Source organism: Canis lupus, chromosome 20 (assembly GCF_048164855.1).
Source record: "Canis lupus baileyi chromosome 20, mCanLup2.hap1, whole genome shotgun sequence".
Lineage (NCBI taxonomy): Eukaryota > Metazoa > Chordata > Mammalia > Carnivora > Canidae > Canis > Canis lupus.
The window spans coordinates 24,049,511-24,337,868 of NC_132857.1; the positions used below are offsets into that span (position 1 = coordinate 24,049,511).

At 42.7% G+C, this 288,358-nt stretch overlaps 1 protein-coding gene, 3 long non-coding RNA genes and 2 pseudogenes across 11 annotated transcripts; 2 read left to right on the top strand and 4 right to left on the bottom strand.

Moving 5' to 3' along the window:
- Nucleotides 1-17,936: 17,936 nt before the first annotated feature.
- On the bottom strand, nt 17,937-210,075 carry LOC140611769 (uncharacterized). 7 transcript variants are annotated; one of them, XR_012012963.1, is made up of 10 exons: nt 209,995-210,075; nt 202,034-202,110; nt 188,063-188,221; nt 181,496-181,516; nt 141,939-142,015; nt 128,590-128,715; nt 111,500-111,576; nt 108,763-108,839; nt 58,866-58,985; nt 17,937-19,005 (listed from the first exon to the last, which is right to left on the bottom strand). It is a non-coding gene; the product is annotated as an uncharacterized lncRNA (long non-coding RNA). The 7 variants fall into 7 exon arrangements; XR_012012960.1 differs by lacking the exon at nt 128,590-128,715 and adding an exon at nt 138,933-139,009; XR_012012961.1 differs by lacking the exons at nt 181,496-181,516; nt 188,063-188,221 and adding an exon at nt 138,933-139,009.
- On the bottom strand, nt 29,989-39,398 carry LOC140611559 (vimentin-like; annotated as a pseudogene).
- LOC140611770 (uncharacterized) lies at nt 56,485-128,881 on the top strand. The gene is made up of 5 exons (XR_012012965.1): nt 56,485-56,548; nt 60,615-60,692; nt 120,933-121,025; nt 125,467-125,615; nt 128,623-128,881. It is a non-coding gene; the product is annotated as an uncharacterized lncRNA (long non-coding RNA).
- Nucleotides 142,236-161,010, top strand: LOC140611560 (uncharacterized). Its single transcript, XM_072788228.1, has 10 exons — nt 142,236-142,303; nt 144,949-145,006; nt 154,380-154,419; nt 155,152-155,236; nt 155,561-155,669; nt 156,057-156,173; nt 157,709-157,902; nt 158,494-158,550; nt 159,267-159,460; nt 159,693-161,010. Exons 1-10 carry the CDS (start codon nt 142,236-142,238, stop codon nt 160,058-160,060), a joined length of 1,290 nt encoding a protein of 429 aa, XP_072644329.1. The 3' UTR covers nt 160,061-161,010.
- LOC140611768 (integrator complex subunit 4 pseudogene) lies at nt 196,596-200,038 on the bottom strand (annotated as a pseudogene).
- Nucleotides 210,076-254,191: 44,116 nt separating the features above from the next.
- LOC140612071 (uncharacterized) lies at nt 254,192-283,222 on the bottom strand. Of its 2 annotated transcripts, none has more exons than XR_012013386.1 (3): nt 282,948-283,222; nt 275,194-275,281; nt 254,192-254,906 (listed from the first exon to the last, which is right to left on the bottom strand). It is a non-coding gene; the product is annotated as an uncharacterized lncRNA (long non-coding RNA). The 2 variants fall into 2 exon arrangements; XR_012013387.1 differs by lacking the exon at nt 254,192-254,906 and adding an exon at nt 258,116-258,505.
- Nucleotides 283,223-288,358: the final 5,136 nt, after the last annotated feature.

The following is a 288,358-nucleotide window of genomic DNA, read 5'->3' on the forward strand; positions in this document are numbered from 1 at the left end:
AGAAGAATCTCAGGAACCAACAATGGGGCATTCCAAAATTTAGAAATGAGATTGAGAAAGAGGAGACAGCCAAAGATATGGAAGAAGAGTAATAATTGAGGTACAAGAAACGCCATAGAGTGTGATGGCTTGCAAGTTAGGACTGGACAATGTTGGGACACCTGGGTGGGTCAGCAGTTAAAGTGCCGGTGTTCAGCCCAGGACGTGATCCTGGAGTCCCGGGATCAAGTCCCACGTTGAGCTCCCTGCATGGATCTTGCTTCTTCCTCTGCCTGTGTCTCTACCTCTCTCTCTCCCTCTCTCTCTTCTCTCATGAATAAATAAATAAAATATATTTTTTTAAAGATTGGAGAATGATAAGGTGGGAGTGAGTGGTCAACTACGATAGATGAGACCATGTTAGGATGCTCAGGTGGATTTGGTGAAGTCTCTTGAGTCCTTTATGCTTTTTGCTAGAGCCACCAGTAGCTTTATAGTAGTGCTTCTGAATTGGCTTTCTGACATTGAATCGTAATCCAAATTTTGTAACTCTGTGGGAGAGAGGACTGTTTCTGATTCTTTCTTTGGAGGTGAAGTTTTCCTTCTAGTCAATTTGCTCAGTCCAGAGTGACCAAAAACAAGTTGTATTGGGAAAAGGAGAAAAAGAGAGAAGAGAAAGAAGAAAAGAAAAAGGAAAAAAAGGGGAAAAAAGAAAGAAAAAGAAAAAAAGAGAGAAGAAAAGAAAAAAAGGGGGGGAAGCAAACAGAAATCAAAAAACAAGAGGGAATATCCTCTGATTCTGTATACTGTAAATCCCTCGACTTCCCCCTGGAACTTTCCAGTGCTAACTGGTCAATAATTTGTTTTTCCCCTGTCCCTCTAGCTGGTCTTCTGGGGGAGGGGCCTGTTGTGCTGATTCTCAGGTGTCAGCACTTGGGGGAGCTGCTCAGCCCCCTGCCTCCTGCAGGGCTCAGTGAAAGATGTTTAAGCTGTTTATCAGGTGAGGCCACTGTGAGGCTCAGTGGGGGTTGTTTACCCCGTGAGGCCCCAGGAGGAACAGCAACAGTGGTGGCTGCCAGCTCTGGAGCCCTGGAGTCAGCTCCCGCAGTAACTCCGGAGCTCTCAGTCTCCAGGGGCCTGGATGCTCTGGGGGCGGGGCCGCTGATCTGCTCAGCTCCGGGCGCCAGGGGTAGGAATGTCCTTGCTGTCCTGGGCCCTCCTGGCTTCTGACTGTCCCGGGGGAGGCCGGATCCTGCGCTGTGTCCCCAGCGCCCTGTGCTCCGGGGCCTGCGCTGTTGGATTCGCGCTCCCGGCGGTGCAGCCCCCTCTGCGTCGCCGCCGCCCCAGCCCCTCCGAGCTGCTGCGGGTCCAGCCGGCGCGCTGCAGCCCTTTAGGGAGCTCGGCGGCGGGGTGTGGCGCTCTCCCCCAGGCGCAGGTGTCTGCTAGTGTCCCAGGGAGCCTGAGGGTACCCCCGCCCCTCCTGGGATCCTGCTCCAACTCCTGTGAGTGCCTTTCCGCCCTGGGAGATTGGTGAAGCTCCTGCTTCTGGGGAAGGGGCTCTCCTGCCCTGGGGGCACTCGTCAGGCCTCAGCCCGGCTCCTCGCAGGGCCCCTCCACCTTGGATGCCTTTTGTTTCTTTATTTCTTTGTTCCCCGTCCTCCTACCTTGATAGAAGCATGAACTCTTCTCACTGTAGCATTCCAGCTGTTCTCTCTTTAAATCTCAGGCCGAATTTGTAGGTTTTCAGGATGGTTTGAAGCTTATCTAGGTAATGTGGTGGGGACAGGTGACTTGGGGACCGTACTCTTCTGCCATCTTGCCCCACCTCCCTCTCAGGTGTATGGATTTGGTAATAACATCAAGTTCACAGTGGAAAAGTGAATGGTAAACTTTTTCTGGCAGTGGAGTGGAATAGATATAAAGTAAACAGGTTCTTGGCATAGCATATATGACAACAATGTATAATATATTTGTGTAATATTTTGAATAAAACCCAACACCCCTTTAATGCATTGCTGAAGGCAAGTGAGAGAATTTCTCAAAGGCCAGAAACTAGAAGCAGCTAGACCAGGGAGTCACTGTAGTGAAGTTGCCAGCCCTGAGAACTCACGTGTTCCAAATGGGCAATCTCATTCTTTTCTCCTCTATTCTTTTGTGGAATGTGACCTTTATATTTTTTTCGTTGATTCTATGGTGCGTCCTGAGCTCTGGTGATACCGCTCTCCACATCAGATTCCCAGCTCTTGTCAACCAAGATCAGATTTTGGGAAGCATGTTCTCCCTCTAATAGGTGTAGATTTTCTAAGTGGAAGATCATATGGGACTTTGGACAATTTGGAGAATATTAAGGAGAAAGAGAAGTAGTCTAGAAGTTAAAAATGAAAGTTTACTGCAGTCAGTGTGAAAAAAATATATATATCTAACTGATCAGAAACATAAGGACAGATCCAAAACTCTAAAATAATTAGCAAACCAAATCCAGAAATTTAAATAAGAGATAATGTTCTTATCACACAGCATTTATTTCAGGTATGCAAAATTTCTCTAGCTATCTATTAATACAATTCATTGCAGCAACACATTTAAAAATGTATTTGATAATCTCAGTGATGCAGAAAACATTTAAGTTAAAATTCAACTAAAAACTCCATTCCTTGAGTTTTAGTCAGGCACATTTAGGATCCCCCCTAGTGGGGAGTGGCCATCTAAGTTCTTGCCAACACAATGTGAGCAGAAGTGATGTGTTACCTCTCAGTCTTCCCTTGTAATGAACGAGGCTTCCCCTCCACTTCTCCTTTCTCAGCTTCTGTTCTGCCCAGACCTATCATACACACATTCTTAGTTCACTGTAAAATTAGAAGCACTCAGGGTGTATCTCTAAATTTTCTGTTTTATACTGTGATTGTGGGTATTCTTTATCTGTGCTAAATAAATTCTAAGCTTCCTGAAACAGAGAGTTTCACTTGTTCATCTTTATATTCTTTCAGAATCTTACATAAAATTTAGTGCACGGGAAGTATTTTTAAATAAATATTTAATTGCCCTCAACTTAATTTTCCTGTTCTTGCTGCTAGCCAAATGTGGTGCTATTTGATTGAGGCAAATTCTTACCAAGCTAAACATTTAAGGTACAATTTTGAAAATTTGAGGTTTACTATCATCATGTTACAATTAATTGCAGATGTTTAATAACCATTTGTCTCCCTGGGTAGAAGAGAAACAGCCTGAAGCCCTTGGAAGCCAGAGCTACAATGTCAGGAGCTGAGAGGTTTGTTGCTGAATTTTTCTGAACTCAACTCTTAATGTGTATAACATATAACAGGCAGATAATATAAATCTCTTATTTCTTGGCATTCCTGGGCTAAACTATAAAAAGATACATATAAATTATTTAGGATAGGTTTTCATAAATTTTTTGGAATTTGTCGATATAAAAAAAAAGACGAAGTGCTTTTCTATCTCTAGAATCATTAAGCAACAATTATTTATTGAATGATTACTAGCAGTGGTATGACCTAAATCATTGTTTAAAGCTACCTCTACCTGATTTTTTCATCTGAAAAAAGTTTTGAACTAGATGACTACTACCATTCTCCTAGTTATGAATGTCCATTTATTTTATTTGAAAAACTGCTTTGTCATGAGAAAATATTTGTAGAAATAGTATAATGGTTGGTCTCTTTAAATATAATTACTGTTGGGGTGCCTGGGTGGCCCAGTTGATTAAGCCTCTGCCTTTGACTCAGGTCACGATCTCAGGTCCTGGGATCAGAGCCTCTCATTGGACTTTCTGCTTTGGTGAGGGGGAGTCTGCTTCTCCCTCTCTCTCTGCCCCTTCCCCCTCATGCTTTTTTTTCTCCCTCTCTCCCTCCTTTCAAATAAATAAATGCATAAATAAAGTAAGGAAGTTATTGTTAGTGCCATCCAGGCTGGCTACTCATTCTTAACAGATCAAAGGTGTATGAGTGAACTTGAATTCGGATGGGCCTCCACCATACGGTAATGTGTTAGGTATACCAAGGGGGAAGCAGAGAATGAGCCAGGTGAAGAAAAGGATCAATCAAAACTCGACTGCATAAAATTTTAGAGTACTGAAAAAAGTGAAGTCATGAGAATAAACAATACATATCATGAATGATTCAACAGAAGCCAGAAGTATTTATTGGACACCTACAATATGTCACGTACTTGGGATTACATCAATGAAAAAACTAAGACCCCTGCTCTTGTGGAGCTACATGCAAGTAAAATGATGGTTTTTTGCCTTTTGGAAGACCTCTGTCAGATAAGACTCACAAGAAAGGTGAAAAAATTAACAGGTACCTGCAACGAGGAATTGGCAGTAGAACCCATTGCAGCAGGAGAGAGAGTGGTCATTGAAAGGCACAGGAATTTAGATAAAAGGCCACATGAAGTGGCATGTGAGTATATTGTCTGGGTGTGTAGGGTCTTGACAAGCATGCAAGCATTAATAACAGCCGTGAGCATAATCAGTGATATGTGATTTTAGGAAACTAGAGAGCTCATACTGTCGCATCTGATGACCATTGTTCCAGGTAGTGATGCCATTTTTTCTTTTGCCCTGCTAACCAGCAGCCTCCTTAAAGGCATCACCTCCGCTTCAGAAGCAGATGGGCAGGCCTCAGACACCTCATTTGCTGTATACCTGAGATGGCATGGAATATTTTAACATGGTACATGATTTGTACTGGAGCAATTTTATGAGAGAATTTATCAATATAGATCGGGTTCCTCAAATCTATTGTGTGCTTTGTTGCAATTTGCTTCCTAGATAGAAATGTGGACATATAGGCTCTGCATCCAGTAAACAAACATTAATAAAGTTACAAATAAAGGCAGGAATGTCTTTCATCCACACCCCAAACCAGTTCCCACCACACACACACAGCTGGATGAGGTTGAGCTTAGTTCCCTAGCAGGTTCCTCAGTATCTGGCAGTGCCACCACTAATTGGTTGAAAGTCACATCCTGCATTATTTGCTGTCTTCTGTTCCAGAGGAGGGTTCATTAGGTTATTTCCCACATGGGGCTACTCAGTATTATTAGCCAGATAGTGTTTCAATCCAAGGCATCAAGAGATGTATATGAGGAAACATACAGTCTAGGAATTCTGTAAACGAAACTTAAAAGAGTATTTCAAACTTACTTTTGGTATAAAGCAAACTGGCTGTTTAAATACATCTTAGCTCAAGCTCTCTTTAACTGTTTAATGTAATCTGTATATTAGAAAAAAAGGTATTTCTTAACATATTGCTAGAATAATCTTACATGGGCTAGTGTTCAGTCCCTTTTCTTTCTTGCATTATTCTTGTTAGGCTGCTCATGATCCCCAGAAAGAGTATTAATTATTAAATAATGCATTAATGTTGAAAGAGTGTGGGGGGGGGCAGGGGAGGAGGAAAAGGTCCAAGTTTGTCTCAGGCAGTGAAGGATGCATTCCTGCTTCTTCTTTTATTTTTATTTTATTTTTATTTTTTTAAAATTTTTATTTATGATAGTTACACACAGAGAGAGAGAGAGAGAGAGAGGCACAGAGACATAGGCAGAGGGAGAAGCAGGCTCCATGCACCGGGAGCCCGACGTGGGATTCGATCCTGGGTCTCCAGGATCGCGCCCTGAGCCAAAGGCAGGCGCCAAACCGCTGCGCCACCCAGGGATCCCCTGCTTCTTCTTTTAAATATTGTTCCCTTTCCAGCAAGTCCTGGCATAGAAACCCTGTGAGATTTCTCAATTCAGTTTAGTTTGGGGCCTTTCCTGCCCTAGAATTGCCAAATATTGTTGTCTGACACATCTTTGAACCTGAGCTGAGCCAGAAAATTAGGGCCCTGGAAGCATGTATAGGTTCCTGAGTGAAGGAACCAATTCAGTGCAATCTGGCCGGGAGTCCATGTGGCACAATTGCAGCAACCTCACACAGGCCAGGCTGGTGATTTTTGTCAGTGTATAAAATCCTCTTGAGGTGCAAGCTCAAAGCAACAGTTTTTAAGAAGGTATTTTGAATGGAAAAGGATCCAAATAATTTTATAAACAATGAATAACAACAAAAAATGTCTTACATTTACATAGTACTTGGCATCTATCAAGTGTACTTCTGTATACTTTCTGCTGCTAGAACAGTTATTCATTATGGATTTATGCCATGCAAGATTATCTCTGATTTTGGTTCATATAATCTATGTACACAGAACATTAGGAGCTTTCCTAGTGTTCCACTCGTTTTTATGCAAGAATCATTAGAAGTTAGACACAATTTGAATACATTCAGGAAAACAGACCATGCATACAATGAAGTGGAAATCAGTAGAATCAGAAGGCATGGGTTCTGATATGATTATCCTTATATTTATTAACTATTTTTATTTAGAAGCTGTGTCTCCTTCTCTCAATGTTGCACCTACCAGGACAGGCCAAGATTAGCCACAGGGAGTCACATAGTTGTTGTTTATTGTCCCTACGTGCTGTCTACGGAAGGCCTCCAGATACTGCTGGCAGTTTTTTGCAGTAATGCGGTTTGTATATGCATCAGCCCTAAAAGGAGTTAATCACATCTGCAAGCAGGCAGATCAGAGACATGAGGGGACTGTGGATTGGGCTTCGCTGAGCATGCTCAGCTTTTTCTTTCAAACTGATCAAAGAGATAAACCATTCTTCCTCTCTTGGTGAAAAATGAACAAGAAAGCAGGGAGAAGCTGAATAGATTCCTTTCACATGTTTTTCCTCCAAGAAAGAGATTGGAAAATTTCCTCTCTTTATGGAAACAGGAAGAGTGGGAAATACATCAGCTACACTGCTTTAGTAACTATTTTTTTGGTAACTATGTATATTTGTTTACTTGAGCTGAGCTCACTTTACTATATGATTAGTAGTTCCTATTAGTCAATTTCAACAGTTATGTTTGAACTTATGTTCAGCAAGTCATAGCAGGAATCCAGACTCAGTTACTAATTTTGTGAAGTATTTCAAGCCAGAGATGAGCTGCATGATCCAGCAGAGTAGATGGCCACTTAAAACAATATGATCCACAATTATATTTCCAGACATTTCAACAAGAAAATCTACTCTTTTTTTAAACATATACATAATGCAATCATTTTGCCAAGGAAATTTATTTTTCATATGCTAATGAACTTTGTCAATCTTTGCAGTGGGCTTTAGTATGCAGTGTTTCCCAGTGTCTCAATTGTGCAAAATTACATAATTGGTGTTATATTTCAGTTAAGTGGGTTTTCTTCAAAAGAAGACAATGAGCCAAACCCTATCTTATAAGCTTTCTTTCACTCAATAGACATCAGGTAACACTTAATTCTTAGAAAATAAACTATGTATACACAATTGATTAAAACTCACTGTAACATCATTGTTGGGCATAAATGAACACTTTTAATGAATTTTCAAAATTGCAATAAGTGCTATGGTCTTATGTTATTTACAAACAACATGAAATAATTTTACATATATATGTATATGTACATGAAATTAACTAATTTTTTTAAAAAAACTGAGCCAAATTTTTGGTATAATCTTAGATTTTTTTCTTCCTCACTAAAATTAAGACTTCTTAAGTAAATATATGCAAACATCAATTAATATACCATCATGTAATGTCCATTCTTTTCCATAATCTGTGCAATGCATTTGTATTTTTAATGTGTTGATTTTATTGCTATTATGAAGAATCAAAATTTATTGAATGTTCTAGGCAAACTTCAAGTTTTTTCTTCTCAAAGTTTATTCACAGACTTTCTTCATTTAGAAAAGATTTTTTAAATCATTATACACTAGAAATATTCTTAAGAAATTATATTTGAAAAAAATTCCATTTGGCTAGCAGTTTCTGTTGACTTTTTCTGAGATGATGGATATAATAGGTATAGCTGAAAAAAACATTGGTCTCAGATATACCTACTGTGGCAGTAGGCTGAAGCCTGAAGGATATCCTCAGAGAAGTGGTGAGCATGGCTAACCTGAAGATTATAGCACTGATGCCAGAGGCATTTCAAAGAATTCAGAAAAGTAATTCTTATTGACTATAGACACAACTAAAACTTGTCTGCAGTTAAATAATAGCAACTACTATTTGTTGAGAAGGTACAGAATGCCATACATACTATTCTAACATTTTATGTGTGTTTAACCATTTGATCTGCAAAACAACACGTTAAGGTAGATACTAACTGACCTCATATTACAGATGGAGAAGTTGAGAGTCCAAGAGATAAAGGAACCTTACCACAAATTCTTAGTTGTGGTGAAGCCAGGATTCAAACACAAGTAGTGCAATTAAAAAAGATAGGAAGAAGGTCAGCCTGGGTGGCTCAGTGGTTTAGCGCCGCCTGCAGCCCAGGGCGTGATCCTGGAGACCAGGAATCGAGTCGCACGTCGGGCTCCCTGCATGGAGCCTGCTTCTCCCTCTGCCTGTGTCTCTGCCTCTCTCTGTCTCTGTCTCTGTCTCTCTCTCTCTCGTGAATAAATAAAATATTTTAAAATATAAAATAAAAATATAATAAAATCAGAAGGGTAAGAAAAGAACTTTAAAAAAATAGGAAGAAAAGAGGAAAATGATGAAAAGAAAGGAAAAAGAAAAAAGAAATTAAGGACAAGAGAGAAGAAAAACTTTATTTGCAGATAACTTGATCCTATTAGTGAAACTTTTGAGGAATTAACAAAAAAGAAATAGATATAGCAAGGCTCCAGGATGCATGATCAACATACAAAAATTATTTTATTTCTATATGCTAGAATGAAAAACCTTAAAATAAACTTAAGAAAATAATTCCATTTACAATACCATCTGCAAGAACTTAGGGATGGGTATAACAAAAGAAGTGTAGCACTTTTATACTCAAAACTACAAAACAACAACAAAAAAACTACAAAACATTGTGGAGATAAAGAATATCAAAATAGATAAAGAAATAATATTTATTCATGAATTGGAATACTCAATATTATAAAGATGGCAATTCTACCTGATTTTGTGTGTAAGTTTAATATAAACACTATCAAAATGTTAGCAGATTTTGTTGTCAAAATGGACATACTGATTCTAATATGTCTGGAAATATAAACGAAAAAAATAACAGAATTGGAGGACTTACACAACTCACTTTTATTTTTTAAGACTTTATATGAGATATAAAAGAGAGAGATAGTGAGTGAGATAGCACAAGCAGGGAAGAGATGGAGAAGCAGACTCCCCAATGAGCAGGGAGACCCACCCAGGGCTGGATCCCAGGACCCCAGGATCATGACCTGAGTTGAAGGCAGATGCTTAACCCACTGAGCCACCAGGTACTCCATATTTTTGAAAGATTTTATTTATTTATTCATGACAGACACACAGAGAGGCAGAGATACAGGCAGAGAGAGAAGCAGGATCCATGTAGGGAGCCTGACATGGGACTCGATCCTGGCTCTCCAGGATCACGCCTTGGGCTGAAGGCAGCCCTAAACTGCTGGGCCACCGGGGCTGCCCACCAGGTACCCTATATTATCCAATTTTAAAACTTACCATAAAGTCATAGTAATTACAGTATGGGAGTGTAGTATGGCCATACAGATCAATGAAATGTAACTGAAAGTCCAAAACAAATTCTTACACATAATATCAATTGATTTGCAATGAAGGTACCAAGATAGCTCAATGAATAAGGAACTAAGCTCCTTTCTAAAAATAGTTGTTTTTATTTTGTGGATATCCAATTGTCTCAGTTCCATATTTGAAAAGATTATTCTTTTCTGCAAGTCTGTAATTATTTCAAAAATTAAAAAAAGAAAAAACAAACATTATTTAAGATTTTCAGACTTTGTTCCTCCTTCACTACTCACAGATGTCTGAGGCCAGGAACTGTGGGACATGTTCATGTCTCAGTATACCCTATGGCTCTGTATCTCATTTAACAATGCTATGCTAGGGAGTTGTCACAGTGACATTAAGCAGAGAACTATCACAATTTCTTTATATGCTGTTGGGAAAGGGAAAAGAGACTATTACTGCTGTGGGAGAGAGATGATTGCAGGAGCAGGCTTTGAGCATGTGAGGGAGATGGATCCAATGTATAAAGAAAGAATTGTTTTTAATTTTTAATTTTTTTATTTATTTATGATAGTCACACACAGAGAGAGGCAGAGACACAGGCAGAGGGAGAAACAGGCTCCATGCACCGGGAGCCCGACGTGGGATTCGATCCCGGGTCTCCAGGATAGCGCCCCGGGCCAAAGGCAGGTGCCAAACCGCTGCGCCACCCAGGGATCCCTAAAGAAAGAATTGTTACATGACAGGAGCACACACAGGTCCCTGTGCCACTCTGATGGAGGGGAAGACAGTGTGGAAAGCCAAAGATGGAGGAACATCAGAAGATATGGTGATGGGAAAGATGAAGTCATTGTGTTTTTGGTTTTGTTTTGTCTTGTTTTTGTTTTGTTTCTCTTTTTTTGCTGTCTTTTTGTTCAATGAAAGAAGAGGTAGAGTCACTAACTCTGTGTTGATGGCAATTTAAAAAATGCATGAATGTGTCTTCCTAGAGAATAGAACAAACAATTGGCTGTAGAAAGGTAGAAAGATTATGCAGCACTGGTGAATTACTTAAGGTTTGCTGTCTTAAATTTAAAGCACACCCCACCCAGCACAATATAATGCCTATGAAGCAGATGGGATTTGTGTAACTGAGTCTGTGGTTTTGCCACTCCAGCATGATGGAAGGAAAGGGGAGCAAAGAAATCAAGGGTGTGTGCAAGGAGTGGTCATCATTATGGGTTATGGAATCCAAGCTTAATAACAGAGGAAATAAGAAAGAGGTAAACATTAAAATGGTTTTGAAACAGGCAATATAACATTTATTGCATGAAAAAAATCATCCCATTAAAATCACTAAATATTCTGAAGGAGATAAAACATTTTTAAAATGCAAGACTGTGCTCACAATATGTAGAGTTAACCCACAGAAGCCAGAACTGAAAAGTGAACTGAACCAAAATGACACGATAGAATGAAGCCAGGATATACTACAGATACTTCACACCTCAAGTTTTAGTTTCAATGCCCATATTTGGGAAGGGGAGAAAAAATATGGTAGAGAATGAAACTTAGACTACCACATGAAATTTAGAAACTTTCAGGGTCTATATCTTAGTGAAAAAGTCAATTGACAAAAAAAAAGTCAATTGACAAAGTAAATAAACAAATAATTTGAAGTAATAAAAAATAATAAAAATCTGATCTCTGCTGAGATTGAAAAATATAGATTTATAATTTATAGCCAACTAAATGACATTTCAAGATCAAGGATAACATAGACATTTTTCATATGAACAAAAGCAGAGATGCTTGTTATTTACTTCAAGAACACAGAAAACAAACCCAGAGAAAATATGAAGTCCTATAAAGAATGGTGATTAAAGAATCAAATGTAGAGTAAATATGAACAAAATTTGCTATATACAGCAAAAATAATAACATCCAAGAAAGGATGCAGTTAAATCTCTATACAATTAAAATGTTTAAAAGCAATTAACATGCACATTGAAGGAAGGTGACTGGAATTAAAGTGCTTCTTATTTCTTTAGAAAAAGAGTAGAGACATTGATTAATTTTTGATTTTAGTAAATGAAATGTGTATTGTTAAAATTTCAAGACTGAGTACAGTCTAAAAGAGTACAGACAAAACAGCACTGAAGCATTTAATATGAAAAAGCAAGAAGAAAGAGATGAAGTGCACAAGAAAATAGAACAAAGAAAGCACAAAAGGGGCTAGATTTAATTCCAAATATATTAGAAATAATAAATGTCAATAGAAATAATAAATGTAAATGGACCAAACTCATCAGGTAAATTGAGATACACAGTTGCCCATTAAACACATTAGAGGTTAGGGCAGCAACCCCCTTGCAGTCAAAATCCAGGTTTAACTTTTGACTCCCTCAAACTGTTAAGTATGAATAGTGCACTGTTGACTGGAAGCCTTACTGATTACATAGTTAATAAACCTCTATTCTGTATGGTACTTGTATTATAGACTATATTCTTACAATAAAGTAAGCTAGAGAAAAGAAAATGCTATTTAAAAAATTATAAGGAAGAGGAAATACATTTATTGTATTATACTGTATTTATATAAAAAATTCTGTAGGTGGACATGTGCAGGCCAAACCTGTGTTGTTCAAAGGTCAACTGCATATTGGGAAAAAATATAGCTATATGTCATTTCTAAGATACCCTTTTAAGATAAAAACAGATGTTTTGAAAAGGGAAAGACTGAACAAAGATAGATAGATGATAGATAGATATACATATATGTAAATATTAACTAAAAGAAATTGTAGCAGCTACATTAATATCAGACAATATAGTTATTAAAATGAAAAGGATTATCAGGAGTGCCTGGAAGGCTTAATCCATTAAGTGACTGACTCTTGGTTTCAGCTCAGGTCGTGATCTCGGGTTCATGAGACTGAGCCCCATGTGGAGCCCTGCATTAGACTCCACCCTGCGTTGGGCTCTGCCCGCTTAACAGGAAGTCTGCTTAGGATTCTCTCTCTCTCCCTCTGCCTCTCCCCCATTCTGTCTCTAAAATAAATGAATCCTTAAGAAAAAAATAAAATGAAATGAATTATCAGGGAAAAGAAGATTACTACCTATTGGTGTGGTTCCTGAAAGTGATAATGGACTATCCGTGAAGAGAAAAACTATGTTTGGCAAACATTTAGGTGAATTCTTTAGAGGTATAGCAGCCATCCACTACACTGTTTGTTGGTAAGCATATCAGAGAAGTTGAAGTTTTGAGAGAATGTGGCCACATAGCTGTCTTTACAGCCCATGATTCAGAGTGGGCAAGGAAAAGGAAGCTATACATAAGGCTACATAAGCTCTACATATACATATACATACACATGTACATAACCTATACATAAGTCATACATAAGGCTATATGTAGAGCAGAATATGAGCATATTTCGATCTGATTATAACTGAAAAATTCATATATGAGACTTCTAAGAAGTAGAACTAACATTATAGTTTGAAATGTTTCTTTACCTTAGGCTTGCAAAATGACAAAATTAAAGCGAGAATAAACATTTTCAGGGAAGTGAAAGATTTCTTAAGTAAATTTTTCTATAAACAGGATGAAATGAATTAATGGAGCTCATTTACTGAGGTTGCTTAGGCACACGAATCTCGTGTTCCTTTTGGAATGCTATTATAATGATAATAGTGGATACTCTTTCCTTGAGGCATTTTTGAGTGCCACTTTTTGGTGTGAAAGAGCCTCCAGATATCAGAAGAAAATAGTGATTTGCCCTGAATATTTTTACATTTACTTTTCTCTTTGAATTAGTAGAAAAATATAAGCATCCTTTGAAACACGTTGTTTCTAATTTCTAATCTTAAGATAATTGTTGTTCAATGTGAAGTCATTAGAAAGGGAGTAGTGAGGGGTGCCTGAATGGCTCCATGGGTTAAGTGGCTGACTTTGGCTCAGATCATGATCTCAGGGTCCTGGGATCAAGTCCCTTGTCAAGCTCAATGCTCAGTGGGAAGTTTTCTTCCTCTGCTCCTTCCCCTTCTCATGTTCTCTCTCTTTCAAATAAATAAGTAAAATCTTAAAAAACAAGAAATGGAGTGGAAAATATATATTTAAATTTTATCACATGAGAAATTAGATGTTCTTTTTCTCCAAAATAAAATAAAATAAAATAAAATAAATGGATACCAAACATAATCTAAAAAGTAATTGTCCCAAACTTTACTTTGCTTCAAGTTTTCTTCAACATATAAAAATTAGAGTCTGATTTTGTTCTGAATGATGACAATAGTAAAATAGAGTTAAAAAGCGAAATGAATTTATGGGAGGTAGGCAGTTTTCAGGCTCAATTTCTTTATGTGTTAAATCATCAGTGGTCTTTAATAATTACAAAATGAGTCCAAATAATATTTGCTATATTATATGATATTATTTTTAACTGCAGTGATCTTCATGGCTTATCACCCATGCAAGTAACAAAGAATCACATATGGGAGCCATCATAGCTTAAAGTATAAAAAAAATCCAGTCATTCAACTTTTTTTTTCAGTCATTCAACTTATGTGAACATAGCTCAAAAGGAAATATTAGTTTCCTTTCTTGAAATGGGAGGAATTATTATATATATTTAGGGACATAGTTATTTTTCTTCTGGTTATTCAGTGAAGTATTAAAAACCAAATGTTCAGATAAATATTTCTCAGCTTAGTCAATGTAATTATTAAACAGATATTTCACATACTTTATTAAGACTTTTTATAAGAAATATACATATTCTTACTAAGCACTGTTTGTGACTATTTTTTTAAGATTTATTTATTTGAGAGAGAGTGAGAAAGCAGGGGGGAGGTGCAGGAAAAGCAGACATTCCACTGAGCAGGGAGCCTGATATGGGCTCCCTCCCAGGACCCTGGGATCATGACCTGAGCCAAAGGTAGACGCTTAACTGACTGACCCCAGGAACTCTGGTTTGTGACTTTATTAGCTGAAAAAACCTTTATTGACTTTATTAATTGAAAAAAAACAATGTCACATTTTTAGTGTTTTGACACAATCTCTCAGAAATCTAAATTGTACTTGCTACCACTTGTCTTCTTTATAACAAGTCCAGAAATTTTCTTTTTCATTGAAATAATTGTAAAGTTTATATTCTCTAAAAAGACTTTACAAATTAGAAAAAAGCATTTTCTAGAATAATACTTTTGAAACATTAATACATGTTGCTTTTACTTCCTTGGTTTTGTCCATGGGAAATTATAATAAGGATGAATGTAGATTAAGGAAAAAAAGTTCTGGCTTTATTTTACTCAAAAAGTCTGTTTTTGGACTTCTTTTTTTTTTTCCATTTAAGATATAGAAAGTCCCAAGAGACAATTGCTCACATCCTAAAATGCAAAATGAGATAATCCACAAAATAAGACATATTGCTAAATTATCAGCTAGTTTGGGATGCAAAGAAAGCTAATTGTGCTGATTTCCAGAAAGCAATCAACTCTTTTTTTAAAAAAAGAGAGGACAACAGCTTAAATCATCGTTAGACATGCAAAAATAAAATCAGAGAAGTCAATCATAAGTGAGAGTATGGAGAAACTAGTAGAACTTCTAACAGAAGTGTAAGAACCAGATTGAGAGACTGAAATTCCTGGAAGTTCCAGATACAAAGGAGTCATGAACCCCCCCCCCCAATGTTCTCTTAAGGTCAAACAAATAGAATTTGTTTTTCAATGATTGGAAATAGAGCAGGGAAATAAAACATTCCTCCACGAGGTGCACAAGATATTTCACAAGTGAAATATAGGAGTGTGCAGAAAGAAGAAGGAAAGGCAAGAAATCTGAAAAAAATCTTTCACGGGACACTAATTCTCACAGAATGCAAAGCAGCATTTCAAAAATGCCATTTGAAATCTGTGGTTGTGATGAAGGAACTGCATTTGTGAAAGATTTTGGGTACATAGAATTAAAATATAGGACAAGAAAAACAAAAAGTATAGGAAAGGAAATGTAATAAACAAAATTCTTAAAGTGGTTGTGAGATAATATAAAAGTAGTATATAATTTGAAGTATATAATACAGTATATAATATATGGCACATTATATGTGACTATATATAATACAGAATATATTATTTGAACTCTAAATAGTATATTATTTGAAGGTAATCTGTTATAAGTTAAAAATATATATTGTGTGCAGCCAGGTTGCTCAGTGGTTTCCTGCTGCCTTTGGCCCAGGCGTGATCCTAGAGACCCAGGATCGAATCCCACATCAGGTTCCCTGCATGGAGACTGCTTCTTCCTCTGCCTCTGTCTCTGCCTCTCTCTTTTTTCAGCTATGATTTGTTCAAATACATATTCTGGACCTCGGTCCCTTTTGGCGCCCTCGGGAACCCCAAACAAATGTATATTTTTCTTCCTTAGGCTGTCACTTATTTCCCTTAATCTATCCTCATGATAGATTTTTTTGTCTTTTGTTTTTGTTTGTCTCTTTTTTCCTCAGCTTCCCTCTTTGTCATCAACTTGTTTTCTATGTCAGTCACTCGTTCTTCCACCTTGTTAACCCTTGTCATTAGGACCTTAATTTGGATTGCATCTGATTTAATTTATTTTTAATTTCTGCCGGATTAGATCTAAATTCTGCAGTCATGAAGTCTCTTGAGTCCTTTATGCTTCTTCTAGAACCACCTGTAGCTTTATAATGGTGCTTCTGAATTGGCATTCTGACATTGAATTGTAATCCAAATTTTGTAACTCTGTGGGAGAGAGGACTGTTTCTGATTCTTTCTTTTGAGGTGAGGTTTTTCTTCTAGTCATTTTGCTCAGTGCAGAGTGGTCAAATACAAGTTGTATTGGGAAAAGGAGAAAAAGAGAGAAGATAAAGAAGAAAAGAAAAAGAGAAAAAAGAGAAGAAAAGAAAAAAAAGGATAAAAAGGGGGCAGGAAGCAAACAGAAATCAAAAAACAAAAATCAAGGGGGAGTATCCTCTGATTCTGTATGCTGTAAATCCCTCAACTTCCCCTGGAACTTTCCAGTGCTGCTTGGTCAATAATCTGTTTTTCCCCTGTCTCTCTACCTGGTCTTCTGGGGGAGGGGCCTGCTGTGCTGATTTTCAGGTGTTAGCACTTGGGGGAGCTGCTCAGTCCCCTGCCTCGTACAAGGGCTCAGTGAAAGATGTTTAAGCTGTTTATCTGGTGAGGCCACTGTGAGGCTCAGTGGGGGTTGTTTACCCCATGAGGCCCCAGGAGGAACAGCAGCAGCGGCGGCAGCCAGCTCTGGAGCCCTGGAGTCAGCTCCAGCAGAAACTCCAGAGCTCTCAGTCTCCAGGGTCCTGGAGGCTCTCGGGGCGTGGATGCTGATCTGCCCAGCTTGGCACCACCCGGCGGCAGGAGCATCCTCGCTGTCCTAGGCCCTCCCAGCCTTTGCCTATTCCGGGGGGGGGGGGGAGTGCCGGATCCTGCGCCATGTCCTCGGCACCATAGGCTCCCAGGCCTGTGCTGTGGGAATTGCGCTCCTGGCCCGCAGCCCCCTCCGCTGGCAGCCTCTGACCGAGCCCCTCTGAGCTGCTCCCGGGTCCAGCCAGGCACACGCTGCAGCCGTTTAGGGAGCTCAGCCAGGGGTGTGGGTGCTCTCCCGGGGGCTCAGGTGCTCTGTTAGTGTCCCTGAGAGCCTGAGGGTATCCCTGCCCCTCCTGGGATCCTTCTCCAACTCCCTGCGAGCTCCTTTCAGTCCAGGAAGATTGGTGAAGCTCCTGCTCCTCCAGGACGGGGCTTTCCTGGGGCCTTCCGGTCCTGGGGGCACCCATCCCAGCCTTAGTCGGGCTCCTCGTGGGGGCCCCACCCCTTGGACGCCTTTTGTTTCTTTATTTTTTTGTTCCCCCATCTTCCTACCTTTTTTTCAAATAGTAAATTTATTTTTTGTTGGTATTCAATTTGCCAACATACAGAATAACACCCAGTGCTCATCCCATCAAGTGCCCCTTCTTCCTACCTTGATAGAAGCGTGTACTCTTCTCACTGTAGCATTCCAGCTGTTCTCTCTTTAAATCTCAGGCTGAATTCATAGGTTTTCAGGATGATTTGAAGGTTATCTATGTAATTTGGTGGGAACAGGTGACTTGGGGACCCTACTCTTCCGCCATCTTGCCCCACCTAGGCTTCTCAAAATTTAATGTGAATAGGTGTGACCACAGAACTTTTTTTTATTCGTTTATTCATGAGAGACGCAGAGAGAGAGAGGCAGAGACAGAGGCAGAGGGTGAAGTAGGCTCCATGCAGGGAGCACGATGTGGGACTCCATCCCAGGACTGCAGGATCACACCTTGAGCCAAAGGCAGACCCTCACTCACTGAGCCACCCAGGCAACCATGACTGCAAATCTTGAAAATATGCAGATTTCAATCTAGTTAGTCAGAGGTCGGGCTGAAATTCTGCATTTTTAATGAATTCTTGGAGAGTGCTGACAATGTGGGTCTACAGACTATACTTTGAGTAGCAAGTTTATATACACCATTTTTAGTTCATGATGTTTTTAATTAAGTGACATTTACTAATGTTTGTAACAGATAGTAGCTAAGTTCAATCACACAAATAAAAAGCCTCTTTAAACATCTCCCATACCTTAATAACACCCACGTTATATATCTTACCATAAGAATGAGCAAAGAAAGGCAGTCGCGGTAGCCCAGAGGGTTAGACCCGTCTTCCGCCCAGGGTGTGATCCTGGAGATCCGGGATCAAGTCCCATGTCAGTCTCCCTGCATGGAGCCTGCTTTTCCCTCTGCCTGTGTCTCTGCCTCTCTCTCTCTATGTCTGTCATGAATAAATAAATAAAATATTACAAAAAAGAATGAGCAAAGAAATAAATCTGAGCAGTCCTGACCCTTGCTCCAAAAGTACAGAACATGAATTCTCTTAGATAGGCTAAGGCCTATGTGTCCACATGTGTTAGGTGTCTTTGACCCAACAGCTGTCACTAACTACATCCAATGCTCAGGAAACAGTGGGGTAAATGATCGAATAGTCAACAAGGCTAAAAGTCAAGCGTAGATACAGAAATTGATGTAGAGTGATTTTTGCCACTGGAACTTAAACTGGCTGTGTATTCCTCTCCTCTAATCAGAAGCAGCTTCCCTTCCAGCTGTACCAGATCTTCCGTTTATTCACTTTGTACTTTAGTAGCAAGTGTCCTTAGTGAAAACTTCATTTCCCAGCATATCTTCAGGGATCTCCATTAGACTGTTAACAGATTATCACCATCTGTTGGTGATTATTTCACTATGTAACAGCCCTGATCTAAGAGACGTGTCCTCTTTCACCAGCAGAGCGATACCTGGGGACAACTAGGTCAGGCTCAAGAGGAGATGCAAAAATTACAGCTGGGTGTAGATAATCAATATTAAAACAGCCGGCCGGTTTCTACTTCTATTCTACACAATTCTTTTGCAAAATGGAGACGATAGAGTCCTTTTCACATTTCTATTTTCTGGAATCTGAAACAGATTCAAGAACAAAAGAGAACCAATGTCATTATATGTATATGCCCATTTGGGGGCATGTACACTACTGATAACATTTGGAATATGATTGTACATTAAATAAGAAATAATTCGTATGACATCTAAATAACTGCCCAAGAACCATCTGTCTATATTCGCTCATTAAAACTAAGTATGTTGAATTTCCAGTGATAGGTTTGTTGTAGGTATGGAGGCTATTGTAGGCATAAAGAATAAGGTCAAACAAATAGAATTTGTTTTTCAATGATTGGAAATAGAGCAGGGAAATAAAACATTGCTCCATGAGGTACACAATATATTTCACAAGGGAAATATAGCAGCCTGCAGAAAGAAGAGGGCTAGGCAAGAAATCTGAAAAAAAAATCTTTCAAGGTACACTAATTCTCACAGAATGCAAAGCAGCATTTCAAAAATGCCATTTGAAATCTGTGGTTGTGATGAAGGAACTGCATTTGTGAATGATTTTGGGTACATAGAATTAAAATATAGGACAGGAAAAAAGTATAGGAAAGGAAATGTAATAAACTTATAAAATTCTTACAATGGTTGTGTGATAATATAAAAGTAGTATATAATTTGAAGTATATAATACAGTATATAATATATGGTACATTATATATGACTATATATAATACAGAATATATTATTTGAACTCTAAATACTATATTATTTGAAGGTAATCTGTTATAAGTTAAAAATATATATTGTGGGCAGCCAAGATGGCTCAGTGGTTTAGCACTGCCTTTGGCCCGGGGCGTGATCCTAGAGACCCAGGATCAAGTCCCACGTCAGGTTCCCTGCATGGAGCCTGCTTCTCCCTCTGTCTGTGTCTTTACCTGTCTCTGTGTATCTCATGAATAAATAAATAAAATTTAAAAAAAATAAAAGTCAACATGACACATAAAACTAAATACAAAAAAAAGTTCCTTGATTCACCTAAATGATTCTAGGAATGGAAGAAAAAGAAAGAAAGAAAGAAAGAAAGAAAGAAAGAAAGAAAGAAAGAAAGAAAGAAAGAAATTACATTAAATATAAATGGGCTAAAAGGTAGAGATTTCTAGGCTTAATAAAAACACAAAACCAAACATGTAATATTTACAAGAAAAATATTTAAATTTAGATTGTGGTAAACAGACTCCTAAAGTAGTCCTATGATTCTTGTCCCCTTGGTCTCACACCCTGTGTGAACTCTTTTCTTTGAATATGTGTGTGATTTGCTTCTAAACCATAGAATACAGCAAAGATAATGGCATAGAAATAGATTTGAAAATTGCTATCAATGAATTTTACCTAATTGATATTCATAGACTATAGATAGGTACTTATTGTAGCATTCCCAAATAAACAAGGAGCATTCACCAAGACAGACCATATTATAGCTTATAAACATGTCTCAGTACATTTCAAAGAATGGAAGAATATGACTTCCACCTACAATGTAATTAATTAGAAACTAAAAACAATAAATTATCTATAAAATCTCCAAATATGTTTAAACAACACATTTCTGAAGAACCCATGCAACAAAGAAATCTTACGAGTAATTAGAACATATTTTGAACTAATGATTGCTAAATGATAATGAAAGCATTTAACAAAATATATGAGATACAGCTAAAGCAATATTTTTTTTTAATTTTATTTATTTATTTACGATAGTCACAGAGAGAGAGAGAGAGAGGCAGAGACACAGACAGAGAGAGAAGCAGGCTCCATGCACCGGGAGCCCGACGTGGGATTCGATCCCGGGTCTCCAGGATCACGCCCTGAGCCAAAGGCAGGTGCCAAACTGCTGCACCACCCAGGGATCCCCTAAAGCAATATTTTTAAAAAGTTGTAATTTCAAATGGTTATGTTGAAAGAATGACAGTGTAAAATAATTGTATGTATTTCTATCTTAAGAAGTAAAAGACAAATAAAACTCTGGCAATTTAAACCCAAAAATAAGTGCAAAAAAGAAAATAACATTGAAGGCAGCTATCAATAAAACAAAAAAAATAGACAGAGAAAATCAATAAATCAAAGTTCGTTCTTTGAAAAATAATGTAACTGTTAAATTTCAAAATAAAAATATTACTAATATCCAGAATAAGTAAGGGATCTTTTTAATCATTAAAAAAGGTAAGGGAATATTATGAACAACTTTAGAGTAATGAATTTTGCAACATACCCAAAATGGAAAAATCGTATGAAAGATGCAAATGAACAAAATCAATACGGAAGAAATAGAAAATAGGAAGAGTCTCATATATTGCAAAAAAATATTAAATTTGTTATTTAGGTTTTTCTCCCCCCAAAATTTCAAGTCTAAATGATTTCACTGGTGAATTCAATCAAATGTACGTGAAAGGAACCCTACCAATCTTGAATGTGCTCTTCAAGAAATAGAAGAGAGTATATTTTTCAACTGACTTATACTTAAACCTTAAGATGCCAAATCAGATAAATATATTACAAATAATAGAAGTACAGGCCAAATCAGATAAATATATTCCAAATAATAGAATTACAGACCAATGTACTTCATGAATACAGATGCAAACATTCTTAGCAAAAAATTAGTAAATCAAATTAGTAAATCAAAAATACAATATTTCCAAGTAGGGCTTATCCCAGGAATTCAAGATTGGCTTTGAATTTAAATATTAATCATAAAAATAAATATTAATCATTGAATTTCACCACCTTAATAGGATAAAGAAGAACAACCATGTGATCACTTCAATAAGTGACCCTAGATAGGTTCTAGATGCAAAACATGTCCAGAAAAATAAAAGAATGGACAGCCTTTCACAACTTTTTGAGGGTCCCAGTGTGGATCAAAGCAGAAGAATGACTCTCAGTGCCTCAGAATAAAAGTGGCAGAGTAAATGATTCATTGGACCTGAAGAGGTCATGCAGAGAGGAATGAGGAATGATAGTGTAGCAGATCTCCACGGACAAAGACTAAAGATGAATGGATAACCCAAATACTAGAGGATACTGCCAGTACCTTGATGTACTACTGCGAGGCCCAGGAACTCAGCCACAGACCTCATAAAAGTTTTACTTGAACCTCAATTTTATCGAGATTAACATTCACTTCCCTCAGTAAAAAGAAGATTATAATTATAACATTTTTGGTGATAAATTAGTGATAAAAACATAGAAACTAAGTAAGTGAGAAAGGAAGTGATTATTATTACCCTTATCTACAATGGATATAACAACAAGAAATTGAACAAGATAGGAAATGTTAACATAATATTCTGCATTATACAATGGTGAAAATATGTTTTAAATATTTTATTTATTAATTCACAAGAAACACAGATAGAGGCAGAGACAGAGGCAGAGGGAGAAGCAGACTCTATGCAGGGAGCCTGATGTGAGACACATTTCTGGCACCCTTGGAATCACTCTCTGAGACAAAGGCAGATGCTCAATCACAGATGCCAACCCTGTTTGGCATCCCAAACAGTGAAAATATTTACATAGTCTTAAGAGAGCCACCAAAAATTATAATGTAATTGTATTTAAAGTTTGGATAGAGTAGATAGGGGTGTGTGTGTGTGTGTGTAGCTGATTGTATCTATCTTTCCACTGTAGGAAGTCAGTAAATGATATTTACTAGAAAATCAAGAATAGCATAAATTCATGTTTTTTTTTCTTTTTTTACAAGCATTGGAAATAGCTTTTTAAAACCATGTACATGTATAACTTTGATAAAATATTGCATTAATATATCAGTATAACATGATGAATTTACACATGAAATAATTTTGAAGGGCAGTATTAGTGACATATAAGAATATATAAATACATATACATACCTCCTTAAATAAAATATCTGAGTAATGTAAAATTTAGCATTAGTAATTAGTAATTAACATTAAAATTTAATTGCAGTAATTGAGGTTTTCTGTGTGCGTGTAAATGTCAGATTTTTAATAATGGACACAAATCACTTTCTTAAGTTAGAGGAAATGCCCAATAAGGTTATTTTTTAAAGAAGAAATAATTAGAATAGAAATGAAGATAAATGGTATTGACAGGATAGAAAACTTTTTCCAGAGTTTACACATTTCTAAATATCCCTTAAGCACACATATACAGGCACACACACATACACACATACACACCACTGTGGTTAAGAATCAATTTCTGTTTTTAGGGGGGAAAAGGTGACCAATGTAATCCTTAGCAGAACCACAGACATGTAGTTCAATGTTAAAAGGGCTGACAGTCTTCAGAGAGAAAGCACAGTGTCCATGTCACTATCAAACCACAAGACCACACAAGAAGACTCATGGAGATGTCCCTTCAGCCTAGTGAAAAAAAAAGTCTCAGAAAGGCAAGGGAACTTGGCATATATGGCACATAGCTTCTGGGAGTTCAGATGCAAGTATGCACAGTCCTACTCATGCCACACGGAGAGCTGTCAATAATCTTAATCAAATTCTCAGCTATCAGAGATTTTTTTGTTCATTCCTGATTTTCTTGAAAACCAAGAGCAAGTGACCCCACAAGCATCCAATAAGCAGGACTCTGATTTAATGTATGAAGGAGGAAAAATTAAAGAGATATTTTCAAGTTGCTAACACACAGTTACCAAGCTTCCTACAATGACAACAAATGTTCATTATTGTAGTTGTTTTTGTTACTATATTTTCTCCCTGCAGGGATTCAAGGTTATAAAACTAAGTATATCTAACAGTAGAAGTCTCTGAGAACGGAATTAAAGGTAGGTGCCATGAAATTTGAGAGGAGGGGGGACAGCAGTTACCCAAAATGGGATTAAAAAAGCCAGAAGACACTAACTGTTGCCAAGAATGGCCTGTGTTTGTGTCAAAAATAAATTGGTTCTTGGGCGTCTGCTTTAAAAATAACTAAGAAAAAAATAAAAAGTAAAAATAAATCTGTGATCAATACTCTTTCTGATACTCTTTTTATTGCTTTCAAATCAAAAAAGCATTGCTCTCTCTGTAACTAAAGTTAAATAAGTTTTTCAGCAGTGTATACTAGAAACAGCCTTTTTTCCCCCCAATTGTTCCCTGCAAGGATTCTGAAGGGAGAGCAAGAAATTGGTTTTTGTCTCATCTTCATGAAACATTTTTATTGAGTAAAATTAACTCAAAAAGATGTCAAGCAGTGACTCTGACTGCAACCCTGAGTTAAATGAACATGTTGTACGCTTGACATCTAACACCAAATTCCACTAGTCCTCACACCATTCTCCATTTAAAAAGACAACATCTGATGGTTTCTTGGAGTGATGGCAAATTCCACTTGGACCCCTGCATGCCCGATGTGCGTAGCTACACACGCTGCTATCCTGCCTGCAATATTTACCACCACAAACTGCTTTTCCCCTTTGGCTGAATTGAGAAGGAGAGCCATCAGAAACACTTTTTCTCATTACTCTTTTATCTGGTCATTCACATATTTTCAGTTTTCCTTCTAACTCTATTTTTACATAACCGCTCTTATTCCAAATCCACAAGTCATCTCTTTTTCCCCTGTTTAAAAAAATATTGAGACCTGGGGATTAATTGTGGCATTCTAAATTTATTTTTATTTTAAAAGCATAGGCAGTGACAAATGGAGGAGTATACTGCTTCATTTTTCTTGATGGGTCAAGCATCGGCAAGAGAACAAATAGATTTTTGAAGTTTTAGTGAATCTTCTCCAGATCTATTGAAAGTATTAGACCATGTCTATTTTTAAACATTATTTAGTAGAAATAATCAGTTTTTCATGTTAAACAAGGAGTTGTTCTTTCTCATAGATCTGTGCTTCAGGCTGGAAGGGAAAGTCACGCAGCAGATGGACATTAAAAGTGGAAAGATCAAAGGGCGTCATCACTGGAACTCAAGCTCTAGGAGTGGAGGGCCAGGTGGACACCAGAAGGATAAAGTTAATATGATATTTTTCTGCTACCAGCAGGCAGGAAGACCAGAGCAAACACAGCTTCATGTGCAGAAATCATCTATCAGCTGCTGGTAACTTGCTTGGATTATCCCCAATGGCTTGCCTAAATCCATCTCATATAATATTACCATGCAAATCCATGATAGTCCTTGTACCAAATCGATGTGTTAAACTTGAAAATGAGCTATGAATCACATGTCAAAGGTATTTAGGTAGTACTGCTTAGATAAGTCCCTTACCGTTGGGTTGCCAAGGACTAATTTTAGCACTATGTAATTGCATGAGTTTCATTTCCAAAATAAAATATTAAATTTGTTATTACTGCAATGATAATAAAAGCATTTAATGAACTCAGTGGTGGACACTTCACATGTATTATGTCACTTCATATTCACAAAAGTCTTACATGGTAGGTAGTGATGCTTTACCCATTTTGAAGATAAGAGAGGAAAAAGACTGAGACGTTAAGTAATTTCTTAAGGTGATATAAGTAGGAAACTGTGATATGGAAACCCAGGTCATGTGACTTGGAAATCCTGAAACCACACTTGAAGGATTTGGATTGGTACTGTCGTTCAGTGAGATTTGCATGAGATTTGTCTGACTAATTGGTAGCAAGTCTTGCTTCTTAGTGATTAATAGATATAAATTTCATCAAAGTTAAAAAAAATTTCATCAAAGTTATATTTTACCCAAGGAAGAGAGTAGATCAAGTCCCAGATTTCTGAATGAACCTTTCTATTTTTTTCTTCACTCTAATATCAATAATATCCTGTTGGATTTAAGTTCTGATCTCCTGCTATCCTGGTATAGAGCCACTAAACCATTTAGAAAAGGTCACCGAGTCTTCTTTGAAGTAGGAGATTTAGCTCCAGGAATCTGCACATGTGTGTTCATGATCCATTACTTATCAGAATGATATAGGCAGACAGACTTTGTGCAAGTAAATTCTGAAATATTAATAATAGGAGTACACTTTAGAATTTTCTAATAATTTCATTCAATTATTTAACCTTCCTCATAGTTATCTGATTGCCTTTTAAATTCAAGTAGAATCCTTTCTGTGCCAAATGGAATTACCAAACAAAAATATTTTCAGAGGAACAGTAATTCACCTATTACATATTATTATTTTGCCTCTCATGTGATGCTTATAAATCTAACATAAAATATGTGCTACATATGCCAAATAAGCAGATACATTTTGAAACTCAGAACTTGTCATGAAAAAGAGGCATGATGTATAAGTTAATGTTTTTCCTGACAACTGGTTAGCCAGGCAAATGGAATCCAGAAATAAATGACTTTTATTTTAGATTTGCATTATTATTCCACCCAACACAGAATCCACAGCAGATGGTAATGTGTTACAGTTTCAACCTATTATTGGTCTTCAAGGGTAGTAAGACTTTATATCTAGAACAGTGGTTCTCAAGCTATTGCATGCATCAGATTGCTGGGTACAACCCCCAGGGTTTCTGATTTAATAAGATTGGGATAGGGTCTGAGACTTCATGGAACTGACAAGTTCCCCAGGGATGCAGTTGCTGCTGGTTCAAGGACCACACCTTGAGAAGCAGTGGTTGTGAGTCTTGGGAAAACCCTTTCTGTTATCTAAAGGGGAAATCCCCCGGCCTTGGGTCTTCTCTCTCCTCTGATGATTCCCATTGTGTTCATTTTTTATTTTTGTTTTGTTCCATATGGCACTTTTTTCCTCCTCAAATCTCACTGATGCATCTCTTTTTGTGTTTGGTTTAGGGTCTGGTTTGTCCTTCATTCAGTCCAGTCTCTTGCAACTGCTGATGGCATGCATACCAGTTGGGGAAGGAGGGAAATGCTCACGGTACTCTAATCTCAGAGTAAAATAGCCATGCTCAGACCCTGCCAAATCCAGATTTATTTTATCATATTCACCCCAAAATATTGTGTTTGAAGAATCAAAGGCCTTATTTTATTATTCTAGTCTGTTTGTGCCAGAAGGTTCTCCCTGGAATAAAGTTAGAATGGATTTTCTGTATGGGCAGCTTGTGAGAACTACATATCTGCAGTGGCTCTCTGCTAAATGGGTATGTCCATAAGTTAGAAAAGAGGACAGCTTTTGTCTTCCTAGATCTACTCTTCTAGGACCCTCCAGGGAGAGCCTACTCATAGAGACCCTTTGGTCTTCCTTAGCTGGAGGCCCCTTGTGTTCAATCCCATCAGTTTTTACCAGTTACTGCTTCTTTGCTGACAAAAGGACACACGATCTTTCACCATGCTGCTCTTAATGCAAGCTCTCTGAATACAAGCATGCTGGTCTACTTTCACATTCTCAAAATATCTGCTTTATCAAAGGCCTTATTTTTTTATACTTCCTATTTTATACTTTATTTTTTATAATAAATTTATTTTTATTGGTGTTCAATTTACCAACATACAGAATAACACCCAGTGCTCATCCCGTCAAGTGCCCCCCTCAGTGCCCGTCACCCAGGGATTTTGAGCATGCTGATACCTCTGTCTTGGAACATTCTTGCAAACATTCACCTAGTTAAACTTATATTCTTCTTTTTTAAAAATTTTTTTTCAACTCATGCATTCTCAATGAGGTCCCAGACCTGAAACTTTGATCAGAACCCTTTCCTTTGTTCCTTGTACTCTTCCTTTATCACGCACACTATGATTTTAAATGATAGATTTCAGTGATAATTTTACTCTTGGCTCCTCCCATTCACTTGTGAAGTCTAGGAAGGCAAGACTCCTGTCTATTTTGGCTCATCACCAAACCCCTAGGGCCTAGTGAAATGCTTAGTAAATAATTAACACTCAACAGATACTAATTTGACTGAAGACATTGTTGACGTCATACCAAGATCTCTTAGGATGGGTAGCATGGAAATAGTGATGCATTTTCATATTGTATATTCTCATAAGTTTATGTAATCTCATAAACCATGCCAATACACATACTGGAGAGCGGGGCCAAGTCCACACATTTAGGAAGCTCTTCTCATTCACAAATATGGCAGTTGAGAATGCTCAGAAGAGAGTCTCATGAGGAGAATCAATTATGCTTTTATACCTACCTGCTCCACAGTGTCTCTCTGAGGCCTATATTATTCTGTTAAGATTTAGGTGAATTCCATTTATTCTAGTACTCCTTATTTCTCAACTGAGTTACTGGGTTTGAGCTGTGGATATAAATTTTATTTATATTCCCATTCTTTTCCTTTTTCATTTTATTTATTCCAGAAGGTGTATTTTTAAAATTTTATTTAAATTCAACTAATTAACATATAATGTATTATTGGTTTCAGATGTAGAGATCAGTGATTCATCAGTCTTATATAACACCCAGTTCTCATTACATCACATGCCCTACTTCATGTCCATCACCCAGTTACCCTCCCCCCCCTCCTCTAGGGACCCTCCATTTGTTTCCTATGATTAAGAGTCTTTTATGATTTGTCTCTCTCTCTCTGATTATGTCTTGTTTTATTTTTTCCCATTCTTATATTAGGGTGTTTATCACTAAGGCTTTCTACTTAATTTTTCCCAGTTTTAATGTTCTAAGTTCTACCTTGTTATTTATCTTTCAGCAGTACTTCTGTTGATCATTTACTCTTCTTTTTCTTTGTCTTCTACTTAGTAAGCATGCATCCTTCAACTATCAAGCCTTTCTCAAGAATCTTTTCTTTCCAGGAAGAACACAAAGCAATATTTAAATTCTAGGGACCTATGACAATGTTTCTAAAGTTGGTAAAAATCCAACAATATGCTTAGGTCACAATGCAGAACAAAACCTCTCAGATCAAACAAATATACCAGTGCTTCCAAGTTGCAAGGAGTTATTACTTGATCCTTATGAAAAACTCCCTTTGGGGGCATCTGGGTGGCTCACTCAGTTAAGCGTCTGTCTTCTGATTTCAGCTCAGGTCATAATTTCAGGGTGGTGAGATTGAGTCCCATATTGGGCTCTGCTCAGAGGGGAGTCCTCTTGGAATTCTCTCTTTCCCTCACCCTCTATTCCTCTCCCTGCTCTCTCCCTCTTTCTCTAAAAATAAATAAATAAATCTTTAAAAAATTAAAAAATAATTAAACTTAAAAAATAAACTCCCTCTGGTCTTTTGTAGTCTATCTTTATATTGTTTAGAATTTATATTGGTTAGAATTGGTTAGTTTATATTGGTTAGAATTTGAGGTAAAGAACATTTTAAATGTGTTTTTATTCATCTTACGTAATGATTCTCATGGAAGGTCCCCAAGTAATGGCTTCCCTTTTTAAAATCACCAGAGAGAAAGTATTAAAGGATGGACTGTGCTGGAAAACTTCAGTCTTAGAAATGTCTTTAAAATCATGGAAAATATAGAATTTCTGGAACCCCATACTTAACAATAGTTTTATGCCATTAAGACACGTTTCAAAAAACTTTTTTATAAAATAAATAACCATTGTAGGCTGAAAAAAAAATCGTTTCCTTAGCCTTCCTGGGTTACTCAACTATACATAAAAGGCTGCTACTGATGAAATGTTCTACTTTAGTTGAATGCAAGAATGCCTGTGGTTTGATAGTGGCCATGCTTTTTTTAAAATAACATTCATGAAGACTTCACTAAATACAGTTCTTAACCTCTTCATCTGTATTTTGTCAACTTACAACGTAAAGAAACAAATAATGAAAAATTCTCATTATTAACATTTCATCTACTCTAAAATATATGAGTGTTTAAAAGCTCTGATAAGCATTTCTCAAAACATTCCCAAATTCACTGATCTAATTAGCAATGAAGCTAAACTTAATGCTTATATGAACTTTGAGTGGGAATTCCTGATGGAGCATATTGATAACCATAGTATAAAGCTTTTTTTCTTTCCAAATTATATATGCTAAAGAAATTGATTTTTGAAAAAAGAATTTTCTCTTAGCTCCTTTGTGAGTTTGCATTACAATATTACCACTTTTGAAATTAAAAAACTTATACCACTCATTTCATTTCTTGAGCTTATTCTTTTTTTTTTTGAGTTTTCCAAAGATTTATTGAAGCAGAAACAAGTGGGTCAGATACTTGTTGGAAAAAAGCAGTTTTAATGGTTTTCAAAAATACTTCTTAAAAAGTATTCTAGCACAAGTTTTCTTTGTAAACTAGATTATGTTGTAAACTTTCTCCTAAATCTTATAAGAGTGTTGGTTCTTAAGAACTAGAAGTTACTCCTAATTCCAAATCTATCTTGCGCTCCTGAAAAACTGCAGAGAGGCACTTGAAAGCTGTTCCTTTAAGATATGGATTTTTTTTTTTTTGAAATTCTAGCGGGTAATAATTGCTGCACCGAATCTGTGCAAGCTTCACTCAAGGTCATCATGATGCTGACAAGTTTCGTTGATAACCTGTCCATCCCTAGTTTCAACCTCTTAATCAGAAGCGTTCTCTTTGAGTGAATGTCAACCAGAGGGAGTGAATCCAGGTTGGTTTCCCTCAGGTTCAGGGAAGAAAAGTTTGGAAGAGGCAGAGCAATCCTGCTCTCCTCGCCTTCCAGCAGCTTCCTGTACGTGGCAATCTCAATGTGGAGAGCATCTTAACATTCAGCAGGTCCTGGTACTCCCGAAGGTGAGGAGCCATTTCTTCCTTCATGTTCTGAATCTCATCCTGGAGGCGGCCAATAGTGTCTTGGTGGTTAGCAGCTTCGGCGGCCAAGTTCTCTTCCATTTCACGCATCTGGCGTTCCAGAGACTCATTAGTCCCTTTGAGTGCATCCACTTCGCAGGTGAGGGACTGCACCTGGCTCCGGTACTCAGTTGACTCCTGCTTCGCCTGGTGCAGGGCATCGTTGTTCCGGCTCGCAGCCTCAGAGAGGTCGGCAACCTCGGGCCTGTACCATTCCGCGCCCTCCTGAAGGTTCTTGGCAGCCACGCTTTCATATTGCTGGCTTGGAAACATCCATATCGATTTGGACGTGCTGGTCCTGAATCTGGGCCTGCAGCTCCTGGATTTCCTCATCATGTAGTTTCTTCAAAAAGGCAATCTCTTCTTGCAAGGATTCCACTTTCCGCTCAAGGTCAAGACGCGCCAAAGAAGCGTTGGCACCAGCCTGTCGGGAAGACTGCAGGGTGCTCTCGGCTTCCTCTCTCTGAAGCATCTCCTCTTGCAACTTCTCCCAGAGCCGCATGATGTCCTCGACCGGGTCGTGGCGCTCCACCTCGACGCAGGCCTTGTCGTTGGTGAGCTGGTCCACCCGCCGGCGCAGCTCCCGCAGCTCCTCCTCGTAGAGGTCCCCCAGGCGCGACTTGCCCTGGCCCCGGAGCTGCTCGAGCTCGGCCAGCAGGATCCTGTTCTGCTGCTCCAGGAAGCGCACCTTGTCGATGCAGTTGGCGAAGCAGTCATTCAGCTCCTGCAGCTGCAGCTTCTCGTGGTGCGCGTGGGCTTGAACTCGGTGTTGATGGCGGCGGCCAGCGAGAAGCGCGCCGAGTCCTGCAGCAGACGCACGCCAGGCACACTGCTCCGCAGGCCAGCGCGGAGGAGCGCGTGGCGGACGCGCCGCGGGACGAGGCCTAGAGGCTGCGGCTGGTGCCGGGGCGCGGCGCGCCGCCCAGGCTGTAGGTGCGGGGGGACGCGGCCGCGTAGCTCCGCGCGGAGCTCGGCGGCTCCCGGGCCGGCCGCCGCACATCCTGCGGTAGGAGGACGAGGACACAGACCCGGTGGCCGTGGCTGCGGAGGGCGGCGGTGGGCTGCGCGGCTGCGGCGGCGCGGCCCGGCTCAGGGAGGCCCGGCGAGCGAGGGCGCGGGGGTGCGGGCAGAGCTCTTGAGCTTATTCTTGATGAGCTGGTGTTGGAAGATCATTTGTGGGTCATGGAAATTTGTACCTATAGTTCAGTGCAAGAATTCTCACCTTGATGTGATAGTTCTAATTTCAGAAATATAACTATGGTAAGTTTTAGAAAAAAGTGATACATTTGGACATCAGCAAATATTTGTAGAAGTGGCATAGATGTTTCAAAATAGATAAATGCATTTCATCGCTCTTTTACTAGACTGAGAGAGATAAACCATCATTCCTTACGATAATCCTGAACAGTTACATGTACAGTGCTTACATGAGATGACTCCAAAAGCAAAATAAATTTCTAAAGTAAGCAGTGTTCTCAGTACTTAAAAACTGGGGAAGGTAGTTAATCATTATATTATAATATTATTTCCCCTTACTAGAGTGGTCAGAAGTCTCGCCTATTCCTTTATCCATACCTTCTAATCTAATTCTATCAACCAGATTCCATAAAGCCTACATAAGCCTGTTTGGAGAAAGAAGCTCCATTTACACTCACACTGAACAATTGGACAAGTATAACATCCCCAAGTGCAATAGCTAGATTTCTTTTTTGAGTAAGAGTGTTTGTACTCGGGTGCCTGAGTGGCTCAGTCACTTAAGCCTCTGTCTTTGGCTCAGATGATGATCCCAGGGTCCTGGGATCAAGTTCTTCATTGGGCTCCCTGCTCCATGGGGAGCCTGCTGTTCTCTCTCCCTCTGCCTGGCATTCCTCCTGCTTGTGTCTCTGTCTCTCTCTTTGTCTCTCAAATAAATAAATAAATAAATAAATAAATAAATAAATAACTTTTAAAAAGGGAGAGAGAGTGGTTTGTATTGGGGGTGCCTCGGAGGCTCAGTCAGCTGAGCATCCAACTCTTTTTTTTTTTTTTTTTACTGGAGTGCAATTTGCCAACATATAGCATAACACCCAGTGAGCATCTAAGTCTTAATTTCAGCTCAGGTCACGATCTTGGGGTCCTGATATCGAGCCCCAAGTCAAGCTAAGCACTCAATGCCAAACCTGCTTGTCCTTCCTCTCTTCTCCCAAACCCAATCTCGCTCTCATGTGCTCTCTCTAAAACATAAATAAATAAATAAATAAATAAATAAATAAATAAATAAATAAATAAAATCTTTAAAATAGTGGTTTGTATTGTTATTGATGGCCTTCAGTTTGGAAGCACATTTGATTCTGGGACAATCTAAAGATGAGGCAGAAAGAAAGAAGATACTCAATGCTTGATCTATATTAATAATGTGCTCCCATGGGCTTTTGTCTTGGGTGCTATTGGCAAGAAGGCTTTTCCAGAATTCCCCCCCACCCAATCTGAAGTTCCTGTTCTCTATACACTTAGTACTTACAAATGTTCAGTGTATCCCTCTAGGACAGATTGTTCATAAGATGGACTAATCATTTGTGTCTACAGTAGAGTGAGTCCTTCATAATAGAAGTGGCATCTTTTTCATTTTTATCCCCATCATCTTATTTAGTTCAGAGCTTGCTATTGAATGTGTATCCAGTAAATAATTCTATGAATGAATTAATTACATTATCTAAGCCTGAGGAACTGGAGTGAAGTAGGAAATGATCTATGAAGAGCAATAAAGCGGACCTTTATGTTTTAGTCTAGGAGGCCAAAACTAGGTAGGAAAAGCAGCATGAATTATGGGACAGAATAAAAAATGTACCTGTAACTAGAGAACTTCTTATGCTATAACTCTCAGGAGCCCCAGAGTAGCAGGTGATGAATGTTTCAGTGGAATGTTTCAGTTAGAATGTTTCCAGTTGCAATGATATTAACCACGTTAACTCTGAAGGTTGACATTAATAATGCAAATTTATCTCACATATCAAGGAGTGAGGAGATAGGGCTATTTTAGCGTATTAAACTTAGCACAGAAATAGTTCACCAAGGGTCATATTTAAGCTCTGACACCTCACTGTCTTGGTTTTTTACAAGTTTGTTACTTCATGGTGACAAGATGGCTATACCAATGTCAAGCACCTCATCTTCATAGAATAGCTTCCATAGTCAGGAAGAAGTAGTTATCTTCAATATAATATATACTACTTATTTTCCTTTCCCAAAAGATATTTAACAGAAACCTCTTCACAGCTCATTGGCTAGAACAGAGTCACATGAGAATAATGAGGATAATCAAACCAGCCAAGGGCAAAGGGATCTCCAGCCTGGAACTTTGGAGGTGTCCAGTTCCTCTGAAATACTTGACCCCCCCCCCAAATTCATGACCAAAATCTAGGTTCCATAAGGAAGAAAATTGTTTGGAACTTCTGTATATAAGCAACCAACAGTAAATGAGAAATCTCAACATTAAGCTTTTGTCTCACTGAGCCTGATGAAGCATTATATTAACGCTAAACTTCAAAGGTCTCGTAAATTTGTTAAAGTGAGTAGAAAAGTTAATCAGCCATTCATTTGGACTGGATCTCTCTATCAGTTATATTTGGGCCATCACAAAAATGTCCAAAATATTCTTTCTTCTAAGCACACTGTGTTTTATGATCTGGCACCTGACCTATCAGCTAGTGTTCTAATTTCTAAATCCTGAACATGATTACATTTTTGGCTATGATCCACAGAATGTATTTTAAAATCTTGGCACTGGCACTAGCCTCACTTGAGCCAAAATTTCTTTCATGATTCATATTGATGAATCCCAATATAGGAAGTTTAGAGGAATTAAAAATATGTTCTTCCCAAGTAGAGGACAGGCATCATTCCTCCTCTAATCCAGCCTCCCAAGAGAAATAGCAAACTGGTCTTAATATAAAAAGTACATTGTTCATCATCAACATGTCTCCAACTCAAAAAGTGTTTACTGTGAATGACTCAAGTGGAGTTGACCGTGAGTACCTTCAAAAGATGTTACATAAATTATGTGTAGTTTGGGAATGGAGATGTTACTTGGTAAATTATTTTAATAAACAGCTCATTTAAAGATAATATTTATCTATCATAATCCAGAAAATTCCATTTAATACAAAAAAATATAAGTAAATTAAACACAATTTTAACTGTTTTTTTGTCTGATGTAATAGGTCTTAAGAATTTCAAGTATGTAACTTCCTATAAGAAACTTACTAAAGTTCTCCTAGTTCAGCATCTTATGAAATAGAAATCCTCTAAATAAAATATAGCCTTACATTATCTGTCACATAATACGGGAAAAGGAACCCATATATGAAATGAAAACAATAAATGTAAGACTTACCTATGAATCACTAGAAAAAAATTGGTAAGATCCTCCTTCCCTCTCATTTCCCCTGAGGCACTTGTCCCCCTACCCCCACTGCAGACATATTAGTCAAATATGTACGTGCTTATATTATATCTCTTTTGTGTAGAATATAGGAATCCAGTGTAACTTGCTAGAGCTGCCTCATGATCGGTATGTGCTCTTATTCATATTCATTCCTTCATCTACCAGCCTTGATTTTTCCCCTCCTCTTTCTCCCCCTTTTAACATAATGGTCTTTCAAAGTGGATATTGTTAGCTTGAATCCTGGACCTGCCAATTGCTACCTTTTTGACCTTGGGTTATTTGATTAGCCTTTTCTTGTATTAGTTTCCTTGTCTGAGAATGACAGTAATACTATCTAATTTAGAGTTGTTTTGAAACTTAATATATGGATAGTGGATAACACCAAAAAATGTAGCTTAAAATAGCATCCCTAAAATTCATCAGATGCTTTTTATAGTAAATGGTGAGAAATCTTCTTTGTTGGCCTAATAATTCAATCTTAATACCTATTTAAATAATCTTCTGAGCAAAGGGCACTTCAAACACTAAATTACAGATGCTTTTTCACCCAGTATAAAGGAGCTTGGATTACATGATTCCTGAGGTCTCTTTCAGCTCAGCATTCCAAGGTTTTCCATTACACTAAGCATTTGTTGCATGCTGCAAATAGAACTCCTCTTGGCCAGGTATGATGGAGAATATTAAATATATGGAAGCTACATGGTCCCTGTCTCTATAGAAGTACATATTTGGGCAAACTAATCAAAAGTATAACAGGTCTATTTACTTTCAACTTTTATTTGTGCTGCTTTCTGAAAATCCAATACAATCTTTTTTGACAGATCATGTCACTGCAACATCTGTTAGTTCTGCTAGTTCTCTCTCAGCACTCCTTAACTTTAAAAATTGTCCTCTCATTTTTTTTCAAATTTTGAAGACTTGTTACTTTTAGCAATTGCTGTAAATTGCAAATATAACCCAGAAAATGTTAAAAGATGATGTCTATTTTTTCCCCTGCTAATCAACCTGCATAGTAAATGCATTGACAAACATGCCATCTGATAAATTCACATCTACTCTCTGGAGTTCAATCTTAGTGTCTGTGGCTTCTGCAAAGAGAAGGAATGTATATTCATCAGTTTATGGTTGAAAATCTCAGCAAAAGTATATGACTAATGGTTCTTGATGGCAACCATCTCCTGGAATAAGATGATGGATGTGTTAGCCATTTTATAACCCTGACCACCCCAAAAATGAAAACAGTGACCTATGCAGAGAGAATCCCCAGCCATGAGAAACAGAAACAAGAATAGTCAGTGCTACAAAAGGGCTTGTGTTACTCATCTTCACTGTGAACCTACGCAGCTACTCAGATTTCCCATCATGAGTGCTGAGGAACAAAGTAAAGTGATTGTACTAAACTTTCTTTCTCCAAAGTCTCCTACAACCATCTGTAAAATGGTTGTCTTTTACAAATTAGTACTTTGAAAATATCTAGTTTAAAATAGAATGAAATAAAACTCTGTAACACTTCATGCTGAGGTAGATGTGATGCTCTGAGAGTGTGGGGAAAACCATCTGGAGAATCAGGGTCTAGCTCTTCACTCACCACCTGCCTGTACAAATTGTCACAAATGTCTTAAAGACGTGTTTCCTCATCAGGACAATGGATAATTATACAGACCAACAATTCATCTGAGGTCCAAGGACCACTGCCCCCCACCCCCCCACCCCCACCCCCGGGCATCTGAATAGATTTGACAGAGTCTGTGAACTTGGGCAGAAAAATAGTACATTTTTTATTCTCACTCATACCTCACTAAAATTTAACATTTCCTTCAATTATGGTTGTAAGCAACAAATGTATATTAGTAGTAATACTACCTCTCACTTTGTTACCTATAGAAGTTAAGGTTATTTTTACATCATAATATAATGGTTGTAGGAGTTGAGCCATGGGCTTCTTCAGACTGCCAAAGCATTTGGGCATACAAGAAGTAAAGAGTCCCTGCACTAACAAAATTCTAAAAGTCTTTTAATTTCAAAAAGTCAATGACTGTAGTTATAAAAGATTTACTCTAAATTCACTAAGTAAAAATTATATTTGACTAAAAAAGAACTGTACAACCAACCAATACAACCTATTTCTTAATCTGACCATATAAAATAAAAAGGCAATTGTCCTTCATGACTGAATGACACATCCCTTAAAAACTTTGTCAGTTAGACCGTGCCATATGAATTTTTGAAGGTTTTGTTGAATGTGATTAGGATGATATAATTAAGTTCCTATCTCTTCACTATAATTAGTTTCAAACATTAGCTAATGAATAAATTCAGCCTTTGTCCAGATTTTGTCTTCATTTGAATTTCTTGTTCTAGGCACATAGGGAACAATCCAGAACTTTAGAATGTGATTTAATGGATAAATTACTACAGAATGAATTACCTCATCCTTTTCAAATGATGAAATAGGTAACAGAAAGAATTACCGTCAAAACTAATAGAATATAAAAATCCTGACTTTGGTCCATTTCTATCATCATCACAGCAACTATTAGGTCTGTACTCTTTATATCTCTCTGAAAAACAATAATCTATCTTCACAGCTTCAGGGAATGGAAGAGCACATTCAACAGGTTTTGATGTAAAGGAAAGGGCATGTTTTCTAAGAATGTTTTATTACGATCATGGTTGTCACTGTACATGTGATTAATTGGCTTTTTGTCACCAACAAGCCTTTTAACTCTGAGACAGTGACAAAGATGAATAATGAAAAGACTTCATCGTTCTGTGAAGCTACAACTTCAAAGAATGCAAATCTTATGATGAAAGAAGGAAGTTGGCTGAATTATGGGCAAACTGCAATTTGACCATATTGTTTTTCATAATAACTACTCTTAATGTGTCAGCCATATTTCTTTCCTTGCACCAAAATCATATTTCTTTGAAGTGACAGTAAATTATTTTTTCCTGTCTTTATTCACTTCAGTCAGGTGGTGCTGAATGATTAAAATGAAAACCTACAAGTTTCAACATATACATTTTCTTTTTTTTAGTACCTTCAGTTATCATTGACATCAATTCATTTTGGTCACAAACATCTTGCTCTTGTCTATTCATTTCTAGCACATTTGGTGTAGTTTATTTTCAGTAAACTGATGTAGCAAACTACTTTCAGATTCAAGTATCTCTTAAAAAGACCAACAGATGCTTTAAAAAAATCACTACACTTGTGAAGATGCATTTGATTAACAGTAAAAGACTCTCGCTATTTAATAAAATATCCCAGGTCATACTCTGTAGGTTTGAAAGAGAGGATTTTACTACGTGATTTCCCCCATGTTAAGAATCCTTTAATATATCTTCAACATTTTTAGTATATATTTTGGATTTGAAGTTTGTCTAATTGTATAAAGTTTTTATGTATTTAATATCTTAATATTTGTGTGATTTTTTAATCTCAAAAGCCTAACGTCAAAGAAATAACCAATCAACTCCTAGAGTTAAATAAATGAAAAATAGTTATTTTTTTCTTTTAACTCATTAAACTATCTACAGTAGCTTTCAATGAAAAAAAAAATATCCTAAGAGACTGAGATGTCATTATCCTTGAAATCCAGAAATCCATTAACTCAAGGCTTTTAAAATATTTTCCTATCTCCCCTTTGCAAAGTTTCTCATTTGTTTAATATGGGTAAAAGAGTATCATAAGAGGATGAGTCAGAAGAAGTGCATAGTTTGGAGTGATTAAATTGAACCATTATTTTATTTTTTAAAGAAAGTGGGCATGGACTATTTTAGTTTATAGGCTGTTGGTCTCCTAAGTTAAAAAAAATAGGTAAAATTATTTTTAAAAATTGGCACAGGGAGCCCGGCAAGATGGCGGAAGAGTAGGGTCCCCAAGTCACCTGTCCCCACCATATTGCCTAAATAACCCTCAAATCATTATGAAAACCTATGAATTCAGCCTGAGATTTAAAGAAAGAACGGCTGGAATGCTACAGTCAGAAGAGTTCACACTTGTATCAAGGTAGGAGGACGGGGAAAAAGAAATAAAGAAACAAAAAGCATCCAAGGGGAAGAGCCCCGTGAGGAGCCGGGCTAAGGCCAGGGCGAGTGCCCCCAGGACAAGAAAGCCCCAGGAAAGCCCCGCCTGGAGAAGCAGGGGCTTCACCAATCTTCCGGACAGAAAGGCACTCTCAGGGAGTTGGAGCAGGACCCCAGGAGGGGCGGGGATGCCATCAGGCTCCCAGGGGCACTAACAGACACCTGCCCCCCGGTGAGAGCACCCACACCCCGTGGCCGAGCTCCCTAAAGGGCTGCAGCGCCCGACCGCTAGACCCGGGAGCAGCTCCAGCGCCTCCTGCGGCGGCTCTGAGCGGAGGGCGCTGCGCAGCCAGGGGCGCATTTCCAACAGCACAGGCCCCGGGAGCCCAGGGCGCCGGGGACACAGCCCAATATCCGGCTTCCCCCCGGGACAGGCAGAGGCCAGGAGGGCCCAGGACAGCAAGGACACTCCTGCCACCAGGTGGCCCCGAGCTGAGCAGATCAGTGGCCCCGCCCCTGGAGCATCCAGGCCCCTGTAGACAGAGAGCTCCGGAGTTACTGCGGGAGCTGACTCCAAGGCTCTAGAGCTGGCCGCTGCCACTGTGGTTGTTACTCCAGGGGCCTCTCGGGGTAAACAACCCCCAGTGAGCCTCACAGTGGCCTCACCACATAAAAAGGTTAAACAAATGTTACTGAGCCCTGCACCAGCCCGGGGGCTGAGCAGCTCCCCCAAGCGCTGACACCTGAGAATCAGCACAGCAGGCCCCTCCCCCAGAAGAACAGCTAGACCGAGAGGGGAAAAACAAATTATTGACCAAGCAGCACTGGAAGGTTTCAGGGGAAATCGAGGAATCTACAGTATACAGAATCAGATTACACTCCCCCTTGTTTTTTGTCTTTCGATTTCTGTTTGCTTCCCCCCCCTTTTTTCTTTTTTTCTCTTCTCTGCTTTATTTTGCTTTTTTTCTCCTTTTTTTTTCTTTTTCTTTTCTTGTTTCTCTTCTCTATTTTTCTCCTTTTCTCAATTCAACTTGTTTTTGGCCACTCTGCACTGAGAAAAATGATAAGAAGGAAAACCTCACCTCAAAAGAAAGAATCAGAAACAGCCCTCTTTCCCACAGAATTACAAAATTTGGATTACAATTCAATGTCAGAAATCCAATTCAGAAGCACTATTATAAAGTTACTGGTGGCTGTAGAAAAAAGCATAAAAGACTCAAGAGACTTCATGACTGCAGAATTTAGATCTAATCAGGCAGAAATTAAAAATCAATTAAATGAGATGCAATCCAAACTAGAGTTCCTAATGACGAGGGTGAACGAGGTAGAAGAAGGAGTGAGTGACAAAGAAGAAAAGGTGATGTCAAAGAGGGAAACTGAGGAAAAAAGAGACAAACAAAAGATCATGAGGATAGATTAAGGGAAATAAGTGACAGCATGAGGAAGAAAAATCTACATGTAATTGGGGTTCCTGAGGGCGCCGAAAAGGCCAGAGGGCCAGAATATGTGCTTGAACAAACCACAGATGCAAACTTTCCTAATCTGAGAAGTAAAACAGGCATTCAGATCCCGGAAATAGAGAGATCCCCTCTAAATATCAATAAAAACCGTTCAACACCTCGACATTTAATAGTTAAACTTGCAAATTCCAAAGATAAAGAGAAGATCCTTAAAGCAGCAAGAGATAAGAAATCTCTAACGTTAATGGAGAGAAATATTAGACTAACAGCAGACCTCTCCACAGAGACATGGCAGGCCAGAAAGGGCTGTCAGGATACATTCAGAGTCCTAAATGAGAAGAATATGCAGCCAAGAATACTTTATCCAGCAAGGCTCTCATTCAGAATAAAAGGAGAGATAAAGACCTTCTAAGACACACAGGACCTGATAGAATATGTGAACACTAAAGCAGCTCTGCAAGAAATTTTAAGGGGGACTCTTAAAATTCCTATTTAAGAAGTCCAATGTAACAAGCCACAAAAACAGGGACTGAATATGTATCATGATGACACTAAACTCATATCTTTCAATAGTAACTCTGAACATGAATGGTCTTAATTCATCAAAAGGAGCAGGGTTTCAGACTGGATAAAAAAGCAGGACCCATCTATTTGCTGTCTACAAGAGACTCATTTTAGACATAAGGACACCTACAACCTGAAAATAAAAGGTTGGATTACCATTTACCATTCAAATGGCCCTCAAGAGAAGCAGGGGTAGCCATCCTTATATCAGATAAACTAAATTTTATCCCAAAGACTGTAGTGAGAGATGAAGAGGGACACTATATCATACTTAAATGATTTATCCAAGAAGAGGACTTAACAATCATCAATGTATATAACCCGAATGTGGGAGCTGCCAAATATATCAATCAATTAATAACCAAAGATAAGACATACTTAGATAATAATACACTTACACTTGGTGACTTCAATCTAGCGCTTTCTACAATCGATAGGTTTTCTAAGCACAACATACCCAGAGAAACAAGATCTTTAAATGATACACTGAACCAGATGGATTTCACAGAAATCTACAGAACTTTACAGCCAAACTCAAATGAATACACATTCTTCTCAAGTACACATGGAACTTTCTCCAGAATAGACCACATACTGGGTCACAAATCAGGTCTTATCAAATACCAAAAGATTGGGATCGTCCGCTGCATATTCTCAGATCACAATGCCTTGAAATTAGAACTAAACCACAACAAGAAGTTTGGAAGGACTTCAAACACATGGAGGTTAAGGATCATCTTGCTAAAGGATGAAAGGGTGAACCAGGAAATTAAGGAAGAATTAAAAAGATTCATGGAAACTAATGAGAATGAAGATATAACCGTTCAAACTCTTTGGGATACAGCAAAAACAGTCCTGAGGGGGAAATACATCACAATACAAGCATCCATCCAAAAATTGGAAAGAACTCAAATACAAAATCTAACCTTACACCTAAAGGAGCTAGAGAAAAAACTGCAAAGAGATCCTACACCCAGCAGAAGAAGAGAGTTAATAAAGATTTGAGCAGAACTCGATGAAATCAAGACCAGAAGAACTGTGGAACAGATCAACAAAACCAGGACTTGGTTCTTTGAAAGAATTAATAAGATAGAAAAGCCATTAGCCAGCCTTGTTAAAAAGAAGAGAGAGAAGACTCAAATTAAGAAAATCATGAATGAGAAAGGAGAGATCACTACCAACACCAAGGAAACACAAACGATTTTAAAAACATATTATGAACAGCTATACGCCAATAAATTAGGCAATGTAGAAGAAATGGACGCATTCCTGGAAACCCACAAACTACCAAAACTGAACAGGAAGAAATAGAATACCTGAACAGGCCAATAACCAGGAAGGAAATTGAAGCAGTCATCAAAAACCTCCCAAGACACAAAAGTCCAGGGCCAGATAGCTTCCCAGGGGAATTCTATCAAACGTTTAAAGAAGAAACCATACCTATTCTACTAATGCTGTTTGGAAAGACAGAAAGAGATGGAATACTTCCAAACTCGTTCTATGAGGCCAGCATCACCTTCATTCGAAAATCAGACAAAGACCCCAACGAACAGGGGAATTATAGACCAATATCCCTGATGAACATGGATACAAAAATTCCCAACAAGATACTAGCCAATAGGATACAGGAGTACATTAAGAAAATTACTCACCATGACCAAGTAGGGTTTATCCCTGGACACAAGGGTGGTTCAACACTCCTAAAACAATCAATGTGATTCATCGTATCAGCAAGAGAAAAACCAAAACAGTAGGATCCTCTCATCGGATGCAGAGAAAGCATTTGACAAAATACAGCATCCATTCCTGATCAAAACTCTTCAGAGTGTAGGGATAGAGGGAACATTCCTCAACATCTTAAAAGCCGTGTATAACAAACCCACAGCAAATATAATTCTCAATGGGGAAGCACTGGGAGCCTTTCCCCTAAGATCAGAAACAAGACAGTGAAGTCCACTCTCACCACTGCTATTCAATATAGTATTGGAAGTCCTAGCCTCAGCAATCAGACAGGAAAAAGATATTAGAGGCATTCAAATTGGCAAAGAAGAAGTCAAACTCTCCCTGTTTGCCAATGACATGATACTCTACATAGAAAACCCAAAAGCCTCCACCCCAAGATTGCTAGAACTCATACAGCAATTTCGCAGCGTGGCAGGATACAAAATCAATGCCCAGAAATCAATGGCATTTCTATACACTAACAATGAGACTGAAGAAAGAGAAATTAAGGAGTCAATCCCATTTACAATTGCACCCAAAAGCATCAGATACCTAGGAATAAACCTAATCAAAGAGGTAAAGGATCTATACCCTAAAAACTATAGAACACTTCTGAAAGAAATTGAGGAAGACACAAAGAGATGGAAAAATATTCCATGCTCATGGATTGGCAGAATTAAGATTGTGAAAATGTCAATGTAACCCATAGCAATGTACATGTTTAATGCAATCCCTATCAAAATACCATGGACTTTCTTCAGAGAGTTAGAACAAATTATTTTAAGATTTGTGTGGAATCAGAAAAGACCCTGAATAGCCAGGGGAATTTTAAAAAAGAAAACCATATCTGGGGGCATCACAATGCCAGATTTCAGGTTGTACTACAAAGCTGTGGTCATCAAGACAGTGTGGTACTGGCACAAACACAGACACATAGATCAATGGAACAGAATAGAGAACCCAGAAGTGGACCCTGAACTTTATGGTCAACTGATGTTTGATAAAGTAGGAAAGACTATCCACTGGAAGAAAGACAGTCTCTTCAATAAATGGTGCTGGAAAATTGGACATCCACATGCAGAAGAATGAAACTAGACCACTCTCTTTCACCATACACAAAGATAAACTCAAAATGGATGAAAGATCTAAATGTGAGAAAAGATTCCATCAGAATCCTAGAGGAGAACACAGGCAACACCCTTTTTGAACTTGGCCACAGTAACTTTTTTTTTTTTTTTTTTGGCCACAGTAACTTCTTGCAAGGTACATCCATGAAGGCAAAGGAAACAGAAACAAAAACGAACTATTGGGACTTCATCAAGATTAGAAGCTTTTGCACAGCAAAGGATACAGTCAACAAAACTAAAAGACAACCTACAGAATGGGAGAAGATATTTGCAAATGACATATCAGATAAAGGGCTAGTTTCCAAGATATATAAAGAACTTATTAAACTCAACACCAGAGAAACAATCTTATCATGAATTGGGCACAAGACCGGAACAGAAATCTCACAGAGGAAGACATAGACATGGCCAACACGCACATGAGAAAATCCTCTGCATCACTTGCCATCAGGGAAATACAAATCCAAACCACCATGAGATACCACCTCACACCAGTGAGAATGGGGAAAATTAACAAGGCAGGAAACCAGAAGTGTTGGAGAGGATGCAGAGAAAAGGGAACCCTCTTGCACTGTTGGTGGGAATGTGAACTGGTGCAGCCACTCTGGAAAACTGTGTGGAAGTTCCTCAAAGAGTTAAAAATCGACCTGCCCTATGACCCAGCAATTGCACTGTTGGAGATTTACCCCAAAGATGCAGATGCAATGAAACGGCAGGACACCTGCACCCCCATGTTTCTAGGACCAATGTCCCAATGGCCAAACTGTGGAAGGAGCCTCGGTGTCCATCGAAAGATGAATGGAAAAAGAAGATGTGGTTTATGTATACAATGGAATATTCCTCAGCCATTAGAAACGACAAATACCCACTATTTGCTTCAACGTGGATGGAACTGGAGCGTATTATGCTGAGTGAAATAAGTCAATCGCAGAAGGACAAACATTATATGGTCTCATTCATTTGGAGAATATAAATAATAGTGAAAGGGAATAGAAAGGAAGGGAGAAGAAATGGGTAGGAAATATCAGAAAGCGAGACAGAGCATAAAGACTCCTAACTCTGGGAAATGAACTAGGGGTGTTGGAAGGGGAGGAGGTTGGGGGGTGGGGGTGAATAGGTGATGGGTACTGAGGGGGGCACTTGACGGGATGAGCACTGAGTGTTATTCTGTATTTTGGCAAATTGAACACCAATAACTAAATTTATTATTAAAATGAAATAAGTAAAGAAAATTCATCTACCACCTTTACAAATCTTTGTTTTCAAAGATAAAGTTACAGGATGTACCTAAACAGCTCCTAACTGCATTAAAATGAGCATTGTTTACAAGTCATCTGATTTCAAATTCAATCTTCCTCTGAATGTGAAGACAGCATGACATAAAGTGAACAAAGTCTCTGTAAGAATTTCAAATGCATTCATTTACCCTGGGGGTTTAAGTATTGTCATTTTTTATGACTGTGCAGAGCATTTGGTACCTAGGAATGCAAACATGAGGCATTCTCTTAATCTGAGTTAACCTGTTAATCTGAAGATTTTGCATGTGTTTCTGATGTCTTGATGCTTTACAAATCGACAAAAATAAAATTAATACAGTGGCTCTTTCAGAGAAGGATATCCTTCCCCACATACACATGTACTCAATAGTAACCATTTTTAAAAAGAAAACTGTATTGTATTTCTGTTCTTAAACTTTTGGAGATATAACTAATAAAACAAAATATATCCAGTGTACAGACTACATTATGTACAACATACACTTATTGAAAAAAACTCAAAGAGTTATATTAATGGTATAAAGATCATAGAATTAGAGACAAAATGGCTTGATTATCTTCAGCTTCTCTTTATATAACAACTTTTAAGTTTTTACCATCTTAGTTGCTCTTCTATAATGGATCAGTGGCCAACGATAGCTCTAAAATAGAGCCAAACAAGATAGACCCATAGAAACCTGACTTTGTAAATTTTAAAAATTTCTTTTAGTAGTCTCTGTACCCAGCTTGGAGCCCAGAGCAGGGCTTGAACTCCCGACCCTGAGATCAAGAATTGAGCTGAGATCAAGAGCCTGAGGCTTAACTGACTCAGCCACCTGGATACCCCAAGACACATGAGTTTGTATATAAAGGAGATGTAGGTTGTTAAAAATAATGGCAAACTTTACCAGTTTGCTTAATTTCTTAAAAAGCAATAACATTATTGATCTTCCCCGTCAACCGAAAACATTTTAACTATGAAAATTGACACTATCCAAGATTCAGATAAACAATTCTTCTTAGGGAATGGCAATACTATGTTTTAGATAACGGCTGTAATAAAATTTGGTCAGTCAAAAACACAGGTTAGTACCCTACTGTGTTAGAGAATTGAGAACAACTACTAATATAACCTCTAAGGGAAAAAAAAAACCTATTATATTTCACCATTGTGAAAAATATTTCTGACAGTGTAATAAGATGTTTATTTTTTAAAGATGTTTAACATAAAAATATGATACTACTAATCGGATGGCTAGTGTATGAGGCTAGTAAGTTTCCCTTCTTTAATGAAGCCATGGTATATATTCAAAGCTTATTGCCTTATAAAAAGAAGCAGAGTATCCATTTATGTTTCATTGACCCTTGACTCTCAGTCCTTCTACTGTCAAACATGTGTCCTCCTGGAACCTGGGTGTCGTTCAGCGGTAGGAAAGCAGTGATGAGCTACTGTATTAGTCACTGAGCCCCTATGGTGTGCCAGGGCTGTTTCTACTAACTGGAGGTTCCATAGCAGATGATCCCTGGCCTCATAGAACTTAAGTTTCCTTTGGAATAAATGCATTTGCTGTAAAGAAAAGCAAAGCAGCATAACACTCAGGCAAATACTCATGCTGGTGTTACAATTTCATACATGGTAGAAAGGAGAACCTCTGATGCCAGATATTTAAGCAATAAGCAGAATGAAGTGAGAAGGTACAGATAACAGGGTGAAGAGTGTTCTTGGATTTCCCCCCCAAAACAGTAAGTATGAAGCAAGTACTTTATTATGAGGAAGTGCATTAATCAAAAGTCCTGTAACACCTCCTAGAACCCACAGAGAGGTCAGCAGGCAGTGGCTAGGCCACAAGAGCAATCTGTACTAATTGTTTTTAGCAATCTGGCTTCTAAATAGGAAAAAAATGAAGCTAGAGAACATATTACACATTGTGAATTCAGCTTCAGGATCATTAGCAGCTATGCAGTTCATATATAATGGGGCTGGGTTATGAGACTATGATAAAAGAAAACACAAGATATTGTGGTTTAATTTATATTTTTGCTCATTATAACTCTGAAGAAGAATTAAACAGGTGAAAGGTTTGCATTACTTGGGGAGAGAGAATAATTTAGATTATTAAAGTATACAGATTAACCTACCTATAAAAAGTGATGATGAGAGATACGAGTAAAAAATAAAGTAGCAAATTTTTCAGATGATTTTTATTTTATAAGTTGATCCTTTGAGAATATTGTTTTCTGATTCCACAATTGGTCATTCCATTTGGTTGAACCTAACATATTACATTCATGTGCGACATTGTCTGATAAGGCAATGGTTCTTCTTTTAGACAATATTTGGAGCCAGATTTTTCTGTGTTGTTCCTATGAGCCTTTATCGCTCTATGTGGTTGGTTGGAAGTAGCACAAATCTAAGGCTTTGTATGAAGTGAGTAGAACGCTGAATTTGTCAGACTATTTAAGGACAGAAAGTACTGGCGAAGAAGCTCTAGACTAACATCCTTTCTCCACTCTCTTCCTGCATGCCAACCAGCTCTGTGCAACTCAGACTAACATCTTGAACTCATTCATTAACTTCTACTGTATGGTGGTCTATAAGTTAAATCAAGCAGATGTATTTTTTGATAATTAATTTGTAAAGAACTACATATCCTATTCACAAATATTCTAATAATATAGAAAGAAAACTATAATATTTCCAGACAGTAAAGCAAAAACTGACCATTTTTTGAAAATTTTAGCAATTTAAATGTCATAAAGATACAAATCCATCAAAGCCAAATCATCTGTCTCAAAGGTAATACATTAAACAATATTAGTATTTAAGCATCCTTCTTTGCACAATCAGAAAAATACACATTGTGGCCCTCCCTTAGGTATTTCTCCTAGCATTGCCACTTTGATATTTAAATATAAAAAGCATTTTTCTCTAAGTTGTTCTTCAGATCTGTCACTTTCTGTATTAGATTTGAAGTTGGTTGATGAAGCACAAGAACGGTGTTCTGACCAACCAATGCAGCAAGCTCCTTCTCCGTGATCAACTTCAATCCACTATCACCCTCTCCAGTCAAATGAGTGTTAGAGTCTAAAAGCAAATGAGTGCAAATTGCTATCAAGCTCTCTCTCCTGAGGGGTCAGGTGGGTGATGGAGCACAGATTGTGGGTCAAGGGCAGAGGACAGGAAGTGAGAGCTCCTAAAATTAGCCTGACTCACAGGAATCTATAGACTCCTGGGGAGAAGGTCAGTCAGTATTCAATATCGAATCACTATATTGGGAGCTTGATTTCATAAAAGAGGCCAGGACAGTAAGAGATACAGGAATACGGTGATTTCCTCCACAGCTCAGGCAACCAGTGGCCTTCCGGATGCTTTGAGGCTAAGCCCGTGTGAGACTTTTCCATCCCATGTGATATTATCGCCAATAAAGAGATATCATCAAATAGACTGGGGCTCAGTGAATAAACACAGAGAAAGCACCACATATCTAAAGGGCTCAAGTAGCCAGAGAGAGAAAAATTAGTTTCATGTTGAATGGAATAAATAAGGGAAGAGACAGTCTACTTAAATTTAACACACACACACACACACACACACACACACACACACACAAGTATTTGAGTACACACATAAAAAAGGTACAATAATACTTTCTAGATGGAAAAACATGATTTTCCAGACAAGTAATCCCGTGGGTGAATTATAGAGAGAATTGCCACTGTGGAGCATCAAATTAATGGTCTAGAGAATCAAGTGCAAGGAATGTATCAAAATACAGACCAAAGATATAAAAAGATTGAAATCATGAGTGAAATCAGAAGCTTAAGAGTCTCATATCCTCGCTTGGTAGATAAATGAATCACTTATAGTTAGGAATAAAGTTTGACCAAATGCTCACAATTGCCCATTACTCAGCCACTGAACTTTGGCTTGACCAAACATTAGCCATGCTTTTCTTTTTCCCCAGACACCTAAACTCTGGCTTTTCCACATGCTTGAGCAAGAACTAAAGCGCTAAGATACACAAAATCTTTTCTTACTTGATTTACTGAGAATCTGCTGAGCAGGGGAACATTATTCCCTGTTAAAGTGCCCAAATTCTGCTGCCTGCTTACACAACACCTTTGGCCTCCTCATCCACAAAGGTATTGCTGGTCTGCTTACTCCTTCCTGTAAAAGAAAGACTTTTCTGCAGAGTCAAAGTTTAACTTCTTCCTTGTCAATTTCGATGCCTTTTATTTCTTGTTGTTGTCTCATTACTGAGGCTAGGACTTCTGATCCTATGTCAAACAACAGTGGTGAGAGTGGACACCCCGTCATGTTCCTGACCTTAGGGAAAAGGCTCTCAGGTTTTCCCCATTGAGAATGATATTATCTAGGGTCTTTCATATATGGGCTTTATGATGTTAAGGCATGTTCCTTCTACCCTACATTCTTGAGGGTTTTTATCAAGAAAGGATGATATATTTTGTCAAATGCTTTTTTTTTCTGCATCTTTTGAGAAGATCATATGATTCTTACTCTTCATTTATTAACGTGGTATATCACATTGCTTGATATTTGAATATTAAAACATGCCTGTATCCCAGGAATGAATCCCATTTAGTCCTGGTGAATAATCCTTTTAATGTATTGTTGGATTCTATTAGGGAGTATTTTGTTGAGAATTTTCATGTCGATGTTCATCAGAGATAGTGGTCTATAATTCTCCTTTTTGGTGCAGTCTTTGTTCCTTATAGTCAAGAGGCTCTTATGGTTTGACTCCCTCTTTGTGTTATCTTATTTTATTTTTCCTTCCCTTCCCCTATAGTCATCTGTTTTTTTCTTTTGTTTCTTAAATTCCACATATGAATTAAATCATATGTGAAATTGTGGTACTTATCTTTCTCTGACTGACTTATTTTGCTCGCCATAATAACCTCTAGTTCCATCCATGTCATTACAAATGGCAAGATTTCATTCTTTTTGATTCCATTATAGATAGATTAGATAGATAGGAATCTCACATCTTTTTTATCCATTCATCTGTTGATGGACATCTGGGCTCTCTCCATAGTTTGGTTATGTGGACATTGCTGCTATAAATATTGGGGTGCATGAACCCCTTCAAATTACTATTTTTGTATCGTTTGGATAAATATCTAATAGTTCAATTGTTGGGTCTCAGGGTAGTTTTATTTTTATCTTTTTGAGGAACCTTCATATTGTTTTCCACAGTGGCTGGTATTATTTATTTAAATTTTTGGAAGAATTCCCCAAGGAAGCCATTCAGCCATAGATTCTCATATGTTGGGAGATTTTTTATTACTCATGCAATTTCTTTTCCAGTTATGAGTCTGTTCATATTTTCTATTCCTTCCTGCACCAAAGACCATAAGATACCTAGGAATAAACCTATCCAAACAGGTGTGCTATGAAAACCATAGGGCACTTATGAAAGAAATTTAGAAAGAGATGAAGAAATAGAATAACATTCTGTACTTATGGATTGGAAGAACAAATATTGTTAAAATGTATATCCTACTCAAATCATCTACACATTCGATGTAATCTCCATCAAAATAACGTCAGCATTTTTCACGGAGCTGGAACAAACAATTCTAACATTTGTATGGAAGCAGAAAAGACTCTGAATAGCCAAAGCAATGTTGAAAAAGAAGACCAAAGCTGGAGGCATCATAATTCCAGAATTCAAGCTGTATTAAAAAGCTTCAATCATCAAGACAATATGGTACTGGTACAAAAATAGACACATGGATCAATGGAACAGAATAGAGAACCCAGAAATGGACCCTCAATTCTATGGTCACTAATCTTTAACAAAGTGGGAAAGAATATCCAATACAAAAAAAAGTCTTTTCAACAAACGGTGTTGGGAAAATTGGGGCGCAACATGCAAAAGAATGAAACTGGAACATTTTCTTACAGCATACATAAAAATAAACTCAAAATGGATGAAAGACCTAAATGTCAGATAGGAAACCATCAGAATCCTAGAGTAGAACACAGGCAGCAGCCTCTGTGACCTGTGCCGAAGCAACTTCTTGCAAGCATGTCTCTAAAGGCAAGGGAAACAAAAGATGGATGGAGAGATGAGGAAATTGGGATTTCATCAAGATAAAAAGCTGCTGCACAGCAAAGGGAACAATCAACAAAATTAAAAGGCATCTTATGGCATGGGAGAAGGTATTTGCAAATGATACATCAGATTAAAGGGCTAGTATCCAAGATCGATAAAGAACTTATCAAACTCAATACCCAAAACACAAAAAATCCAGTTAAGAAATGGGCCAAAGGGGATCCCTGGGTGGCGCAGCGGTTTAGCGCCTGCCTTTGGCCCAGGGCGCGATCCTGGAGACCCAGGATCGAATCCCATGTCGGGCTCCCAGTGCATGGAGCCTGCTTCTCCCTCTGCCTATGTCTCTGCCTCTCTCTCTCTCTCTCTCTCTCTCTGTGTGACTATCATAAATAAATAAAAATTAAAAAAAAAAAAAAAAGAAATGGGCCAAAGGCATGAACAGCCATTTCTCCACAGAAGACATACAAATGGCCAACAGATACATGAAAAAAATCTCAACATCACTAATCATCAAGGAAATAAAATCAAAACTGCACTGAGATTCCACCTCACACCTGTCAGATGGCTAAAATTAACAACTCAGGATACAATAGATGTTGGCAAGGATTCAGAGAAAGGGGAATCCTTATACACTGTTGGTGGAATGCAACCTCATGCAGCCATTTTGGCAAAGAGTATGGAGGTTCCTCAAAAGGTTAAAGATAGAACTACACTATGACCTAGCAATTGCACTACTAAATATTTACCCAAAGGATACAAAAATAATGTTTCAAAGGGGCACCTGCACCCCTACATTTATAACAGCAGTGTCCACAAGAGCAAACCATGGAAAGAGCCCAGATGTCCATCAACAGAGGAATGGATAAAGAAGAATGGATGAGCCCAGATGTCCATCAACAGATTAATGGATGCATGGAGCCTGCTTCTCCAAGGACTATTTCCTTCTGATATCTCGACAAATTGCAAAATACTTTGTAGAGCATTGGTCTCATATTTAACTATAACTACAATCTATTCTATCCTCTGTAAACACAATCTTTATGTGTATGCATGAATGTGCAGGGGTGTGTATGTGTATTTTTCCCCTATCTTCAGATGGTATTCTCAAATTAGATTATAAAATCACTTAAGAAATGTGTATTGTGATTAGCTTAGGAATAGTAAGTGCTTATATTAATTATATATTACTAAAATTTTTAGAAATAAAAAAAACCTTCTAATGAACTTAATGTTTTAAAAAGACCATTTCTTCAATAAGTGGTACTGGGAAAACTATAGAACTACATGCACAAGAATGAAACTGGATCACTTTTTAACATCATATACAAAAAATGAACTCAAAATGCATTAAAGATATGAAACCATGAAACCTGAAAATCCTAGAAGACAACATTGGTAGTAATTTCTCTGACATTGGCCATAGCAACACTCTATAGATATGTCTTCTAAGACATGGAATACAGAGGCAAAAATAATCTATTGAGACTACATCAAAATAAAACACTTTTGCACAGTGAAGGAAACCATCAACAAAAAAGGTGACCTACTGAATAGGAGAAGATAATTGCAAATGACCTAATAGAGGGCTAATATCCAAAATACACAAAGAACTTAAGCAACTCAACATCAGAAAAAAAAAAACAAGCAGTCTGATTTTTAAAAAATGGGCAAAGGACATGAATAGACATTTTTTCCAAATAAGACATACAGATGGCCCATAAATATACAAGAAATGCTCAACATCACTCATCATCAAGGAAATGCAAATCAAAACCACAATGAGATGTCACCTCATACCTGTCAGTACAGCTAAAATAAGGCAAAAAACAACAAGTGTTAGTGAGGATGTAGACAAAAAGAACTCTTGTACACTATTGGCAAGAATGTAAATTGCTAACATCACTGTGGAAACCAGTATGGACATTCCTAAAAAAAAATAAAAATAAAAGTACCACATGATCCAATAATTTCACAAAGGTATTTACCCAAAGTATACAAAACATCAGTTCAGGACCCTGGGTGGCTCAGAAGTTAAGTGTCTGCCTTTAGCCCAGTTCTGTGTCTCTCATGAATAAATAAATAAAATCTTTAATTTTTTTCATTTTTATTTATTTATGATAGTCACAGAGAGAGAGAGAGAGAGAGGCAGAGACACAGGCAGAGGGAGAAGCAGGTTCCATGCACCGGGAGCCCGATGTGGGATTTGATCCCGGGTCTCCAGGATCGCGCCCTGGTCCAAAGGCAGGCACCAAACCGCTGCACCACCCAGGGATCCCTTTTTTAAATTTTTTTAAAATTTTTATTTATTTATGATAGTCACAGAGAGAGAGAGAGAAAGAGAGAGAGAGAGACAGAGACACAGGCAGAGGGAGAAAATAAAATCTTTAAAAAACAAAACAAAACATCAGTTCAAAGAGATAGATGCACCCTTATATTTACTGCAGCATTATCTACAAGAGCCAAGATATGTAAGCAACCTATGTTCATCAATAGACAAAAGGATAAGGAAAATGTAGTGTATGTATACATTTAATATTTATAAATTATATATAATATAAATATATATAAATTATATGATATATATATAATATAAATATCATATAGCCATGGATGATATAAAGGATGTTATACTAAGTGAAATGAGTCAGACTAAGAAAAATACTACATGATTTCACTTACTTATGGAATCTAAAGAATGAAATAAACAAACAAAAAGTAGAACCAGATCTAAAAATACAGAAAAACCAATGGTTGTCAGAGGACTGGGAGGTGATGGGCTGGACAAAATGGGTAAAGGAAAGTGGGAAGTACAGGCTTCCAGTTATGGAATAAACAAGTCATGGGAATGAGAGATACAACATATGGAATATAGTCGGTAGTAATTTAATAGTGATGTTTGGGACACATGGTAGGTACATTTCTGGGGAACCTAATGTCATGTATAAAGAAGTTGAATCACTATGTTGTACACCTGAAAATAACATAACATTGTAGGTCAACTTAAAAAAATTTAAAAATTTAAAAATTCAATTAGCATAGTATAAACTTTTGTAAAAGAAACTAATTTAATATTTTTTAATAAAAAAACTGGGATGCCTGGGTGGCTCAGCTGTTGATCCCAGGGTCCTGGGATCGAGTCCCATATTGGGCTTCCCATGGGGAGCCTGCTTCTCACTCTGCCTATGTCTCTGCCTCTCTCTCTCTCTCTGTCTGTCTCTCATGAATAAATAAAAACCTTTAAAAATTAATAAAAAAACTGTATCTTCAGAGTTATCAGCATTACATATACTGTAAGCATACATTTATATTCTACTGGAACATATTTGTCTTAAATTGAAATAGGTATATTGATTCAATAAGTTAGCATTACATCTACTAGAGAAATTTAAATTTATATACTGTTTGCCTCTAATTTTTATGATTCAAACTAATTTTGTAGTTTCATTTTTATATATTTGGGTATGTTAATAAACATGTTCATTTTTGCAACTTAAAAAGCTACATATAAAAAATGATATGGGTATAAAAAGCATAAAATATATATTTATAAATCCTCTTAATCTGCAAAATACTAATGCATGACAGTTCAAAATTATCTACTTCATAGTTTTCTATATAAAATAAAAATTACTGTAATTTCAAATGATAATATCTATATAAGTAATACTCTAGTAGGAAAAAATAATGATATAAGCAACTTGATATGCAAGGTATGAAAGATATGACTTTGTTAAAAAACATAGTTTTATTCTAAAATAAAATGACTTACTGTTACAAAAATGCATAAGACCAAATGGTATATGAATACAAAATATTATAAAAGGATCCTTGAAACTATTTTCATAGTCAGGGCTCACTAATATTTGAAAGATTTATTATAGAAAAAATTAAAATTAGTATCAAATATTATACAGATGTAAAACTAAAATTTTGTTTCTCTTTTAAAATGACAATTTTCTCTTAGATTATTGGTCTTTTCTTAACCAGAAATTGTGATAACAAGGTTTTCTTTGTCTTCTGGGTAATCTCCTATGGCAAACATTCTGTGTTTTATCAGAATATTTTTCTGTGCTTTTTTTTCTGTGCTTTTTGTTGACTTTATTGTTATATCTTGATTATAAAAGTCACTCAGTTTTCTTACCGTCATATTGAAAACTCACAGCTCAATTATGGATGCTTACAAGAAAGACATTTAGTTCTAAGTAATAAAGAAAGATTGACAAAAAATGTTTCCAAATATATTGGGCAAATGCAATAAAATTAAATGTAGGAGTGATAATATTACTATCAGATTAGGTGAAATCTGTGCAAAAAAGCAGTAAGTAGAATATAGTATCATAAAATAAAGTGATAAGCATAATTTATTAATGGATAGAACATAAATAAATCTATATATTTAAGAAATAGAGTAGCAAGCACATATAGCAAAAACTCCCCAAAATACTAGAAGGAATGATTAAAAACAATTATAATGGAAGTCATCAATATACCTTTCTTAAAATGGAACTTGTAAGTTGACATAACTAGTGGTTTTTCCAGGTGTATGTGTGCTGTTTTGTTTGGTGCTCTGTACTGAATCGTGTCCTCCCAAAATGCATACGATGAAGTCCTATCCCCTAGCTGGATGGCATTTGGAGATGGGCCTTTGGGGGCAGTTGGTCATGAAGGTGGAGCCTACGTGAGGGGATTGGTGCCTTCATAAGAAGAGGCCCTAGAGAGATCTTTTTCTGATTCCACCATGAGAAAAGAATCCAGAATCCAATCTGCCAGCATCATGATGTAGGACTTCCCCAGCCTCCAGAATTCTTGAAATGTCAACTGTTTAATCCGCCTAGTCTATAGTATTTTATTAGAGTAGCCTGAGCTGAATGAGTCATTTTATATCATTTTGCTGTATGAAAGTTCTCCTCCACTAATATTTTATGTTCAAATTCACTACTAATCAAGGGAATGCAAATGGGATTAATAATGAACTATAACAGCATGCTCACCAGAATGGAAACGTTAAAAAGAATGGTTAATATTTTTGCTGCCAGGGATGAAGACAAAAGGTAACTCCCATGTTGTGAGTTACCCTAATCTTAGAAATACCTTAAGATTTTTTGTTTTGCAAAGCAACCTGCAACATCTATTATCATTTAGCATTTGAACTGCATGCACATGTTGACCCATCACTTGCACTTCTTGGAATCTTTCTTAGAAATAAAAGCATAACAATCAGCTGCAGAATTGGTCGTCATGGAGAAAATAATGGAAACAATAAACATTCTTAAGAGGAAAGCTGATTAAATTGTGGTACATCCAGGTAATGCAGCATTTTGATGGTTTCTTTGTTTCTTCCATTAATACTAGTATTTGTTTTTATTTAGCAGTGCTATGTACCAAACCACTCTACTCCTATAGTACGATGGTCAGTAAAGATTTCTGTCATCTAGTGTGTGTGTGTGTGTGTGTGAAAGAGAGAGGGGGAGGGGAGAGAGAGAGAGAGGGAGAGAGAGAATCCAAATAAACATGTAGATTACTACTGCAGTAGATACTGAGAAATGCTGTGAAGGAAAAATAAAAATATGAAGGAAATAGAATATAATATCGTGGGTTGGTTCACAAATTAAGTATGATTTGAGTCAGGAAAGAATACACTCAGATGATGTCCAATTCTGAGGAATTGAGGCAATCCTCCATTTTTCTTCTAGTGATTTGTCTTATCTCTGAATGGATTTCATCTCTTACTCCTAGTTGGCCTCTGACCATTTCAAGTAGTAAAAATAATCCTATGTCCAGTTTTTCATTTACTTTCCAAAGATATTCAGCTACCTACAAGTTTCTTGTAAATAACCCACTATATCAAGAGTGCCTCATTTCTTGAAACAAGAAGCCGGAAAGGAAAATGGTATTTATGACTGTGTACAATTAACCAGGCACTGTGCTGAGTGTTCCAGGAGCTCTCCTTCTATCCACCTCCAAATATGGGAGAGATCACTAGTCTTAAGTTTAAAGGAGAAATTTGAGATCAAGAAATACAAATATTCAAGTCTGAGAATTGGTAGGGTAGGTGTAGACATTAATTTTTAAAGATCGATATGTAAGGGTCTGGAACAAACTTTTACGCGACCCCAGATGTGTTTGCTTTATGAATGCAGAGACAAACATACTCTGTTGTTTCTATTAAGTAAGGTTAGTCATTTTACCTATACTCAAGGTATCCAAAAAATTAGCATCTGGTATAAATGTAATCAATGATTCCAAAGACACACCTGAGACACACCTGAGAAACACTCCTACAGGGTAGGGGAATACTATAATCTCTTTCTGAAGTTCATGAGAAGAAACATATATACATCGTCATCACATGTTCAAAGATAATTATCATGTCTATCAGTGGTAGCTGAATTAGTTTAGTTAAAAAGAACTATTAAATTAGTTAAGAACATATATCAGATTCATAAATACAAAAGGTTGGGATTTTAGAAAATCCCTGGATGAGAAGACAAAAAAAAGTGAGGTATTTGGAGACCATAGCGAATGGATAACCATGACCATCTATGAGGTGATTTTGTTAGAAAGTGCTATTGAGGGGACCCCTGGGTAGCACAGTGGTTGGGCGTCTGTCTGTGGCTCAGGGCGTGACCCCTGGGGTCCTGGAATCGAGTCCCGCATCGGGCTCCCTGCATGGAGCCTGCTTCTCCCTCTGCCTGTGTCTCTGCCTCTCTCTGTGTGTCTCTCAGGAATAAGTAAATAAAATATAATAAAAAAAGAAAGTGCTATTTGAGGATTGCAAAGTAGAGTGAATGGGTCATGTCACAATGAGCAAAGAAGGGGGCACACTTGGGACTTGGTCAACTAAAAGATGCTGCTTCTAATTATTGCCCCACCACCTCTTCTTATATTTCAGAGCAAATATTCAATCTTTGAAGCCTCCTCAGATTAAGCTCATATTTCAATATCTTTCTTTTACATGTATTAAATGTGTAATAACATTTCTATAAATGAAAAATATAGAATTAAAGTTCATACAATTTTCATAACAAGTGCTTTACTTCAATCACCATTTCCTACTTCTAAGGAATTAGAAAACACTGAGGAAATTATACAGATGATAAAAGATTCATATAATCTTCATATAGCTTATTTTCTTCTTTTAAAAATGAATTTGATTTGCACTCTGTTGTTGAAAGAACTCTTGTCTACTGGCTTTTTGGTAGAAAAGTAGAAATGCCTGCAGAGTCATCACGTAAAGGGTGGCCTGTGTGTGTGGAGGGGGGACTAATTGTGTCTGTAAAAATCTCAAGCACTCGAACAATCTTACCTTTATCTCTAGTGTTGTTTTATTCTTTACCACTGCTATCAAAACTGAAAAATATTCTTATTCTTTCACTTCAACTGGAAGTTAATGTCGTCTCTGAGGGGATATGTCTTTTTTTTTAACCAATCAGAGTTGTCACAAATGTTTTATTTCCTTGCAAAATACTATGAGTGTGCTTGGAAGTAATAGCAATGTTCTGATTTTTGTTCAGCACCTAGCAAAGAATAAATTTTGGAATATGTGTTTTGATCTAAGTGATTCATTGGAAATAAAGTTCCATGTCAAAGACAATGGCACATGTCATATTTAGAAATCTTACTGCTTCTCTCAGGCCTCAGTAATGCTTTTGTCATCTTGTTTTGGCTTCCATTTTCATGAAGGTCCTTGAACCAGTCCCGCAATCTGTTTGCCAATTCCCTGAACTCCAGGTCACTGCATGCTGAAAACAAAGCAAAACAACACAAATCTTGAATGATAATTTAGCATAATGCCAATGCTAGTTCTCAAATTATTTCAATAATGAAAAGCAACAGTAATAAAAGAAAGAAAGAAATGTAGTACAATTGTGTTTAAGCTTTTTAAAAATGAAAATTAAATATATGTTTCAAATATAATGAGATGTAATATAATGATGACATTTTGTCCAATAAAGGGAGATTATTAGTGGAGGTCTACTTCTACTCCTCAGTGGGGTATGGCACTTGATGGAACGTTCTTATTGATAATATCACATAAATTCCTTAATATTTGTACACTGAACAATTTTGTTATGGTAAGAAGGTAGATGATCTGGGGAAATAATGGGCTGAAAATCCAAAATGAATATTTACACATTTATTATAGGCCATAGCTATTATATGCTATGATTTTATAAATCTGCATTAGTATATTAAATCCAGGTTATATATAACCCTATATATTTTTGAGCATAGAAAAGCAAAAGCTATCTTATTTAACATCAGAAATGATTGTAAAATATTTAAGAAAACAATATAAATTTCTGTTTTAAGAATAAGGTGTTAGTGAACTTTGACATTTGGAACTTGAATTAATTCATTTAAAAATATTGTTACCTACCAATAATTATATTTCTAGAATAGTCTCTGCGATAGAGTAGTAGAATATTATAGATATGTATCTGTATGTATGTGTGTGAGAGATGAATGATAAAATATGGTGTGTCAAATTTAGTCATTTGTTGCCAAAATATTTTGAAAATATAAAAATATATATTGTTTAGAGGACATCATTACTGTGGGTGTAACTCTTCTGCAAGTAGCATATATGTGATTTCCTGAACTGACTGCAAACACTCTTTAATAGTACTCTTGTTCATTTTGAAAAAAAATAATAATAACTTACATGCTGACTTATAAATGTCACATCACATTTAGTATAAACTACATACATCATCACTGTATGTATTATACACAATAAACATGTATAACATAATTTAACAAATGGAATATTATATGATGCAATATAATTTAAGACCATTTACTAGTATTAAAGAGAATCGAATTCCAGATTAACAGGACCTTCCAAGTACCCAGTAGGATGGGTGAGCCAGACCAGTAATGCATTCTGATATTTTAGGACAGTAGAGGCAAAAAAAGAAGATCCCAGAAGTTGCCATGGGGGGGGGGGAGAGTGACAAAGATTTCATAAACAAAGAATGAAGAATCAGAATGTCTGAATTTTTCATTAGCAACATTGGCAATCAGAAAGCTGAAAAACTGCTTCGGAAGTCTATATCCAGAAAAATCAGCTGAGAGAATTAGCTAAAGAGATGTGCTAACGTACATGACTTAAAAAAATAGCCACCCCCTTAACGTTTCTTTAGGAAGCTACTAGGAGATGTAACACACTAGACACAGAACTAAGAAAGAGGGTGGCCAAGACACATGAAATAAAAGATTTAGAGGAGTAGTGAAAGTAATGTCTCTAATTATGGTGAAGAGGAATCCCAGAATGCATGTTGCATGCCAAGCATAGAGGCGGATGGCAGGAGGTTTGAAAATCCTTGGTGAGGAGGTACAGAATTCATCACTATCCCTTCTTCATTCAGGGAAAACGGTGCCCTATAGTGAGATTCCCAGGAAGCATCACTTTTCCTGATAAGGACTACGATGGCTGAGACTGAATGGTAAGGCCACATGATGTGCAATCCTGGGTGAACGGTTACCCTCGAGCCCAGTATCTCTGTTTAAACAAACATCTAGGCAAGAGTCTTCTGATGTCATAAGCTTTTATGCTACAGAAAACAACACTTGCCTGAAAAATAGGGATTCTTCTCCGTACACATGTACACATTACCTGTCTCTGGAAGGATATTTAGACATAAAGCGGGTAAGCCTGATTATCTCCAGTCCAACAAACTGGATGAATATAGGAAAATGGTATGAGAGAGTCTTATTTTTACCATTCATTTTTTTCCTTTTGAGTTATGTGCTACATGCCTGTATTAATATTCAAAAATAAATGAAAAATTTCTTTTAAAAATTAATTACCATGCATTATCCTTGACCTACCAATTCCTTTCCTTGGAATTATCATCCAGTATACTACATACATACTAACTGATTTAAATTGGACAATACTATTTATTCAGTACGTTTATAACAAGAAGTTACAGCTGTTAACGAAACTGTCCATGAGCTGTGGTCTGATGACATTGGTTAGATATATCCATCCAGTGAAGCTGTATAAGTCATAGAGTTTACAAGCTTACTAAGTGCTGATATAGACACCAACACACTATACAGCTTTTGGTGAAAAAAAAAAGATGAGAAGGTAAGAGTGTTTTGTATGCTTGCATTTGTGTGAAAAGGAAGGAAAATGCATTTGTTTATATATGCCTAAAATATGTCTGGAAATACACATAAGAGATCAGAACATTGTCACCTCTGTAATGAGAATGCAGGAGGTATAAATTGCCCAGAGACATAAATAAGTACATTTATACTTTTAAGAGTTAAAGCATGTATTTTTAATCTAAGACTTAAAGCATATTAGTGCGGTAATTACTTTAAGCAAATGAGCATTTAAAAATGAATTTTAGTTCTTTATTTCCTTTACCCATCTTATGATTTGCCCCAAACCACACTCAACAAAAACCCAAAATTTATACAATAAAATATCTGTTGAAGAATGATGAAGTCTGTTGAACAGATTGGCATCTATTTTCTTGTCTTGCGGTTGTAAATACAGCATTCATTAGAGCATTAGAATGTTAGTACAGATGTTTTAAAAATTTGCCCAAAAGTGAAACATTATATATATCTATTGTGTGTCATACACACCTCAGTTTAAGTTTCAATATAAGGTCATGAATTTATTGTAATTAAATGTTTTAGGAATTAAGAATCCTTCAGTAATAATTATAATAATAATAATGGTAATAACAGCTAGCACTGCATACTTACTGTTAAATTATGTACATTACCATGCTTAATCATAGAAACTTTATGAGGATTGAGGAGGGGCAAGATGGCAGAAGAGTAGGGTCCCCACGTCACCTGTCCCCACCAAATTACCTAGATAAGCTTCAAATCATCCTGATAATCTATGAATGCGGCCTGAGCTTTAAAGAGAGAACAGCTGGAATGCTACAGTGAGAAGAGTTCACGCTTCTATCAAGGTAGGAAGACGGGAAAAACGAAATAAAGAAACAAAGGCCTCCAGGGGGGCGGGGCCCCACGAGGAGCCGGGCTGAGGCCCGGGCGAGTGTCCCCAGGACAGGAGAGCCCCGTCCCGGAGAAGCAGAAGCTGCACCAACCTTCCCGGGCGGAAAGGGCTCGCAGGGAGTTGGAGCAGGACCCCAGGAGGGCGGGGATGCCCTCAGGCTCCCTGGGACACTAACAGACACCTGCGCCCCGGGGAGAGTGCGCCGAGCTCCCCAAGGGCTGCAGCACGCGCACGGCTGCACCTGGGAGCAGCGCGGAGGTGGCTCAGGCGGCTCTGCGGAGAGGGGGCTGCGGGGCCAGGATCGCAATTCCAACAGTGCAGGCCCAGGAGCACAGGGCGCCGGGTACACAGCCCAGGATCTGGCCTCCCCCCAGGACAGGCAGAGGCCAGGAGAGCCCAGGACAGCAAGGACGCTCCTGCCCCGAGATAAGCAGATCAGCAGCCCCGCCCGGAGCATCCAGGCCCTGCAGACGCAGAGCTCCCTAGTTACTGCGGGAGCTGACTCCAGGGCTCCAGAGCTGGCCTCTGCCCACTGCACTTGTCCCTCCTGGGGCCTCACGGGGTAAACATCCCCACTGAGCCCTGCACCAGGCAGGTGACACAGCAGCTCCCCCAAGTGCTAATACCTGAAAATCAGCACAACAGGCCGCTCCCCCAGAAGACCAGCTAGATGGCCACGTTCCAGGGGAAGTCAAGGGACTTAAAGTATACAGAATCAGAAGATACTCCCCCGTGTTTTTTTTCTTTTTGATTTGTTTGCTGCCCCCCACCCTTTTTTCCCTTTATTTCTTTTTCTTTCTCTTTTTCTTCTCTTTTCTTTTCTTTTTTTTCCTTTTTTCTTTTTCTCTTTTCTTTCCTTCTTTCTCTCCTCTCTTTTTCTCCTTTTCCCAATACAACTTGTTTTTGGCCACTCTGCACTCAGAAAAATGACTAGAAGGAAAACCTCACCTCAAAAGAAAGAATCAGAAACAGTCCTCTCTCTCTCCCACAGAGTTACATGATTTGGATTATAATTCAATGTCAGAAAGCCAATTCAGAAGCACTATTATAAAGATACTGGTGGCTCTAGAAAAAAGCATAAAGTACTCAAGAGACTTCAAGACTGCAGACTTTAGATCTAATCAGGCAGAAATTAAAAATCAATTGAATGAGATGCAATCCAAACTAGAAGTCCTAACGACGAGGGTGAATGAGGGGGAAGAACGAGTGAGTGACATAGAAGACAATTTGATGGCAAAGAGGGAAACTGAGGAAAAAAGAGAAATAAAAGACCATGAGGATAGATTAAGGGAAATAAATGACAGCCTGAGGAAGAAAAACCTACGTTTAATTGGGGTTCCTGAGGGCGCCGAAAGGGACAGAGGTCCAGGATATGTATTTGAACAAATCATAGCTGAAAACTTTCCTAATCTGGGAAGGGAAACAGGAATTCAGATCAAAGAGATAGACAGATCCCCCCCCCCCCAAATTCAATAAAAACCATTCAACACCTCGACATTTAATAGTTAAGCTTGCAAATTCCAAAGATAAAGAGAAGATCCTTAAAACAGCAAGAGACAAGAAATCTCTGACTTTTCAATACATTATATAACTGCCATACTAATTTTAGTAGCCATCCCTTTGGTATTTAATTTTTAATTTTCATATTTATTTTTTAATATTTTAGTTATTTATTCATAAGAGACACAGAGAGAAAGGCAGAGACACAGGCAGAGGGAGAAGCAGGCTCCATGCAGGGAGCCCGATGTGGGACTCGATCCCAGGATCCCAGGGTCACACCTTGAGCCAAAGGTAGATGCCCAACTGCTGAACCACGTAGGTGTCCCTAATTTTTTTTAAGATTTTATTTATTTATTCATCAGGGACAGAGAGAGAGAGAGAGAGAGACAGAGACAGAGACACAGGCAGAGGGAGAAGCAGGCTCCATGCAGGGAGCCTGATGTGGGACTCGATCCTGGGACTGCAGGATCAGGCCCTGGGCTAAGGCAGGTGCTAAACCGCTGAGCCACCCAGGGATCCCCTAATTTTTAATTTTTATATTTTATTTTACTGAAGTATAGTTGACACATTAATTTTAGGTGTACAACACAGTGACTGGAAACCACTTTCAAACATTTTTCTTATTTATTTATGATAGTCACAGAGAGAGAGAGAGAGAGGCAGAGACACAGGCAGAGGGAGAAGCAGGCTCCATGCCCCGGGAGCCCTATGTGGGATTCGATCCTGGGTCTTCAGGATCACGCCCCGGGCCAAAGGCAGGCGCCAAACCGCTGCGCCACCCAGGGATCCCGGAAACCACTTTCTAAGGACTTGCTTTAGATATAGGAATATTATTATTATTATTATTATTATTATTATTATTGGAACATTAAAAAATTATCTATTCACTTAATTTTTTAAAATGGTGGTAAAAAATGCATGAGATAAAGTTAACCATCTCAACTATTTAAAGTGTATGGGTAAGTGGTTTTAAGTACATTGACATTGTGACACAGAACTTCAAAATTTTTCATCTTGTGAAGCTAAAACTCGGTACCCATCAAACAACTCCCCATCCCCACCTTCCCTCAGCTCCTGGAACCACTATGCTATTTTCTGCCTCTATGAATTTGACTATGCTAGGTGTCTCCTGGGAGGGGAGTGATGCAGTGCTTGTGTTTTTGTGATAACATAATATCTTCAAGGTTCATCCATTATAGAGGGTGTCATCATCCCCCTTTTAAAGGATTAGTAACATTTGATTATTTGTAAAAACCATGTTTTGTTTATTCATTCACCTGTAAATAGATGGGAGTTGCTTCCACCTTTTGGCTGTTGTAAATAAAGATGCTATGAACACAGGCATACAAATGTCTCTTTGAGACTCTGCTTTCAATTCTTTTGGATATATATCATCCAGAAGTGAAACTGCTGGCTCATACAGTAATTCCACTTTTAATTTTTGAAGAACTGCCATACTGTTTTCTACAGCAGCTGCGCCACTTCACATGCTCACTATTTCCAATTTTCTCACTTCCTCATCAACACTGGTTACTTTCTGTTTTACCAACAGTAGTCACACTAATGCGTGTGAAGTGGTACCTCATTGTGGTTATTTGCTGATTTAATATCAAAAAACAAATTTGAATGAAATGAAGGTTCTATATAGCAATGTTGCAAGATAGATGGGGTCTGGATGTTGAAGGATCTTGAATATGAAGCTAAATAATTTGGAATTTATTTTAGAGAAATAGAAGTTAGCAGAGATTGTAAAGAAAAGAGGTTTTCAATGCAGAGAAGCATTATGTGAAATTGAATAAACTAAATAAAGCATTCAAAATGTAGTTAAAATGGTCATTAAACTTTATGCTGGATTTTAAAATGTTATTCTGTATGTTGGCAAATTGAACACCAATAAAAAATAAATTTATTATTAAAAAAATAAAAAAATAAAATGTAACTATAAAGAAATTTATTATCTTTTTCTAAAATCTGAATTAATGGAACTTTCTTTGGAGTAGATGTGGGGAGGTTTGTGGTGTAATCTCAATCTCTGCACTATTCACTTTTATTTTTTTTTCTTTTACAAAATAAAGAATCCAAATGATCATTTAGATTCTCAAAAGCAAAAGCCTCAAATCTCATCTTCCACTGATGATGTCATCAAGTTGAATATTAAAATAAGTTGCTAATATTTCTAAAAACTCAATTACATATTTTAATTTATTCAATTCACAAAACAGTGATTAAAGAGGTGCTAAAATAAAATGGCAATATGTGAAATTCAAAGTCAAATTTAACATAATTGAAAAATTACTTTACTGTAAAAATGAGTATAAGACCATTTCTTAAATTGTTCACATCAATTTAATAACATATAGGTAAAATTTGAATGTTAAGCAATATGAAATGTCTCCTCTGTGCTGGGCTCCTCTTATTTGATAAACTACTCTCTTACTGGACTATATATATATATATATATATATAATATCTATTTATTTATTCAAGAGAGACACAGAGAGAGGCAGAGACACAGGCAGAGTGAGACGCAGGCTCCCTGTGGGAAGCCCAATGTGGGACTTGACCCTGGGACCCCAGGATCACTCCCTGAGCTGAAGGCAGATGCTCAACTGCTGAGCCACCCAGACGTCCCAGGACTATATATTTTTGAAGCTTAAATAACCCTTCAAAGCCACTCAATAGTATTAATTTGTGATAGAACAAGACACTAAAAATCTTCCTCAAATGTTCACTCATATGGTTTCAAAGTACATTATAGGATGAGGAATGCAAGTAAACAGAAATTATGCAGACTTCTGAAAGTCATCCACAGAGAGAATTCATGGCAACATTAGTCAAACATAAAGCACAATATTTCAAAAAATGTAAAGCCATCTTTTAAAACAATGTTATATTGAGCCATATGAAATTGCTAATATTCTTTTTTTTTATGGTAGTCACACACAGAGAGAGAGAGAGAGGCAGAGACACAGGCAGAGGGAGAAGCAGGCTCCACGCACCGGGAGCCTGATGTGGGATTCGATCCCGGGTCTCCAGGATCGCGCCCTGGGCCAAAGGCAGGCGCTAAACCGCTGCGCCACCCAGGGATCCCAAATTGCTAATATTCTATGATTTTGACCTACCCAAAGACAATTTCATATAGCTCAATTTAATATATGGTATTTACTGGCATGGCAACTGTTATGGACATATTGAACTTATACATAAATAAACCTTCCTTCCTGAAAGAAAAATATAATTGCCTTGGGGCACCTGACTGGCTCAGGCCATGGAGCCTGTGACTCTCGATCTTGGGGTCATGAGTTCAAGCCATACATGTTGAGTGTTAAATAACTAAATTGAATTGCCTATATAGACTTAAAAATTAGAAATGTCCTATATTAGCAATGCATAGGATGTTAGAACTCTCAGTGTATTTGAGTCTATGTTTTGTGCCAATTCTTCGGGTCAGAAAAGGTTTCTGATACTCATTATATTTCCCACCAGCACATTAACATGGTAAGCTGTACATCATATGCTCTGAATAAATACATGATCTGATTTGGAATACAAACATAATCTATTTTCAAGTGTCTAAATCCTGACTTAGCTAACAGATTATGTTTGGTATATTTTGCTCAGCTCTGTTCACTGAGCCGAATAATTAAGGAATACCTAATAGTTTCAACAAATCAGATTCTTGACTCTATTAGGAAAAGTTACAGGAGATGTATGGTTTTGCCGTCAGCTATGATTTATTTCAAGATTTCTGTCACTGATATTTGTAGACTGTACATCCTATTTAGAATATTACATGCTACTTTGTTCTTATAACTTAAGAATTTAGCTCCTAAAAAGTTATACTATCCAATTATGTTGTTGAATCCATTATTTAAATGGGAAGGGGAGAAGTGATGGTAGAGGTCTAGAGTGTCAAATATGGCAAACTCATTTTCTAATTGCAATTACAGTGATAAGAAAGATACTTATCTTTCTGAGTTAGTTGATAGTTTCCTTGCAGACTGACAAAAATACACAGTTGATTACCGAGCAGCATCTAAAGAATGAACAAGTTTGCTAGTGATCACCAAGAGGAGGGACAGTCTGTTCTTCTATCACCAGCTGGACCCATCAGTCACACAAATGTTCATGAACTTTGCCTTTGCTTAAGAAATGCAAACTATTTTTTGAAGTTAATATACCCATATGCGAAATCAGAATAAATTATAGCTGGCAACAACCACTAATATATGAAAGGATAAAACAAAAGCTCAATGGCCAGGTATAAAGCAACTACATCCTTGCCCTGAGAAACAGATCTTCACTGATAACACAGGGTTAGAGGTAACTCCTGATTGCTGTGAAATTTATACCAGCATTTCTGCATGTAGTGCAAACTGTGTTTCTTAATAAACCAGTCCAGTTATTCTTTATTTACATTATAAAAATTCATGCTGTAAGAGAAACACCTTTCATCAGTGCTTTGCATATGTTTTTACAAAACAGAAATGTTTACTCTCTTATGTTATTACTGCTTCATCCTTTAGCACATCTTGATATATGTCTACTATGTGCCAGGAATATCTTGCATCAGAATCCCCTGGCAGGCTTATTATAACACAAATTGTTGTATCCCCACTTCCAGAGTTTGTGATATGATAGATAAGGAGAAGGGCATGAAAATTTGTACTTTGGATCCTAACAAGTTTCTAACAATTTCCCAGGTGATACTGATCCTGCTGGTCTAGAAAACCACTCTCCTGTGGGTAGGAGTTACAGGACAAGGAGGACATAGCTTCGTTCCTCATCAAATCTACATTCTAGTAGAAAAGACTTGAACATATTAGTAGAAATAGGAACCTCCCCATTATTATCTTAAGGAAAATTACCTGAATTGCATTCACATACATACTATAACACCATTTCCCCTGGGCAGCTTGATTTTCCAATTCTCCATGTTTTCATGGCTAGATTCCTATGCCTGCTGTACTAACCAAACACAAGGCACTAAATCACCTGGATGCCACATCTGGGCAGGTTTCAAGGGTAAGATAAATCAATCAGATGCACCGATTTCTTGTTCGGACCCTAAAATGGCTAGATTATATTACACAGAAGCCTGTCTTTTAAAGTTTTAAGAATTTAATTTCTCTCCTCTGGTTTCTCAGCTTACTCATGCTGGTGGCAGGTCCTCCACTCAGGGGTCAGCAGGAACTGCATTGAATTCCCTGGGAAACATGCCTCTGTATCGCTGTCTTCAGGCTCAGGCTCCACCTCTGCACTGAGTTCACACAGGTGGGGACAGAAGTCTATACCAAATAGGTGGTGCAGCTGGGGAGAAGAGGGATGCCTTCAGCTACAGATGGTTAGAGCATCTATAGGAGCCATCTAGAAATTCCTGTTGCTCCAGCTTCAATATTTCATGTGTCTGGGGTGAAACTAGGCCTTCCGTTCACTCATTACTGAGGTCCAGAATGTCTCAGACCCAAACTTGTCCAAGAAATAACCATAGACAGGAATCTCAGAGTCATCTTTTCTGCAGCTGAGATGAAACTTGGGAGAAAACTGAAAAGTTGAATTTGAATATCCTATCATAGGTCGTTTGATAGACTAAGAAAAAATTAATTTTCTGGAGAAGTGTCATGACTAAAATTACATTCATTCCTTTTATGGTTAGTAGCTCCACACATAAAATCTTTTGAGTGATGTACTCACAGGCAGAGGAGGAAGCATATTGTGGGAGCCATCCGCCAGGTGTCTCAACCGCAGTCCCCTGGGGATCTGTAGTCAGTGGCTAGGCTTTGGCCCATTTTACCAGGTAGAGCGATGTGTATCATCCCATTCTGTTACAACTACATTCTCCTTTTCTATGTACGTTGGAAATGACATCACAGTATATCTCCTCAACCCACAGTCCATAAATAGAACTAACCCAGGAGTAAAAATACTGTTAGCCAGCAGATTTGGATCCTGGCCTTAGCAATGCTGATTTCATAACATAATTATGGAGCATATAGAAAATAAATGTTTATGGATATTCCTGTAGCACCTAGCAGAGGCCTGTGTGTGCAAAACAAGCAGACAGGTACCTTTTCATTGAATGTGACTTCTTTCATTATACCCACCAGCCACTGTGGATCCAATTTAATGCCAAATACAAGGTAGTTAACATCTGGAAGGCTAAGTCTGAAAGGGTTAAGTGTCAACATTCCACTCAGAGCTTGGGAGGCTCTCTATTTCACCAAACTCTTTGTGAAATCTTATTGCTATGAATTTGGTCAGGTTCCTTGCTCTGTCTATGCTCTTCATGCTTCTAGGTCAATACATTAACTTTGGTCTATGTCAGATGCCAACTCCTCTATTTAGCCCACTCTAATTTCTTCAGAACTGCTGCAGAACTTTATCTGCATATTTTTATGATTTTTATTAGTCTTTACTTCTTATACTACTTATGTACTGATTGTATAGCCTGTGGATTCTTGGAGAAGAAAAAGATCTACATCTTTCTCAATCAAAACTGTATCTGGCAACACAACCTAACATTCAAAGAAAGATTTTTCTGCCGATTATAAAATAAAGGCAGACTTAAACTGTCTGAGAATATTAATTTGAGTATAATTTATGTGAAATAAATGGCCAGCTACTTACATGGAAAATAGAATAATTTAGAGATTTCATAAGAAGACAAAGGACTACCAAGAGGTGTACTGCACAAGCAAAAAATTAATAATTTATTTAAAATAAATATGAAATATATAAGTCCATTATCTCCTCTCTGCTCTCTGGTGCCCTTTTTAGAATTATGGACATTAATAAATACATATATATATTTATACATGTATATGTATATTTATATACGTATATATGTATACTCACTATATGTGATAACATTATACATATTCATATACATATAGAGGGCCTGGGTTGGTATTCAGATATGAAGAATAACGACCAATATTGTCTCTAACAACGATTTATATCTTAACCACATCTACTCTGTGGGAGCCATTAGTTTCCATTACATCCACTTGAGTTTAAAATTGCACAAATGTATTTACCTTTCTTTAGTCAATAATTGCAAAGAAAACAGACTGGTCAGGGAAAGACCATGTGGTATCTGACAAACAATAAAACAACATAGGATAACCAATGACTACTTCTAGTCCTGTGACATCTTAATATCTTTAACCACCACACACATATGCTAGTCATAGGAGCTATTTTGTCGCAATTCATACCTCTTAGAACCAACTAGAATATAATTGTTGCTATGAGTTGGACAAGTTAACCATTGTGCCACGGTAATACAACAAAACTATTATTTTTCTTCCCGAAGAAAGATCAGAAGGGGAATGTTTTAAGTGTAATTAGTCCTCCGGAGTTTCCTGGTACTAACTAGGATACACCTTCAGAAACGGCACCAAATTTGAAAAAGTCACTCTCCAAAGACACTTGGTCCAGTAGAAACCTACACAGCCGACAATAGCAGAAGTGCCTATTTTTTAGAGTACTTAGCAAGAAAGAGCATTATATGTGCATCAGTGTCCAGAACAAAGTCCCCGTTCCTATCAAGAAGAGCAGGTGTGATCTATGTAGACTAAATACGGTGGCTAGGATTCACCTTATAAAAAATACCAATGGAACGTAAGAGATTCTAATAAAACTGCAGTCTATTCAGGTAGGTATCACTGTGTGGCAGAAATTTGTGTCCTCATAAATCAGGTATATTACCTTAAGAAGTGGAAAGGCAAATTAAGCCTCCTGTTGGCAGTGACCCCAATCTCCAGTGCCCTCCAGGGAAGGTTATGCCTTGAATACCATACACAGGGCTAGGGTGGTGTTGTTCACATTAGGAGATTTTCTCTGTTCACTGTCCTAATGCCAATCACTTCTTCCCTATGGTGGAGATATTTCAAGCAGCATCCGCCAGGCAACATTTCTATGGCTGGAAAAGTTCGACAGGAAACTTCAAACTACCACTAGAGAAAAACACGGACCAAGCTGACAGCATGAAAACAGAAAGGAGAGAAAGAGAAGGAGGGAGAGAGGGAGAAAGGGAGGGAGGGACAGAGAGAGGCTACTTGGGGCTGCTATTTGGGGAGCAACTATAGAAATGATTCCTGGCAGTGAGAAGAGCAGACCTCACATAGTCAACAAGTGCTATGAAGCACTTACTATTGAAGTCCAAGTGCTGCAAACAGAAAAACTGCTGCCTCCCAAACTGTGTAAAGTTTGTCAAAGAAGAGCACAAGCCATCTGTGAAGAACCTGGTACATGTTTAAGAAGCTCACTCAATAATACAGAATCAAGAAGATGGGATAAGGGGCAGCTCAGAGACGCTCCTCTCCACATCGGACAAGAGGTTCCAGAAGTAGCAGTGGGGAGCAGCTGAGGCTTCCAAAGACCTCTCCCATCCCTCGTCCTCACATGCATACGGTCTGCATAAATCTGGAAGATACAGATCCATGTTAACTTAACTGCATTCCCAGTGTGTGACTTCTGGTAGACTGTGAGTTTGGTGATTCTCTGTCATTTCTAGGGATATAAGTCTGGAATAAAATGATGATTTTGGATATAATTACAGATACACATTTTAATGGTAAGGGTCTCCAATGGCACCTATGGTTTTCAGCTCCCTGGGGAAGGAGTTGGAGCACTCAGATCTCCTCACCCTGGGAATGAAATGACCATGAAGATCATCCCAGGGTCATGGCTGATTCAAAATACACTAGGAAACGGCCTACACAGAGCTCTCTTGAGGAATGCATTAGGCAAGGAATTGGGTTGCTTTGAATTAGTCCCACAGAAAGAATTACTGAGACTTGGATAATAAAACTAAATGCGGGGACAAGACCCAGTCCTGAGGGTCATTCCATCAAGGAGGAAAGGAACAGTCTTTCTGACGCTGGATGCTATGGCAGCTACAGCCAGTCTCACCCTCTCTCAACTCTGCTCCCCACACCCTTCTCCGCGTCCTCTACTAATAACACGAAACACATTTTTCTCCTGGATCCACTTCAGGAAAAGCCAATCCTACTCTATAGAAAGCCCCTTTAAAAGGCGAAGTCACCACTTTTAAAATGGCAAAATCCTCCTTCAGTAGAGGTCTAAAAATCAGGCCAAAATCGCCACAAGCAGTTAAGTTTGCTTAAGATTAAATAGGGTTGAATAAACGATCTCTGCAGAGTGGGGTCCCCATTGTCTTTTCTCTGCGAGTCCTGTGGCTTCTAACACTTGGTACCTTCCAGTAGCACTGACCTTGAACCACACTTTTCATCTGCACTGGGGTTTCCCAGAGGCTGTTGTAAATATCCTTCCATGGGATAGAAATCCACTCTCCTTGTGCAGACTTTCCTGATTGAACATTTTCCTTGCTGTATGCATTAGGAAAAACATTTTGTGCATGCACGCACAAAGGTGGGGGTTTGGGCGGTGGCTACCCACCTCCGTGACACTTATTGGTGTGGGATCTTCCTTGGCATCCTGCCTTTAGCTTCTACAGAGTATAAGGAGTTGCTTTTACATCTGTGGATTCACTACCTCCATGTCACTAATCCCCAGATGATGTTGCATCCCCGTTTACCCCCCTAGGTAGACACTTCAGTTGCATGCCCTAGCTAGCCTGAGTGATGGCATTTGTACCCCACACTGGGCTTAATCAAAGTAGGTTTTCTCTTTCCTTCTGTGAAGTCAGCAGTGTTGTTCTAGCACAGCGACTTAAACTGCATGCGTGTATACCTTCAGGAGTTCAGGCGCAAGTGGGTTGGAATTGGATCGCGCTCCCTCAAAAGCCAGAAATAGAAACTTAGAGAATGAGCACAATGATTAAATTTAGAACTTGCAAGTAGGAGGTAGATTTCCTACTCCGTGCACGCAGCACGTCTTTTGTGGTGTGCATTTGAAGGTAAGAAAGGTAAGACTCAGAAAGGCAAAAAAAGGGATCCCTGGGTGGCACAGTGGTTTGGCGCCTGCCTTTGGCCCAGGGTGTGATCCTGGAGACCCGGGATCGAATCCCATGTTGGGCTCCCGGTGAATGGAGCCTACTTCTCCCTCTGCCTGTGTCTCTGCCTCTCTCTCTCTCTCTCTCTCTCTATCATAAATAAATTAAAAAAAAGAAAGGCAAAAAAATAAAAAAGGCAGGAATACTATGAAAAATACCTGAATGTAGACAATTAAATGGAAAATAAGGTGAAGAGGATACACTTGTTAAATACATGGACAAACAGTATATCTGGAGAGTTAAGAGAAATAAGAATTAAGAGAAAATGGCCAATTTGGTTATAAATCAGTTGAGTCATTATCTCTACATCTTATACAACAATATACTAAACAGTGACTTGAAACCTTAAAAACTGAGCCACCCACTTACAAGAATACTCCATTTTAAGTCTGTAAAATGCTAATATTAACAGTACGTAGGGGTGCCTGGGTGGCTCAGTTGGTTGAGCATCTGACTTAATTTTGGCTCCGGTTGTGATCCCAGGGTCCTGGGCCTGAGCCCCCCCCAAGGGGCTCCCACTGGGTGTGGAGCCTGCTGAAGATTCTCTCTCTCCCTCTGCCCCTCCTCCCCGCCCAGGTGTGCTCGCTTGCTCTATTTAGAAAACAAGTAGTACCTAAATAACTTTCCTTCCTGACTGTAGGTGATGCTGCTTTTGCTGTATCTTGCAGGAAAAACAAGTGAAAGTGAGTGTGGACCCAGAGCTCTACATCATTTCTTTGCTTTTCCTTTAAAAGCTTTCAGTGGCCATCCCGTATCTACAACAGGACTCATGTTTACCCAGTGATTTCGTTCATATTATCGTTTGCAGTTGGTGACCACCAATAGTAAAATTTTGCAGAATTAGTACTGTTCCAATTTCACACATATTTCTGTGGCCAGGAAAAGGACACGCAACTTAAACTTATTTTACAACTATTTAGTCAGGTAGCATTAGCCAATTTATATACATGGACTTTTGTTCATTTAATAAAAAAAAATTTGGATGTAATATTTTATTTCCTATCTCATAAGATTCCAAAATATCAAATTGTAAAATGTAATAAGCCCTTATATCTAAATAACTGTAAAATACCTTCAATTATTAAAATCTTTGTTCTAATGTTTCTTTATTAACTAATCAGGTGAATAACTGTAGCTGTTAGGTAAATGTAGACTATTTATAAGACAAATTCCTAGGAGAATTGATTAAGAAAAAAATTTCAAAAATTATAGCTGTGTATACAGTATTGATTAAGAAGTGTGTGGAACAATTTAATGACATATATCAGTTATACAGAATTATATGATTTATAGTGAAGTACACTCATTTCTTCTTTTACTTAAAAAATCAAGAGCAATTATAATAAATTACTCTTCATTTGATCAGAAAATGTGTCTACACTGAAAGCACGCACTATTATCAGTCTACTGTTGACTATGAAATTATCCAAAATAATTTAACACATTAAATTTTATCCCTTTGCTCCAAATAAAAATATACAGTAATTCAGAAAATTGCCTTAGAGAAGAAGATGTATTGACTAATATGTATAACATTCTAGGGAATTTGTCTTTTTTTGGAAAGATAAACATTGATACGAATGCAGTAACATAATTGGAGTTTAATATTCCTAAAACTTAACTTAATGTCCTTATTAAAAAGTAGATGTGCTTTATTTATCCATCCCCATGTTATTGGACACTTAGATTTTCTCCAATTTCCTATGTCACAGTCTTTGTCATCAATGAACACTTGTGTTCTATAATAAATTTGTGATCTTACCACCACTTGAAATCTATGCTCACAGCTGGTAATACTAAGTCAAAAATTAAGAGTTTTTTAAATCCTCTAATGTGACTTGGTTTTCAGAAGTTTTATACTTTGTAATACCCTCTCTATATGTTCTCATTCACCACACCTTTCCAGCCTGGTACTATTATTTTATAATTACGGTTTTATTAAATAGAGAATCCAAAAACCATATCATGTTCTTACTTGATTTGTTGGATTATTGATGAAGTTGGACAGATTTCTGGATGAAATTTCTATATAAATTCTTTTGCTTATTTTTTCTAACAGAATTTGATAGTTTTCTATTATGGTGTGATCCCCAATATACTGAAAATATTAAATCTTAGTCTACAATATTTGTTGTTGATATTCCTTACAGTCTACCTAATCGACTTGGAAATTGTTTAGGTTATTTGATCCAGTAAAATTATCTTGTAAATGTAAACAATGTCTTCATTTCTTTAATTGTTCTTATATGTTTAAAAATATCTATAAGCTATCAGCTTGAAATTTACCTGTATTTTCTTCTTATTTAAAATGTTTGTTTATATGTGTATTTCATCCACCATTAATTTTGTTTAATAGTAGGAGGTAAGAATTACTTTTTTTCCCCAAAAATATAATCCATGATCCAGATATTGTCTGGTCTGGTGAGCTTTCTTTTTCCAATTAGTTGTGCTGCTGCCTCATGTATCAGAAACTAAATCCCAAAGCAAAAGTTCTTTTACTTATGAAAGTTTAGTTTCCAAAAGATGCTTCTAGGTTCATTTGTTAGAATTGAACAAATTCTAACAAATTTTGAAAAATTGAACATGATTGAACAAATGTAGGTTGGCAGAGATAGTGTATCTTTATTCTATATGTAGTTCTGATTTTAGTTACAAAAATCTAGATGGAAGACTTTTTTTAAAGATGTATTCATTCATTCATTCATTCATTCATTCATTCATGAGAGACACAGAGACAGGCAGAGACACAGACAGAGGGAGAAGCAGGCTCCACGCAGGGAGCCTGATGTGGGATTTGATCCCAGGACCCCGGCGTCACGCCCTAGGCCCCCCAGGGGCCCCAGAGAAGGAAGCAGTTCTTAATGAAGGGAGAGTCTACAAAGAGCAACATTATCTGTGCTTCTTAAATGCACATCTACAGAGATTTATTTCCATCTATCAAGACCTATAAGAATGCTGTGCAGTGTTAGTTAGTTTTAGAAAGGGTAGGAATTGCAGGATATATAAAACTTGGAGCTCTTCTTAACCATATTTTTGTCAGGTAGAGAAAAATGACTAAATTAAATGTATCTTGAATTCCTGGGATAAATTCAAAATACACTTGCTGCACCATATATGTTATTACCTCAAACGACTTGCTAATCTTTTGACATTGACATTTACAACTGATTTTTTAAAAATTTACATTATGCCTAGTTTTGAAATTCTTTCATCACAAAGAATTGAGAAGTGAGTCCTCTTTTAAGGGGTATATCTCTGGACCATTGTGGGTGAGACTGGAATTACACGTTTCTTGCATTTTCAGTGTTTGGCAAATCAGTTTGTGAATGGTATTTTATTGTGAGTTGTTTTATTGTGGATTCAGTTTATTTAATATTATGTATTTATCCCATTTTTGTTAATCCCTTTGGTGGCAGTATTATTTCCTTATGAATTTATCCACTGAAGGTGCATTTTCAAATGTAATGTGATAAAGATAATAATACTTTATGTAATTAGTCTAAAAACTAACCTTTTGTTTTTCAAACTTATTTTATCTTTTTTTCTAATTCATTAATTTTTGCTCTTGTTTCCCTTCCCTTCATATTCATTTTTTCCCATTATTTGAAAAATAATTAAAATTCTAGGGGATCCCTGGGTGGCGCAGTGGTTTGGTGCCTGCCTTTGGCCCAGAGCGTGATCCCAGAGGCCCAGGATCGAATCCCACGTTGGGCTCCCGGTGCATGGAGCCTGCTTCTCCCTCTGCCTGTGTCTCTTCCTCTCTCTCTCTCTCTGTGACTATCATAAATAAATAAAAAAAATTTAAAAAAATAAAATTCTATCTTTAATCCCTTCACTTTTAGCCTTTTTTCTTTCCCAAAATAAGTACTTAAATTTATGTGTCCCTCTGAGTCCTGCTATAAAGTCATCCTGCAAGGTAAATGATACATAATTATTATTTTTCTTTTTTTTTTTTTTTAGTTTTAAGGATGTTCTAATATTCATTATTTCTTGAAGCCATGATTTATCTATATTTTTATTTATGGTTTAAGTCCATTATGTTCAGACCACATATCTAAATTATAGCAATAATCTTTATTAGCAGATTCTGTGTTTGCATATTTGTTTACTTGCCAAATCAATACTCATGGTTCTTTCACAGTCGCTCATGGATGTGTGCAGAGTGGGAAAAATTTGAGTCTACAAATGTGCACATTCCTAATTGAGACTGACCAGGGATACGCGCTGGTTTTCTGTTTCAGGTCTTATACTGTTAATACATGTCTTTCTTGTGATTTACTTAGGGGCACATGTTTTGCATTCCTGTGCTTTTTGTTGGTGATTTCACTTAAAATGGCCCCCAAATATACTGCTGAAGTGTCTAGTGGTCCTGAGCACAAGACTGTGACATGCCTTATGGATGAAATATGTGCTACATAAGCTCCATTCATGCACAGGTTATGCAGCATTTGGATGTGAGTTCAATATCAATAAATCAATAACATATATTAAACAAGTTTTTCTTTCTAAAGAAACACACATAAAACAAGGTTGTGTCTTGCTTGGTTGACAAAAATTTGTAACCGGAGGTTGACATGAACCCACCTCTGTTTCCTGTAGGAGCAACGGTTTAGTATTCACTAATTCAGTATCTGCAAACGTTTATAGAACATGAGCACGATAAATAATGAGAATAGACTGTACTTTGAGACTTGAAACTTATATTGTGTATATACACGGATTTACTTTTAATAAATATTCTATGAATGCTGGTATAGTACATATCTGATTGATTTTGATTTGTGGATGTGTTTTTCTATACATGCCATTGATATTGAATCTGCTAAGTGATATGCAAGTAGTCTATATTCCAATTTTTTTCTCTGATTATCAAGTGTAAAAATCAGTATGTAATCATTTTCACAACTTCTATCAAAATTCTCATTTTGTATGTTTTGATGCTATTAGTATAGAGTATAGAGATTTACAAACTCGTCTTTATGGTTCTTTTAACATTTTATATTTAATAGTACCTAAATTCTCTTCATCAAAAACTTTTTTTTGTTTTCTTTAAATGTTTTTGCATGTGGTAATTATACAGATGTACCAGATTTATTTTGTAATTCCTGTTATGGCTTTGTCTATTCTGTAAACTTGAATTTTATTGAAAAAAAGTAAATATATAAAATGCATCTCTGTAACAGATGTCTTAAAGAATACTGGTAATCTTTGTTTTTTTACTGGAATATTTAGGTTTTTGGCATTAATACTGATTCATTTTATGTTTAGTTTTATGGTGTATCCAGTATTTTGCATACTTTCTTTTTTATTCACCTCCCATTTTTGTCAGAGTATTTTGTTCACTATATGACTTTTCAAGTAAGTAAATATCTTTAAATTCACATAAAATTAATTCATCTTACTTTGTTTTATTACCTGATTTTGGGTATTCAGTTCACTTTTCTGTTGCATCCTGACGCAGAGAACAGAGTTAATTATATTTCTCTGTTCAAGAAACACTGTCTCCCTCAGACCATGGAAACGATCTTTTTTTTCTTTTTTTCATTATATTGTTCCCCTTCAGCAGAGATCACTATAATCTTTCCTTTTCCCACAGGTATGCATTTTATTATTTTATATACTTCTGAAATATATACTATTGATTTTGCTTATTTTAATTCACATAAATGTTATTGTTTTAGAAATCATCCTGTGATACTTATTTAATGATAATTTTTAAGTGTACTCATTTATCTCTTTTTATATATTACATACATAGAAAACATCTAGTAGTTGTAATGTATTTTCTTGGTGGTTCACAGGAATTTCACATAATTATTAATGTCCTGTCAAATCTAGACATTTTAAATATCTTCTGCTGTGTCACACACATGTTAACTAAATGCCTTTTTTGGAATGGAAACCCTTACATCTGATGTAATAAGATCCATCAATGTTTCACATTCAGATTGCATTTTTAGAGTCTTGTTAAAAAATCTTTCCATATTCTAGAATCACATAGATATTTTCCTATTTGATTCTATTAACTTTATGGTTTTGTTGTTCAAATTTAGGTATTTAACACAACTGGAGTTGAAGATATAAATTATAAGCTAAATGTTTGACTTTGTATTTCTCCATATATGTCAAGGTCCCACATTCACATTTGTTTGTTTCAGAATTATCATTATATTCTATTAATTCATTTATCCACTTGGGTTCTATTTTTATGACTACACTTTTTATTATGTGTTAGTAGCTATTAAGTGTCCTTGTCTATGATACTATTTTTTTTCTTATGTTATTCTAAAATTCCCCTGGCTATTCGGGGTCTTTTCTGATTCCACACAAATCTTAAAATAATTTGTTTCAACTCTCTGAAGCAAGTCCATGGTATTTTGATAGGGATTGCATTAAATGTGTAAATTGCCTTGGGTAACATTGAGGTTTTCACAATATTAATTCTGCCAATCCATGAGCATGGAATATTTTTCCATCTCTTTGTGTCTTCCTCAATTTCTTTCAGAAGTGTCCTGTAGTTTTTAGGGTATAGATCCTTTACCTCTTTGGTTAGGTTTATTCCTAGGTATCTGATGCTTTTGGGTGCAACTGTAAATGGGATTGACTCCTTAATTTCTCTTTCTTCAGTCTCATTGTTAGTGTATAGAAATGCCACTGATTTCTGGGCATTGATTTTGTATCCTGCCACGTTGCCAAATTGCTGTATGAGATCTAGCAAACTTGGGGTGGAGGCTTTTGGGTTTTCTATGTAGAGTATCATGTCATCGGCAAAGAGGGAGAGGTTGACTTCTTCTTTGCCAATTCGAATGCCTTTAATGTCTTTTTGTTGTCTGATTGCAGAGGCTAGGACTTCCAGTACTATGTTGAATAGCAGTGGTGAGAGTGGACATCCCTGTCTTGTTCCTGATCTTAGGGGAAAGGTTCCCAGTGCTTCCCCATTGAGAGTGATATTTGCCGTGGGCTTTTCCTACATGGCTTTTAGATGTTGAGGAATGTTCCCTCTATCCCTACACTCTGAAGAGTTTTGATCAGGAATGGATGCTGTATTTTGTCAAATGCTTTCTCTGCATCTAATGAGAGGATCCTATGGTTCTTGGTTTTCTCTTGCTGATATAATGAATCACATTGTATGTTTTACGAGTGTTGAACCAGTCTTGTGTCCCGGGGATAAATCCTTTTTGGTCATGGTGAATAATTTTCTTAATGTACTATTGGATCCTGTTTGCTAGTGTCTTGTTGAGAATTTGTGCATCCATGTTCATCAGGTATATTGATCTATAATTCTCCTTTTTGGTGGAGTCTTTGGTTTTGGAATTAAGGTGATGCTGGCCTTATAGAATAAATTTGGAAGTACTCCATCTCTTTCTATCTTTCCAAACAGCTTTAGCAGAATAGGTATGGTTTCTTCTTTAAACGTTTTATAGAATTCCCCAGGGAAGCCATCGGGCCCTGGACTTTTGTGTCTTGGGAGGTTTTTGATGACTGCTTCAATTTCCTCCCTGGTTATTTGCCTGTTCAGGTATTCTATTTCTTCCTGTTCCAGTTTTGGTAGTTTGTGGCTTTCCAGAAATGCGTCCATTTCTTCTAGATTGCCTAATTTATTGGCATATAGCTGTTCATAAAATGTTTTTAAAATCGTTTGTATTTCCTTGGTGTTGGTCGTGATCTCTCCTTTGTCATTCATGATTTTCTTAATTTGAGTCTTCTCTCTGTTCTTTTTAATAAGGCTGGCTAATGGTTTATCTATCATTAATTCTTTCAAAGAACCAACTCCTGGTTTTGTTGATCTGTTCCACCGTTCTTCTGGTCTCTATTTCGTTGAGTTCTGCTCGAATCTTTATTAACTCTCTTCTCCTGCTGGGCGTAGGATCTATTTGGCTGTTTTTTCTCTAGCTCCTTTAGGTGTAAGGTTAGCTTTTGTATTTAAGTTCTTTCCAGTTTTTTGATGGATGTTTGTATTGCAATGTATTTCCCCGTCAGGACTGCTTTTGCTGCATCCCAAAGATTTTGAACAGTTGTATCTTCATTCTCATTAGTTTCCATGAATCTTTTTAATTCTTCCTTAATTTCCTGGTTGACCCTTTCATCCTTTAGCAGGATGGTCCTTAACCTCCACGTGTTTGAGGTCCTTCCAAACTTCTTGTTGTGATTTAGTTCTAATTTCAAGGCATTATGGTCTGAGAATATGCAGGGGACGATCCCAATCTTTTGGTATCGGTTCAGACCCGATTTGTGACCCAGTATGTGGTCTATTCTAGAGAAAGTTCCATGTGCACTTGAGAAGAATGTGTATTCAGCTGAGTTTGGATGTAAACTTCTGTAGATTTCTGTTAAATCCATCTGGTCCAGTGTATCATTTAAAGCTCTCGTTTCTTTGGAGACGTTGTGTTTAGAAGTCCTATCGAGTGTAGAAAGCGCTCGACTGAAGTCACCAAGTATAAGTGTATTACTATCTAAGTATGGCTTAACTTTGGTTATTAATTGATTGATATATTTGGCAGCTCCCATATTCGGGGCAAATAGATGGGTCCTGCTTTTTTATCCAGTCTGAAACCCTGCGCCTTTTGATGGGGTCATTAAGCTTGTTCACATTCAGTTACTATTGAAAGATAGGAGTTTAGTGTCATAGTGATATTTATTCAGTCATTGCTTTTGTGGATTGTTCCATTGGACTTCTACTTAAAGGGGAATTGTGAGAGTCCCCCTTAAAATTTCTTGCAGAGCTGGTTTGGAGGTCACATATTCTTTCAGCTCCTGCCTGTCTTGGAAGCTCTTTGTCTCTCCTTCCATCCTGAATGGGAACCTTGCTGGATAAAGTATTCTTGGTTGCATGTTTTCCTCATTTAGGACCCCGAATATATCCTTCCAGCCCTTTCTGGCTTGCCAGGGCTCTGTGGAGAGATCTGCTATTACCCTAATACTCCTCCCCATAAAAGTCAGGGATTTCTTGTCTCTTGCTGCTTTAAGGATCTTCTCTTTATCTTTGGAATTTGCAAGCTTAACTATTAAATGTTGAGGTGTTGAACGGTTTTTATTGATTTTAGGGGGGGATCTCTCAATCTCCTGGATCTGAATGCCTGTTTCCCTTCCCAGATTAGGAAAGTTTTCAGCTATGATTTGTTCAAATACATATTCTGGACCTCTGTTCCTTTCAGTGCCCTTGGGAACCCCAATTAAATGTAGGTTTTTCTTCCTCAGGCTGTCATTTATTTCCTTTAATCTATCTTCATGGTCTTTTAATTTTGTGTCTCTTTTTTCCTCAGTTTCCCTCTTTGCCATCCACTTGTCTTCTATGTCACCCACTCGTTCTTCCACCTTGTTGACCCTCGTCGTTAGGGCTTCTAGTTTGGATTGCATCTCATTCAATTGATTTTAAATTTCTGCTTGATTAGATCTAAACTCTGCAGTCATGAAGTGTCTTGAGTCCTTTATGCTTTTTTCTAGACCCACCAGTAGCTGTATAATAGTGCTTCTGAATTGGTTTTGTGGCATTGAATTGTAATTCAGATTTTGTAACTCTGTGGGAGAGAGGACCGTTTCTGATTGTTTCTTCTGAGGTGAGGTTTTCCTTCTAGTCATTTTGCTCAGTGCAGAGTGGCAAAAAACAAGTTGTATTGGGAAAAGGAGAAAAAGAAAAGAAGAAAAGAAAATAGAAAAAGAAAGAAGAAAAGGAAGAATAAAAGAAAAAAGAGAAGAAAAAGAGAAAGAAAAAGAGAGGAAAAAAGGGTGGGGGAAGGATACAGAAATCAAAAAGAAAAAAAACACGGGGGAGTATCTTCTGATTCTGTATACTTTAAGTCCCTTGACTTCCCCTGGAACTTGTCCATCTAGCTGGTCTTCTCGGGGAGGGTCCTGTTGTGCTGATTTTCAGGTGTCAGCACTTGGGGGAGCTGCTCTGCCAACTACCTGGTGCAGGGCTCAGTGGGGGCTGTTTACCCTGTGAGGCCCCAGGAGGAACAACCACAGTGGTGGCAGCCAGCTCTGGAGCCCTGGAGTCAGCTCCCGCAGTAACTCTGGAGCTCTCCGTCTGCAGGGCCTGGAGGCTCCGGGGGCGGGGACGCTGATCTGCTGAGCTCCGGGGTAGGAGCATCCTTTTTGTCCTGGGCCCTCCTGGCCTCTGCCTGTCCCAGGGGAAGTCGGATCCTGGGCTGTGTCCCCGGCGCCCTGGGCTCCCGGGCCTGTCGCTGTTGGATTCGCGCTCCCGCCGTGCAGCCCCTCCACGCAGAGCCGCCGCCCGAGCCCCTCCGAGCTGCTCCCGGGTCCAGCTAAGCGTGCCCTGCAGCCCTTTAGGGAGCTCGGCCTGGGTTGTGGGGCTCTCCCAGGGCGCAGGTGTCTGTTAGTGTCCCAGGAAGCCTGAGGGCATCCCCGCCCTCCTGGCGTCCTGCTCTAACTCCCTGAGAGCACCTTTCTGCCCAGGAAGATTGGGGAAGCTCCTGCTTCTCCCAGCCGGGGCTCTCCTGTCCTGGGGACACTCGCCCAGGCCTTAGCCCAGCTCCTCGCAGGCCCCTCCCCCTTGGATGCCTTTTGTTTCTTTATTTCTTTTTCCCTGTCTTCCTACCTTGATAGAAGCGCGAACTCTTCTCATTATAGCATTCCAGCTGTTCTCTCTTTAAATCTCAGGCCGAATTCGTAGATTTTCAGGATGATTTGAAGGTTATCTGAGTAATTTGGTGGGGACAGGTGACTTGGGGACTCTACTCTTCCGCTATCTTGCCCCTCCCCTCGTATCCTCTCGTTTTATTAATTAACTCTGTACTACTATAATTAAATGATTCCTGGGGTGCCTGCGTGGCTCAGTTAGTTAAATGTCTGCCTTCCACACAGGTCATGATCCTGGGTCCCCCATAGGGGCCCTCTGCTTTGCGGGGAGTCTGCTTCTCCCTCTGCCCCTCTCTCCCTCTCAAATTTTCTCTCCATCTCTCTCTCAAATAAAAAAATAAAATGTTTTTTTAAAATGATCCTGAAATTAGAGCTTCAACATAAAACAGAAAACCTTGTTTACTGTCTTGGAAAATAGTCTGGAGGCTTGCAGTTCAGGACTGGTAGGATCTCTACACCCACTGTGGTTTCTCAAGATCTTCCAACATATTCATAATGCAGTGGGGAAGGAGTGAAAAATAAGTTCAGTATATATCTATTCCTTTTAAGGACATGAACTAAAATAGCCACATAATATTTTGGCTCACATTCCTTCAGGTATAAATTAGTCATAGGGCCATATCTGGATATAAGTGAGTCTTGCTGGCCCTTGCTGAGTGACTATGCACCCAACTAAAATTTGGAAATGTACTTTCAAAAAAAAAGAGGTGAATTAATTCTGGTGGAAAAGCTATTTCTCTGACTGATCTTTACCAAGAGCCATACAATACTTTCTAGATTTATGCAACATTTTAGGCAGTTTTCTTTTTTTGCCATATAACCCACTAGATAGACATAATTATTAAAGATGATTATTGACTAATATGCTTTATTTATTTAAACTAAATTAATCAAATAGAAGTCTATTGTGCAACAGATAAATACAAGGTACTATACAGGGCAGCCCCAGTGTCGCAGCGGTTTAGTGCCACCTGCAGCCCAGGGCGTGATCCTGGAGTCCCTGGATCGAGTCCCACGTCGGGCTCTCTGTATGATGCCTGCTTCTTCCTCTGCCTGTGTTTCTGCCTCTCTCTCTCTCTCCCTCTCTGTCTCTATGAATAAATTTAAAAACTCTTAAAAAAAGAAGGTACTATACAAAATTCTTTGTAACAAAACAGAATAATTCCCAGTACAAATGAGGATAATACTATTAAATAGTTTCTTTAAAGGCTCTTGAAAGTTTTCATCGAACTATTTCAAGTTTATTGGCATTTTCCTTTATTAATTTATTTTAATATTTTTTAATAATTGCTATTATTTTGATTATTTAATAATTTTATGATTATTTTAGTAATAACTATTAGCATATATATGGAACATCATCTTTTTTTTAATCAGCTACATCCTAAAATTTTTAAAAAGATTTTATTTATTTATTTACCTGAGAGAGAGAGAGAGAGAGAGAGAGAAAGAGAGCAAGCAGGAACAGGGTGGGGTATGGGTAGAGGGACAGGAGGAAGCAGACTCCTCACTGAGCAGGGAGCTCAATCAGGACTCCATCCCAGGACCTTGAGATCATGACTTGATCTGAAAGCAGATGCTTAACTGAGCCACCCAGGTGCCCCACATCTAAAAAAACTTTCAGGAAGAAGGAAAGGGTTCAAATAAATTAGATGATTTCCAATTTTTGAGGAAAATAGACATAAACTATGAAAACAATATCAAGGAATAAAAGGATACATGAAATATCTTTTCGATATACTCATTTAGTAAGGAAAAATAGACAAAAAATATTTTAAAAATTGCTATAATTAACTACAAAAAGATTGAATTACCAAAAATATGTTGATATTAATTTGAAAGTGAGAGTTATATACTAACATGGAATGATAGAAATAACATCAGTGTTTTGCTTGAAATACCCAAATAATCTCTTCAATCTTATATTTGCCTTTAAAAAATTCTTTTGGATCAACAACTGAATACAGTAACAATAGATAGTACTGTATTTTACTATTTCCAGAAGATAGACGAATTGGCAATGTTAAATAGAATGGCCAGATAGCCCTCAGGGGAAACACTATGAAGCAGGGAAATAATCTGGGGAAAGAGAGCCATTATACAGGACTTAAGCTGGGAGACTGCCTGGAATGTTCTAGGAAGGTAAGAACTCCCAGAATGATATAAAATAGCAGACATGGAAAGGCCTGAAGGGAAATGATCTGGGCAGAGGACTCTGAAGCTGGGAAGAGTTGGCCAGTGTGGCTAGAGAGACATGGACGAGTCTGAGAAAATGCCAAAGGCTTGAGTACAGAAACCTTGCAGGCCACAGAGAGGATGCTGAATTTTATTCTCTGTGCATTGAGAGACTATGGCAGATCTGTAAACAGCAGAATGATCTTATCTGCTCTAATTTTATGGAATTGTATGACTGCTGAGTGCAAAACAGAATGTAGAGGCAAAAATGGAGGTGTGTATAGGAGTCTACTGAGAGGTCCAGAGCTAGACAAAATGGACCTGCTGGCTTAGACCAGCAATAGAGGAAGCGGTCAGTAGAGGTCCGTTGAGGGTTAAATTTTTATTTATTTAATTTATTTTTTAAGGATTTTATTTCTTTATTTTTGAGGTAGCATGAACAGAAGGTAGGTTCAGAGGAAGAGGGAGAACCAGGCCATCAGACTCCTCACTAAGATGGGAGCCTGACAGGACCCTGGGATCATGACATGACCCAAAAGCAGATGCCTAACCCACTGGGACGCCCAGGTGCCCCAGGCATCAAATATTTAAAACAGAGTGAACAATATTTGATAATGGATTGAATATCAGATATGAAAAATAAAGGATGGCTCCTAGATTTTCTCCTAAGCAACTAAGTAAATTGAAGTAATATTTACTAGGCAAGTCCCCTTCGTTTTGTGAAAGAATTCACTGCATAATTCTTTTCCATTACAAGTGTCACGTGTGCATTAAAAATATAATGGGAATAAAGGTTAGATTTTGCACATCATATCAGAAATAAAACTCCAGCTTGAATCAAGAGATATATGTTTTTATTTAATATTTCTTTTCTGTGTAATATATAAATGCTAATTAAAAATTTAATAGATATTACCTATAAATCTACCAATGCAGAGAACAGAAAAATCTGGAGACTAGTTTTGAATAATCTAACATCACTGTACTTTCTGCCTAATGAGAGTGAAAATGAGGTAACCAACACTACACACCTGCTATTAAACTGAAAAAAAAGGCCATTTTATAAGCATTAAACTCCTGTGGTCTGCCAAATGTTCCTAGTCACTCACCTATTGGGAGGGTAATTACCATTCTAAGATTGCTAAAGCAATAGAATATGCCTTTATCTATTTTCCTTCAGGCTGAAAATTTTTAAATGTTTTTGAAAGTTCACTTTCTGGGCTTCTTATGGGAATTAAGGTGACATTACTGCATCACCTTAATCAAATATGACAATACTTTTCTTAACCTAATAAAATCTCCCCCCATAATAATAACCACAAGTTTATTTGCTGTGAGGCATTTTTAATTGCATAGTATATGGCTATAATTGAATTGTACCCATTTTTGGTAGTTCAAAACTGTTTTTAGCCATTCTTATAAACATTTAATTAATCTTCTCCTGAAATCTTTTAAACTTGGGAGAAATTCTTCAAGTTAATTTCTTTTCTCTTAATACATTTAGCATTTTCCCTTAAGTATTAATTTCCCTCTTGAAGTTCTCAAGAAAAGTTAAATCTTATTACATCTTTCTCTCCTCTTTAATCTGACCCTCTTTTTGGAACCTTTTTTGCCCTCAGTTTTGACCAAAGATACCTGTTTCACATGGTTCAAAGAATGTCCAAACTTTTAAAGCTCACAGTTTTTTATCTTGGCTCTGTGGTGATGAAAAATGCATGAGAAATTTTATTATTATTTTTTCCAAGAGGCTCAGTAGCAACAGAAAAGGACAGGTAAGCCTAGGGCCTAAATGACATTAGAGTTTTCACCTAAGAAAGGAGCGTAGCCCAGGAATAGTCAGGAAGTAAGCCTTAAATTTAGCTCTACTAAAATGTTTAATGCCCAGCAAGAGATTAATCAGACCTAGAAAGGCAAAACTCACCAATGTAGAAATCTTAATGATTTCCAGGAGGACTGAGTGTATTGGGGGTTGACCTGGGACTAATGTCCCCTTTGAGGAATGATACCCCAGCTCTTTTTTACCTATGCTGTTGTACATAAGACAAAGCAGGGAATGTTTCTGGGTGTCAAGGGTTGGAGGAGAGAGAACATTGTAGTTATTTCACAAACTTTTGCCTCATCGTTTAAACTTTCACTGATGAAAAAGGAAAAAAAAATCTGTCGTGAGGCAGTTTATATGTGGTGTTAGTTTCTCTGGACTGGGTGATGAGTATAGTTGGCCAGAAGGAAATCAGTTAACTCACTCAAGTGGTACCAGAGAAGGCTGGAATCTCACTCTCCTCTATGACTCCTTGTGACTCTTAAGTCCTCTGCTCTTACATCCTAGATTTTAGGATTCAATCCTTAATTTTTTTTCTTTCTTTACTCTCTCTCTCTCTTTCCACACAATATGTATTTCCAAAGATCTTCCATTGTCAGGCACAACATCAGCAAAAGATACATGTAACCCCAATATTAAAATGTACCCTAAATTCAAAATTATGAAAATGTGAAGTATAGAAACATTTCAATCAAACAACATGATACTGTGTATTAATGATTCCAAAATTTAAAATTTATTCCCATCAAATCACCCACTAGTCATTTTTAGGTACACATCCCACCCCTAAACCCTGTTTTCCCTCTTCTCTTTGCTTTTTACAGAAATAGTAAATAAAGAGTGCTATCACTGCTCTCCAAGTCAGAGATACTCTTTAACCTCCATTTCCTATGTTCCACAACCAGTGGGTCATCAACACTTTAATCTATGCCTCATACATATTCCTTTCTTTTCTAAGTTACAGCCCTCCTCAAGGCATGGCTAGAATATTGACAGAGCATCGCAATATCACTTTGCCTCTAGGCAGAAGCAGGGCAGGTATCATCAGGGTGTGTTCTTAAATCACATTTCCTTATTTTACTTCACAGGTCCACCACTTAATATGTGTGTGTAACTTTGGGCAAATTATGTTCTTCTTATGATTCTTTTCCTCACCTATAAACGAAGTGTAAGAATAGTACTTCCCTCATGTAATTGTTATGATTATATGAAGGAAAACATAGAAAATGTTAGAACAACATTTGAAATTTTAGCAAGTCTTGATAAGATATTAGCTACTAAGGCATCACATTCCAATCCACTTGATACAAATGTGTTAGCATCAGCCTTACTAAAATATCAGTTAATTCAGCCACTAAACATAGATGTACTTAGCAAATGAGTGTCTTGTGCTTAAAGAATTTATTTATTTATTTATTTATTTATTTATTTATTTATTTGAGAGAGAGAGTGCATGAGGGAAAGAGGATGTCAAGAAGACTCCCCACTGAGCACAGAGCCCATCTTGGGGCTTGATCTCACGACCCTGAGATTATGACCTGAGCTGAAATCAAGAGTCTGACACCCAACTGACTGAGCCACCCAGGTGCCCCAAGTGTCTGTTTTACAGTAAGCATTGTAGGTAAATAAGGTAAATAAAATCAACAAATTCAGCAACAAACAGATGAGAGTAGGAGGAGATAGGGATACTAAATAAGAAAACAAATATATGAACAAATAGTTTAATGTCAGTTTCATTTTCCAACCTTTTTAGCATGGCCCATACCTGTCCCATACATGAGCCACTTACTTTGGCATGGGGTGGTCACTGGTAGTCCATCCATTAGTTCTCAGCATCTTTTGTTATGTGTTTAGAAACAGATCCACAGTTTCAGAGCTCAGGAGCATACCCAAGGGTTTATAATGATTTTATAGTCTCCCCCTTCAAAGTTTTGCATTTTGGTCCTTTACCAGAAAGCTGAGATTTTAGTTAGACTCCACTCTGCTATACTCTGTCTCTGACTGTGTGCACATTCAGGAATGATGGGCAGTGGGTCAGAAGGAAGAAAAGCAATAGGGGTTCACTCCACCTTCTTGGAATCTCAACTCCTTCAATTAGAGAGGAAGACCTTCTTCCCTTTGAATTTTCTTGTTTTTTTTAAGATTTTATTTATTTATTCATTAGAGACAGACATTGAGAGAGGGACAGAGAGAAAGAGAGGCAGAGGGAGAAGCAGATTCCCTGCAGAGCAGGAGCCCAATGCAAGACTCAATCTTTGGACCCTTGGATCATGACCTGAAGCCAAAGACATATGACTAGTTGCTTAGCCACCCAGGGGCCCCTCCCTTTGAATTTTCAATACCTCCAGGCTCCTATTGCCACTCATTGGTGCTGCTCATTCCACAGCCACTGTAAGTTTGTCTGGTAGCTAGAGAATGGGAGAACTGAGAAAAGAAAAACATAAGGGACTCCCCCAACTCTCTCTCAGTATTTAGACCCCTTTATTCCACTCCTCAGACAGAATAAGAGGGTTTCTCCTGGAACTCTGCACCTTGCTGCCCTCTTCTGGTGTTTGAGCTGCCTTACATTCAGGCCAGGGTACATCGGAGGAAAATGGGAAACCCTTTGCCAATCTGGTGTACCTTGAATTCTGATCTTCTTCCCCTGTCCACCAGCCACTACTTATTTTTCAAACACCTCAAGTGAATTCCATTCTATAGGGTATATAAGATAGAATATACTTCATCCATCTCGCCTCAAATCAGAATTCCCATTGTGCTCTTTTTAGTAATTAATTTTCAAATAATGTATCTATTTGCTCCTGACTTGAATAAGTATTTGGTTTCTTTTTATTTTTAAGATTTTTTTTTATTCATGAGAAACACACAGAGAGAGAGGCAGAGACACAGTCAGAGGGAGAAGCAGGCTCCATGCAGGGAGTCCAATGCAGGACTCGATCTGGGGACTCCAGGATCACACCCTGGGTGGAAGGCAGGAGCTAAACCACTGAGCCACCCAGGCATCACAGTATTTGGTTTCTTAAAATAGGAATAAAGAATGTGGTCAGAGAGAAAGAATGCAGAGGGATCTAGTGGAATAAGTAGATCCTGGTTCCAAGAGCCAAAGTAATATGCAGACTGCAAGTACTGAGTCAAAAAGCTAGACTGAACCATGTGTTCCTCATAACAGGAACTAACATATATTCATTCTCTTTGCACCCAGCACCGCTATAAAGTCGTATAAATGGTACCCATCAAACATTTGTTTCTTATTGGGTTGGTCAAGAGGTGATAAAGAAATAAGAAGGCAAAATGTACCACCAGAATTCCTGGGGGTTTCAATCAGCAAATAATTGGTGTAATCATATTACCATCTATGGAACATTTGTATTTCTTATCCTTCACGGGCAAAATTTGTCCTAAAAGATGTTGTCAAATAACTTGTTGAAACAGATAAATGTAGTTTCCATGTCCTTCTGATCTAAAAGTCTAGTGCTTATTTTTAAAGAAAATAGTATTTATTTTGGAAAATTTACATTTAATAAATACATTTTGGCTCCAAGAGATGATGGTGTCTTTTGAATGATTATTACCCACAAGCTTTTTAATTCCACCCTCAAAAATTTTGTAAAAGCTTATTTATGGTTTCTAAATTGGCAGTGGCCTATCATTGCTGAAAAAGTGAACAAATTGTATTGCTATTTATACTTAAGGCATTCTAACTGAAGTAATTTAGTGAGAAATATTATAATCTTTTATCTAGCCCAATGCACTTATTTTAGAAATGAAAAAATTAAGACTCATAAAGATTAAGCAACTTGCACAAGATTCAACTATTCGGGAGAGCAAATGTGTTTCTTAATATTTTGTTCTACTATGGTTTTGCCACACAATATTTCAGGAATTGTCTGTAAAAGGTTTTTGTTTTTTCTTTTTTTTTGTAATAGAATTTTGCTGAAAAACGCCTAGGTGGAAAAAACAAAGTATATTTTGTTCGTGATTCCTCCTCTCTTCATTTTGTTTGCTCTAAGTCAAAATAAACGACAGTACATAGTTAACTTTATTTTTATTCTCAATATATGTAAACACTTCAGCATTTTTCCAAAACTCATTGATATTCATTATAAAATACCCAGCGTCAAGATTTGTAAAAACTGAATAAATAAAAGTACTAACATCTTGGTTGGGAACACTCAACTTTGTAATCTGTAAATTCCCAAAAATTGTATCTGAAAATTTAATGTGCTACCAATCAGTATCCCATGAGATAATATTTCAGAACTTGACAATATGACTGTAAAGGTCACTTTAAAGCATGACTAATAAAAAGAGAAGAATACTGAAAAAGAATAAAGTTAAGGAAACTTGTCCAAACAGATGGTAATAGATATTCCTAAATCAGAAATAGATAAATCAGTAGATGAAATAAAAAGTCCAGAAACAAAAAAAAAAAAAAAAAAAAGTCCAGAAACAAAGGTAGTATATGATACAAAGGTCACAGAATATCAATGTTGAAAATAATTGATTATTTAATTATTGGTCTTTGGACAACTATTTAACCACTTGGAAAAAATAAATAATCCAAATACTCACTATATCCATTACTATAAATTACAGAGTAATAATAATTGAGAGCAATAAATATGGTATGATGCAAGTGGTGCCCTATAAACTTTTGTAATGTGGCAACCTGGGAATAAGAGATTAAAAAGTGGTAGAAAAATAAATGGAAAAATGATCAGATAATCTTAGAGATCCTATGCTAAAAGCAAAGATAATGAAAGGAAAATGACTTTACTACATATAATTTTAACACTAGATACCAAAAAACACAAAAAATTGAAAACATTTGGGGCAACTGGGTGGCTCAGTCAGTTAAGTGTCCAACTCTTGATTTTGGCTCAGATCATGCTGTCCACATCCTGGGATCAAGCCAGCGTTGATCTCCATGCTCAGTGGGGAATCTATTTGAGGATTCTCTCCTCATCCCTCTGCTCTTCCCCTGCTCATGCACTCTCTCTCCCCAAAATAAATAAATCTTTTTTTTAAAATTGAAAACATTTTAAGGTAAATGATAAACTGAGAAAACATGTTTTCAACATATTTAGCAGACAAAATATCTATATGCTATGTTAAAAGTTTCTACAAAACCTGGAATAAGAAAGATATACATCTTCCCAATAGTAATGGAAGTATAAGAATATATTTACAAAGAAATAAGCAATAAATAGTATGCAGAAAATTATTTAACTTCATTATTGATAAAGAAATGCTTAATAAAATACTTTTCTATCATAAAATTGGCGAGTATAAAATATTTATACACAATACTAAAATTGGTGACCTTTTAAAGAAAATGGTCAATTTTGTAATTTATTCATGAATAAATTGTGTTATTTTTCTGAAAACTTTAACAGTCTTGTTTCATCTTTAACCTATCAATTTCACATCTAAAAATTTGCTCAGATTTTTTTTAAATTTTCTGTACTTATATTTAACTCTTTACTTCTATTTAACAAGTAATTTTAAAGTAACCTAAATATACAATGTATTTAGCAAATAAAGACTAATAGATCCCTGCATAGATATATGTTGTATATTAATCTTTATCACTAAGAAATATGTTTAGCTATCACCAAATTAAAAAGGTTGCAGGGCAGTATTTGTAGTTTGTCTTTATATATACTCATGTATGATCAGTCTTAAGGGTAGGATAGAACTGGGTAGCAGGGGACTCTAGTGAACCTGGTAGCAAACCTGAAGTGGTCACTTGCTAGCTATATGAACATATTCCATGGCAATAAATTTCTACTCCTTTGACATCTGATACACATGATTTTCAGGAAACATTTACAGTGTTGTTCCTAATAACTTCATCCATAGTAGAATGGGTAGAAAAAAGGAAGCATATCACATAAAAACAAAAGTAAACAGAATACAGCTACACAAGTATGACTCTAATAAACATAATAGTGGGCAGAAGAAACATGACACATGCATACAGCATGATTCTATTTATATACAATTTAAAATCTAGTAAAGCAAAATCATATTATTTTGGCAAACAAGCATACATGAAAAAATTATGAGCAGACGTAAGAGGGCATGATAACCAATAATCCCATGGCTTCTGGCATGCTCACAGTGTTCTTGACTTTGGTGAAGACGGAGGGAAGTGAATGGGAAATCACATTATAATAATTTACTTATTCACATATTTATATTTGTATGCCTTATATATATATTTCATAATAAAATAAGGATTTTTAGAAGGATTCTTGACATTTGTTTCTCTATCAGAAGTATGCTGGTCCTTTGATCATCTGATTATTTGGCTATAACATACAATGGGGTGAGAAGGAAGGACATGATCCCCACAGTGTCTATCATTCCATTCTGAGCCAGCGGTCATATTTTTGTCTCCACTTGTAGAGAATAAACTTGAGTTTTTCCAGTAGCAGGATGCATTTTGCTGCACCATGCCTATGCCTTAGCCTTGTTGACATAGGGATTAACATAAAGCATTTATAAAACAGATGGCCAGCTTTGCATGCCATCACTCTCACAGGCCCAGATGTGGCCTGAACCCATGACCTTGTTAGTACCAACAGTAAATAACTGGAGTAACCAACTAGAGCATGTCCTAAAAAATGGTAAGTGAATAAAAAAATAAGGAAAATAGTAATGCCATTTAAAGTAAATAATTAAAATATCTATTAGTTCTAGAATGAAAAATAGATGAATAGAATCAAGGCAGGCAATTCTTACATGGAGTTAAACTATAATATTGAGTTTTATCTTTCATTTGAGCAAGAGAAAGAAAAAATTTTTAAAAAGGATAAGCAGCAGCTTTATATGTGAGATACAGTACATTTTTATTATTACTCTCTATAAGAGTATAGTTGACTATAGCTAATGGCACTTAAAAATTATTTTTTCACATCCAGAAATGAAGAAAAATATATAGGAATACTAGTAACTCTAAGATATTTCTTAGAAGAATAACTGTTGATAAAACAGAATCTAGATGACATATTTATATTTTTAAAAGATTAAAATTTTAAGGAAGTAAAAAGTGAATGCCAAAAATATAAAAACATACTAAATATTTTATACCAACTGTTATTTAAGTTACAAAATAATGCTGTAATTAAATTTGAGAATTAGTATTATAATTTCCTCAAAAAATGAGCTATCTCTGCAAAGTATGCTTGTTTATAAAAATTATCGGAATCATTTTTTGCTTTTTTGCTTTATTGTAGAAAATTTAGACTAAACTTCTTGAAGGTCTCTTAAAAGCTCTTGAAGTATCTTAAAGACATTTTCTTAAATGGAAAATTTCAAGCTTTAAAACAAATTGCTGCTTCTAACACACATTATATACTTCTATTTTCTTCACTTTTCATTGACCATTGACCAATTTTTTATCCATTTCCAACCACTCCCAATTTCAAATGCTATCTCTTTTGTATTTGTACATTGTTCTAAAAATGGAAACTTTTTTTCTGATTTGAAATTATTTAAACATAATCTGCTTTAGTGCTTTGCCTTAGTTTAGCCTTCAGCTCCCTCCATCCCCCTTGATGTAGAAATGATGAAAGGTAGAATGAACACTGAGAATGCATCCCATCTCTTTAAGCCTAAATATTCAGGAATGGACGATGTTTCTTTTCAAGGGAATGACCCTTCCTGATTTTTTTTTAATTTTTATTTATTTGTGATAGTCACAGAGAGAGAGAGAGAATGAGGCAGAGACACAGGCAGAGGGAGAAGCAGGCTCCATGCACCGGGAGCCCGACGTGGGATTCGATCCCAGGTCTCCAGGATCGCGCCCTGGGCCAAAGGCAGGCACCAAACCGCTGCGCCACCCAGGGATCCCCCTAATTAGTGTATTTTAAATATGCAACACAATCCCTCCTACAATGGCAAGCAATATTTACAGATAGTTATTCTACCTTTGATTCATAAGAAGGTACACACTATCCTCTACTTTGTACTAAAAGCCTTCAGCCAAAGTAAGAGCAGCAGCAGCGCCATAGGTTCTGCAAATTCACATATTGAGGGACTTGTTTAATTTATAGAAAGAGGGGCAGCCCCAGTGGTGCAGCGGTTTAGCGCCGCCTGCAGCCCAGGGAGTGATCCTGGAGACCCTGGATCGAGTCCCACGTCAGGCTCCCTGAATGGAGCCTGCTTCTCTCTCTGCCTCTCATTCTCCCTCTGTGTCCCTATGAATAAATAAAATCTTTAAAAAAATTTATAGAAAGAATATTTCCCCCTCATCGATCACAGTGGAGTCAGATTTCAATTATACCCAATCAGATTCCTGCATCTATTGTTCTTTCTGCCAAAAGAGAGGATCTCAGAACATTTTGGCAAGATTTATACACCAAATCAATCCCTGCTAGCACTTCTCAAACTGAAGTCATAAAGCCATTTGTTGATGTTTAAATTTTCAAAAGCTCAGAGTGGATGGGATACTAAATGAAACCAGAAAGATGGAATATTGCATATCACTCTATTTTTTAACCAACTCACCTTTGTAAAAAAAGTTTGGGCACTCTATTCAATATTTCTTTTGATTTCCAACTTCCCTTTTCTGCATATGAAATCAGAATGAAAAATTCCTCTTCTGCCAATGCTAAATTATTCATTCTGATTTCATGCCTCCATTTGCAATAGTATTATTCCTAACACCTTGAAACAACCTAATTCTTTCCCTCTATAGAAATGCTGAAATCAGAGTCTTTCACCAATTATAACAAAGCATAAAGTGATGCCCAATTTTCACTACTAAGCCAGAAATAAGCAAACTACTTAATTAAACATGTCTTGAATGTGTGTGTGTATGAGAAGGAGGGAGGGAGAGAAGAGAAGGAGGAGAAGAAGGAGAAGCAGAAGTAGAAACAGCAGCAGAAGAAGGAGGAGGAGGAGGAGGAGGAGGAGGAAGGGAGGGGAGATGATGGAGAAGGACAAGAGGAGGAGGAAGAGGGTGGGAAAGGAGGAGGAGGAAGACTGAGAGGAAAGGGAGGGAGAGAAAGAAAGGAGGAAGGAAATCTGTAGGCAGGTTCTTATTTATTTGTATGTTGTATATCCAAAGAAGCCTAAATTAATGAATTATCTGAGACCAAAACTCCTTTATACAAAGAGAAGACTTTATGTAAAGTCATACAAATTTACACAATACCAACCACAATGAGCAAAGAAATCATAAAATTTGAAAAGTCTGTTTGTAGCAGCTATGAGACCAGAAATACTTCAGTGAGGACCTTTTATTTACCCCCTGCCTAAGTGAATATTGAATATACAATTTGTGCTTGCTTGTAAAGCCTTTGAAGGTTTCTTTAGTTCCCAGGCTTCTCTTCCTGTGTCCTTCCTCCTTTCCTAACATCGCAGCCCTCAAGGACCCAGTGCCCTCTTGTTCTCTTGCTCTCCCCTGACCTTTCAGTATAGATTTATCGACGAGAACACAACACATTTATAAGATGAACTAAAGTTATTCACAGTAAGATGTTCCACGAACCAGACATTTGTCATTTGAGCCTTGACAGAAAAAGATTGCTTATTTGTCTCTGCTCCTCGTGTTTCTTTGAAAAAAAAAAAACCTGGTTAGTATCAGGCTAGAAGGTGAGGATACCCTAATGGCCTAGCTGGAAAGAACAGAAAAAAAAGAAAACTTTACCATTTAGAACACCGTTATCAAACACTGATCACTTGAATGAGAATCATCTGGAATCATTGTGAAAATGCAGATCCCTGGGCCACATCCCATACCCACTGAATCCTAACCTCTGCCAGAATGGCAAAAGAACCTCCACATTGCCCGAATGTGCAGGTGATTCTCACACAACTGAATACCAAGAATTGCTACCTGAGGATGGCTATTCAACTTCTATTCATGTAAAAAAACAATGCCACAGCTAAAGCTATTGTTTCTAAAATGATCTTTTCCTAAGATTTGTCTTTTATTTTTCTTTATTATGCTATTTCTGCTTTATTTTCTAGAGTCTATTATTTAGTGCAGGAAAATTGTTACAACAATTCTCTTTAAATTAAAACAAAAACAAAGCCCCCACTGGGCTGGTTTCACAACTAAAGATGATGTCACTGACATCTCTTTCAGCATCTCTGATCTCAACATGTAAAGGAAATTAAATTAATGAAAACAAAGACCAGCGAAGGGATTATAAATTAATTTTCTCTCCACTAAAATGAACAGCAGGAGAAAAAAATCTTTTCTGTGATTAAAAATGACATCATGCTATCTTCCACAAAATAACATCCCCAAAAGTAATTCTATTTAATTTTTTTTAATTTAGTGCTTCGTTTTTAAAACTACATTATTTCAGGTGTGCCTGGGTAGTGCAGTCGGTTAAGTGGCTGATTCTTGGTTTCAGCTCAGATCATGATTTCAGGGTTCTGGGATTGAGCCCCACATTGGGCTTCTTCCTCAGCATAGAGTCTGCTTAAGAGATTCTCTTCTCCCTCTCCCTTTGCCCCCCACCTCAGTGAGTGCACACACACACACACACACACACACACACACACACTCTCTCTCTCAAATAAATAAAATCTTTTTTTAAATAAAACTACATTATTTGAAAGATTTTTTTAAAATAAATATTGTTGGTTATATCATCTGGTGCCTAAAGTTGAAGGAATTAATGAGTTATTTGACTCTCTGCTATGACATTTTTCAATTTTAGGATAGATCACTTTATTATAATTAACACTTTAACTTAATGGAAAAAGCTAATTTTTAAAGGGATGGGCCAACATTTAGCAAATGTTTACCTCCATCATATCACCCCCAGGATTCTATGTCTGCTGGTTGACTATGAGGGAATTACACACACATCCCACTCTGCCAAACAACCTTGAAGAGAGTTAAGATGTCCAAATTGCTCCAGCTACATTTTCTAATCATCTGAAAAATGCAAAGTTTGTGGTTATGACTCTGTGTGTGTGTGTGTGTGTGTAAAAGAGAGAGGAGAGAGTTGAAGAGGAGAAATAAATGTATCTGCTTTTCTTAAAGAAAGAAAATGTATTGAAATTTATACCTGAAAGTACTATCATATCCTCATTCTATATATAGTCTAAACCGAACTCATCTTTTTTTTTCTTGAATATAATGAAGTGTAGACAACAGTGACACCATAGAGTCATCCAGTCAGCTTGATGTCCAGGAAGTGAGACTGTACAGAAACTCCCTACATGGTATTAAGGGAACCATTCCCTGGGCTCTATAGTGTTTTCAATATTGGAGCATAAATGAAACACACACACACACATTCCATGGGCTCTATAGTGTTTTCAATATTGGAGCATAAATGAAACACACACACACACACACACACACACAAAGTACAAAGGTTGTTTTTTTAGAGCAATAAATGATTGTTCTGTTTTGTTTTCAGAATATTCCAATACGAAAGTCTTTAAAACTTTCTACTCTGGCAAAATATTTGCCAACAGCTGATTTCACTCAGAGGCAGATGAGCACATTAAGAAGTTCCAGAAAGGCTAATAATTTGCAACAGCTTCAAATCAATAAGCTATCTTCAGAAGCAATTTGGCACTAGCCCCAAACCTATACAGAGCAAAAGAAAATCTCAGAAGTTAACCACACCCACACTCATAAGGCAATTAATTTATCCATGATTGCTTTTGTTATTCCTGCAAGGCCTTTGGAATTAGCTCAAGACTTCCTAACCCCTTCACTAACCCCAAGCATCTTATCAATTAATCCTACCAACACAACCCTGTTGTGGAGGTTTAATGTGTGATTGCTAGTCTCAAGTGGGCCCTTAACACTGTCAATTAATCCTGCTGCATTCCTTAATCCATTCACTCAAAAAATATTTATTGAGTGCTCCCTAAATTTCAGGTACTGTTCTAAGAACTGTGGTATAGCCAGAAGTAACACAAAAATCTACGCCCTCGTAGAGTTAATATTCTAACATGGGAAGAAATTTTTAAAATGAGTAAGTGATTTAATATATTAGGAAGCTTCAAATATTACGAAAAGAAAGGAGGAAAAGGAACATGTGCTTTTGAAAGGGTGTTATTTGCAAATTTTGGTAAGTAGGCCAGGTGCCTAGTCATGCAAGCATCTGTGGGAGTGCTTTCTAGGCACAGGATTGGGCAGGGCAGATGCCCAAAGGGAGGAACACATCAGGCATGTTCCAGAAACACTAGAGTCCAGTGAGCAACAGGTAGAGTGATTGGAAATGATGTCCCAGACGAAGCAGTGGCTAAAACCATGTAAGTCCTTGTAAATTCATGCTAAGGTTTGGGCTTACATTCTGAGAATGAAGGGAAGCTGCCGAGGCTTTGAGCAGAAGAAGGATGTCATCTCACATGTTTTTAAAGAGTCTCACTGGCTGTTTTTCTGGATGGACCATAGGGAAACCAAGGGTGAAAGCAAGACACTGATTGGGAAATGACTGCAATAATCCAAGAAGGGAATGGTGCAACTGGAACCAGCGAGGTAGTGACGTAGGTAATGAATGATGCTTGGCTTCTCCATGTCTTTGGCATAGAATTCCACAATAAATTGAAAATCAAGTATGAAAGAGTAGGGGAAAAAAGCCCCAAAAGTTCTCAGCCTAGAGTGCTGGATTTCTTCAAATCCCCAACTGCAATCCTCTCTCACTTGATGACCTTGCCACCTATTTAACTGAGAATTTGCCGCAGAACTCCCTACAGCCCTCCCTTTAGGTATGGCTCTGCATTCACTTGTGCCCATATTCTCTGCCTTCTCTCCTCTGACTATGGATGAACTGTTGGTGCTCCTGTGGACAATCTTTCCATTGGAACACTAAATCCCATTCCTCCTTTTTTACCTAAGAAAGCTGCTTCAGCTAATCTGTCCTCAGCATTTATTCTGTCCTTACATGATCTCTCATTAGTATGCTTTTACCATTTTGATTCCATCTGTCTCCCTCCAACCACAACCCCATTATTCCCTCAAGTGACCTATTTATTTCTTTTCTAGAGTAGAGGCTTCTAAAGAATTGTCTCTACTCCTTCTCTGATTTTTCTTTCACCTTTTCATGAATGCAATAAAATTAAATTAAATTGAATTTTCCATCTACCATTCTACTGAAACTACTCTTAGCAAGACCCTCAGCAACTTCCATTTTACCAAGTCCAGGGTGAACTTCTCAGGCTACATTTCCTTGATATAACAAGTAAGTATTTGGTGGTTGATAACTTCCTCCTGATTGAACCCCTACATTCAATTGAATCACAACACCATACCATCCTGGTTTTTCTGCTGTCTGATGTCATGATGAGTACTTCCTTCAGCTGCTGATCCTGCTGATACAAAGAATCCAAACTTCAAGAGCATCAGCCATAGCTTTAAGTTTATCGAGACCTTTATTTTATCTTCTATTAGAATTATGTCCTCTTAGGAAACAAGACTGCTGGACCATGAAGCCTAAAGTAGTAGAGACGGAAGCATAAATTCCCCCTAAGAGAGTCAGTGGGAGTGATGATGAGCAGAGACCCTTGACTGCATCCTGAAGAACAGCTCCTCTCCCTCCTCAGATGTCAGCTCTGAGCTGGCCCCTCAGCAAGGCCTTCAAGAGGCTATGCCACAACTTCTCAGACTTATGGATGATGCAGAAGGTGATAGGAACGATGCAAGCCATGGCCCTCCTCTTTCTCAATCTACTTTTTCCTCTTCTCCCTGACCTCTTAATATTAAAATGCCCTTGAAACACTTCTCAGTCCTTAAATTTATCTATACCTGATAACTACATCCAGTCTCATGGCTTTAGATGCCACATTCTCTTCCAAAATCATGTCTCTAGCTTTAACCTTTTACCTTCACATTCATATTTATATAATAGACTTGGATATATATATATATATGACGTCTCAAATTTAGTATGTTCAAAACTGAGTCCAGTATCTTCTATACTCCTTCCAACAAAAACAACAGAAATGACCTGCCTTTCCTGTTTCAATTAACAACCACATCCTTCCAAGCCCTCCGTACAAAAATTGTAGAGTTCTTTACCCTTCTTCCTCCTCATTACATCTAATTCATCAGCAAATCCTTAGTTCCATCTTCAAAAATATATCTAGAATCTAAACAGAGCCTTTCAAGCCCACAACTATCCCTCAGGTCCAAATTGCCATAACCTCTCATCTGGATTACTTAGACAGCTTTCCAACTGATCTTTTGATCTTAATCTTTCCTCCTCTTCAATCTTCACTGCACAGCAGTCAAAATGGGTCTGTAAGTTAGATCTTATTTCTCTGTTAAAAGTAAAATCCAAAGTCCTAAAATGGTATATGATCCTCTACAATGTCATGCAACCTAATTACTTTAGTGTTTCTTGCTACCACTCACCTTTTTCACTCACCACACCACACAAAAGTCCAATCATCCTCTTTTACTGTTCTGTAACCATGCGTGGTATACTCTCACTTCAGAGCCGATATATTTGACATTCTCAGCCTGGAATGCTATTCCCCCAGATAGCATCATCACTAGCTCCCTTAGTTCCTTTAGATCTTTACGGAAATGTCTTCTTAGTGACATTAATGAGATTTTCCCTAACCACCATATTTAAAATTGCAAACACATTCTCTCTAAATTCCCAATACTCTTTTCTTCATCTTTGTAACACATATTACTACTAACATTTTATATATTTTACTATATATTTAGATCTCTCTCTATATATGTATTATGTATATATGAGAATATATATATATATATATATATATATATTCCCATATATATATATTATATGTTCATGGTCTTATTAGAACATAAATTTCATGAGGACAGGCTATTCATCTGTTTTGCTCCTTTCTGTATCCTTTATTCCTAAAAAGGAGCTCTCTAGTAGCCATTCAAAATGCATTTGTTGAGTAAATCCATGAAATATACTCCCCGAGAAACTCTATGGTAGTATCTTCTCTCAGATTAAAATGTACTTCATTTCTTTATACATTTTTGTGGTTACCGACCCAATGGCAGTAGTTGTTTCAGGAGGAAGAAACACGAACATTATCACTAATCAGAGCTCTGCTTATAATTCATTTTAAAAGGTAGTATGGGGAATCCCTGGGTTGCTCAATGGTCTACCACCTGCCTTCAGCCCTGGACATGATCCTGGAGTCCCGGGATTAAATCCCACATCAGGCTCCCTGCATGGCTCCTGCTTCTTCCTCTGCCTGTGTCTCTGCCTCTCTCTCTCTCTCTCTCTCTCTCTGTGTGTGTCTCTCATGAATAAATAAAATATTTAAAAAATAATAAAATAAAAGATGGTGTTAATAAGACCCTACCGTTTTGAGGGAGGGGCAAGAAGGTGGAAGAGTAGGGTCCCCAAATCACCTGTTCCCACCAAATTACCTAGATAACATTCAAATCATCCTGAAAATCTATGAATTCAGCCTGAGATTTAAAGAGAGAACAGCTGGAATGCTACAGTAAGAAGAGTTCATGCTTCTATCAAGGTAGGAAGACGGGGAAAAAGAAATAAAGAAACAAAAGGCCTCCAAGGGGGAGAGGCCCCGCAAGGAGCTGGGCTAAGGCCAGGGCGAGTGTCCCCAGGACAGGAGAGCCCCGTCCGGGAGAAGCAGGAGCTTAACCAATCTTCCCAAGCAGAAAGATGCTCGCAGGGAGTAGAGCAGGACCCCAGGAAGGCGGGGATGCCCTCAGGCTCCCTGGGACACTAACAGACACCTGCGCCCCCAGGAAAGTGCACCCAGCTCCCTAAGGGCTGCAGCGTGTGCATGGCGGGACCCCAGAGCAGCTCGGAGGGGCTCCAGCAGAGGCTCCGGAGAGAGGGGGCTGCAGGGACCCGAGAGCAGCTCAGAGGCAGCTCTAGCAGAGGTAGAGGCTCCACGTGGAGGGGGCCGTATGGCCCGGGAGCAGCTCTGTGGGTCTCAGGTGGTGGTTCCGCAGAGAGGGTCTTCGCGGCCAGGAGCGCGAATCCAACAGCACAGGCCCGGGAGCACAGGGCTCTGGGGACACAGCCTAGGATCCAACCTCCCCCCAGGACAGGCAGAGGCCAGGAGGGCCCAGGACAGCAAGGATGCTTCTGCCCCGAGCTGAGGAGATCAGTGGCCCCGCCCCCGGAGCATCCAGGCCCCTGCAGTCCGAGAGATCCCGAGTTACTGCGGAAGCTGAATCCAGGGCTCCAGAGCCAGCCACTGCCACTGTGGTTGTCCCTCCTGGGGCCTCACGGGGTAAACAACCCCCACTGAGCCCTGAACCAGGAAGGGGGAGAGCAGATCCCCAAGTGCTAACTGAAAATCAGCACAACAGGCCCCTCCCCCAGAAGACTAGCTAGACACACAAGTTCCAGGGGAAGTCAAGGGACTTAAAGTATACAGAATCAGAAGATACTCCCCCGTGTGTTTTTTTTTTTTCTTTTTGATTTCTGTTTGCTTTCCCCATCCTTTATTTTCCTTTCTTTCTTCTCTTTTTTTCCTTCCTTTTTTCTTTTTCTCATTTCTTTCCTTCTTTCTATCCTCTCTTTTTCTCCTTTTCCCAATACAACTTGTTTTTGGCCGCTCTGCACTGAGCAAAATGACTAAAAGGAAAACCCTCACCTCAAAAGAAAGAATCAGAAACAGTCCTCTCTCCCACAAAGGTACAAATATGGATTACGATTCAATCTCAGAAAGCCAATTCAGAAGCACTATTATACAGCTACTGGTGGCTCTAGAAAAAAGCATGAAGGACTCAAGAGACTTTGTGACTGCAGAATTTAGAGCTAATCAGGCAGAAATTAAAAATCAATTGAATGAGATGCAATCCAAACTACAAGTCCTCACAACGAGGGTTCACGAGGTGGAAGAACGAGTGGATGACATAGAAGACAAGATGATGGCAAAGAGGGAAACTGAGGAAAAAGGAGACAAACAATTAAAAGACCATGAGGATAGATTACGGGAAATAAATGACAGCCTGAGGAAGAAAAACCTACATTTAATTGGGGTTCCCGAGGGTGCCGAAAAGGACAGAGGGCCAGAATATGTATTTGAACAAATCCTAGCTGAAAGCTTTTTAATCTGGGAAGGGAAACAGGCATTCAGATCCAGGAGATAGAGTGATCCGCACCCCCTAAAATCAATAAAAAATGTTCAACTCCTCGACATTTAATGGTGAAGCTTGCAAATTCCAAAGATAAAGAGAAGATCCTTAAAGCATCAGGAGATAAGAAATCCCTGATTTTATGGGGAGGAGTATTAGGGTGACAGCAGACCTCTCCACAGAGACCTGGCAGGACACAGGGGTGGCAGGATATATTCAGGGTCCTAAATGAGAAAAACATGCAACCAAGAATACTTTATCCAGCAAGGCTCTCATTCAACTTGGAAGGAGAGATAAAGAGCTTCCAAGACATGCAGGAACTGACAGAATATGTGACCTCCAAACCAGCTCTGCAAGAAATTTTAAGGGGGACTCTTAAAATTCCCCTTTAAGAAGAAGTTCAGTGGAACAGTCCACAAAAACAAGGACTGAATAGATATCATGATGACACTAAACTCCTAGCTTTCAATAGTAACTCTGAACGTGAATGGGCTTAATGACCCCATCAAAAGGTGCAGGGTTTCAGACCGGATAAAAAAGCAGGACCCATCAATTTGCTGTCTATAAGAGACTCATTTCAGACAGAAGGACACCTACAGCCTGCAAATAAAAGGTTGGGGAACCATATACCATTCAAATGGTCCTCGAAAGAAAGCAGGGGTAGCCATCTTTATATCAGATAAACTAAAACTTACCCCGAAGACTGTAGTGAGAGATGAAGAGGGACACTATATCATACTTAAAGGATCTATCCAACAAGAGGACTTAACAATTCTCAATATATATGCCCAGAATGTGGGAGCTGCCAAATATATCAACCAATTAATAACCAAAGTTAAGACATACTTAGATAATAATACACTTATACTTGGTGACTTCAATGTAGCTCTTTCTACTCTCGATAGGTCTTCTAAACACAACGTCTCCAAAGAAACAAGAGCTTTAAATGATACATTGGACCAGATGGATTTCACAGATATCTCCAGAACTTTACATCCAAACTCGACTGAACACACATCCTTCTCAAGTGCACATGGAACTTTCTCCAGAATAGACCACATACTGGGTCACAAATCGGGTCTGAACCAATACCAAAAGATTGGGATCGTCCCCTGCATATTCTCAGACCATAATGCCTTGATATTAGAACTAAATCACAACAAGAAGTTTGGAAGGACCTCAAACACGTGGAGGTTAAGGACCATCCTGAATAAAGATGAAAGGGTCAACCAGGAAATTAAGGAAGAATTAAAAAGATTCATGGAAACTAATGAGAATGAAGATGTAACCTTTCAAAATCTTTGGGATGCAGCAAAAGTAGTCCTAAGGGGTTAATGCATTGCAATACAAGCATCCATTCAACAACTAGAAAGATCTCAAATACAAACGCTAACCTTACACATAAAGGAGCTAGAGAAAAAACAGCAAATAGATCCTACACCCAGCAGAAGAAGAGAGTTAATAAAGATTCGAGCAGAACTCAATGAAATCGAGACTAGAAGAACTGTGGAAGAGATCAACAAAACCAGGAGTTGGTTCTTTGAAAGAATTAATAAGATAGATAAACCATTAGCCAGCCTTATTAAAAAGAAGAGAGAGAAGACTCAAATTAATAAAATCATGAATGAGAAAGGAGAGATCACTACCAACACCAAGGAAATACAAACGATTTTAAAAACATATTATCAACAGCTATACGCCAATAAATTAGGCAATCTAGAAGAAATGGACACATTTCTGGAAAGCCACAAATTACCAAAACTGTATCAGGAAGAAATAGAAAACCTAAACAGGCCAATAACCAGGGAGGAAATTGAAGCAGTCATCAAAAACCTCCCAAGACACAAAAGTCCAGGGCATGATGGCTTCCCAGGGGAATTCTATCAAACGTTTAAAGAAGAAACCATACCTATTCTCCTAAAGCTGTTTGGAAAGATAGAAAGAGATGGAGTACTTCCAAATTCGTTCTTGAGGCCAGCATCACCTTAATTCCAAAACCAGACAAAGAGCCCACCAAAAAGGAGAATTATAGACTAATATCCCTGATGAACATGGATGCAAAAATTCTCAACAAGATACTAGCCAATAGGATTCAACAGTACATAAGAAAATTATTCACCATGACTGAGTAGGATTTATTCCCAGGACACAAGGCTGGTTCAACACTCATAAACTATCAATGTGATTTTGCAAGTGACATATCAGATAAAGGGCTAGTTTCCAAGATCTATAAAGAACTTATTAATATCAGCACCAAAGAAACAAACAAGCCAATCATGAAATGGGCAAAAGAACAGAAATCTCACAGAGGAAGACATAGACATGGCCAACACCCACACGAGAAAATGCTCTACATCACTTGCCATCAGGGAAACACAAATCAAAACCACAATGAGATATCTCCTCACACCAGTGAGAATGGGCAAAATTAACAAGGCAGGAAACTACAAATGTTGGAGAGGATGCAGAGAAAAGGGAACCCTCTTACACTGTTGGTGGGAATGTGAACTGGTGCAGCCACTCTGGAAAACTGTGTGGAGAATCCTCAGAGTTAAAAATAGACCTCCGTACGACCCAGCAATTGCACTGCTGGGGATTTACCTCAAAGACGCAGATGCAATGAAACGCTGGGACACCCGCACCCTTAGGTTCAGAGCCACGATAGCCACACTGCGAAGGGGTCTCGGTGTCCATCAAAGATGAATGGATATGGAGGGTGTGTGGTCTCTGTACAAAATGCAAGATTACTCAGCCGTTAGGAATGACAAACACCCACCATTTGCTTCGACATGGATGGAACCAGAGGGTGTTACGGCTGAGGGAAGAAGGCAATAGGTGAAGGACAAACATTATATGGTCTCATTCTTTTGGGGAGTATGACAAAAATAGTGAAAGGGAATAGAGGTGAAAGGAGAAAAAAATGAGTGGGAGATGGCAGAGAGGGCAGAATAGGAGAGACTCCTAACCCTGGGAAACGAACAAGGGGTGGAAGAAAGAGAGGAGGGCGGGGGGTGGCGGTGACTGGGCGACGGGCACCGAGGGGGGAACTTGATGGGATTAGCACTGGGGGGTTACTCTCTATGTTGGTAAAACGAACTCCAATAATAAATAAACCGATAAACTCACAAACTTCCCGAGACACAAAAGTCCAGGGCCAGTAGGCTTCCCAGGGGAATTCTATCCAATGCTTCAAGATGAAAGCATACCTATGCTACTAAAGCTGCTCCGAAAGATAGAAAGAGATGGAACACTTCCAACCCCGTTCTTGGAGGCCAGGGTCACCTTAACTCCAGAACCCAAGAACCCACCAAAAAGAAGAATCCTGGACCGATGTCCCTGATGAACGCGGATGCACACCTTCTCCACAAGATACGACCCAACAGGTTGCAACGGGACATTATTAAGAAGTTACTCACCATGACCCAGTGGGGTTTATCCCCGGGGTGCAAGGCTGCTTCAGCACTCGGAGAGCACTCCATGTGCTTCTTCAGATCTGCAAGAGAGAAAACAAGAACCAGATGATCCTCTCAAGTGACGCAGAGGAAGCATTTGACAAAATACGGAATCCATGCCCGATCCAAACGCATCAGAGTACAGAGATACAGGAAACGTCTCTCAGCATCTTCCAAGCCATCTCCGAAAAGCCCGTGGCAAATTATCATTCGCAATGGGGAAACACCGGAAGCCTTGCCCTGAAGAACAGGCACGAGACTGGGATGTCACTCTCACCACTGCTATTCTCAGCATAGTACGAGACGTCATGGCCTCAGCAGTCAGGCAACAAAACGAAACAAAAGGCATTGAAACTGGCAAAGAAGAAGTCAACATCTCCCTCTTCGCCAATGACATTATATTGTACCTAGAAAACCCAAAAGACTCCACCACATGATTGCTCAAACTCCCTACAGCAAGTTCGGCAGTGCGGCAGGATACAAACGTGGGGCCCAGAAACTAGTGGCCTTTCTACATGCGAACAAGGAGACCGAGGAAAGGGACATCGAGGAAAGGGTCAACCCCAATTATACAACTGCAGCACCCCCAAAAAAGCATGAGCTACCTAGGAAGAACCCTAACCAAAGGTGTAAAGGGTCTCTACCCGAAACACTGCAGAACAAGTCTGAAGGAAACTGAGGAAGAAACAAAGAGATGGAAAAGGTTCCATGATGCTGGATTGGAAGAATTAATATTCGGGAAAATGTCAATGTGACCCAGGGCAATCGACACAACTAATGCAATCCCTGTCAGAAATACCACGGACTCTCTTCAGAGAGCTGGAGCAAGTCATCTGAAGACTGGTGTGGAATCCGAAAAGACCCCGAACGGCCACAGGAAGAGTAGCCAAGAAAACCACTGCGGGGGCAGCACAATGCTGGATTTCACGTTGTGCCACGAAGCTGTTACCGGCAAGACAGTGTGATACTGGCACAAAGACAGGCATACCGATCAATGGAACAGAAGAGAGCATCCAGAGGTGGACCCTCAACTCTATGGGTAACTAATATTCGGCCAGGCAGCAAAGACCTTGCAGGGGGAACAAAAAAGACAATCTCTTCAGTAAATGCTGCTGGGAACACTGGACAGCCACACGCAGAAGAATGAAACTGGATCATTCCTCTCACACCATACACAAGGATAAACTCAAAATGGATGAAGGATCTAAATGCAAGACAAGATTCCATCAAAATCCTAGGGGACAACACAGGCAACAACACCATTCTTGATCTGGTCCACAGCAACTTCGTGCAAATTACATCAGCCATGAAGGCCAGAGAAACAAGAGCAAAAATTGATCGCTGGGACTTCACCAAGATGAGCAGCTTCCGCACAGCAAAAGAAACACTCAAAAAACTTAAAGCCAACGCACAGAATGGGAGAAGTTATGTGCAAATGACCCTGTCAGGTAAAGGGCCAGTATCCAAGATCTCTGAAGAACTTCTGTAACTCCACAGCAAAGAGACCAAGGATCCAATCTGGTAGACGGGCAAGAGACGTGAACGGAAATGTCACAGAGGAAGACGTAGGCGTGACAGACAAGCACATGAGACAATCCACCGCATCACTGGCCGTCAGGGAAATACAGGTCAAAAGCACAACGAGATCCCACCTGACGCACCAGTGACCGCGGTGAACGTTAACAAGACAGGAAGCAGCGAATGTCAGTGATGATGTGGCGAAAGGGGAACCCTCTTGCACTGCTGGTGGGAATGTGACCTGGTGCAGCCACGCCTGGAAAGCCGTGTGCAGGTGCCTCAGAGAGGTAACAACGGATCTACACTGTGATCCAGCATGGGGGTGCACTGGTGGAGATGTACCCCAATGATACAGATGCAGGTAAATGCTGGGACATCTGCACCCCGAGGTTTCAAGCGGCAACATCCATGATAGTCACTCTGTGGAAGGAGCCTCGGTGTCCATCGAAAGATGAATGGATAAGGAGGGTGAGTGGTCTCTGTACACAATGGAAGATTACTCAGCCGTTAGAAACGACGAACACCTACCATTTGCTTCGACCTGGATGGAACCGGAGGGTATTAAGGCTGAGGGAAAGAAGACAATCGCGAAGGACAAACATCATATGGTCTCATTCTTCTGGGGAGGATGAAAACAATAGTGAAAGGGGAGAGAGGGGAAAGGAGAAAAAAATGAGTGGCAGATAGCAGAAAGGTAGACCGAACAGGAGAGACTCCTAACCCTGGGAAATGAACAAGGGGTGGAAGAAAGGGAGGAGGGTGGGGGGTGCGGGTGACTGGGCAACGGGCACGGAGTGGGGCACTTGATGGGATGAGCCCTGGGGGGTTATGCTCTATGTTGGCAAAATGAACCCCAATAGGAAATAAGAAACACACCTATAAAGAAACACACAAACCTCCCGAGACACAAACGTCCGGGGCCAGATGGCTTCCTAGGGGAATTCTATCAAACGCTTCAAGAAGAAATCATACCTGTGCTACCAAAGCTGCTCCGAAAGATAGAAAGAAATGGAATACTTCCAAACTCGTTCTTGGAGGCCAGCGTCACCTTAACTCCAAAACCCAAGACCCCCCCCACCCAAAGGGAGAATTCTGGACCGATGTCCCTGATGAACACGGATGCACACCTCCACAAGCTATGAGCCAACGGGATCCAACAGGACATTATTAACAAGTTACTCACGATGACCCGGTGGGCTTTATCCCCGGGGTGCAAGGCTTCTTCAGCACTCAGAAAGCACTCAAGGTGCTTCATCAGATCTGCAAGAGAGAAAACAAGAACCAGATGATCCTCTCAAGAGACGCAGAGGAAGAAGCATTTGACAAAACACAGCATCCATTCCTGATCCAAACGCTTCAGAGTACCGGGATAGAGGGAACGTCCCTCAGCATCTTCAAAGCCATCTACGAAAAGCCCGCGGCAAATTCTCATTCCCAATGGGGAAACACTGGGAGCCTTTCCCCGATGACCAGGCACGAGGCGGGGATGTCCACTCTCACTGCTGCTATTCTCAACATAGTACGAGACGTCATGGCCTCAGCAATCAGGCAATGAAAAGAAATAAAAGGCATTCAAATCGGCAAAGAAGAAGTCAAACTCTCCCTCTTCACCGATGACACGATACCGTACCTAGAAAACCCAAGATGGCTGGAACTCCTACAGCAAGTTCGGCAGTGTGGCGGGATACAAACTCGGGACCCAGAAACCAGTGGCCTTTCTGTAAGCGAAGAATGAGACCGAGGAAAGGGACATCGAGGAAGGGGTCAACCCCATTTATACAACCGCAGCACCCAAAAAAAGCATGAGCTACCTAGGAATAAACCTAACCAAAGGGGTAAAGGATTGCTACCCAAAACACTGCAGAACATGTCTGAAAGAAACTGAGGAAGACACAAAGCGATGGAAAAAGGTTCCATGCTCCTGGTTTGGAAGAATTAATATTGGGGAAAATGTCAACGTGACTCAGGGCAATTTACACAAATAGTGTAATCCCTCTCAGAAATACCATGGACTATCTTCAGAGAGCTGGAAAAAATCATCTGAAGACTTGTGTGGAATCAGAAAAGACCCCGAACGGCCACAGGAATAGTAGCCAAGAAATCCAATGCAGGGGGTGGGGGTGGGGCAGCACAATGCCAGATTTCAGGGCGCGCCTCAAAGCTGTGAGCATCAGGACAGTGTGGTACTGTCACAGAAACGGACACATGGATCAATGGAACAGAGGAGAGCATCCAGATGTGGACCCTCAACTCTACGGGCAACTAATATTTGGCCAGGCAGGAAAGATGGGAAAAAAAAGACAGTCTCTTCGATCAAGGCTGCTGGGAACACTGGACAGCCACATGCAGAGGAATGAACCTGGACCATTCCTCTCACACCAAACACAAGGATAAACTCAAAATGGATGAAGCATCTAAATGTGAGACAAGATTCCATCAAAACCCCCCGGGAGAACACGGGAAACAACACCCTTCTTGAACTGGGCCACAGCAACTTCTTGCAAATTACATCAGCCACAAAGTCCAGAGAAACAAGAGCGAAAATGGATCGCTGGTACTTCATCAAGATGAGCACTTTCCGCACAGCAAAAGAAACACTCAACATAACTCAAAGGTGGCCCACAGAATGGGAGAAGAAGGTATGTGCAAATGACCCTGTCAGATAAAGGGCCAGCATCCAAGATCTCTGAAGAACCTCTGCAACTCCACAGCAAAGAGACCAACCATCCCATCCAGAAAACGGGAAAAGTCACGAACAGAAAAGTCACGGAAGAAGACCTATATGTACATGGCCAACAAGCAGGCAAGACAATGCTCTGGGTCACTGGCCATCAGAGTAATAAAGGTCAAAACCACAATGAGATGCCACCTCACACCGGTGAGAACATTAAAAAGACAGGAAACACCAAATTTTGGGGAGGCTGTGGAGAAAGGAGAACGTTTTCAAAATGCAAAAATTTCAGAGGTAGCCATACTCACCTGACAGGGACCAAGCGGGAGGGGCGGGCTCCTGGCCAGGCTGGGGTGCTTAGGGAGGGACCTGAGAGCTGGGAGGGGGAGGGGGGCGGAGTAAGAGCCAAGGGCTTGGGGAGGCTCCTGGGGCCCAGCAGCCCAGGCCCTCAAGCCACCGTCCCAAGGCCGTGCCCTGACATTGCAAGGTGCCTGCACCCTAACCCCTCTGAGCGCACGCACATGGGTTCCGCGGTACCTCCCTGAGCCCGGGGGAGGGGCCCCGCACCCTCCCTGAGCCGCCCAAAGGAGACCTGGCCTGACCTGTAGGAGGCCCCACCGCCGCCCCCCTCCGCCAACAGGTCCCACCACTCCTTCCCCGCAGCCCTCTGCCCGGCACCCTGGCGGCCCAAAAGGTGTGGGTCCGGCTCGCCACGGGGCCACCTCCATGCAGCCCCAAGGCCCGCTGTCCCCCTCCCGGTCCCTCCCAGGCACCCGCTGCGCCACAAGCGAGGGTCAGATGCCCCTCGCACAGCCACCCCAGGGCCCGTCACACCTCCCGGGGCCCACGCTGACCTGCGCGCAGGGGGCCGAGGCCTGCAGAGCTGCTGCCGCGAGCCCGGAGCGCGGGGAACCGCGGGGAACCGCGGGCCTGGACTGGGGGCGCGGCCGAGCTACCTCCTGCCACCGCCGGGTCGCATCTGCGCACAGCTCCTCCTGCGGCCAGCCGCGGCCCCCTTCAGGTCACGCTCGGGGTCAGGCGCAGGGGCAAGCTCCTGGAACCCTGTGGCCTCGCCCCCGCTCCCGCCCCTGGGCCCGCCCCCCGCACAGAGGCCCGCCCTTCGCGGAGTTCAGAGCGGAGTGGAGAATGCCTATGCCTCTGCCGGGTAGTCTGGTCAGGCGCTGGGTTTGAGGCCTTGAGCCCCCCGCTCAGTCCCAAGGGACTCCTGCTCATGGAGGCACGAAGCCTCTCTCTGGCTCTGTGTCTCCCTCCCTGTCCTTCCGTCCGGGTCTCTGTCTCTCCCTCCCGGTCTCACTCTCTGTCCCTCCTGGCCTGGCCCTGTCTCCCTCCCTATCTCTCAATCTTAGCCACAGCAATCAGACATCAAAGAGAAATAAAGTGCATCCGGAATTGCAAGGATGAAGTAAAACTTTCACTATTTGCAGTTGACATAATAGTACACACAGAAAACCTTAAACACTCCTTCAAAAACATTCTATAGCTGAGAAATAAATTTGTAAAGTCACAGGATACAAAAACAACACACAGAAATCTGTATCATTTCTATACACTAATAATGAAACAGCAGAAGGACAAATTAATAAAATAATCCCATTTACAATTGAACCAGAAATATTAAAATACCTAGGAATAAGCTTAACCAAAGAGGTAAAAGACCTATACTCTGAAAACTATAAAACAATGATTAAAGAGTTGAAGATGACACAATTGGAAAGACATTCCAAGCTTATGGATTAGAAGGCCAAATACTGGGATCCCTGGGTGGTGCAGCGGTTTGGCGCCTGCCTTTGGCTCAGGGCGCAATCCTGGAGACCTGGATCGAATCCCACGTTGGGCTCCCGGTGCATGGAGCCTGCTTCTCCCTCTGCCTGTGTCTCTGCCTCATTCTCTCTCTCTCTCTGTGACTATCACAAATAAATAAAAATTTTAAAAAAATTTTAAAAAAAAGGCCAGATACTGTTAAAAGGTCTATGCCAACCAAAGAAATTTACACTTTGGATGCAATTCCTATCAAAATATCACCGGCATTCTTCACAGAGCTAAAACAATCCTAAAATTTATATGGAACCACAGAATACCCCAAGCAGCCGAAGCAATCTTGGAAAAACAAAACAGGAGGTAACACATTCCAGACTTCCAGTTCTATTACAAAGCTGTAGTAACTCAGAAAGTATACTGTTAGTACAAAATGGACACACAGATTAATAAAACAACACTAAAAAATCTATAATTATATGATCATTTACTCTCTGACAAAGCAGGAAAAAATAATGGGAAAAAGTCTCTTCAACAAGTGCTGTTGGGAAACTGGATAGCTACTTGCAAAAACAATGCAAGTAGGCCATTTTCTTACACCATACACAAAATATACTCAAAATGTATCAAAGACCTAATTGTGAGATCTGAAAGTATAAAAATTCTAGAAGAGAGCAATTTCTCTGGTATTCCTGTAGCGACATTTTTCTAGACATGTCCCCTAAACTATGAGGATGCAGCAAAGGTGGTCCTAAGAGGAAAGTATATAGCAACACAGGCCTTTCTCAAGAAACAAGTTGCAAAGACACAACATAACCTGAAATCTAAAGGAGCTGATAAAAGAACAACAGATAAAGCCTAAATCTAGCAGGAGAAGAAAAATAATAGAGTGGACCATAAAGCAATGATATGGGGGAAAAAACAGAAAAGATCAATGAAATTAATAGCTGATTCTTCGAAAGAATTAATAAAATCGATAAATGCCTAGCCAGACTTATCAAAAAGAGAAAAGAGAAAGGACTCAAAGAAATAAAATCATGAATGAAAAAGAGATCACAAGCAACACTGAAGAAATACAATTATAAGAGAATATTGTCAGCAATTATATCCCAACAAATTAGGCAATTTGGATGCATTCCTAGAAATATATAAACTACTAAAACGGAAACAGGAAGAAATAGAAAATCTGAACAGAGCCATAACCAGCAAAGAAATTGAATCAGATCTCAAAGGTCTCCTAACAAACAAGAGTCCAGGGCCAGACGGCTTCCCAGGGGAATTCCACCAAACATTTAAATAATTAGTACCTATTCTGAAACTGTTCCAAAAACTAGAAATGGAAGAATAACTTCCAAACTCATTCTATGAGGCCAGCATCAATCCCAACACCAAATAAAGACCCCACCCAAAAGAAGTACAGATCAAAGATCCCTGATGAATATGGATGCAAAAATTGTCACCAAGATAGTAGCAAATTGGATCCAAAAGTTCATTAAAAGGATTATTTACCATGACCAAAAGGAATTTATTCCTGAGATGCAAGGGTGGTTCAACAGTTGCAAATCAACGTGATACACAACATTAATAAAAGACAAAATACAGCATTCTTTCTTGATTGAAACTCACTGCAGTATAAAGACAGAAGGAACTTACCTCAGTATCCTAAAAGCCATACAAAAAATCCACAGTGAATATCATCCTTAACAGGGAAAAACAGAGATTTTCTTCCAGGGTCAGGAATAAGACAGGGATGTCCACTCTCACTGCTGTTCAACATAGTGCTAGAAGTCCTAGCCTCAGAAATCAGACAAATAAAAAGCATCCAAATTGGCAAAGAAGTCAAACTTTCACTATTTGTAGACAACATGATACTTTATATAGAAAACCCAAAAGATTCCATCCCAAAATTGCTTGAACTGATGTAGGAATTCAGCAAAATCGCAGAATATAAAATCAATGCACAGAAGTCAGTTGCATTTCTATACACTAAACATGAACGGATGAAAGAAATGAAGGAATGGATCCCACTTACAATTGTCCCCCAAACCATAAGACACCTTGGAATAAACCAAAGAGGTAAAGGATCTGTACTCTGGATACTATGGAATGCTTATGAAAGAAATTGAGGAAGACATAAAGAAAAGGAAAAACATTCCATTCTCATGCATTGGAAGAACAAATATTGTTAATGCTACCCCAAAAGTTGTCTATTGCTACCCAGAGCAACCTACACATTCAGTGCAATCTCTATCAAAATACCAATTTTTAAAAGGTTTTATTTATTTATTCATGACAGATACACAGAGAGGGAGAGAGAGAGGCAGAGACACAGGCTGAGGGAGAAGCAGGCTCCATGCAGAGAGCCCAACGTGGGACTGGATCCCGAATCTCCAGGATCCGGCCCTGGGCTGAAGGTGGCGCTAAACCGCTGAGCCACCTGGGCTGCCCGCATTAGCATTTTTTACAGAGCTGGAACCAACAACTCTAAAATTTTTTAAAATAAATTTATCTTTTATTGGTGTTCAATTTGCCAACATATAGAATAACACCCGGTGCTCATCCCGTCAAGTGCCCACCTCAGTGCCCATCACCCCCACCCCCCACCCTCCTCTGCTTCTACCACCCCTAGTTCGTTTCCCAGAGTTAGGAGTCTTTCATGTTCTGTCTCCCTTTCTGATATTTCCCACTCATTTTTTCTCCTTTCTCCTTTATTCCCTTTCACTATTTTTTATCGTCCCCAAATGAATGAGATCATATAATGTTTGTCCTTCTCCAATTGACTTATTTCACTCAGCCATAATACTCTCCAGTTCCATCCACGTCGAAGCCAATGGTGGGTATTTGTCATTTCTAATGGCTGAGTAATATTCCATTGTATACATAAACCACATCTTCTTTATCCATTCATCTTTCTATGGACACCGAGGCTCCTTCCACAGTGCGGGTATTGTGGACATTGCTGCTACAAACATCGGGGTGCAGGTGTCCCGGCATTTCATTGCATCTGTATCTTTGGGGAAAATCCCCAACAGTGCAATTGCTGGGTCCATAGAGCAGATCTATTTTTAACTCTTTGAGGAACCTCCACACAGTTTTCCAGAGTTGCTGCACCAGTTCACATTCCCACCAACAGTGCAGGAGGGTCCCCCTTTCTCCACATCCTCTCCAACATTTGTGGTTTCCTGCTTTGTTAATTTTCCCCATTCTCACTGGTGTGAGGTGGGATCTCATGGTGGTTTTGATTTGTAGTTCCCTGATGGCAAGTGAGCGGAGCATTTTCTCATGTGCTTGTTGGCCACGTCTATGTCTTCCTCTGTGAGATTTCTCTTCATGTCTTTTGCCCATTTCATGATTGGATTGTTTCTTTGCTGTTGAGTTTAAGAAGTTCTTTATAGATCTTGGAAACTAGCCCTTTATCTGATATGTCATTTGCAAATATCCTCTCCCATTCTGTAGGTTGTCTTTGAGTTTTGTTGATGGTATCTTTTGCTGTGCAAAAGCTTCTTATCTTGATGAAGTCCCAATAATTCATTTTTGCTTTTGTTTCTCTTGCCTTCATGGATTAATCTTGCAAGAAGTTACTGTGGCCAAGTTCAGAAAGGGTGTTGCCTGTGTTCTCCTCTAGGATTTTGATGGAATCTTGTCTTACATTAAGATCTTTCATCCATTTTGAGTTTATCTTTGTGGATGGTGCAAGAGAGTGGTCTAGTTTCATTCTTCTGCACGTGGATGTCCAATTTTCCCAGCACCATTTATTGAAGAGACTGTCTTTTTTCCAGTGGATAGATAGTCTTTCCTCCTTTGTTGAATACTATTTGGCTATAAAGTTGAGGTTCCACTTCTGGATTCTCTATTCTGTTCCATTGATCTATGAAACAACCCTAAAATTTGTATGAAACCAGAAAAGACCTCAAATCACCAAAGTAATGTTGAAAAAGAAAACCAAAGCTGGAGGCAGCAAAATTCTGGACTTCAAGCTGTATTACAAAGCTCTGATCATCAAGACAGTATGGTTCTGATACAAAACAGACACATATATCGATGAGACAGAATAGAGAACCCAGAAATGGACCATCAACTCTACGGTCAACTAATCTTTGACAAAGCAGGAAAGAACATCCAGTGGAAAAAGACATTTTTTCAACAAATGGTGTTAGGAAAATTATACAGCCACATGCAGAAGAATGAAACTGGACCACTTTCTTACACCATACACAAAGATAAGCTCAAAATGGGCGAAACACCTAAATGTGAGACAGGAATCCATCAAAATCCTAGTGGAGAATACATACAGGCAGCAATCTGTTGAACTCAGCCGCAGCAACTTCTTTCTAGACATGTCTCTGGAGACAAGGGAAACAAAAGCAAAAGTGAACTACTGAAACCTCATCAGGATAAAAATTTTTGCACAGTAAAGGAAAAAACCAACAAAACTAAAAGGCAACTATGGAATGGGAGAAGATATTTGCAATGATCTTATCAGGTCAAGGGCTAGTATCCAAAATCGATAAAGAACTTATCAAACTCAAGCAAAAAATTCAGTTGAGAAATGGACAGAAGACATGAACAGACGTTTGTCCAAATAAGACATACACATGGCCAACAGACACATGAGAAAATGTTCCACGTGACTTGTCATCAGGGAAATACAGATCAAAGCCAAAATGAGATGCCACCTCACACCAGTCAGAATGGCTAAAATTAACAAGACAGGAAACAACTGATGTTAGCAAGGATGTGGAGAAAGGGAACCCTTTTACACTCTTGGTGAGAATGCAGACTTTTGCAGCCTCTGTGGAAAACAGAATGGAAGTTCCTCAAAAACTGAAAAATAAAACCATCCTACCACGCAGTAATTGTACTATTAGGTATTTATCTAAAGGATACAAACATAGTTATTCAAAGTAGCTCAAGCAGTCCAATGTTTATAGCAGCAGTGCGTACAACAGCCAAAATATGGAAAGAGCCAAGATGCCCATTGAGAGGTGAATGGAGAAGCAATATATATGGATATAATATGGAATATTACCCAACCATCAAAAAGAATGAAATCTTGCCATTTGCAGTGATGTGACTAGAACTAGAGGGTATGATGCTAAGTGAAGTAAGTCAGTCAGAGAAAGACAGATACCATAATATTTCACACATACGTAAAATTTAAGAAATAAGACAGATGAACATAGGGGAAAGGAAGGAAAAATAAGATGAAAATTGAGAGGGAGGCAAACCATGGGAGACTCTTAACACTAGGAAACAAACAGGGTTGCTGGAGGGGAGGGGAGTGAGGGGATGAGGTAAATGGGTGATGGACATTAAGGCAGGCACATGATGTAATGAGCACTGGATGTTATATGCAACTGATGAATCACTAAGCTCTGCCTCTGAAACTAGTAAAACTATTCGGACTGTATCAAAACAAAATGCTTCTGCACAGTGTAGGAATCATCAACAAAACTAAAAGGCAACCTATGAAATGGTCTGGGGATATAGTGCACAGCACGGTGACTATAGTTAACAATATTATATATTTGAAAGTTGATAAGAATGTAAACCTTAAAAGTTCACATCACAAGAAAAAGAATTTGTAACCATGTGAGGTGTGGATGTTAATTAAATTTATTGTAGTAATTTCACAGTATATATATATATATTTCAAATTAATATGCAGTACACTGTTTACTGGAATTTAAATAAAAATATTTTTAAACTGTTATATTCTTTACATTTATGCAATATTACATGTCATTTATATGTCAATAAAGCTGGAAAAATTAATTTTTAAAATTGTTTTTACGTTTTCCATCCACACCTCAGAGACAGTGCTATTATCCTTATTGGGCTTTTCGTTGGTTAATTTACATTCTTGAACTTGTACTATCTCATTATTCCTTGGCTCAAAGACCTCCAGTAGGCAGGAAGATACAAAACAATAATAAAAGTAGCCAAGAATTACCATGTTTGTGAAATCACTTAATTCTCACAGCAACTCCATGATATAGGGACTACTACCATGATCATCTTGTAGCTTAAAGATAAAGAGGGGCATGGAAAGCTGAAATAACATCCACTTTGGAAGAGCTAGTAACAGAAGGGGTAGGAATTTGAACCCAGTTAGGGATGAATCTTATGTTCATCCATAAACCCACTTCCTTAAACTACCTCTCTACAGTTTACAAGAACAGTTGTTGCCTCAGGAAGACTACACCCTGGAACATCCTCACTCAGAAAACAATCACAGGATGTAGAAGCCACCAGAAGGCAGGTAACTTCCACTTTTTATTCTATACTTCTACATTCTGAGGGTTTTTTTGCAACAAACATGTATTCTTTGTAATGATCATTATCCATAAAGATGGTACTTAAAATGGAAGACAGGGCATGACAAGTTTTTCAAAGAAAAGGATAAATTTAGCCCCAAGATCACAAAACTAAGGAGTATGCCCCCACACTCTCCCTCTATCTCTGGTAAGCACCAATCTATTCTGTTTCTATCAATTATTATGTAAGTGAGATTATAAGTGTTCGTCATTCTCTGACTTATTTCACCTAGCATAATTCCTCCAATGTCTATCCATGTTGTCATAAATGGCAAGATTTTCTTTATGGCCAAATAGTATTCCTTCATCCATTCATTTGTTGATAGATACTTAGGTTGTTACCATTGGTTAGCTATGGTGAATAATGCTGTGATGAATATGGGGTGTAGACATATTCAGGGTGGTGATTTTGTTTCATTGAGTTATATATCCAGAAGTGCATCTATTTATAGTTTCTTGAGGACCCTTCCTACTGTTTTCCATAGTGGCTGTCCCAATTTCCACTCTCAGATGGACCGCTTTCAGACAGTAAAGAGTGTCCCTGAGGAGAGCAGTGCTAGCCACTTGGATGGACACATGAAAGGACAAAGTTAGAGGGACCCAGGTAGAAGGAATGGGGCACTGAGAGGGGGGAATCCAAGGGCTTCTGTTCCTGTTATGACTTTGATTGCACCTCCAAAAGAGATATATTGAAGTCCTAAGCCCTGGATACCTGAGAATATGATCTTATTTGGAAATAGGGTCATTGCTGATGTTATCAGTTAAATGAGGTCATACTGAAATAATGTGGGCCCCAACCTAATACGGCTAGTGTCCCTATCCCTATAAAAAGAGGAGGGAGACACACAAGGGAACTCCATGTGAAGATGGAGGCAGAGATCAGAGTGATGTGTCTATAAGCCAAGGGGTGACAAAGATTGCTGCAGCCACCAGAAGCCAGGACAAAGGCATGGGACAGTATCTTCTCCACAGCCTCCTGAAGGAGCCAACCCTGCTGGCTCCATGTTCAGACTTTTAGATGCCACAACTGTGAGAATACACATTTTTGTTGTTTAAGCTACCTGGTTGGTGGCACTCTGTTATGGTAGTCCTAAGAAACCAAGACAGTTACCTTCATAATTTGAACCCAAGATGCCTCCCTGCTGCACACCTTCACACACACACCACCCTGTCCAAACTTTCATTCATAGCCCTCACATGAAACTTTCTAGTTTTTGACTTCTAGGCTTATTTTGTTAACTGGAAAACTTCCATATCTTCATCCTAACTCTTTTTCATTCACCCTTATATGTTCTGCCCATTACATGTTCGTATGGGGTTAGAAAATACCTTCTGGTCCTGTGAATTAGTGAGTGGGGAAGAGTGCTTTAAGCTGGTAGTAAGAAGTAGTTAGGGTGACATTTTCTCTCTTATAGTCATTTCCTTTCATGATCCCATGGCAGCTGGATGTAGAGTCTTGATTCTCACTGAGCAGTGGTCTCAGGGAAGCATCCCTATGCTGGGCCAAGAATCCCACCCAGACCTGCACATAACCTTTACCTCCCCTGGTTTACTGGCAAGATTGTCTGAGCATCACAATGTTGTGCACAATGCCCTGCACATCAGGACCTGCAGCCCTACTTCTTGTTATCAGGCCACCTGCCGGTACATCCTTACTCTGACTTGCCCACGTCTCTGATGAACAGTGGTGGGCCTCAGGATGACACCTTACTCTTAGCTCTCCAGACTGGCTTTTGAGGAGTTCCATCCCCACCTCTTGAAATAACCAAAAATCTGGGATTCAGGGTTGGGACCCTCATTCTTGGTATTGGTGGTTTCTCCACATGACAACTGCCTTTTCATTTTCCCTCTAGGCCTCAGGGAGTGGGATTTTCACAGGCTTACATGAATCTTACCTGAATCCCATTTATCTTCCAAGCCTCAGGTTCAGAAAAATGCTGCCTATCTGTGCTCTTGAATTACGAGCTCTATGAAAAGTGACGAGTGAGAGCATTATAGCAGCAGCTATAGCTAAACTTTATTCAAATCTAGTCATGCTAGCATTGTTCTAGGTGCTTTGAGCCTAGGCACTCTGGCTCCAGAATCCAGGTAAAAAAAAAACTGTAAGCTTTTATACTTCCCTTAGGCCCAGGTTCTTAGAAGGGATATGATAGATATTGGTGAGTACATCAAGGGCCAGAAATTGAGGGGGAAATGAGTAACTGGTTGTCTTTCTCCAGGGTGGGTTCCACCATGAACACTGCCTGTGCTCAACCCAATTCTATCACTTCCAGACCCTTCTCTGCCTTCTCAAACTTCGACCTAACTTTGGCCATTTGACATGTTCAGAAAAGGGTGGAATTTTGATGAGTTGGACATCTGCCAGGTATATAAGTGAATACCATAAAGAGGGCTTGAGTGTGTTTATGAAGCTTTTATTTCCTCCTCCGCCTAAGCATGACATAGTCTATCCTTGGAAGAAGTACAAACACCATCTGTCCCTTGTCAGGCCCAGTGACCAGAGGGCTTGGTCACTCAAAGAACCTGTACTCTTGGGTGGCAGGCTACCAGGGATTGTGCAAGCATTGGGTGGCCCCAGGCTGGGGGTGGACAACTTGACACCATCACATCTCTTTGGTCTGTGTCTTCCTACGTGTTTTTAGGGGTAGACAGTAATAAAAATTCCCTGCCTGAAATGATAGTCAGTGACTGAAGAACTAATGTTTCCCTCTGCCCTGGCTTCTCTTCATTTCTATCTTTCTCTTTAGAATGAGAAAGTTGGCTGTGACACCCTGTTTCAAAGACTCACATCCGAGGAAAATCCATTCTCAACAAGGCAGAAGATCAGGCCATTTGAGCATGCCCTGTGCCAATGAAAGCACATGTTCAGTTGTATACATTTGCCCTTGCTTTCAGATGTTTTTATTCTCGGTCTGCATCCTTCACCTTGAGATTTTAGAAGCTAGAAACACTTTCTTCTACTTAGTTGTAAGTCAGATGCTATTGCATGGAAACTTCATGGTCTTTAGCCAGCAGGGTGGACAGCAAGTTAGAGATGACAGCCATGTGTTATCCTGGTATCAGCCAGGCTAAGTACTGCTAAGTACTAAGAGGCTAAGTACCGCTGCTATACCAAGTGACTCCAAGGTGTCAGAAGCTACAAAATTAAAGATTTATTTCTTGCTCACACCATCTGGGTCAGCCGCATGTCTACTCTAAATCATATTAACCTGGGACTCAAGTTGATGGAGAAGATGCTTTCTAAAGAATTGCTGGGTGTCATGGTGGAGGGAAGAAAGAGCATGGAGATTAACACCACTGAACTGTGCAATTAAAAATGTTTAATATAGGGACGCCTGGGTGGCTCAGCTGTTGAGCATCTGCCTTTGGCTCAGGGCATAATCCTGAAGTCCCAGTATCAAGCCCCACATTGGACTCCCTGCATGGAGCCTCCTTCTCCCTTTGCCTGTATCTCTGCCTGTCTCTCCCTCTCTCTCTCTGTGTGTGTGTCTCATGAATAAATAAGTAAAATCTTTAAAAATTTTTAAGATAGTATTTTTTTACCTTATATGCATTGTACCACAATAAAAAAATGAAGAGAGATAGAGAGAACCATACTCCAAGTATACCCTAGCTTCTGCTGGAACATAGAATACACATTTCTGCTCACATTTTAGTATTCAGAGCAAATCATATGACCATGTCTATTGTCAGTGAGACAAGGAAGTATACTCTACCCTAACAGTGTCAGTGAATCTCTGAAGATACTAATACATTCTCTCAGACCCTGTTTCTTTTCACGAGCAAGCCCTTGGCTATTCCTCTAAGAACTGGGGAGGTAGGGCAGCAACAGATAGAGCTAGTTTTCTGTGGTTCTCCTGATGTTGAGAGCAGTTGGTGGTGGAGGCAACAGGCACGAGACAAAATTAGGAGACCCACATCACCTCTCAGTCAACTTTAGCCAAGTTTTGCATTTCTCTGAGCCTCAGATTCTTCATCTGAGGAATCAGAGATTAGATCAGACAAGTGCTGATGTTGGTGCCAGCTGGAGCTTTCCTGTGCATCTTCTATTTTACCCTACTTTCTTATGTTGAATTCTACCCAGATAGACCTGGGGGTGTGGGGTGGTGGGAGGAGGCAGGGTGGGAGACACTGGTAAAAAGACTGGACAATCCTTGTTCTGCATCACCTCATTGAAGTATGACACTCCCATTCTAACAAGTGCTAACAAACCATCCCTCCACTGGTTTATTCCATGGACCAATGCAGAAGGGCTCCTTGAGAAGTGGAAAGACTAAAGACAAAAGGATTTGAAGCACAGAATCCTTTAATAATGGTAGCCCATTTGGGCATCGCTCTCTCTATGATTCAAAGGGGAAATTCCTTCTGGGGTTTGCTTCTGTACAGGGAAGCTCTTACAATATGTTGAGGAGAAGGTTGTTCTTCAAGCAAGTGTGTCCCAAGGACCTTCTCAGCAACACTAGGAGATAATAAAACATTCGGGTAAAACTACCAGTGCTGCCAAGATGAGCTCTATAACCAAGGGGACTTCCAAGGTGAGTGCCAACACATCTCTGCTCTCCCTCCCTTCCCATCCTTTATCCCAATCCATTGTCTTATGTCTGTCTTTTTTTTAATTTTTTTTAATTTATTTATTTATGATAGTCATACAGAGAGAGAGAGAGAGAGAGAGAGAGAGAGAGAGGCAGAGACACAGGCAGAGGGAGAAGCAGGCTCCATGCACCGGGAGCCCGACGTGGAACTCGATCCTAGGTCTCCAGGATTGCGCCCTGGGCCAAAGGCAGGCGCCAAACCGCTGCGCCACCCAGGGATCCCTTATGTCTGTCTTCTAAGTACCTTCCTACGACCTGTCTCTCTGCTTCTGAGCTGCCTATTGATTTTCCTCACTGACTGTCTTTCCTTCCTGTGAAGGGATAGGCACAAGCCCTTCTTTTAAGGAAGACTGAATGGCAGCTGGGCGGCTGGGATGGGTCCTCAGGATTTACACTAAGTATGAGTTTGTAGGTTTAAATTGTTTGCTTTTCCATTCCAGTTGAAAAGTGTTTGTCCTTGCCTATTTATTTCTTAACTCTCTCAACAGTACTTTTTTATTGAAGTATAATTAACATACAGTATTATATTAGTTTCAGGTGTACAATACAGCGATTCAACAATTCTATATCTTGCTCGGGGCTCATCAAGATAAATGTACTCTTAATCTCTTTCACCTATATAATCCATCTTCCACCCACCTACCTGCTAGCAACCATCAGTTTATGCTATTTAAGAGTGGTTTTTGTTTGCCTTTTTAAAAACCTTTGTTTGCTAATTTGTTTCATTTTTAAAATTCTATATATGAGTGAAATCACATGATAGATATTTATTTTTCCTTGACTGCCTTATTTCACTTAGCATTTATGCTCTAAATCCATCCATGTTATTTGAAATGGAAAGATCTCATCCGTTTTTATGGTTGTGTAATATCCTCTTGTATAGACACGCCTGGGTGGCTCAGTGCTTAAGCATCTGATTTTGGCTCAGGTTGTGATCCTGGGGTCCCAGGATTGAGTCCCATACTGGGCTCCCTGAAGGGAGCCTGCTTCTCCCTCTGCCTATATCTCTGCCTCTCTTTCTCTGTGTCTCTAATGAATAAATAAATTTATTTATTCATACACACACACACACATACATATCACGTGTTCTTTATCCATTCTTCAGTCCATGGACACCCGGGTTGTTTTTTCATATATCAGCTATTGCAAATAATTCTACAATAAACATAGGGGTGCATATATCTTTTCAAATTAGTGTTTTTCATTTTCTTTGGGTAAATACCCCAGTAATGAAATTATGGGATCATATGGAATTTCCATTTTTATTTTTTTGAGGAACCTCCATACTGTTTTCCACAGTGGCTATCCCCAATTTGCATTCCTACCAACAGCACACAAAGATTCCATTTTCTCTGCACCCTCACAAATAATTGTTATTTCCTATGTTTTTTATTTTAGCCATTCTGACAGGCATAAAGTGATATCTCATTATAGTTTGAACTTGCATTTTCCTGATGATTAGTGATGTTGAGAATCTTTTTTTATGTGTCCGTTGGCCATCTATATATCTTTCTTGGAAAAATGTCTATTCAGGTCCCATGCCCATTTTTTTTTTCCATGCCCATTTTTTTTAATTTTTATTTATTCATGATAGGCACACAGTGAGAGAGAGAGAGAGGCAGAGACATAGGCAGAGGGAGAAGCAGGCTCCATGCACCGGGAGCCCGAAGTGGGATTCGATCCCAGGTCTCCAGGATCGCGCCCTGGGCCAAAGGCAGGCGCCAAACCACTGCGCCACCCAGGGATCCCTCCATGCCCATTTTTTAATTGGATTATTCGTGGGGCTTTTTTGGTATTGAGTTGTATAAGCTCTTTATATATTTAGAATATTATTTATATATAATTTTTATTAGTGTTTATATTATTTATATATTTTATTTTTTATAAGTTATATATTATTTATATATTTAATTATATATTTAAAAGATATATATAATTTGCAAATATCTTTCTTCATTCAGTAGGTTGCCTTTTTATTTTGTTGGTGATTTTCTTTGCTATGCAAAAGCTTTTTATTTTGGTGTAGTCCCAGTAGTTTATTTTTGTTTTATTTCCTTTGCTAAAGGAGATATATAAAGAAAAATGTGTCTACAGATGATGTGAAATTACTTCCAATGTTTGGTTATGGACTGGAAGAACGAGTATTGTCAAAATGTCCATACTACCCAAGCAATCTACAGATATGCAATTCCTATCAAAATACAACAGTATTTTTTACAGAACTAGAGAAAATAAAAGTAAAATTTGCACCACAAAAGACTGAGTAGCCAAAGCAATCCTGAGGGAATAAAGCTCAAAGTATCACAATCCCAGATTTCAAGATACACTACAGAGCTGTAGTGATCAAAACAGTATGGTACTGGCACAAAAACAGACACATAGATCAATGGAACAGAAGAGAGAATGCAGAAATAAACCCATGCTTGTATGGTCAATTTATCTATGGCAAAGGAGAGAAGAATATACAATGGGGGAAAAGGCAGTCTCTCCCAAAAATGTGCTGGGAAAACTGGGCAGCTACATGTATACAAAAGCATGAAACCAGACCACTTTTTTATGCCATTCACAGAAATAAGCTAAAAATGTATTAAAGACTTAGATGTGAAACTTGAAATGATAAAATTTCTTACCAGTATTTTTTAAGACCACAAGTTACCTTCTGGCATCTAAGCATTTTTCTCCAGCCAGGGCAAAGGATCAATTCATGAAAGAAGCAAATAAACCAAATTCCTATAAGATCCTCTATCTTTCCACTTAATACCTACTCCCCTCCACACACACACACACACACACACACACACACACCCTTCATGCCATCCTAGTTTTAAATAATTTTGATTTTGGGTGGAGGAATCATGGAATAAGCATGATCTTGGTTGGGGGATAATAAATTCTCTGAGCTCCTTTTATGGCTTACTCTTTGAGATGAAAATTTTCTTTCTTCATTCAGTGCCTCAGGAATCCTCAGTACCCAATGGCATTAAGTGTCCTGCCTGCTACAACGTGTATGATGTTTCCTGCGACCCAGTTCTTCTTGCCTGCACTGGTACAGAGACAAAGCGTGTGGAAGTTATTGGCATAGGTACAACTATTTCCACAGGATTCTTGGTGTTCATTTTCTCAAAGGATATATCTGTGCTAGTTATCTTTGCTGTGTAATCATTACTCCAAAACTTGGCAGTTTAAAACAATGAGCATTTATTATTTCATGGCATCTGAGGGTCAGGAGTTTGGAAGTGGCCTAGCTAAGTGCTTCTGGCTGAGTTTCTCATGAAGTTGTAATCTAGCTGTCAGCAGGGCCTGTCACCAGGAAGACCTGCTTCCAAGATCACCCATGTAGTTGTCAGGCTTGGTTCTTCTCTACATGGGTCTCTGTGTGGGCTGCCTGGATGTCCTTATAATGTATTCCCCCACAGCAAGTGATGAGAGAGAGAGAGAGAGAGAGATAGAGAGAAGAGAAGAGAAGAGAGAAGAGAGATAAGAGAGATGGAGGGAGGGAGGAAGAGCACTAACTGGCATTTCTCAGGGCAAATGATGACAGAGGGAGAAGAGGAGGAGAAGAGGGAGGGAGGAAGGAGATACTACAGTTTCAAAGTAATCAAATATCAGAAGGAACATTTCTTCACTTCTGTTGTATCCTGTTGGTTGCACAGATCAACTCTGATACAACATGGGAGAAGAGTATACAAGGACATGAATACTAAGAGATCGCAGGCCATCCTAGAGACTAACTACTATGTACAGCAAAGGCTGATACAGGGCCAAGTCCTAGTTCACTCTCCAAAGTTTGGAGGGAGCCATCTGTCAGAAGAGAGAAGGGGGAGAGGAGAGGACGAGGAGAGGAGAGGGAAGATGAAGAGAACACAACTGCTTTCCACAGGAAAGTCTGACACTTGGGAACATGTCATATCATGATCTCCTCGAATGGGAACTTGGGTCATTGGCCATCACCCTCTTCAACAAAGAGGGTGATACCTCAGTTCTGGTTTTTTTCATCACTACCATTATTGCTATTACCCAATCCCCATGAATAAGCATGATATGATTCTGAAATCTGCAGAAGGACTTGCCATTTTCCTGAGGAGGAGAAAAGTATGGACTTGTAATAAGATGCACAGATGCCATTCAGATAGAAAACAACAGGTACCAAGGGGCTGTTTAGGTGAATACATGAGTTCTGACCTCAGGCTTTTTCCTCTCTTCCAACTATCTCTTGCCTCGTCAGAAGGTACAGACTCCAATCTCAGCTATGCATCTGACACAGCAGGGGCCCTTTGGGATTCATCCTAAACTGAGATGTCGGGCCCAAAGGGAACTAAGGCTTGGTCCCTGGACAGAGATGGAGCTGTGGTTCTTGCTTCTTTCACAGAAGGCAGAGGGGAATTCTGGGGCATTCTGTGTACCCTTTTCTTCCCCAAGGGAGGCAGATAGGATAGGACGTGGGGGAAGAGGGGAGACAAGATAAGAGAGAAGACTAACTCTTGGATTTTTCTTTTGGCAGATAGTCCATTATTTATGATTTTTGCCATGGGTTGTGCTACTGAAACTGTCCTCAACTTGAGGAATATAAGTATATTGAATAACATAAAAATCCGTACCAACTGTACAGAACAAAGCAATGGAGATCCCCACTGATGTTCATCACCTCATCAATCTTGACTGGTCCCTTCTTGCTCAAAGTCTTGCTTTGAAGTTTGCACACTTCCAAGCTCATAATTCTACAAACCTGAAAAAGTTGGAGTCCTCTGATGTCTCCCCTCCCCAACATTCTCCAGACATTGCAGAATTAAGTTGCTGATATTTCCTTAAGTATGTTTGTAATCTTTATTAGTAACTCAGGTTAAAAAAAATCTTATTGAAGGGGGGTCTCTGGGTGGCTCAGTGGTTGGCACCTGCGTTTGGCGCAGGGAGTGATCCTGGAATCCTGGGATCTAGTCCTACATCAGGATCCCTGCATGGAGCCTGCTTTTACCTCTGCCTGTGTCTCTGCCTCTCTCTCTCTCTCTTTCTGTGTCTCTCATGAATAAAAAAATAAATTAAATATATTTTAAAAAAATCTTATTCATTCATCTAATGGATTCTTTCTTCAACCCAAGTAATAAGTAAGGAAATATTAGATAGCATCTCAGGCTGTGTCCCACAAGTCAGGGGCAGTCACAACCATTCTTCATGTGATGCCATGAGGAAGCAGGGGTCAGGAATAACCCTTACAGGATCCAAACTATGATGTCCTCATGGTGCTGAACACAATGGACACCGTGATACCTGCTCATATGGATCTCTTGATTCTCCAAATTCAGTTTCCTACAGGGTGCAGTAAGTTGCATAAAAGAAAAGAATACCTCACACGTAATGATGACCTTCTGGGAAGCAATCTGTTGTCTGTATCGTGCTGGGGCCCTTGCACTCTATAAGCTTATCTGAGCCTGAAATCTACATAGACTGTGGCTTTCTCCTTGGGACTATGTCTCCATTTTCTCTTCCCTGGGCTTTTGAGCAGGCAGCGTGCAGAGTTTATATGTCCAGGACTCGTTTTATGCATATTCTCACTGTGTGCTCAGCACAGTGATGGAAACTGCAAAAGACACAGGGTTCTCCCTCAGGGATAAGGAGCTAATACACAGAGAATGATGAAAGGATTGCATGTAACTGCACGGAATTCTAAGCACAAATAATCAGAGGGGCAGGAAAATTCAGGGAGGAAAAAGGAGGTAGAGTCAAAACTGGTACACAAAGGTGGTAAACTGAGACAGGGCTTGAGGAAGGAGTGTGTATGAAAGTGAAGTTCCCACTGGGGAAATGGTAGGCTAAAAAATGGTTAAACAGCAAAGTCCCCAGAAAGGCAGTAAATCAAAATAGAGCCTACACAGGAGACCTTTGATAAGGAAACCCTTAGGGTAATAATGGGAAATCCTGTGCTGATTCAACTCCAAGGAGGTCACATCAGCTCAAGTGGGCTGGTGTTGCTGTTACCACCACATACGTTTTACAAAGAAAAAGTGGCAACAGGATGGAGACTCTAACCCAAATTGTCAATTTACAATCTGGGACTTTATTCTCTGTGCCATCCTGCCTCTCAACCAATAACCAAGTCCTGGACACATCAGTCAGCTTGGACTACCACAACAAAGTAACATGAACAAGGTGGCTTAAGCAATAAAAAATTACTTTTCTCAGTTTTGGAAGCTGGAAGTTTGAGACCAGGGTGCCATCAACACTGTTGTCTTCTGAGGTCTCTCTCTTGGGCTGTCTTCTCCCTGTGTCTTCACATGATCCTTCCTCTACATGTGTCTGCTATATATTGGATGTTTGTGCACCCTACCCCCAAGCAATGGTATTGGATAGTGGGGACTTTCAAAGCTTGCCACCCTCATGAATAGCATCAGTGCCCTTATAGAAGAGGCTCCACAGAGCTCCCTTGCCCCTTCCACTGTGTGAGGACACAATGAGATGGCTGTCTATGAACCTGGAAGAGAATCCTTAACAGACATTGAGTCTGCTGGTCCAAGTCTGGAGCTTGGTCTTGGTCTTCCAGGCTCCAGAACTGTGAGAAATAAATTTCCATTGTTTATAAGCCATCGGTTGTGTGTTATCTGGTTGTAACAGTTCAGATGGACTAAGGCAGTGTCTGTGTCCCAATCATCTATTATAAGGATATCAGTCTGATTGGATCAGGGCCCACTATAGTGACCTCATCCTAAAAGGCTATGTCTCCAAATACAGTAAAGTTCTGAGGTATTGAAGACTAGAACTCCAACATATTAATTTTGGCAGAACACAACTCAACCCATAGCAAAGGGTTATAGAGTAAATGACTTTAGGCATTGAGAAAAACTTTTCAACTATTGCTCCCGTATGAAGTGGTTGGCACAGTGTCAATACACAGTGTATACTTAATAGGTATAACCCATTATTCTTTTTCTTCTCTGCATCCTTCTCATCTATGCCCATTACCTTCCCATTTCTTTTCCCCAATTTTCCTTTCATTTTTCTACTGATTATTTCCCTGTTTTGCTACTCTTTCCCTGAACTTCATTCTCTTCTGGAATAAGCAACAGTCATACCTCCAAGAGAGCACGGCAGTCATTCATGGGTGTGGCAGCCAATTGATCACTATATTCTGTGGGTAAGAATATGGGGCTAGAGAGCAGCATCTGCATCTCAGGAGAGAGATTCCATGAGGTCAGGGGCCTCCGAAAGAACATAAGATTCCTAGGGATCATCAGCATTCTGAAAACTACAGAACACTTATGAAAGAAATTGAAGAGGACACAAAGAAATGGAAAAACATTCCATGCTCAAGGAGTGTAAAAACAAACATTGTTAAAATGTTTATGCTATCCACAGTAATTTACACATTTAGTGCAATCCCTATCAAAATATCACCAGCATGTTTCACAGAGCTGGAACAAATAACCCTAAAATTCCTATGGAACCACAAAGGACCCTGAATAGACAAAACGATCTTGAAAAAGAAAAGCAAAGCTGGAGGCATTGAGATTCCAGAATTCAAGCTGTATTACAAAGCTGTGATCATCAAGACAGTATGGTACTGGCACAAAAACAGACAGTGGACCAGAATAGAGAACTCCGAAATTGACCCACAACTTGATAGTCAACTTATCTTCAACAAAGCAGGAAAGAATATCCAATGGGAGAAAGACGGTCTCTTCAACAAATGGTGTTGAGGGAACTGGACAGCTGCATGCAAAAGAATGGAACTGAACCACTTTCTTACACCATACACAAAAATAAGTTCAAATGGATGAAAGATCTAAATGTGAGACAGGTGACAGGCACTGAGGTGGGCACTTGACGGGATGAGCACTGGGTGTTATTCGATATGCTGGCAAATTGAACACCAATAAAAAAATAAATTTATAAAAAAAATAAATGTGAGACAGGAAACCATTAAAATCCTAGAGAAGAACACAGACAGAAAACTCATTGACCTTGGTCTTAGCAACTTCTTAGTGGACAGGTCTCTGGAGGCAAGGGAAACAAAATCAAAACTGAACAATTGACACTTCATCAGGATAAAAAGTGTCTGCACAGTGAAGGAACCAGTCAACAAAACTAAAAGGCACCCTATAGAATGGGGGAAGATGTTTGTAAATGACGTATCTGACAAAGGGTTCGTATCAAATCTGCAAATGATTTATCAAATTCAACACCCAAAAAATAAATAATCCAGTTAAGAAACGGGCAGAGGGCACGAATAGACACTTTTCCAAAGAATAAATATAGATGATTAATAGACACATGAGAAGATCCTCACCATCACTCGTCATCAGGGAAATACAAATCAAAACCATGATGAGATAGTACCTCACATGTCAGAATGGCTTAAATTAACAAGACAGGAAACAACAGGTGTGGGGAAAGGGAAACCCTTTTACAATGTTGGTGGGAATACAAACTGGTGCAGCCACTCTGTAAAACAGTATAAAGGTTCCTCAAGAAGTTAAAAATAGAACTACCCTATGACCCACCAGTTACACTAGCAGGTATTTACTGAAAGTGTACAAAATACTGATTCAAAGGGATACATGCACCCTAATGTTTATAGCAGCAACATCCACAATAGCCAAACTATGGAAAGAGCCTTAATGTCCATTGACAGATGAATGGATAAAGAAGCAGCAATATATATATAATTATATATATAAAATATTACTCAGCTATCAAATAGAGTGAAATCTTGCTATCTGCAGCAGCATGGGTGGAGCTAGAACCTATTATGCTAAGTGAAATAAGTCAGATAAAGACAAATACTATGATTTCACTTATATGTGGAACTTAAGAAAGAATACACATGAACATGGGGGGAAAGAGAGGGAAACCATAAAAATGAATGTTAACTATGAAGAACAAACTGAGGGTTGCTGGAAGGAGGTGGGTAGGTGGGGATGGGTTAAATAGGTGATGGGTATTAAAGGGGGCACTTGTTATTAAGAGCATGGGGTATTGTGTGTAAGTGATGAACCACTAAATTCTACTCCTGAAACACGTATTACACTGTATATTAACTAACTGGAATTGAAATAGAAACGAAGACTATAAAAAAAGGAGGAGGAAGAGGAGGAGGAAGAAGAAGAAGTGAGTTATAATTTATAGGGTTTCATCCCAGGTAAGGAAATGTCAAACAGGTTTCTGCATAAATGATAGCAGACCCATTGCCTATGTGACATTGAGTCAGTGTTAAGGAGGAAAAGTCAATGAGACTTGAGCTCCCCAGGCGCTACCTGAGCGGGGAAGTGAAGCATTTTCCTCCAAGAAAGACTTGGCCACCTCTGAAGATGAAACCACATGAGAAGGAACTAGTTTGGTCCAAAAGAAAAAGCACATCTTTGGATTTGTACTGTTATTTCATTCAGACCCACTACCTCAGCACTTTATACAGGGCACAGAAGCCAAAAGTAAATCAATTTAGCTTCATAAAAATACGTGAATACAAAATGCAAACATGCTATTTTTCCATTTAAAACACACGCAAAAAATCTATTAAAGAAATTTTTAAAATTCAGTAGGCTAAACAAAAATAAATGAGGTATCTGTTTCAGTTCTAACCTGTTTCTTCCATCCTGCAAACAGAGCCTCTGTAGACAGAGGAGTACACAAGTGGCCAAGAGGGGACACAAAATTCAAAAGAGAGAACACACACACACACACACACACACACACGGAGAGTAAAACCCAGGCATGTGTGTAGGTAAAAGAGGCAGTGAAGTACTATCAGGATGGGGAAACAAACAGAAGGGAAAAGTAGGGATGAATTTATATTAAAGAATGTCTCCATCTTGTGGTCATTATGGTGTAACCACTAATTAAGTCAAGTTTTATTTCCATTTATTCATCCATCCATCTTTCTGTGCATTTATTCACCAACCTAACTGGTACTTTCCAGTTGTGGCAGGCACTGTTCTGAGTGTTAGGGCTAGAGTAGTGAACAAAATTCCCTGCCTTTCTGTAACTTCCATTCTGGTTAGAGTTTACATTAATTAAACAACTATAATGTGTGGTATGTTACATCAGAAAAACAGGGGCGGGTATATCAGAAGCTGTTGGGGGAGGCAGTCAGGATTTTGATCAGGGTGACTTTCAGTAAGTCCTCAGTGAGGTGGGAGAAGGGCCTGAGGAGAGGGAAAGAGGGACGCCCCAGTTGTGTGGGGAGGGAACATCCAGGAAGAGGGAACAGTCAGTGCAAAGGCTTTGAGTGGAAGGCTAAGGCTGGTGCTCAAGAAGGGTGAAAAAACCATCTGGGGCTGTAGTGTGGTGAGCAGGGAGGTGAGTGACTAGGTGAACTTCTAGAAGAACCAAGAGAAGAACAAGGAGGTGAGGAAGGAAGGAGGCAGCACAAGGAAGAAGACCAGGTTTGGTCTGGTCATACAGGCTTTGGTTTTGGTGCTGAGTGAGGTAATGGAGGATTCTGAACCTGGGAGGGATGAGATAGGACATGTTAACTCTGGCTACTCAGTTAGAGGAGCCTCCAGGGAACCCAGACTGGTTAGGGCCACTGTGGTTCTACAGGTGAGAAATGGGGTAGGCTTGGATCAAGGCTATGGGGATGGTAAAAATGGTAATATTCTAGATACATTCTGAAAGAAGATTCAACAAGGTTTTTGTAGTGTAAGTGCCTGAAAATCAGCTTTTGATTGCTGAGGCATACATTTCCAAGACATCTATTTTGAATAAACATATTGCCAGCTATATGATACAACTACTGCTAAAACAACTAGATAAGAAAAGGAACCAGGGTGTCCCATCTGAGTTTCCTTTTTAGAAAGTCCTTGGCAATCTAGATTATTGACCACTTAAGGAACTCTGCTATCACCTCTTGTGCCCTAATTCCTGCTCTGTTTTAAATTTATGAGTAAAGAGTAAAGCCAAGAAATCCTAGGTAGCCTACCCTCAATCTCAGTAAGGAGAGTACCCAGGTCTGTAATCTCTACCTGACACCTTGCTTGATGGCTCTTGGGCATGCCATATGCCTTCCAAGATCTCTGAGTAATAAATTTCTTTTTTCAAAGTCCCTTGATAGTTGTTGCTGAGATACATCTTCCAATAATAATAAGAGCCACAAGGGCCATGCCAACCATAATATTGGCTCTCGATGGGAAAATGTCTGTGGGGACTTGCCATAGGTAGTGGGGGCCCAGGTGAGTGCCTCAGGCATTCCAAGCTAATAATATCACTATCAATAGGCTGAGAAGGACACAGAACAAAAACTAAAGGAGTTCATGATTACTAGACAGCCCTTCAAAAAATATTAGAAAGGAAGAATGCTCACCATTTGCTTCAATGTGGATGGAACTGGAGGGTATTATGCTGAGTGAAGTAAGTCAATTTGAGAAGGATAATCATTATATGGTTTCACTCATACGGGGAATAAAAGAAAAAGTGAAAGGAATTATAGGGGAAAGGAGAGAAAATGACTGGGAAAAATTAGAGAGGGTGGCAAAACATGAGAGACTTCTAACTCTGGGAAATGAACAAAGGGTTGCAGATGAGGAGGTGGGCAGGGGGATGGGGTGACTGGGTGATGGGCACTGAGGGGGGCACATGACAGGATAAGCACTGGGTGTTATACTATATGTGGGCAAGTCAAACTTCAATTAAAAAAAATAAATATTAGAGGGCTCTCCTTGAGCGGGAAGGAAAGACTAAAAGTAACAAAGACAAGAAAGGACCAGAGAAATCTCCAGAAACAATGACAAAACAAGTAATAAAATGGCACTAAATAAATATTTATGAATAATTACTTTGAATGTAAATGGACTAAATGCTCAAATCAAAATACATAGGGTGTCAGAATGGACAAAAACAAACAAACTAGATCCAACTCTATAGTACCTACAACATACTTATTTGAGATGTGAAGACACCTGCACATTGAAAGTGGGGTGACGCAGAAATATTTATCACACAGACGGATGTCAGAAGAAAGTTGGAGTAGCAATACTCAGATCAGATAAACTAGATGTTAAAACAAAGATTAACAAGAGACAAAGAAGGATATGACACCATATGATAATAAAGGAGACAATCCAACAAGAAGATCTAACCACTATAAATATTTATGCACCCAATGTGGGAGCAACCAAACATATAAAACACTTAATAAAAAATACAAACTATATATATAAATGTATATATATAAACAACACAACAAAAATTAATTAATTGATTATAATACAATATTACCCCAAAGATACAGAAGCAATGAAACGCCGGGACACCTGCAACCTGATGTTTCTAGCAGCAATGTCCACAATACCCAAACTGTGGAAGGAGCCTCGGTGTCCATCGAAAGATGAATGGATAAAGAAGATGTGGTTTATGTATACAATGGAATATTACTCAGCCATTAGAAATGACAGATACCCACCATTTGCTTCAACGTGGATGGAACTGGAGGGTATTATGCTGAGTGAAATAAGTCAATCGGAGAAGGACAAACATTATATGGTCTCATTCATTTGGGGAATATAAATAATAGTGAAAGGGAATAGAAGGGAAGGGAGAAGAAATGTGTGGGAAACATCAGAAAGGGAGACAAAACATAAAGACTCCTAACTCTGGGAAACAAACTAGGGGTGGTGGAAGGGGAGGAGAGTGGGGGGTGGGGGTGAATGGGTGACAGGCACTGAGCGGGGCACTTGACGGGATGAGCACTGGGTGTTATTCTGTATGTTGGCAAATTGAACAACAATAAAAAATAAATTTATTATTAAAAAATGAAAATAAAAAAATAAAATAAAATCATGAATGAGAAAGGAGAGATCACCACCACCACCAAGGAAATACAAACGATCTTTAAAACTCATCCTGAGCAGCTATACACCAATAAATTGGGCAATCGAGTAGAAACGGACGCATTTCCGGAAAACCACAAACTACCAAAACCGGAACAGGAAGACACAGAAAACCTGAACAGGCCAATATCCAGGGAGGAAACTGAAGCAGTCATCATCAAAGATCTCCCAAGACACAAAAGTCCAGGGCCAGATGGCTTCCCTGGGGAATGCTATCAAACGTTTAAAGAAGAAACCGTACCTATTACTACTAAAGTGGTTCCGAAAGATAGATGGAATGCTTCCAAACTCGTTCTTGGAGGCCACCATCACCTTAAGTCCAAAAGCAGACAAAGATCCCACCAAAAAAGGAGAGTTATAGACCGACAGTCCTCACGAACACGGATGCAAATATTCTCAAGACACGAGCCGATGGGATCCAACGGTACATTAAGAAGTTACTCACCATGACCAGGTGGAATTTATACCAGGGATGCAAGGCTGGTTCAACACTTGGAAAGCACGCCACATGACTTAGCAGATCTGCAAGAGAAGAAACAAGAACCAGACGATCCTCTCAAGAGATGCAGAGAAAGCATTTGACAAATACGGCATCCATTCCTGATCCAAACGCTTCAGAGTACAGGGATAGAGGGAATGTTCCCAGCATCTCCAAAGTCATCTACGGAAAGTAAAGCCCTCAGCAAATTATCATCCTCAATGTGGAAACACTGGGAGCCTTTCCCTGAAGATTGGGAACGAGAGACAGCGATGTCCACTCTCACCATGGCTACTCACATACTACTAGATGTCACGGCCTCAGCAATCAAGCGACAGAAAGAAATAAAAGGCATTCAAATCGGCAAAGAAGTAGTCAAACTCTCCCTCTTCGCCGATGACATGATACCGTACCTGGAAAACCCAAAAGACTCTTCCCCAAGATTGCTGGAACTCCTACAGCAAGTTCAGCAGTGTGGCAGGATACTGAATCAATGCCCAGAAATCAGTGGCCTCTCTCTATGCCAACGATGAGACCGAAGATAGAGAAATGAAAGAGTCAGTAACATTTACAATTGCACCCAAAAGCATGAGGTACCTAGGAATACACCTAACCAGAGAGGTAAAGGATCTCTACCCAAAAAACTACAGAACACATCTGAAAGAAATTGAGGAAGACACAAAGAGATGGAAAACTACTCCATGCTCCTGGATTGGAAGAATTCATATACTGGGAAAATGTCCACGTGACCCAGGGCAATTTACACATGGAACACAATCCCTATCATCAGAAATATCACGGGCTCTCTTCAGAGAGTTGGAACAAATCATCGGAAGATTAGTGTGGAATCAGAAAAGACCCCAAATGGCGAGAGCAATATTAGAAAAGAAAACCACAGCTGGCGGCATCACAATGCCGGATTTCAGGTTGTGCTACAAACCTGTGCTCATCAAGACAGTGTGGTACAGGCACAAAAACAGACACACAGATCAATGGGACAGAAGAGAGAAATCCAGAAGTGGACCCTCAACTCTATTGTCAAGACCATATATTCGACCAAGCAGGAAAGACCATCCACTGGAAAAAAGACAGTCTCTTCACTAAAGGCTGCTGGGAACGTTGGACAGCCACACGCAGAAGAATAAAACTGGACCATTCTCTCACACCGTACACAAAGATAAAACTCAAAATGGATGAAGGATGTAAATGTGAGACAAGACTCCATCAAACTTCTAGGGGAGAACACAGGCAACACCCTGTTTGAACTTGGCCACAGCAACTTCTTGCAAGATACATCCATGAAGGCCACAGAAACAAGACCAAAATGAATCATTCATCAAGATGAGAATCTTCCGCACAGCAAAAGAAACACTCAACAAAACTAAAAGACAAACCTCCAGAATGGAAGAAGATATTTGCAAATGACCTGTCAGATAAAGCGTGAGTTATCCAAGATCTCTAAAGAACTTATTCAACTCAACAGCAAAGAAACCAGGAGTCCAACCCTGAAATGGGCAAAAGACACGAACAGAAATGTCACACAGGAAGACATAGACATGGTCAACAAGCACACGAGACAATGCTCCACATCACCGGGGTCACGGAAATACAGATCGAAAGCACAATGAGATACCACCTCACACTGGTGAGAATGGGGAACAAAAAACCAGACAGGAAACAACAAATGTTGGAGAGGATGTGGTGAAAGGAGAATGCTTTCAAAATTCAAAAATTTCAGAAATAGCCATACTCACCTGATAGGGACCAAGGGGGGGCTGGCGTGCTCCCGGCAAGCCTGGGGAGATTGGGAAGGGGGAAGAGGGAAGGGGGGCAGGGGCGGAAGGAGTAAGGGAGTAAGGGGGGTAGGGGTGGAGGGGGAGGGGGCGGAAGGGGGAGAAGGAAGAGCCAAGGACCTTCGCGGGGTTCCTGGGGCACAGCAACCCAGGCCCTAAAGCCACCGCCCCAAGGCCGTGCCCTGACGGTGGACGGTGCCTGCATCCAAACCCCTGTGAGCGCATGCGGAAGGGTTCGGCACCCTCCCTGAGCCTCAGTGGAAAACCGTGTGCAGGTGCTTCAGAGAGGTAACAACCGATCTGCCCTGCGATCCAGCAGGTGCACTGGTGGAGGTGTGACCCAAAGGTACAGATGCAGGGAAATGCCGTGACACCCGCACCCCGAGGTTTAGAGTGGTAACACCCACAACAGCCACACTACGGAAGGAGCCTTGGTGTCCATCGAAAGATGAATGGATAAGGAGGGCGAGTGGTCTCTGCACACAATGGAAGATTACTCAGACATTAGAAATGACAAACACCCACCATTTGCTTCGACCTGGATGGAACCAGAGGGTATGACGGCTGAGTGAAAGAAGTCAATCAACGAAGGACAAACATCATATGGTCTCATTCTTCTGGGGAGGATGAGAAAAAAATAGTGAAAGGGAATAGAGGGGAAAGGAGAAAAAATTGAGTGGGAGATGGCAGAAAGGGAGACCGAACATGAGAGAGTCCTAACCCTGGGAAACGAACAAGGGATGCAAGAAAGGGAGGAGGGCGGGGGGCTGGGGGTGACTGGGTGATGGGCACGGAGGGGGACATTTGATGGGATGAGCCCTGGGGGGTTATGCTCTATGTTGGCAAAATGAACCCCAATAAGAAATACACCTAGAAACAAACACACAAACCTCCCGAGACACAAAAGTCTGGGGCCAGATGCCTTCCCAGGGGAATTCTATCCAACGCTTCAAGAAGAAAGCATACCTGTGCTACTAAAGCTGCTCCGAAAGATAGAAAGAGATGGAATACTTCCAAACTCGTTCTTGGAGGCCAGTGTCACCTTAACTCCAAAACCCAAGACCCCACCCACCAAAAGGGAGAATTCTGGACCGATGTCCCTGATGAACACGGATGCACACCTTCTCCACAAGCTACGAGCCAACGGGATCCAACAGGACATTATTAACAAGTTACTCACCATGACCCGGTAGGCTTTATCCCTGGGGTGCAAGGCTGCTTCAGTACTCGGAGAGCACTCAAGGTGCTTCATCAGATCTGCAAGAGAGAAAACAAGAACCAGATGATCCTCTCAAGAGACGCAGAGGAAGAAGCATTTGACAAAATATGGCATCCATGCCAGATCCAAACGCTTCAGAGTACCGGGATAGAGGGAACGTCCCTCAGCATCTTCAAAGCCATCTACGAAAAGCCCGCAGCAAATTCTCATTCCCAATGGAGAAACACTGGGAGCCTTTCCCTGAAGACCAGGCACGAGATGGGGATGTCCACTCTCACCGCTGCTATTCTCAACAGAGTACGAGATGTCATGGCCTCAGCAATCAGGCAATGAAAAGAAATAAAAGGCATTCAAATCATCAAAGAAGAAGTTAAACTCCCTCTTCGCCGATGACATGATACCGTACCTAGAAAACCCAAAAGACTCCACCCCAAGACGGCTGGAACTCCTACAGCAAGTTTGGCAGTGTGGCGGGATACAAACTCGGGGCCCAGAAACCAGTGGCCTTTCTGTACGCAAACAATGAGACCGAGGAAAGGGACATCGAGGAAGGGGTCAATCCCATTTATACAACCGCAGCACCCAAAAAAAAGCATGAGCTACCTAGGAAGAAACCTAACCAAAGGGGTAAAGGATCTCTACCTGAAACATTGCAGAACATGTCTGAAAGAAACTGAGAAAGACACAAAGAGATGGAAAAAGGTTCCATGCTCCTGGGTTGGAAGAATTTATATTGGGGAAAATGTCAACGTGATCCAGGGCAATTTACACAACTAGTGCAATCCCTCTCAGAAATACCACGGACTCTCTTCAGAGAGCTGGAACAAATCATCTGAAGACTTGTGTGGAATCAGAAAGACCCCGAATGGCCACGGGAATAGTAGCCAAGATACCCACTGCGGGGGAGGGGGGGCGGGAGGAGGCAGCACAATGCCGGGTTTCAGGGTGTGCCACAAAGCTGTGACCATCAAGACGGTGTGGTACTGGCACAAAAACAGACATCAAGAATTTCTCTAAAGGCATCAGTGAAATTAATATTAAAGCATCTGGAAGCTAATTATTTTGAGAAGGGCATATGGCACTAAGCTCAGGTCTGAATTTATGGATTTGGAACTGGTATTTAAGATGAAATATTTAATGGATAATGAAGCAAAGCATATTTGGTGACAGAAACTATCTAATACCTTGTGCCATGAATCCCTGACACAGTTTCAAATTTGTGCTTCTCTTGTGTTTTCTTGACCTATAAAATGTTACGTGGAGTTATTCACTGAACTTAACTCATGACACATCCGTAAACCCAAGCTTGCCAAAATATTTTAGGTGGGTATGTGGAGGGCAAGGGACGCTGAGGACTCCTGGGTCCATATACATGCACACCTATACACCAGCATCAGCGCTCTTTCTTCAGCAAAATTACACTTCCTTCCCATTTTTGTTTCCAAACAATGGGCTAAAGAGAGTAAAACCAAAATATAAACATGTTGAGGATATCTTTTATTATACACAGAAGTATCTTAGTATGCTGGGAAACAATAGTATACATTATACCAATTGGCTTTGAAAAATCAAGTCGCTGACTCTTCATCTAAACTCAAATATGTGAGACACACATCCCTGGTTTTGAGATTACTCCTTAAACTAGATCTTTACCTCAGAAGCATTCTGAAACAATAACATTTTGGGGATAATGCTAGGTAAATTTAACGAAATGAATGCTAGGTCTTTAGCCACGCTGGATCTGAACCATTTAAAGTATTAGAAGATTTACTAACAATATGTTTATACCAATATTTTATTAGTGAGTTTGCTTGGTATTATTAAGCTAGCCTACATTGGGTTTCTCCAGAACAGGCCCTGAGACTAGGACCAAGGCTAGGAGTTTATTTGGAAGACTATCCCAGGAAACATTGGCGGAGGAGGGGACAGTGAGCCAGGGAAGGGAAGGAAGCCAGTAGATGAATTTATGAGTATGTTATAGCTGTGGGGAACTTGGGCTCATTTCCACTGTGCTACTCTGGGAAGTGGTGTAGAGCAGACCCGAGAGTTGTCTCACCCAAAGGATAAGAAAGATGGAGGGCTTAGCCACTAGCTCCCATCTGTCATGAGTTTGAGGCTGTTCCCAGGGATGTCAGCTCCCTGGCACTTCCAGCCCACCGGGCACCAAGAATGCTCCTGTGGGGAGAGCTAAGGGATGCAGGTATTGGCAGCAGAAAGCTTATCAGCATGCATAGGGATGTTGAGTGACAAGGGGATATACATGGTGTGCCAAAATCACCTACTCAGAGGCATAACTGTTTATAAACACACTAATAAAGCTTCTTTTTAATGGGAGGAAACCAAAAGGCCAGCAACCGAGGGTGGAAAGATAGGAGAAGCATCAATTGTAACCCTTCTGATAGCAGTCCTACTCTCTTCCCACACAGGATCCTCCTTGACCCCCAGGCAATCCCTGGAGGTCAGACTAAGGGAAGCCTGAGAACATTTTTTGCTTATCTTCTCAGCAGATATTGGGAGCAGGTCAAGGAAGAAGCTTTACAGAGCACAGCAAGAGAATGCGATGCTTTTCTAGTCAATGGTAACTTAAGAGTCTATATTCCGAAGAAATTATATACTTCTATATATTATTAGGCTGTTTACATTTTATTGTTTTATTATGTTTATGTTTATATGTTCATGTTTTATTTATTTATTCATGAGAGACATAGAAACATAGGCAGAGGAGAAGCAGACTCTCTTCAGAGAGCCCGCTGTGGGACTCGATCCCAGGACCACCACCTGAGCCAAAGGCAGAAGCTCAACCACGGAGCCACCCAGGTGTCCAGAAGTATTTCTTTCTCATGCTGTACACTGTAATCACCCTATTTCTCTACAGGCTTGAAAGCCACAGGATTATCCCTTCAAAGGGAAATACTGAAGCTGAGGTGCTTACTGTTCTTCAATAAAATTTCCACGTGGTACTCCCTTTTAGATTTTATGGTATGCCCCTGTCTCCACAGGAGTCCCAGCCCTACGAGCTTCTGTACCCGGTAACATCAAAATGAATGAGCAACTACGACTTGGGCTGTTTGTATTTCCAAAAGTGGGAATTGGAGGAGGGTAAAGGAAAAGTTTTCCCTGCCTTAAGGTTCAAGGGCACTGCGAAAAGACAGTGGCTGATGCTGATTCTGGAAAACTGTTTCTCATAGAGCTTTCAGGCTGATTTCCTCAACTCCTAACTTTTTGGGAGGAAGGATTCCTTTCAATAAGGTGAGGACTAGATAAGGTGTAAGTAGCTAACTAGAAAAGGGTGGTAGATAGTAAGTGTTGTGGACAAGGGAACCACGTGTGAAAAATACATTAGGCCAAAGGGATAAGCTCATGAAAACACGCTCAATATCTTTAGTCATTACAGAAATGCAAATTAACACTAAATTGAGATACTACTTTACATCCACTAGAGTAGCTAAAAATTCTTTTTTAGATTTTGTTTATTCATGAGTGAGAGAGAGAGAGAGAGAGAGAGAGAGAGGCAGAGACACAGGTAGAGGGAGAAGCAGGCTCCATGCAGGGAGCCCGAAGTGGGACTCGACCCTGGGCTGAAGGCGGTGCTAAACCACTGAGCCACCCGGCTGCCTGAGTAGCTAAAATTTAAGACTGACAAATCCCAAGTGTTGATGAGGAGTCAGAGCAATTAGAACTCATATATACTGCTGATGAGAGTGTAAAAGTGTGGTACAGGGTGGGGTAGCCTCTTATAAAGTTAAACATATACCTACCTTATAGTCCAGCAGCTGTAGATCTAGGTCACTGTCCAAGATAAGTGGGAATATATCCTTCACAAAAGGATGTAAAGAATGCTCATAGCAGTTTTACTCAAAATAGCCCCAAACTGTAAACAACCCAAATGTCCATCAACATGAGGATGGGCAAACAAGCTGTGGTATTATTTTACCACTCAGTAATAAAAAGGATGCATTAGTGTACTGATCCCTGCAATGAAATGACTGAATCTCACAAGAGAAAAGAAGCCAGACACAAAAGGGTTTAGAAATACTGTATGCTTCCACTTATATGAAGTTCTAGAATAAGCAAAACTCACCTAAGGTGAGAAAAACCACTGGATGCTTTTGGGGGACTTGAGGAATTACCTGGGGACAGAGGAAGATTCTTTCAAGAGATGGAACTCTGGTAAGGGCACAGGTTACACAGGTGTATCTAGTTGTCAAAACAGTTCAATTATTTGTGCATTTCAGTGTATGTAAATTTTACCATAAAAACTCTAAAAAATAATAATAATCAAACAGAGGGGCTGGGGAGTGGGTGGTATAAATAAAACAAGAATGGTAGGATATTCATAGTTGAAGTTGAGTGATGAGTAAGTGGGGCTCATTACACTACTCTGTTTACGTTTGAAATTTTCTACACACACATAGGCATGCACACAACGTTAAAAACCCAGTAAGCAAGATCATCAAAAGGCTATTAGGCACCTGAAAATAATGCAGAATGGCTGAAGTGGAGAGTGTCTTTTCTACTCTTTCATCTAGTACAAATCTTCCAGACAGCAGCGGACTAAAGATAACAAATCTCTTAGTCACACATCACTTGAGAGCATGGACAGTTTCAATGATAAGCTAACATGAACAAAAAGCTATGGTGGAAAAACAGACATTTGTATCTCTTGTGTAAACATACCTTACCAAACATTGTTCCTTAAGGTACTTTGCAGCAGTTGGAACAAGAATTTAAACAGGAGCCATTTAGCTACCATGGAATATGGACATATTTACTGGTACAGGCTCAGACCAGCATAATCCTCTTTCTTAACCTGGTAAAGCTTCTGAAGTTGCAGTAACAAAAATCTAATTTTAAAAAAGTCACAAATGTCTTATAAATAAAAAATCATGTCTGAAAATATATAGTATGCCCAATAAATCATCAGTGATGAAAGTCACTTCCTACTTTAAAATAGATTAATGCCAATGTTGAGAACGTTTCATAAGGGTCGATGTTAAATTTCCTTCATCTTTTCTTTTTAAATATTTTGTTTATTCATGAGAGAGAGAGAGGCAGAGACACAGGCAAAGGGAGAAGCAGGCTCCATGCAGGGAGCCGGACGTGGGACTCTTTCCTGTGTCTCCAGGATCAGGCCCTGGGCCGAAGGTGGTGCTAAACCGCTGAGCCACCCAGGGCCGCCCCAAATTTCCTTCATCTTAATGCAATACAGTTGTGTGTGTGTGTGTGTGTGTGTGTGTGTGTGTGTGAGAGAGAGAGAGAGAGAGAGAGAGAGAGCACTCAAGGTTTTGTATAGACTTGTTAGAGTGAATCACAGATTTCCTTTTAGGAAAAACTTAAAAGTTCCCTTTAATTTTGCAGATGAGAAAACCAGGGCAAATGAAGTCACTTATCCAAAATAACAAGAGGATAAGAAGTGTAAGACCATAATTCAGCTTTTCTGATTTTTTCAAATTGAGATGGACCATTCTGCTTGCATATATGAATTTGAGATGAATATGAGATTCTTGGGCAGCCCCGGGTGGCTCAGCAGTTTAGCACCACCTTCGGCCCAGGGCGTGATCCTGGAGACCTGGGATCTAGTCCCACGTTGGGATCCCTGCATGGAGCCTGCTTCTCCCTCTGCCTGTGTCTCTGCCTCTCTCTCTCTCTCTCTCTGCCTCTCATGAATGAATAAATAAAATCTTTAAAAAATTCTATTACTTGCATCCATATTGAATACTCCAGAGAACTTTATCTTGACAATTTACAGAATGTTATACAAACTCAGAATTGTTTAAAATGTTTCCAGTGAATTAGTAGAAATATACTTTCGCCCCATGGAGATTACCATATTGGAACATGATGACATCTTCAAAAGATTGTGGAAAATACAGCCAATTCACCACTTGCATATGCTTCCTGACCCAGTATCAGAGTAGATAGTGAACAACTCAAGACTTTTTAATTTTTTTTCTCACCCACATCTTTACTTGGGTGCCATCATACTCTTGATACCAGTTTGTTTTGTTATGTTTTAAAGTAGCATGTTACAATCCATTAGTGGTTGATGGAGTCAACTTAAGGGGAGACAATTAGCATTTTTAAAAATGAAATTAACTAGATTAGAAAATAGTGTACAACATATATAGTTAGGGAAGGACTATTTTGAGAAATTTTTGTTTCAGTCATATACATATGTGTGTACACTGGGTGACTATAAAACATTCATTACTGTCAATCACAGTCAAAAGCACTTGAGAGTGAATGACTCTCATAAGGTCTTGTGAGAACTTTAATGCTCTGATTACTTTTTTCTCAACTCACATGTTTGTTGTTGTCTACTACTTTAATGCTCATTTTTAGAACCACACAAATGAGACATTATTATCATTATCACTTATATTGTACAATGTCTGGATTTACCTACATGTTTGCTAATTTCTATGCATCTGTGAAAAAATTTTTTTTCTTTCTTAGAGAAGGGGGAGAGAGAGTGTGTTTGTGTATGAATGTAGGCAGCATAGGGGGCAGGGGCAGCGGGAGAGGAAGAGAGAGAGAATCTTAAGTATGCTCCATGCCCCATGTGGAGCCTGATGCAGGGCTTGATCCCACAACTCTGAGATCATGACCTGATCTGAAATCCAGAGCTGGATGCTTAAATGGATGAGCCACAAGGCTCCCTTTGACTTTTTTGTATTGTGGCAAAATTCATAACCTAAAATTCACAATGTTAGCCATTTAAATGCATATAATTTGGTGACAGTACATACATGATGTTGTGCAACCATCACTTCTATCTGGTTCCAGAACATTTTTATTATCCCAAAAGGAAACTCCATGCCAATTAAGCAGTCACTTTGCATTCCTTCCTCTCCCAAGCCAATGACAACCAGTAATCTTCTGTCTCTTTGGATCTGCCTATTCTGGATATTTCGAATGGAATCATACAATATGTGACCTTCTGTGCCTGGCTTCTTTCACTCAGCATAATGTGGTTATTGTGAATAGTATCACTATGAGCATTTGTGTACAAGTATCTGTTTGAATACTTGTTTTCAATTTAGGGGGGGATATAACTAGAAGTGAATTTGCTGTTTCATAAGGCAATGCTATGTTTAACTTTTGAAGGAACCACCAACATTTTTTCCATAGAAGCTGCACCATTTAAAATTCTCACAAGCAACGTGCAAGGGTTCTAATTTCTCTACCTTCTACCCAACACTTGTTTTTTTTCTATTAAAAAAAATTATAGCCATCCCACTAAGCATGAAGTGGGCATCTCACTGCAGTTTTGATCTGCATTTCTCTAATGACTAATGATGTTGAACATCTTTTCATGTGTTTGTTGGCCATTTGTGTATCTTCTTTGGAAAAAATGTCTATTCAATTCTTTGTCTCCATTTTTTAACTGGGTTGTCTTTTCATTGTTCAGTTGTATAATTTCTAAATTCTGAATACTAGACACAAGATTTATATGATTTACAAATAATAGCTTCCATTCTGTAGGTTCTTTCCCTTTTTTTGGGGGGGGGGGTTCTTTCAGTTTTTGATCACGTCCTTTGAAGCACAAAAATCTTCAATTTTGAAGTTCAGTATTTTTTGTTTGTTTGTTTGTTTGTTTGTTGCTTGTGCTCTTTGTGTTGTATCTTAGAAACCATCCCCAAATCCACGATCATGGAAACTTACCCCTATGTTTTCTTCCAAGGGTATTTTTTTTTTCTTCCAAGGGTATTATCCTGAAAACTTGTTTCTAGAACCATTTTTCTTTTTAAGGTACATTCTTTTTTTTTAAAGATTTATTATTTGAGAGAGAGCGGGGGGAAGGGCAGAAGGATATGGAAAGAGAGCCTTAAGCAGACCCCATGCTGAGCGTGGAGCTGATCTCCAGACCCTGAGATCATGATCCCAGCCAAAACCAAGTGTCAGGTACTTACCTGACTGTGTCACCCAGGCGTCAAAAAGAACATTCTTTAAAAATACCTTTAATAAGGTTTCTTGGTTGCAAATGCAATCTATCTTTATCTGAAAGTGTCTTTACTGCCTTTGTCCTTGAAAAATAGTTTTGTTAAATCCATGAATCTAGCTTGACCGTCATTTTCTCTTCAGAACGCTGAAGATATTCCACTGTGTTCTGGTTTCCATTGTTGCTACTGAGAAACTGATACCTACTTGCCCTCCTTATTATTTACTTTTTTCCCCTCTGCCTACTTTTAAGATCTGCTCTTTGTCTTTGCTATTCTTTGGTTTTACTATCATACATCTGGGTGTGACTTTCCTTTTATCTATTTGGACTCTTGTTTCCTCTATTTGTGGATTCATGTCCTTTTGTCAGTCTGGGGAAGATCTTAGCCCTTCTATGTTCAAATATTGCCTTTTTTCTATCTCCCCTTTCTGGAACTCAAATTATATATATTACTCATTATGCCCTCCATATAGCTTAATGTCTCTTCTGTATTTACTGCCTTGTCTCTATGTAGTACAGCCTGAGTATTTCTTTCAGATTTAACTCCATCTTCAGCTGCATATATTCCGCTGTTTAACACATCCACTAAGCTATTAGTTTTAATAATTATCTGTTATTTATAAATGTTTTTTTTTCAAATATGCCTGGTATTTTTATTAGATTTGCATTTTGACCCTTTTTCATTTATTATTCCATCTTTAATTTCTTTTTTTTGAGAATCTTTAATTTCTTAAAACACTTGACCCATAATTATTTTATACTATTTGATGATTTCAATATCTATAAATTCCCAAGAACCTCAATGTGTTGTTCTTGTTTTCCCCTGACTTTCATTCATTAGTATTCATGTTAATTTCTTATTATATTTGAATGTATTTAATTTTAACAAATCTGAAGGCTTCAACTGGGGATTTGAATTTGTTTCTTTATAGATCTAGGGCCGGGAGGAAATTGATCTGGGAGCACTCTAGCCTCCCCTTTAAAGACTCTGGCTTAAGGGAAGTTTCACTCTCCACAGAAGGTCCATAATTTTAAAGGTCACATAGTTAAATAACATCTTAAATTTACAGACAAATGACTCAGATTATAGTTTTAAGCAATTTATCCCAAGGTCACACAGCTACTCTAATAAATCGTGGGAGTAGACCCAAAGTCTCCTGACTACAAGTCATGCTCATGTAATACACCACATTCTACCACTGAATTGATTTGATACGAATTGTTCAAGTTTTTGACATTGCATACCAAAAAGGAGGGAAAAATGCTCTCTTTGAATTAGTTGTTTTCTTCCTCACCTTTTACAGAACTGATGACTTCATATGTAAGCTTGTTTGCTGAAAGCAGCACAAATTTTTGATGAATATAAATCATCTGTTGTGGATTAAAAAATAATTTCTGCTGTAATAACAAAAATCTCTTCTTTCTTTTTCTTTTATTTTGGTGATAATTCAACTCCTAACTTCAGTCGATAAGGATGGATACTGCCCAAGAGTAAATGAGAAACACAGTTCTAGTAAGAGCTCAGGAAAAAGCTGATTTGTGTGTCAGAGTCAAGGTGTCCCAGAGCTATAAACAGAAAATGTATGATGAATGAGGTTAAGAGGGAAAGGAAGAAATGTCCATGTGTGAAGGGGGGCAGGGTGAGATTTGAAATTCCAGATGTATATGCTTAGCAGATTTTGGGGTGGATTTTAAAGGGATAAAGACTAATGCACATAAATTAAAAAAAGCAAAAGATCAAGAGCCAGTAATCAGAGAAGTCAGAGGCTGAAGAAGCAGCCTACTTGAAGTGCAGTCAAAACGCAGTGATGATTATTGTAAGCAAAGAACAGGAACAAAGAGAAGATTACAGTATAGGGACCGAATCTGTAAATCAGACGTATTTGGTGATCTTTCATGCCTTTTTTTTTTTCATTTTGGAATCCTCCTGCTATAGTAGGAAGATCCTTTCTCACACAAATAATTCAAGCCATTTAGTATTCCAAGAGGTTCCCAGTAAGGTACTACCAGCAAAGCTGAAATTTGAAATATATATAAATATAAATATAAATATTAATACACACACACACATATACACAATATCTAGATTTATCTGTGAGGTTGGTGGATGATGAGGGGTCGTATCAACCAATCATTTACACATGTGAGATGTTAAGACCTCTGAGATTCCAGTCAGTCAACAGACATATGGGGTAGATACTGAGTGTGGACCATGGTGGGGCATAGCCCCAAGAAGACATCTGTTCCTGTCACTCACTTGGTGACCTTGGGTCATTTACTTCAATTCTCGAAGGCCCTATATTCTTATCTGTAAAATGTGGATAACATGACATATCTCATAGAGTTGTTATGAGGATGAAAAGGTCAGAAAGATGAAGCAGCACAGAGCCTGGCATATATGAGCCCTTACCTGAAATTGAAGACCACTGTGTTCTTTCAGAAAGGCCCTGTTGCCAGCCCCTTCACACATGCTATCTCCTCTGGCACCACACAGCACATCAACATTGCCTTTCCCCAGTGACGACCCCTCTCAAGTCCTGCAGCCTGAGACCTCAGAATTGTTCTGGTTATACTGCTCTTCTATGAATTTTGTCAGAGCAAACCAACCTTCTCGGAGCATTTTCACATATAAGCTTAGAGCACAGTCTATTTTTCTTCTACAACTGAGGATTCATCCTGGATTTTTCAAATACATAAAACTCCAGATAGAACTCCAAACAAGGGGATCCCTGGGTGGCTCAGCAGTTTAGTGCCTGCCTTTGGCCCAGGGCGTGATCCTGGAGTCCTGGGATCGAGTCCCACGTCAGGCTCCCGGCATGGAGCCTGCTTCTCCCTCCTCCTGTTTCTCTGCCCCTCTCTCTCTCTCTCTCTCTCTCTCTCTCATAAATAAATAAACAAATAAATCTTTTAAAAAAAAGAACTCCAAACAAAAGGTGATGAAAGGAGATATTTTGATAATCCATGGTATGATAACATTACACTGAATACCATCTGCTGTAAATACTTCAGCCTTCTGCGGTGTCCAGATGAAAGAAATGTGTCAGGCTGTGCTTCTTCAGTGGGTAACTCTGGAAAGTTTTGCTAAACTTTCATCCAAAATAGGAAGAACCTACCTCCTATAGGTTGAAGAAAGTTGCTGTCTGTAACATTGCTGGGGTAACATTGCCCTTTTTATCTGAAGGAATGAAGTTTCCGTTTGATCATAATGGTGAAGCAGCAAACACTCACCCTCAAAATTCTGCACTGAACTCTTTACTCATATAGGAGATCCTAGTTTCTATGTTGTTTTATTCCTTGGCCAAATGCTAATGGTTTGAAATCCAAAACAGATGAAGCTAATTAATAGCAGTTACATATTTTCAAGAAGCTTTCAATTTGGTTATTGCAGATTCTCTGAGACATTGCTTTCTTTAGTTTATACAAAACAGCATTGATATAAAAAAAGATTTACTTTACATATACACTCACTCTCTCTCTCTCTCACACACACACACAAATCTTGCTCTCGTTTCACTCATACAGTCTGTACTTCAAGTAGAAAATTTTCATTCAGCTTGAGGAGATGCCTTTTGTTTGTTTTGTGGAGCAGATCTGGTGATGTGTTTTCTCTGTTTTGTGGGATATGATTCAGAATTCCTGGGTTTCTGCCTCCCTGCTCGCAGGACACCTGCTTCTCCCTCTCCCTCTGCCTGTCTCCACTGATCATGCGTGCTCGCTCTCTCTCGCTCTCTCTCTCTTAAACAAATAAATAAAATCCTAAAAATGAATACTACTTCTAATAAATAACACACAGAGTGAGCATAAAGGTGGACATGCAGGCCTGCTAGACCTGGCTGGAGACCCCCTCCCTCATGCCTGTGTTTGTTGTCTTCCCCTTGTGCTGCTGGCTGCAGAGGTGCATGACCTCCCAGGGAGGAAGGAGGCCCATGGAGGAGCCACCCTGGCTCCTGAAAGACCCCGTGAACGAGTTCAGTCTCCAATCTGAACAGCCACTCAGTGCTGTCAGGTGGGGCAATCTGTGCTGACGCAGTACTGACATTGGGGGAGTCACTTGGTAATTCAGCAATGTGGATCACCAAATTAACTGAAATAGTTATCAGTCTACTAGTTTTAAATGACCAATGGACACCTGCCTGGAGCAGTCTGAAGGGCGTGTGGTTATTGATCTCGGGGTCCTGAGTTTGAGTCCCACATCGGGCACAGAGTTTCCTTAAAAAAAAAAAGAAAAGAAAAGCACAAGTATTTTAAAATGCCCCAAGTCAATAAGGCTCCCACCGCTGAGCTGGCCCGTGGTGGGATGGATCCTCCCACCTTCTCCTTCAGCTGCTGAGCCCTGAGCACAGATAGTGCCCGAGCTGATAAACAGACCAGATCCTCCCTCTCGGAGCTCATGCTCCAGGGGGGAAGATGGACAAAATACGGAAAAATATCAGGAATGGAAAGAGCAAATTGCTCCCTAGAAAGAGAGCCTGGTGCTTCCCTGGGTCCTGAGCTCCGGAGGTGAGGCTGTGACAAACTGTGGGGCTTTGACAAACGCAGCAGCTGGGGCTCCAGGGGGCCACTGAGGGGAGGAGGTGAAGACCCACTGCCTCGCCAGGATCACAGCCTGGGAAGGAGGCAGAAGGGGGCATGAAGCCAGCTCTGTGTCCTCCGTTGGGGGCCAAGGCTGCCCCTCCCCTTTGTCAGGGGGCTGAGAAAAGGTTGTGTGGATGGAACTGGCTACAGTCATGGGGATGTGATGGGGTGGGGGTGGGCATTGACAGCCCAGACAGGAGGCATTCCAGCACGTTCCAGTCTGAGGAAGAGCCCAGGTCAGGGTGACCCACTGGGTGCACCGCTGTCCACAGCTCACCCAGTGGAAATGACGGAATGGCCCGTAACATGACAGGCAGGGTTTCAGGATAAGGACAGCCTCACACCTTCTAGGCCAAGACTCCCACACCTACTGTAGGGTTTGCCTTGGATTCAGGAGCCTAGGATTGTGGGAAGCTATTGCCCATCCCTGCCCCGGTGGGACTGTCATCTTCTGGGCCTCCAGAATGAGGGTAACGGTGCCCACGTGTGTGCACACAGGGACCTTGTGGGCCTGGACGCATGTACACACCAAGGAAGAACATGTGGTGGGAGGTATTGCCTGCACGTGACACCCACCTCCAATGTCACAGATATGATGCCACAGTGGCGTGGGGACATCTGGAGGAAGCACCTGCTAGGATAATCCCTATCCCACAGGCAAGAGGCAGACTATCCCCGACAGGCACAACGGCTTCTCCGGGGTGAAAACCAGGGAAGAATGGAAAGTTGTGTCTGAACCCAGGTGTGTTTCCAGGCTGGGGCCCTGGCTGCACATAGTCTTGCCCTGGGGCCTGTAGACAGGGGTGCGGTTGTGTCACTGTGTGCACACAGGCCATTGCCTGCAGGGGGGGGGGGCGTTGGCAGCCCCGAGCGCTGCTCCTGAAGCTCCCTCCAGGAGTGGACTCAGGGAGGGGGTCCCAGGCAGTGAGGTCACTTCTTTCACAACAGAGGCCAACAGAACTTGGAACCCCTGTACCCGGGCCCCCACATTCTAGTGCAGCCCCACCTCAGGCTCACTTTCAGGAGACTTCTGCTACTGAAAGATGTTCCCTGATGGCTTTCCCAGTTTTGAGCAACACCAGGAACCCCAGGGATGCGGCTGCTTCGAATGCTGGAGACGCTGGTGCCACCGTCAAACCCAACACCTCAGGGAGCTTTTCAGGAGGCGCTGTAGGGTAATACAGAGCAGGCCAGGCCACCTGTGCCAGCCATCCTGGGCAGCCCCATCCCCTCCTCTTCAGTTTCAGGGAACCAGGGATGTGTGGGCAGGTCGCATCCAGGCTGGAGGACCTTGCAGGGCAGCAGGTTCCCCGGTGACCCCTTCAGGGTCACCCTGATGTCATGGTGGGCAGGGTGGAAACAGGATTCCTGAAGTGCCTCTTACATGACCCGGAGTTAACCCAAGGCCCTGCAGCCGCATCCCTTTGCTCTCCTTGGGGGAGGTGTGTGCCAACTGTGCTGTGGTGTGTCTGCAATGGAGTCAGCTGGGTGTGCGGCCCAGCCGAGGCGGCCACACCGGGCGCTGAGGCCTCCTGCCTGGCTGCCGCACACGGTCTTTACAGAGCTCCACATGGGACAAGGGGTGGCGGCGGAGGCGGGAGGAAGAGGACATCCCCCACACCCCGGTGGTGATCAGGAAGGAGCCCAGCACAGCTAACGGAGACCTGCAAGGGTTCAAGGTGAGTGCAGGGGCTGGGGCCACCCGACACCCAGGGCCCCGATGCAGCAGGAAGGGCCCCAGGTCCCAGAAGCCAGCCTGCTGCTCCCCTCGGCTCCCCCCTAGACTCCTGCTGCTACAGGAGTCTGGATTCCCCTCCTCCCCAAACTTGCCCCCATGGCCCTGCCCCTGCCTGGGCCAGATGCAGAGTCCCTGTGCACAGATTTGTAGGAATATCAGAATAGAGCCTTCAGGGGATGCCTGGTCGCCCAGTGGTTTAGCGCCTGCCTTCCGCCCAGGCCCTGATCCTGGAGACCCAGGATCGAGTTCTGCCTCGGGCTCTCTGAATGGGGACTGCTTCTACCTCTGTCTGTGTGTCTGCCCCCCCACCCGTGTGTGTGTGTCTCTCATGAATAAATAATAAAAACTTTTTTTATAATGCTTTCTTTTAAATATTTTATTTATTTATTCACGAGAGACAGAGAGAGGCAGAGACACAAGCAGAGGGAGAAGCAGGCTCCATGCAGGGAGCCTGATGTCAGACTGGATCCTGGGTCCCCAGGATCACGCCCTGGGCTGAAGGCAGTGCTAAACCACTGACCCACCCGGGCTGCCCATAAAAACTTTTTAAGAAGAGACACACCATGTCTCATCGCATGCGGTCTCCAGTAGTTTGCACTGTGCTATGCTTTCTCCTAACTGGTGCTCCCAGGAGGCCCCATTGGCCTGACGTCCTTCCCCACCTTCTCCAAGGCTTGAGCATGGTCCTGGTGAGTTGGGAGACTTTTCCCCAAAGGGACACGGGGCTCACTGTACTATGTCTATCGCTCTGCAGTTAGGTTTTGAAGGAGCGCATCCCTGCCCCCGCTCCCGGGGTCGGGCACAGGGGCCTCGTGTGCTGCACAACATGTCAGAAGGCCAGTTGGTTCCCACAGCCACTGAGCCCTTCACTGATGCAGGACTTCGATGCGATTCCCTTCTGTTGCCAAATCACAGGGCGGTGCTGAACATCCTGCAGCCCTCACACCCTGGGCCCTCCCACCCAAGGAAAGGTCTCCGGGTTGGCACCTCGAGAGAGGGGCGTGTGGTCAAATTCAAGGGGTGAAGCCGTTAATGCAGGGAGGTGCTGTCAAAACTCAGCTGACAAGCGGCCCTGGGATACTGACCCCTCCCACTTGAGATCCTTGTATTGATCCAAATTTTTTTGAAAATTTATCCTCTAAAACTATTTCTTTATTGGATAGTCTGTCAGTTTAAGAGACAGACAGCAGGAAGCAGAAGAGGGAGACACAGGCTCCTCAAGCACACTCTGCCCCAAGCGCAGAGCCTGCCAGGGGTGGGATCTCAGGATGCTGAGACCATGACCTGAGCCACAACTGAGAGTCAGATGCTAAGTGACTGAGCCGCAGGCGTCAAGCCCCGTGTCCCTGCTGTGGGCACTCCTTCCCCCCCCCGCCCCCTGCAGCCACTGAGAGCTCGGGCTGTGGTCTGCGCTCCAACTCCCAGGTCTCCTGGAGGCTACAGTGCAGGCTGCACATCCCCTCTGTCCCACCTCAGGCTGAAAGGGCCTCAGCCCTGAGGAAGAATCGGATCTGCCCAACCACCCCCAGCCGGAGGGAGCTGCTGGAGCAGCAGGTAGAAGAACTGGTGCCCGCCTTGCTGCGCTTTGATAACCTGTCCATATTTGAATTCCTTAACTATTTGGTGGAATATGGCACCCCTGAAGAGGTGCTGGACCTGCTGTTTGCAAAGTGAGCACTCTGACCCTCCACAGCCCAGTGGGATGGGCCACCTACTGGTTGGGAGTCTTGGGGAATGTTGCTTAACTTCCCGGTCCCTTGGGCTGCTCCTCCGACTGGAGGAGAGTCACACAGGGCCTAGTCGGGTCCTGTAGGGCAGCCCCCGGTGCCTGGCCTGTGGCAGGTCGGCTAGAGGGGCTGTGCTTGTGCTCATCAGTCGTCTTCTCTCCCCATGACAAAGCCTGTGCCGCCTCCTCACCGTCACCAGGGTCTTGAGCTGGCCTGTTTTGCCATTGAAAGGGAGTTTTGAGTCCATCTGGGGTCTATATCCTGGGGCATTCGGAGTAGGGGTCCCTGGGGACACCTGGGCGCCCAGGCCCACTCGGATATCAGCCATGGGCCTGGCCGGAGCCCTTTCATTCCTCAAGCATTCAGGAAGTGCCAGCAGGTGCAGGTGCTTCTCCAGGAGCTGCCCATGGCCACACGCACAGAGCTGACGGCCCCCCAGGGTTCTGGACTAGTTGGGGTTCAGAGGTGACAGCAGCTATGAGGAGAGATCGGGTCCACAGGACGATTCATGTGATGCCCCCTGCCCTCCTCTAGATATCGATACATCGTAGCTTCCTGCAAGAACGAAGGAATCCTGGACCAGTGGGAAATGTGAGTGAGCTCTGGACCATGCAGGGGAGCCTTCCCTCTCCAGGAGGGCCGCGAGGGGGCTGTGGGTTGGAGGGGCTGCTCGACCCTTCACCCCACACGTCTGCAATTCCTGTGACAGGGTAAGGGTCTAAGGCCCCTTCAGGAAAAGAGCAAAGGAGAGCCGTGGGTGGGATGTGGGCTTTGTGGGAGAGCACTGGGACACCAAAGGGTGACCTCCTCCATGCCCATCCCCCCAACCCTCTGTCTGCCCCACACCTGGGACCCAGAGCAGAGGGTGTGGGGAGCATCGCACTCACCAATCTGGTGGCACCTGGACCCGGGTGCACGGCAGGTGCTCAGGAGAGCCAGTGAGGGCTCACGGACCAGACGGCCCCCGCCCCGTGGGAGATTAGAGTCAGTGGAAGGACACCCCTTGGGGGCCCCTCATGAGTGAGGCAGGGCAGACCCACGGGAGGGAAGTTTCCCCAGGAAAAACAGTGATGGTCACACTGCTGGTCATGGGCTCCCATGCACAGAGGCTTTGTGCCAGCCCCTCCTCAGCGAGCAGGGCTGTGGCAGACTGGACCGCCAGGTGACAGGTGGACAAGGAGCAGCACTGGCCTCCGACAGCCCCGCATGGGAGGCCGAGGGCCCCGGTTCCTGCAGGGCTTCCCCGGGACACCTCTGCGTGAGGGAGCTCTGTCTTCTGACGCCTCTGCCCACCTGTCCCTCCCCAGCACCATGTCCTCCTTCCTGACCATCTGGCTGGACTACTATGAGGAGGACTTCCACGATCCCCCAGAATTTCCTGCCCTGACAAAGCTGCTGAACTTCACGGGGCAGTACTTGCCAGGCTCAGTGCTCGACTGTCGTGCCGTGTGTTACCTTTGGCGTTTCAGAAATCTCCATCAAGCGGAGTTTGTGGGTGGAGGTGAGGAGGACTGGGGTGGCCGAGTTGGGGACAGGGTGGGTCACACAGATCAAGCCTCCGTGTTGCTGGGCCGGAGCAGTGGGTAGGCTCACACCCCATCCCCACGGGCTGCAGTCTGGGGAGACCTCCCAGGGCTCTTGCACTCACACACATTGAGCGGTGGGAAGAGTGTCCTTGATTTGAGAGGGACGTGGAAAGTCCATCCTGGTGATGATACTTTGTCTTCTTGGAGATGATACTCTGTCTTTGGACCCTGAGCAACACCCTGAACCACCCCAGGAGCACGCCCGAGCTCCGACGGTGGGGCCTGCTGCACCTTTAGGGTCTGAGGGGATGGAGCTGGTCCCAGCTGCTGGAGCTGAGAGCTTGGCCCAAGCCATGATGCCAGCTGCTGTGTTCAAGCCAAGATACGTGGTCGGACCTCTGAATCACTGTCCTGACCTGGAAGAGCTACCTGCAACCCTAGGAGACCTGGAGGCCAAATGGGCCCCACCACCGGCTATCGAGCTCATCGATGTGCCGGAGCAGCCGCCTCACTCAGTGGAGCAACCGGCTTCAGACCCCGAGCAACACCCTGAACCACCCCAAGAGCCCGCCTGAGCCCTGACTGTGGGGGCTGCTGCACCTTCAGGGTCTGAGGTGATGGAGCTGGTCCCAGCTGCTGGAGCTGAGGGCTTGGCCCAAACCGTGATGCCAGCTGCTGTGTTCAGGCCAAGGTATGTGGTGGTCAGATCTCTGAATCCCTGTCCCGACCTGGAAGAGCCACCTGCACCCTTGGGAGCCCTGGAAGCCGAACGGGCCCCACCACCAGCTATCGAGGTCATTGATGTGCTGGAGCAGCCACCTCACTCAGGGGAGCAACCGGCTTCGGACCCCGAGCAACACCCTGAACCATCGTGGCAAGAGCCCCGCCCCGAGGCTGACTGTGGGGCCTGCTGAAGCTCCTGGGCCTGAGGTGATCGAGCCGGTCCCAGCTGCTGGTGCTGAAAGCTAAGCCTGGGCTGAGATGCCAGCTGCTGAGGTCAAGCCAAAGTACCTGGGGGTCATACCTTTGATTCACTGTCCCGACCTGGAGGAGCCACCTGCTTCTTGGCCACCCCAGAAGGAGGAGCATGTCCCGGTGCCGGCTCTCGAGTTCATCGAAGGGCCGGACTGCCACCTGCCTCAGTGGAGCCACCAGCCTTGGCCCCCGAGCAGCAGCTTGTGATGGCTGCAGCACAATTGAAGCCTTCCCCTCCCCTTTCATTGTGCTGTTTCTGTATTTTGTGTTTTTTGTAAACCTCTATAATTGCTTCATAAATTTTATTTGTAATAAAGGATAAGTTAACTTTGTAAAAATTGACTCTGTTGCTTTTAAATTATACATCGTGGTACTTTAGGTCCATTCATACTTCGAAACTCATTCTATGAGGCTAGCATCACCTTAATTCCAAAACCAAAGACCCCACCAAAAAGGAGAATTATAGACCTATATCCCCGATGAACATGGATGCAAACATTCTCAACAAGATATGAGCCAACAGGATCCAACAATACATTAAGAAGATTACTGGCCATGACCAAGTGGGATTTATCCCCAGGATGCAAGGCTGGTTCAACACTTGTAAAGCAGTCAATGGGATGGATCACATCAACAAGAGAAGAAACAAGAACCAGATGATCCTCTCAATAGATGCAGAGAAAGCATTTGACAAAATACAGCATCCATTCCTGATCAAAACTCTTGAGACTGTAGTGATAGACGGAACATTCCTCAACATCTTCAAAGCCAACTACGAAAAGCCCATAGCAAATATCATTCCCAATGGGGAAACACTGGGAGCCTTTCCACTAAGATCAGGAATACGACAGGGACGTACACTCTCACCATGGCTACTCAACATAGTACTAGAAGTCCTAGCTTCATCAATTGGGCAGCAAAAAGAAATAATAGGCATTCAAATTGGCAAAGAAGAGGTCAAACTCTCCCTCATTGCAGATGACATGATATTGTACCTAGAAAACCCAAAAGACTCCACCCCAAGATTGCTAGAACTCATACAGGAAATTCAGCGGCGTGGCAGGATACCAAATCAATGCCCAGAAATCAGTGGCATGTCTATACACTAACAATGAGACTGAAGAAAGAGTAATTAAGGAGTCATTCCCATTGACAATTGCACCCAAAAGGATGAGATACCTAGGAATACACCTAACCAAAGAGGTAAAGGATCCCTACTCGAAAAACTACAGAACACGTCTGAAAGAAATTGAGGAGGACACAAAGAGATGGAAAACTATTCCATACTCATGGATTTGAAGAATTCATTTATTGGGAAAATGTCAACGTGACCCAGGGCAATTTACACATTGAACGCAATCCCTATCAAAATACCATGGACTTTCTTCAGAGAGTTGGAACAAATCATCTGAAGATTAGTGTGGAATCAGAAAAGACCCCAAGTAGCCAGGGGAATATTAAAAAAGAAAACCAGAGCCGGGGCATCACAATGCTGGATGTCAAGTTGTACTACAAAGCTGTGGTCATCAAGACAGTGTGGTCCTGGCACAAAAACAGACACAGAGATCAATGGAACAGAACAGAGAATCCAGAAGTGGACCCTCAACTCTATGGTCAGCTAATATTCGACAAAGCAGGAAACACCATCCACTGGAACAAAGTCTCTTCAATAAATGCTGCTGGGAACATTGGACAGCCACACACAGAGGAATGAAACTGGACCATTCTCTCACACCACCGTACACAAAGAGAAACTCAAAGTGGATGAAAGATCTAAATGTGAGACAGGAAGCCATCAAAATCCTAGAGGAGAACACAGGCAGCACCCTTCTTGAACTTGGCCAGAGCAACTTCTTGCAAGATACATCCATGAAGGCCAGGGAAACAAGAGCCAAAATGAATCACTGGGACTTCATCAAGATGAGAAGCTTCTGCACAGCAAAAGAAACGCTCAACAAAACTAAAAGACAACCCACAGAATGGGAGAAGATATTTGTAAATGACCCATCAGATAAAGGGCCAGTGTCCAAGATCTCTAAAGAACTTATTCAACTCTACAGCAAAGAAACCAACAATCCAATCATGAAATGGGCAAAAGACCTGAACGGAAATGTCACAGAGGAAGACATAGACATGGCCAACACGCACATGAGACAATGTTCCGCATCACTGGCCATCAGGGAAACACAACTCAAAAGCACAATGAGATCCCACCTCACACCAGTGAGAATGGTGAACATTAAGAAGACATGAAACAACAAATGTTGGAGACGATGTGGAGAAAGGGGAACCCTCCTGCACTGTGGGTGGGAGTGTGACCTGGTGCAGCCACTCTGGAAAACTGTGTGGAGCTTCCTCAAAGAGTTCAAAATAGAGCTGCCCTGCGACCCAGCAATTCCACTGCTGGGGATTTACTCCAAAGATACGGATGCAGTGAAACGCCAGGACACCTGCACCCCTATCATTATAGCGGCAATGTCCACAATAGCCACACTGTGGAAGGAGCCTCGGTGCCCATCGACAGATGAATGGATAAAGAAGATGTGTTCTACCTATGTAATGGAGTATTACTCAGCCAATAGAAATGACAAATACCCACTATTTGCTTCGACGTGGAGGGACCTAGAGGGTATTATGTTGAATGAAATAAGTCAATGGGAGAAGGACAAACATCATATGGTCTCATTCATTTGGGGAATATAAAAATTAGTGACAGGAAATAAAGAGAAAGGAGAGAAAATGAGTGAAAATATCGGTGAGGGTGACAAAACATGAGAGACACCTAACTCTGGGAAATGAACAAGGGGTAGTGGAAGGGGAAGTGGGTGGGGGGTTGGGGTGACTGGGTGATTGGAACTGAGGAGGGCACTTGGTGGGATGAGCACTGGGTGTTATGGTACATGGCAGCAAACTGAACTCCAATAAACAAAATCTTAAAAAAAAAAAAGGGTGAGGGATCCCTGGGCGGCACAGCAGTTTGGCGCCTGCCTTTGGTCCAGGGCGCAACCCTGGAGACCCGGGATCGAGTCCCACATCGGGCTCCTGGCGCATGGAGCCTGCTTCTCCCTCTGCTTGTGTCTCTGCCTCTCTCTCTCTCTGTGACTATCATAAATAAATTAAAAAAAAAGGGTGAACCCACAGTGCCTGGCCCTGCATCTCCACAGTGTTGGGAGCAGCGTGGGGGGAGCGGGACACCGGCCACCCGCTCTCCTCCTGCTGCTACTGCGTGGGCTCTGCTTCCTTTCCTCGTGCTGGGCCCGGGGAGCGGGTTCTGGGCCGGCTGCTTCTGAGGAGGGCGGGGGGTGGGGGGGGGGCTCGGCTTCATCTCTCTTGCACACCCGCGCTTGTGCTCTCGCTTGGTGTGTGTGTGCGTCTGCCAGCTGCAAGGCCCTCTCGGGAAGACCAGACTGGGGCTCTTGGTCGGCGCTGCTGGATGTGGGGACACCTTCCCGAGTAGGCCACAGACGCAGCAGGAACTGTCCTCCCACGTCCTCTGTGGGGCCTGGTCCTTGTTGGGGAGCTGACCGGGTGCCCTCAGGAGACACAACCACGGCCTTTCCTCCTGCCTCTCCTCTGCCTGTGGGGCCTGAGCCACCCCAGGCCCACAGGCCACATGCCCGCTGCTCTGTGGGGCTGTCAGCTGGCAGGTTTCCTGGGACCTTCCCTTGGTGGCTGTCCTGGAGGCTGAGGAGGACTCCTTTCTAGGCGATGGCCCCCTTCAAATGGCTTGAGTAGGTGGGAGCTGACTCGTCAGTCGTGTGGGGGCAGGTTTGTGGCTCGAGGTGGCCAGAAATGGGTGGGGATGCCCGAATATGTCCGAAGCAGCCCCTGGGAAGCATTGGGTAGCTCTCGTGCGGTCGAAGGAGGTGCAGACACCAGATGGCTGGGAGGAGCGTCGCCAAGGGGGCCCAGAGATCTGCCCCCATAGTTGGGCCGGAGCCTGTTGCTGGAGCTGCTGAGACCCATCCTCAGGGTCCCCAGGATTTGCACACCTGTCCCATGTCCCAGGGCTCTCATGGCATGCACGTGTGTGAGAACCGGTCTCGATGGTCTCGTCGGGGTCTCCTGGTGTGACGAGGTGGGGCATGCACCGTACCCCAGCTACTCGGGAGACTGGGGAGCCATGGACTCCATGGTCCGTCATCTTCTCTGACGTCGTTTTCAGTGTTGTGTTTTGGCCCACTCCGCCTGCCGTGGCAGCGGCTCACCAGCGTCAGAGTGGCGGGCTGGGGCACTGGGCCATGCGGCCGATGGCAGGCCGTCCTCGTGGGTGTCCTCTGCCCATTGCTGCTGGCCTGGGCCCTGGAGCCGGTGCAGCCTGTGTGTTTTCTCTCTCCAGACGCGGCTGCCACAGATTGGCCAGTGAGCTCCATCAGCTGAGGTCCGCGGAGACCAGTGCCCACCCACGAAGTCCCCTCTCCAGTGTTGGTTTGCAGTAAATCTGTATTTAAGCACTTAAGCATCTGTGTGTGTCTCTTGCTTCTGAGACTCTTCTCTGCATGTGTGCTTTTCCGGAACTCCAGCCATGAGGTCCCTGACTCACGGACAAAGCAGATGCCAAAGTAGGGGATTCCTCAGTGTCTTCTGAACTGTGTCTGCTCTAACCTGTGGTTTTCAGAAATCTGATGAGCTTTCAAGAAAAAAGAATTGTGGTTGCAGAGCTGACATGGGTTTCCAGCAGGTTCTGAAAAGCTGAAGTGAGCACAGGATCCCGAAGCTTCAGCCAGAGGACACACCCCCACACCCCATGGAGCGAGTCTCGCCCTGCGGTGCTGGGCTCACCCATCTGCCTGCACCCTCCAGGGCACAGCACGTTGGCCGCACCCTAGTCCCGGGGACCGTGCTTGTGGTCAGGCTCTAGCGACGCTTCTCAAGTGAATGGAGGAGGCGTGGTGGCATTAGCGCACAAGTGCCCAGGACCAGAGATTATCTGCCAGGGAGGAAAGGCCCCATCTTTCAACAGTTTGCCCCAAAACGTGTGGGAGGGAGAACAGTCTCCATGTTCTACGTAGAAAGGAAGTGTCCGGGAGGTGGCAGTTGCGGTGTGGAGAGGAGTGTGCCCAGGACTGCCCACCTGAGGACAGACCCACAGCCACCCGCGTCTGCCCCACTGGCAGGGTGGCGCTCCCGTGGGCCTCCCGCTGGCACCTGTCCCAGCTTCGGTGGGTGTGGGGGGTAACACCAACATTTCAGGCTCTGCTCCCCACTCAGCTCAAGCCTCTGGTGCTCTCCCTGGGTGTGATTCTTTTTTATTTTTATTTTGGAACATCAATGGGAAAAATGTTATATCTTTAATTTTTGCTAATATCTAATTGGGATTTAGCCTTCCCATCAGTTAGGAAACATGTGTCAGTTCCTTTTTTTTTCCTTTGTAAATTGACTTTTTATTGGTGTTCAATTTGCCAACATATAGAATAACACCCAGTGCTCACCCCATCAAGCGCCCCCATCAGTGCCCATCACCCAGTCACCCCCAACCCCGCCCACCTCCACTTCCCCCACCCCTAGTTCCTTTCCTGGATGTGATTCTTGAGGGCTGGCTGGCCTCCAGAGGTCAGCTTGTGTGCAGCCCGACAGCTGCCCTGGCCTGCCCTCTGCCGCTGAGCCCAGACATGGGTACGGCCTTGTGTGTTCCCTTTGCCCTGAGGGGACCAGGCCCACGGACACTGGAGCCCAAGCTGGGGGGGCACATGGTGAGTCAGTGTCACCCCGCCTGTCCCGGCAGGCACAGCAGCCTGGCGGGGCTGTCCCGGCTGGGTGGCCTCCCATCTGGCTAGCATGGAGGACGAAACCAGGCCGGGCCTCCCGCCTTCTCTGTCATGCTGCTTCCCACGCTGTGTAGCCAGAGCCGGATGCACTCGGGGACGTTTCGATGCAAACACAGTGTGAGGGCCACAGAGGAAGGGATGACCCTGAGGCTGGAGCTGGACCGCCCACCCCGCATGCTGCTCCAGTGGGGCCTCCCTGCCTCTGCCATCCGTGTGGCACAGGCCTGGTACTGGCAGACGCTCTGCAGGCCGGGGGGTAGGCCCCTGGCGTCATTTGCCATCCTATCCCCAACAGCCCAGGTGCTTCTCCCCGAGGAGGAGTCCTGGTGTGGGTATAGCGGTGGGGCGGCTGGCAGTCTGGGGCAGGCTCTCCTGCAGGGCAGATGGTTGGGAAGCTGCCCAGGTCGGGGCCATCCTGTGGCCTGGGGCGGGGTCTCCTGGCAGCCCGCAGCAGGGGCCTAGGAGCCCTCCACCATGTGCCTGGCCTGCAGAGGGTCTGGGTTGGCAGGTGCCATGGAGGGGCTGCCAAACAGGAGCTCGTGCTTGAGCTCAAAGGCATAGGAGCCCCGGGGGCCACCTGTCAGCTGTCCGGTGGTCTGGGGGGCCTGGGACAGGAGACCTCAGGCTGGCGGGTCCCCAGTGAAGAGCTCTGCTGCAGAAGCAGCCACAGGGCTGCGGGAGAGTGGCCAGGTGGGGCCCCACACAGTTCTGGGGTCCTCCTTCACCCAGGGTGCTCCGGATCCCTGCCATTTCAACCCCCAGGCAGTTGGGCATCTGGCGAACATGTTGCATGTAAGGTTTGGCGGAAGCCCGCTGTTGCATGTAGGGAGATGGCCTCTGGTGGGGAAGGTGCCAGCACTCGGCCCCGCCTCCTGACTCCCTGCACCCCTGACCTCAGCCTCCCACAGCAGCTGCTGTAAAGTCCAGGGGATACCTGCTGGCTCAGGGCTGCCCTGCGGCCCGGGCGCCCTGTTTCTCTGGCTGGGTGTGTCAGCCCTCTGGGTCACTCATATGTGGAATTTAAGAAATGAAACTGATGGGCATGGGGAACAGAAGGAAAAATACAATGAGATAAAAACAGAGCAGGAGGCAAACCATAAGAGACTCTTAATCATAGGAAACAAAGTGACAGTCACTGGAGGGGAGGTGGGTGGTGGATCAGGTACCTGGGGGATGGGCATTAAGGAGGGCATGTGAAGTGATGAGCACTAGGTGTTATATGCAACTGATGAATCACTACATTCTACCCAAGTCTCATACTACACTATATGTTAACCAACTTGAATTTGAATACAATCTAAAAAAAAGAATGAAAAAAATCACACATTCTTGTGTACAGTGAAGAAAGAACTCTGCATCCAATTAAAAAAGCAGTAATGGGGCACTCGCTATGTGCATCATCAGTTACCAAGAACTTGCTCACCACCATCTTTCAGGTATTAACAAATCACAATTTCTAAGCTTTTTATTAAATCAGGGACTTCCACTTCCTGAGAAGATACATACATACATACATGGTGCAAGCCAAAGCCTCGATCCCAACAACCAGAAAAGATGTGCTCCTGGCGATAGTCAGGAAGCTGTCAGATGACCAGAGCTAGGTAAAGGATCCATGCAGAGGACAGAGAGCGCTTCACTGGGGAGGCTGATGATGGGGCACCATTTTGTCCCCAGGCCACTTGCCGATTCAGGACATCAGCTCCACTGGGATAAGAGGACACCATCACCATACAGTGACACACTGGAAACTCAAGGAGGCCCAAATGCAAGGCTGACATTCCCACAGGACGTGTGCTTTGGGAAGGTGGGAGGTGAAGGGGACGGGACCGAGCGAAGCTTATCGTGGCCTCGCAGTACCTACGGGATGAGCCTCTGCTAGCGAGAACGGGTCTCCCACAAACACAGACCCACCCACGTGGGAGCTTCCAGATGACTAAGCTGCATGGGGCAGAAGAAGACCAAGTATGACACTCCAAATCCCTGAAAGGACTAGCGTAGTGCTTGTGAGGCCTTCCAGTGCTGAGGACAAAGAGCCTGCTTCTGACTAGTGGGTCTCAATCAAAACACAGAGTGTCCACAGGGGAAAAACAGGGAAAAATTACAGGGGCACTGAAGGCCAGCTCAATGCACCAAAGAGAAGAAGGGACTATCGACCAACTAAATAAACCATCTGGCCCTCGATGTTCTTTCATTCACTGTGTTATGCACACATCCAAAGAATTACCAGAAACATACACGGGAAGGAAAATGCAACCAATAATTCAGAATAAAAATAAGCAAAGACCGTGAAGTAAGTAAGATCATGCTGGTAAGAAAAACAGGTAACAAGATGGACAGAAGTGGATGCAACAAATGGAGAACTGAATGAGAAAAGTGTAATGCATATGAAGAAATCACATGGATATTCTAGACCTATAAAATAAACTATCTTTCACCAAGCATTCATCGATGGCTTAACAGAAAACTCGGATGGCATAGGAAAGGACAAGATTGGTGAGTTCTGAGATAGAGCAAACAGACAATACCAAAACTGGAGAGCAAGCAGAAGAAGCAATGAAAAGAACAGAAGACACACGGTCCACAGCAAAAGGCCCATCATACTTGAACTTGAGGTCCCAGGAAAAGAGGGACAGAGATAGAAGCAATATCCAGAGAGAGAACAGCCAAGGATCCCAAACTGCAGAAAGACACCAATTCCCACATTCAAGAGGCAGAATGAAAACACATGTGCGCTTACAGGCACACACAGCACACGCGTGCACATATACACACAGGCACGCATCACACACAGGTCACGTGATCATCAAAATACAGAAAAACAAAAACAAAAAGGAAATCCTAAAAGCAGCTGTGGCTGGGGATGGGGGTTGGGAAGAGACACCCCCTTCAAAAGAACAATAGGTTGTGTAGAAACACAATAGGGGAAAATCAAGTTCTGGCCATTTGAGGTTTGGAGGGAGACTGGAGGAAAAGAGTATATTTGAATCAGATTTTTAAAAAAACCTTTTAGGTAACGTATTGAGTAGTTTGCTAAGTATTCAAAAATTTACAACATGTTATTTAAATTTCACAACTTTCTGAACTAAATATGATTACTTCCTTTTACACATAGAAACTCTAAGCTTCTTGCCAAAGGCCTCACAATTCCCACGTCACAGAACAAAGACACAAGCCCAGAGCTGTCTGAAACGATGGTGATGCTCGCAGTTTGCTACCACAGTGCTTCATCCAAAGAGAAGGAGGCATGAGCATTAGTGGAATGATGTAAGAGTTATAATATGCAAAGATTAAGGAGCAGAAAATAAAGGGGGTGGGGGCCAACTCAAAGTTGCAGGGGACAGAGAATAGAGCGGTGTAACAAAGTTAAAGTGACAAGTAAACAGGAAAACCGTGAACCACGCTTGCTTGACGCAGTGAGCGAGAGCGATGGAAACACGGCATTTGATCAAATCACACTATTTACTTTTTTTCTCACTCTGCTAACAGCTTAACCATGGATATAATGATACAATACGATTGAATTTTAAAACACGTATGGGGTTTCACTGCATAATCTTAATGAATTCTCAGAAGACAACTCAGTATATCAAGTGGTGAAATCACTAATAGAAAAAATATAAATCTTTTTTTAATAGCTAAATTATACAACAAGAGAATAACTATGACAATTTCATCAACATTGCAATGGATTAAAAAACTACAAAACCATATACTGAAATACAAAAATTCTCAAATTCCCAAATGAGTAACTATGAAAGTTCATGATGCGCAAAATACCAACCGTGAAATTAGCATTTTTTAAATACATAAAAGTAGAGGATAAATCATGGAATAAAGGCTTCATTATTTTAACCTACCTCCAAGCCATAAACATGTAAGAATATGTTGGCAGGAAGAGACTGGAAAAACAGCTCTTACCGGGACCACCCAAGGGAAATAGTCCTGAAGTCACATAGCACGGCCTCAACCATCGGACCTAGGCACCGAACCCGTCACAATACACAAGAGCAGGACACTGCAGGGGGTTCAAGATTCACTCGCACCCTAGTAACTCACGTGAGGAAACGTAAATGTGGCTGGTCCTGATTAACCTGCTCCATCCGAATGACCTGCAGACAGACTGGACAGAGGAGAGGACGGACACAGGGAAAGAGACTTTCGGGTTCCTCAGACCAGTAAAAGAAAAGTCCCAATGACCAAACCTCGTGGGACACGGCCCAGGCACCATCTGGACAGGTGGTTCTGACATTACAGAACATCGGGGCTCAGGAGACGATGGAATCTCCCAAAACCATCCAGTTCAACAAACTCCAATTCAGACTCGCTACGAATGTGACAGCCTAAATCTGTCTTGATGTTACAGATAATCCTGGACACGAATATTAAGTCCCTCCTTGAAGCCCTTTGTTACTCAGAGTTAAGACGTCTGCAGTCCACCATTTGCCCTGACAAGCTGCCCTCTGGGATGCCACTGTGGCCTCTGTCCTTTTCACCTGACCTGCAGCAGGAGGACCGCCAAAGGCTTGCTCCTCTACCCCGCACCCCGTCTCCACACCCGCTGGAGGTGCAGGCGGCAGCTACAGGCCACCCCACCTCTCGAAGGAGTACCTTCAGGCCTGGCCTCTGTCTTTCCTTCTGCAAGTGCTTCCTTCCCCGTCCACACCTCCACCTGGACATCTATCTGAGAGTATTGCCAACCCAACATCTCTCAGTTCCCGAAAGCTGTCTTCTCCACATCACTTAAAGGTACCCGCATGCACTCAGCCCACTTCTTTCCTGATCCCTCCCCCTCTCCCATCCCACAATCCATCTTTCAGGCCGTGCCGTGGGCTCTGCCTTCAGGGTTGACCGTCTGCCTGGCCACTCTTAGCACCCGGTTCCACACCACCATCATCTCTTCCTGGAACCAGATCTTTTCAGCGCTCTCCCTGCTCCAGTGCGTTCCGTCTGCCACAACCTTCTGACTCAGACCATGACCTCCACACACTCTTAGGGCACGTGAAGAATTTTGAAAGACAGCAGTTAGGTCCAGATGGTTTATAGGTGTCGATTCCTGATCCCTGGCTCAGCTAGTCCTTCCTGTCCCTGAAAGCTGACGGAAGCTCCTGAGGTAGCACCCGATGCCATTTCGCCTTCACCACATCCTACCCCATCACTGCTTTTCTGTCACTTACCAGAACGAAGGCCTCCTCCTTGCTCCTCCTGTACTGTGCTCCAGAGTGAGTGGTAAAAGGCACTGGAACACCACAGAATCCCCTGTTAACCGCAAAGCCTTTCTAAAGTCAAGGCGTCACTAAGCCTGGGACAGAACATCCGGTCTTTCCTTCTTTGCGTTCATTTCCATAAAAAGAGAATGACATCAGACACACGCCACCTAGCCTAAATTCATCTGTCCTGAATTCAGGGACAGTGACGATGGGATCGTGAGAGGGGTGGCGGTTCCTGCTGATAGATCCTGCCTCCTCAATCCCGAAGGATCATCAGGGAAGGACGTCAAGCTGACTGGGAGCCACGCACAAAGAGAACAGGAAAGAAAGGCTGGAGACAGTGGAAACTCAACTCACTGAGGCAGAAAGCTCACGGGAAAGATCTATACTGTCTCTAAGCATGGAATTACCTCAGGTTTTGCTTTAAAAAAAAAGAAGAAAATAATCCTGGGAAATAATTCACACACCCTATCTACAAAGTCACAATGCTGAGTCAGGAGCCAGAGCCCGCCCACTCACACATGCCTCGGTCTCAGTTATGTATTTTCTGTGATATTTCAAGGAGGAAGAGGTGAAAGATGCTACATGAATTTCCAGTAGACCAATTTTAAGTCAGTAAAACAATCATTTCTCAGAACTGATATATGTATATATATATATATATGTATATATATATATATATATATAAAACACATATATATGTTCAATATTATATAACATAAGATATATGTTTTCTTAAACATTTATTCAAACTTAGAGGAACAGTATCATTAAGTTTTTACACAAAGAATATTGGGTACTATAAATTTTTACTAAGGACATATATCTACCCCCTCATCAGGAAGGTAAGCACCTTCCTGCTTATTCATTCCTAGCATGCCCTTGTTAACATTACATGAACTTCTAAAACAGTGTAATTCATCGACTGTAATGACATACTATAAACATATATAATATACAAACAACATACCTAATAATCATTCAAACGTCATTTCGAAGCCCCACAGCATATCATTTATGTTTACTATTAATTTCCACCAGACTTTACATCACCCTGGTCATAGTATTCATTCATGGGTACATGAACTGAAATTTTATAAACTCTCTCTCCATCTTGCTAAGAGAGGCATCCCAATGGCATTATATTTCATGTTTAAAAATTACCAATCATACTATTAATTTTGCCGTTTATATCAATTGTGCATCAGTACTATTTATAATAACAATTCTTTCTGACCGATTTTCACACTTAGAATACTGTAGCCAAAGACACTAAAACTATAGAAACCTTACTTCCATGTGTGTATATACCAGTCTGTATATGTACACACATACACACAGAAAAATGACAGAATACTTATTAAAACATCTTCCCATTATAAAAAGCATAAAATAAAATCTATGGAGGAAATGAAAGAGACAGGAGTTCAAGAAGAAAAGCAAATATAATTGTTCTGACAGTGAAAAGAGAGAGCTCAGTCAGGTAAAGTTCAAAGGGATGATAGTGAGCATCAAATTATCATGGTAGTAACGTTCTATTGGATACATATTCAATAGTGAGATACAAAATACTTTTACAAGGTCAACTTTTCCCATACACTTGTAGAAAACCCCATCCTGTACTATTGATACTTGAGATGAAAATGTTTGAGGTCCAACTTAAAAATGGGGAGGGGGTGATAGTTTTGACAAATTATGGAGGGAGATCTTGAGCACTCTGCTGAAGCACAACTAGTGTGATTGCTTGCACAAAGAACACAAGTGTCGCACCACCACCGTCATGGCCCTGCAAGACAGAGTGGCTGCTCAACCTTTCATAAAGCCCTCGTTCCCTCATGCAAGGGTCACAGCCACAGTGGCCCTGCTCAGTGAAGCCAACGTCCCAATGTCTTCCCACTTCAGAATTGGCACCTCTGTATTCCCTCCACCTGGAATGCTCTTTGACATAACCCCTCTCATAATTCAAGATTCTACTCTAAATGCCTCAGAAAGAATGCTCGGACTTTTAGTTTGGTTATGTGTGTATTACGGTACTCTGCATGGTAATATTTTGTGTCATTTCTTACAACTGCATGGGAGTCTACAACTATCTCAAAGAAAAGTCTTTACAAAACCCTCTGGGGCTGCCTTCTGCAACAGATCTATCTGCAATGCTAACCTCTGCCATGACTCCCCCCCACCCCTCGTCACTTCCTTGCCTGTCACCCAACATCATTCCTCCATAGTACCCACTGCTTTCTGAAATTACTGATTGGCTCACTCCTCTATTTCCTGAGACCCCACAAGGAAGTCATCTCCAGAAATACAGAGTCCTTGTCTTGCTCATCACTCTCTCCCAGGACTTAAAATGAGGCTGGGCCTCAGGAAGCTTTCACTAGATGAAAATGCACGAGGCAGAGGTGATACCCAGTGACAGGACAGGAAGACCTGACATCACTCTGCTGTGACATGTTACATACTTAACCTCATGTAGTTCACTCCTTAGGAGAATTCTGGAAGAAAGAGTAATTTTCCATATTTGTAGTTGAGTGAATGGAGCGTAAGAGGTTAAATAACTTGGCCGACGCTGCATCGGCCATCAGGTTGGCCATTAGGAAGTACTGATGAAGTACTTCATCAGGAAGTAATGGTGTTGTTCAAAGTCAGGTACTAGAGATTAATAAGCCTACACAGAGCTTTCCTCACCACAAGCCCCTCACAGGGCTTTCCATTTATTGCCTCAATTGATCCTCACGATAGTCTACATCTGATCACATCAGGGGTTCAGACCACGAAACCAGGCTCGGAGAGTCAAGGAGGTTTGTTCAAGCAAGTACAGCTGCTGTGGAACACAGGGAACTCAGGGGCTGCGACCCCAGCTCCAGCTCCCCCGGAATCCCACGCGTGCACAGACGACAGACAGAGATTTAAAGGAATGCACACAAGGTCACGCAGCTGGATGGACAAAAGGCTGAATTAAGAGTAGGCCAACGACCTATTAGTCAAATGAGCTTTCCAGCCTGGCGTATCGTGCCACTGTCAAACACTTGAAAGTTTACATTTATTGCAGACTTTCAGAGATAAGATCAAGATTTTTATAATGAACATTAGCCATGCTACTGAAAACATAAGTAGACCGAGGTAAGAGACAGCCGACACGGAATACATGTGCTTATGGCTACCGTACACCATGCATACTCACAGCTCCAGAATATGACAAAAATCTAACTGCATGCATGTTGGGCTTTGATCTCTACAGGGTATAATCTTACTTAGGAATATTTAGTATTATTTCATAACATTTTCCTATCTATGGACAAACAGATCATTACAAATCAGGATGAAAACTGTTCATGACTCTGAAAGCTCTACATCTCTAGGGGAAGAAAATGCGTCAGAAACAGAAAAATCTTATACACTGTATGTATCCATGTGCTCTCTGATAAATACAAAAGATTTTCTCACCAAAAGAGCACGACACTTCAATGTACTTGCACAAGGCTCACATATGTCTTAAAATAATGAACAATCAGAAACTGAAGAACAATAGTAAGTTCCAACAAAAATAACAGATACAGCGTGTATCTGACTTTACTTTGTCTCTACCAATACTGGGGGGAACACTCTTTAATGGGGTGGCCGTTTCCCAGTTAACACTGTTCAAACCCGAACAGCAAAACTTTGGTTGAACAGCCAAAGTCAGGTCTCTACCCTAGAGGATCATACAATGTTAATGATAGGAAGTTTTCTATTTTCCTTCCCTCATCGCAGAAATAAAAAGTTGTGAGGAAAACAAAAGTTACTTATGGTATCCAAAACTCGGATAATGCTAGATTTAACATATGTTTATGCTGCATTCTGCAACTAAAACAATTTGCATTGAAAATGTCGAGTAGGTATTTCTCTCTATCACTACAACTATAAACCGGACAGGATAAATCAGACCACTGTGACAGTTCAAGTGGAGAATTTAGGAGCAGAAAAAAGAAAGATTTTCAGCAATATATGACAAGTTCAATTATTTTAGACTTAAATCTGGTAAAAAATGTAATTAAATTTAAAACATGCAATCAAATAGCATATATATATATTTTTTTTTCCCATATAGCACAAGATGATGAAAGATAAGATAATTTTCCTTATGGAGATTCCGATCTAAGCCCAAATGAAAAGAAAAAAGAAACCTATCTTCATCATGGCAGGTGACTATGTCCTACAAAAAGATCCTTGCATCATACAAAAATGCAACTCCTATAACATAACAGAACTTTAACATGGGGGAAAACGAGGCCTTTTTTTAAAGTAAACTGCTGTTGCAAGGTAACTTTTAATTTGCGCACATAATGTAAATTGCTACGGTCAGCGCACCTTGGGTCACGGAAACAACGGTAGCTGGATCCAGAGGTGCCCCGGCAGTCCGGGTGTTCAGGCAAAGTGCCGTGAACAGTGAGGATCGATGAGCTCCTCAAAGTGTCACGGCCAGATCCTCGGCAGGGTGGCTGGAGAATAATATTCAGAGAGCAAGCACATGCTTAGTGTTACACTTTAAATTGATGCTGACATTTTGGATTGTGAAAAGAAAGTTTTTCCTAAGTAATATAGGAAACAACCCAGCTAACCTTCTGGAGGATATCAGATAATCATGGTAGGTTGTTGTGTAAGAGCTAACTTCTCAGAAATGTGAGCCCATGTGAAATACAAACAAGCAGCCGTTGCAGAGATTTACTATAGTGATCAACATTTTAATTACTTTCTGTTTTCTTAGATGTACAGGACTATTGCGATGAATATTCGCTCCATCTACAAACAAAGCAGTATTTTTAGCCTGGTATTTGCATTTGGTGGCAAAAAACTCCCACAAGGGTACGAATAACCACGAGTCATGTGCTGATTAATCCGAGACTTCTCAAGTCACGCATTAATTAAAGGAATTACTATGATCTTTGCTGGTAACGCTACACATTTGTCACACGGCATGCAGAGAACGACTTATTGGATGGTCAGATTTCAAACAAATCTCCAACCCTGCAAATACAGAGAGGATTTTTTCGAATCACTGCTGATGGTGACTCAATAAAAACCGAGGGCCTAAGTATGAAAACAAACTCCTACCAGAAAATCGCTAGACCAGTCTACACATGTGTGATGATTGACAAATAACTCGAGTGTGCAAAGAAGTGTTCTCCACATAAGAGAAAGGAGGACCACAATGGAAGGTGTGCAATGCAGGCCAAGCCACATCCTCAGCCGGCCCCGGCCCCCCGGCTCCAGGCCCCCCAGCCCCGAAAGGGGCGCGCACACACTGCGGCCCTGCTGCTCCGTACTCCTGCCAATGCCCTACGCTCTGGACATGCAGCCTTACCTCAGAAGCCACGGACTATCTATCAAGTGGGTTAAATTGCTTCATGTTTTCAAGGCGTCTTATAAAGCATTCTCGGGAAAATGTTTTGCTCCGTCATTCCTGGCCTTTTAGAAACGGTGCCCCAGCAAGTATTAATATTGATGAAAACCACATGATCTCGGTCATTTACTGCCGACTGACACACACAGGCCCAAGGTAACACAACACAGCTTCCCTGGTTCTTAGAACGTATACATAGACCAAAGTTGAAATACTGAACTTTCTTTTTTCAGAAGAAGATCCTACATTTTTCTGGTTAAAACTGACCCATTGCTTAAACTCTGCCCTTTATTTTTATTTTTTTTATTTTTTATTTTTTTAGTTTCAGAAGCAGAATTTATTTATTTTTTTAAGTTTTTCTTTTTTTTGTTTATAATAAATGTATTTTTTATTGGTGTTCACTTTGCCAACATACAGAATAACACCCAGTGCTCATCCCCTCAAGTGCCCCCCTCAGTGCCCGTCACCCATAAACTCTGCCCTTTAAACATCTCTGATAAAATCGAAGATGTCAAAGAAACCACATAAGACATTTCAGAAAATCAATTTGAAAGGTGTTAATCTCTATATGGGAAATATTTTTCTGCCGCAAAGGAATCTATATGCATCCTTCCTTCCTTAACAAAACAAAGTGAATTTTGTCGCGTTCGGTTCTATAAAAAGAGAAGCCCCACAGCCCTATTCTGAATGTGTCAGCAGGTCTTCTCGTGTAGGGAGTCGAAGGGTACAAGTCTCCTCTTCCAGAAGTGGGCAGGCAGCAGCGCACTTACAAGCCACAGGCCAGAAGAAGAGGATTATTTCCACAACAGGCAAAACTGCCAGGAGGAACAAGCCACGACAACCGCGTGCATATTAAAGCCTTACAGTGGCTCCACAAGACCAAGGGAGCACCGAGAGCTCCCACTCATGCAGTTTAGCTCGAGATTCGGGGAAAGCATTTGACTATGGGGTTTGGAGGATGGAGCATGAACAGTACTTTTGTAAGACTTCTGCAGGTGGGAAAACTGGGCTGTGCTCACATAGCTATCACCCACCAAGACCAAGAAAGCCTCAAACGTTATTTTTAAACACTGGATTCTCACATCCATTCCTTATTTTTCATGCCTGAATTACAGATGTCATGATACCATGAGATACTTTAGGATGCCTACGCATTGCGAAGTAAAAACTTCTACCAGCAGCTGGCTGACCACTAACCCTAGGTCAGAACATGGGCTACTGTATTTATCACTAATCCTGATATGACAATTTACTATAAACTTAATTATTAAAGCTCTCCTAAAACATCAAGAGTCTGACACCATGTGTTTACATCAAAGCCAACAGACATATAAAGGTGAAATCGGAGTATATTAAGTATTACTCCTTTTTCCCCACTGGATAATCAGTATTTGATATTTCAAACACTCAGAATATTTCTCAATGTTTTCTGTCAAAGTATTGTTAATGAAAGGAAAGAGGGAACGAGTTACAGAACTTTAGAACTGAGCTGATGCAAAGAAAATTAGACATTTCTTTGAAATCTCACATTTTTGTAACTGGCTACATAAAATATGGGTTTACTTTAATATAAAAATGACAATCTTCTCCATTCCTCACGTATACACAGTAAAGCAACTACCACGTTTGGTGGAAACATGAAGCGGAAGATGGGTCAGAGGGAACGAGAGATGGATGCTTTAGCACCAGCTCTCAAGCTTAAACAAGGAAAATAATAAGTTAGGAAAGATTTACACATAGCATTGTTTTCACAGTAAATATTTAGAAATATAAATTAAAGTAGCGTGAAATTGCAGTATCATGATATGGATAAACAACAGATTGTGAGGTCATTAAATTATAATGTAAATCTGTTATCTATAAAATATATGCAATGATGTCTATGATATATGGAGGAGACAGAGCATGCTGCAAAACATCATGATCAACAGATTCTCCTTTATACAAAATCTTATATGTACATTTCTAAATATGCACGAGAACACGTGACCAGTGAGAGACATCAGCAAGAGCTAACAGGAGCTGCCTCTGAGTGACGAGATCTGCAATTCCGTTTACTTTTTGCACTTCTATATACTGATTGCATTTTTAACGATCATTTATCTGAAAAGTTCTTTCCAAAGTAAAATGTCTTTTTTTTTTAAAGAGATTCTGACATGAAATGAGAAAAAAAACAAAGGGCTTTATTTTTAAAGAAGAAAAACTTCTAGCAAGGTCATGTGCTAGTCTACTACCCTGAAGGGACTGTGCACTTTGAAGACTTTGGGAAATGTTCACTGTGCCTACAGAGTAGTCCCATGCTCATTCTGTCATTTCTGCAGTGAGTAGCACCAATAGAAGAGGTATGGAGGGCAGCCCCGGTGGTGCAGCGGTTTAGCGCCGCCTGCAGCCCAGGGCATGATCCTGGAGACCCTGGATCGAGTCCCACGTTGGGCTCTCTGAATGGAGCCTGCTTCTCCCCCTGCCTGTGTCTCTGCCTCTCTCTCTCTCTCTCTCTGTCTCTGTCTCTATGAATAAATAAATAAATAAAAATCTTTAAAAAAATAAAAGAGGTATCGAGAAGAAGTGAAAGGTACTCCACCCTCTGGTACAGAACGTGTTTTCATGTGAGGCTCAGGGACCAGTAGTGGGTTATTCTCGACTATACTGCTCTCAATGACATCAAGCACAAACCCACTAAGAGACTTAGGCATGCCTCTGCTGTTATGACATTTTGGTCAAAATGGCAAAATGCATCTTAATTACAGTTTTGATAGGTATGTACTTATAGGTGTCATATATTCAACGACCTTTCAGGTTCAGGATATAACTGAGTACACTTAGGACATGTAAAGTTAACAAATTAAAACTCTGATAGATGATAGGAAAGAAAATTCTATCCAGAGTTTCACCGATACCATGAAATTATCATTTTGATGGCCCACATTTATGATGCTCTAAATATATGCACAGTGTAAAGTAGTCAATCTGGATTTCTACAAAAGGACACTGAGCACAAAATGGAAACATAAAGACAGTTCTATGAAATGAATCTCATAAACTATCGACCGAAGAACATTTTATGTTTAAACTAAACAGTTTTTGACTCCATGATCATTTATCATACTCAAGATAAAAATAGATAAAAAATAATTGATAATTGATGATTAAGACAAAATTCATATAACACTAGCATTATTCTTTCCAAGTATTCCAAGCAGAAATTCTTATAGGACACAACCAAAAGTATGGGCTATTTACTTGCTGTTATTTTAATAAAAGAACAAAGAAAACTAAGACCTCACAAAATGTTGAAATAGCTATCTATCTACAGACATTGTGAATTTTTAGGAAGACACGCTGAAACATCAATACCATTGCAAACACACACGCATGCGCATATTCTGGTACGATGAACTTGAAAATTAACAAGCTATATTGGAGTTATGAATAATGGTCCTAATTATTCTTTTCCCAAAGTAGTAAACAGAAATACTATGTCAGAGTTTTCTGATCAGTGACAAAGTCATTAATAAATGAAATCAAAATGGCTAGCAATCAATAAAAAACTGTATTTGTGAGGGAAACATTCACTGCTACACTAGGCTTCCATTCCGTATAGGCAACAGATTCATTTTAGTATGTAAAATGCTCTGGGTTGAAGAATGCTTTTGACAAGAAATGATAAAGATTTTTCCCTATCACAGTAACAAAAACATATATTCACGTTGTGTTTTTTGAACTGCTCATCTTCCTAAAAAAATTAAGTAATGAGGAAGGCCATAAGATGGCTAGGAAAACATAAACTGTAAGAAGCAAGAGGTTCATTTCCCTTAAACAAAATTCCCAGAAAGCAGGCAAGAAAAAAAATAAAAGACCTCAACAATTGGAAAAGTTGGGGAAGGAGGGGAAAATCTGAAAGCAAGCAAGATGAAAATAATGAAAATACCAGCTGACATAAACAGGGATAGAATGCAGTCTAATCCCCAGACTCCTGAGCAAGGACATATGCAAAATTAGCACGGGAACACAAAACTACAACAGAAAGATGGTACGCGTAGCACCGGGACCAAGTATTAAACAAAGCATATCGAATTCAGAACTTGCTCATCAAACTGGATTAATTCTCCCTTTTGATGAAATGCATTTTGAGTTCAGGTTACGTCACAGGAATATTTTTATGGAATGACTTTAAAAATGTAGAGAAAGACTCTGATTCCTCTGACTCCCCTTAGTGAAAGAAAATCTTCGAATGCTGCTAAAGTTAATTAAAAACCATGAGGGAGGGATCCCTGGGTGGCGCAGCGGTTTAGCGCCTGCCTTTGGCCCAGGGCGCGATCCTGGAGACCCGGGATCGAGTCCCACATCGGGCTCCCGGTGCATGGAGCCTGCTTCTCCCTCTGCCTGTGTCTCTGCCTCTCTCTCTCTCTGTAACTATCATAAATAAATAAAAATTAAAGAAAAAAAAACCATGAGGGATCAATGAAATGAGAGATTCAATACAGACTGTGACATTCTGGGCCAAAACTGAAGTGTCACCAAAAAGTAATGGTTTTGGTAGACCCTGGCTAACAAACGAGAAAGGATATCAAACACAAAGACTTTTTTTTGTCAAGAATGGTAACACTGATGAGAGAGAACCTCAAAGTGACATACATACATACCGACAACTGAGTATGTATATTCAGCATAAAGACTCACCAGAAGCAGGTGTCCATGCCTCTGTGGACAAAAAACAAAACAAAACAAAACAAAACAAAACAACTTTGGTTAACAGATCAACACACATATTAAAATCCAGACACTATAAGTTCTGGCACAGAGGCTGAAGCACACATTATATGAGAACACTGTTGCTGTCTCTATCTGGTGAAACACAAAGGAGTGTGAACCTCGTAAATGCAATTTTGGGTATCAAAGTCCAACTGACTCTTTGTAATGTGCTCTGGCTTTGCAATTCTCAACATAGCAGGTGATAACCTGATATAGAAGCGAATACTACCGTGACTTCGGTTAGCTGCATGTGAGTTGTTTAAATATCAAAAGGTGAAGTACGACAAATTAGGAATAAAACACAAGTTTATGGAAAGGGTGCTTCAAAGAATGAAACCTGGATAAAACTCAAAAGCAGGAATCCTCCCAAGTGATCCTTTGCTACAAAATTAATTCACATTAGTGGAAGGCTTTGCTATGCCCAGTGCTGGGAATGTTTTTGTCCTGTCGGAAACAGTTCACGCAAAATACCGAATTTCCATATTTCACCGTTATGTCCCGTTGTTTTGCTCAGAAAGAGCACCAAATCTCTGTGCTTAATTTAAAATGAATTACAATTTTGCTGGGGGTTTAATTGCTAAGTAATTTGTTTGAACAGTTTAAACCACTTACAATTTTAGTCAACATAAAAATTTGTGGGCAATCATACGGGAAAACTCATAAAACCACAGCTAAATTCCTAGGGATCAAAGTGTTATAGACTGAAATAGCCTTTAACTAACAAATGATCATTATGATTGGATGTCAACTGCATTCCTATATTGTAATTCATTTGCATATGTAAGAAAAAATAGAAAACCATTAGGCCAAGTAAAGGACTAAAAATTGCTTTTAAAGCAGCAACACTATGCAAATCTAAACAGAAATTCCAAACGTCCTGTTATTCTTCTGGGAGTTCAGAGCAAAAGTCGTTCTTACGTAAAAACGGAATTAAGGTTGAGAGCCCACAAGACTTCCTGACGGTGCTTCGTAAGTTAGAAAATGAGCCCATAGATAGGAGATCGTAAAGACGCTTTTCTTCCAACAGAGACGGCTTCCTTACTGCTCACCCAGTTCCTGACCTCTGTCATGAGCTAGTGAACCCCCAGAACAAAGCTGAGAACAAAACCTGGGTTTCGGTACGACTCCACAGTTGAACTCAGAACCAGATTAAAACCAGGGCTTACGAGAGCTTTCCCGCTGTCAGATTCAACCGTGGGTCATCCCTAATCCCGCCCCAGACCAGCGAGAAGACAGCAAGCTCCCATCCTTGCAGGAGTGTGCCGTGGAAGCGTCACAAGCCAGAGACAGAGGGGTTGTGTCCCTCAGAGTGAAGCTACAGGAAATGGTTTCCTTCTTTTCATTTTTTCGTTCTTAAGGAACTTTCATAAAACAGCTCTGAATCATGCAGTCTCCTTTAAAAATGTTCTCCTCATAAGGAAAACAAAAGAAAAATCAACCACCAAAGGTCACACTTGAAAACGCAGAACTTCAGAACTTGTGGAAGAAACACCTGTAAGACCTCTTTCTTTGTACCACTTCATGCAAAGTTTCTCATGAGAAATTTATGTACTGGTTTGTGTTTTATGAATCAGACCTGAATAAAAAGAGAGACTTCTGCCATGAAACTTAAAGGGTAAGAAAATCTCCGTGTGCGTGCCACTCCCAGCATCATGAGTCAGGTTTTTCCCCTCCCCACGCAGACTGTTCCAGAGTCTCACCTCAATCCCCCCTACTGGTCCTTACAGATGCGCTAAAATGGATTACCACTGCAGTGGTTTATCAGTCCTCCTCCGATATCCATAGAAAACTAAAGAAGACCAAGGAGGGTCCTCAAACTCCCATTCCCGACCTGGTGAAAATGGCATTTAAAGTCCTTAACACCCGAGAGGAAGTGGCTGAACTTAAGAGGCAGGCCAGGCTCCAGCAGAAGGTCCAACTCCAGACCCAAGCGTCGGTGGGAGCCCGCAGAAAGGGGGAACCAACCGAATCCCACCTGGGGCTTGCTTCAGATGTGGCACCGAGGGACAATGGGCCCGTCAATGTCCCAATCCCAAGGAGCCAACGCGGCAATTCCCTCAATGTGGAACGATGCGCCACTGGAAATCCGCCTGCTGGGTCTCGGGGGATCCTTGGCGCCTCCACACAGAGGAAACCCTGAGCCGGGAAGTCCAGCCTTTCAACTACTCGGATTGGATGATGACTGACGGGGCCCAGACTCAGACACCCCCTAAGCCAGGCCAAGCCCAGGGTCCTGCTCCAGGTAGCAGGGAAGCCCATCTCTTTCCTGTTGGGCACGGGGGCGACTGACTCCATTGTGCCTTCCTACTCGGGGGCCAGCTTCCCCTCTCCAGTAGCCGTGATGGGAACTGATGGCACCTCCTCTATTCCACGGACTGCCCCACTCCTCTCTTGCAGCCTGGATGGGTTCTCCTCCTCACACTCCTTCCTTAGAATCCCTTCCTGCCCAGCTCCTTTTCGTCGAAAATCCTGACATCTATCTATCAGCTTCTCCTCGGCTAAGTCCGGCTACCCTCCTACTTACCCCCTCTACTAACCCAGAACCCTCCCATTCCTGCTCTCAACTCCTGGAAGAGCTGCCCCCTCCACATCCAGGACTTTAGAATCAGCCCTTCCCTAACCCTGACCAAATTCTCTTTGTGGCCAGAGACACGCAGCATAGGCCATCGTTACCCTAGATGCCATCCTAGAGGCAGTTCCCCCCTCCTCGGGACAAGCTCTCGGAAGGCAGAACTTAGAGCCCTCACCAGGGCTCTTCGCCTGTCCAAAGGGCAATGAGCTACCATATACACGGACTCCAAATGTGCCTCCATCATCACACATACACATTCTGTCCTCTGGCAAGAGCAAAGGTTTCTTACAACCAAGGGAAGCCCCATAATCTATGGGCCCCTCATTTCAAAACTACTAGAGGCCCTCAGCCTTCCCACTGAAGTAGCCATTGTCCACTGCCATGGACATCAATCCTCCATGGACCCGGTGTCCTGGGCCAACAACAAAGCTGACTCAACTGCCCAAGCCACTGCCTTAGGCTCCTCATCAGCTCCCCTCCTCTTCCTCAACACACCACATTCCCCCTCTTACACAGATGAGGAAACTCACACACTAAAAAAGATGGGAAGAATAGCCGGGGAGAAAGACTGGATCTTCATTCAAAAGAAACTCGCTCTTCCAAACCATTTAGCTCCTGTGATCATTTCAGACATACGTCAATCCCTACACATTGGTCCCAAGGCCTTACACCAGTTCCCAGGATTCCACTATCCACATCTCCAAAAGGTAATTGGAGAGGTGCGTTAGTCTTACAAAACCTGCTCCACTGTAAATGCTCAAGGGGGAATTCGCAGGCCAGGACCCAATCACCAGCTCCATGGCTACCAACCTGGCAAGGACTGGCAGCTTGACTTTTCCCACATGCCGCGCCATAAATCCTTTCGCTACCTATTAACCTTAGTGGACACCTTTACAGGCTGGATAGAGGCTTTTCCCACAGCTCGGGAGATGGCGGATGTGGTGGCCACCATACTCATCGAACAGATCATTCTGAGATTCAGCCTCCTGGAGATCCTACAATCTGACAACAGCCCGGCTTTCATCTCCAGCATCACCCGGCAAGACTCCGAGAGCCTAAATATTACCTGGAAACTCCATATCCCATATCACCCCCAGTCTTCGGGTAAGGTAGAGTGGGCCAACGGCCTTCTCAAAGAACATCTCACCAAACTTACCCTTGAAACTCCACCTGTCCAGGCCAACCCTCCTCCCGCTGGCTTTAACAAGGCTCAGAGCCACCCCTAGAGGGCCATCGGGCCTAAGTCCCTTTGAGCTTCTCTACGGGGTGGCCCTTCCTGCTCACTTAAAATCTTCCATCATCACCTCCTCCTCTCCTATCTTACTTACCTACCTTCCCTAACTCTTCTAAGAGCCCTCCTGTGGGCCCATGTGGATTCAGTCACCCCTACTCCAGGAGCACCCACCTACAGGCTAACCCAACTCAGGACCAGGGCCCCTTCTCCTGGATAAAACTTATCCAACAAGGCACTTCCCTCGCCAGCCTTTCCTGCATGGGCAATCTGTCCCACTGTTTTATCTGTGCCGCTTTAGGCAAAACTCCCCTTGTGGCCATTCCCCTCCCCAAGTGCATTCAGCTGCACCAGCCCCGCACCCACACCTCCAGTGCCTGCCTCATCCCTCTCTCACTAATGTTGCCCTATTTACTGACCCTCTCAACCATCAATTCCCCTTCTGTTATTCTGCCCCTAACTCATCCCTGTGCAACGTCACCCGGTCAAACGTCACCTCTCATCATGCTGCTATTGCCTGATTCTTTTGGTGCCATGGCACCCTATCTCAATCTCTCAATACCTCTGCCTCGCTCCTGACTGTCTCCCTAGTTCCGCGATTAACTATCTATAGTCAGGCAGAAGTAGCCCTCCTCATCAGCCCCCTGGAAAAGCAGAAACGAGTGATCTTTCTCCCACTGGTTGTCAGGGTCTCCCTGGCCTCAACCCTGGTGACCACTGGGTAAGGGGCCCTTATTCTACTCTGTAGATTCCTCCAGGGACCTATCCGAGAGGCTTCAAATGGCTATCGAGGCTTTGGCAGAGTCTTTTGCTTCCCGACAACGCCAAATAAACCCGGTGGCCCAGGTAGCTCTTCAGAACCGACGTGTCTTGGACCTCCTCACGGCCAAGAAAGGAGGAACTTGTATGTGTCTCAATGAAGATTGCTACTACTACATCAACGAAACAGGTGTAGTTGAAAGCAATCTCCACGTCCTCGCCAAAGTTCGTGAGTCTCTCCAAAAACGGTATCACCCTGTCGACCCAACTACACCCCAATGGTGGCAGACCCCACTAACCATATGGCTCCTCCTCTCTCTAAGCCCACTCCTAATCATTGGCATACTATTAATGGTGGTCCCTTGCTCTCTCTGAATCATCAAGGAAGGAATCCGCGAAAGATCTCGGTTATCAGTCAACCAACTTGTTTTACACCCCTACGCTGGCCTGCCCACCTCCGACAGGCACCACGACGCCCCTAAATCAGCAGGAAGCAGCCGGATCTGAATCATCGCCCCATTATAACATAACAAAAAGATCTGAATGTTGGGCTGGGGAGACTGGGGACCTCAAAATGGCTGACCCCAGGCCAGCAACCTCCCAATAAGGCCGCCTTGCGGCCCTACCCTAACTGAGCACCCAAAGACCTGTAACCCTTGCCCTAATTGGAATGCCGCCCCGCCCCCATCTTCCAGAGGAAAACTCTTTATAGACCCCCCCTGCAGTTTGCTTGGGTGTGACTCCCCCCCTCGCTCTCTCTCCCCTGCGGGCCTCAGAACCTAGCCAGGGAGCGCATCCCATTAAAAGCCTGTTTCAAACAAAATAAATAAATAAAAATAAAAGCCTGTTTCCACCAACTTTTGCCTGGCCTCTCTCTTCCAGTTCACTACCAATCAGATTAAACCTGACAAAAACCATGGTCCTTTTGTACCAAACTGCCACTTAAAGACTGTGACAGCTAATCTCTATGTTGTTAGGAACTATATCATTTCAATATGTGTGAAACTGGCAGGGACATAAATTCCAGACATCATTCACTCTTGGCTTTGAAACAGGCTCATGGTATCTGGTATTAGGCAATGTTCTTTGGAATTTGTAGATGAATCTGACCACATCTAGCTTCAGACGTGGAAAAAAAAAACAGATCTTATTTAGCAAAGTGATAATGCAGTGTTTTAAATACATCCCAGCTTAGATGACACACGATACTTTTCTCAATGGTTCCGGGGAGCCTCAGTCATTGTGATTTGATAGCACGCAAAGTCAATGAGAAACAGACACGTGGAATTTGAAGCAGAAAGGTACGGTCTTTCTGGATCTTCACATTTGTTTCAATTTCTCACTAATGACTCCTCAAGGCCTTGAATACATGAGTCACCCTTTTAGGCAACTACTATGATTAAAAGTAAGAGAAGAGCAAGTAGGATGTTACCTATTCATTTGGCTGAGTCTTCGAACTCTAAGAGACGATGATGAGACCACCAGTCCATGGGGTGTCAAACTTAACAATGCAGCAGAGGCAACAAGAAACTGCTCGACCCAGGAGTAGATGTGAGTGAAGGCTCACCGGAGCAATCATTCTATACCATAATCGACAGTCTGTACACGTCACTGCCTCGGGCTTGGCTCGGCTTCATCTGGTGCACGTGTTGGTCTCACCCAGGAATTCAAGAAGGGCACTGAACACTAGTGATGAAACTGCTCTGCAAGGATATTCTGATTGTTCCATCACATGGGCCTCTTAACAATCCTAGCTTCCCAAACTGCATTCTCAGTGTGTTTCTCCAAAACAATGAGGTGCCACCCTTTATCTGAACTCTTGAATACCACCTCTGCCTGTGGCTGTCCTGTTATGGGGACACCTTTTGCAGCTGCATGCTTTCCCCATTTCTCATTGTGTCCCCTGCCAAGTTTGGACCCCTAGAATACCTACCCTGTCCTGTGTCCAGGCTTGCCGTGTCGGTGATTCATTCACATGGACATTCTGCTGTGGGCTTTGTTCTCTCGGGGCTCACGATATTTACATTCCTTCCCAAGCTTTGCTGTAGGCCAAATCCTTGCTCCTCACCTGGTCCCATCTGGTCTACCCAGACTCAAAAAAAAAAAATCACAACCAAAAGTCAAAACAAAGGAGGAGCAGGTGGAGATTTTTCCAAGCCGAGACCCTGAAGACGAGAACTGAGGAAGACGGACTCGACATTTACTGGTGTGAGGATGAAAAGAGATACTCAGGATGATGGATATTACACACCATCTCACAAGCTTTCCGTGCCTGAAGTGTCTAGCCTGTTGTTCATTCCACGCAAAACTGTGAGACTCAGGCACTCTTTCAGAGCCTTCTGGGACAATATGGGACAACATGTATAAAATATGGGATGATCATCAAAATGAACCCGATTAAACTCAAACAATGGACTTAATTTTTTTTATCATCTCCTTTTTTTAAAAAGATTTATTTATTCATGATAGATATAGAGAGAGAAAGAGAGAGACAGAGACACAGGAGGAGGGAGAAGCAGGCTTCATGCTGGGAGCCTGACGTGGGACTCGATCCCGGGACTCCAGGATCGTGCCCTGGGACAAAGGCAGGCACCAAACCGCTTAGCCACCCAGGGATCCCGATCATCTGCTTCCTAATCCCCATCTCCCTACAAAGGTGGTCAATGATTCATTATGTTATTATCTGTTTCTCACCCCAACATTTCTATCTACCTGTATCCATCCATTTGCTGATGACTGAAACCAGGCAGCCATATCTGTTTCTACATCTAACCCATGACCGTTCTAATTTAAAATATACTTTACATCCATCTTATTATTTTCTTCTCTATATTCAGCACCCAGGTCACATTTATATGTCCCATTGTCATCTCTCACTAGAACTAATATCATTGCATTCTGGCTAGCCTTCCCACTTGTAACTCAAGTCTTTTCGATTTTTTAAAGATGACTTTTACCTCTTTGAGAGAGACCATGAGAGAGAGTGCATGAGTCGGAGCGGGGAGAGGCAGAGGGAGAGGGAGAAGCAGATGCCCCACTGGGCAGGGATCCTGACCTGAGCCGAAAGGCAAAGGCTCAACCGACTGATCCCCCCCACACCAGGTGTCCCTAACTCTGTTCTTTTCTGAATCGTTCCCAAACCCACAACAGGTAGCCTAATAGTGAAAGCCCCAAACATCATTATGTTGTTACTTTGCTTATTAGTTCTCTTCAAAGTCTTCTCTTTGTACCTTGGATGAAATCAAAACCCTCTGAGCCAATAAATCCTGGTGTGATCTAGTCCATGCTGACTTTAGTCACATCTAATGCTGCTCTCCTATCTATCTATTCATTATGTTCCACCTTCCCTGACCATTTTTTCAATCTTTCTCAATCTTGGAGACTCCCATCAATATTTTTTTTACATTCTTCAACATCTCAATGGCTATTAAGATTTCCTATGTAGGAACTTAGCCTTAGCCTTACAACGTTCATCACATATGTTACTTCTTTAACGGGGTCTTCCCTGAACCTCTAATTTAAGAGCTAGTTCTCTCCATTATGATATTTTATGGTCATTGTCATTTTCTTTCATAGCACCTTTCCCACGTTTCTTGTAGGCACTTGTCAGTATGAATATTTCTAAAGTGACTGTCCTCTGAGTAGGCCGTGAGAAAGCTCCATGGGAACATGGGTCTTTTGCTTTCTACTGTATGGCAATGCCTGGTACAGGGACTACAATCATTGGCACTCAATATATCTGTCCAATGAGTGAGTGGAAATTCTGTATCTCATAGTTTATTTGTTCAATTATTCAATAAGCTATTATCTTGTGTAAAGCATGGTCTTCACCTCATTGGGTACAGCAGAGACAAAGAGATGCAAAAGTGCCTGCTCTGGTGAAGCTTCTAGAGTGGGAAACCAGTAATTAGCAACGAATACAAAACATCACATCGCATTTTAGAAAGAGACATGTAGCAAAGAAAAAATGGAGCAGGACAACGGAAATGAGGGGTGCCAGCGAGATGGGATTTACAGTTAGAATAAATGATCAATGTAGGCCTTCATGAACAGTTTACCTCTGGGAAAAGACTTGAAGCAAGTGAAGGCTCTCTAAGAGAAATTCAAGTCAAAGAATTTTCTAGGCAAGGGAATGAGCTAGAATGAGTCCAAGAGTGGGAACTTGTATGGGTTTCTGAGAAACAGTAAAGGAAGATGCAGAGTGGTCAGGAAGGCAGACATAGAGGTTGTGATAAAAGAGACAAGGAAGGGCAGACAGATCACGTAGGCCTTTTGACCACCATCCCCACTTTGGCTTTTACAGTGACTGAGCTGAATGAGCCTTCAAATGGTTTCAGAAGAGTTATAGGATCTTACTTTTGCTTTAAGTGGATCGAGATGGCTGCTCCATGTAGAATCTCACAGCGGGGCATGGGGAAAGGCAGGAAAACCCCACAAAAGGCTTCTGAAGAATTCAGGCAAGAGAAGATGGTCACTTGAATTAGTATCTAGCAGTGGAGATAATAGAAAACAGCTGGATTCTGGATCTATATTGAAGGTCAAGATAAAAGGTTTTTTTTTTCTGATGCACTGGATGGGGGTTTGAAAGACAGCAAGGAATTAAAGACAACTCTGAGGTCTGGAGGCTGAGTAACTGGGAAGACAGCCTTGCAGTCAAGTCACAGGGGTGAAGAATACAGAGGAGTATGTGTGGTGAGATCATGTTTATTTGCAGAAACTGGAGGAGAGGTTACATGAGTAGTTGGATATACAATTCAGTGGGAGAATGACAAATGTGGGAGGTGTCCACCTACAAACAGCACGGAAGGCAGGACAGGAGATGATCTCACTCCAGACCCGGCCCCCACCCCGGAGTGACTATAAACAGAAAAGACCAATTGCCATGCACCACGCCTCGTGCAAAGCCTCGTGCCCTTGCGTTCGGGTCGTGCTCAGGTGGGCCTTACTCCTCAACTTACCAGGATTATGGGAAATATTTCAATCTGACACATATAATAAGCATGATGCATAAGTAGGTAGCCATTTAGGACAGATCTCTCATTGTCAGACTCTTAACTGTGAAATGAATAAATTAAATTTCTTCTATCAGGTAACATTTTTATTATCATGTATATTTTCTACTTGCTAAGAAAGAAAGCAATGTGCAAATATTTTGTGGTTTAAGTAAGTATCTACAGGAATAGCCATATGGTGTGATGATGGCTAGAGGGCCTCACAGATCCTACTTTCATGCAGTGCACATGCCTCCCAGGCACAACCGTACAATCTACATTAGAGAAAATATAGCATTTGAATAACAAGAGATCACTGCGATAAACTGGGCCCATAAGGCTTATTATAAACATCTTCTAAATATAAATTGCTCTTCGAATTCTATCCTGTAGGAGGAATAGAGTTTTTCATGCAAACCAAAGAACGTCATAAAGCCGACTGGCAGACACCTAAAACCCTTATCATAGGAACTTAGTTTTTAGTGATCTCTAAATTATTACCCAGAAATACAGTTTGGATCCTAATAACTAACTCATTCCAGAAACATTCACCACGAGCTTCATGTGGTTTCCGACACGCTCTGACGCAGGCGCTGATGACACAGCGATGGGCAAAACACATCAGGCGACTGCCCCCATCCACAGGGTTTGGTCTTCCTCCGCAGGTGGAAGAGACAATGACTGAATAAATCTGTAACATGTCACAAGGTGGCGAGCACCACGAAGAGCGGGCACGCAGGGCAGGGGATCCGGGGCGGGGTGGCTGTCGTGTAAGTCCTGCGCTCAGAGATTTCCAACTAGATTATACTGTATGAGACTGGTTGACGACTGTCTGCTATTCAAGCACACATAACAGAACAAAGGCCCCATGGAGTGAGGAAAGGTGACCCAGCTTGGAAAGGGCAATCGTGGAAACAGACACCAGGTCTTCTAAATTGCCCTCAGAGATCTTTTCCTGCTAATGCAGTAGAGAGGGGCAGCATTCCTGTTCTGCAGACTAGGAGTAGGAGAGAGAGAGAAAAAAAAGCTCATTAGCCTTAGGGACAACTGCTGATGACTGTCTAATGATCACAGTTTAATAAGTGGGATATATATATAGTAAGAGTACAGTTGTTACTTGAACAACATGTGTTTGCATTGTATGGGTCCACTTCTTTATACAGTACAGCACCATAGATGTCTTTACTCCCATGATTTTCTTTTTTTAAAGATTTAGTCATTTAAGAGAGAATGAGAAAGAGTGTGTACACGAGTTGGAGGGGCAGAGGGAGAGAATTCCAAGTAGACTCACTGCTGAGCATGAGTCCCGATGCAGGGCTTGATCCAGAGACCATGAGATCATGAGCTGAGCCAAATCCAAGAGTCAGGCACTTAACTGACGGCATCGCCCAGGAGCCCAATGGCTGCACCACCCAGGCGCCCCTCTTCCTTATGATTTTAATAACATTTTCTTGGGGATCCCTGGGTGGCGCAGCGGTTTGGCGCCTGCCTTTGGCCCAGGGCGCGATCCTGGAGACCCGGGATCGAATCCCACGTCGGGCTCCCGGTGCATGGAGCCTGCTTCTCCCTCTGCCTGTGTCTCTGCCTCTCTCTCTCTCTGTGACTATCATAAATAAATAAAAATTAAAAAAAAAAATAACATTTTCTTTTCCCTAGCTCACTTCATTGTAAGATACATATTAATCTACTGGTTATATCATCGGTAAGGTTCCAATCAACAGTGGGCTACTAACTAACAGTCAAGTTTTGGCAGAATCAAAAATTATACGTGGATTTTCAGCTGTGCTGGGGGATGCTGTCGGGACCCCTAATCCCCACGTTGCGGGGAGGTCAGCTATATTCTAGTGAATTTGTAGTTCTTTACGGTATTACACTGTCCAATTTTGTCACTTCTACAAAAACCTGAAGCAGAGAATACAATGTTCATTGAAACCTGTTTCAGTAACTAAATTTGAGCTACTGTTGATGAAATTGAGTACTGTATATTTCCTGTTATGAGAGTATCTCATGCGCACGCATGCACACACACCATCCCTACAGAGCCTTGTGTGCCACTCGATGCCAGAGAAACTTCCCTGTTTTATCCACAAAGTTCACATTTCCAAAGCCAACCAACAGCACTGCACACATGGACTAGCGGTAATAGAAGTGAGGGATGTCTCGGTCCAGTTAGACCAGAGGAGTGGCAAACATTGTTGCCGCCAAAACCAACGGAAAACCTATTTACAAATATGACGGTCACAAATGACACTTCCCTACAAAACAAAAGTGGCACATCCTGCTGTCTTGTCCAAACTCTCTGTGGCCACAACCAATCGAGAGCTTCCAGCTTTCCTGCACTTGCTTGCTTCCCTTACGTTTGTCACCTCAGATACATGACTTTTCTTTTTTGCAGCTCAGGTTTTGATTTTTTGGTAACTTCTAAAACTTTCTAAGGTTTGGTTGTATTGATTTCTTCAAAGAATATTAAAACTTTCTAGCTAAGGATCTCCTACAAATGACTGTGTTGTCTTTACTTCAAATAATTAATAAACTTCCTTTGTACTTAAGAGTCATTAGGCACACACACACACACACACACACAAGAGTCATTAGGCACCATGACAACCCACTGGTTAGTTCTCAACATTTTGCAATTCAGATCACTAGTCAGCTTTCTTCCTGGTCTTCAGACCTGCTTCAATACAACAGGGAAGTATAAAAACAACTTTCATCAGTGAAAAATCCCTAGGAGTTCAGGATTGTTGCACTCTAATGGATACATGGAAGCAAATGTGTATTTCTAGAAATCAATGAATTTATGACTATAAAATATACAGCACCTGTAAATTGAAGAGCTTCTTCCTCAAAAATATAGCCAATAAAAAAGACAGTGCATACATACAAAAAAGCCTTAAATAATAAGGGAGGAAAATAAGTAGAACATGTTAAAAAGCTGGCCAAATGAGAGAGGCATCCTGCCTCTCAGGATGGTTTCCTTATCTTTTACTGCATTTTATAAATGTCATAAAATAATGATGATTTTTTTATTGGAGTTCAGTTTGCCAACATATAGCATAACACCCAGCACTCATCCCATCAAGTGTCCCCCTCAATGTTCGTCACCCAGTCACCCCACACCCCCACCCTACCTCCTTTTCTTCCACCCCTTGTTCATTTTCCAGAGTGAGGAGTCTGTCATGTTCTGTCTCCCTTTCTGATATTTCCCACTCATTTTTTCTCCTTTCCCCTTTATTCCTTTTCACTATTTTTATATGCCCCAAAAGAATGAGACATTATAATGTTTGCCCTTCTCCGATTGACTTACTTCACTGAGCGTAATACCCTCCAGTTCCAAATGATGACTATTTTACAGGAGAAAAAAACACTTTTTTCTTTAAATTAAGAGGTATCACACTGGGAGAATCCTTTCAATGACTGGGAAAAAAATACGGTCACACAATACAGTTTGCGAACAGCAGACATATACAATGCCTGTTGTCAACTTTCTCCATCATTAACCCCATGACAAAACTCTTTTAAAAGTACAAGGGGAGGCTACAGAAGGAGTTGCTTCCACCTGTATTCCTGTTTGCAGTTTCTTCCTCATGTTTGTCAAGACAGAAAGAAGCATTTTTTTTTCTTTTCTTGCTTTTAAGTCTTTAGTTTAAAAAAAAAAAGGCAAACCTATAGGATTTTCAATTTTTGGTGACAGTCATGGAAATCTGGAGACTCATGAGTTCTACGACTAGGGTTTCTGAACTGAAATTAAGAATTCAAGGATTACAGTTAAAGTCTCAGAGCAAAAGATATGAGGCTGAGTATTTTTCAACGAAAGCCCAAAGAGAAAAACAGAGGCTGACGACAGAGAAGAGCTGTGACATAAACCACAGATGATGTCGGAATTGTGATTTCTGTTAAATCTTGCCATGTATGCATGGATGTATGTACAGATACACACACATAGATCTCCGACAGTTCTTGTTCCTCAACGGTTATGCTCAAGGTTTGGTGGGGGGGAACCATCATTCTTTGTCTTGGGATATTTTGCTTACTTTTTGCTATGAATGGACATAGAAAATTAAGTATAAAGATAATTTACAGATTTCAATTATAAAAGAAAATATCAGCTTTTTAGTCCATAAAATCCAGACACCTACTGATAAAGCATCCTAGGAGAATCATCACTAGAAAAGTCCAATGGGACACACGGAAAAACTGCACGTTAACTACTTCCAAAGACAAAATTATTTTCACACTTTCTAGAGGTATTCAATATTTAATGTTGATGCCTGATGGAAAGGTCTTAAGTACTACAAACACTCAGACATTGTAGAAAAGGATGTAGTACTGCCACGTCTACCATCAATTCTATCTAAATAAGTGCTATTTTATGGTGTTAGTTATTACTGTATATAAAAGTATTGAAGACCAAGATTCTTTGGACATATTCTTACAGTTTCCCCAAATGTGTAAGATGGCAATAGGACTTTTTTGAGCATTTATTTTTTTCCCCTCCTGATTCACTAGCACCTCTCAAAAATAAGCTCTAGAGAATCATGAAGTCCATTCAATAATTTCCTACTAAACACCCTAAATTACATATAAGACCACCATGATGATATAGATCTACTCAGATTGTCAAGGAATTATTTAACTTAGATTATGAGCAGCTACATTTACCAGTGCTTCCAGTCTGGGACCTCATTTCTAAGTGTGTGAGTTGGTTCTCCTGTTTCCATAATAACCAATTTAACAATCAGCTTGGCAGTCAACTACTTTAGAGGTAGTTTCATTAATGTTAGCCCTCTTCTCATTTATACATGAATCGACTGATACTGTGGGACTACTTATTTTTCTAATATACTTGTAAAAGGGCTCTGAATTCAAAGTAACAAACCTTCTGGAAGAATTAGCTCAGGCTCTTTTGTTTAAACTCAATCTTTTCCTTGTAGAACCTCAATGTATATTTTAGAATTTTCTTCCAATACTTTAGGACTCACTTAAAGTTCTAGTCCTAATATGACAATCTCCTTTTGTTGCTGCAAGGACCTAGAAATGCAACAAAGTTATGAGCTAGAAGTTTTTCAGTTTTTGAATGTCAGTAAAAACCAAAAAGAAAAGGAAACAATTAAGAAATTCAAGAAATTAAATTGGAATACAAAGTGGTCTTCATTTCACAGGACTCCCTCTATCGTTAATCCTCACGAGAATGAAGGAAGCTACTCCCTTACTGTATAATGAAAATCGTGATTTTTGTAATGCTTTTTCCAAATCAAAAAGCTCTCAAAACTAGTTCTTTCTCTCTCCTCTTTCCTGGTTTTGGGTAAAAGACTATTCTTAGTAGATGATCTGGTACATAATGAGCACTGCTGGTTGGCTGCACACACACGTACAACAACATGAACCCAACAAGTAGACAAACATCACTCTCCTTTCATGGCATTTGTCGTTTCTAATGGCTGAGTAATATTCCATTGTATCATAGACCACAGATTCTTGTTGTTGTTGTTGTTGTTTTCTCAACTTTATTGAGGTGGTGGGGGGAGTCAGGGAAGGAAGAGGTGTGGACTTGAAGGTTTTTGTTTTTTTAATGCAAAATAATTTATTTTGTGTTTGATACCAGATGAGACGATAAGGGTGATGGTGCTCATGCCCATACGCCGGCTCCAGGTGAAGTGCTCTAGGCTTCGGGCTCACTCTGCTACCTAAGAAGGTCTTTCTCAGCTTTAGCTCTACACAATGCTTGTGACTCAGCGCCTTGCAGGTTTGGGCATTATGGAAACTTTCACAGACTTGCTGAAGGGGATGGTGCCCTCGATGCTGGTTTCCACCTGGGGTGACACTTCGCCACCGTCAATCCAGGGGGATTTGGGAATGCGGGAATTGGAGTTGTAGGCCAGCAGCAGCCTCACATCCACCTGGCATGGTTCTGTCCAGGCAGTATGGGAGGGGTACACCTGAGTGATAAGCCGGTGGCGCCCTGGGCCAGGATTCTGCAAGTCTGCCGGCTTAGGATGAATCATCTGAGCCTGGCCATCTGGATAGAAGACCTGGACCTTCACAGCACTCTGAGGGTCCTGGACATTTTCCAGGGTCACATCGACATGCAGGGCCACAACCAATCCAGATGTAAACTGCAAGGGGTTGTCTGACTCACCTGCTGGCTCAATGATGCTGGCTGAAGTGTGTGGATCTGCTCTGGAAGGGGGAGGTGCAAGAAGGTACTCTGCCTCAGCATGGTCCGTAGAATTTTGACCACTTCCACAGGTTTGGATGTCATGAGTCGGGGCATAAGGTCAAGAAGTTTGTCCACAAAGCTGTCCTTTAGGTGGGGCAAATCCGCAATAAAACACCTCTGAAAAAAGTCCACTTCCTGTAAAAAGTTTTGACACATCCCAAATAAGGGGTCAACTCCTCGAGTAGTCCGTGCTGTTACTATAAGTTGCAAGGCTTTGGCCTGCAGCCTCAGGTGATGTATAATCACCACCTGTTTATTCTCCACACCACTGTACATGAACTCCATTTGGTAGGTCTCTTCCATGATCTGTTTTGCTGCTGTGGAGGCCAAGTCACTCTGCTTCAAATATAAAGGGGCAGCCACATTCCAGAGCTTTTCTTGCAAGGCCTTGAGGAGAAGAAGCTGACACCAAAGATAGGTAGCCGAGAACTCCTAGCAGCGACTCCTGCTAGTTCAGACTGAAGTTCTCCACGTTTTTGAAGATCCTGGATGGTGAACTCCAGCAGCTTCTGGGTTCCCTGAGGGTTCCGGTGCTCTGAAGACTGTACACCCTTTCAGAGCTCTGCTGCAGGAACTGATGGGACGGGTCCTCATGGGGCGCAATACCGGGAGAAATGGCCGATGACACTAGTTTTCTACCTGGTAACCTTAAGGCAGGAACAAGATGAGAAAGACTGTCTCAGAGGTAGGCATAATGCCTGAAGGTATGATCTGAGAACAGTGCTGGCATTGTTGAACAGGTTTTAGCAGCATTAAAAATAAGAACCAAAACTGCAATGTAAGCTGGTTCATCCATGTCTGGTTCAGCTGTGTCAAAAAATGGATGGGTGCTCAGGAGCTCTGGCACCAAGGGAAGCACCAGGGTTGGATGCCGACTTCCCAGAAACTTCAAGCACTTCCATATAGAGTCCCTATCAGTAGGGTACTTGGTTAAATTTTTCAGCAGCTCCGCCAGTGCAAGATGAATCCCTTCTTTAGTCGAAACATTAGTACAGCATAAAAGTTCATGAAGAGCCTCTCGAATATCTCTGGATGAATCCTCTAACACAGCCAGGACAGTGTCAAGCTGATCCTCTCGGAGAGTGATATTATTAGAAATTTTTCTCATGCTGTGTATGGGCTGCAGATGTACTTCCTCAATTTCATCATTAAACATGTCAACCAGGAAATCAGGGCGGCACTTCTCCGCAAAAGAAGGTGAAGATTGGGCCAGCACGCAGAGAGCCTCCACAGCAGCAATGAGGACCTCATACATCTCATCTTCCAATCCCTGAACAAAGGCTCCACAAGCTCCTGACTCAATCAAGTTCACAGCTCCTGTATCTATTTCTTCTTTGGGAGCATCACCTCCTCACTTTCTGCCACTGGAAAACTCTCCTGACCTGTAAAGTTCCTTGGCATGTTCATGTGCAGTGCATTTTCTCCTGAGATCGGACATGAGCTTCTTGTCGAGTGTTTGCTCCAGGAAATGAGAACTGACTTGTTCCATTGAGCCCAACAGCTTTGCAGCCTGAACTCGAACCACCCAGGAGCCATCATTGACCATGGGGCAAATTTTTCCAAATGCATCACCAACTAAGCGAATTTCTTCATTAGAAGAAGGAATGGGGACAACGCTTTCAGGATAGAGCTGACTGACAACCCAGATAAGTTGGACTGCAGCACTGCGCCCTTGTTCATAGTCATCAGACAACAATTTACAGGCCTGATTATAAATTGCTTGGTGTAATTTCAGTCCTCTCTCATGAAGCTGCAACATGGCTTTTATAGCTGCTGTTCTGACACGTGGGTCTTGGTCACTGAAGTAATCCCCTATCATCTTCTGGACATCTCTGACAGCTAGGCCTTCTCCATCTTTTGTGACACTTTTCTCCAAAGAGCCAAGATTGCCAAGTAATTGCAGGCACTTATTTCTTACACCATGAGACGTATCTGTGAGGTGCTTGCAGGCTACATCAACTAATCCCATCTGGATAGCTTGATTCTCTGGGAGTCTGGTGCCAGTTGCAAGCAAGCTGTCCAACAGTTGAGCAAGGACTTGATGAGACTTTTCATTCTGCAGGATGTTAATGGCATCATCCATAATGCAGTCTGGTGAAAATCCTGCAGTCTTTGATAATAAACCCAACAATGATGCAATTTTCAGTCTCACAGATGGATCATTCTCCATAATAATGTTCCAAGAGAATCCTAACTACTCCTTCCACACTTTCTGCTTCAACAGGCTTTCTGGCAAACTGGAGTAGATACTGCAAAGCATCCGCTGGGAAGGGAGCTTTACACAGATCTACGTGGAGTGCTGCAGATTTACTTGGTTTTGTCAATCGCAGTTTCTTGGTTGCAATTTCCTCCTGTTGTTGCTGGACCTCCTTAGTGAATTCGTCGTACACTCGTTTCTTTAGGTGAGCCGCCATGACTTCCCGCCAGACCACAGCTTCTTGATCCATCATCTTTCGATGGACACCGAGGTTCCTTCCACAGTTTGGCTATTGTGGACATTGCTGCTATAAACATTGGGGTGCAGCTGTCCCGGGTATTATGCTGAGTGAAAACAGTCAATCGGAAAAGGACAGACATTATATGGTCTCATTCATTTGGGAAATATAAAAATTAGTGAAAGGGAATAAAGGCAAAGGAGAGAAAATGAGTGAAAGTATCAGTGAGGGTGACAAAACAGGAGACACCTAACTCTGGGAAACAAACAAGGGGTAGTGGAAGGGGAAGTGGGTGGGGGTGGGTGACTGGGTGATGGGCAATGAGGGGGGCACTTGGCGGGATGAGCACTGGGTGTTGTGCTATATGTGGACAAATTGAACTCCAATAAAAAATTAAAAATTCTGGGGATCCCTGGGTGGCGCAGCGGTTTGGCGCCTGCCTTTGGCCCAGGGCGCGATCCTGGAGACCCGGGATCGAATCCCACATCGGGCTCCCGGTGCATGGAGCCTGCTTCTCCCTCTGCCTGTGTCTCTGCCTCTCTCTCTCTCTCTCTCTCTCTCTCTCTGTGACTATCATAAATAAATAAAAATTTAAAAAAAAAATTAAAAATTCAAAAAAAAAAAAGAAAATGGGCCCTTTATGTAAAATAAGCAAACATTTAACTGATGTATTCAGTAGGTCCAATAAATGGAAATGTATGACACTAAAAAAAAAAAAAAACACCAGGGAAATCTTCAGGGTTCTAAAGTATGTCATTGTTTTTCAAAAGATATCCGAGTGATATAAACAGGAACACCACAAGTACAGAAGTAAAAGCTGCTGAAGGCACAGATACGAACAATTTCACTACTATGTTAAATGCCGTAGATCATCATGAGAAAGATTTAAATGCATCAGTAAATAAGAATCTTTAAGTTTTGGACACAGTTTTTTTTTTTAACATAAGCAAATATGCAATAATGTATTTCAAATGTGAAAAAGTACCTGTACCCATGGCCACCCTGGAGGAAGAGCATGCCAAGGGGCATGCTATCGGGATCCCCCACATGACAGAGCAGCCACCTGCCTCAGTGAAGCAACCGACCTCGGCCACTGAGCAACATCCTAAACGAAATCAAGAGCCCGCCAGAGCTACTACACTGGGGCAAGCTGAAACTTATGGGCCTGAGCAGTTTGAGCCGGGCATGGCAGTTGGTGCTGAGTGCATGGCCCGAGCCGAGATGCTAGCTGCTGAGGCCAAGTCAATTTACAAGGCAGTCACACCTCTGATTCACTGTCCCGACCTGGAGGAGCCACCTACACACTTGGCCACCCTGCAACAAGAGCTCCCCCAGGTGCCCACTATCAATGTCCCCGGCATGCCATGCCAAAGGAATCACCTGCCTCAGTGCAGCAACCAGCTTTGGCCCCTGAGCAACATCATGTCAGCAGCCCACCCCAGCTCTGAAGGTGGGGCCTGATGAAGCTTCTGGGCCTGAGGTGATCGAGCTGGGCAGGGCTGTCGGTGCTGAGTGCTTGGCCAGAGTAGAGATACCAGCTGCTGAGTTGAAGCCAATGCATGAGGTGGTCAAATCTCTGATTCACTCTCCCAACAAGGAGGACCCACGTGCAATCTTGGCCACCCTCGCAGTAGATCATGTCCCAGCGCATGCTATCAGGGTCTGCCACATGCCGGAGCAACCACTCGTCTCAGTGGAGCAAATAGTGTCCACCCCTGTGCAATATCCTGAACCACCTCAACAACTGGCCCCAGCTCCTACCTTGGGGCCTGCTAAAGCTTCAGGGCCAGAGGTGATTGAGCTGGTCATGGCTCGAGCCGAGAAGCCAGCTGCTCAGACCAAACCAATGCATGTGGTGGTAACACCTCTGACTCACTGTTCCGACATGCAAGAGCTACCTGTACCCGTGGCCACCCTGGAGGAAGAGCACGCCCAGGTGCATGCTATCGGGTTCCCGCACATGCCGGAGCCGCCACCTGCCTCAGTGGAGCAAATGACTTTTGCCACTGAGCAACATCCTGAACCAAATCAAGAGCCTGCCAAAGAGACTACAGTGAGGCCAGCTGAAGCTTCTGGAGATGGAATACTTCCAAACTCGTTCTATGAGACCAGCATCACCTTAAGTCCAAAAGCAGACAAAGACCCCACCCGACCAAAAAGGAGAGTTATAGACCAATGTCTCCGATGAACATGGATGCAAACGTTCTCAACAATATACGACCCAATAGGATCCAACGGTACATTGAGAAGTTACTCACCGTGACCAGGTAGCATTTATCCCCGGGATGCAAGGCTGGTTCAACACTTGTCAAACACTCCATGTGACTGATCAGATCTGCAAGAGAAAAAACGAGAACCAGATGATCCTCTCAATAGATGCAGAGAAAGCATTTGACAAAATACGGCATCCATTCCTGATCCAAACGCTTCAGAGTATAGGGATAGAGAGAACATTCCTCAGCATCTTCAAAGCCATCTATGAAAAGCCCGCGGCAAATTATCATTCCCAAGGGGGAAATGCTGGGAGCCTTTCCCCGAAGAAGATCAGGAACGAGACAGGGATGTCCACTCTCATCACTGCAATTCAACATAACACTAGACGTCATAGCCTCAGCAATCAGGCAACAAAAAGAAATAAAAGGCATTCAAATCGGCCTAGAAGAAGTCAAACTCTCCCTGTTCACAGATGACATGATACCATACACCTGGAAAACCCAAAAGACTCGACCCCAAGACTGCTAGAACTCATACAGCAAATTCGGCAGTGTGACAGGGTACGAAATCAATGCCCAGAAACCAGTGGCCTTTCTAGACGCTAACGATGAGACTGAAGAAAGAGAAATTAAGGAGTCAACCCCATTTGGGATGGCACCCGAAAGCATGCGCTACCTAGGAATAAACCTAACCAAAGAGGTCAAGGATCTCTATCCGAAAAATGACAGAACACGTCTGAAAGAGACTGAGGAAGACACAAAGAGATGGCAAACTATTCCATGCTCATGGATCCGAAGAATGAATACTGGGAAAACGTCAACGTGACCCAGGGCAATTTACACAATGCAATCCCTATCAAAATACCATGGACTCTCTTCAGAGAGCTGGAACAGATCATCTGAAGATTTGTGTGGAATCAGAAAGGACCCCGAATGGCCACAGGAAGAGTAGCCAAGAAAACCACAGCGGGGGGCAGTACAATGCCGGATTTCAGGTTGCACTGCAAAGCTGTGCTCACCAAGACAGTGTGGTACAGGCACAAAAACAGACACATCCATCAATGGAACAGAAGAGGAATCCAGAAGTGGACCCTCCACTCAGTGGTCAAGACCACATATTCGACCAAGCAGGAGAGACCATCCACTGGAAAAAAAGACAAGTCTCTTCCATAAATGCCACTGGGAATGCTGGACAGCCACATGCAGAGGAGTGAACCTGGACCACTGTCTCACACCAGACACAAAGATAAACTCAAAATGGATGAAAGATGTAAATGTGAGATGAGATTCCATCAAAACCCTAGGGGAGATCACAGGCAACACCCTTCCCGAACTTGGCCACAGCAACTTCATGCAAGATACACCCACAAAGGCCAGAGAAACAAAAGCAAAGATGAACTATTGGGACTTCATCGGGATGAGAAGCTTCCGCACAGCCAAAGAGACACTCAACAAAACCAACAGACAACCTCCAGAATGGGAGAAGCTACGTGCAAATGACCCGTCGGGTAAAGGGCCAGCATCCACGATCTCTAAAGAACCCATTCAACTCAACAGCAGAGAAACCAACCATCCAATCCGGAAATGGGCAAAAGACACGAACCGAAATGGCACAGAGCAAGACGTCGACGTGGCCGACAAGCCCATGAGAAAATGCGCCGCATCACTGTTATTTCCATCAGGGAAACACACGTCAAAAGCACAACGAAATCCCACCTTACACCGGTGAGAATGGGGAACATTGGCCAGACAGGAAACCACAAATACTGGACAGGATGTGCAGAAAGGGGAACGATTTCAAAATTCAACAATTTCAGAGGTAGCCATATTCACCTGAAAGGGACCAAGGGGGAGGGGGGCATGCTGCCGGCCAGGCTGGGGAGCTTAGGGAGGGACCTGAGAGCGGGGAGGGGGTGGGGGGAGGAGGAACAGCCAAGGGCCTTGGGGGGCCTGGGGGGGCCCAGCAGCCCAGGCCCTCAAGCCACCGCCCCAAGGCCCTGTCCTGACATCGCAAGGTGCCTGCATCCTAACCCCTCTGAGCAGCCGCGGATGGGTTCGGCGGCACCTCCCCGAGCCCCGGTGGAGGGGCCCCACACCCTCCCTGAGCCGCTCCTGTGAGACCTGACCTGACACGTAGGAGGCCCCGCCGCCGCCCCCCTCCGAGAACAGGTGCCACCACTCCTCCCCCGCGCAGCCCTCTGCCCGGCACCCTGGCGGCCCAAAGGGTGTCCGCCGGGCTCGCCACGGGGGCGCCTCCATGCGGCCCCCAAGACTCACTGTCCCCCTCCGGTCCCTCCCAGGCACCCGCCGCGCCACCAGCGAGGGCCAGATGCCTCTCGCACAGCCACCCCGGGGCCCGTCACGCCTCCCGGGGCCCACGCTGACCTGCGCGCCGGGGGCCGAGGCCTGCAGAGCCGCTGCCGCGAGCCCGGAGCGCGGGGAACCGCGGGGAACCGCGGGGAACCGCGGGGAACCGCGGGCCTGGACTGGGGGCGCGGCCGCGCAACCTCCTGCCGTGCCCAGGTCGCCGCATCTGCGCACAGCTCCTCCTGCGGCCACGCCCCGGCCCCCTTCAGGTCAAGCTCGGGCTCAGGCGCCTGGGCAAGCTCCCGCCCCGCCCCCGCCACGCCCCCCGCAGACCTGCCACACAGAGGCCCGCCCTCCGCGGAGCCTACAGGGGACCCGAGACCGCCTCTGCCTCCCCCCGCTAGTCTAGTCGGGGCGCCGGGGCCGAGGCCTTGCGCCCCGGCTCAGTCCCGAGGGACACCTGCTCACGGAGGCACGGAGCCTCTCTCTGGCTCTGTGTCTCCATCCCTGTCCCTCCGTCCCGGTCTCTGTCTCTCCCTCACTGTCTCCCTCGCTCTCCCTCCCGGTCTGGCCCTGTCTCCCTCCCAGTCTCTCTGCCTCTGCCCCCACCCCCATCTCTCTCTCTCTCCCTCTCCCTCCCAGTCTCTGTGTCCCTCCCAGTCTTTCTTCTCTTACTGCCTATCATGGCCTGTCCCTCGCTGTCTCTCTCTCCCTGTCTCTGTGCCTACCTTCTTGTCTCTCGGACTCTCACTTGTCTCCCTCCCTGTCTCATTCTCTCCATCCTGTCTCTGTCTCGCTGTCTCCTCCCTCCCTGTCTCTGACTCTCCCCTCCTGTCTCTCGGTCTCCCTCCCTGCACCTTGGTCTCTCCCCTCTGTCTCATCTCTCCCTCTCTGTCTCTTGGTCTGTCTGTCCCTCCCTGTCTCTGGATCCTTCCTTCCCTGTCCTGTGTCTCTCCCCCATCTCGATCTCTCACCCCCGTCGTCTCAGTCACTCCTCCCTGTCTCCATCTCTCTCTCCCTCCCTGTCTCTCGGTCTCCCCCTCGCTTTCTCTCCGTCTCCCTGCCCACCTCTATCTATCTCTCCCTCCCTGTCTCTGTCCATCCCTCCACTTCTGTCTCTCCTTCCCTGCCTCGGTCTCTCCATCCCTGTCTCTCGCCACCCGTCTCCATCTGTCCCTCCCTGTCTGTGTGTCTCCATCCCTGTCTCTCTCTCATCCTGTCTCTCGGCCTCTCCCTCACTGTATCTCGGTCTCCCTCCCTGGCTCTGGCTCTCACTCCCTGTCTCTCTGTCTCCCCCTGCCTGTCTCTCTGTCTCCCCCTGCCTGTCTCTCGGTCTCTCCCTCCCTGTCTCTGGGTCTGTCCCTCCCTGTCTCTCGGTCTCCCTCCCTCTCTGTCTCTCCCACGGTGTCTAGATCTCACCCTCCTTCTCTCTGTGTCTCGGTCTCTCCCTCCCAGGCTCTCGGTGTCTCCCTACCTGTTTCCCTGACTCTCCCTGCCTGTCTTTCTGTATCTCCCTCGCTGTCTCTGTCTCTCCATCCCTGTCTCTCTGACTCTCCTTCCCTGTGTCTGTGTCTGTCTCTCCCCGCTGCCCCATCTCAGTCTGTCCCCGCCCTGCCCCCCACCCCGTCTCCTCTCCCGCCCTCTCTCTGACTCTCGCTCCCTGTCTCGCCGACTCTCCCTTCCTGTGTCTCTGTCTCTCTTCGCGTCTCTGTCTCTCTGCCAGTCTCTGTGTGTCTCCCTTCGTGTCTCCCAGTCTCTCACTCCGTCTCGTTCTCTCCATCCTGTCTCTGTGTTCCCCATTCTGTGTCTCAGTCTCCCTCCCTTTCTCTCTGACTCTTCCTCCCTGTCTCTCAGTGTATCCCTCCCGGGCTCTCAGTGTCTCTCTGTCTCTGTCTCTCCCTCCCTGTCTCTCTGACTCTCCTTCCATGTCTGGCTCTCTCCCTCCCTTCCTCATTCTTCCTCCTTGTCTCGGTCTCTCCCTCACCATCTCGCTGTCTCTCCCTCCCCATCCCTATCTCTCCCTCCCTGTCTGTGTCCCCCTCCCTGTGTCTGTCCATCCCTCCAGTTCTGTCTCTCCTTCCCTCTCCACGTTAATGAAACAAAGGATGAGAACCGTAGGATTCTCTCAATAGATGCAGAAAAAGCATTTGACCAAATAGACCATCCTTTCATGATGAAAACCTTCTGCTGGGTACGCATACTGGGAAAAAAACCTCAATTATCATAAAACCCATGTACAAACGACCCAGAGAGGGAACGTGCTCTTCATTGGGAAAAACCTGGAGCTTTTCCCTTAAGGTCAGGAACACGACAGGGTGTCCACCCTCAGCACTCTCATTCGGCAGAATAGTAGTGGTCCTCGCTTTCCCAGCGACATTCCGAAACAGGAAAAAAAAAGGCATCCGGATCGGCAAAGAAGTCAAACTCTCACTCTTCACAGAGGACATGACACTCTATGTGGGAAACCTCACACAATCACTAGACTAGATCGTACGTAAGGGATCTATCCAACAAGACGACCTAACTAACGATCGTGGGTATCTATGCCCTGAATGTGGGAGTTGCCACGGATATCAATCAATCGCTAAGCAAAGTTAAGACATACTTAGATAATAATACCCTTTTACTTGGAGACTCGAATACGGCGCTTTCTGCAATTGACAGGTTTTCCAGGCACAGCATCTCCAAAGAAACAAGAGCACTAAAGGATACAGTGGACCAGGTGGATCTCACAGATATTTACAGAACTTTACATGCAAATGCAACTGAATTCACATTCTTCTCAATTGCACGTGGAACTGTGTCCAGAAGAGACCACATACTGGGTCACAAATCAGGTCATAATCGATACCAAAACTTTGGGATCGTCCCCTGCATATTTTCAGCCCATAATGCTCTGAAACTAGAGCTCAACCACAAGAAGTTTGCAAGGATTTCAAACACGTGCAGGTTAAGGACCATCCTGCTAAAAGGTGAAAGGGTCAACCAGGACATCAGAGAAGAATTAAGAAAATTCACGGAAACCAATGAGAACGAAGATACAACCAACCGTTCAGAATCTCTGGGATACAGCAAAAGCGGTCCCAAATAGGGGAAATACATCGCAATACAAGCATCAATCCAAACACTGGAAAGAACTCAAATACGAAAACTAACCTGGCACCTAAAGGAGCTGGAGAAGGACCAGCAAATGAAACCTTCACCCAGCAGAAGACGACGGTTAATAAAAATTCGAGCAGAACTCAATGAAATAGAGAGCAGAAGAACTGAGGAAACACATCCACAAAACCAGGTGGTGGACCTCTGAAAGAACCAATAAGAGAGAGAAAAACCATGAAGCCAGCCTTATTAAAAGAAGAGAGAAAAGACTCCAATTAACAAAAACACGAATGAGAAAGGAGAGATCACCACCACCACGTAGGAAATACAAGCGATCTGAAAAACTCATCCTGAGCAGCTATACGCCAATAAATTGGGCAATCGAGAAGAAACGAACGCATTTCCGGAAAACCACAAACTACCAAAAACGGAACAGGAAGACACAGAAAACCCCAACAGGTCAATATCCAGGGAGGAAATTAAAGCAGTCATCATCAAAGACCTCCCAGGACACAAAAGTCTAGGGCCGGGTGGCTTCCTGAAACACTGTGGAACACGTCGGAAAGAAACTGAGGAAGACACAAAGAGATGGAAAAGGGTTCCACGCTCCTGGGTTGGAAGAATTGATATTGGGGAAAATGTCAACGTGACCCAGGGCAATATACACAACTAATGCAATCCCTGTCAGAAATAGCACGGACTCTCTTCAGAGAGCTGGAGCAAGTCCTCTGAAGGCTGGTGTGGAATGCGAAAAGACCCCGAACGGCCACGGGAAGAGTCGCCAAGAAAACCACTGCGGGGGCAGCACAATGCCGGATTTCACGTTGTGCCACGAAGCTGTGACGGGCAAGACAGTGGGATACTGGCACAAAAACAGACACGCCGATCAACGGAACAGAAGAGAGCATCCAGAGGTGGACCCTCAACTCTATGGGCAACTAATATTCAGCCAGGCAGGAAAGACCATGCACGGGGAAAAAGAAAAGACAGTCTCTTCAATAAATGCTGCTGGGAACACTGGACAGCCACACGCAGAAGAATGAAACTGGACCATTCCTCTCACACCATACACAAGGATAAACTCAAAATGGATGAAGGATCTCAATTTTGCAAGACAAGAGTCCATCAAAATCCTAGGGCAGGACAAAGGCAACAACACCCTTCTTGAACTGGGCCACAGCAACTTCGTAGAAATGACATCAGCCACGAAGGCCAGAGAAACAAGAGCGAAGAAAAGGATTCCTGGGACTTCACCAAGATGAGCAGGTTCCACACAGCAAAAGAAACACCCGACAAAACTCAAAGCCAACCCACAGAGTGGGAGAAGACATGTGCAAATGACCCTGTCAGGTAAAGGGCCAGCATCCAAGATCTCTGAAGAACTTCTGCAACTCCACAGCAAAGAGACCAACGATCCAATCCGGACGACGGGCAAGAGACATGAATGGAAATGTCACAGAGGAAGACTAGGCATGGCCGACAAGCACGTGAGACAATGCTCCGCATCACTGGCCGTCAGGGAGATATGGGTCAAAAGCACCACGAGATCCCACCTGACACACCAGCGACTGCGGTGAACGTTAACAAGATAGGAAACAGCGAAGGTCGGCGAGGATGTGGCGAAAAGGGAACCCTCTTGCACTGCTGGTGGGAATGTGACCTGATGCAGCCACGCCTGGAAAACCGTGTGCAGGTGCCTCAGAGAGGTAACAACGGATCTGCCCTGCGATCCAGCATGGGGGTGCACTGGTGGAGATGTACCCCAAAGATACAGATGCGGGGAAACACCGGGACACGTGCACCCTGAGGTTTCGAGTTGCAATGCCCACGATAGCCACACTGCGGAAGGAGCCTCGGTGCCCATCGAAAGATGAATGGATAAGGAGGGCGAGTGGTCTCTGTACACGATGGAAGATTACTCAGCCATCAGAAACGACAAACACCCACCATTTGCTTCGATGTGGATGGAACCAGAGGGTATTATGGCTGAGTCAAAGAAAAAGAAGGCAGTCGGCGAAGGACAAACATTCTATGGTCTCGTTCTTTTGGGGAGTATGAAAAAAATAGTGAAAGGGAACAGAGGAGAAAGAAGAAAAAAATGAGTGGGAGATGGCAGAAAAGGAGACAGAACAGGAGAGACTCCTAACCCTGGGAAATGAACAAGGGGTGGAAGAAAGGGAGGAACGCGGGGGGCGGGGTTGACTGGGTGACGGGCACAGAGGGGGGCACTTGATGCGATGAACACTGGGGGAGTTACACTCGATGTTGGCAAAATGACCTCCAATAAGAAAGAAACCTATAAACAAACACACAAACCTCCCAAGACACAAAAGTCCAGGGCCAGATGGCTTCCCAGGGGAATTCTATCCACCGCTTCAAGAAGAAAGACTACCTATGCTACTAAAGCTGCTCCGAAAGATAGAAAGAGATGGAATACTTCCAAGCTCGTTCTTGGAGGCCAGCATCACCTTAACTCCAAAACCCAAGACCCCAAAAGGGGACAATGCTGGACCGATGTCCCTGATTAAGGCGGACGCACACCTTCTCCACAAGATATGAGCCAACAGGATCCGACGGGACATGATTAAGAAGTTACTCACCACGACCCAGTGGGGTTAATCGCCAGGGTGCAAGGCTGCTTCAGCACTCGGAGAACACTCGATGGGCTTCATCAGATCTGCAAGAGAGAAAACAAGAACCAGATGATCCTCTCAAGAGACGCAGAGGAAGCATTTGACAAAATACGGCATCCATGGCAGATCCAAACCCTTCAGAGTACAGGGATAGAGGGAACGTCCCTCAGCATCTTCAAATCCATCTACGAAAAGCCCGTGGCAAATTATCATCCACAATGTGGAAACACTGGGAGCCTTTCTTCGAACATCAGGAACGAGAGACAGGGATGTCCACCCTCACCACGTCTTCTCAACATACTACTAGACATCTCGGCCTCAGCAATCAAGCGACAGAAAAAATAAAAGGCATTCACATTGGCAAAGAAGTAGTCAAACTTGCCCTCTTCACCGATGGCATGCATGGTACTGTACCCGGAAAACCCAAAAGACTCCACCCCAAGATCGTAGAACTCATACAGCAAATTCGGCAGCGTGGCAGGATCCTAAATCTATGCCAAGAAATCAGTCACCTCTCTATACGCCAACGATGACTCTGAAGAAACAGAAATTAAGGAGTCGGTTCCAGTGACAACTGCACCCAAAAGCATGAGATACCCAGGAATACACCTAACCAAAGAGGTAAAGGATCTCTACCCGAAAAACCACGGAACACATCTGAAAGAAATTGAGGAGGACACTAAGAGATGGAAAACTATCCCCTGCTCCTGGATTGGAAGAATTCATATATTGGGAAAATGTCAACGTGACTGACCCAGGGCAATTTACACATTGATTGCAATCCCTATCATCAAAAATACCAAAGGCTCCCTTCAGAGAGTCGCCACAAATCATCTGAAGATTAGTGTGGAATCAGACAAGACCCCGAATGCCCAGGGCAATATTAGAAAAGAAAACCACAGCTGGCGGCATCACAACGCCGGACTTCAGGTTGTGCTACAAAGCTGTGCTCATCAAGACAGTGTGCTACTAGCAGAAAAACAGACACACGGATCAATGGGACAGAAGAGAGAAATCCAGAAGTGGACCCTCAACTCTACGGTCAGGACCATATATTCGACCAAGCAGGAGAGACCATCCACTGGAAAAAAGACAGCCTCCTCACTAAAGGCTGCTGGGAACGTTGGACAGCCACATGCAAAAGAATGAAACTGGACCATTCTCTCACACCATACACAGAGATAAAACTCAAAATGGATGAAAGATGTAAATGTGAGATGAGATTCCCTCAAAACCCTAGGGGAGAACACAGGCAACGTCCTTCCCGAACTTGGCCACAGTAACTTCTTGCAAGATACACCCGTGAAGGCCAGAAAACAAAAGCAAAGATGAACTATTGGGACTTCATCGGGATGAGAAGCTTCCGCACAGCCAAAGAGACACTCAACAAAACCAACAGACAACCTCCAGAATGGGAGAAGCTACGTGCAAATGACCCGTCAGATAAAGGGCCAGCATCCACGATCTCTAAAGAACCCATTCAACTCAACAGCAGAGAAACCAACCATCCAATCCGGAAATGGGCAAAAGACACGAACCGAAATGGCACAGAGCAAGACGTCGACGTGGCCGACAAGCCCATGAGAAAATGCGCCGCATCACTGTTATTTCCATCAGGGAAACACACGTCAAAAGCACAACGAAATCCCACCTTACACCGGTGAGAATGGGGAACATTGGCCAGACAGGAAACCACAAATACTGGACAGGATGTGCAGAAAGGGGAACGATTTCAAAATTCAACAATTTCAGAGGTAGCCATATTCACCTGAAAGGGACCAAGGGGGAGGGGGGCATGCTGCCGGCCAGGCTGGGGAGCTTAGGGAGGGACCTGAGAGCGGGGAGGGGGTGGGGGGAGGAGGAACAGCCAAGGGCCTTGGGGGGCCTGGGGGGGCCCAGCAGCCCAGGCCCTCAAGCCACCGCCCCAAGGCCCTGCCCTGACATCGCAAGGTGCCTGCATCCTAACCCCTCTGAGCAGCCGCGGATGGGTTCGGCGGCACCTCCCCGAGCCCCGGTGGAGGGGCCCCACACCCTCCCTGAGCCGCTCCTGTGAGACCTGACCTGACACGTAGGAGGCCCCGCCGCCGCCCCCCTCCGAGAACAGGTGCCACCACTCCTCCCCCGCGCAGCCCTCTGCCCGGCACCCTGGCGGCCCAAAGGGTGTCCGCCGGGCTCGCCACGGGGGCGCCTCCATGCGGCCCCCAAGACTCACTGTCCCCCTCCGGTCCCTCCCAGGCACCCGCCGCGCCACCAGCGAGGGCCAGATGCCTCTCGCACAGCCACCCCGGGGCCCGTCACGCCTCCCGGGGCCCACGCTGACCTGCGCGCCGGGGGCCGAGGCCTGCAGAGCCGCTGCCGCGAGCCCGGAGCGCGGGGAACCGCGGGGAACCGCGGGGAACCGCGGGGAACCGCGGGCCTGGACTGGGGGCGCGGCCGCGCAACCTCCTGCCGTGCCCAGGTCGCCGCATCTGCGCACAGCTCCTCCTGCGGCCACGCCCCGGCCCCCTTCAGGTCACGCTCGGGCTCAGGCGCCTGGGCAAGCTCCCGCCCCGCCCCCGCCACGCCCCCCGCAGACCTGCCACACAGAGGCCCGCCCTCCGCGGAGCCTACAGGGGACCCGAGACCGCCTCTGCCTCCCCCCGCTAGTCTAGTCGGGGCGCCGGGGCCGAGGCCTTGCGCCCCGGCTCAGTCCCGAGGGACACCTGCTCACGGAGGCACGGAGCCTCTCTCTGGCTCTGTGTCTCCATCCCTGTCCCTCCGTCCCGGTCTCTGTCTCTCCCTCACTGTCTCCCTCGCTCTCCCTCCCGGTCTGGCCCTGTCTCCCTCCCAGTCTCTCTGCCTCTGCCCCCACCCCCATCTCTCTCTCTCTCCCTCGCCCTCCCAGTCTCTGTGTCCCTCCCAGTCTTTCTTCTCTTACTGCCTATCATGGCCTGTCCCTCGCTGTCTCTCTCTCCCTGTCTCTGTGCCTACCTTCTTGGCTCTCGGACTCTCACTTGTCTCCCTCCCTGTCTCATTCTCTCCATCCTGTCTCTGTCTCGCTGTCTCCTCCCTCCCTGTCTCTGACTCTCCCCTCCTGTCTCTCGGTCTCCCTCCCTGCACCTTGGTCTCTCCCCTCTGTCTCATCTCTCCCTCTCTGTCTCTTGGTCTGTCTGTCCCTCCCTGTCTCTGGATCCTTCCTTCCCTGTCCTGTGTCTCTCCCCCATCTCGATCTCTCACCCCCGTCGTCTCAGTCACTCCTCCCTGTCTCCATCTCTCTCTCCCTCCCTGTCTCTCGGTCTCCCCCTCGCTTTCTCTCCGTCTCCCTGCCCACCTCTATCTATCTCTCCCTCCCTGTCTCTGTCCATCCCTCCACTTCTGTCTCTCCTTCCCTGCCTCGGTCTCTCCATCCCTGTCTCTCGCCACCCGTCTCCATCTGTCCCTCCCTGTCTGTGTGTCTCCATCCCTGTCTCTCTCTCATCCTGTCTCTCGGCCTCTCCCTCACTGTATCTCGGTCTCCCTCCATGGCTCTGGCTCTCACTCCCTGTCTCTCTGTCTCACCCTGCCTGTCTCTCGGTCTGTCCCTCCCGGTCTCTCGGTCTCTCCCTCCCTGTCTCTGGGTCTGTCCCTCCCTGTCTCTCGGTCTCCATCCCTCTCTGTCTCTCCCACAGTCTAGATCTCACCCTCCTTCTCTCTGTGTCTCGGTCTCTCCCTCCCAGGCTCTCGGTGTCTCCCTACCTGTTTCCCTGCCTCTCCCTGCCTGTCTTTCTGTATCTCCCTCGCTGTCTCTGTCTCTCCATCCCTGTCTCTCTGACTCTCCTTCCCTGTGTCTGTGTCTGTCTCTCCCCGCTGCCCCATCTCAGTCTGTCCCCGCCCTGCCCCCCACCCCGTCTCCTCTCCCGCCCTCTCTCTGACTCTCGCTCCCTGTCTCGCCGACTCTCCCTTCCTGTGTCTCTGTCTCTCTTTGCGTCTCTGTCTCTCTGCCAGTCTCTGTGTGTCTCCCTTCGTGTCTCCCAGTCTCTCACTCCGTCTCGTTCTCTCCATCCTGTCTCTGTGTTCCCCTCTCTGTGTCTCAGTCTCCCTCCCTTTCTCTCTGACTCTTCCTCCCTGTCTCTCAGTGTATCCCTCCCGGGCTCTCGGTGTCTCTCTGTCTCTGTCTCTCCCTCCCTGTCTCTCTGACTCTCCTTCCATGTCTGGCTCTCTCCCTCCCTTCCTCATTCTTCCTCCTTGTCTCGGTCTCTCCCTCACCATCTCGCTGTCTCTCCCTCCCCATCCCTATCTCTCCCTCCCTGTCTGTGTCCCCCTCCCTGTGTCTGTCCATCCCTCCAGTTCTGTCTCTCCTTCCCTCTCCACGTTAATGAAACAAAGGATGAGAACCGTAGGATTCTCTCAATAGATGCAGAAAAAGCATTTGACCAAATAGACCATCCTTTCATGATGAAAACCTTCTGCTGGGTACGCATACTGGGAAAAAAACCTCAATTATCATAAAACCCATGTACAAACGACCCAGAGAGGGAACGTGCTCTTCATTGGGAAAAACCTGGAGCTTTTCCCTTAAGGTCAGGAACACGACAGGGTGTCCACCCTCAACACTCTCGTTCGGCAGAATAGTAGTGGTCCTCGCTTTCCCAGCGACATTCCGAAACAGAAAAAAAAGGCATCCGGATCGGCAAAGAAGTCAAACTCTCACTCTTCACAGAGGACATGACACTCTATGTGGGAAACCTCACACAATCACTAGACTAGATCGTACGTAAGGGATCTATCCAACAAGACGACCTAACTAACGATCGTGGGTATCTATGCCCTGAATGTGGGAGTTGCCACGGATATCAATCAATCCCTAAGCAAAGTTAAGACATACTTAGATAATAATACCCTTTTACTTGGAGACTCGAATACGGCGCTTTCTGCAATTGACAGGTCTTCCAGGCACAGCATCTCCAAAGAAACAAGAGCACTAAAGGATACAGTGGACCAGGTGGATCTCACAGATATTTACAGAACTTTACATGCAAATGCAACTGAATTCACATTCTTCTCAATTGCACGTGGAACTTTGTCCAGAAGAGACCACATACTGGGTCACAAATCAGGTCATAATCGATGCCAAAACTTTGGGATCGTCCCCTGCATATTTTCAGCCCATAATGCTCTGAAACTAGAGCTCAACCACAAGAAGTTTGCAAGGATTTCAAACACGTGCAGGTTAAGGACCATCCTGCTAAAAGGTGAAAGGGTCAACCAGGACATCAGAGAAGAATTAAGAAAATTCACGGAAACCAATGAGAACGAAGATACAACCAACCGTTCAGAATCTCTGGGATACAGCAAAAGTGGTCCCAAATAGGGGAAAGACATCGCAATACAAGCATCAATCCAAACACTGGAAAGAACTCAAATACGAAAACTAACCTGGCACCTAAAGGAGCTGGAGAAGGACCAGCAAATGAAACCTTCACCCAGCAGAAGACGACGGTTAATAAAAATTCGAGCAGAACTCAATGAAATAGAGAGCAGAAGAACTGAGGAAACACATCCACAGAACCAGGTGGTGGACCTCTGAAAGAACCAATAAGAGAGAGAAAATCCATGAAGCCAGCCTTATTAAAAGAAGAGAGAAAAGACTCCAATTAACAAAAACACGAATGAGAAAGGAGAGATCACCACCACCACGTAGGAAATACAAGCGATCTGAAAAACTCATCCTGAGCAGCTATACGCCAATAAATTGGGCAATCGAGAAGAAACGAACGCATTTCCGGAAAACCACAAACTACCAAAAACGGAACAGGAAGACACAGAAAACCCCAACAGGTCAATATCCAGGGAGGAAATTAAAGCAGTCATCATCAAAGACCTCCCAGGACACAAAAGTCTAGGGCCGGGTGGCTTCCTGAAACACTGTGGAACACGTCGGAAAGAAACTGAGGAAGACACAAAGAGATGGAAAAGGGTTCCACGCTCCTGGGTTGGAAGAATTGATATTGGGGAAAATGTCAACGTGACCCAGGGCAATATACACAACTAATGCAATCCCTGTCAGAAATAGCACGGACTCTCTTCAGAGAGCTGGAGCAAGTCCTCTGAAGGCTGGTGTGGAATGCGAAAAGACCCCGAACGGCCACGGGAAGAGTCGCCAAGAAAACCACTGCGGGGGCAGCACAATGCCGGATTTCACGTTGTGCCACGAAGCTGTGACGGGCAAGACAGTGGGATACTGGCACAAAAACAGACACGCCGATCAACGGAACAGAAGAGAGCATCCAGAGGTGGACCCTCAACTCTATGGGCAACTAATATTCAGCCAGGCAGGAAAGACCATGCACGGGGAAAAAGAAAAGACAGTCTCTTCAATAAATGCTGCTGGGAACACTGGACAGCCACACGCAGAAGAATGAAACTGGACCATTCCTCTCACACCATACACAAGGATAAACTCAAAATGGATGAAGGATCTCAATTTTGCAAGACAAGAGTCCATCAAAATCCTAGGGCAGGACAAAGGCAACAACACCCTTCTTGAACTGGGCCACAGCAACTTCGTAGAAATGACATCAGCCACGAAGGCCAGAGAAACAAGAGCGAAGAAAAGGATTCCTGGGACTTCACCAAGATGAGCAGGTTCCACACAGCAAAAGAAACACCCGACAAAACTCAAAGCCAACCCACAGAGTGGGAGAAGACATGTGCAAATGACCCTGTCAGGTAAAGGGCCAGTATCCAAGATCTCTGAAGAACTTCTGCAACTCCACAGCAAAGAGACCAACGATCCAATCCGGAAGACGGGCAAGAGACATGAATGGAAATGTCACAGAGGAAGACTAGGCATGGCCGACAAGCACGTGAGACAATGCTCCGCATCACTGGCCGTCAGGGAGATATGGGTCAAAAGCACCACGAGATCCCACCTGACACACCAGCGACTGCGGTGAACGTTAACAAGATAGGAAACAGCGAAGGTCGGCGAGGATGTGGCGAAAAGGGAACCCTCTTGCACTGCTGGTGGGAATGTGACCTGATGCAGCCACGCCTGGAAAACCGTGTGCAGGTGCCTCAGAGAGGTAACAACGGATCTGCCCTGCGATCCAGCATGGGGGTGCACTGGTGGAGATGTACCCCAAAGATACAGATGCGGGGAAACACCGGGACACGTGCACCCTGAGGTTTCGAGTTGCAATGCCCACGATAGCCACACTGCGGAAGGAGCCTCGGTGCCCATCGAAAGATGAATGGATAAGGAGGGCGAGTGGTCTCTGTACACGATGGAAGATTACTCAGCCATCAGAAACGACAAACACCCACCATTTGCTTCGATGTGGATGGAACCAGAGGGTATTATGGCTGAGTCAAAGAAAAAGAAGGCAGTCGGCGAAGGACAAACATTCTATGGTCTCGTTCTTTTGGGGAGTATGAAAAAAATAGTGAAAGGGAACAGAGGAGAAAGAAGAAAAAAAATGAGTGGGAGATGGCAGAAAAGGAGACAGAACAGGAGAGACTCCTAACCCTGGGAAATGAACAAGGGGTGGAAGAAAGGGAGGAACGCGGGGGGCGGGGTTGACTGGGTGACGGGCACAGAGGGGGGCACTTGATGCGATGAACACTGGGGGAGTTACACTCGATGTTGGCAAAATGACCTCCAATAAGAAAGAAACCTATAAACAAACACACAAACCTCCCAAGACACAAAAGTCCAGGGCCAGATGGCTTCCCAGGGGAATTCTATCCACCGCTTCAAGAAGAAAGACTACCTATGCTACTAAAGCTGCTCCGAAAGATAGAAAGAGATGGAATACTTCCAAGCTCGTTCTTGGAGGCCAGCATCACCTTAACTCCAAAACCCAAGACCCCAAAAGGGGACAATGCTGGACCGATGTCCCTGATTAAGGCGGACGCACACCTTCTCCACAAGATATGAGCCAACAGGATCCGACGGGACATGATTAAGAAGTTACTCACCACGACCCAGTGGGGTTAATCGCCAGGGTGCAAGGCTGCTTCAGCACTCGGAGAACACTCGATGGGCTTCATCAGATCTGCAAGAGAGAAAACAAGAACCAGATGATCCTCTCAAGAGACGCAGAGGAAGCATTTGACAAAATACGGCATCCATGGCAGATCCAAACCCTTCAGAGTACAGGGATAGAGGGAACGTCCCTCAGCATCTTCAAATCCATCTACGAAAAGCCCGTGGCAAATTATCATCCACAATGTGGAAACACTGGGAGCCTTTCTTCGAACATCAGGAACGAGAGACAGGGATGTCCACCCTCACCACGTCTTCTCAACATACTACTAGACATCTCGGCCTCAGCAATCAAGCGACAGAAAAAATAAAAGGCATTCACATTGGCAAAGAAGTAGTCAAACTTGCCCTCTTCACCGATGGCATGCATGGTACTGTACCCGGAAAACCCAAAAGACTCCACCCCAAGATCGTAGAACTCATACAGCAAATTCGGCAGCGTGGCAGGATCCTAAATCTATGCCAAGAAATCAGTCACCTCTCTATACGCCAACGATGACTCTGAAGAAACAGAAATTAAGGAGTCGGTTCCAGTGACAACTGCACCCAAAAGCATGAGATACCCAGGAATACACCTAACCAAAGAGGTAAAGGATCTCTACCCGAAAAACCACGGAACACATCTGAAAGAAATTGAGGAGGACACTAAGAGATGGAAAACTATCCCCTGCTCCTGGATTGGAAGAATTCATATATTGGGAAAATGTCAACGTGACTGACCCAGGGCAATTTACACATTGATTGCGATCCCTATCATCAAAAATACCAAAGGCTCCCTTCAGAGAGTCGCCACAAATCATCTGAAGATTAGTGTGGAATCAGACAAGACCCCGAATGCCCAGGGCAATATTAGAAAAGAAAACCACAGCTGGCGGCATCACAACGCCGGACTTCAGGTTGTGCTACAAAGCTGTGCTCATCAAGACAGTGTGCTACTAGCAGAAAAACAGACACACGGATCAATGGGACAGAAGAGAGAAATCCAGAAGTGGACCCTCAACTCTACGGTCAGGACCATATATTCGACCAAGCAGGAGAGACCATCCACTGGAAAAAAGACAGCCTCCTCACTAAAGGCTGCTGGGAACGTTGGACAGCCACATGCAAAAGAATGAAACTGGACCATTCTCTCACACCATACACAGAGATAAAACTCAAAATGGATGAAAGATGTAAATGTGAGATGAGATTCCCTCAAAACCCTAGGGGAGAACACAGGCAACGTCCTTCCCGAACTTGGCCACAGTAACTTCTTGCAAGATACACCCGTGAAGGCCAGAAAACAAAAGCAAAGATGAACTATTGGGACTTCATCGGGATGAGAAGCTTCCGCACAGCCAAAGAGACACTCAACAAAACCAACAGACAACCTCCAGAATGGGAGAAGCTACGTGCAAATGACCCGTCAGATAAAGGGCCAGCATCCACGATCTCTAAAGAACCCATTCAACTCAACAGCAGAGAAACCAACCATCCAATCCGGAAATGGGCAAAAGACACGAACCGAAATGGCACAGAGCAAGACGTCGACGTGGCCGACAAGCCCATGAGAAAATGCGCCGCATCACTGTTATTTCCATCAGGGAAACACACGTCAAAAGCACAACGAAATCCCACCTTACACCGGTGAGAATGGGGAACATTGGCCAGACAGGAAACCACAAATACTGGACAGGATGTGCAGAAAGGGGAACGATTTCAAAATTCAACAATTTCAGAGGTAGCCATATTCACCTGAAAGGGACCAAGGGGGAGGGGGGCATGCTGCCGGCCAGGCTGGGGAGCTTAGGGAGGGACCTGAGAGCGGGGAGGGGGTGGGGGGAGGAGGAACAGCCAAGGGCCTTGGGGGGCCTGGGGGGGCCCAGCAGCCCAGGCCCTCAAGCCACCGCCCCAAGGCCCTGCCCTGACATCGCAAGGTGCCTGCATCCTAACCCCTCTGAGCAGCCGCGGATGGGTTCGGCGGCACCTCCCCGAGCCCCGGTGGAGGGGCCCCACACCCTCCCTGAGCCGCTCCTGTGAGACCTGACCTGACACGTAGGAGGCCCCGCCGCCGCCCCCCTCCGAGAACAGGTGCCACCACTCCTCCCCCGCGCAGCCCTCTGCCCGGCACCCTGGCGGCCCAAAGGGTGTCCGCCGGGCTCGCCACGGGGGCGCCTCCATGCGGCCCCCAAGACTCACTGTCCCCCTCCGGTCCCTCCCAGGCACCCGCCGCGCCACCAGCGAGGGCCAGATGCCTCTCGCACAGCCACCCCGGGGCCCGTCACGCCTCCCGGGGCCCACGCTGACCTGCGCGCCGGGGGCCGAGGCCTGCAGAGCCGCTGCCGCGAGCCCGGAGCGCGGGGAACCGCGGGGAACCGCGGGGAACCGCGGGGAACCGCGGGCCTGGACTGGGGGCGCGGCCGCGCAACCTCCTGCCGTGCCCAGGTCGCCGCATCTGCGCACAGCTCCTCCTGCGGCCACGCCCCGGCCCCCTTCAGGTCACGCTCGGGCTCAGGCGCCTGGGCAAGCTCCCGCCCCGCCCCCGCCACGCCCCCCGCAGACCTGCCACACAGAGGCCCGCCCTCCGCGGAGCCTACAGGGGACCCGAGACCGCCTCTGCCTCCCCCCGCTAGTCTAGTCGGGGCGCCGGGGCCGAGGCCTTGCGCCCCGGCTCAGTCCCGAGGGACACCTGCTCACGGAGGCACGGAGCCTCTCTCTGGCTCTGTGTCTCCATCCCTGTCCCTCCGTCCCGGTCTCTGTCTCTCCCTCACTGTCTCCCTCGCTCTCCCTCCCGGTCTGGCCCTGTCTCCCTCCCAGTCTCTCTGCCTCTGCCCCCACCCCCATCTCTCTCTCTCTCCCTCGCCCTCCCAGTCTCTGTGTCCCTCCCAGTCTTTCTTCTCTTACTGCCTATCATGGCCTGTCCCTCGCTGTCTCTCTCTCCCTGTCTCTGTGCCTACCTTCTTGGCTCTCGGACTCTCACTTGTCTCCCTCCCTGTCTCATTCTCTCCATCCTGTCTCTGTCTCGCTGTCTCCTCCCTCCCTGTCTCTGACTCTCCCCTCCTGTCTCTCGGTCTCCCTCCCTGCACCTTGGTCTCTCCCCTCTGTCTCATCTCTCCCTCTCTGTCTCTTGGTCTGTCTGTCCCTCCCTGTCTCTGGATCCTTCCTTCCCTGTCCTGTGTCTCTCCCCCATCTCGATCTCTCACCCCCGTCGTCTCAGTCACTCCTCCCTGTCTCCATCTCTCTCTCCCTCCCTGTCTCTCGGTCTCCCCCTCGCTTTCTCTCCGTCTCCCTGCCCACCTCTATCTATCTCTCCCTCCCTGTCTCTGTCCATCCCTCCACTTCTGTCTCTCCTTCCCTGCCTCGGTCTCTCCATCCCTGTCTCTCGCCACCCGTCTCCATCTGTCCCTCCCTGTCTGTGTGTCTCCATCCCTGTCTCTCTCTCATCCTGTCTCTCGGCCTCTCCCTCACTGTATCTCGGTCTCCCTCCATGGCTCTGGCTCTCACTCCCTGTCTCTCTGTCTCACCCTGCCTGTCTCTCGGTCTGTCCCTCCCGGTCTCTCGGTCTCTCCCTCCCTGTCTCTGGGTCTGTCCCTCCCTGTCTCTCGGTCTCCATCCCTCTCTGTCTCTCCCACAGTCTAGATCTCACCCTCCTTCTCTCTGTGTCTCGGTCTCTCCCTCCCAGGCTCTCGGTGTCTCCCTACCTGTTTCCCTGCCTCTCCCTGCCTGTCTTTCTGTATCTCCCTCGCTGTCTCTGTCTCTCCATCCCTGTCTCTCTGACTCTCCTTCCCTGTGTCTGTGTCTGTCTCTCCCCGCTGCCCCATCTCAGTCTGTCCCCGCCCTGCCCCCCACCCCGTCTCCTCTCCCGCCCTCTCTCTGACTCTCGCTCCCTGTCTCGCCGACTCTCCCTTCCTGTGTCTCTGTCTCTCTTTGCGTCTCTGTCTCTCTGCCAGTCTCTGTGTGTCTCCCTTCGTGTCTCCCAGTCTCTCACTCCGTCTCGTTCTCTCCATCCTGTCTCTGTGTTCCCCTCTCTGTGTCTCAGTCTCCCTCCCTTTCTCTCTGACTCTTCCTCCCTGTCTCTCAGTGTATCCCTCCCGGGCTCTCGGTGTCTCTCTGTCTCTGTCTCTCCCTCCCTGTCTCTCTGACTCTCCTTCCATGTCTGGCTCTCTCCCTCCCTTCCTCATTCTTCCTCCTTGTCTCGGTCTCTCCCTCACCATCTCGCTGTCTCTCCCTCCCCATCCCTATCTCTCCCTCCCTGTCTGTGTCCCCCTCCCTGTGTCTGTCCATCCCTCCAGTTCTGTCTCTCCTTCCCTCTCCACGTTAATGAAACAAAGGATGAGAACCGTAGGATTCTCTCAATAGATGCAGAAAAAGCATTTGACCAAATAGACCATCCTTTCATGATGAAAACCTTCTGCTGGGTACGCATACTGGGAAAAAAACCTCAATTATCATAAAACCCATGTACAAACGACCCAGAGAGGGAACGTGCTCTTCATTGGGAAAAACCTGGAGCTTTTCCCTTAAGGTCAGGAACACGACAGGGTGTCCACCCTCAACACTCTCGTTCGGCAGAATAGTAGTGGTCCTCGCTTTCCCAGCGACATTCCGAAACAGAAAAAAAAGGCATCCGGATCGGCAAAGAAGTCAAACTCTCACTCTTCACAGAGGACATGACACTCTATGTGGGAAACCTCACACAATCACTAGACTAGATCGTACGTAAGGGATCTATCCAACAAGACGACCTAACTAACGATCGTGGGTATCTATGCCCTGAATGTGGGAGTTGCCACGGATATCAATCAATCCCTAAGCAAAGTTAAGACATACTTAGATAATAATACCCTTTTACTTGGAGACTCGAATACGGCGCTTTCTGCAATTGACAGGTCTTCCAGGCACAGCATCTCCAAAGAAACAAGAGCACTAAAGGATACAGTGGACCAGGTGGATCTCACAGATATTTACAGAACTTTACATGCAAATGCAACTGAATTCACATTCTTCTCAATTGCACGTGGAACTTTGTCCAGAAGAGACCACATACTGGGTCACAAATCAGGTCATAATCGATGCCAAAACTTTGGGATCGTCCCCTGCATATTTTCAGCCCATAATGCTCTGAAACTAGAGCTCAACCACAAGAAGTTTGCAAGGATTTCAAACACGTGCAGGTTAAGGACCATCCTGCTAAAAGGTGAAAGGGTCAACCAGGACATCAGAGAAGAATTAAGAAAATTCACGGAAACCAATGAGAACGAAGATACAACCAACCGTTCAGAATCTCTGGGATACAGCAAAAGTGGTCCCAAATAGGGGAAAGACATCGCAATACAAGCATCAATCCAAACACTGGAAAGAACTCAAATACGAAAACTAACCTGGCACCTAAAGGAGCTGGAGAAGGACCAGCAAATGAAACCTTCACCCAGCAGAAGACGACGGTTAATAAAAATTCGAGCAGAACTCAATGAAATAGAGAGCAGAAGAACTGAGGAAACACATCCACAGAACCAGGTGGTGGACCTCTGAAAGAACCAATAAGAGAGAGAAAATCCATGAAGCCAGCCTTATTAAAAGAAGAGAGAAAAGACTCCAATTAACAAAAACACGAATGAGAAAGGAGAGATCACCACCACCACGTAGGAAATACAAGCGATCTGAAAAACTCATCCTGAGCAGCTATACGCCAATAAATTGGGCAATCGAGAAGAAACGAACGCATTTCCGGAAAACCACAAACTACCAAAAACGGAACAGGAAGACACAGAAAACCCCAACAGGTCAATATCCAGGGAGGAAATTAAAGCAGTCATCATCAAAGACCTCCCAGGACACAAAAGTCTAGGGCCGGGTGGCTTCCTGAAACACTGTGGAACACGTCGGAAAGAAACTGAGGAAGACACAAAGAGATGGAAAAGGGTTCCACGCTCCTGGGTTGGAAGAATTGATATTGGGGAAAATGTCAACGTGACCCAGGGCAATATACACAACTAATGCAATCCCTGTCAGAAATACCACGGACTCTCTTCAGAGAGCTGGAGCAAGTCCTCTGAAGGCTGGTGTGGAATGCGAAAAGACCCCGAACGGCCACGGGAAGAGTCGCCAAGAAAACCACTGCGGGGGCAGCACAATGCCGGATTTCACGTTGTGCCACGAAGCTGTGACGGGCAAGACAGTGGGATACTGGCACAAAAACAGACACGCCGATCAACGGAACAGAAGAGAGCATCCAGAGGTGGACCCTCAACTCTATGGGCAACTAATATTCAGCCAGGCAGGAAAGACCATGCACGGGGAAAAAGAAAAGACAGTCTCTTCAATAAATGCTGCTGGGAACACTGGACAGCCACACGCAGAAGAATGAAACTGGACCATTCCTCTCACACCATACACAAGGATAAACTCAAAATGGATGAAGGATCTCAATTTTGCAAGACAAGAGTCCATCAAAATCCTAGGGCAGGACAAAGGCAACAACACCCTTCTTGAACTGGGCCACAGCAACTTCGTAGAAATGACATCAGCCACGAAGGCCAGAGAAACAAGAGCGAAGAAAAGGATTCCTGGGACTTCACCAAGATGAGCAGGTTCCACACAGCAAAAGAAACACCCGACAAAACTCAAAGCCAACCCACAGAGTGGGAGAAGACATGTGCAAATGACCCTGTCAGGTAAAGGGCCAGTATCCAAGATCTCTGAAGAACTTCTGCAACTCCACAGCAAAGAGACCAACGATCCAATCCGGAAGACGGGCAAGAGACATGAATGGAAATGTCACAGAGGAAGACTAGGCATGGCCGACAAGCACGTGAGACAATGCTCCGCATCACTGGCCGTCAGGGAGATATGGGTCAAAAGCACCACGAGATCCCACCTGACACACCAGCGACTGCGGTGAACGTTAACAAGATAGGAAACAGCGAAGGTCGGCGAGGATGTGGCGAAAAGGGAACCCTCTTGCACTGCTGGTGGGAATGTGACCTGATGCAGCCACGCCTGGAAAACCGTGTGCAGGTGCCTCAGAGAGGTAACAACGGATCTGCCCTGCGATCCAGCATGGGGGTGCACTGGTGGAGATGTACCCCAAAGATACAGATGCGGGGAAACACCGGGACACGTGCACCCTGAGGTTTCGAGTTGCAATGCCCACGATAGCCACACTGCGGAAGGAGCCTCGGTGCCCATCGAAAGATGAATGGATAAGGAGGGCGAGTGGTCTCTGTACACGATGGAAGATTACTCAGCCATCAGAAACGACAAACACCCACCATTTGCTTCGATGTGGATGGAACCAGAGGGTATTATGGCTGAGTCAAAGAAAAAGAAGGCAGTCGGCGAAGGACAAACATTCTATGGTCTCGTTCTTTTGGGGAGTATGAAAAAAATAGTGAAAGGGAACAGAGGAGAAAGAAGAAAAAAATGAGTGGGAGATGGCAGAAAAGGAGACAGAACAGGAGAGACTCCTAACCCTGGGAAATGAACAAGGGGTGGAAGAAAGGGAGGAACGCGGGGGGCGGGGTTGACTGGGTGACGGGCACAGAGGGGGGCACTTGATGCGATGAACACTGGGGGAGTTACACTCGATGTTGGCAAAATGACCTCCAATAAGAAAGAAACCTATAAACAAACACACAAACCTCCCAAGACACAAAAGTCCAGGGCCAGATGGCTTCCCAGGGGAATTCTATCCACCGCTTCAAGAAGAAAGACTACCTATGCTACTAAAGCTGCTCCGAAAGATAGAAAGAGATGGAATACTTCCAAGCTCGTTCTTGGAGGCCAGCATCACCTTAACTCCAAAACCCAAGACCCCAAAAGGGGACAATGCTGGACCGATGTCCCTGATTAAGGCGGACGCACACCTTCTCCACAAGATATGAGCCAACAGGATCCGACGGGACATGATTAAGAAGTTACTCACCACGACCCAGTGGGGTTAATCGCCAGGGTGCAAGGCTGCTTCAGCACTCGGAGAACACTCGATGGGCTTCATCAGATCTGCAAGAGAGAAAACAAGAACCAGATGATCCTCTCAAGAGACGCAGAGGAAGCATTTGACAAAATACGGCATCCATGGCAGATCCAAACCCTTCAGAGTACAGGGATAGAGGGAACGTCCCTCAGCATCTTCAAATCCATCTACGAAAAGCCCGTGGCAAATTATCATCCACAATGTGGAAACACTGGGAGCCTTTCTTCGAACATCAGGAACGAGAGACAGGGATGTCCACCCTCACCACGTCTTCTCAACATACTACTAGACATCTCGGCCTCAGCAATCAAGCGACAGAAAAAATAAAAGGCATTCACATTGGCAAAGAAGTAGTCAAACTTGCCCTCTTCACCGATGGCATGCATGGTACTGTACCCGGAAAACCCAAAAGACTCCACCCCAAGATCGTAGAACTCATACAGCAAATTCGGCAGCGTGGCAGGATCCTAAATCTATGCCAAGAAATCAGTCACCTCTCTATACGCCAACGATGACTCTGAAGAAACAGAAATTAAGGAGTCGGTTCCAGTGACAACTGCACCCAAAAGCATGAGATACCCAGGAATACACCTAACCAAAGAGGTAAAGGATCTCTACCCGAAAAACCACGGAACACATCTGAAAGAAATTGAGGAGGACACTAAGAGATGGAAAACTATCCCCTGCTCCTGGATTGGAAGAATTCATATATTGGGAAAATGTCAACGTGACTGACCCAGGGCAATTTACACATTGATTGCGATCCCTATCATCAAAAATACCAAAGGCTCCCTTCAGAGAGTCGCCACAAATCATCTGAAGATTAGTGTGGAATCAGACAAGACCCCGAATGCCCAGGGCAATATTAGAAAAGAAAACCACAGCTGGCGGCATCACAACGCCGGACTTCAGGTTGTGCTACAAAGCTGTGCTCATCAAGACAGTGTGCTACTAGCAGAAAAACAGACACACGGATCAATGGGACAGAAGAGAGAAATCCAGAAGTGGACCCTCAACTCTACGGTCAGGACCATATATTCGACCAAGCAGGAGAGACCATCCACTGGAAAAAAGACAGCCTCCTCACTAAAGGCTGCTGGGAACGTTGGACAGCCACATGCAAAAGAATGAAACTGGACCATTCTCTCACACCATACACAGAGATAAAACTCAAAATGGATGAAAGATGTAAATGTGAGATGAGATTCCCTCAAAACCCTAGGGGAGAACACAGGCAACGTCCTTCCCGAACTTGGCCACAGTAACTTCTTGCAAGATACACCCGTGAAGGCCAGAAAACAAAAGCAAAGATGAACTATTGGGACTTCATCGGGATGAGAAGCTTCCGCACAGCCAAAGAGACACTCAACAAAACCAACAGACAACCTCCAGAATGGGAGAAGCTACGTGCAAATGACCCGTCAGATAAAGGGCCAGCATCCACGATCTCTAAAGAACCCATTCAACTCAACAGCAGAGAAACCAACCATCCAATCCGGAAATGGGCAAAAGACACGAACCGAAATGGCACAGAGCAAGACGTCGACGTGGCCGACAAGCCCATGAGAAAATGCGCCGCATCACTGTTATTTCCATCAGGGAAACACACGTCAAAAGCACAACGAAATCCCACCTTACACCGGTGAGAATGGGGAACATTGGCCAGACAGGAAACCACAAATACTGGACAGGATGTGCAGAAAGGGGAACGATTTCAAAATTCAACAATTTCAGAGGTAGCCATATTCACCTGAAAGGGACCAAGGGGGAGGGGGGCATGCTGCCGGCCAGGCTGGGGAGCTTAGGGAGGGACCTGAGAGCGGGGAGGGGGTGGGGGGAGGAGGAACAGCCAAGGGCCTTGGGGGGCCTGGGGGGGCCCAGCAGCCCAGGCCCTCAAGCCACCGCCCCAAGGCCCTGCCCTGACATCGCAAGGTGCCTGCATCCTAACCCCTCTGAGCAGCCGCGGATGGGTTCGGCGGCACCTCCCCGAGCCCCGGTGGAGGGGCCCCACACCCTCCCTGAGCCGCTCCTGTGAGACCTGACCTGACACGTAGGAGGCCCCGCCGCCGCCCCCCTCCGAGAACAGGTGCCACCACTCCTCCCCCGCGCAGCCCTCTGCCCGGCACCCTGGCGGCCCAAAGGGTGTCCGCCGGGCTCGCCACGGGGGCGCCTCCATGCGGCCCCCAAGACTCACTGTCCCCCTCCGGTCCCTCCCAGGCACCCGCCGCGCCACCAGCGAGGGCCAGATGCCTCTCGCACAGCCACCCCGGGGCCCGTCACGCCTCCCGGGGCCCACGCTGACCTGCGCGCCGGGGGCCGAGGCCTGCAGAGCCGCTGCCGCGAGCCCGGAGCGCGGGGAACCGCGGGGAACCGCGGGGAACCGCGGGGAACCGCGGGCCTGGACTGGGGGCGCGGCCGCGCAACCTCCTGCCGTGCCCAGGTCGCCGCATCTGCGCACAGCTCCTCCTGCGGCCACGCCCCGGCCCCCTTCAGGTCACGCTCGGGCTCAGGCGCCTGGGCAAGCTCCCGCCCCGCCCCCGCCACGCCCCCCGCAGACCTGCCACACAGAGGCCCGCCCTCCGCGGAGCCTACAGGGGACCCGAGACCGCCTCTGCCTCCCCCCGCTAGTCTAGTCGGGGCGCCGGGGCCGAGGCCTTGCGCCCCGGCTCAGTCCCGAGGGACACCTGCTCACGGAGGCACGGAGCCTCTCTCTGGCTCTGTGTCTCCATCCCTGTCCCTCCGTCCCGGTCTCTGTCTCTCCCTCACTGTCTCCCTCGCTCTCCCTCCCGGTCTGGCCCTGTCTCCCTCCCAGTCTCTCTGCCTCTGCCCCCACCCCCATCTCTCTCTCTCTCCCTCGCCCTCCCAGTCTCTGTGTCCCTCCCAGTCTTTCTTCTCTTACTGCCTATCATGGCCTGTCCCTCGCTGTCTCTCTCTCCCTGTCTCTGTGCCTACCTTCTTGGCTCTCGGACTCTCACTTGTCTCCCTCCCTGTCTCATTCTCTCCATCCTGTCTCTGTCTCGCTGTCTCCTCCCTCCCTGTCTCTGACTCTCCCCTCCTGTCTCTCGGTCTCCCTCCCTGCACCTTGGTCTCTCCCCTCTGTCTCATCTCTCCCTCTCTGTCTCTTGGTCTGTCTGTCCCTCCCTGTCTCTGGATCCTTCCTTCCCTGTCCTGTGTCTCTCCCCCATCTCGATCTCTCACCCCCGTCGTCTCAGTCACTCCTCCCTGTCTCCATCTCTCTCTCCCTCCCTGTCTCTCGGTCTCCCCCTCGCTTTCTCTCCGTCTCCCTGCCCACCTCTATCTATCTCTCCCTCCCTGTCTCTGTCCATCCCTCCACTTCTGTCTCTCCTTCCCTGCCTCGGTCTCTCCATCCCTGTCTCTCGCCACCCGTCTCCATCTGTCCCTCCCTGTCTGTGTGTCTCCATCCCTGTCTCTCTCTCATCCTGTCTCTCGGCCTCTCCCTCACTGTATCTCGGTCTCCCTCCATGGCTCTGGCTCTCACTCCCTGTCTCTCTGTCTCACCCTGCCTGTCTCTCGGTCTGTCCCTCCCGGTCTCTCGGTCTCTCCCTCCCTGTCTCTGGGTCTGTCCCTCCCTGTCTCTCGGTCTCCATCCCTCTCTGTCTCTCCCACAGTCTAGATCTCACCCTCCTTCTCTCTGTGTCTCGGTCTCTCCCTCCCAGGCTCTCGGTGTCTCCCTACCTGTTTCCCTGCCTCTCCCTGCCTGTCTTTCTGTATCTCCCTCGCTGTCTCTGTCTCTCCATCCCTGTCTCTCTGACTCTCCTTCCCTGTGTCTGTGTCTGTCTCTCCCCGCTGCCCCATCTCAGTCTGTCCCCGCCCTGCCCCCCACCCCGTCTCCTCTCCCGCCCTCTCTCTGACTCTCGCTCCCTGTCTCGCCGACTCTCCCTTCCTGTGTCTCTGTCTCTCTTTGCGTCTCTGTCTCTCTGCCAGTCTCTGTGTGTCTCCCTTCGTGTCTCCCAGTCTCTCACTCCGTCTCGTTCTCTCCATCCTGTCTCTGTGTTCCCCTCTCTGTGTCTCAGTCTCCCTCCCTTTCTCTCTGACTCTTCCTCCCTGTCTCTCAGTGTATCCCTCCCGGGCTCTCGGTGTCTCTCTGTCTCTGTCTCTCCCTCCCTGTCTCTCTGACTCTCCTTCCATGTCTGGCTCTCTCCCTCCCTTCCTCATTCTTCCTCCTTGTCTCGGTCTCTCCCTCACCATCTCGCTGTCTCTCCCTCCCCATCCCTATCTCTCCCTCCCTGTCTGTGTCCCCCTCCCTGTGTCTGTCCATCCCTCCAGTTCTGTCTCTCCTTCCCTCTCCACGTTAATGAAACAAAGGATGAGAACCGTAGGATTCTCTCAATAGATGCAGAAAAAGCATTTGACCAAATAGACCATCCTTTCATGATGAAAACCTTCTGCTGGGTACGCATACTGGGAAAAAAACCTCAATTATCATAAAACCCATGTACAAACGACCCAGAGAGGGAACGTGCTCTTCATTGGGAAAAACCTGGAGCTTTTCCCTTAAGGTCAGGAACACGACAGGGTGTCCACCCTCAACACTCGTTCGGCAGAATAGTAGTGGTCCTCGCTTTCCCAGCGACATTCCGAAACAGAAAAAAAAGGCATCCGGATCGGCAAAGAAGTCAAACTCTCACTCTTCACAGAGGACATGACACTCTATGTGGGAAACCTCACACAATCACTAGACTAGATCGTACGTAAGGGATCTATCCAACAAGACGACCTAACTAACGATCGTGGGTATCTATGCCCTGAATGTGGGAGTTGCCACGGATATCAATCAATCCCTAAGCAAAGTTAAGACATACTTAGATAATAATACCCTTTTACTTGGAGACTCGAATACGGCGCTTTCTGCAATTGACAGGTCTTCCAGGCACAGCATCTCCAAAGAAACAAGAGCACTAAAGGATACAGTGGACCAGGTGGATCTCACAGATATTTACAGAACTTTACATGCAAATGCAACTGAATTCACATTCTTCTCAATTGCACGTGGAACTTTGTCCAGAAGAGACCACATACTGGGTCACAAATCAGGTCATAATCGATGCCAAAACTTTGGGATCGTCCCCTGCATATTTTCAGCCCATAATGCTCTGAAACTAGAGCTCAACCACAAGAAGTTTGCAAGGATTTCAAACACGTGCAGGTTAAGGACCATCCTGCTAAAAGGTGAAAGGGTCAACCAGGACATCAGAGAAGAATTAAGAAAATTCACGGAAACCAATGAGAACGAAGATACAACCAACCGTTCAGAATCTCTGGGATACAGCAAAAGTGGTCCCAAATAGGGGAAAGACATCGCAATACAAGCATCAATCCAAACACTGGAAAGAACTCAAATACGAAAACTAACCTGGCACCTAAAGGAGCTGGAGAAGGACCAGCAAATGAAACCTTCACCCAGCAGAAGACGACGGTTAATAAAAATTCGAGCAGAACTCAATGAAATAGAGAGCAGAAGAACTGAGGAAACACATCCACAGAACCAGGTGGTGGACCTCTGAAAGAACCAATAAGAGAGAGAAAATCCATGAAGCCAGCCTTATTAAAAGAAGAGAGAAAAGACTCCAATTAACAAAAACACGAATGAGAAAGGAGAGATCACCACCACCACGTAGGAAATACAAGCGATCTGAAAAACTCATCCTGAGCAGCTATACGCCAATAAATTGGGCAATCGAGAAGAAACGAACGCATTTCCGGAAAACCACAAACTACCAAAAACGGAACAGGAAGACACAGAAAACCCCAACAGGTCAATATCCAGGGAGGAAATTAAAGCAGTCATCATCAAAGACCTCCCAGGACACAAAAGTCTAGGGCCGGGTGGCTTCCTGAAACACTGTGGAACACGTCGGAAAGAAACTGAGGAAGACACAAAGAGATGGAAAAGGGTTCCACGCTCCTGGGTTGGAAGAATTGATATTGGGGAAAATGTCAACGTGACCCAGGGCAATATACACAACTAATGCAATCCCTGTCAGAAATAGCACGGACTCTCTTCAGAGAGCTGGAGCAAGTCCTCTGAAGGCTGGTGTGGAATGCGAAAAGACCCCGAACGGCCACGGGAAGAGTCGCCAAGAAAACCACTGCGGGGGCAGCACAATGCCGGATTTCACGTTGTGCCACGAAGCTGTGACGGGCAAGACAGTGGGATACTGGCACAAAAACAGACACGCCGATCAACGGAACAGAAGAGAGCATCCAGAGGTGGACCCTCAACTCTATGGGCAACTAATATTCAGCCAGGCAGGAAAGACCATGCACGGGGAAAAAGAAAAGACAGTCTGTTCAATAAATGCTGCTGGGAACACTGGACAGCCACACGCAGAAGAATGAAACTGGACCATTCCTCTCACACCATACACAAGGATAAACTCAAAATGGATGAAGGATCTCAATTTTGCAAGACAAGAGTCCATCAAAATCCTAGGGCAGGACAAAGGCAACAACACCCTTCTTGAACTGGGCCACAGCAACTTCGTAGAAATGACATCAGCCACGAAGGCCAGAGAAACAAGAGCGAAGAAAAGGATTGCTGGGACTTCACCAAGATGAGCAGGTTCCACACAGCAAAAGAAACACCCGACAAAACTCAAAGCCAACCCACAGAGTGGGAGAAGACATGTGCAAATGACCCTGTCAGGTAAAGGGCCAGTATCCAAGATCTCTGAAGAACTTCTGCAACTCCACAGCAAAGAGACCAACGATCCAATCCGGAAGACGGGCAAGAGACATGAATGGAAATGTCACAGAGGAAGACTAGGCATGGCCGACAAGCACGTGAGACAATGCTCCGCATCACTGGCCGTCAGGGAGATATGGGTCAAAAGCACCACGAGATCCCACCTGACACACCAGCGACTGCGGTGAACGTTAACAAGATAGGAAACAGCGAAGGTCGGCGAGGATGTGGCGAAAAGGGAACCCTCTTGCACTGCTGGTGGGAATGTGACCTGATGCAGCCACGCCTGGAAAACCGTGTGCAGGTGCCTCAGAGAGGTAACAACGGATCTGCCCTGCGATCCAGCATGGGGGTGCACTGGTGGAGATGTACCCCAAAGATACAGATGCGGGGAAACACCGGGACACGTGCACCCTGAGGTTTCGAGTTGCAATGCCCACGATAGCCACACTGCGGAAGGAGCCTCGGTGCCCATCGAAAGATGAATGGATAAGGAGGGCGAGTGGTCTCTGTACACGATGGAAGATTACTCAGCCATCAGAAACGACAAACACCCACCATTTGCTTCGATGTGGATGGAACCAGAGGGTATTATGGCTGAGTCAAAGAAAAAGAAGGCAGTCGGCGAAGGACAAACATTCTATGGTCTCGTTCTTTTGGGGAGTATGAAAAAAATAGTGAAAGGGAACAGAGGAGAAAGAAGAAAAAAATGAGTGGGAGATGGCAGAAAAGGAGACAGAACAGGAGAGACTCCTAACCCTGGGAAATGAACAAGGGGTGGAAGAAAGGGAGGAACGCGGGGGGCGGGGTTGACTGGGTGACGGGCACAGAGGGGGGCACTTGATGCGATGAACACTGGGGGAGTTACACTCGATGTTGGCAAAATGACCTCCAATAAGAAAGAAACCTATAAACAAACACACAAACCTCCCAAGACACAAAAGTCCAGGGCCAGATGGCTTCCCAGGGGAATTCTATCCACCACTTCAAGAAGAAAGACTACCTATGCTACTAAAGCTGCTCCGAAAGATAGAAAGAGATGGAATACTTCCAAGCTCGTTCTTGGAGGCCAGCATCACCTTAACTCCAAAACCCAAGACCCCAAAAGGGGACAATGCTGGACCGATGTCCCTGATTAAGGCGGACGCACACCTTCTCCACAAGATATGAGCCAACAGGATCCGACGGGACATGATTAAGAAGTTACTCACCACGACCCAGTGGGGTTAATCGCCAGGGTGCAAGGCTGCTTCAGCACTCGGAGAACACTCGATGGGCTTCATCAGATCTGCAAGAGAGAAAACAAGAACCAGATGATCCTCTCAAGAGACGCAGAGGAAGCATTTGACAAAATACGGCATCCATGGCAGATCCAAACCCTTCAGAGTACAGGGATAGAGGGAACGTCCCTCAGCATCTTCAAATCCATCTACGAAAAGCCCGTGGCTTTTTCATTATCATCCACAATGTGGAAACACTGGGAGCCTTTCTTCGAACATCAGGAACGAGAGACAGGGATGTCCACCATCACCACGTCTTCTCAACATACTTCTAGACATCTCGGCCTCAGCAATCAAGCGACAGAAAAAATAAAAGGCATTCACATTGGCAAAGAAGTAGTCAAACTTGCCCTCTTCACCGATGGCATGCATGGTACTGTACCCGGAAAACCCAAAAGACTCCACCCCAAGATCGTAGAACTCATACAGCAAATTCGGCAGCGTGGCAGGATCCTAAATCTATGCCAAGAAATCAGTCACCTCTCTATACGCCAACGATGACTCTGAAGAAAGAGAAATTAAGGAGTCGGTTCCAGTGACAACTGCACCCAAAAGCATGAGATACCCAGGAATACACCTAACCAAAGAGGTAAAGGATCTCTACCCGAAAAACCACGGAACACATCTGAAAGAAATTGAGGAGGACACTAAGAGATGGAAAACTATCCCATGCTCCTGGACTGGAAGAATTCATATATTGGGAAAATGTCAACGTGACTGACCCAGGGCAATTTACACATTGATTGCAATCCCTATCATCAAAAATACCAAAGGCTCCCTTCAGAGAGTTGCCACAAATCATCTGAAGATTAGTGTGGAATCAGACAAGACCCCGAATGCCCAGGGCAATATTAGAAAAGAAAACCACAGCTGGCGGCATCACAACGCCGGACTTCAGGTTGTGCTACAAAGCTGTGCTCATCAAGACAGTGTGCTACTAGCAGAAAAACAGACACACGGATCAATGGGACAGAAGAGAGAAATCCAGAAGTGGACCCTCAACTCTACGGTCAGGACCATATATTCGACCAAGCAGGAGAGACCATCCACTGGAAAAAAGACAGCCTCCTCACTAAAGGCTGCTGGGAACGTTGGACAGCCACATGCAAAAGAATGAAACTGGACCATTCTCTCACACCATACACAGAGATAAAACTCAAAATGGATGAAAGATGTAAATGTGAGATGAGATTCCCTCAAAACCCTAGGGGAGAACACAGGCAACGTCCTTCCCGAACTTGGCCACAGTAACTTCTTGCAAGATACACCCGTGAAGGCCAGAAAACAAAAGCAAAGATGAACTATTGGGACTTCATCGGGATGAGAAGCTTCCGCACAGCCAAAGAGACACTCAACAAAACCAACAGACAACCTCCAGAATGGGAGAAGCTACGTGCAAATGACCCGTCAGATAAAGGGCCAGCATCCACGATCTCTAAAGAACCCATTCAACTCAACAGCAGAGAAACCAACCATCCAATCCGGAAATGGGCAAAAGACACGAACCGAAATGGCACAGAGCAAGACGTCGACGTGGCCGACAAGCCCATGAGAAAATGCGCCGCATCACTGTTATTTCCATCAGGGAAACACACGTCAAAAGCACAACGAAATCCCACCTTACACCGGTGAGAATGGGGAACATTGGCCAGACAGGAAACCACAAATACTGGACAGGATGTGCAGAAAGGGGAACGATTTCAAAATTCAACAATTTCAGAGGTAGCCATATTCACCTGAAAGGGACCAAGGGGGAGGGGGGCATGCTGCCGGCCAGGCTGGGGAGCTTAGGGAGGGACCTGAGAGCGGGGAGGGGGTGGGGGGAGGAGGAACAGCCAAGGGCCTTGGGGGGCCTGGGGGGGCCCAGCAGCCCAGGCCCTCAAGCCACCGCCCCAAGGCCCTGCCCTGACATCGCAAGGTGCCTGCATCCTAACCCCTCTGAGCAGCCGCGGATGGGTTCGGCGGCACCTCCCCGAGCCCCGGTGGAGGGGCCCCACACCCTCCCTGAGCCGCTCCTGTGAGACCTGACCTGACACGTAGGAGGCCCCGCCGCCGCCCCCCTCCGAGAACAGGTGCCACCACTCCTCCCCCGCGCAGCCCTCTGCCCGGCACCCTGGCGGCCCAAAGGGTGTCCGCCGGGCTCGCCACGGGGGCGCCTCCATGCGGCCCCCAAGACTCACTGTCCCCCTCCGGTCCCTCCCAGGCACCCGCCGCGCCACCAGCGAGGGCCAGATGCCTCTCGCACAGCCACCCCGGGGCCCGTCACGCCTCCCGGGGCCCACGCTGACCTGCGCGCCGGGGGCCGAGGCCTGCAGAGCCGCTGCCGCGAGCCCGGAGCGCGGGGAACCGCGGGGAACCGCGGGGAACCGCGGGGAACCGCGGGCCTGGACTGGGGGCGCGGCCGCGCAACCTCCTGCCGTGCCCAGGTCGCCGCATCTGCGCACAGCTCCTCCTGCGGCCACGCCCCGGCCCCCTTCAGGTCACGCTCAGGCTCAGGCGCCTGGGCAAGCTCCCGCCCCGCCCCCGCCACGCCCCCCGCAGACCTGCCACACAGAGGCCCGCCCTCCGCGGAGCCTACAGGGGACCCGAGACCGCCTCTGCCTCCCCCCGCTAGTCTAGTCGGGGCGCCGGGGCCGAGGCCTTGCGCCCCGGCTCAGTCCCGAGGGACACCTGCTCACGGAGGCACGGAGCCTCTCTCTGGCTCTGTGTCTCCATCCCTGTCCCTCCGTCCCGGTCTCTGTCTCTCCCTCACTGTCTCCCTCGCTCTCCCTCCCGGTCTGGCCCTGTCTCCCTCCCAGTCTCTCTGCCTCTGCCCCCACCCCCATCTCTCTCTCTCTCCCTCGCCCTCCCAGTCTCTGTGTCCCTCCCAGTCTTTCTTCTCTTACTGCCTATCATGGCCTGTCCCTCGCTGTCTCTCTCTCCCTGTCTCTGTGCCTACCTTCTTGGCTCTCGGACTCTCACTTGTCTCCCTCCCTGTCTCATTCTCTCCATCCTGTCTCTGTCTCGCTGTCTCCTCCCTCCCTGTCTCTGACTCTCCCCTCCTGTCTCTCGGTCTCCCTCCCTGCACCTTGGTCTCTCCCCTCTGTCTCATCTCTCCCTCTCGGTCTCTTGGTCTGTCTGTCCCTCCCTGTCTCTGGATCCTTCCTTCCCTGTCCTGTGTCTCTCCCCCATCTCGATCTCTCACCCCCGTCGTCTCAGTCACTCCTCCCTGTCTCCATCTCTCTCTCCCTCCCTGTCTCTCGGTCTCCCCCTCGCTTTCTCTCCGTCTCCCTGCCCACCTCTATCTATCTCTCCCTCCCTGTCTCTGTCCATCCCTCCACTTCTGTCTCTCCTTCCCTGCCTCGGTCTTTCCATCCCTGTCTCTCGCCACCCGTCTCCATCTGTCCCTCCCTGTCTGTGTGTCTCCATCCCTGTCTCTCTCATCCTGTCTCTCGGCCTCTCCCTCACTGTATCTCGGTCTCCCTCCATGGCTCTGGCTCTCACTCCCTGTCTCTCTGTCTCACCCTGCCTGTCTCTCGGTCTGTCCCTCCCGGTCTCTCGGTCTCTCCCTCCCTGTCTCTGGGTCTGTCCCTCCCTGTCTCTCGGTCTCCCTCCCTCTCTGTCTCTCCCATGGTGTCTAGATCTCACCCTCCTTCTCTCTGTGTCTCGGTCTCTCCCTCCCAGGCTCTCGGTGTCTCCCTACCTGTTTCCCTGCCTCTCCCTGCCTGTCTTTCTGTATCTCCCTCGCTGTCTCTGTCTCTCCATCCCTGTCTCTCTGACTCTCCTTCCCTGTGTCTGTGTCTGTCTCTCCCCGCTGCCCCATCTCAGTCTGTCCCCGCCCTGCCCCCCACCCCGTCTCCTCTCCCGCCCTCTCTCTGACTCTCGCTCCCTGTCTCGCCGACTCTCCCTTCCTGTGTCTCTGTCTCTCTTCACGTCTCTGTCTCTCTGCCAGTCTCTTTGTGTCTCCCTTCGTGTCTCCCAGTCTCTCACTCCGTCTCGTTCTCTCCATCCTGTCTCTGTGTTCCCCTCTCTGTGTCTCAGTCTCCCTCCCTTTCTCTCTGACTCTTCCTCCCTGTCTCTCAGTGTATCCCTCCCGGGCTCTCGGTGTCTCTCTGTCTCTGTCTCTCCCTCCCTGTCTCTCTGACTCTCCTTCCATGTCTGGCTCTCTCCCTCCCTTCCTCATTCTTCCTCCTTGTCTCGGTCTCTCCCTCACCATCTCGCTGTCTCTCCCTCCCCATCCCTATCTCTCCCTCCCTGTCTGTGTCCCCCTCCCTGTGTCTGTCCATCCCTCCAGTTCTGTCTCTCCTTCCCTCTCCACGTTAATGAAACAAAGGATGAGAACCGTAGGATTCTCTCAATAGATGCAGAAAAAGCATTTGACCAAATAGACCATCCTTTCATGATGGAAACCTTCTGCTGGGTACGCATACTGGGAAAAAAACCTCAATTATCATAAAACCCATGTACAAACGACCCAGAGAGGGAACGTGCTCTTCATTGGGAAAAACCTGGAGCTTTTCCCTTAAGGTCAGGAACACGACAGGGTGTCCACCCTCAACACTCTCGTTCGGCAGAATAGTAGTGGTCCTCGCTTTCCCAGCGACATTCCGAAACAGAAAAAAAAGGCATCCGGATCGGCAAAGAAGTCACACTCTCACTCTTCACAGAGGACATGACACTCTATGTGGGAAACCTCACACAATCACTAGACTAGATCGTACGTAAGGGATCTATCCAACAAGACGACCTAACTAACGATCGTGGGTATCTATGCCCTGAATGTGGGAGTTGCCACGGATATCAATCAATCCCTAAGCAAAGTTAAGACATACTTAGATAATAATACCCTTTTACTTGGAGACTCGAATACGGCGCTTTCTGCAATTGACAGGTCTTCCAGGCACAGCATCTCCAAAGAAACAAGAGCACTAAAGGATACAGTGGACCAGGTGGATCTCACAGATATTTACAGAATTTTACATGCAAATGCAACTGAATTCACATTCTTCTCAATTGCACGTGGAACTTTGTCCAGAAGAGACCACATACTGGGTCACAAATCAGGTCATAATCGATACCAAAACTTTGGGATCGTCCCCTGCATATTTTCAGCCCATAATGCTCTGAAACTAGAGCTCAACCACAAGAAGTTTGCAAGGATTTCAAACACGTGCAGGTTAAGGACCATCCTGCTAAAAGGTGAAAGGGTCAACCAGGACATCAGAGAAGAATTAAGAAAATTCATGGAAACCAATGAGAACGAAGATACAACCAACCGTTCAGAATCTCTGGGATACAGCAAAAGCGGTCCCAAATAGGGGAAAGACATCGCAATACAAGCATCAATCCAAACACTGGAAAGAACTCAAATACGAAAACTAACCTGGCACCTAAAGGAGCTGGAGAAGGACCAGCAAATGAAACCTTCACCCAGCAGAAGACGACGGTTAATAAAAATTCGAGCAGAACTCAATGAAATAGAGAGCAGAAGAACTGAGGAAACACATCCACAAAACCAGGTGGTGGACCTCTGAAAGAACCAATAAGAGAGAGAAAAACCAGGAAGCCAGCCTTATTAAAAGAAGAGAGAAAAGACTCCAATTAACAAAAACATGAATGAGAAAGGAGAGATCACCACCACCACGTAGGAAATACAAGCGATCTTAAAAACTCATCCTGAGCAGCTATACGCCAATAAATTGGGCAATCGAGAAGAAACGAACGCATTTCCGGAAAACCACAAACTACCAAAAACGGAACAGGAAGACACAGAAAACCCCAACAGGTCAATATCCAGGGAGGAAATTAAAGCAGTCATCATCAAAGACCTCCCAGGACACAAAAGTCTAGGGCCGGGTGGCTTCCTGAAACACTGTGGAACACGTCGGAAAGAAACTGAGGAAGACACAAAGAGATGGAAAAGGGTTCCACGCTCCTGGGTTGGAAGAATTGATATTGGGGAAAATGTCAACGTGACCCAGGGCAATATACACAACTAATGCAATCCCTGTCAGAAATAGCACGGACTCTCTTCAGAGAGCTGGAGCAAGTCCTCTGAAGGCTGGTGTGGAATGCGAAAAGACCCTGAACGGCCACGGGAAGAGTCGCCAAGAAAACCACTGCGGGGGCAGCACAATGCCGGATTTCACGTTGTGCCACGAAGCTGTGACGGGCAAGACAGTGGGATACTGGCACAAAAACAGACACGCCGATCAACGGAACAGAAGAGAGCATCCAGAGGTGGACCCTCAACTCTATGGGCAACTAATATTCAGCCAGGCAGGAAAGACCATGCACGGGGAAAAAGAAAAGACAGTCTGTTCAATAAATGCTGCTGGGAACACTGGACAGCCACACGCAGAAGAATGAAACTGGACCATTCCTCTCACACCATACACAAGGATAAACTCAAAATGGACGAAGGATCTCAATTTTGCAAGACAAGAGTCCATCAAAATCCTAGGGCAGGACAAAGGCAACAACACCCTTCTTGAACTGGGCCACAGCAACTTCGTAGAAATGACATCAGCCACGAAGGCCAGAGAAACAAGAGCGAAGAAAAGGATTGCTGGGACTTCACCAAGATGAGCAGGTTCCACACAGCAAAAGAAACACCCGACAAAACTCAAAGCCAACCCACAGAGTGGGAGAAGACATGTGCAAATGACCCTGTCAGGTAAAGGGCCAGTATCCAAGATCTCTGAAGAACTTCTGCAACTCCACAGCAAAGAGACCAACGATCCAATCCGGAAGACGGGCAAGAGACATGAATGGAAATGTCACAGAGGAAGACTAGGCATGGCCGACAAGCACGTGAGACAATGCTCCGCATCACTGGCCGTCAGGGAGATATGGGTCAAAAGCACCACGAGATCCCACCTGACACACCAGTGACTGCGGTGAACGTTAACAAGATAGGAAACAGCGAAGGTCGGCGAGGATGTGGCGAAAAGGGAACCCTCTTGCACTGCTGGTGGGAATGTGACCTGATGCAGCCACGCCTGGAAAACCGTGTGCAGGTGCCTCAGAGAGGTAACAACGGATCTGCCCTGCGATCCAGCATGGGGGTGCACTGGTGGAGATGTACCCCAAAGATACAGATGCGGGGAAACACCGGGACACGTGCACCCTGAGGTTTCGAGTTGCAATGCCCACGATAGCCACACTGCGGAAGGAGCCTCGGTGCCCATCGAAAGATGAATGGATAAGGAGGGCGAGTGGTCTCTGTACACGATGGAAGATTACTCAGCCATCAGAAACGACAAACACCCACCATTTGCTTCGATGTGGATGGAACCAGAGGGTATTATGGCTGAGTCAAAGAAAAAGAAGGCAGTCGGCGAAGGACAAACATTCTATGGTCTCGTTCTTTTGGGGAGTATGAAAAAAATAGTGAAAGGGAACAGAGGAGAAAGAAGAAAAAAATGAGTGGGAGATGGCAGAAAAGGAGACAGAACAGGAGAGACTCCTAACCCTGGGAAATGAACAAGGGGTGGAAGAAAGGGAGGAACGCGGGGGGCGGGGTTGACTGGGTGACGGGCACAGAGGGGGGCACTTGATGCGATGAACACTGGGGGAGTTACACTCGATGTTGGCAACATGACCTCCAATAAGAAAGAAACCTATAAACAAACACACAAACCTCCCAAGACACAAAAGTCCAGGGCCAGATGGCTTCCCAGGGGAATTCTATCCAGCGCTTCAAGAAGAAAGACTACCTATGCTACTAAAGCTGCTCCGAAAGATAGAAAGAGATGGAATACTTCCAAGCTCGTTCTTGGAGGCCAGCATCACCTTAACTCCAAAACCCAAGACCCCAAAAGGGGACAATGCTGGACCGATGTCCCTGATTAAGGCGGACGCACACCTTCTCCACAAGATATGAGCCAACAGGATCCGACGGGACATGATTAAGAAGTTACTCACCACGACCCAGTGGGGTTAATCGCCAGGGTGCAAGGCTGCTTCAGCACTCGGAGAACACTCGATGGGCTTCATCAGATCTGCAAGAGAGAAAACAAGAACCAGATGATCCTCTCAAGAGACGCAGAGGAAGCATTTGACAAAATACGGCATCCATGGCAGATCCAAACCCTTCAGAGTACAGGGATAGAGGGAACGTCCCTCAGCATCTTCAAATCCATCTACGAAAAGCCCGTGGCAAATTATCATCCACAATGTGGAAACACTGGGAGCCTTTCTTCGAACATCAGGAACGAGAGACAGGGATGTCCACCCTCACCACGTCTTCTCAACATACTTCTAGACATCTCGGCCTCAGCAATCAAGCGACAGAAAAAATAAAAGGCATTCACATTGGCAAAGAAGTAGTCAAACTTGCCCTCTTCACCGATGGCATGCATGGTACTGTACCCGGAAAACCCAAAAGACTCCACCCCAAGATCGTAGAACTCATACAGCAAATTCGGCAGCGTGGCAGGATCCTAAATCTATGCCAAGAAATCAGTCACCTCTCTATACGCCAACGATGACTCTGAAGAAAGAGAAATTAAGGAGTCGGTTCCAGTGACAACTGCACCCAAAAGCATGAGATACCCAGGAATACACCTAACCAAAGAGGTAAAGGATCTCTACCCGAAAAACCACGGAACACATCTGAAAGAAATTGAGGAGGACACTAAGAGATGGAAAACTATCCCATGCTCCTGGACTGGAAGAATTCATATATTGGGAAAATGTCAACGTGACTGACCCAGGGCAATTTACACATTGATTGCAATCCCTATCATCAAAAATACCAAAGGCTCCCTTCAGAGAGTTGCCACAAATCATCTGAAGATTAGTGTGGAATCAGACAAGACCCCGAATGCCCAGGGCAATATTAGAAAAGAAAACCACAGCTGGCGGCATCACAACGCCGGACTTCAGGTTGTGCTACAAAGCTGTGCTCATCAAGACAGTGTGCTACTAGCAGAAAAACAGACACACGGATCAATGGGACAGAAGAGAGAAATCCAGAAGTGGACCCTCAACTCTACGGTCAGGACCATATATTCGACCAAGCAGGAGAGACCATCCACTGGAAAAAAGACAGCCTCCTCACTAAAGGCTGCTGGGAACGTTGGACAGCCACATGCAAAAGAATGAAACTGGACCATTCTCTCACACCATACACAGAGATAAAACTCAAAATGGATGAAAGATGTAAATGTGAGATGAGATTCCCTCAAAACCCTAGGGGAGAACACAGGCAACGTCCTTCCCGAACTTGGCCACAGTAACTTCTTGCAAGATACACCCGTGAAGGCCAGAAAACAAAAGCAAAGATGAACTATTGGGACTTCATCGGGATGAGAAGCTTCCGCACAGCCAAAGAGACACTCAACAAAACCAACAGACAACCTCCAGAATGGGAGAAGCTACGTGCAAATGACCCGTCAGATAAAGGGCCAGCATCCACGATCTCTAAAGAACCCATTCAACTCAACAGCAGAGAAACCAACCATCCAATCCGGAAATGGGCAAAAGACACGAACCGAAATGGCACAGAGCAAGACGTCGACGTGGCCGACAAGCCCATGAGAAAATGCGCCGCATCACTGTTATTTCCATCAGGGAAACACACGTCAAAAGCACAACGAAATCCCACCTTACACCGGTGAGAATGGGGAACATTGGCCAGACAGGAAACCACAAATACTGGACAGGATGTGCAGAAAGGGGAACGATTTCAAAATTCAACAATTTCAGAGGTAGCCATATTCACCTGAAAGGGACCAAGGGGGAGGGGGGCATGCTGCCGGCCAGGCTGGGGAGCTTAGGGAGGGACCTGAGAGCGGGGAGGGGGTGGGGGGAGGAGGAACAGCCAAGGGCCTTGGGGGGCCTGGGGGGGCCCAGCAGCCCAGGCCCTCAAGCCACCGCCCCAAGGCCCTGCCCTGACATCGCAAGGTGCCTGCATCCTAACCCCTCTGAGCAGCCGCGGATGGGTTCGGCGGCACCTCCCCGAGCCCCGGTGGAGGGGCCCCACACCCTCCCTGAGCCGCTCCTGTGAGACCTGACCTGACACGTAGGAGGCCCCGCCGCCGCCCCCCTCCGAGAACAGGTGCCACCACTCCTCCCCCGCGCAGCCCTCTGCCCGGCACCCTGGCGGCCCAAAGGGTGTCCGCCGGGCTCGCCACGGGGGCGCCTCCATGCGGCCCCCAAGACTCACTGTCCCCCTCCGGTCCCTCCCAGGCACCCGCCGCGCCACCAGCGAGGGCCAGATGCCTCTCGCACAGCCACCCCGGGGCCCGTCACGCCTCCCGGGGCCCACGCTGACCTGCGCGCCGGGGGCCGAGGCCTGCAGAGCCGCTGCCGCGAGCCCGGAGCGCGGGGAACCGCGGGGAACCGCGGGGAACCGCGGGGAACCGCGGGCCTGGACTGGGGGCGCGGCCGCGCAACCTCCTGCCGTGCCCAGGTCGCCGCATCTGCGCACAGCTCCTCCTGCGGCCACGCCCCGGCCCCCTTCAGGTCACGCTCGGGCTCAGGCGCCTGGGCAAGCTCCCGCCCCGCCCCCGCCACGCCCCCCGCAGACCTGCCACACAGAGGCCCGCCCTCCGCGGAGCCTACAGGGGACCCGAGACCGCCTCTGCCTCCCCCCGCTAGTCTAGTCGGGGCGCCGGGGCCGAGGCTAAGAATGCATTTAACCAAGGAGGTAAAAAACCTATACTCTGAAAACAATAAAACACTGATGAATGAAACTGAAAACAAAACAAATGGAATGATAGGCCCTGCTTATGGATCAGAGGAATTAATATTTTCAAAATGTCCTTACTACCCAAAGCAATCTACAGATGTAACACAATCCAAATCAAAATACAAATAGTACTCTTCACAGAAGGCAAACAAATAATGCTAAAATTTATATGGGACCACAGAACATCCCAAATAGCCAATGTAATTTTTTTTCCTGGTTTGGAAGATCCATTTTTAATTTTATATTTAAATTAAATTAATTGGAAGAGGCAAGATGGCAAAAGGGGAGGGATCTTCCTTTCATCTCGTCCCCTTATTTAGCTAGATAACTCTCAAATCATCCTGAAAACTATGTATTCAACCTGAGATGTAAGGAAAGAATGGCTGGAACAATACAAATAGAAAAGTGAGGGGATCCCTGGGTGGCTCAGTGGTTTGGCGCCTGCCTTTGGCCCAGGGCGCGATCCTGGAGTCCCGGGATCGAGTCCCACATTGGGCTCCTGTCATGGAGCTTGCTTCTCCCTCTCACTATGTCTCTGCCTCTCTCTCTCTCTCTCTCATAAATAAATAAATAAATCTAAATCTTAAAAAAACAAATAAAAAAGTGACCATTTTTTGCAAGGTAGGAGTGTGGAGAAGAGAAACGGAGGGGCCATACTGGAAGATAAATAGTGTGGGGGTGTGGAGGAGCCTATGTAAGCTGGTACTGGAAAGTGATGTGACCCTGGAGCTCAAAATTGTGACCTTTAGAAATATGCTCCTGTGAGAGACTTCCCTGCCTGAAAGATACTCAGTGGTGAAGTGGGGGCAGAATTAAAGGTGGGACAGTGGGGTATCAATATCCCTGGAAGTGCAGAAAGAACAGGAGTGTCTCAGCTGGCAGGAATTACAAGCATTGCTGCAGGGAAACAGCTTTAAATGACTGAACCAGGGAGGGGACCCTCAGCTTGTTTTGCCCTAAACAAGGAACCAAGGCTGGCTTGGGTGACTGCTCTGGGTGTTGGGCCCCTGAAAAGGATGGGAACGCAGCAACCCTCCGTCTTCTTTCAGGAAAGGCAGAGCGGGTGCACACTCAACCAGATGAACACTCTGTGAACACTCCTGCAATGGACAGAAACAGGATGACCCTCTCCTTCCTCTAGGAGGGGGCGTGCAGTTGCATGCACTAGCGGGGGGAGCTCTCCCTGCCAGAGCCCTGCAAATCACACAAATCAGTGTCCCTCCATCTTCCCCCTGGAGGATGTGAGTGGGTGGGCACCATAGCAGTCTGTAGAGTTTGGCACACACCACGATCTTTCAGCTCTGGGGTTGGAGATGGGGGCCAGTCATTTTTATTTCCACCCTCTGAAGTGGTGTGGAAAGCCTTCAGGGAACAAAAGCCACACACAGCAAACAGCTTATACTGAGCCCAGCTCCCTGGCAAGGGGTGGGCAACTCTGCCCAGGCACAGACACCTGAGAACCAGCACAGCACACCTCCCAGACCCCAGAATACTGGCTGAAAGAACACGGGAACAGCAAGTTTACTGACCAACCAGGACTGGAAAACTCCAGTGGGAGGGTAAAATAATATACAGAAAGAACTCAAGGTTTTCTCTTATGATTTGTTGGTCTTTCAGTTCAAAATTTTACTTTTTTTCTTTTTTCCCATTTCAACTAGTTTTTTTAATCCACTTTTTCTTTTTAAATCTTTTTTTAAACTTTCATATTTTACAATTACATGTTACAGATATGTTTTTCATTTTTGGCTTCCTTTGACTCTATTCAATTTCGTTTTTATAAAATATATGTAATATATATAATAAATATATATTTATAAAATATATATATATATATTTGTTTGTTTTCTTTATAACTTTAGAATTTAGTATCTTCTAACATATAGACCAAAATACACAGGACCAAGTGGATCACCCTGTTTTTTCCACTGTGAGGTTATATTCTCTCCTCCCCTTTTTTCTTTTCTTTTCTTTTTTTTTTTTTTTTGTGTGTGTGTGTGTGTGTGTGTTTCTTTGTCTTTTTTCTTTTCTTTCCTGGTTCCTAACCTCTTCAGATTCTTCTAGTGTGTATTTTGCTTGGGTCATTGTTGAAAATTTTAGTTCTGTTGACTCATACAGCCATTTTTCCCTGGACAAAATGACTAGAAGGAGGAATTCACAACAAAAGTAAGAACAAGAGGGAATATTCTCTGCCACAGATCTAATGGATATGAATTTAAGTAAAATATCAGATGGAATTCAGGATAACAATTATAAAGTGATTAGCTGGACTTCAAAAAAAGCATAAAAGACTCTAGAGATTCTCTTACTGCAGAAATGAGATCTAATAAGGCCAAATTTTAAAATACTCTGAGATGCAGTCTAAACTGGTTGCTCTAACAGCTAGGGTAAATAAGGCAGAAGAGAGAAAAAGTGACATAGAAGACAAGTTGATGGAAGAAAGTTAGCTGAAGAAAAGAGAGAAAAACAACTAATAGCCCATGAGGAGAGGCTCCTCATGGGCATAAATAATGCTATTTAAAAAAACAAAGATCTGAATTATTGGAATTCCTGACACACAGCGCGTGGGAATGAGGGGGAGGCAGGGGATATATTTGAGACAATCATAACTGAGAACTTTCCTAATCTGGGGAAGGAAACAGGCATTCATATCCAAAAGGTAGAGAGGACCCCTCCTAAAATCAATAAAAATAGATCAACACCCTGACATAGAATAATGAAGCTTGAGAATTTCAGAGATAAAGGGAAAATCCTGAAAGCAGGTCCAGAAAGAGATTCCTAACATACAGAGGGAGAAATATCAGATTGACAACAGACTTCTCCACAGAGACCTGGCAGTCCAGAACGGGCTGGCATGATATATTCAGTATACCAAATGAGAAAAACATGCAGCCAAGAATACTGAATCCAGCAAGGTTGTCATTCAGAATGGAAGGAGAGATGAAGAGCTTCCAAGACAGACAGAAACTGAAAGAATATGTGACCACAAAGCCAGCCCTGAAAGTAATATTAAGGGGGATTCTGTAAGCAAAGAGAGACCAAGAGTAACACAGACCAGAAAGAAACGGAGATAATCTGCAGAAACAGGGATTGTACAGGTAATACAATGGCACTAAATTCATATCTTTCAATAGTTACTCTAAACATGAATGGGCTACATGCTCCAGTTAAAAGATACAGGGTATCCAGATTAGATTTAAAAAAAAAAAGCAAGACCATCCATAAGCTCTTTAAGAGAGACTCATTTTAGACCTAAATGTATCTGTAGACTGAAAATGAGGGGGTGAAGAACCATGTATCATGCAAATGGATATCAAAAGAAAGCTGGGATATCAATCGTCGTATCAGATAAATTAGATTTTATTTATTTATTTTTAAGATTTATTTATTTATTTATTTATTTATTTATTTATTTACTCAGAGAGAGAGAGAGAGAGAGGCAGAGACACAGGCAGAGGGAGAAGCAGGCTCCACGCAGGAAGCCTGACATGGGACTCGATCCCAGGTCTCCAGGATCACACCCCAGGCTGCAGGCAGCGCTAAACCACTGCACCGCCGGGGCTCCCAATAAATTAGGTTTTAAACCAAAGACTGTACGAAGAGATATAAAGGGGCGCTATATCATACTTAAAAGGTCTATACAACAAGAAGATCTAACAATTGTAAATATTTATGCTCCTAATTGGGAGCAGCCAATTATATTAACCAATTAATAACCAAAGTAAAGAAACACATGTAAGAAACATCAATCTCCTTTTTCTTAAGTACTACAGCAAACACTAGTGATTTGGTTTTTGACACAGACAAGATACGTTTATCTCCACTACAATAAGCAGGAAGATACAAGGCTCATATACTAGCATAGGAACTAGGACCCTGAATATATGACTTCCTACCCATGTCTAGTAAATAAAGCAATAGCTACCTAACATCTTGAGGTTCTGTGGGAAAATGAGAGCTGCAGAGATTATTAATAATCTTGCATTTCTAAGAGGAAATGTAATAAGCTCATTTTTCCTTAAGAGTTCTTCATCTAAACCATCAGAGACTCCTATAAACAAGCCAAATCCTCTGATTTGTCACTGAGGAAAAATAATGTGGTTTTTTTTTTTTGGAAAAAGAAATGTTTAAGAATTTTGCTACTCAAGCAATAGGGAAGATTATAAAGAAGAAACAAAAAGCACCTGAAACCTATAATTGTTAATATTTTGGTGACTATCCTTGCCCAAATATCCCCATTTATTCATTAATTCAGTAAATGATTTTTGAGTGCCTACTGTGTGCCATGGGACACAAAGCCTATGTCCTCAAGATGTTTATATTCTAGTCATATGCCAGGTGGTAATAGATGCTCTAAAGAAAAGTAAAGAAGGGTATTAGTATCAGAGATGTTATTTTGGGTAGGGTTGTCAGGAAAATCCTTTTTAAAGAGTGACATTTAAGCAGAAGTATGGAGGAGAGGGCAGGAAGATGGAGATGGCAAAGGGGATTGCAAAAGTACGAAAGTTGTGAGGTGACATGGCATTCGGCACATCCAAGGAATAGTGAAGACAAGTGTAGCTGGAGTGTCCTGAGGGAAGGGAGAGAATGACCTGAGATTAGAGAAGCTACAGGGGCCAGATTCTACTCTGAGTGAGATGGAAAGTACTATCATGTACTATCATGTACTCAGAGAGTACTATCCTGACAGTACTCATCAGAGAAGGATCTGATTTAGCTTTTCAAATAATCACTCAGGCTGTGTGCAGAGTGCCGCATGAAGGCAAGCATGGAAGAGGGAAATGAGAAAGAAGATTCTAAAGGGAATCCAGGGGAAGAGCTGATGTTTGGACTTGGGTGGGAGCGGTGGAAGTAGTATATACACAGACCTATACATAGACATATATGTCAATTATTATTATTTTTTTATATGTCAATTATTTTACATGAATGGGACCATGTATATGCTGAATGTGTTCTTTAAACTTTTCTTGTGTACTCCTTTTTCTTTTATTTTCCTGTTCCCTAGTCCTCCGTCCCACGCTCCACACTCCTCCCTTCCAGTAACCAATGTAAGAAGCCAGCCATTTATGCAACCTTTCACATTTCTCTCCATTTCAGAAATCATCCATGGAGGACTGTTGTTTAATGTCTTGCTTTATGAAAACTGAACTATATTATCTTATTTTACTGTGTGAATTGCTAATACCTTTGCTTACTTTTCTATTTGGTTAGTTGTCTTTTTCTTACTTGGTAGGCACATTATAAGTATTGATTCTTTTTTGTGTTTTGTTTTCCTTTATCATATGAATTCCATAACCCTGACCTCCAAGCTCCTATGTGATCACCTCCTCCCTAGAATGACCTAGAACCCTAGATGGTAGAAGCTTCCTGGGGCTACTGATCTCTGGTTATTCTAACGCTCCCTTCTTTGTCTTCTCATCATTCCCATCACTGAGTAAACCAATTCCCTACTTTAAATTTCCTATATTTTCTTGGTTGAGCCCCGATACTCTTCAATAGTATTTATCCTGTGCCTCGATCAGAGGAAAAGCTAAAATATTTTTTTAAGCAATGATTATCATGGACGGCCTCCCACACTTCAGCAAATTAGTGGGAACTGTTCATTCTTACTTATTCAACACCCCATGCATCATAATCAACCAAACAGTGTTGACTGAGTATCACTCAATCACCACCTCGAAAAATACAGTGTCAAGTTTCCCCATCACCACAATGCTGGTACCATCTTCTTAGGGGCCAAAAGGCAGACCACCCCAGGATGGATGGCTACTTTGAGTTAAAATGCAATCAAAATGTAGAAGATTCAGGAAAAGTTCATCTCCCCCACAACTGACTAAAAATACTTTAGATAGACACCCTGCTCCAGGAAGAGAGCTATCATCAGAGCTAACTACAGTACACTACAAACTAGATACCATAGACAGGAAAGAACATAGCAGGGCCTGTTTGATCAAAGTCCTTTCTGTCCCACTGTTTCTGAGTGATAAACAACAGTTTACCAAACATCAATCCTCTTATGTCTTCCTGAGAATTGCATTCCTTCCCTTTGAAGTACCAGATCCCTATCTCTTTTTTCTTAGTTCAGAATGACTTATATATACCTCCCTTGGTTTGACTATCTTTGGTATTTCCGACTGTGTGGATTCTCCATATGTAGGAAATTAAATTTTATTTTCTTCTATTAATCTGTCTCATGTCAAGTTGATTTTAACCCACCTAGAATAACCTACTAGGGAACAGAAAATTCTTGCTCCATAACACCTCATTAATAGATTCTGAGGATTCCAGATTTAGTTCAAAATTTCTCTGTCCTCCTTCATTGCCATTCAGAAACATTTTTTCACCTAGGACTCTACTGAACATATTGGTTATTAAGGTTTTTTTTTTCTCCTTTGACCTTCATGGTTTCTACCACCCAAACTCAACTGTCAACATTTATTAAGTGACTGAGCAAGTATCTAGTGAGAGTCCAATATCTGCCAAGTACTATGCAAAACACAAGCCAGGTCCACCAAGAGATAGTACTTCAGGGATCTCAGCAATTTGGCAATTATAATGCAATGTGATAAAGGATATTTTGAGATGACTGATGTCTCAGTCATAAAGCAAAAACGGCAGAATTTTGAGATGACTCCCTAGATCCCCTACCCTTGGTCTACACACACAGTATGATCCCTTCCCACTTAAGTATGGGCAGAATTTGTGAATATGATGGGAAAGTCACTTCCATGATGATTTAATGTTACATAAGCTCCTATTTTAGCAGATTCCCTGCTGGCCCTGAAGTGCCACAACACCGTGTTGTAGAGGGCCACATGGTAAGGACTTGAGTTGAGAGTAGGTCCCAACCTACAGCTATGAAAGAAATAGGAACTTCAGTTCGACAGCTGCAAGGAAACAAATTCTTCCAACAAGCTAAGGAAGCCTGGAAGCCTAATTTTCCCTGGTCAAGTCTCCAGATGAAGACACAGCTGGCCAACATCCTGATCTTAGCCTTAGTTCCTGAGCAGAGTGTCCAGGATACCTAAGGCACAAAAACTGTGAGAAAAGAAATTTTGTTGTTTTAAGCTGCTACATTTGTGGTGATTTGTTACAAAGCACTACATAAAGAAAACAAACTTCACAGGGGTAAGAGGAGGATATTAGTAGTACACACAGGAAAAGACCTAACCAGTCTATGGTCAGGGATGGCTTTTTCAGAAAGACCTAACACTGAGACCTGAAGACTTTGGGAGTTAGTTTAAGCAAACAGGAGGGGAATGGGGAGGGGATGGATAGAGAGGTATTCCAGATAGAGAATCCAGGAAGTGTGGTGGGGTAGAGGGAGGGGGAGAAAGAGGGAAAGAGGGAGAAAGAGAAACACAGACCATAAACTCTTCTTTGAACCTCTGGTAGTTTGCTAATTACCTTGAATCTAAACCATACTTAAACCACATTCTTTAGGACTCTTCACACTAGGTTTTTACCCTGCCCAACCACTCCCATCCCATTCTATGCTTTAGCCCAAAACCTTCATTGGTGCTAGGAAAGATCTGTGCATTTATTTTGCAACTCCTATCCCAGAAATTGCCATATTAAATATCCTAGGTGCAGAAAACAGCTTCTTTGACTCAACAACAGGTCTGCCTCATGTGTTTCACATAACAAGTGCTTTATCATCTCCAGGATGCTATCATATAGTACTTCCTTAGTCTCTACCCAAGACCCCATGCCTCACTCCCAACAACAGTGCACTTTGTAATACCCGTGTGCACCTCTGTTCACAGTATCCCTGGCTACATAGTCTCTTCTTCGACTTTTCCAAGGTTAGGGCCATGTCCGGTTGATGCTTTGTCTTGTTTTCGCGTGTTATCATATCGTTAACTGCTGCCTGGCTGCTTTACTTTCTTGTGAGAAAGCCTTAATGACATCTGAGCTATTCAAAGAAGAATGAAAGCTCTCACCCAGAGCCCCCAGACCACTCTTCAGATCTTCCTTTTTCATGGGGTATTTTTATGGTTTGGAGATATGGACAATGGGCTAGGAATTCATTTGTTTTGTTATCAGTCAAGTGTAAGTATAGCTAAGTTTTCCTGAGTGTGTATGACATGCCCAGCATTGTGTAAAATATTTTCCATGGATTACCTTGTCCCGTGCTCACAGCAGACCTACAGATATGTGTAGTAATATTTTCCTCACTATAGAGACAGGGTAACTAAAGCCTGGTAGGTAGCAAAGCAGGGATGCCAGCTTCAGCACACGGTTTGTCTAGAGCCCAGGGGTTCAACCACTATTCCATGATGTTTCTTCAGTCTCAACCTGATCATTACCCCCTCCCAGAGGTCAGCCATGATCACAGAGGCAACCAAATAATGTTGGGACTAGGAAGCTGTCCCCTCCCCAGAGGGTTATATATTCTGCAACAGAGCTGGGACCTGAATTGAGACTGCTTGGATTTTTCCACAGTTCTGCCATTGATCAACTTTGTGATCTTAATCCCTTAGCCTCAGTTACTTCATCTGTAAAATGGAGTCCATAATAACCATCTCACAGGGTAGCCATAAGAATTCAATAAGATGATGCACATAAAGTGTTTATTCCCAGAACTGGCAGTTTGTAAGCACTCAGGAAAAATGTGATTACTATTATTCTGGTCCTCAAGGGAAGTAAAGCAGATACAAATACTTCACTTAATGCACTTCCTACTGGTTGAAAAAGCAAAATCCCTCGAATCAGGCATTTCTTTCTTTTTTTAATTTATTTATTCATGAGAGACAGAGAGGAAGACAGAGGCAGAAGCAGGCTCCATGCAGGAAGCCTGACGCAGGACTCAATCCCAGGTCTCCAGGATCACACCCTGGGCTGAAGGTAGATGCTCAACCGCTGAGCCACCCAGGGATCCCCCTAAGCACATATGGTGAAAATTGAAATGTTCCTTTGAAACACTATCTTAACATTATTTAAATTATTAATAATAGCCAGAGGGAAGGCAGACTATAAATGAGTATCATTATGTTTCTGATTTTGAATGGTGAACATTAAATTACATTGTTGTAAACTGAAATATTTCAGTTGATTCCCAAATTCCCAATAACTCTTCAATAGGGTAAAGAGGATGGTGTTTAAGAGAGAGGCTCAAAAAGCAGCTGCAAACCCAATATATCAGAGAGGAACAGTATATTCAGGACAGGAGGTGGGACTGGCTCTTTCACTATTTTCACTGTAGCTAATGAAAGGTAAACCCCAAAATGTTCAGAGCTCTAGGACTTTTCAGATAAACACTGGAAATGGTGAGTATGATTCATGTCCAAGATTGATTTACTGAAAAATACAGATGTGGAGAGAAAATTTCAGCATTTTAATCTTTGCTAAATATGGTCTCCTTGAAATACAGTGGGGAAGGTCTCAACTGCAAGCCAAGAGATGTGGGCTCCAGTGCTGGCTCCTCCTTAACTAGCTGTGTGGTCTTGGCAAGCTGCACCATCTCACTAGGCTTAGCATCCTTATCTTTAAAAAAGAGAAGATGAGGAGCCCTGACTGCAGGACCTGACACACTCCCTCTAGCTTGAATATTCAATGGAATAAAGGACTTAGTATCTTTATTTATTTTTGGTGTTTCTTATTTTTAAAGTGGATGATCACCTTTGAAAGCATAAATCTTAAATAAAATAAAATATGGATTTGAGGCACCTTAGAAAGGCATCTTGATGGCCACTGGCTGGAAAAAAATAGATTGCAACCAGCAGCTGGGGTCAATACAAAATTAAATGACACAGCAAGAGTATTCAAATATTTTCCGAGGCATAGAAGGCATAGAAATAGACCTTTCAGAATTTTCATTTTTAAAATCATAACTATTTCAAAAGGTGCACGGTTAGTAACCATGTAAAAAATAATGTGTAGCATGTTATAAATAAAACATATCTTACATGGAAACCTCAATTATAGAAAGTAAAGGCTACTTATGAATTATTTTCAGACATTCAAGTTAAACTATAATTGATAACAGCCCAAATTTCCAATTAACTTATGTTTCAAAATAGTATACCATTTTTAAAATAGGCTTCAATATAGTCATACTTCTGTAATTCCTCTGGATATTCTTGCTTCAGAGAGCTGTGCAGGGATCCCTGGGTGGCGCAGCGGTTTAGCGCCTGCCTTTGGCCCAGGGCGCGATCCTGGAGACCTGGGATCGAATCCCACGTCGGGCTCCCGGTGCATGGAGCCTGCTTCTCCCTCTGCCTGTGTCTCTGACTCTCTCTCTCTCTCTCTGTGTGTGACTATCATAAATAAATAAAAAATAAAAAATAAAAAAAAAATTTTAGACAGAGAGCTGTGCAAATCCAGAGAAACAGACTAACCCTTCATACCCCAGTTTCACACATGAAATGGGAATATTAACAGCAATGCCGTACACAGTCCCTCAAACCTTCAGAGAAGAGTAATATGTTCCACTAAGCTAGACTGGAAGCCGGCATTGGAAGGACTTGTCAATGGTCTAGTGGAAAGCCATTTCAAAACTGATGAAATAGCATTTCCCTTGGTAACTCATGGGAATTTTACTGGTATCCTACAAAATCTCTGACTCCTGGTTTATGAATCAAATTTTTATTTTCTGTTGCTGTTGACAGTGTCATGTCTTTTGTTTTACTTTTGTTTTGGTCTTCCTTCTCCCAGAAACTATGATTTATGAGCAGATGTGTTAGTTTGCAAGCATATCTTGAAGCTATAACTTTCTTACCACTTTCTTTCTGTCAGAAGATGATCTAATCCTTGAGTCAAACTGTATTACAAACACCTAATCTTATTCTGGTCCTGATGAAATCAAACACTTCGGAAATATGTCTCAAGTCCTTAGATCTGTCCTCTCTGCATTCCTCAAGATACATAAACTAAATTGCCAAACTTCTACCAAGAGAGTTGGTAAACAAGAGAAGAAAGGTAGTCAACAAGTGAGAGGGTAAGCAAATCAAAGAGAGTCTACACAAGGAGAACACACAGACACAAGCACATGCATATGTACACATGGATACTTACCTATGTTTTGTTTGTTTTTTTTTTACCAAATGCCACATTTAGGAAGTATCAGGAAATTATATATAGGTTATATCCATGGTACATATGGGATTACTATTCTGCAGTTACCCTCAGTAAATGGTAATTGTGTGTCTTCTAGGTGGTCTTGACAAAACTGATCTCTGAATGGAAGGAGCTGTCTTCCAACATGGGTGATCTGCTGCTTTGGAGCTTTTACTTTGATTGCTCTGAGAAGTTTAATAGTCATTTAGTCAACCCTCAAGTACTCACTGAGCAAGCTCTAACTAAATACATTGTGATTTGAGTGCTGAGATTAGTGAGATATTGCTCCAGGGAAATTGAGGTTTTGAGTGTTTCTAGGGCAACAGTTCATCTCTCCCAGCAGCAAGTCTGTTGATAATAAAGGGATGGGAATATTGAAACCCTTTTAAATTAAAGAAACACCATATTTGAAGATTAAAGTCAATGGAGAGATGCAAGCAAACATACACTAATGATAGAAAGAAATACGCTGTTTAAGTAATGACATAGTTACTCAGAACAGAAATTGAGAAAAATTCACTTGATTAAATGTTTGGGTAATTTTGGTTTGGTTTTGCCCATTACTTTCTGAGGTTTTTCAATAGAGTTTCATTATTGATCTGCCTATAGCTACCTAGGCTAGCTCTGTTGCTAGCCCTGATAGCATCAGAGAGGAGTCTGGGGGCAGAGCTGTAAAGTATTTAAGCAAATATATAGAACAAAGGCAACTATTTCTTTGCCTTTCTTTTTTCTGTTTCGTATCATTCCACCATTCTTCTTAGAATTAATTTGCTCTCTATTATTTAATCTCCATTATTGGTAAGCCTAGAAAACAGACATTCTTCTTTAAAAGAATATTCTCAATTATAGTATTTTCTCTTTTGAAGTCTGCAAAGGCTCAGATCAGGAACCAGCAATCTCTTAGAAATGAGTGTCCTTTTTCTACTTTTTACTCATATTCCTGGTGATCAGGGGGTAGAGAAGTGGAAGACACAAGTAGCTTTGATGTCCTTAAAGGGAGGACAAAGGAAGTCTTTCCATCTTCAGGAATCCTGTTGCTTAATGCTAATATGAGTAGAGAAGATCAAATTGTTACAACTTACATAATATTTCATTAATTGATGATACTTCAGAGAGAAGCAGATATTCAAAAGGCTTTACAGAATAAAGAGGGATGCTACAGAAGGAAATCTGGGAAGAAAATTAAAGGCAACAAAATCACATAACCTATCAGCCACCAGATTAGTAATCTCCCTGGATGGGTAGTTTGTTTGTTGGTTTACTGCTTGTTTTGGTGGGAAGGGTTTAGACTATAGAGATTATGGTTTTAAGTACCCCATATATTCAATTCAAGTAAAAAGGATAAGCTCATTTAACACTTGTCCTTGAGCCTTCAATGATAAGAAAGTTCTCAGGAAGTTTGTATCCAGGAGAAAATATAGATTCAAAGGTTTCACGGTAGGGAGAGTACTTAGTACTTTAGTATATCAGTTTACCCTACCTTCTTTTTAACAAATTTACATTGTAGGTACATCATGATCTCCTTCTAACATCCACCAAGAGGCAAACCTTTTTTTTTTTTTTCACCAAAGTAGCTACAGATACAGAAGTGCTTTATTTTAATAGGGTAATTTGAAAAACAGTTCCCTAAAGAATCAGAGTTTAATCTTTATATACATAGAAAAAGTGAATGGAAATTTCCAAACAGTACATTGTGTGACTGGTGACCTCTGTAACATGTATATGCTTGTTTTTCTCTTTAGAACAAATGTGTTACTTTAATATCTACTCACTAATGAGACCTGTCAATGTTTCCAACTGACAAACAGCCAATGCAGAAGGATTAGGAAGAGCACGGATTAAGAATTTCCTTGGAGGCAGAAAGAAAAATTATCATGCATGGTGTGGTTAAAAGCAACCCTTCTGGAGCCTTAAGTTTTCGGGAAAGGGAGAGTCCCCAGGGCTTTACAAAATAAATTTTAAAAAATCAAAGCCCTCCACTTGCTTTACCTATCTGAGTACCTAGGCCTCTTAAAGCCAAGGAAACAGAAATATCATTTTCTAAATTTTCTCTGATCCAATCACTCTTTTTAGAACCTCATTTTTTCTTCATTGTTCTAGAGCATTGCCATTATGCTTCTCCTGTATTTGAGCAAACAAGAACATATGAGAGAGGACTAGGCAAGTTAAAAACTATAAGTCTGTCTATCTATCTATCTATCTATCTATCTATTTTTACTTAACTTCAATTTGCCAATATATAGTATATCATTAGTTTCATATGTAGTTTTTTTTTATTGGTGTTCAATTTACTAACATACAGAATAACCCCCAGTGCCCGTCACCCATTCACTCCCACCCCCGCCCTCCTCCCCTTCTACCACCCCTAGTTCGTTTCCCAGAGTTAGCAGTCTTTACGTTCTATCTCCCTTTCTGATATTGCCCACACATTTCTTCTCCCTTCCCTTATATTCCCTTTCAGTATTATTTATATTCCCCAAATGAATGAGAACATATAATGTTTGTCCTTCTCCGACTGACTGACTTCACTCAGCATAATACCCTCCAGTTCCATCCACGTTGAAGCAAATGGTGGGTATTTGTCATTTCTAATAGCTGAGTAATATTCCATTGTATACATAAACCACATCTTCTTTATCCATTCATCTTTCGTTGGACACCGAGGCTCCTTCCACAGTTTGGCTATCGTGGCCATTGCTGCTATAAACATCGGGGTGCAGGTGTCCCGGCGTTTCATTGCATTCATATGTAGTTTTTAATAATTCACAGTTGCATATAACCCCCAGTGCTCATACAAGCCCTTTAAAAAAAGATGACAACTCAGTGAAGATTACTGGATTATGTTCTTTAGTAAATCTATTTCTTGGCTATTCCTAAAAAGAAAAGGTCACACCCAAGGACCATGTTAGAATAAATTTATTTGAAAGCACTCCTTATCAGCTGCCAATTAAAAATATTCTCAAGCAGCAAAGAATTTAATCAACATAGACCTTCTGAGACCCAGGCCTGAGATGATGAAAGGAATGAATAAAGTTAAGAAGCTTTTACTTGTAACTTTTCATTCTGGCAGATTAAACAACTAAGTCTCTTTTCCCTAAATTATTAATAGTTCCAGGTAAGGTGGGATTAGTCAGAGGATATTTTTCATATAATTCCCAAACTCTGGCACAGGATTAGCAACATCCTTCTAATTCTTTTAATTTAAAGAATGGTGGGAAGGAGGGGGGAATAAAATCATTTAGTTATACACTGTAAACAGTCTAGCAGATAAAGAGTTTTTGTAGGGATATTTGTTTTGGTGAAATAAATTGGCACTGATGCATAGAAACTGATTTGAGGGAAAAGGGATACCAAAGAAGACACACTCCAAGAATATAAATTAAAAAGTAATATAAGGAAAAGGTTTAGTGACTGGGGCAGTAAATCATTTATTTATTCATGGCCATTTATTGATATTCTACTTCCAACAACATGCTACAAATAATACTAAAATCTTTATTTTCAGAGACACATTTATTTATCTCAAAGGCTTAAGGAACTATTCATTCCATTTAATACACTTTTCCAATATATTTGGTGTAAGATTCTAAATAGAGCAAATATAGTAGAATTTTCCCATTCTTATCCCTACTATGTTTTCATTTTTTTCTAGAGGCATTTGGAGGATCCTAAGACAGAATATTTGAGGTTCCACGTCCACATTAGACAACTGATTTGACAAACTCTTAAGCTGTGAAGATCATTTTACAGTTTTTATAAATTCATCCTTGGCCAATATGCTGGAGCAGAGTCATTATGCATTGTAAGAACTAATTATTAAACTTTCAAGAGGTTTTCAAGCCAATTGACATCCCAGGGGTAGTCTGAAACTGGCCCCATGTAGGAGTATTTACATCATGTTAATTGTCAAATGCTATGAATCAGGACTTCTCTAACCCCATTTCCAGAGCTAGTTAATAAATATTTACCAGTAAGTATAAGTACACCGTTGGTCCGAGCTATTTGTTGACTTTTTCATAATATGCCAAGGAAAATAAAGCCTATCATATAATACAACTTTGACCAAAAAACCTTCTAAAATATTTTATGTTTATTTTTTGTATTAATAATTTTAAAATTTCAGGAATTGGTACTACTAAACTTAAAAACATGGGCTAGTCAAATCACATTAGATTCGGCTTCTCTGTTTTTATTTTAAAGTTGGAAATGATGTCCTTCAAAGATATATATTCATTTTACTCAGACACAGTAAGTTAGTGAATTTCTCCATTCACTCTAGTCTCTTCCTGCTGTCCCACCTGTTCTGAGGAGTTAACTCTGCTGATACAGCAATTTGACATCCGAAGAACACATTATTTTATAAGTAACTATATAAATGAAATATGTATATTTACATAGTCATTTGACATTACTCTGCTGAAGTAAGACAAAAAAATCAGAAGGCAATGGTCAAATCAATAGAAATTAGAATAAACAATTAAAATGCAAAAAAAACCTTAGGACGAGACAGCTTCCCAGGCCCAACATTATTGGATAACTGTGCCGACCAGGGAGGACTTCCAAGACAGAGGAAGGACCAGGTTGAGACCTAAAGCAACACCATGCTTTACTAAATAAGACCTGAACTCTTGGCAGTTTCTAATAGGCAACCAACACATATTTATACTGTTTGCACATCAACTTATTACAGTGTTCTCCATCTAAATTGCCATAGGAAAAATAAGGTTGTTTCATTCATTTCGGCTTCAGTTTCACATCTGGGCAAAGCACAATGCTGGTAAAGACAGCTTTTATTTTCCTGGTGAAAAATGGACCCTGGGTCTCTGCATAGGAAGTATTTAGCGCCTTTGTGGCAGTGTTCAGTTTAAGCCAGACTCCAAATGAGAGAGTCATCTGTGTTTAAACATGGAAAGGGTTCACAGTAAGGGAAGAGATCTTAAACTTTTCTCTTTTCCTGGGTGTGGCTCTTGCTTAGTATCCCTGAGGAAATGAGCTGTTAAGGGATGTGCTGCTCTGTGCATCACAGCTCTGAAAGGAGATACCTTCAAACCACCAAAGTAAACCCTCCTTTGTGGATAATTTACTAGGCTGATTAGAGCACATTTCATCACTGACCAACAGAACAGAAACAACTACGAAAGTGAAGGCTCATTCCAGAAACATCTCTGACCAAAGTTTTCTCGAGCTTTAACTTCATGGTTTTATATTTAATCATTTCAGCATTTTGCTAGTTAAACAATTCTGATATGAAATGTGAATCCCAGAAAGTGCGGTTTCATTCCACATAGCAGGAAAATTAGTAACTCCTTTTTCTCTGCCACTTGTTATCGATTCGAAAAGATCTTTCCAAATCCCCACTATTTATTCTGTTCATTAAATTGTCTTATTCCATGGTTTTTCCAGAAACTTTACCACAGTTCTAATATCTCTTTGTAAATGTTGTCTCATTTGAAATAACTGCATTAAACAAATATTCTAAACTCACTACCAAATTTAGGGCAGCAGATTCAGACTCGAGCCCTCCAGATCACTTGTCTACAATCCATATGACACATAAGAACAAAGTCTTCCAGGGGCACCTTGGTGGTTCAATGGCTCAGGTCATGATCCAGGGTCCCGGGATCGAGTCCCACATTGGGCTCCCCACAGGAGGAGCTTCTCCCTCTGCCTATGTCTCTGCCTCTCTGTCTCTCATGAATAAATAAATAGAATCTTAAAAAGGAAAAAGAACAGACTTCTAGTTCAGGCAGGGCAAGCCCTCCAGATCGGTGAACTGTTTGTTACCTCTTTGATTCACATCATCACCATTACTTACAGATTTTCTCTAAATTTGTATTAAAGAAATCAAGTATCTTTGTAAAACTGTATAATGTAGACATTATAACAGTACTAATTTTCTTTATTAAAACCCCACCTCAGTGACTTTAACTCTGAAAAGTTAAATGACAAATGTTTTTTCTTAGAACGTACCAGGTATCAGAGGTATTGCTGTTTTCGTGCAACAGTGATATTCATGAACTTGATCAATGTGTCATCATTTAAGAATCCATAAGAATAGGATATAAGCTGGTTGGTGTGGATCTGGCTGTGTCCACCACTTTTTCTTGTCTGGGAGGGCAACTGGGCAAATGCTGAATTCTCTCTACAGTGAACAGCAGGTGACCAGTAGGGACAGAAATGCAAGGGTTCCCTGACCATGTCCCATTGATTCTGAATAATTTGAGGCCACGTATTATAACACTAGAACTTAAGAGTGTCAAAGTATGAGGTGGTCTAGTCCAGACTGAATCCTAATCAAGTAAATCTCTGAATGCGCCAAGCAGAACCACCCCTTTCTGTCCTTTTTCCCAGGGATGGAAGAACTGGTGGTGGTCTTGGAAAGCACTCCAGCTCCAGCTTTAGCTCTAGTCCTAGACTCTAGGTCTATCCCTCTTATCTACGGAACCATTTTTAAACTGCTAGGAAACTCTGGTAGACCATATGGTAGACCATATACCTATATGAACTGCATATTTATATAATCACTCTCTGGATGTGTTTAGATTCTTTACTATGAAAAAGGCATTGCAAATCTCATATAGCCATCTGATGCCAGGTTAGTTCCCTGTTAGATTCCAGGAGTTTTATTAAGCAAAGGAAGAAGCCCTTCACAGTTGATCTTACCTTCACATGCTGGCATATAGTTCTAGGTATCGATATATCCCCACAGACCTAAACAACAGTTAAGTCTAGCAAAATATTATATGATGCACAGTCTTTCTTCATGTTGGCAGCAATAGTTTGGATACTGAGAATACAGTTGTGGGGTTTTTCCTCCTGTTGTGTTACACATTTTGTCAGCAATCTGAAAATCACTATATTAACACATTTGAACTGCTTAATCAATGCTAGTAAGTTGGCACAGTCAGCCTTTTCCCTCACTACTTATACTTAATATTCTTTTTGGGTGTGTTTTCGAACGGAACAAAGAAGGATAATTCTTCCTGTTTTTCTATTTTCCTTTTCCATCTCCCTGTCCTTTGGCTGCTATTTTACAAAACACTCTAATTTATAAAAGAATGGTCTCTTACAATGAAGTACAGGAATTTTAAACCCCTTAATTGCACTGTGTGTTTCAAATCTTAAAACTGAATTCTAAGTTAGTGCTCAACATTCTAAATCAACATTCCAGGAAAAATTTTTTAATCTTGCAATGATGCAAAGTATCAAGTTGAAAATCAACCACAAGAAGACATAACATTTCCACACAATCTAGGGTTTGGTTTTTGTGTGTGTGTGTGTGTTCAGGTGCCTACAAGAACACTAGGGAAAGAATGTAGGCCATTTTCAGGTCACTTCAGCTTTCATTGTGCAAGATACAATCAATTCAAAAGAATTATTTTTAAAAAAGAAATTCTAGCCTAGATTTTCATTTAGTGAGATATAGCATGTATATAAATATGTCAGTTTATGTCTAATTTTCCCCAAATTTATGATATTATACTTTTAATTTACGGGCTAAAAGTGGAAAAAGATTCACATTGTTTGTATTTGCTTTTGCCTGATTAATGGCAGTTATATCAGAAGGCCCTGGCCAACATTTGGGGAAAGCAGCCAAGTACACACAGACAAGCCAAAAGTCACTAAAGATGAGCAAGTCACAATGCACTGTCTGTGGTGGCACCGGATACCTGCATAAAATAATTCCTCAAAATAAGAGAAAATTCACTTAAGAGAAATGCAGCTTTTTTTTAAATAAACTTTCCTCCGGTAATTGATATCTTTTTAGGAAATCCCATAAATATCCTGCTGGACATTCATGATTGTTTGGGCAGCTCATGAGGGCCATAAGTAACAGGGAGACACAGTTTTGGTTACCTCTGTCCCACACAAAGACAAATTGGGACCCTTAAATAATGCCTTGCTTTCAAATTAATGTAAAATGTTATTACATTAACCCAGTAATCAATTAAGCTATTTTTAAGAAATAATAGATTTTTTACAATAACCAGGCTTTAGTTGAATAAGCTGAGCTGAAGTGTGGCTATACTTCCAATAATACTTGGATGAATTTAACCATTTACAACTTAATAAAAATAGATGAGGGGGGATCCCTGGGTGGCGCAGCGGTTTGGCGCCTGCCTTTGGCCCAGGGCGCAATCCTGGAAACCCGAGATCGAATCCCACGTCAGGCTCCTGGTGCATGGAGCCTGCTTCTCCCTCTGCCTGTGTCTCTGCCTCTCTCTCTCTCTCTCTGTGTGACTATCATAAATAAATAAAATTAAAAAAAATAGATGAGGGACATCTGGGTGGCTCAGTAGTTGAGTATCTGACTTTGGATCAGGTCATGATCCTGGGGTCCTAGGATGGAGTTCCGCATCAGGTTCCCCATAGGGAGCCTGCTTCTCCCTCTGCCTATGTCTCTGCCTCTCTCTGTGGGTCTCTCATGAATAAATAGATAAAATCTTTAAAAAAATACAGATAGATGAGATTACATCAGAGCACATGGCAAAATATTTTCTTTTATGTAGTCTGTTTTAAAATATGTTAACTCAGTCTTTGGAATTTTAAAGACATTTTTATATCTTCTATAATATAATCATTTATATGTGCACTAATACAACCATCACATTGGCACATACTCACTAGACTCTTTCTAAAGTTAGGGTTATGAATTAAAATTATTGCATTTGACCACATTAGTTGAGACAGCTCTACTTTCAGCACTTGAGCCAAAGGATCAGGAATGGCCACACAACAGAGGCAATGACTTAGGTTCAACACCTCACTGACCTTGACTCACAAGTATCTCTGACTTTATCGCCCCTCCGGTTCCATTGTCTCTGTTTAATTCCAACCTTCATTAATTATAAAATGGTCCATGACAGTAACCTCCTCTCTAGCTTCTGGGCCTCCAAACTACCCTACACTGCATAGGAATGTGGCCATTTGACACCTGTCCTTACAGCTTTGGAAATTGTTCAAATGTCAATAGCCCTTAAAGTTCAAACTCTAGTAAGTCAACAATTTTCTGTTGAGCAAATCAATTGATAAACCAACCTCTTCACAATTTGTCTCCAACCTATCTCTTTGGCCTTATGTCTAACTATCCATATGCACTCCCAAATACCCTAAACTGTAGTTTTTAGCACAATGGCAAATTATAGACTATGTAATCAGGCTCCCTGGGTTCTAATCTCAATAGTACCACCTTCAAGATGTGTTAGTGGGAGACCAAATACTTAATTTTTTGAAATTTCAGTTCTCCCATCTGTACCATTGGGATCAAAAGGTTGTTATCGATTAAATGACACACACTAATACTCAATAAAGAGTAGCTAGTAATAAACACAGCAAACAAACACTTAATCCATGCCTTTACCCCAACATTTCTGGCCGATGTGTCCTCCCACCTGGCATCCTTTTCTCAATGAACTCGTATATGTCCCTCAAAGATTAGTTCAAATGGCATCTGCCTTTGAAAGCCTTCTTTTACCATTTCACTTGGGAAAAGGTAGCTTTGCCCACTGCAATACACTTACAGCATTTTGTGAATATTGTATTTACAACCTGCATCTTCATAAATCTCTATATATGTGTTCTTCCTATACTGTAAGATCTGCATGGAAAACAATAATATCTTTACATCCCCATACTCTGTTATGGGTAAACTGTACCATCCCTCACCCAAGAAAGATATAGTGAAGTCCTAATACCCAGTACCTCAAAATGTGGCCTATTTGAAAACAGAGTTGTTGCAGATGTCATTAGTTAAGATCATACTGGAGTAGAGTGGAGCCCTAATCCAAAACAAATGATATCCTTTTAAGAAGACAGCAACGTGAAGAGACAGAGTCACAAGCACCGTATGAAGCCAGAGGCAGAGATTGGAGTGATATATATCTCAAGCCAAAGAGTGCTAAGAATTGCTGGCCTTCATCAGAACCTATGAAGAGGCAAAGAATTCTGCCCCAGATCCTTCAGAAGGACTGTGGCCCTACCAATACATTGATTTCAGACTTCTAACCTCCAGAATTGCAAGACAATAAAGTCCTGTTGTTGTAAGCCACCAGTTTATGGTACTTCATTATAACGGCCCTAGGAAACCAATACATAGTCCCAGATTCAGGGGGAAAAACTAACATATTTGTGTTAAAGAAGCAAACGACTTTAAGAATTTTACTTAATCAATTGGGACTCATATAGAAAAATAGGAGTGTACACAGATGGCTAGATTTTTTTTTTGAAAAAATAATTATTTTATTTAAGTTAAAATAGGGAGACTTTGGCTTCAACCCAAGATGATCAGGGTTTCGATACAGTTTTGCACAGGCCCCAAAGACCCCACAACTGTTATTATGCCATGACAGGAAATTTGTAAAACGTTTCTGGTAGAAGGTTTCTTGTTGTTGTGTACATAAGAAGTGCTCTGTGTGCACCCTCAGCCCCAGCCAAATACTACTTCATTAAAAGACAAAACAAACATAAACAACTGAGAAGCACAGAAAGGCAGAAAGTGCCTGAGAAGAGAAGGCTCTGGGCTGAGGACACACGGATGAGGCTGTAGCATCTGTCCTGGCTGAGTTACATGTCTGTAAGGGAGGACACAGGTGCAGGAACATGAGCAAGGCTGATGGAAGAGAAAGAAACCCACGGAGGGGCCTGAGCAAAGTTCGAGAGGAAGCCTCTCTTGCTCTGATCTGAAAGCAGGAGCCCCTCCCGGACTCCTAAGATATGACTTTGTCCCCATCACCTTTGAGTTCTGAACCCCACAGAGATCCAGCCACAGCCTCCCCAACCCCCCACCCAGGCCCCTGGCCTCAGGCCAAGGCACTGGGATGCACCCCTCCCCTGCCCTAAATTCTGGCTTTTAGAATCTGTAAGTATGTGATTTCCTATTTAAGTGTCATATTTAACTTCCTTCCCCACCTAAAAATTTAAGGTTATTGATTCTTTTTAAGATTTTTTTTTATTCATGGGATCCCCGGGTGGCTCAGTGGTTGAGCATCTGCCTTTGGCCCAAGGCATGATCCTGGAGGCCCAGGATAGAGTCCCACATCGGGCTCCCTGCATGGAGCCTGCTTCTCCCTCTGCCTTTGTCTCTGCCTCAAAGAGACACACACACACAGAGAAAGAGGTTACTGATTATTGATTCTTAATACTTAGAAAATGTTGACATATTCCTCCTTGCCCTGTACCTACACTGACTGCTCATAAAATGGAACCTATTATTATTCATCAAAGCAATGACATAAAAGTTTTTCAACGGGTGATTTATAAAAAAAAATGGCATATTTATTCATATTTATATGAGAGCAATAGTCCAAGGACATTGTGTCTGAGACTCCAGAAAGTTTTCTTCCAAAGCATTTTTATTAACAACATGTTAGCTCTCAGGGATCTATTAATTTATTATAATGTAGTTATACTGATAGGCATCTTACCTAAAAACATTCATTTACATGGAAATAACAGTGTAAAGACAGATAAGAGTAATCTTATATTCTAGGCCAGAATTAAGGTCTACTCTCTACATTAGTAATTGCAGCTAAGAAGGAAGGGGAAAAAATCTAGAATTTGGAAGGAAAAATGTAATTTCAGTCACTGTGGTTAGAAGGGACATTTACTGTATAATTGAAAATTCTAAAGTACACAAGGAAGGCAAAATGCCATAATTATTTGGTGCCTAAAATAACATGTTATTATAAAGTAAAGCAATTTCATTTTTGGAGCATGGAAAATCCAAAACTATGAAAACTATGCTTTCTGAGATCTCTATGAGCCTTAACTTCAAAAACATGCAGTGAAGGTACTAAATCTTTCATGAAAAAGAAAGCTCTGGACTGAGTCAAACATCCAGTATCTGACACCTACATTTAATGTTGCCTCTAAAGAGATGTCTTATCTTTTACTGTTCAGGTCCTCGAGAACCAGGCCTCACAATGAAGGAAGCCAGTAGAGTCACAGTTTTGTTCTCCAGCTTGTGGAACTCCTATGAGTGCACACATTTGATCCAGTCATCTAATAATCCAACGGTCATTCAATAATCATGAGTTATGCCTTACCCTAGGCCCCCACTGATTTGCTGTTGACAGCTTTAATTTTTTTTTTCTTAAGCTCACTATTCTCATCTGTCAGCAAGGATAATGATGGTATCTGCTTCCTAGGATTTGTTGTGGTAATTAAATAAGAGATGGCTCATAGTGCTTCACATAGAGCCTGGCATATGATAATTACCCAATACAAGTTAACTGCTGTCTTTATCATCATTACTGGAATACGTTATAAAACTAGTAAGCAAGTTGAAGGTAGGACTGTGTCTATTACTTAACGGACACCCACACTTAACAGCTGAGGCCAGTGAATGCTAAAGTAAATCTTCGTGCCAATTCCAGCCCAAAGCCTACTTCCGTAAATGTTTATTGGAACACAGCCCCTCCTGCTCTTTTATATGGTGTCTATGTCTACATTACCCAGCAGATGTACATAGTTGTAAAGAAAAGGACTGGATAGGCTACAGATTCTGAACCATTTATTACTTGGCTCTTTAAAAAATAAGTGTGTTAATCCTGCACTAGAGCTTTGCCACTTACTATGTGGTCCTCAGTTCATTAAAACTACAGACACTGGGATCCCTGGGTGGCTCAGCGGTTTAGCACCTGCCTTCCGCCTAGGGGGTGAGCCTGGAGGCCTGGGATCGATTCCCGCATCAGGCTTCCTGCATGGAGCCTGCTTCTTCCTCTGCCTGTGTCTCTGCCTCTCTGTGTCTCTCATGTATAAATAAATAAAATCTTAAAAAAAAGAAATACTGACACTTAGGCTCCCTTGACCTACTGAATCAGAAACTAGACATTTTCACAAAATCTTCAAATGATTTACAAACTATTAGGGGTTGAGAAGCAGTGGTCTAGGTCAGAGGTTAGCAAACTTTCTGTAAAGAGCTAGACAGTAAATATTTAAGCCTTTGTTTCAGGACAATTATATCTGTTCAACTCTGCCTTCCTATCTCAAAAACAGTCACAAAAAATATGTAAATAAATGGGCATGGTTCCACATCAATAAAACCATGTATGGAACCTCAAGTTTCAATTTTATAAAATTTTCATGTATCACAAAATATTCTTCTAATTTTTTTCAACCATTTAAAAATGTTGAAACCTTCCCTTCACTTGTGTACCATACAAAAACAGGCAGCAGGGCAGACCAGGTGGCTCAGTGGTTTAGTGCCGCCTTCAGCCCGGGGCATGATCCTGGAGACCCGGGATTGAGTCCCACGTCAGGCTCCCTGAATGGAGCCTGCTTCTCCCTCTGCCTGTGTCTCTGCCTCTCTCTCTATGTCTCTCATGAATGAATGAATGAATGAATGAATGAATAAATAAATAAATAAATAACTAAATAAATAATATTATTAAAAAAAATAAACCAGGCAGCAGTTAGGATCTGGCCTGTAGATCAGAGTCAGTAGTCTTAGTCTAGGCTAATGCCACATCACTGTTTAGCCAACATGTTACCCCTCCTCCCATACTCTTCCCAGGACTCTAAACACCTATGTCTATTTTCTGACACATGTGACTTTATAGAAGTTATCTTCTACTTATCTAACTCTTCCTAAAAAAACATTTCTGTTCCTCCTTTATGACTTCTAACTTCTAATATAAAGTTCCTGTCAAATGATGTGATGGTGTAACTGTTTCCTTTTCATCGGCAGAATAGAACATACCAGAGAAGATGAACTAGGAAGCTATAGGTGGATAGACAGACAGGTGGACAGATAAGATACCTGCCTCCAAAGGAATAGGAAACTGATCACAATGAAAAACTCTGCCTCTAAATTCAACCAACTATGCTGAGCATTTCTAAATATATAGTCAGGATTCGTGTCTATTTGATCCACAATATCCTTCTCCTTGACCCTTCAAGAAGGCTGAAGCTCTTGGAAAGTAACATAGGAAGTCTGCACATCTTGCCCTTCCCCTTCCAGAGGCTAGTGGATCACAAACAACTGAGAAGAAACTGCCAGAGAGGGTTCTCACTCCAGAAAAAGAAAGAGCTTTGCCCCACTCTCAGGGCTCTGGGACACACTGGTGGGAGAGAGATGGCTAGAGGAGGGGATCCACACCTGCCTTTTATTGAAGCCAGTATTCTTTGTTCCTGCTTATACTGAGATGATAAATCAGTTTCAGAAAAGAAGCTTAGTTCACAGAAACCTTTATGTTCAAAGTTTATTGAAGCTAAGCTCAATAAATGGTAGATAAGATGACTTTGTTAAGTAAACACATTAATAATTTAGGTTTAGCAATTTAAGAAACATGAAAGTACTCGAGATTCATCAGAAGCACAAACTATACGAACTATCTGCACACTCTTAGAGGAAACATAGACATATACACATACACTTAGGATATATATATATGCACTATATATATATGACATTTTTTAATCTAAACGAATGTGTTAGAATACATTCTGACTCCTGGTCTCAGCTACTATCACATCTTTTGTTGTTTAACCTTACTCAGTTTTATCTTTCTACCATCATCCAATTTTCCCTCTCCTTTCTAGGATAGTTTATTCTGTGAAAAAGACTGAGATAAAAACCTGTCTACATAGCCTGATAAACCTTTTTTTTTTCCTGATAAACCTTTTAAATGTAAATCATTCACTAATGAAGTGGTTGCCCTACTGTATTAATTAGGAAGATTTCAGCTACAAGAAACAGAAAATCCTGACCTAACTAGCTGATGTCTTAAGAAATTGATCATTTCGGGATCCCTGGGTGGTGCAGCAGTTAAGTGCCTGCCTTTGGCCCAGGGCGCAATCCTGGAGACCTGGGATCGAATCCCACGTCGGGCTCCCGGTGCATGGAGCCTGCTTCTCTCTCTGCCTCTCTCTCTCTCTCTGTGACTATCATAAATAAATAAAAATTTTAAAAAAATTTAAAAAAAAAGAAATTGATCATTTCATGTGAGAAATTCAGCAGTTAGGCAGCTACAGGGTTGCTTAATTCAGTGCCTCGACAACATCATCAAGGATCTTTCCATTTTTCTAGATTGCATTATTCAGGATATAGGCTTATCCTTATGTTAACTACCTTACACCATATGTGACAAAATGATATCCAGTAAAAATGCTGTCTTTTTGTGTCTCTTTAATTATGACAAAGTTTTTCCTTGAGCTCCCAGAATATTCCACTTCATAGCTCATTGACCAGAAATGCATCATACCTGTTTCTAAACTATGAGCAGCCAAGAACAATGAGATTACCATAATTGTGCTGAATGGGGAAAATATGCAGCCAAGAATATTTTATCTGGCAAGGCTGTCATTTAGAATAGGAAGAGAGAAAAAGAGTGTCCCAGACAAACAAAAACTAAAGGAGTTCATAGACCACTAAGCCAGCCCTGCAAGAAATATTAAGAGGAACTGAGTGGAGAAAAAAGATCAAAAGTAACAAAGACGGGCAGCCTTGGTGGTCCAGCAGTTTAGCACTGCCTGCAGCCCGGGGTGTGATCCTGGATCTCCAGGATTAAGTCCCACGTCGGCCTCCCTGCATGGAGCCTGCTTCTCCCTCTGCCTGTGTCTCTGCCTCCCTGCCTCTCTGCCTCTCTGCCTCTCTCTCTCTCTGAATAAATAAATAAATAATCTTTTTCAAAAAGCAACAGACTAGAAAGGAACATCACCAGAAACACCAACTTTACAGGTAACACAGTGGCATGAAATTCGTATCTTTCAATAAGCAATCTGAATGTATATGGACTAAATTTCCAATCAAAAGACATAGGGTATCAGAATAGATTTTTTAAAAAGGCACATCTATATGCTACCTACAAGAGACTCATTTTAGACCTAAAGACACCCCCATATTGAAACTAAGGTGATGGAGCACCACTTATCATGCTAATGGATGGCAAAACAAAGCCAGAGTTGCCAAACTTATATCAAACTAGATTTTAAAACAAAGACAGTAACAAGTGTTTGAATGATACACTAGACCAGATGGACTTAACAGGTATATATACTCAGGACATTTCATCCCAAAGCAGAATACGCATTCTTTTATATACAATGGAGTATTACTCAGAATGAAATCTTGCCATTTGCAACAATGTGGATGGAGCTCGGGCATATTATGCTAAGTGAAATAAGTCAGTAAGAAAAAGACAAATGCTATATGATTTCACACTCATATGTGGAATTTAAGAAACAAAACAGATGAACATATGGGAAAGGGGGGAAAAGGGGAAAAAAGAGAGAAGGCAACAAACTATAAGAGACCTAATGACAGAGAACAAACTGAGGGCTGCTGGAGGGAGATGAGCAGGGGATGGGCTAGATGGGTGGTGAGGACACTTGTCAGGATGAGCACTGGGTGTTGTATGCAAGTGATGAATTACTGAATTCTACTCCTGAAACCAATATTACAAATGTATGTTAACTAGAACATAAATACAATTAAAAAAAGATTACCATAATTGGATTAGGAAAGCATATGGCCATATGAAAGAGATTAAATTATCTGAATGAAAATCAGCATTAGAAAGAAGTGGGGAGGGGTGCAGGAGCTATACTCAGTAGTCACACAATACTCAATACTACAATCAATAAGAGGTATCCTGTTCATCAGCCTTTGAAGGTAGCCAATTAATTTGCAGTAATTAATTTACTAACTGGGAGATTCTGACTGTGACTATACAATTTTATTACTGGAGTAATGAAGATATCTGAAGCAGCCTAAATGTAATTACAGAATAAAGGCACATACCACAATCTAAGAATAGTTATAGAATTTGGCAAAACCTGGTCCTAACACCTTTCACTAAACCAATGTTCATCAAGTACTCAAGCAGTTGGAATTTGTAACTGCCACTCAGGCCCCAGCCAACTTTCCCCACGATGTGATCAGTTCCAATTAATATAATACATTTTATATAATAATAATAATAATAATAATAATAAATAATATTTTATAAAGTGTATTTAATACACTTTGATTTGTGTATCATTCTGTATTCAAGTATGACGAATACTTGAATACAAAGTTTACTTTATTTTATTTTTTTAAATTTTTTTTATTTATTTATGATAGTCACACAGAGAGGAGAGAGGCTGAGACACAGGCAGAGGGAGAAGCAGGCTCCATGCACCGGGAGCCCGACGTGGGATTCGATCCCGGGTCTCCAGGATCACGCCCTGGGCCAAAGGCAGGCGCCAAACCGCTGCGCCACCCAGGGATCCCCAACGTTTACTTTAAAACAAGCAAAGAACAAAAAAGCAAAGTTGAATTTAAAACAATTAAAACATTCTAATGTGACCCAGAAGCTATAAATTTGTGAATGTTGGCGTGGGGTGGGGGGTGGTGTTCTCTTACAGCTTCACTTCAGGGGGCTGCAAGTGGGCAGAAACAAGGCTTGGTCATTCATAGCCGATAGATGATAGAAAACTGAAATGGAAAGAGAAGTCTGTGTATTCTGTTCCTTCTGTCCCTCCCTGTCCACCCACAGTGTCCACCTAGCGGCACAAGTACAGAAACTTGGTTTCCGTAAGCCAAGAGGAAGAGCAGAACGCTGTTTCTGAGACCCAGTGGATGGAGGAGGGGCCATGGCACACAATTCCTATTTACTTTTTCAACTATTTCTTCAAACTAAGAAAAAACCCTATTCTAAATCTAACCTATTCTAAAATTATCTTAAGTTTTGCAAAAATGAGATAGAAAGCATCTCAAACAAATTCCCTTTCATAATTTGAAACCACAAGTTAGAAACTGATGTCTGTTAATAGATATCAGTACTTCATGTGTTTCAGACACAGCTATCTTACCTTCCAGTTATGTTTTGCTCTTTCTTATACGAATGTACTAATGCAGCCAAGTAATTTAGGATGGGATCAACTCTAGTGGACTTCACAAGCAGGTTTAGTTTTGTTGGACAGCTACTTCTTTTAAGTGTTCTGTTGCTAAAAATGTGACAGAGTTACTGTTTCTCCCATGAGTGTTCTGAAGACATATTTAAACATTTCAACCTGTAAGAATCTGCTTAATTCCTCTGCAGAATATTAAAGGGAAAAGAAGTTACTCTTTGACCAGGAAAGTTTAAGGCATTTAAATATGATCAGATATTCAGAAATAAAATAGTACATTCCATGAACAAACTAGGAAATCACAACACAGATACATTCATTGTACATGAACAGCTCAGAAACTTAGTATAAAAGAAAAGAAATATTAAGTGATATTATTAAGGTAAGCTAACCAGAATAAGAAAATAACACCAATACCACATTAATTCTATTGGTTTTTCTTGCACAGAACAGAGGAAAAACAACGATAAAAATTGGACATATTAAATTTCTCCATTCTTTCCACTTAAGGGTAAAGTCTAGATTGAAAATGTCCTAATAATTTCCTTTTATATTATTATTATTATTATTTTAATAATATTTATTATTATTTATATGGAGCCCAATGCAGAACCTGAACTCATGACCCTAAGATCATGATTTGAGCTGATACCAAGAGTCAGACACTTGATCAACTGAGCCACCCAGGTGCTCTGAGAATGTTTTGAGAATTTAATGGATAATTATTTCTCTTAAATCCAAATTTTTCCTTAATAGATTTTTAGAGAACCATATGTTCCTCAATAGTACTCAGTTTTGGCTTATGAATAAGATGAAAAACATTTGAGGGATAATGGCTTTTATGTATGGACCTGGGTGTGCATTTTTTTTTTACAAAACTTTGTTTTTTTTAATATATATACACAGTACAAGGCTGAAGCACCTTTGACTTTTCTCTCAAAATTTACGTTTGTATGAAAACACAGCCCACTGCAGTAACAATTTGGTGGGTGTGAACATATGTATACATAGAGCTCTGTACATTTTCCCCCACGGAGTAATAAAAAGGTACCTTCAGTTTGTTGATGCACTTTAGAGGAGAGCTTTTCCAGGGAAAAGCATTTGGGTGAGGCTTTAGTACTGTTGCTTTGTGTGCTCTTAGCACACACACACGTGTGTGTGTGTGTGTGTGTGTGTGTGTGTGTATCCATCAACTGTTTATAATGGAAGTGTATCCAGAATAAGGATAAAACTACTGATTGGATTCTTAAACGATATAACTACTGCCTCAGAGTCTTAGAAAAACTGTTGCTCAGAAGCTGCCAGGATTCTAAGAAATCAACCAGGAAATCTAGAAGCAAATGTGCAGAACTTTTATTAAAAGTCCACTACCTAATCTAAGGTGATTTGAGTACATCTATAGGTGTTTATGAGATTTTATCACATATCACTATGGTTCATAAAACACATTATTTATACAAACAATAACCACAGAAGTCCAACTCTCTAAACTTTCAAGTTACCCCTCAGTAAAGCAATCAATTACTTTGATTTAGTACAATGCTCTGGGTTTTTCCTGGATGGCAAAGCCTAGATATTGGGAAAGAAGCTAAAGACACGGCCAAGATTCAGACCTTATCCTTTCTCCCTAAAAGGCATTTAAATAGTACCTACCTGTTGCAGACAGATATGTTGGTTTATGTAGATTTTCTTCTATATCAAGTGTTAGCACCTTGCAGTACAAAAGATCATTTTGGTCTTCCTAAAAAACAAGGGAAAAATTGAGCAAAGGCATTCCCCATATGTGTGCTTTACTCAGTTACTTTTGCCACTTTGGCTTTGGACTTTTTGGAGTGGAAGGTGAAATCTAGATGAAAATCAGACCCTTTTCGTACCCCATGAACTCTTAACTCCTTTTCTTTTAAGTCCAGTACAAAACCTACTTTATTTCTTAAAGTCCCTTCCAGTCCTGTGTAATCCATGATCCCATGAAGACTTCTACAGACCCTGACCACAGCAAATTCAAATTATTTGATAAGAAGACACACTTCAGATAAATGGGACTTTCGTGCTGCTCTTTGGAATAATCTCTGGGACCCGGTCTTGTTATTGTTGTTTCTTTTTTTTTTTTTTTAATTGATGTTCAATTTACTAACATACAGAATAACACCCAGTGCCCGTCACCCATTCACTCCCACCCCCCGCCCTCCTCCCCTTCTACCACGCCTAGTTCGTTTCCCAGAGTTAGCAGTCTTTACCTTATGTCTCCCTTTCTGATATTTCCCACACATTTCTTCTCCCTTCCCTTATTTTCCCTTTCACTATTATTTATATTCCCCAAATGAATGAGAACATATAATGTTTGTCCTTCTCCGACTGACTTACTTCACTCAGCATAATACCCTCCAGTTCCATCCACGTTGAAGCAAATGGTGGGTATTTGTCATTTCTAATGGCTGAGTAATATTCCATTGTATACATAAACCACATCTTCTGTATCCATTCATCTTTCGACGGACACCGAGGCTCCTTCCAGTTTGGCTATCGTGGCCATTGCTGCTATAAACATCGGGGTGCAGGTGTCCCGGCGTTTCATTGCATTTGTATCTTTGGGGTAAATCCCCAACAGTGCAATTGCTGGGTCGTAGGGCAGGTATATTTTTAACTGTTTGAGGAACCTCCACACAGTTTTCCAGAGTGGCTGCACCAGTTCACATTCCCACCAACAGTGTAAGAGGGTTCCCTTTTCTCCGCATCCTCTCCAACATTTGTTGTTTCCTGCCTTGTTAATTTTCCCCATTCTCACTGGTGTGAGGTGGTATCTCGTAGTTTTGATTTGTATTTCCCTGATGGCAAGTGATGCAGAGCATTTTCTCATATGCATGTTGGCCATGTCTATGTCTTCCTCTGTGAGATTTCTGTTCATGTCTTTTGCCCATTTCATGATTGGATTGTTTGTTTCTTTGGTGTTGAGTTTAATAAGTTCTTTATAGATCTTGGAAACTAGCCCTTTATCTGATATGTCATTTGCAAATATCTTCTCCCATTCTGTAGGTTGTCTTTGAGTTTTGTTGACTGTATCCTTTGCTGTGCAAAAGCTTCTTATCTTGATGAAGTCCCAATAGTTCATTTTTGCTTTTGTTTCTTTTGCCTTCGTGGATGTATCTTGCAAGAAGTTACTATGGCCGAGTTCAAAAAGGGTGTTGCCTGTGTTCTTCTCTAGGATTTTGATGGAATCTTGTCTCACATTTAGATCTTTCATCCATTTTGAGTTTATCTTTGTGTATGGTGAAAGAGAGTGGTCTAGTTTCATTCTTCTGCATGTGGATGTCCAATTTTCCCAGCACCATTTATTGAAGAGACTGTCTTTCTTCCAATGGATAGTCTTTCCTCCTTTATCGAATATTAGTTGCCCATAAAGTTCAGGGTCCACTTCTGGATTCTCTATTCTGTTCCACTGATCTATGTGTCTGTTTTTGTGCCAGTACCACACTGTCTTGATGACCACAGCTTTGTAGTACAACCTGAAATCTGGCATTGTGATGCCCCCAGATATGGTTTTCTTTTTTAAAATTCCCCTGGCTATTCGGGGTCTTTTCTGATTCCACACAAATCTTAAAATAATTTGTTCTAACTCTCTGAAGAAAGTCCATGGTATTTTGATAGGGATTGCATTAAACGTGTATATTGCCCTGGGTAACATTGACATTTTCACAATCTTAATTCTGCCAATCCATGAGCATGGAATATTTTTCCATCTCTTTGTGTCTTCCTCAATTTCTTTCAGAAGTGTTCTATAGTTTTGAGGGTATAGATCCTTTACCTCTTTGGTTAGGTTTCTTCCTAGGTATCTTATGCTTTTGGGTGCAATTGTAAATGGGATTGACTCCTTAATTTCTCTTTCTTCAGTCTCATTGTTAGTGTATAGAAATGCCACTGACTTCTGGGCATTGATTTTGTATCCTGCCACGCTACCGAATTGCTGTATGAGTTCTAGCAATCTTGGGGTGGAGACTTTTGGGTTTTCTATGTAGAGTATCATGTCATCGGCGAAGAGGGAGAGTTTGACTTCTTCTTTGCCAATTTGAATGCCTTTAATGTCTTTTTGTTGTCTGATTGCTGAGGCTAGGACTTCCAGTACTATGTTGAACAGCAGTGGTGAGAGTGGACATCCCTGTCTTGTTCCTGATCTTAGGGGAAAGGCTCCCAGTGCTTCCCCATTGAGAATGATATTTGCTGTGGGCTTTTCATAGATGGCTTTTAAGATGTCGAGGAATGTTCCCTCTATCCCTACACTCTGAAGAGTTTTGATCAGGAATGGATGCTGTATTTTGTCAAATGCTTTCTCTGCATCCAATGAGAGGATCATATGGTTCTTGGTTTTTCTCTTGCTGATATGATGAATCACATTGTTTTACGGGTGTTGAACCAGCCTTGTGTCCCAGGGATAAATCCTACTTGGTCATGGTGAATAATTTTCTTAATGTATTGTTGGATCCTATTGGCCAGTATTCTGTTGAGAATTTTTGCATCCATGTTCATCAGGGATATTGGTCTGTAATTCTCCTTTTTGGCGGGGTCTTTGTCTGGCTTTGGAATTAAGGTGATGCTGGCTTCATAGAACGAATTTGGAAGTACTCCATCTCTTTCTATCTTTCCAAACAGCTTTAGGAGAATAGGTATGATTTCTTCTTTAAACGTTTGATAAAATTCTCCTGGGAAGCCATCTGGCCCTGGACTCTTGTGTCTTGGGAGGTTTTTGATGACTGCTTCAATTTCCTCCCTGGTTATTGGCCTGTTCAGGTTTTCTATTTCTTCCTGTTCCAGTTTTGGTAGTTTGTGGCTTTCCAGGAATGCGTCCATTTCTTCTAGATTGCCTAATTTATTGGCGTATAGCTGTTCATAATATGTTTTTAAAATCGTTTGTATTTCCTTGGTGTTGGTAGTGATCTCTCCTTTCTCATTCATGATTTTATTAATTTGAGTCTTCTCTCTCTTCTTTTTAATAAGGCTGGCTAATGGTTTATCTATATTATTAATTCTTTCAAAGAACCAACTCCTGGTTCTGTTGATCTGTTCCACAGTTCTTCTGGTCTCGATTTCGTTGAGTTCTGCTCAAATCTTTATTAACTCCCTTCTTCTCTTGGGTGTAGGATCTATTTGCTGTTTTTTCTCTAGCTCCTTTATGTGTAAGGTTAGCTTTTGTATTTGAGTTCTTTCCAGTTTTTGAATGGATGCTTGTATTGCGATGTATTTCCCCCTTAGGACTGCTTTTGCTGCATCCCAAAGATTTTGAACAGTTGTATCTTCATTCTCATTAGTTTCCACGAATCTTTTTAATTCTTCCTTCATTTCCTGGTTGACCCTTTTATCTTTTAGCAGGATGGTCCTTAACCTCCATGTGTTTGAGGTCCTTCCAAACTTCTTGTTGTGATTTAGTTCTAATTTCAAGGCATTATGGTCCGAGAATATGCAGGGGACAATCCCAATCTTTTGGTATCGGTTCAGACCCGATTTGTGACCCAATATGTGGTCTATTCTGGAGAAAGTTCCATGTGCGCTTGAGAAGAATGTGTATTCAGTTGAGTTTGGATGTAAAGTTCTGTAGATATCTGTGAAATCCATCTGGTCCAGTGTATCATTTAAAGCTCTCGTTTCTTTGGAGATGTTTTGCTTAGAAGACCTATCGAGTATAGAAAGAGCTAGATTGAAGTCACCAAGTATAAGTGTATTATTATCTAAGTATTTCTTCACTTTGGTTAATAATTGATTTATATATTTGGCAGCTCCCACATTCGGAGCATATATATTGAGGATTGTTAAGTCCTCTTGTTGAATAGATCCTTTAAGTATGATATAGTGTCCCTCTTCATCTCTCACTACAGTCTTTGGGGTAAATTTTAGTTTATCTGATATAAGGATGGCTACCCCTGCTTTCTTTTGAGGACCATTCGAATGGTAAATGGTTCTCCAACCTTTTATTTTCAGGCTGTAGGTGTCCTTCTGTCTAAAATGAGTCTCTTGTAGACAGCAAATAGATGGGTCCTGCTTTTTTATCCAGTCTGAAACCCTGCGCCTTTTGATGGGGTCATTAAGCCCGTTCACATTCAGAGTTACTATTGACAGATAGGAGTTTAGTGTCATCATGATATCTATTCAGTCTTTGTTTTTGTGGACTGTTCCACTGAACTTCTTCTTAAAGGGGAATTTTAAGAGGCCCCCTTAAAATTTCTTGCAGAGCTGGTTTGGAGGTCACATATTCTTTTAGTTGCTGCCTGTCTTGGAAGCTCTTTATCTCTCCTTCCATTTTGAATGAGAGCCTTGCTGGATAAAGTATTCTTGGTTGCATGTTCTTCTCATTTAGGACCCTGAATATATCCTGCCAGCCCTTTCTGGCCTGCCAGGTCTCTGTGGAGAGGTCTGCTGTTACCCTAATACTCCTCCCCATAAAAGTCAGGGATTTCTTGTCTCTTGCTGCTTTAAGGATCTTCTCTTTATCTTTGGAATTTGCAAGCTTCACAATTAAATGTCGAGGTGTTGAATGGTTTTTATTGATTTTAGGGGGGACCTCTCTATTTCCTGGATCTGAATGCCTGTTTCCCTTCCCAGATTAGGAAAGTTTTCAGCTAGAATTTGTTCAAATACATATTCTGGCCCTCTGTCCCTTTCGGCGCCCTCGGGAACCCCAATTAAACGTAGGTTTTTCTTCCTCAGGCTGTCGTTTATTTCCCTTAATCTATCTTCATGGTCTTTTAATTGTTTGTCTCTTTTTTCCTCAGTTTCCCTCTTTGCTATCAACTTGTCTTCTAGGTCACTCACTCGTTCTTCCACCTCGTTAACCCTCGTCGTTAGGACTTCTAGTTTGGATTGCATCTCATTCAATTGATTTTTTATTTCTGCCTGATTAGCTCTAAATTCTGCAGTCATGAAGTCTCTTGAGTCCTTTATACTTTTTTCTAGAGCCACCAGTAGCTGTATAATAGTGCTTCTGAATTGGCTTTCTGACATTGAATTGTAATCCAGATTTTGTAACTCTGTGGGAGAGAGCACTGTTTCTGATTCTTTCTTTTGAGGTGAGGTTTTCCTTCTAGTCATTTTGCTCAGTGCAGAGTGGCCAAAAGCAAGTTGTATTGGGAAAAAGAGAAAAAGAGAGGAGAGAAAGAAGGAAAGAAAAGAGAAAGAGAAAAAAAAAGGGGAAGAAAAAGAAAAAAAAAAAACGAAAAAAAAAAAAAAAAGAAAAAGAGAAAGAAAAAGAAAGGAGAAAAAAAAGGGGGTGGGGGAAGGAAACAAATCAAAAAGCAAAACAAAACAGAAACAAAAACAAAAACAAAAACAAACAAACAAAAAAAGAACCACGGGGCAGTATCTTCTGATTCTGTGTACTTTAAGTCCCTTGGCTTCTCCTGGAAGTTGTCCGTCTAGCTGGTGTTCTGGGGGAGGGGCCTGTTGTGCTGATTTTCAGGTGTTAGCAGTTGGGGGAGCTGCTGTGCCCCTGCCTGGTGCAGGGCTCAGTGGGGGTTGTTTACCCCGTGAGGCCGTAGGAGGAACAACCCCAGTGGCGGGGCCAGCTCTGGAAACCTGGATTCAGCTCCGGCAGGAACTCCGTCTGCAGGGCCTGGAGGCTCCGGGCGGGGCCGCTGATGTGCTCAGCTGGGGCAGGAGCGTCCTCGCTGTCCTGGGCCCTCCCGGCCTCTGCCTGTCCCGGGGGAGGCGGGATCCTGGGCTGTGTCCCGGCGCCCTGTGCTCCGGAGCCTGCGCTGGTGGATTCGCGCTCCCGGGCCGCGCAACCCCCTCCGCGGAGCCGCCGCCCAAGCCCCTCCGAGCTGCTCCTGGAACCGCGCAGCCCCCTCCGCACGGAGCCTCTTCCTCTGCCCGAGCCCCTCCGAGCTGCTCCCGGGGCCGCGCAGCCCCCTCCGCGGAGCCGCCGCCCGAGCCCCTTCAGCTGCTCCGGGTCCCGCCGGGTCCCGCCGTGCGCGCTGCAGCCCTTAGGGAGCTCGGCGCACTCTCCTGGGCGCGCAGTTGCTGTTACTGTCCCCGGGAGCCCGAGGGCATCCCCGCCCTCCTGGGTCCTGCTCCAACCCCCTGCGAGCCCCTTTCCGCCCGGGAAGGTCGGTGCAGCTCCTGCTCCTCCGGGACGGGGCTCTCCTGTCCTGGGGACACTCGCCCCGGCCTCAGCCCGGCTCCTCGCAGGGCCCCTCCCCCTTGGAGGCCTTTGTTTCTTTATTTCTTTTTCCCCGTCTTCCTACCTTGATAGAAGCGCGAACTCTTCTCACTGTAGCATTCCAGCTGGTCTCTCTTTAAATCTCAGGCCGAATTCATAGATTTTCAGGATAATTTGAAGGTTTTCTAGGTAGTTTGGTGGAGACAGGTGATTTGGAGACCCTACTCTTCCGCCATCTTGCTCCTCCTCTCGTTATTGTTGTTTCTTGTCTGTTTTTATTTAGGGTTGTATTTATTTCTTTGAGAGAGACGCAGAGACAGTGACAGAGAGCACAAGCTCAGGAGAGGGAGAAGCAGACTCCCCACTGAGCAAGGAGCCTGATGCGGGGCTCCATTTCAGGACCCTGGGATCATGACCTGAGCCAAAGGCAAAGGCTTAACCCACTGGGTCACCCAGGTGTCTTCTCTTGTGGTTGTTGTTGTTGATCATCCTGTCTTTAGGAATTTTCTCCACATTTGGCCACACCAATCTGACTTCCCCACCTAACCCACCACCCATGCCATCTCGTGAGCGGCTTTAACCGACAAAAAGGAAAATCCTGAAAGACATCAAACTCCTAAAAGAAAGGGGAATTGTTAGGGACACTCCCAGAGCTGCAGCCCACCCCTGACTTGTGATGGTATTTGAGGGCACTGAAACCAAGGGTAGAGCAGAACACACAGTTGTGTGGTACAGCTCAGCAGTAATGACCAACTGGTGTTTGGCCAGAAATTCAGTTTCCCTCCTCTTCTCCTAAACACCATTAACTTTTTTTCTTTTGTTTCTTTTAAGGTTATTTATTTATTTATTTATTTATTTATTTAATTTATTTATTTATGAGACACAGAGAGACAGAAGCAGGCCCCAGGCAGGGGCCCGAAGCGGGACTCGATCCCGAGGCTCTAGGGTCACGCCCTGGGCTGCAGGCCACGCTAAACCGTGAGCCACCCGGGCTGCCCACATTTTTTCTTTAATGGGATGGATTTGGCAGGTGAATTCACTCCATCTAAATACGAATGCCCTGTCTCGATTCATTCTTATAGCTGAACTTTTAAAAAGTCTCTGCCAAAACCAAACCGCCATCGCTGTACCCTCCTCCACCTCCCGCGGAACATCCTGTCATCCAATTGTATGAAAACCCTCTCCTCGTGGGGCTGCAGAGACGCACCTGATCCCACCTTCCCCCTCGTCGCGCCCACAGGAAGGCAGGGCCGGGAGCCGCACGTACCTCGCGCCGCAGGCCCCGGGCAGGGGGGGCGCGAGCCGGGGAGCCCGCGCGCTGCTCCACAGAGAGCCGTCCTCCGTCCGTCGTGCGGCCAAGGGCCCCGAACAGTGGCCGGGCAGGAGCCGGCGGCAGAGGAGCGGCCCTGGCGGGGTGTTTTCAGGCAGGCTTCCAGCACGCGGCCCCGGGATCTCGGAGGCCGCCCGGAAGCCCTGGTCTCTCTCCCGGGGAGCCCCTGCCGCCGCGCCCCGCACGCGCCGGCAGCTGCAGGCGCCCGACGGCCCCGCCCGCCTCTCGACTTGCGCGTGCGCAGTCGCTCCTCGGAGCCGGCGGGCGCCGGAGCCGCTCGAGGCCTGTGGGAGCGGAGCTGCTTCCGCTCAGGCGGGCGTCCCCGGGCCTGGAGCTGGTCCCGCGGAGCCTGCAGCCGCGCTCGCCTTCGACGTGCGGGAGGAAGCAAGCTTGAAGCCGGCGCTTTCCCGCCTGCGGCCGGAAGCCTCTGCCTGGACGCAGATTTGTGGTCGGTGCGGCCGCGGGCCTAGCCGTGGGGTTCACGTGCTGTTGCACACCCCAGCCGCTCTCGCAGTGGGCGGCCGCGCGGGGAGAGCTCGCCGTCCGGGGGTCTCCCTGCCAGGCTCCCCCTTCACGGACCGTCCGGCCCCCCGGGACCCCCTGGAAGGCGGCTCGGACAGAGGCCCCGGAGAACAGGAGGAAAGGCTGGAGAACTTGCTGCCCCCCCCTGCCGGGCCCCAGGGGAAGGTGCCGTCCAGCCTGGCAGGCGGGGGGCGGAGGCCGGGGGTCACCCCAGCGCCGCGGGGCCGGCTGTGCGGGCGCCCAAGTCCCGGAGGAGCCTGCAGCAGCAGCCTAGGAGAAGCTTTCTCAGCTGACGAAAGAAACGATTTTTGGAGCCAGAAAGGAAACACTACGGGTCCATAGGGGCTGTCGTTTTTAGGTGCTCATCTCCTTCGGGGCAGCCCGGGGCCCAGCGGTTTTGCGCCGCCTGCAGCCGGGGGGTGACCCTGGGGACCCCGATCGAGCCCTGCATGGGCTCCCTGCCTGGAGCCGGCTTCTCCCTCTGCCTGTGCCTCTGCCTCTCTTTCTCGCTCTCTCTCTCTCTCGCCTCTCATGAATGAATAAATAAAATCTTCAAAAAATAAAATGAATTATCATCCCCTTCAAACAGTATTATGCTAATTCGCATAGGTGGATTTTCCATTTCCCTGTCTCATTCTTTGTGCCAAAAATTGCGTTCAATTTACTTCTACATATGTTTTTAAAAACACTGCCAAACATTACTATTTTTTAGTTTTTAAATTTTTTGCTATTGTTTCTGTAGACACATGGTTAACTGTATGTTTTTTTTTTCCCTTAAGATTTTATTTATTTATTTGAGAGGGAACGAGAGAGAGCACCTGCCCACGTGTCAGATGCGGGCCGAATCCCAGGGCCCCAGTATCATGACCTGAGTGGAAGGCAGATGTTTAAGGGACTGAGCCGCCCGGGCGCCCTATGGTTAACTTTTTCAGAAATTGCCAGACTAGGGATCCCTGGATGGCGCAGTGGTTTAGCGCCTGCCTTTGGCCCAGGGCTCGACCCTGGAGACCCGGGATCAAATCCCACGTCGGGCTCCCGGTGCATGGAGCTGCTTCTGCCTCTGCGTGTCTCTCTCTCTCTGTGACTATCATAAATAAATTTAAAAAAAGAAATTTCCAGACTATTATACAAAGTGATTTCAGTGTTTTGCATTCCTACCAGAGATATAGGAGACTTCCACTGTTCTCTACATCCTTGTCAATAATTGGATTTCTCAGCCTTTTTATTTTAACCTTTTAAATGGTTCCATACTGGTATTTTATAATTTTGGTTTGCATTTTCTTAATGCTTGATGATGTTGAGTATCTTTCCAGGAGCTTGTTAGCCAGAGTGTCTTCTTTTATGAAGTGTCTTTCTTTTGCTCACTTCTTAATTGAAAAGTTTCTCCTGTTATTGTGTTATACAAGTTCTTTGTATATTTTGTGGCTATGTGTCTGGATCTACCTTTAGTCAGATGTATGTTTTGCAAATATTTTCTCTCATTTTGTGGCTGCCTTTTCATTTTCAGTAGTGTCCTTTGACAAGTAAAATTTTTGGTTTTGGTGGAGTCCAATTAACAAAATTTTCATTTATGGGCTTATTATTATGTCTTGCCTAAGAAATCTCTGCCTAAATCAAGGTTACAAAGATCTTCCCTTATATTTTCTTTTAAAAGATTTAGCTCCTATGTTTATTTTTAATTATTTTTCAGGTATGGTGTAATGAGAAGGCTGAGGTCCATTTGTGTGTGTGTGTGTGTGTGTGTGTATCCAATTATTCTAGCATAGTTTACTAAAAAGACAATCTTTCCCCAAGCCTTAAATTTTTGACATCTTTGTTGAAAAATCAATTGGTTATGTAATTGATGTATTTCTGGATTGTCATTTCTGTTCCATTTATCTGAATGTCTATTCTCTGCCATTACTATAGTGCCTTGGTACTTTAACTTTGTAATCTTGAAATCAAATGGAATAAATCCTCCAACTTTATTATTTTTAAAAAATCACTTGCAAATTCTAGATCACTTGAATTTCCCTATGAGTTATATAATAACCTTGTCAGTTTCTCTTTACTCTCATTTATGAAAGATATTTTGCTGAATATAGAATTTAGATTTTTTTTTCTGTCAACATTTTATTTTTATTTTGTATTTTATTTTTTTTCTGTCAATATTTTATAGAGATAAGCCTCTTTTCTTTGGTTTGAATGATTTCTGACAAAAAGTCTGCTGTTTTGTTTATCTTTGTGTCTCTGCATGCAATGTGTCTGTTTTCTTGATGCTTTTAGGATTCCCTCTTTAACACTCTTTTGTCAGCTTGATTACAATAAGACTTGGAGAGATTTGATTTATGTTTATTTTACTTAGGCTTCATTTTGTCTTTTGGTTCTGAAAGTTTATAACTTATTAAATTTGAAAAAAAGTTGGACTATTATGTCATCAAGTATTTTTTTCTCTTCCTTTCCTTATCTACTGAAATTCCAGTTGCACAAGTGTCAAATCATTTGTTATTGTCTCAGAACGTCACTAAAGACTAATTTTTCTTCAGCCTTTGTCATTTTTCTGGGCTTCGTCCTAGGCATTTCTATCACTATCCAATATACATATTGGATTTGTGCTGTTTTAAAGTTCTTGTCTGTTAATTAATTTGATTATATTTTTAATTTTGGGTCTGTTTCATTGATTGACTTTTCTCCAAGTTATGGGTCCCATTTTTCTGCTTCTTCATATATGCAGTGGTTTTAGTGATGTGGGACATCATGGTTTTATGTTCTTGAGTACTGCATTTGTTACATCTTTTTGGGTGAATTTAGAATACCTTTAATGCTCATTTAGCCCCACTTTTAAGATGAGGCTTCTCTGGGCTCTCCACTAAATGTACCATGTATTCATGAAGGTCTCTTTACTTGGGTTTATGGGAACTTGAATGATTCTCAGACCTTTACAATCTCCAGGAATTAATTGTTCAGCTCACTGGTAACTGTTCTGTTCTCTGAAATTATTCAGATCCAGTGATGTGTCTGCAAATTCATTTTCAGCCAAAGACTTGATGCAACTTCCATGAAAATATCCTGAGCACTTCTGCATAGCTCCCTCCTCTTAGGTAGTCTGCCTCACAAATTCTAATTGCCTTGGCTCCCCCAAATGATGATTTCTATCTCCTCAATTCATTCATATACACAAGTTTTGTTAGAATTCCCCTTCCTGAACTTCAGTAGAAATTCTTCTAGGCAGAAGGTCTAGACAAAGGTAGAGTTCACCTCATTCCTTTCTCTTTCCTCCAAGATTATTCTCCTATACTGCCTACCATCAAGTTTCTTAAAGTAGTTACTTCCTAAACTATGTCCAGTTTTCTAGTTGTTTATGGATGGAGGGTAATTGCAAATCCTTGTTGTCTCTTGTGTGTGGCCAAATTCTGACAACACTTAGCAGGAAGGTTGGTTTTAGAAAATCCTGAAATTTAGTGTCTCTGACATAAACATAATAGAACTAAATGTAAATTCAGCTGTTCAGAGAAAAGTTAGCTGCCTTTGTTATTTAATCTCACAAGTCTTCCAGAATCTGAGTCCTTTTACTAGCAGGAAAAAATACAGTAACACTGTATTTTTTTTTGTATAGATGCCAAATAAGATTAATTCAACTTGAATTCAAAATACTTTGGGGAAAAATCTATTAAACGCTAGTCACAACTGTTTCTCCCCTCTACAGAGTCTTCTCTAACTTTCTCTCCCATACAACTGGCTTCTGGGTCCATGCCAGCATGGTGGGTATAAAGAGGTCCACATGCTGTCTTCTGGAATTTTCCTTTCCTTCTCTAATCACTGGATGGCCCATCAGAGTGCCTACTGAGGTATGACTGGTCTGGCTTATTCTGTGGTGTCATGTCTGTTAATGCCTCTGGATCTTGTCATCACCCCACAGTGGCTCTTTTACATTTTTCTGATTGTCTCAAATCTGTGATTCTTGCTGGAGACCCAAAAGCTATCAGCTGATTTTCCTCATGATGCCACAGTATGCAGAATTCTTTGAAAGAGGCAGGCTTCAGATACTTCCTCAGACATTGCTTTTCTGCCCGGGGATTATATAACACCAACAAAAGGCAGAATATAAGGCTTTGCAAAGGAGTGTACAGCATTCCCTCTTCCCTCTCCCCAGGGCATTAGTTCCCAAGTAGGTGGGTAGATCACTAATACCTATACTCAAAAAAATAATAATAATACCTATACTCTTCTTCTCCTCTTTCTCTCCTTTCCAAATCCTATGCTTCTTAGTAAAGGAAACTTTCCTCCCTGTCATAAGGAAACTCTGTTTGCGATATGGTCTCTGTTCTTTATACTATGTTTTCTTATGAATGCAATACTATAGAAATTGAATGAATCAAGGCCACCACTTTTGATTGTTAAGAGAAGCTTTTGAAATTGAAAAACACATGTTCTTTAACAAAGCATGGCTTCCTGACTAAACGTTTGCAATGGACTAAAAGAGGACTCAAAAAGGAATAAAAAGACTCTTTGTTCTGTACCTACTCTCATTCTGAAGCAGTATCATTGATTTAATAGGATCACGGTATTGGATTCTCTGCGGCCCAGGTTACATCCTACATTCTTGAGAGTTCAGAAATCCGCTTTTGCTGCACCTAATGAGTAGATGTGTGTCTCAGGCTTGGGACAAACTTGCAAGGACCAAGATCTGGAGGCATGAAGATCAATCCCAACACTTCAACTTCTTTGAAACATTAAATGCACCAAACTGTTCTTTAGTTCTTTGACAAAGGTAAGGGAAACAAAATGTGATTGTTATAAATCGTGCATTGTCACCCATAATAACCTTTTACCTGAAGGACGATACT

What these genes read in the sequence shown, in the direction of transcription:
- LOC140611560 (XM_072788228.1), top strand. Translation starts at nt 142,236, where the DNA reads ATGGGGATGTCCACTCTCACCGCTGCTATTCTCAACAGAGTACGAGAT. An exon ending in GTCATGGCCTCAGCAATCAG is followed by an intron (nt 142,304 to 144,948) that starts GCAATGAAAAGA and finishes ACTCCCTTTTAG; the next exon opens with ATTTTATGGTATGCCCCTGT. An exon ending in AAAGTTGTGTCTGAACCCAG is followed by an intron (nt 155,237 to 155,560) that starts GTGTGTTTCCAG and finishes TGGCTTTCCCAG; the next exon opens with TTTTGAGCAACACCAGGAAC.